The sequence below is a fragment of the Oncorhynchus keta genome, chromosome 4 (genome assembly GCF_023373465.1).
Source record: "Oncorhynchus keta strain PuntledgeMale-10-30-2019 chromosome 4, Oket_V2, whole genome shotgun sequence".
In the NCBI taxonomy this organism is placed as follows: domain Eukaryota; kingdom Metazoa; phylum Chordata; class Actinopteri; order Salmoniformes; family Salmonidae; genus Oncorhynchus; species Oncorhynchus keta.
In genome coordinates this window covers 35,748,302-36,007,840 of record NC_068424.1, presented here as the reverse complement: position 1 = coordinate 36,007,840, position 259,539 = coordinate 35,748,302, and the positions used below count along the sequence as shown (strand labels likewise).

Genomic DNA, 259,539 nt, shown 5'->3' with positions numbered 1-259,539 from the left:
CTACGGACGCTGACATCGGCAGGAACGCTGAGATGAACTACCGAATCACCAGCAGCGACGGCCCCTCCATGTTCGACATCTCAACCAATAGGAGCACACAGGATGGTGTCATCACCCTCAGGAAGGTCAGTGAATGGCTGTATTCCAAATCTACCACTACCCTTTGTCCCTAGTCCCTATTTCTTCACTCCTAATCCCTAGGTCACTCCTTCAGTATGACTGGATTCCAAATCACTCCTAGTCCCTTGTTAATGGGGCATTCGACCCTACTCCCTAGGTGTTATCACACTCAGAAAGTTCAGTATGGCTGGATTCGAAATTGAACCGTAACCCCTATAAACACCAGATCAAGGTTTCCCAAACTCGCTCCTCGGGGCCCCAAGGGGTGCACATTTTAGTTTTTACCCTAGCACTACACAACTGATTCAAATAATCAACGAATCCTCAAGCTTTGATAACTTCATTCAGCTGTGTAGTGTTTGGGCAAAAACCAAGACGTGCACCCCTTGGAGAGAGTTTGGGAAACACTGCGCTAGACTGTACGACTGTCCACACTTGTTCAAAATGTTTGCATTCCAAATCAACCCCCAACCAGTACTCCCTAGGGCCCTAAAAGTATCTGTTAGATTTAAGTGATATGGTAACCGCTTCACCTTGCTTTTTGAAAGGGTGGATTTTGCCACATTGCTATCCAGTCATGTCAGATTGTACATTCACATGCTCAGATAGGATGCATTCTTAGTCACGGTTTCTGAGTGCAGATCAGATTGATGCTGGGTATTTATTTCACCAGAACCAGCCAGTAGTCCTCTGGGTGCTCTGAGCTATAGTATGTTTTGATGTATTAAACAGAATCAGATTGTTGCTTTATCAAACGCCCTCTTATCCTCTAGTGTGGCTTTAAATCGATCACGCCACTTCCACCAGGTCGTCATTGAGTGGAGGGAGATGTAATTGCCTTCTGCTGATGCTACAGTTGTAATGATATTGGAGGGATCTCGACTCGCTCTCTCTCGCTCTGTGTGTATGTGCGGGCGTGTGCATGTGCGTGTGTACAGGGTCTGGTCTACAGCCGAGCCTACTTTAATTAAATGGCTCATCTAGGTAAAAGGGCATGCCATTTCTCCTGTACCACTAGCACTGTCACCAAACAACACATGCTCATGTTGACATCATTAAACCCCTGTCTTGAGGAAAAGCCAAACAAGGACAAAAAAAAATAAATCAACGATTTATTGAGTATGAAGGGTCATATCAAATGTCTGTGTTTGTTTGATATCAAGTTCGGTACAGGCAGACAGTGGCCAGTTGAAAGCTCATTGGCATTGAAAAACCTGCACTGATGCAAGTGCGCACACACACACACACACACACACACACACCTACCTCTCTGGTTAAATGACTGCATTTGATTTGGCAGTAGCTCCCTCACAGCTAAAGGCACACGTCAGATGTGTTCGTTCCAGAGAGCGTTGGTGTGATGGCACTCTTAAAGATGAAGCACAGAGCCAGAGGTGTCATCCCATGGCTCGTGTTTCCATAGCATAGACCAGTCATTTCCTTTCAAAGCCATGAAGGGAATAATAATAATAATAATAATACTACATGGTATTTATATAATGGACCCAAAGTTGCTTAGAAGCAAACAAGTGCACACTTCAGGGGAAAGGAGAGATTACTGGGGTTCACACACAAGAAGAGGAGAGAGCTTTAAACCTTTTTTACACCACGTACCTGAGTAAATTTACTCGAGACAGAATATAATGCTAATTGTGTGGCGCTCATATTTGTCCTATTTTCACACGCACATGTGTGAATTGGAAATGTATTTTTGCATATCCCAACTCTCCCGATACATCCTCGGAGAGTGGGGTCACTGCCAGGGGCTGCCGTTATCAAATCAAATCAAATTCTATGAGTCACATGCGCCGAATACAACAGGTGTGTGAAATGCTTACTTACGAGCCCCTATCCAACAATGCAGTTAAAAAAATATGAGTAAGAATAAGAAACAAAAGTAAGTAAAAGTCATTAAAGAGCAGCAGTAAAATAACAATAGCGAGACTATACACAGGGGGGGTACCGGTACAGAGTCAATGTGCGGGGGCACTAGTTAGTTGAGGTATTATGTACATGTAGGTAAGAGTTATTAAAGTTGTTTTATTTTTTATTTTTTTATTTCACCTTTATTTAACCACGTAGGCTAGTTGAGAACAAGTTCTCATTTGCAACTGCGACCTGGCCAATATAAAGCATAGCAGTGTGAACAGACAACACAGAGTTACACATGGAGTAAACAATTAACAAGTCAATAACACAGAAAAAAAGAGAGTCTATATACATTGTGTGCAAAAGGCATGAGGAGGTAGGCGAATAATTACAATTTTGCAGAATAACACTGGAGTGATAAATGATCAGATGGTCATGTACAGGTAGAGATATTGGTGTGCAAAAGAGCATAAAAGTAAATAAATAAAAAACAATATGGGGATGAGGTAGGTAAAAATGGGTGGGCTATTTACCGATAGACTAGGTACAGCTGCAGCGATCGGTTAGCTGCTCAGATAGCAGATGTTTGAAGTTGGTGAGGGAGATAAAAGTCTCCAACTTCAGCGATTTTTGCAATTCGTTCCAGTCACAGGCAGCAGAGAACTGAAACGAAAGGCGGCCAAATGAGGTGTTGGCTTGATCAGTGAGATACACCTGCTGGAGCGCGTGCTACGGGTGGGTGTTGCCATCGTGACCAGTGAACTGAGATAAGGCGGAGCTTTACCTAGCATGGACTTGTAGATGACCTGGAGCCAGTGGGTCTGGCGACGAATATGTGACTATGCAAAGTGACTATGCATAGATGAGAACAACAGAGAGTAGCAGCGGTGTAAAAGAGAGGGGGGGTGTTCAGGATTAGATGTTCAGGAGTCTTATGGCTTGGGGGTAGAAGCCGTTTCGAAGCCTCTTGGACCTAGACTTGGTGCAATTAGGGTTAAGTGCCTTGCTCAAGGGCACATTAACAGATCTTTCACCTTGCCGGCTTGGGGATTTGAACTAGCGTAATGTAATATAGATATCGCCAATAGCTGGATGAGTCGCCATTTAGTTTGGTGGAAGTGATCCAACCATTATGTCGGTTGGTGGAAATCCCCATCGACTGAGGATGAGGGGTCTCCATTATGTATGTTGAATAATAATAAACTACATTTATCAATCTGACTCCATTATTATGTGAATGCTATAGGCCCATACCCGCATCCAGTGGGTATAGCCAAGGTTGCGAGCCTTGAGTCACCACTCAGAATACTATAAGATACACATGTCTAGGTTTACTGTTATGCAATTATTAAGAGGCTGAAGAACAAGGAGCTAATATCTGGCAATTAATGTCCTAGCATCAAATTATTGAGTTATCCTCAGCTCAGAGATGCACAGTTAGAGACCAAGCGTACTGTATTTGCTATGTGTATTGTGTAATTAACAAGTATCAATAGCCCTATTAAATTATAGGCACATAGTCAATCAAATAATTACTCTGTAAAACGAGGAATGCATTTGCTCAATTCAACTAATAGAATGTATTACGAAATAATTGACACTCAAACAATTAGAGTGCACATGAAATACATACATTACAAAGTAACACAGAGTCAATTACTATCCCCAATAGGCTAAGACTTAACGTGGTTACATGTGTTTGATACACACAGGAGCTTGAATTAAAATGACGTTGCAATTTGTGAGTGAAAACGGAAACAGGAAAACACACCCAGATTCGAATCTAACCAGCTCAATTTGAATGTTATGACCAGACAATAGGAATGTGCCTGGTAACCAGTCAACTCAACATACAATTTCAATCCAGTCACTTTAAAAATATAGCAACCAGAAAACACACAATGCAATAAGACATGTCGAAATGTGCAGCTCTTTATAAGCTCTTGAAACAAACCAACCGCAACAATTTCATTCACACAGTAACATTCATTTCGTCGATTCAAGTTTCATCAGTCTTCACACCTCTCCTGGTGACAGTGACCCTAGGATTTCCACGAGAACTTCGCGTCCTGGAGATTGCTACAGCAAAGGTGTGACTCGCTCCTGTGACCGCTATCACTCCGGACAATGCCCGTATTGAATCAACTCACCAGGCTGGTTTCAGCCAGTCGCGAGTATATTACCTTCTCACGTTCTTCTACTACACTAGCAACAGTCCAGTTACTGGCCCAACGCTCTAGCCACTAGGCTCCCTGCCACCCCAGACACCAGAAAGCAGCCAGACACAGAAAAAGAGGGAGTCGTTGAGTTACACTGAATTAATTCAATTGTTGATATTGTGTGTGTCTTCGACGAGGATTGTGTTGCAAGTCACAGGATTTGTCTGTGTGAGAGGGGAAGTGAATTAAAAATGTGTCAACTGACGAGGGACAGAGAGGTTGAGTCACACTGAATCAATTCAATTGTTGATAGAGTGCGCGTTGTTTGGTGTGTCTGTGTGTGTCTGTGCGTGTGTGTGTGTGGGGGGGGGTTGCTTAGACAAGGAGGGTGTTGCATGTCACAGGATTTGTCTGTGTGAAAAGGAAAGAAAGTGGAATAGAAATGTGTCATCTGGCGATTGAGTGCGTGTGAGTTGTTAACCCTCTCTTCTCCACTCTCCCTCTGTCTCCTCAGTCTCTGGACTTTGAGAGGAAGCGGTCCTACACTCTAAGGATCCAGGTGGAGAACTCCAACCCTGACCCTCGGTTCCTGCGCTATGCGGCGACCACGGACGGGGCGACGGTCAAACTGATCGTGGAGGATGTGGACGAGCCGCCCGTGTTCGACCGGGTCGGCTATGTCATGGAGGTCAAAGAAGACGTGGCAGTAGGCACAATCATCGGATCAGTCAGCGCCACAGATCCAGACAGCAGCCGCAGTCCCGTCAGGTACTACACACACACACAAACACACACATTGGGGAGGGGAGAGGACAGACTCATGCACACACACACATACACACTTATCTGTTGTTATTAATCAGCGGAGGAGTTCAGCCGACTGAATTATTGAGAATATTAGAAAGGCAATTAGCACCGCAACAGCAACAGATTTAACAAGCTTAGACTAACTGTCAGAAACGAGAGGGGCAAATAGTGTGTCTGTATGTGTGTGTGTTTGTCTGTGAGAGTGTAGGGCGCATTTAGATAGATAGATGCTAACAATGTTGGTTGTTCAGAAAAAAGGAGTAAAAATAGTGGCTGTGAAAGGGGAGAGTGGAAGAGGGTGGATATGGAATAGAGGCAAGATTGGGGTAGGGGGTGCGATGGTACATGATACCTGAGCGACTGATCGCCCTTGTTCATGCTCTCCCCCGGGGGTATGCTTCCCTCCTTCGCTCCCCTCCCCTTCCCTCTTCTCCCTGCCAACATCTGCAACTAAATGGCACCCTATGGGCCCTGGTCAAAAGTAGTGCACTATATAGGAAATAGGGTGAATTTGGGACACAGTCGAAGTCTGATCCTCCATTAATCAAACTGATGTATAACAGTCATTCTTAGGAAGTGGAGAAACACAACACGACTGGATTTCCTGTGTGTGTGTGTGTCTGTGTATGTGAGTGGGTGCACATAAATGGTGTGTGTGTGTGTGTGTGTGAGTGGGTGGGTGCACATAATGGTGTGTGTGTGTGTCTGTGTGTGTGAGTGTGTGCACATAAATGGTGTGTGTGTGTGTTTGCGTGTGTGTGTATGTATGCCTTTGTGTTTGTATGTGTATGCGTGTGTGTGTATGTGTGTGTGTGTGTGTGCGTGTGTGCGTATGCCTTTGTGTTTGTCCATGATAGCACAGATACATATTTTTGAAGTCATTCTATTTTTAGACGAACGACCAATCCACAACTGTCAGTCATCCAAATTGCTTTCAAATTGGATGATATTTGTAGCAGTAGGATGTATTGTTGTGATAATGCGGCACTGGATTTCTCTAAAAAGAATGCAAGGACATTTATACTTGTTTGTTATGTGCAGATACAGGTACTCGATAGAACAGCGCACAGACAAAAGCAGGGTGCATAATATTCCTGCGAACGTGAAGAAGCTTATACACTGCCTCACTGCCAACAGTGCATTGGTTTTATGTGAAAACAAAGTGAGGAAGCTTATACTTGTTTGCTATGTGCAGGTACTCTATTGACCGGCGTACAGACATGGACAGGGTGCTCAACGTGCACCCAGGTAACGGCTCAGTGTTCATTCTGAGGACTCTGGACAGAGAGGACATTGCCTGGCACAATGTCTCTGTTATTGCCACTGAGTTCAGTAAGTACCATGTTCTTTTTTATTTCACCTTCATTTAACCAGGTAGGCCAGTTGAGAACAAGTTCTCATTTACAACTCTGACCTGGTAAAGATAAAGCAAAGCAGTGCAACAAAAACAACAACACAGAGTTACACATAAACCAGCGTACAGTCAATAACACAAAAGAAAATAAAAATTGAAAAATCTATGTACAGTGTTTGCAAATGTAGAAGAGTAGGGAGGTAGGCAATAAATAGGCCATAGAGGCGAACACAATTACAATTTAGCATTAATACGGGAGTGATAGATGTGCAGATGAGGATGTGCAAGTGGAGATACTGGGGTGCAAAAGAGCAAGAGGGTAAGTAATAATATGGGGATGAGGTAGTCGGGTGTGCTATTTACAGATTGGCTATGTACAGGTACAGTGATCGGTAAGCTGCTCTAACAGCTGATGAATAAAGTTAGAGAGGGAGATATAAGACTCCAGCTTCAGAGATTTTTGCAATTCGTTCCAGTCATTGGCAGCAGGGAACTATAAGATAAGGCGGGGCTTTACCTAGCAAAGACTTATAGATGACCTAGAGCCAGTGGGTTTGTTGACGGATATGTAGTGAGGGCCAGCCAGCCAGCATACAGGTCGCAGTGGTGGGTAGTATATGGGGCTTTGGTGATAAAATGGATGGCACTATGAAAGACTACATCCAGTTTGCTGAGTCGAATGTTGGGGGCTATTTTGTAAATTACATTGCCGAAGTCAAGAATTGGTAGGATAATACATTTTACGAGGGTATATTTGGCGTCATGAGTGAAGGAGGCTTTGTTGTGAAATAGGAAGCCGATTCTAGATTTAATTTTGGAATGGAGATGCTTAAAATGAGTCTGGTAGGAGAGTTTATAGTCTAACCAGACACCTAGGTATTTGTAGTTGTCCACATATTCTAGGTCAGAACCGTCCAGAGTAGTGATGCTAGTCCGGCGGGCGGGTGCGGGCAGCAAACGGTTGAAGAGCATGCACTTAGGTTTACTAGCATTTAAAAGCAGTTGGAGGCCAAGGAAGGAGTGTTGTATGGCGTTGAAGCTAATTTGGAGGTTTGTTAGCACAGTGTCCAAAGAAGGGCCAGATGTATACAGAATGATGTTGTCTGTGTAGAGGTGGATAAGAGAATCAACAGCAGCAAGAGCGACATCATTGATATACACAGAGTAAAGAGTCGGCCCGAGAATTTAACCCTGTGGCACCCCCATAGAGACAGCCAGAGTTCCAGACAAAAAGGCCCTCCGATTTGACACACTGAATTCTATCTGAGACGTAGTTGGTGAACCAGGCGAGGCAGTTATTTGAGAAGCCAAAGCTGTTGAGTCTGCCGATAAGAATGCAGTGATTGACAGAGTCGAAAGCTTTGGCCTTGTTGATCATTGATGTACGTGTGTGTTTGTGTGTGTGTGTGTGCATGTGTGTGTGTGGTGAATTAGTACGGTACTTTCTAGTTACATGTACAGTAGTATGAGTAGTTGAGTTTGCATCATTGTATCAACAAGACAAAGCAGATCTACTTCCATAGCCCCCAAATCCAATATGGACCTTGAATCCAGTTCCACATTAAAAAAAATCTTCATTCTTCCTCTGTAATCATGGACTGATTTAGACCTGGGACACCAGATCAGGTACAACAACACACCAGAATTACTCCAGACCTCATAGGGCAGTGCTTGCTGTACGTTTGTTCATCTCCCCCTACTGGGTGCGGCCACTGTCGTAGTGTAAGATTTGAATTACCCCTGTTCTACAGGATTTTCCACTGTGAGCAGGGGTATTCAGATCTTACACTACGCGGTCCTGCTGGTTTTCTATTCTACCTGATCATTTATTGAACCCACTTGCCGTCGCCGGTCTAAATCAGTCTCTGATTAGAGGGTAAGAATCAAAAAAAGCAGTGGTACTGACTTCAAAGACTAGATTTGAATTTGAGGGAACAATACAGACCAATATCATAATTGTATCAAAGGCATTTATTGTCTTTTACTTGGTGTTGTTCTTAAATGTCATGTCCCTTTGTTACACAGACAACCCACGGCTGATGAGTCGTGTACCAGTCTATGTTAGAGTACTGGACGTTAATGACAACGCTCCTACGTTCGCCACTTACTACGAGACATTTGTCTGTGAAAACGCCAAGGCTAACCAGGTAATGGAAAACAAATGTACTATTATTTTAAACCCCCTACAGCAGGTCTTCTTTGCCACCTAAGGTCCCCAACTGATCTAACCTTTATCAGTTTATAACCTTTGTCAGTTAACACGTTCGTCTTGTTCCTCGAGATAAAGTATGTTATCTGTGCGTGATCATATTTGTCATGCCTTTTCCAGAGGATTCAGACAGTAAGTGCTGCAGACGCTGACGAGCCTATTGGTGGACACAGGTTCTTCTTTAGTCTAGCGCACGAGGCATCTGTGAAAGCCAACTTCACCGTCAGAGACAATAAAGGTATGTGCCCTTCCTCCTGTAGAACAGCAGTTGACACACATGTAATTGTCAGTGTCTTTTATTTGGTGTATTCATAACATGCTGTCTGTATTCCACAGCTGCCATGATCACAATTTGTAAATCACACCCAGTCATATATATTTAATCACACTCTAGTATAATATTTAAGGCCGTACATTCGAGACAAGGTCAATTGAAATAAAACAAGCCTCTTAAAAAAACTGTCAAACGTTCCTTCCACCTAACTTGTATAGTAGCTAACTAACCGTTTTCTCTCCATTAGACAACACGGCAGGTATCCTGACCAGACGAAACAGCTACAGCCGGCTACAGAGGAGTAACTATCTGGTTCCCGTGGTGATCTCAGACAGCGACTTCCCCATGCAGAGCAGCACCAACACCCTGACGGTGCACGTTTGTACCTGCGACCGCGAGGGGAACATGCAGCTGTGTAACCAGGAAGCTCTGGTCCTCACCGCAGGCCTCAGCACTGGAGCCCTCATGGCCATCATCTTCTGTGTCCTCATACTGCTCAGTGAGTACTTTGCACTTCAGTTCAATTTAAAAAAAGCTTTATTTTCCATTAATCTTTTTAAATGACACAGAAAATGTTATTTGGCATGTGGCTTACAATAGAGCATATTTAAAGCGTCAATCACATCAACACACGTACATGATAAGTTTCACATCACACGTCCTATGTGGCAGCGCAAGCCTTTCTCAGCCCACCAAAGTACATTAGTGAGCGTATCATATATCCACACCATCAATGGTTCCCAACAGACAAAAGCGATCCTTCAGAAAATAGGAGGAATCCAGGAAGGAAAAATAAAAAAAGTTGCTCAGACTTTTTTTATCTTGTTTCTGAAGTGATCATGATCAATCGAAGCACACTCCTCTCCTTTGCTCACCTCTCCTTTGCTCGCCTCTCCTCTCCCATCTCATACTCAAGTTCTTCTCTCTCTTTCCCTCTCTTTTTGTTGTCTATAGTGATTGTGGTGCTGTTCGCTGCCCTGAGGAGGCAGCAGAGGAAGAAGGAGCCTCTGATCATCTCCAAAGAGGATGTGAGAGACAATGTTGTCAGCTACAACGATGAAGGGGGCGGAGAGGAGGACACCCAGGCCTTTGATATCGGCACGCTGCGCAACCCAGAGGCCACAGAGGAGAGCAAACAGCGCAGGGACATTAAGCCCGAGACCCTGCACCCTCCCATCCGTCGGACTGTGATCCTTCCCCCGGCCCACAGGGACAACGCGGACGTCAGGAACTTCATAAACCAAAGGCTTCAGGAAAACGACCAGGACCCCACCGCACCGCCCTACGACTCCCTGGCCACCTACGCCTACGAAGGGAGCGGCTCGGTTGCTGAGTCCCTTAGCTCCCTGGGCTCCATGACCATAGAAGGAGACCAGGACTATAACTACCTGAGCGAGTGGGGACCCAGGTTTAAGAAACTGGCAGACTTGTACGGGGGAGAGGACAGTGACAGCTGCAGGGATTCCTAATGAGAGAGAAGGAGCTCGTAAGAGGGGAGCTAAAGGAAAACATACAACAAACAAACAAACACTTACACACTAGCTAAAGTGAACTTAACTCCTGGTACTTTGTGAAAGTGGAAAACAATAGAACAAAACAAAGAGGACACAAACGGACACGAGGCAGTGTTTTACCGTCGTTGATCACCGTTGATGTTTGACCTCTCTGGAGGACTAGGAGGAAGAAGATAAGCTATCCTGTCAGTATTTTAGTGGTCTTTCTCTTTCTCTGCTAGGCAGCAGGGGACTCCTGAGGAAAAGAGTTGTTGTACTTTACTCTGTACACCAGGCCCACATACACAGTATCTCTATATACAAAACAAACTTCTACTCTTTTCTTTTTCAAAAGCTTCCTGCAAAGGAGGGAGTAACAGCAAGCGGTTTTGTGGTGGACTTGATAGACAGACAACGCCTACTCATTTTTCAGTGTTTCTGGGACACAAAAAAGCTGCATTTTGTGAGTTCTATCGTAGCTTGTGTGTGCGTATCTGTAAATCGATACAATACATTGTACAGTTATGTTTTGTTTTCAGGCTTCTAGCTTCCCATCCACCCTCTTATAGCAATGACTCTGTATGTCACAATGCTCTTTTGAGATCACACAAGCCTTGCTGAGAGGCTGAATGGTTTATCTCTATGGGTACACTCAAACTGTCCGCCAGTCACCCACTATAGCATAATTGACTTGAATTGGGACAACCGCTCTACTCATTGTATTTCTATGGGTTGGATGTCAGAAAACACACCTTTCTGACTGTCAATACCTGATCCACATCTTCTTATAGTTTTGCATATATTCTGTCTCACAAATGGCATACTATTTCATAGTGCATTACATTTGTACTAAGGTACATAAGTCTCTGGTCAATGGTAGTGCACTATCTAGGGAATAGGGTGCCATTTGTGACAAACTCATACAGCCATGACTGAAATTACTGGCACCCTTGATGAAGATGAGAAAAAAGACTGAGCTGTATGCTAATTTATGCTAATTTTTATTATTATACTAATACAATTGCTCAGAGAAAGAGATTTTGTTTAACAAGGAATACATTGTTTTTTCCCCCAAAAATAGTGGTCAAAACTATTGCTCAGTACTCGGGTACCCGCCACTTGTGAGGATAACAGCACTTAGCCTTTTGCTAAAATGTTTTATGAGATTGTAGTACACATTGGGAGGGATCTTAGACCATTCCTCAGTACCGAGTCTTTGCATACAGATTTGTTTTTAATTATTGTTGTAAAAAATAGTTCTATGAGCAATTGTATTAGTTTAAAATAATATAATTGTCAAATGAATTTATCGTACAATGTAGCTCATTATTTTTTTACTCATATTTATCAAATGAAGGTAAAAAAAAATGTAAAAATCAAGGATGACGTTAAACAAAAATCAAGGATGCCAATCATTTTGATCATAAATGATATTCTGTGTGGGGGTACCTGAATCACCTGGACCATGTATCTGAAGAACTAATGTCAATAATGCTTCACTTTTAAGGTATCCTCTTTAAAAAGTGTTACTGTAATACCTGTCATAACATCCTTGTTGACCGGCTGAAGAAGTAGGTGAGAAACTCTGGCGTTGACCTCGACTGATTCAGGTCATATTTATGTGGCAGACGTTTCCTGTGAGCATGGGTGGTTCAGTAATGTCCCCAGCAGCTGTTCACTATTGTGTCCCTCAGGGGTCAAATCTGGGCCACATCCTTTTTTCTACCTGTCCCCTTGGTGACAGCATCCACAATAATAACAATTCAGTGTCACTGCTAGCCGGATGACATAGCTTTATTTAACACATCAGACCCAGTGACCAAGCTAGCATAGATACCCTTCACGAGTGTCTTGCTGACATAAAATGTTGGATGACTGAACATTTTCTCCAGCTCAATGATACAAAAATCAGAGGATGTTTTATTTGGCCCCCCCATCGAGATTGTAAATAACCTTGGTCATTAGTCCACCAATGTAAAGCCTACGGTCAGTAACCTTGTCCTCTTTGACCTTGACCTCGAGCATGTAAAAACGGTAGTCCAGTCCTGCTTCGATCACCTAAGAAATATTATAGCTAAAGTCAAAGTCTTATTTCAGTCACTGATCTGGAGAAAGTTATACGCGCTTTTTATTCCTCATGCCTCGATTACTGTTACTCTTTTGTGTGCATGTCTCAGTCAGAAATCACTCCACTTGTCTACAGTTAGTTCAAAGTGCTGCAGCTCTTCTTTTAAACAGGCACCAGGACATGTTACCACATCACACCTATTTTAGCTTCTCTACAAAGGCTACCAGTCACTTTTGGAGTATATTTCTAAATTGTATTAATCACATGTAAGGTTAGACTTGGTTTAGCCCCATTCCATATCGCAGATCTTTCATCTCCCTACAAGCCAGGATGCAGCCTGAGATCCTCTGGCAGGGGCACCGCTGACCATTCCAAAGTGTCGGTTGAAAACGAAAGAAGAGCAGGTATTTGCCATTAGGGCCCCTGGACTTTGGAATGGTCCGCCAGAGGATACCAGGCCTGCCGATTCAGTGCCTCTTTTTAAATCCCTGCTGAAGACACACTTTTATAAAGATACATTGAAATCATACGTTAAAAGGTCATTTCATTTTGCTATCATTTGTCATTTTCCTTCCTGTCTCTGTCCGTACTTTTTATTTGATTGTTTTATGAAGTGAGGCACTTTTTACTTGTGTTAAAACGCGCTATACAAATAAAGTAGTTATTATTATTATGTATTCCTATTGGAAGACTGTCTATAGACATGAAAGCATAGAGGGTTACAGTAGCAGTGTGTTGCTTAGTATAAACGAAACATGCAGTTCCCATTAAACATGAATTCCTTACTTAGTGTCTTACTCTGTATGCTGTTCTGTATTTTAAAACAGTTTCCTTTTCCTTCAAACTATATATTTGTGAAGTGCACACTGACAAAAAGGGCATTCGCAGGCTTGACATATTGGGACGATGTGGGGGAAAACGCTGCCTATTATTAAGGGGAATGTGATATTTCAGTTGTGAGGAAGAGGGTCGACATTGCCTTGGGATTGTCCTTGACATAAGAGGTAAAGGTCAATACAATATTAGGAGCATGAAATGGTCTGACACTTACACATGAAATGGTCATGAAATGGTCTGACACTTACGTATGAAATGGTCATGAAATGGTCTGACACTTACGTATGAAATGGTCATGAAATGGTCTGACACTTACGTATGAAATGGTCATGAAATGGTCTGACACTTACGTATGAAATGGTCTGACACTTACGTATGAAATCGTCATGAAATGGTTTGCCATCATAAAATGGTTTGACATATATGTAGTAAGAAAATATAGCAATTCAAATGATGCAAAGCACCCCCAAATTGTCCAAGGCCACAAAAGACAAATTAAACAGCAGTAGCATTGCGATATTGCCCCCAAACATTATTTCTCTATGATTTATGAACAAACAGCTTTGATATCGTTTAGCTGATAAGAAGAATGTATGAGGGAGCACTCAGAGGGCAGCGGTACATCAAGAGAAAAAAAGTACAGCGATGCATCCTAAAAGGCCCTTTATTCCCGATAGTCCACTAATTTTGCCCAGGGCCCTGTTCAAAAGTAGTGTGCAATATAGGGAGTAGGCTGCCATTTGGGATTTAGCCTAGCTAAAACAAGCAGTGGCCACTCTCTACTAAAGGCCAACCTCAGGACGGATTACATTTATCAGACATTTCAAACAAATAATATAACTGACGTAATTGCCACGATAACGATTATATTTGTCTGCAGCATTTACGATTCACACAAATCGGACTTGATACTTTATTTTTCAAAAATATTTTCCAAGTGCCCATGGATGTAAAAAATCGTATAATTTGATGAAAATTGTGTGGTAGCTTAGACAGTACTCTAAGACAAGAACACACTTGTAAAAAATGTATACTACTATAATATGCTCAATATTATAATGAGAAACTGTGTAAAAAAATGTTTTTAAAAGACCATTGAGCAACCACTGTGTAAGTGACTGTTTGAGATTGTGGCAAATGTGGCTTTGATAAGCAGCATTTATTTGTGTTCCTAAACCCTTCACACTGAAAAACAACTGTTAATCTTCTACTGCCCTGAGGGTTTGACATCTAGTTTATGTCAGAAGGAGAAATGACAGCAGAAAACAGCATTATTGTTTTCCTTCTTTAAAGGGGCAATCTGGGATCGGTACATCCATTGTCTCTCTTTAATACAGGGTGTCAGCAGCATAATTTCACTATAAATACATGTTTGTGCATTAACACCATGCTCAGCTAAGGACACAAGAGTTAGCTGCCAGATATGGCTAGCCTACAGTAAATTTTGGTCCAGGGTGTTAGTGCGGCCTGCGAACACCGATGCTTCCATTCACACCCTGGACCAGAGCTAGCCTACAGTATACAGTACTGATGTCTTCCTCAACTGTAGACAGTTGGCTAGCCTTAAGGTTGCCTTTATATTATGTTGCTGACTATGTTATTGAGCAGTCTATTGCTATGTACCAATTCTCCACCCTTCTCCTAAATGGTGCACTTACACACTACCCGTCATGGATTTACAAGAATGGAAATGTTAAATCCATGCGAGAAGGTAGCATCCTGTCTAGGGGCTGTACTTTTACACCAACCTGCCTCACGCTACAGAAAAAGGGGCTAGGCTCCGTTATAGTATGTGAAGTTGTTAAAAGGGGCCCGGTCATGAATCTATCTGCTTTGTACAACATGATTTTCTACTGCATATTTACATGATCCAACAATTAAATTTCTTCAAAATCATGCATTCATCCTTACTGTTTCTATGCATAGACATCAGTGTTTCAGAATCAGATAAGCTTTGCTGTCCTAACAGAGGGCAATTTAACAGACATAGGAAGTGAGAAAGTGGGGACTACTTGACAGCCAGACTGGCAAAAAACTCAAACTTACCATAACCACACCCTAGACACTGGCCAAATTTTTACCAATTTGGAAATAAAAAAATCAGTCTGCACATTAGCGATATTCCCTTAGTTTTTGCCTAGGATGACATCAGACTAGCTCGAAGGTACTGTAGCTTAAGTTCTTATGACGTACGTTGAAATTCAAGACAAAGTGGTTAATAGCATGTATCCTGTGGCTACTGAACTGAAGCAATCATTAATTCCACACAATCTATAATTAAGATCTTTAAAATCTGGCTATCGGATTTGGAGAGAGGGGGGAAAAACAATTTTTTCATTGTTAGAGGAAGAGGCAGCAGATGCGCGACAGATGGTGGCATTTTACATATTTAATGTAATTAAATCATATTAACACTTTCCCCTCCTCATAACGTGCATGTGATATGCCACTCCTAGTTTTCCCATTAAGCAATTTGTCATTGGACACTGATTATGAAGAGTATGGCTACCAAGAGGACAGATGTCATTATAATGAAAAATCTATATTTCAAATACCCTTATTAATATCAATTACTATCAATGTCACTTGCAGTAAAAATTGACATTTAAAACATAGCATTTCTGTTGATGCCGTTCATTATCATGAGCGACGACCAACAGTGCTGTAGATTTAGGTAAAAACTGACTGTACATAATCAACATGAAATTGATTCAGACCTACACATGAAAGCAGCTCAAAACAACCACAAACGCAACCAAGCACAATAAAAATGGGACGAGACAGAACAGGGTGGACTGTAGACTGGTGGTCTTTCTCAATTGTCTAGAAATGTGTCCTCTCCATGCATTCTCTCCTTCATTGCACTGATCTGAAAGAACTGACCCGGTGAAAGCAAGTCTAATGATAAGCTGCCAACATATTGTTTACACCTGACAAATCTTCTCCAGTCAGATGCAGATGAAGGGAGTAGTCAGAGGAAAATGCATTTTTTGTTTGCAATTCAGTGTTTGTAAATTGTTCATCCCTCCACTTCCTGCTCCTTCCATGCGCTATTCAATATCATCCATCTCAATTGGTCAAAGAAGTGCTCTGTCCATCTCGATGGGTCAGAGAAAGGCTCTGTTACTTCCTACTTTCCTCTGGTTCGTCTCCCACCTTCTGCTGGCGCTCCCTCTCTCGTTTCATCTCTTTCAGCTCCTGTCTGTACTTCTGCTCGATGAATCGCTTCTGATGAGACATAATAAAAGAGAGACATAATAAAAGAGATGGACCAGGGAAAATATAAAAGACAGAGAGGAATAAAGAGAGAGAGACAAGGTCAGTCTATGACCGATAGAGGACAGTGATTAGTATAGTGTTTAGCATGTGTTGACATTGTAATGTACACATACTCCTACATGTTGTCATTTTAGTTATAATTCGTGAAACACTGCAAACATTACCAGCACTGAATGACCCTAGTACCTCATTATTTTCCTTCCTAATATTAGCAAAATAACATGGAATTCGACAGGCTTCATTTGATGTCATTGTGATGAGAATGGGATCTGATAAGCTAATTAGAACATAACATCTCCAAATGAGATCTGTAATAAAGAGAACAGAAAAGGATCACTGCGTCACTGCATCTCAATTTAAAACTGTACCCATGGAGGGATGCCAGGTCTTCTGTGTCAAAGCATTTATGTCACAAATTTAGATCAAGTCGATTATGATATCATGAAAGAACAACAGACAGTTTAGTTGTGTAGACCATGTTTGTTCTGTACTGTAGGTTATTCCGTTCACAGATCTCGGACTGGCTCTAAGATTTACAGTATCCTTTTGACTAACTGTCTATGTGTCAAGTTCAATCAATAAAAACCCTGGTGAAGGCCACGGGCCGAAATGCGTTGGTTTTAAAAATATAAATAGCATTTTTATCAACTTCCACTGTCCTCCAGGAGTTGCTTAATTTCCTCTTCACTTAAAGCTCAATCAAACACACTCTATTTAAAAGACAACTAATAGTATTTGACCCCAGGTCGAATCTTTGGTCACTCCACCATGTCATGTAGTCTACAGACAATAAAAGCATTCGGGCATGATAACTTCTCATTAACAAATAAATCTTCCAATCGGGAAACATGACTTAACATTAAAATATTTACATACTTTATTAATTTGGTAGATATAACAGAGAGATAAAATGCCAGCCGAGAGAGAGAGCGAGAGCGAGAGAGAGCGAGAGCGAGAGCGAGAGCGAGAGCGAGAGAGAGAGAGAGAGAGAGAGAGAGAGAGAGAGAGAGAGAGAGAGAGAGAGAGAGAGAGAGAGAAAGAAGTGATGTTGGCAGAAAGCTTAAATTCTTGTTATCTGACTGCACTGTGCAATTTACAGTAGCTATTATAGGGAAAGAATACCACGCTATTGTTTGAGGAGAGTGCACAATTTTGAACATGAAAAGTTATTAATTGACAAATTAGGCACATTTGGGCAGTCTTGATACAACATTTTGAACATAAATGCAATGGTTCATTGGATCAGTCAAAAACTTTGCACATACCCTGCTGCCATCTAGTGGGCAAAATATAAATTGCACATGAACTGGAATAATACATTATGGCCTTACTCGTGCATTTCAAAGATGGTACAAAACAACTACAAAATAACAATTGTTTTTTCTTTGTATTATCTTTTACCAGATCTTTTGTGTTATGCTCTCCTACATCCCTTTCACATTTCAACAAACTTCGATGTGTTTCCTTTCAAATTGTACCAAGAATATGCATATCCTTGCTCCCAGTCTGGCAGGAGAAGACAGAAAAGACAACAGGGTCTCTGTGTTGTGTTGAGGTATTGCATGAAGAGACATATTGAGAATTCTCTGCGGTCCAACGTTGTGTAGAAAATCACCTTTGAGGAGATGTGCTTTTGCATACTGATCACCTTAGTGTTAGGCGTTAGCCCATTTAGCTTGACTTGAGTCTTTTGTTTATCGACAGTCTGGTAATTACTTTCAAGGACAGGGTTCTAAATTCCGTGTTTTTGGAGAGAGAGAGGAGAATGGTTTAAAGTTTGGGACCCTATCAACAATGAGACTTGTTGTGCACCACAGCGATGACACTTTGGAATGTAGCTAGCAACACTCGACTCCCTCAAGGGGTGCTGCGGAACACACACAAACACAACACACAATGACTAAAGAACAGCATACCTACTGCCTATGGGAATCAAACACATTTTAAGGCCTACTAACGAATCAACACATCGAACCAACACTAACATTGCATCTACCCATGTACCTTCATTGATGAGATAAGATTTCCCTATAGCCTACCTCCCCTGTCTCATCAAGGGGCAAATACATAAACACTATATCAAGATCATCCATCCCTCCAGCCATCCTCCATACTGTTCTGTACTGTACTTGTTGTGTATTCACACAAGCCCTTACCCAGAGATTGAGGGTTAAGTGACAGTTGAGGAGAGAGGTTGTCGTCCCCTCCCTGCTCACTGACAGCCAAATAGATAGAGAGGCTGCATCCCAAATTCCAATGGGGCACAGGTCAAAAGTATTGCACTATGTAGAAAATAGGGTGTCATTTGTGAAACATTCAGAGACTATTTCTTGTCGTATCCAGGAGAAGAAGAAACTGTATTGTTTTAGGAAACATGCAGCTGCAGGAGAGACAGAGGATCGGACGATGTGGTGGTGATAAAGAAAAGAACGAGAGAGCGGAAGAGAGAGCGGAAGAAAGTGTGTAATAGCTGATTGAGAGCATAGAGAGAGAGAAAGAGATTAAGAGAAAGAGAGAAAAGGTATTTGGGGCTGCTGGGACGCCTCTCTCCCTCCCATCTTGCCCGCCTACATGGCAGGCTCAGCTCTATCCATTTGCTCCTCCCCTCCACCTCCAGCTCTAGTTCAGGCCTTGGTTAACATTGAATTCTGCTTCGACAGATTTTTATACATTTGACATTTTAGTCATTTAGCAGATGCTCTTATGCTGAGCGATTTACAGGAGCAATTAGGGTTAAGTGCCTTGCTCAAGGGCACATCGGCAGTTTCTTTCAGCTAGTCTCAGGCTCAGGATTTGAATTAACTTTCAGTTCCTGACCCAATGCTCTTAACCGTTTAGGCTACCTGCCGCCCAGAGCCACCAGGGAATCTATAAAGTGAAGCATAATACTAACCTTTTGGCCACTTTCTCTTTAATGAGCCGTCAATGTGAGGACTTAGCATGGCTATTTGTCTCACTTCTCTACTCTCTACTACTGGCAGTTAACCCTCCACAACTGCTCCTCGGGCGCCAATGATGTAGATGTCGATTAATGCAGCCCCCCGCACCGCTCTGATTCAGAGTGGTGGGTTAAACGCGGAAAACGCATTTTGGTTAAATGCATTCAGTTGCACAACTGGCTAGGTATCCACTTTCCCTTTTCCCCTTTGCAGCTATGTTGCCTGTCAGGTAGGGAGGGAGGGAGGGAAGGAAAGAGGGAGGTGGGCATGGTGGTGGTGCCTTCGAACAAAAAGTTCAATTTCACTGAGTGGCTCGATACCCAAGAAGGCCTTAAATAAAACATGGAAATGATCCCAGACAGAAAGAAGGAAGCCCTTTGGACAGTCTGAGATATACTGTAGGTAGCTAGAGTAAGACACTAAGTGTAAGAGGAGAAAATGAGTGTGTGCCCCGAGGTTGGTAGAGTGGTTAAGGCCACACACCCTCAGCACATTATGCATTCGCCTAGCTGCGTGGTTTCCAATTCCAGCCTCACTGGCCTTCACTCTATGTTCCCTTTAATTACCTGGTTCCTAGCTCATTTCTGTCTATCCTTCTCAAGAAAACAATTAAAATACAAAAATATATATGGAAAAGAGTGCCATTGATATTTTAAGTATAAATTGTGTACCGGCATTGCATTTTAAAAAGCTTGTTATTTTAAATGAGGTGCTCTTAATATAGATCATATGAATTCAATAAATCTGACTTGGTAAAGTGCAAAAATTCAGCATTTTGACATGTCCCTCCATGTACAATCTGTGGCTTCGAGGAAGATTTTAACCCACTTAACTCCAACATTTATCCAAGTTTTCGCCATAATTGTAAAGCCCTAGTTATTTTGTGGCTTTTTACAAAGTTCTTTCTGAAGATTATTGTTATTTAATGTGATTAGTGATTCATTTATGTCTGCTCTCATTTCATGGTCAACCCTGTTGTGTGAACTGAACTCTATTTAATATAGTGAATTTATTCCTTTAAAAAAAAAATCTACTATTTTTAGCCATTTTCTGGTGGGAGACCGAGCGGGTCAAGCATAACACGTCAAGCCTGTGAAGCTTGCATTCAATTGACACTCCCTGCTGCACACAAACAGCTTCCATTCCCCCTGTTACAAGGTGATTTATGGCTGATTTCAAATGAAATTGTCAACCCTGTTACTTTATTTTGGCACTTAAAATAGACACTTTTTTTATTTAACCTCTTGAGATGAGAAAACATGTTCTCTTTATGACGCTATGTTAAAGGATGAAATTATGTGACTTTTTTTTTTAAGTTACACTTCTCAAAACGACACCAAATTGGTGGAACGACCTATAGTCAAATGCATTCAATGCTCAATACAATATAACTATCGATGATGCACACAGTAGAGCCAGTTAGTGCTGGTATAGAAATAAAGGAATAAAGGCCCCCAGCAAACATATGAGAGACAATATGATCACACTATTGAAATCTCATCTAAGATACATTTCAATGGCATTTCAGATATATTTTCAACTTACAAAAGGCAAATAAATGAAACTTGAACGCTCAAATGAAAATTGGATCCTCAATACAGAAGAGTTAAGATTTATGACTACACTCCTTTTCTACCCTCATTATCTGTGGAATAATATGTCCTGTGATCCCTGGGTGTTACCGGGGTGTAAACAGACAGAACACAAGACAGTACACTGCCAACTACAGATCCCCCTTTAAATACAGATACACTGTCTTCGTCCCAAATAGCACCTTATTCCTATATAGTGGACTAATTTTGACCAGAGCCATATGCGGGCCATGGTCAAAGGTAGTGCAATTTGTCAGGAATAGTGTCTCATTTGGGATGCAGGAGTGTCCACTCCCCATCTACAGGTAAGTAGCGAAAAATGGAAACACCAAAATAAAGTGTCTTAATCGGGCATTGGGCTACCACGAACCGGCAGAACAGTTTCAATGCACCTTGGCAAATATTCGGTCTGGAACTCTATTGGAGGGATGCGACACCATTCTTCCACCAGAAATGTCATCATTTTCATTTTGTGTTTTGTTGATGGAACACACACACACACACACACACACACACACACACACACACACACACACACACACACACACACACACACACACACACACACACACACACACACACACACACACACACACACACACACACACACACCTTTGAGACTCCTCTTTTAAAGTCACTGAAATATTTTCTCCTAGCCAGAGTAGCCAAAATAATGGACAACTGGGCCTTTTATACATGAGACTAAGCATGATGGGATGTTAATTGCTTAATTAACTCCACTGTGTGGAAGCACCTGCTTTCAATATACTTTGTACCCCTCATTGTACCTGTACATTTCCCCCTTAATTAAAGGAACACTGTTTGATTTCATTGTACATCCATAATTGGGCCCCTAACACATAAATATGATTAATGCTAGTAGGGAGTAAGCGCTTTGGGAGACTTCAGTCATAACCTGGACAAACATTGGCTATGTTCAAAAGTCTTGAGATGTTTTGAAATGTCCCACCTGTACTGTAGGGAGACGTCTCTCTCGCAAGAGGTAACTAGCAGTATTAATAGAGGAAACTGTCCAACACAGTTTGTACTGAAGGAAGAGGAGGCTTGCAGGGGTTCAGTGCCATGCTGAAGGGCACATCAGCAAGCGATGGTATCAAGGATGATGCTAGCAAATCCTCCAGTTGTTGGCTCATCCGTCGGAGCTGCGTTTCAAACCTGCAACCCTCTGGTTGACCAGAGTTTAAAAAGACAAGTACCCAAGAGTAACAATGTCCACGGATACTCCTGAGTGAATCGTGAATAACGATGAGTGAGAAAGTTAGACGCACAAATATCATACCCCACCAAAAAATGTTAACCTCCCCTGTTATTATAGTGGTGTTAGCATGTCTTGGGGGTATATTTGTGCGTCTAACTTTCTCACTCATCTCTCTATTCATAATTTATTCAGGACCATCCGTAATCATGGTAGCATCCACATGAATGTAGAGGTGTTTAGGAACATTCTATTCTCGTGTACAATAAAAGTGAATCCAAAATGACACAATACATTATTTACCATTCATTTCTATTGGGCACAAAATAATATTAAACAAAACCAAAACAAACAGCAAATGCATCCAATAAGTTTGTAGAGTTACAAGCTTGAAGTAATCATTGCATACTAGGAATATGTGACCAAATACTACATTTTTGACTAATTTAATACAAAAGGGAATTTGTCCAAATACTTTTGGTCCCCTAAAATGTGGGAACTATGCACAAAAAGTGTTGTCGTTTCTAAACGGTTCACACGATCTGGATGAAAATACCCTCTAATTAAAGACGAGTCTGCACTTTAACCCCAGTCATTGTATCATCTCAAATCCAAAGTGCTGGAGTACAGAGCAGAAAAACAACAAAATTGTTGCTGTCCAAATACTTTTGGAGCTCAGTGTACAGTATCTATAATTGGGTCACCAACACAGAGAAATGACTGACCCTGGTAATGAGCAAATATTTCAGTCATAACCTGGACAAACTAGGGCTGTGTTCAAAAGTTTTTAAATGTCTCAGCCGTACGTACGGTAGGGAGATGTCGGTGGGGCTCGCTCTCTCCCAGGAGGTAGCTAGCTTTATTAAGGATAGGAAACAACAGGTCCAACACAGCCCTGGGCCTCATCCCCTATATAAAGGTAGTGCACTATATAATAGTGCAAAGGGTGCCATTTGGGATGTAGACCTGGACAGTTTGTACTGTCTGAAGGAGTGAGAGGAAGAGGCTTCGCAGGGGGAGAGATGATTTTAAATTAACTGACCTTTTCAGGATGCATTGCTAATCCAGCCACTTGAAAGTGCAATTTATGAGGGAAATGTTAATTTACTAGCAATGAGCATCTATCAATCATTACGACAGGGGGATTACACGGGGGAGAGTGAATGGAGATAATTAAGGATGGGAAGAAGACTAAGAAAAGGAGAGAGAGAGGGGAAGAGAGATAGGGAGGGGGGAGGAAGAGGTAAAGGGAGGGAGAGATTATCTTCTCTACGCCTCAAATGGCAAGAGGGGGAGCGAGGTAGGGGGGGTTGTAAAAAACAACACCGTAAGACACTAATGTTCCATAAAAGCGAGGGTTTGAATGCCCAAACAGTATCAAACACAGGCCGCTAAGGGCCTCATTTACAGGCCAAACCAAATAAAAGCTTTGACCTTCTCAACTTCCTACAGGCCTGCTTCCTCCTTCCTCCAGCAAGGTTAACTCTACCCATCTATCCGGTAATTAGTTCCAGTGAAGACAGACAAATTGTACTGTTTGATTAATGTGTTGCTGGTTGGCGCGGACAACACTGGTTCAGTCCAAAACCACACTCACTCACCATACACACTACCCACCTCTCAATGTATACACATTAATGCATTAGCCATGCACATACATATGCAGGTGCTCCGGAAGAGGAGGATAGATGATGATGATGATGATGATGATGATGATGATGATGATGATGATGATGATGATGATGATGATGATGATGATGATAATGGGGATAACTTTCATATCAGGATCTGAGAGCATGTAATTGTGTTTTACCTGGCAGTGAATGACGCATGGTTATTGATGCTAAAACATTTATAGATTTTCCTTAAGTGCTGTTTAATGACAAACGGCCAAAAACTAAAGCAGCGTGTGGCTAGAAGTGAATCGCAAATGGCTACCCTCTGGTTGAACATAGGGCTCTAAATAGGATGCATACCAAATTACACCCTATACCCTAAAGGGCGAGTCAACATGTCTTCCACTACACAGCTTAAGGACCGGGGCCATGCTCAACACAAGAGTTCTTTCGTCTCACAGCCTCACACACAAGCCAAGGCCTATTCTTATTATGTCCCCTTTTCTATTAGCGAAATACACCCCACAAAGAAGAGACTTCAACATGGTCCTCCAAGGCTATTAGCATGGAAGAAGGCTCTTAGCTGCAGTTAGCTTAGCATTCATGGACCACAATGCAGGCAGGTCAAGGTCACATGATAGCTGTTCTCTGGAGGAGCACTTCAAAACAGGCTAATTCTCCGTATCCACCAGACAACCGACAGCACAGTCCACCACTCTCTGGCAGCCATTAACCTTTTTTAAAAATGTTTAAACAAAGTGAATTTCAAAGGTTTACATACACCTTAGCCAAATACATTTAAACTAAGTTTTTCACAGTTCCTGACATTTTATCCTAGTAAAAATCCCCTGTCTTAGGTCAGTTAGGATCACCACTTTATTTTAAGAATGTGACATGTCAGAATAATGCTAGAGAGAATTATTTATTTCTGATTTTATTTCTTTCATCACATTCCCAGTCGGTCAGACGTTTACATACACTCAATTAGTATTTGGTAGCATTGCCTTTAAAATGTTTAACTTGGGTCAAACGTTTTCGGGTAGCCTTCCACAAGCTTCCCACAATAAGTTGGGTGAATGTTGGCCCATTCCTCCTGACAGAGCTGGTGTTACTGAATCAGGTTTGTAGGCCTCCTTGCTCACACATGCTTTTTCAGTTCTGCCCACAAAATGTCTATAGGATTGAGGTCAGGGCTTGTGATGGCCACTCCAATACCTTGACTTTGTTGTCCTTCAGACATTTTGCCACAACTTTGGAAGTATGCATTGTTAATTTGGAAGACCCAATTGCCACCAAGCATTAACCTCCTGACTGATGTCTTGAGATGTTGCCTCAATATATCCACATAACCTTCCTTCCTTATGATGCCATATATTTTGTGAAGTGCACCAGTTCCTTCTGCATCAAAGTACCCCCACAACATGATGCTGCCACCCCCGTGCTTCACAGTTGGGATTTCTCCAAAAAGTATGATCTTTGTCCCCATGTGCAGTTTCAAACCGTAGTCTGGGTTTTTTATGGAGGTTTTGGAGCAGTGGCTTCTTCCTTGCTGAGTGTCCTTTCAGGTTATGTCGATATAGGACTCGTTTTACTGTGGATATAGATACTTCTGTACCTGGTTCCTCCAGCATCTTCACAAGGTCCTTTGCTGTTGTTCTGGGATTGATTTGCACTTTTCGCAACAAAGTATTTCATCTCTAGGACACAGAAAGCGTCTCGTTCCTGAGCGGTATGATGGCTGCGTGGTCCCATGGTGTTTATACTTGCATAACCCTAACCAACTTGCCAAAACTTAAGTTTGTTAACAAGACATTTGTGGGGTGGTTCAAAAACTAGTTTTAATGACTCTAACCTAAGTGTATGTTAACTTCCGAATTCAACTGTAGGCTATTTTTGTGAAACTTTTAAACATGTAATGGTGGTTCCAACTTCTTCAAATGACTGGACAGACCACTGTACATCAAATCAAATACAAATGTTATTGGTCACATACACATGGTTAGCAGATGTTAGTGCTAGTGTAGAGAAATGCTTGTGCTTCTAGTTCCGACAGTGCAGTAATATCTATCAAGTAATCAAAGAATTCCCCAACAACTACCTAATACACACAAATCTAAATGGGTGAATGAGAATATGCACATATAAATATATGGATGAGCGATGGCCGAGGGCACAGGCAAGGTGCAATAGATGCTAAACAATACAGTATATACATGTGATATGAGTAATGTAAGTTAAAGTGGCATTATTTAAAGTGGCATTGTTTAAAGTGACTAGTGATCCATTTATTAGTGTCTGGGTCTCAATGTAGGCAGCAGCTTCTCTGAGTTAGTGATTGCTGTTTAGCAGTCTGATGGCCTTGAGAGAGAAGCATTTTTTCAATCTCTCGGTCCCAGCTTTGATGCACCTGTACCGACCTCACCTTCTGGATGATAGCGGTGTGAACAGGCAGTGGCTCCGGTGGTTGTTGTTCTTGATGATCTTTTTGGCCTTCCTGTGACATTGGGTGCTGTCAGTGTCATGGAGGGCAGGTAATTTGCCACTGGTGATATGTTGTGCAGACCACACACTCCCTAGAGAGCCTTGCGTTTGAGGGCGGTGCAGTTGCTGTTCCAGGCGGTGATACAGCCCGACAGAATGCTCTTGGTGGTGCATCTGTAAAAGTTTGTCAGGGTTTTGGGTGACAAGCCAAATTTCGTCAGCCTCTTGAGATTGAAGAGGCGCCTTCTTCACCACACCGTCTGTGTGGGTGGACCATTTCAGTTTGTCTGTGATATGTACGCCTAGGAACTTAAAACATTGGCAGCCATTTATATATATATATATATATATATATTTTATATAGACAAAGCTTGTGCTTATTAAACATATAAGATGTAGTGGTGGTTACAAATGACTCTTCTTCAAACAACTTATATTTCTCGAGCGCGTCCATAGCAGCCTCCATCACCGCCTGTTGGATACTGGATTGAAAGGGAGAAAAATTCATAAATAAAATAGAGAGACTGACAGACAAGAAAAAAGGTCTTAAGTATATTCAAAACATCCTTTTCATATGCTGTAGTCTGAGAGCAGGCCAAAGACAGAGGATTATATCAAAAAGTTTATTTCCCCAAAGCCCATTTTCCCTCCTAACAATCCCAGGTAGCTAGCACCATGCATACATCTTACAGACGTAGCTAAGCCTTTGGGCCAGGCACTGTTTACCGTACCGCTCTCAGTATATATTATATTATGCATTATGTGATCATAGCCAACAGGCAGGGGGGTAGTGGCGCTTAAAATTCCATAAATATAAAAACAGTAAGCTGGGTAGAGATACTATGGAGGGGACAAAGTTATCACCAGCTTAGAGGCAGAGAGCTCTTTCAAGGGGGGCCAAGGAGAGGGATTTCCAATGCAGAGGGTTGAGAGATGTTTGATGCATTTCCGTTTTATTCCTCCTAAGCTGAGCCAAAGGGTTTTATCTCTTATGCTCTCCTCCACCCTGAAAGGGCCTTCCTTCATGCAGCGATTCACACTTGCTTTACCCTAGGCTTCTTCACAAAAGCCCTCCCCACCCCTTACGCCCTTTTCCTGTGAAGAGACAGATCACAGGTAGAACCAAACCAAACCCCACTTAGCCCCGGAGAGAGGCTGCATCCCAAATGGCACCCTATTCCCTTTATAGTGCACTACTTTTGACCAGAGCCATACGACCACAGCCCTATTGGCCCTGGTCAAAGAAATGTACTATATAGGGAAAAAGGTGTCATTTGGGACGCAACCGGAGGGACTCACTGTGTGCAGTCTATCTTCACAGCTAGCCCTAGATATAGTCCAGGGTGTGAGTAAAGGAAGGCTTAGTGTCCGCAAGCCGCACTAATTCCATAGACCAGCGCTAAGCTATCTCCAGAGAGAGATGCACTCTGTGCGGTCTCTCACTCCTCGTCACAGGGCACTTCCCCTCTTCAAAGTGATGTTGTTTCTATAATACTATTTATGTCAATTCAATAATGAATCGATTAATTTTCATTCTGCATAATGTTGCTACCAATAGAACAGCCACTGAAAGCTTAATTGCTATAATAAACACTATCAATAAAAAATTGCCATTATTTCTAGAGCCCATTAGACATGCATTGAGCAGAGCAGAGCACACTAAGGAATGCGTCCCAAATGCCAACTTATTCCCATTATAGTGCATTACTTTTGACCAGGGCTCCATGGGAAATATGGTCCCATTTGAGTTGCATGCTAACTTTGCCTATTGGGTGGTTGTTGTGGGTCTACATACCTTGGGCCCTTGCCACAACCTATCCTCTCTTCTTTGAAATACACAGCCACAGTCTCGGTCCGCGTGCGAGACAAACAGATGAAAAGAAGAGTGGGATGAGCGAGGGAGAGGACAAGAGAGATAAATAATATGAGAATGCTGAAGGACACTAGACGCTGGTATTGCCCTTCTGGAAAATAACACAAATAAAGTCAGACAGAGAGAAAGATAGAGAAGAGAGGACAAAGTGAGAGAGAGAAAAAGAGAGAGAGAGAGAGAGACAGATACAGTGGGGCAAAAAAGTATTTAGTCAGCCACCAATTGTGCAAGTTCTCCCACTTAAAAAGATGAGAGGCCTGCAATTTTCATCATAGGTACACTTCTACACAACTATTATAGACAAAATGAGGAAAAAAATCCAGAAAATCACATTGTAGGATTTTTAATGAATGTATTTGCATATTATGGTGGAAAATAAGTATTGGGTCATTAACAAAAGTTTATCTCAATACTTTCTTGTATACCCTTTGTTGGTAATGACAGAACATTTTCTGTAAGTCTTCACAAGGTTTTCACACACTGTTGCTGGTATTTTGGCCCATTCCTCCATGCAGATCTCCTCTAGAGCAGTAATGTTTTGGGGCTGTTGCTGGGCAACACAGACTTTCAACTTCCTCCAAAGATTTTCTATGGTGTTGAGATCTGGAGACTGGCTAGGCCACTCCAGGACCTTGAAATGCTTCTTACGAAGCCACTCCTTCGTTGCCTGGGCGGTGTGTTTGGTATCATTGTCATACTGAAAGACCCAGCCACGTTTCATCTTCAATGCCCTTGCTGGTTTTCACTCAAAATCTCAAGATACATGGCCCCATTCATTCTTTCCTTTACACGGATCAGTCGTCCTGGTCCCTTTGCAGAAAAACAGCCCCAAAACATGATGTTTCCACCCCCATGCTTCACAGTAGGTATGGTGTTCTTTGGATGCAACTCAGCATTCTTTGTCCTCCAAACACGACGAGTTGAGTTTTTACCAAAAAGTAATATTTTGGTTTCATCTGACCATATGACATTCTCCCAATCTTCTTCTGGATCATCCAAATTTGCTCTCTAGCAAACTTCAGACGGGCCTGGACATGTACTGGCTTAAGCAGGGGGACACATCTGGCACTGCAGGATTTGAGTCCCTGGCGGCGTAGTGTGTTACTGATGGTAGGCTTTGTTACTTTGGTCCCAGCTCTCTGCAAGTCATTCACTAGGTGTCCGTGTGGTTCTGGGATTTTTGCTCACTGTTCTTGTGATCATTTTGACCCCATGGGGTGAGATCTTGCGTGGAGCCCCAGATCGAGGGAGAATATCAGTGATCTTGTATGTCTTCCATTTCCTAATAATTGCTCCCACAGTTGATTTCTTCACACCAAGCTGCTTACCTATTGCAGATTTAGTCTTCCCAGCAATTTTGTTTCTGGTGTCCTTTGACAGCTCTTTGGTCTTGGCCATAGTGGAGTTTGGAGTGTGACTGTGAGGTTGTGGACAGGTGTCTTTCATACCGCTAACAAGTTCAAACAGGTGCCATTAATACAGGTAACGAGTGGAGGACAGAGGAGCCCTTTAAAGAAGAAGTTACAGGTCTGTGAGAGCCAGAAATCTTGCTTGTTTGTAGGTGACCAAATACTTATTTTCCACCATAATTTGCAAATAAATTCATTAAAAATCCTACAATGTGATTTTCTGGATTTTTTCTTCTCATTTCGTCTGTCATAGTTGAAGTGTACCTATGATGAACATTACAGGCCTCTCTCATCTTTTTAAGTGGGAGAACTTGCACAATTGGTGGCTGACTAAATACTTTTTTTGCCCTACTATATATAGAAAGATAGATAGAGAGAAAGATGGAGAGAGGCACCCTGAGCTGGAGAATAGGTTTAATTAATCTAAAGGGACATATCAACAGCATATATTCCCCCATCATCTCTGAATGGGAAGAAGATGTGTGTTCCACTGCTACACATTTTACACGTCAAGAGGAGGGATAAAACAAAGACATTAGAGAAAGACAATGCCCCATCAAACTTTGGTGTTGTGCAGACATATGTGAGAAAGCAGCACACTCAGGGAGAAAGACGAGGAAAATATCATATTCATATCATATAAAACATTTAAAAATACATTTAACATCACACATTTTGGTTAGATTTCAGCAGGGGAAAGCAAGAACAAGTAAACAAACAACACTTGTAGATGTCAAAAATGCTAACATTAGCATAAAACACACAGACACAAAACACCCAGGGTTTTTGAGTAGCCTAAATTATTAACAGCCAATTTACTATATTACTTTCAGGAAAGCTATTAATTTTTAATGCAATGTGGTCACTTATGTCACTTTATCAATAATTAAATCCTATTTCTCACTTACAAATGAAGAGGCCTGTGGCATGTTCCAAACAAATACTAACTGTTCCTCTGTGCTTCTGAATTCGAAATCAAACAGACAGAAAAACTGAAAAGTAGCATAAACCAAAGAAAACTTTGCAATACGAGAAGCATTAGGGAGGCTGTCAGTTCCAAGCAGCACACACATACTGTACAGACAGACAAACATACTGAATATGCTGAATAAAAACATAAACACAACATGTAAAGTGTTGGTCACATGTTTCATGAGCTGAAATAAAAAATCCCAGAAATTCTCCAGACGCACAAAAAGCGCACCTCTCTCAAATGTTGTCCACAAATTTGTTTACATCCCTGAAAGTGTGAAGTGTTTCTCCTTTGCCAAGATAATCCATCCACATAACAGGCGTGGCATATCAAGAAGCTGATTAAACAGCATGATCATTACACAGGTGTACCTTGTCCTGGAGACAATAAAAGGCCACTCTAAAATGTGCAGCTTTACAACACAACACAATGCCACAGACATCTCAAGTTTTGAAGGAGGGCGAAATTGGCATGCTCACTGCAGGAATATCCACCAGAGCTTTGCAAGGGAAATTAATGTTAATTTCTCTACCATAAGCCACCTCCAATGTTGTTTTAGAGAATTTGGCAGTACATCCAACCGGCCTCACAACAGCAGACCGCGTGTATCGCTTTGTGAGCGGTTTGCTGATGTTAGCATTGTGAAAAGAGTTCCCCATGGTGGAGGTGGGGTTATGGTATGTGCAGGCATAATCTACGGACAATGAAAACAACTGCATTTTAAAGATGGCAATATGAATGCACAAAAATACTGTGACGAGCTCCTGAGGACCACTTTTTTTCTTTTTTTTTTTGGGGGTAATCGGTGAGCAAGAGATACATGTGTGCGCAGTCATGTGAAATCCATAGCTTAGGGTTCATGAATTCATTAAAATTGACTGATTTTCTCATTGTAATTCAGTATAATTAATGAAATTGTTGCTTGTTGCGCTAATATTTTTATTCAGTATATAATATGTGTGTTTGTGTTGATTTGATGGATCTCAGGACTCAGGCAATTGTTATTGAGTAGATTGCCCTGCATAAATATATACAGCACCTGTCAAGTTTGGACACACCTGCTCATTCAATGTTTTTTCTTAATTTTTTACTACTTTCTACATTGTAGAATAATAGCGAAGACATCAAAACAATGAAATAACACATATGGAATCATGTAGTAACCAAAAAAGTGTTAAACAAAGCAAAATATATTTTAGATTTTAGATTCTTCAAAGTAGCCACTCTGCCTTGATGACAGCATTGCACAGACTTGTTATTCTCTCAACCAGCCCCACCTGGAATGCTTTTCCAACAGTCTTGAAGGAGTTCCCACATATGCTGAGCACTTGATGGCTGCTTTTCCTTCACTCTGCAGTCCAACTCATCCCAAACCATCTAAATTGAGTTGAGCACTCCATCACTCTGCTTCTTGGTTAAATAGCCCTTATACATCCTGGAGGTGTGTTGGGTCATTGTCCTCTTGAAAAAATGTTTTATTGTCACTAAGCGCAAACCAGATGGGATGGCGTATCTTTGCAGAATGCTGTGGCAGTCACGCTGGTAAAGTGTGCCATGAATTCTAAATAAATCACAGACAGTGTCAACAGCAAAGCACCCACCACAACATCACATCTCCTCCTCCATGCTTAATGGTGGGAACCACACATGCTGAGTTCATCTGTTTATCTACTCTGCGTCTCACAATGACACTGCGGTTGGAGCCAAAAATATCAAATTTGGACTCATCAGCCCAAAGGATAGACTTCCACCGGACTAATGTAATTGCTCATATTTCTTGGCCCAAGCAAGTATTTTCTTCTTGTTAGTGTCCTTTAGCAGTGGTTTCTTTGCCGCAAATTGACCATGAAAGGCCTGATTCACCCAGTCTCCTCTGAACAGTTGATGTTGAGATGTGTCTTGGACTTGAACTCTGTGAAGCATTTATTTGGGCTGCAATTTCTTTGGGTGGTAACTCTAATGAACTTATCCTCTGCAGCAGAGGTAACTCTGGGTCTTCCTGTCCTGTGGCGGTCCTCAGGAGAGCTAGTTTAACAAATCACAATATATTTTATATTTGAGATTCTTCAAAGTAGCCAGCCTTTGCGTTGATGACAGCTTTGCACACTCTTTGCGCATTTCAATTAACAGGTGTGCCTTGTTAAAAGTTCATTTGTGGAATTTCTTTTCATTCCTAATGTGTTTGAGCTAATCAGTTGGGTTGTGACAAGGTAGGGGTGGTATACAGAAGATGGCCCTATTTGGTAAAATACCAAGTCCATATTATGGAAAGAACAGATCAAATGAGCATAGAGAAATGACAGTCCATCAATACCTTAAGGCATGAAGGTCAGTCAATCTGGAAATTTTCTAAATCTTTAAAAGTTTCTTCAAGTGCAGTCACAAAAAACCATGTCCCATAATCACTAATGGGTCATTTTTCCGATTAAATCGGTCCATATATAGCCTAGATATCGATCTATGAAGACTGTGTGATAAACGAAAAAAAATAGTGTCTTATAACGTAACGTCATTTTTTTAAATTAAAAAAGTTGACGATAAACTTTCACAAAACACTTCGAAATAATTTTGTAATGCAACTTTAGGTATTAGTAAACGTTAGTAAGCGATCAAATTGATCACGAGGCGATGTATAGTCTATAGGGGTACGTCTGGAAATAATGTCCGGGGTAAATCTCAACCAAAATATCTGGTCCGAGACCTGAAGAAATCGTCTGTCTCTTCTTCGTTTGACCAAGAAACAAAGCCTAGGCAAATGACAAGACTGTTGACATCGTGTGGAAGCTGTAGGAATTGCAATCTCGGCTCCAGGTAATTTGCTTTCCCATAGACAATTCATGCAAGTGGCGCATTGATATATTTTCCAATTTTCAGTGATCAGATTTTCCTGCGCTTTTCGATGAAACGCACGTTCTGTTATAGTCACAGCCGTGATTTAACCAGTTTTATAAACGTCTGAGTGTTTTCTATCCACACATACTAATCATATGCATATACTATATTCCTGGCATGAGCAGCAGGGCGCTGCAATGTTGCACGATTTTTAACAGAATGTTCGAAAAAGTAGGGGGTAGGAGTAACAGGTTAAATAAAAGGTAACATTTTTTTTTCTCCAGTTTATTACGTTACGTTATTATTCTAACATTGATTCAATACAATTTCTACAGTGCTCACCTCCCTGACCAAGGCCCTTCTCCCACTATTGCTCAGTTTGGCCGGGTGCCCAGCTCTAGGAAGAATCTTGTTGGTTCCAAACTTGTTCGATTTAAGAATGATAGAGGCCACTGTTTTCTTGGGGAACGTTTTTCTGTTGTAAAACTTTTTATAAATTTGACCCCACCCCCCAAAAAAACTGTTTTCACTCTGTCATTAATGGGTATTGTGTGTAGATTGATGATGGCTTTTTTTTATTAATCCATTTTAGAATAACAAAATGTGGAGAAAGTCAAGGTGCCTGAAGACTTTCTGATTGCGCTGTACACTGTAGATATTAAGGTGCATTTTGTGACACAGCCCATGTCAGTCTTTAAAAGTGGTGGTTGGTTGGTTACATTCCAGTCTGCATGGGCTCATTATGGAAGTCTCAGAACCCTTACTTAAAAACACTGTCAAACTATGTTCCAAATCAAGCCCAATCCCACAGGTGTTGGTTACATTGGTGTCTACCTAGGGAGTAGGGACAAACGGTTTGATTTGAAATGTAGTATCACTGTTCACATAAGGACCTGTTTATACCAGTGTTATGCAAATCTTACCCTACGAGGTCTGGACGACTGCCGTTTTCTTCTGTTCTACCTGATAATTAATTGCACCAACCTGGGGTCCCGGGTCCCGGGTTTATAATGAAAAGCAGTGGAACTGGATTTGAGGTCCAGATTTGAATTAGATGGTCCTGGCTCCAGGTGAGGAGTCATCAATGTCAAGTTGACCAGGTCAATCTCTACCAGGGTTGTGGTAGGTTACATTCCAGTCTGCACTAGAATTCTCAGAGTGAAGGTCTCACCCTACTCCAACACACAAACACTTAGATTATTGGGTGATATGTTTGAATGAAGGAAATCAATAGTGTTTCTACTGTGAACACTGTAGTCTGTAATATACTACCCCTGGTGAGGAGTTTGCTAACACTGTAGTGACAAAGCTTAAATCCTCATAGAACTAACTCTCCCGGATCCGGGATAATTGTCATCAACGGATATTAATTAGCATAACGCAACGGACAAAAAATATTACTAGAAGATATTCATATTCACGAAATCACAATTGAAATATAGTTAAACACAGCTTAGCCTTTTGTTAATCACCCTGTCGTCTCAGATTTTGAAATTATGCGTTACAGCCAAAGCAAGACAAGCATTTGTGTAAGTTAATCGATAGCCTAGCATAGCATTATGTCCAGCTAACAGTAGGCAACTTGGTCACAAAAATCAGAAAAGCAATCAAATTAAATCTTTTACCTTTGATGAGCTTCGGATGTTTTCACTCACGAGACTCCCGGTTCGACTGCAAACGTTCATTTTGTCCCATAAAGATTATTTTTATAGCCGAAATACTTCCGTTTGTACTTCACGTTTGGTTGAGAAATCCACCGGAAACTGCGGTCACGACAACGGCGAATTGTTTTCCAAATTAGATCCATAATATCGACAGAAACATGGCAAATGTTTTTTATAATCAATCCTCAAGGTGTTTTTCAAATATATATTCGATTGTATATCAACCCTGACAGTTGGCTTCCCAGTAGGAGCGAGAGCCACAATGGCCACCTTTGTCTATTACACACAAATCTCTCTGAGAGCCACCAGCTGACCACTGACGCAATGTTGTCGTTCACGCTCATTTTTCAAAATAAAAGCCTGAAACTATGTCTTGTGACACTAGACACATTAGGGAAGCCATAGAAAAAGGAATCTGGTTGATATCCCTTTCACTACTCAATAGGGATGCATAGGAACGCAGAGCTTTCTAAATAAGAGTCCCTTCCTGATTGGATTTTTCTCAGGCTTTCGCCTGCAATATCAGTTCTGTTGTACTCACAGACAATATTTTTACACTTTTGGAAACTTTAGAGTGTTTTCTATCCTAAGCTGTCAATTATATGCACATTTTAGCATCTTGTCCTGACAAAATAGCCCGTTTACTTTGGGAACATTATTTTTCCAAAAATGAAAATAGTGCCCCCTAGTTTCAAGACTTTCAAATGAATGATATACAACCATTGATTCTTGAAGAATATAACTTACAAATATCTCATGATTTTAGGTGAACTGTTTAACCCCATCAAAACCCAAAATATAAGCTTGTTTTACGCCACTGTGTGTAAACAATGTAATTGTAAACAAAACTTGGGTATTGCATCCATATCCCGGCCTATGAATTTGAGAGTGGTTACATCTCTCCAGCCCGATCGCTAAGCTGTTTACCTAAAAAGGTGGCAGGGTGTCTGCTTTGTTGTTGTTTGAATTGCAGATTGCCCCTTGAAGGGCTGTGTGCTGACGCCAATGTTACAATCATCCTGAGGGCTTTCTCTCTGAGATTTGACAGAGGGAAGGGTGTTGATGATCAAACTGCCAGAGTACCAGATGGTGCATGAAATGTGTGAGGGGGTATTTACCTTGTTGCATATGTCTTTTCCCAATGTAGCTTTTTCTTGATTCCTTGCATCCTATCTCCCTCTATCTCCTTGGATCTTCTCTTCAAATACGGTTCAGAAGGAGGCAAAGCAATATTATGTGAGGAATCGCGGAAAGGCACCATTCTGTATACCTCTGGCCCCTCTTTGGACACTGTGTTAACTAACCTCCAGACGAGCTTCAATGCCATACAACTCTCCTTCCGTGGCCTCCAACTGCTCTTAAATGCAGGGAAAACTAAATGCATGCTATTCAACCGATCCCTGCCAGCACCTGCTCACCCGTCCAGCATCACTACTCTGGACAGCTCTGACTTAGAATACGTGGACAACTACAAATACCTTGGTGTCTGGTTAGACTGTAAACTCTCCTTCCAGACTCACATTAAGCATCTCCAATTAAAAATGTAATCTAGAATTGGCTTCCTATATCGCAACAAAGCATCCTTCACTCATGCTGCCAAACATACCCTCGTAAAACTGACCATCCTACCGATCCTCGACTTCGGTGATGTCATCTATAAAATAGCCTCCAACACTCTACTCAACAAACTGGATGCAGTCTATCACAGTGCCATACGTTTTGTGACCAAAGCCCCATACACTACACACCATTGCGACCTGTATGCTCTCGTTGGTTGGCCCTCGCTTCATACTCGTCGCCAAACCCACTGGCTACAGGTTATCTACAAGTCTCTGCTTGGTAAAGCCTCGCCTCATCTCAGCTCACTGGTCACCATAGCAGCACCCACTCGTAGCACGCGCTCCAGCAGGTATATCTCACTGGTCACCCCCAAAGCCAATTCCTCCTTTGGTTGTCTTTCCTTACAGTTCTCTGCTGCCAATGACTGGAACGAACTGCAAAAATCTCTGAAGCTGGAGACTCATATATCCCTCACAAGCTTTAAGCACCAGCTGTCAGAGCAGCTCACAGCTTTAAGCACCAGCTGTCAGAGCAGCTCACAGATCACTGCTCACAGATCACTGCACCTGTACATAGCCCATCTGTAAACAGCCCATATCTACCTACCTCATCCTCATACAATATTTATTTATTTATCTTGTCCCTTTGCACTCCAGTATCTCTACTTGCACATGCATCTTCTGAACATCTACCATTCCAGTGTTTAAATTTCTATATTGTAATTACTTCGCCACCATGGCCTATTTATTGCCTTAACTCCCTTATCTTACGTCATTTGCACTCACTGTACATAGACATTTTGTTTTCTTTTGTTCTGCTGTATTATTGACTATGTTTTGTTTATTCCATGTGTAACTCTGTGTTGTTGTATGTGTCGAATTGCTATGCTTCATCTTGGCCAGGTCGCAGTTGCAAATGAGAACTTGTTCTCAACTAGCCTACCTGGTTAATTAAAGGTGAAAAAAATAAATAAATAAAGGATATGATTCATGCAAAATTCTAAAACGGACTGTTTGATCAAAATGGCAGATCACCAAGTCTGTGTCCCAAATGGCACCCTATTCCTTATATAATGCACTACTTTTTGACCAGGGAACATAGCATAGCTTTCCGGTCAAAAGTAGTGCACTACAGTGCATTCGGAAAGTATTCAGACCCCTTCACTGTTCCACATTTTGTTACGTTAAAGCATTATTCTAAAATGCATTATAGCATTATGAGCACAATAGCCTGTAATGACAAAGAGAAAACAGGTTTTATTATTTTGGGAATTTGTTTGGTTGAAATATATTATTTACATAAGTATTCAGACCCTTTGCCTTGAGACTAGAAACTGAGCTCAGGTGCATCCGGTTTCCACTGATCACATTTAACATTTACATTTAAGTCATTTAGCAGACGCTCTTATCCAGAGCGACTTACAAATTGGTGCATTCATGACATCCAGTGGAACAGTGACATCTAAATCAGAAGGATTACTTATCCTATCCTAGGTATTCCTTAAAGAGGTGGGGTTTCAGGTGTCTCCGGAAGGTGGTGATTGACTCCGCTGTCCTGGCGTCGTGAGGGAGTTTGTTCCACCATTGGGGGCCAGAGCAGCGAACAGTTTTGACTGGGCTGAGCGGGAACTGTACTTCCTCAGTGGTAGGGAGGCGAGCAGGCCAGAGGTGGATGAACGCAGTGCCCTTGTTTGGGTGTAGGGCCTGATCAGAGCCTGGAGGTACTGAGGTGCCGTTCCCCTCACAGCTCCGTAGGCAAGCACCATGGTCTTGTAGCGGATGCGAGCTTCAACTGGAAGCCAGTGGAGAGAGCGGAGGAGCGGGGTGACGTGAGAGAACTTGGGAAGGTTGAACACCAGACGGGCTGCGGCGTTCTGGATGAGTTGTAGGGGTTTAATGGCACAGGCAGGGAGCCCAGCCAACAGCGAGTTGCAGTAATCCAGACGGGAGATGACAAGTGCCTGGATTAGGACCTGCGCCGTTTCCTGTGTGAGGCAGGGTCGTACTCTGCGGATGTTGTAGAGCATGAACCTACAGGAACGGGCCACCGCCTTGATGTTAGTTGAGAACGACAGGGTGTTGTCCAGGATCACGCCAAGGTTCTTAGCGCTCTGGGAGGAGGACACAGTGGAGTTGTCAACCGTGATGGCGAGATCATGGAACGGGCAGTCCTTCCCGGGAGGAAGAGCAGCTCCGTCTTGCCGAGGTTCAGCTTGAGGTGGTGATCCGTCATCCACACTGATATGTCTGCCAGACATGCAGAGATGCGATTCGCCACCTGGTCATCAGAAGGGGGAAAGGAGAAGATTAATTGTGTGTCGTCTGCATAGCAATGATAGGAGAGACCATGTGAGGTTATGACAGAGCCAAGTGACTTGGTGTATAGCGAGAATAGGAGAGGGCCTAGAACAGAGCCCTGGGGGACACCAGTGGTGAGAGCGCGTGGTGAGGAGACAGATTCTCGCCACGCCACCTGGTAGGAGCGACCTGTCAGGTAGGACGCAATCCAAGCGAGGGCCGCGCCAGAGATGCCCAACTCGGAGAGGGTGGAGAGGAGGATCTGATGGTTCACAGTATCGAAGGCAGCCGATAGGTCTAGAAGGATGAGAGCAGAGGAGAGAGAGTTAGCTTTAGCAGTGCGGAGCGCCTCCGTGATACAGAGAAGAGCAGTCTCAGTTGAATGACTAGTCTTGAAACCTGACTGATTTGGATCAAGGTCATTCTGAGAGAGATAGCGGGAGAGCTGGCCAAGGACGGCACGTTCAAGAGTTTTGGAGAGAAAAGAAAGAAGGGATACTTGTCTGTAGTTGTTGACATCGGAGGGATCGAGTGTAGGTTTTTTCAGAAGGGGTGCAACTCTCGCTCTCTTGAAGACGGAAGGGACGTAGCCAGCGGTCAGGGATGATCATCCGTGAGATGTTTGTACAACTTGATTGGATTCCACTTGTGGTAAATTCAATTGATTGGACATGATTTGGAAAAGCACACACACCTGTCTATATAAGGTCCCACAGTTGACAGTGCATATCAGAGCAAAAAGCAAGCCTTGAGGTCGAAGCACTTGTTGGTAGAACTCCAAGACAGGATGGTGTCGAGGCACAGATCTGGGGAAGGGTACCCAAAAATGTTTGCCACATTGAAAGTCCCCAAGAACACAGTGTCCTCCATTCTTAAATGGAAGAAGTTAGGAACCACCAAGTCTCCTGCTATAGTTAGCCACCTGGCCAAACTGAGCAATTGGGGGAGAAGGGCCATGGTCAGGGAGGTGAGCAAGAAGCCGATGGTCACTCTGACAGAGCTCCAGAGTTTCTCTGTAGCGATAGGACAACCTTCCAGAAGGATAACCATCTCTGCAACACTCTACCAATCAAGCCTTTATGGTATAGTGGCCAGACAGAAGCCACTCCTCAGTAAAGGCACATGACAGCCTGCTTGGAGTTTGCCAAAAGGCAACTATTGGACTCGCAGACCATGAGAAACAAGATTCTATAGTTTGACGAAACCAAGATTTAACTATTTTTTCTAAATGCCAAGCATCACTTCTGGACGAATCCTGGCACTGCTCACCACCTTGCCAATACCATCCCGACGGTGAAGCATGGTGGTGGCAGCATCATGCTGTGGGGATGTTTTTCAGTGGCAGAGAGTGGGAGACTAGTCAGGATCGATGTCACGCCTTGGTCTTAGTATTTTGTGTTTTCTTTATATATTTGGTCAGGCCAGGGTGTGACATGGGTTATTGTGGTGTGTTTTTGGTCTTGGGGTTTTGTGGGGCGTTGACGTAGTCTATGGCTGCCTGAGGCGGTTCTCAATCAGAGTCAGGTGATTCTCCTTGTCTCTGATTGGGAACCATATTTAGGCAGCCATATTCTGTGAGTGTTTTCGTGGGTGATTGTTCCTGTCTCTGTGTTAGTGTTCACCAGATCGGCTGTAATAGGTTTCGCGTTTCGTTTGTTGTTTTTTGTATATTATAGTTATTTCATGTATCGTCGATTTGTTCATTAAAGAACATGAGTAACCACCACACGGCATTTTGGTCCGACTCTCCTTCAACTGACGAACGCCGTTACAGAATCACCACCACACACGGACCAAGCAGCGTGGTAACAGGCAGTGACAGCAGGAGCAGCGAAAGGAGGAATGGACATGGGAAGACGTGTTGGATGGCAAAGGTTGTTACACTTGGGAGGAGATACTGGCCGGAAGAGATCGCCTCCCATGGGAACAGGTGGAGGCACTTAGGAGAGCAGAGGCAGCCGGAGAGAGGAGCCGACGATACGAGGGAACACGGTTGGCAAGGAAGCCCGAAAAGCAGCCCCAAAAATGTATTGGGGGGGGGCTCAGGGAGAGTGTGGCAGAGTCAGGAGACAGACCTGAGCCAACTCCCCCTGTTAATCGTGAGGAGCAGCGATCAAAGGACTTCTGGACTTGGGAAGAGATATTGGACGGAAAAGGACCATGGGCACAGCCTGGTGAATATCGACACCCCAAAGAAGAACTGGAGGTGGAGCCCAAAGAAGAACTGGAGGTGGAGAAAGAGGAGAGGCGCTGGTATGAAGAGGCAGCACGGCGACGCGGATGGAAGCCTGAGAGTCAGCCCCAAAAATGTATTGGGGGGGGAGGCTCACAGGGAGTATGGCGATGCCAGGTAGGAGACCTGCGCAAACTCCTTGTGGGGGGCGAGAGACCGGGCAGGCACCAGTGCGATACATACCAGCTCTTCGTATTGGCCGGGCTAGAGTGGGCATCGAGCCAGGTAAGGTTGGACAGGCTTGGTGCTCAAGAGCTCCAGTGCGCCTGCACGGTCCGGTCTATCCAGAGCCACCTCCACACACCAGTCCTCCGGTGGCAGCTCCCCGCACCAGGCTTCCTGTGCGTGTCCTCGATCCAGTACCACCAGTTCCAGCACCACGCACCAGGCCTTCAGTGCGCCTCGCCTGTTCAGCGCAGCCAGAGCCTTCCTCCTCTACAGCGCTGCTGGAGTCTCCCGCCTGTTTAGCGCAGCCAGAGCCTTTCTCCTCTCCTGCGCTGCCGGAGCCTCCCGCCTGTTCAGCGCAGCCTGAGCTGTCAGTCTGCATGGAGCAGCCTGAGCTGTCAGTCTGCATGGAGCAGCCTGAGCTGTCAGTCTGCATGGAGCAGCCTGAGCTGTCAGTCTGCATGGAGCAGCCTGAGATGTCAGTCTGCATGTAGCAGCCAGAGCTGCCAGTCTGCATGGAGCAGCCAGAGATGCCAGTCTACATGGAGCAGCCAGAGCTGCCAGTCTACATGGAGCAGCCAGAGCTGCCAGTCTGTATGGAGCAGCCAGAGCTGTCAGTCTGCATGGAGTAGCCAGAGCTGTCAGTCTGCATACAGCAGCCATTAGCTTCCAGTCTGCATGGAGCTGCCAGTCTGCATAGAGCAGCCAGAGCTGTCAGTCTGCATAGAGCAGCCAGAGATGCCAGTCTGCATAGAGCAGCCAGAGATGCCAGTCTGCATAGAGCAGCCAGAGATGCCAGTCTACATGGAGCAGCCAGAGCTGCCAGGGTGTGACATGGGTTATTGTGGTGTGTTTTTTGTCTTGGGGTTTTGTGGGGCGTCGACGTAGTCGATGGTTGCCTGAGGCGGTTCTCAATCAGATTCAGGTGATTCTCGTTGTCTCTGATTGGGATTGCCATATTCTGTGAGTGTTTTCGTAGGTGATTGTTCCTGCCTCTGTGTTAGTGTTCACCAGATAGGCTGTAATAGGTTTCGCATTTCGTTTGTTGTTTTTTGTATATTATAGTTATTTCATGTATCGTCGATTCTTCAATAAAGAACATGAGTAACCACCACACTGCATTTTGGTCCGACTCTCCTTCAACTGACGAACGCCGTTTCAATCGAGGGAAAGATGAAAGGAGCAAAGTACACTTGAGAAGATTCTTGATGAAAACCTTCTCCAGAGCACTTAGGACCTCGGACTGGGGAGAAGGTTAACTTTCCAACAGGACAATCACCCTAAGCACACAGCCAAGACAACACAGGAGTGGCTTCAGGATAAGTCTCTGAATGTCCTCGAGTGGCGCAGCCAGAGCCTGGACTTGAACCCGATCGAACATCTCTGGAGAGACCTGAAAAGAGCTGTGCAGCGACGCTCCCCATCCAACCTGACAGAACTTGAGAGGATCTGCAGAAAATAACGTGAAAAACTCCCCAAATACAGGCATGCCAAACTTGTGGTGTCATACCCAAGAAGACAAGGCTGTATTCACTGCCAGAGGTTGTACTGATTAAAGTGTCTGAATACTTATGTAAATGTGATATTTCAGTTTTTGCTTTGTCGTTATGGGGTATTGTGTCTAGATTGGTGAGGGGAAAAAACAATTTCATCCATTTTAGAATAAGGCTGTAATGTAACAAAATGCTGAAAAAGTGTATGGGTCTGAATACTTTCCAAATGCACTGTGTATACTGGGAATATTGTGCCATTTTGGACACATCCCATACCCTGTTATCAGAACCCCTCTGTTGCTTCTCATTAAATATTTAGACCTTAATCAGAATCAAATTTCTCAAGTGTTTTTAACAAGAGAGTCAAGTACTATATACATTGTGGTGATTCCCAAACAGGCTGGTCCTCTAAGGGAATACACTCACACCCACCCACACTTCTCATAAACACTGTTCGTCAATTGTCAGTTTATATGGAGACATTTAGCCTAGCTAATTGGGACTTGGGAAGTGGTCAGTCAAACGATACTTGCTCCTTGCTCCTTTGTCAAATAAAAGGTATCTTTGGGAGTAGTGCTTATTTATGCCAACAACAAAGACCGTTACCCAACACAGCACGACCATTCACTATGTTATGCTAGGGGAGGCTGTCAAGGTTACCATGTACAAAACCTGTGTGGACAAAAAAAGTGTCTCACACACACACACAGTGGCTTTTCATTACTTAATTTCTCTTTGACAAATCAGAGTGCTTCACCATCCTTTCTCCACCACAATCCTTGGCCCAAGTAGTTCAGCCCGTCTCTGAATGGAACGACAGAGGTCAGGGTGAGAGACGCATGTGAAAGAATGAAAAAGATAACAGCAGAGATAAAGAGAGGGTCTGGGAGAATAAGAGAGGGAGAACAGCTTGTATGGGGCCAAGGGAACATCTTACTTATAGAGGGGGGAGAGAGGGATGGAGAGAGCAGTGGCTTACTTGTAGAGGGGGATGTCAGGCTCCTTGCCCTCTGTGCCCAGGGTCAGGCAGAACTGCTGGAGCTGGGATTTAGGAACATTCCTTTACTGGTTCAGGATGAACTACTGACACACACACCAAAAGTAAACATTAGTCACAAAAAACATGGACGCACACAAATACAGTAGAGCAACCATTATAGAAACCTTTACAATCACTGTCTCCATCTCTCTCATGTCCCCCCTCTCCCTCCCCCTTCTTTGCCCATGCTTTCTTTCATTCCCTCACTCTCTTTCAACCTCTTGCTCTACACTCACTTATTGCTCTTCTCTGGCTCTCTCTGTTTTCTCCATCTCCCTGACTTCTCTTTCGCTCTCCATAGTGGGCACAAATCACAGGCTACTTAAGAAAATATCATCTCCTGCCTGCTACTATCTGAGCCAGAAATACAGATCTCTCTCTCTTGGTCTGTGTCTAAAAGCACTTCCATTAACAGGAAAGCAGCCTTGTTATAAAAGGGACACTTTGAATCTAGAGCTGTCTGTTTCTACAAAGAGTTCTCTCTCTCTCACACACACACACACACACACACACACACACACACACACACACACACACACACACACACACACACACACACACACACACACACACACACACACACACACACACACACACACACACACACACACACACACACACACACACACACACACACGCACACGCACACGCACAGACGCATACACGCACACACACACGCACACACGGCTCAGCTCCTACATGGACACCCAGCCTCCCAGGACATCCACACACACAGCAATTAGCACACCACTGTAGGCTGCACCATGGCCTTCACACAGGGCCACAGTGTGTGTGTGTGTGCGCGTGCGTGCGTGAGAACTCTTTTGTGATGGGAGTAGCACAGTTTTTTGCTCGACCAGTCTAACAGGAAGAAGCAGGTCCACGAACCTGTTCATCGTAGACATATACTATCTTCTCTAAAGAGAGGGAGGGAACAGGTCCAACCTGTTCATTATACAGACAGACTCCATTCGCTAAATCTTACTGCTACTTCATCTAATACGAGAGGAGGCTTAACTGACGCCTTTCTGAATGAACATCCACCTGACCTGTTCCTGAAACACTTGAGAAACAACATCAAAAGACCCTTAGAACAGAACAGCACTGACTACCGGTTGGGGATCAACATCTAAACAGACACCAACAACCCAATAACATTCAGCTAACATAGAACCGACCGCAACCGCCGCACATTAACACTAGAACCTTCCCTGACTCTTCCTAAATATAATAATAATAATATTTTACATTGCTCAGTTGTCAGAATGTTTTAATCACATACTGAAAAGTATTCAGAGGCTGTTAGCCTTTTGATTTTCTTTGCTATTACTATCTTGAGAGGACAAGACAAGTGTGCCAAAGGGCGTTGGTTTGGACTATTCAAGCAGAGTTGGGATGAAGCATTAGGTTGCTAAGAGATGGACCAACTGAATTGGTTTCATGGAGGGCTGACTTGACCACGCAATTTATTTTCATCATGAGCAAAAGCAATTTTTTTTTTTTTTTACCCAAAGCTGCAAAGAAAATGTTGTGATCCATTTAATAAACACAAGAGTCCAGCAAAATGGATTAAAGGGTGTGGCGGCAGTAGCAGGAACAGCGGCATCTAGTGTGCAAACATATTTGGCTTATTTTGGTAAAATGAAATAAGATTAGCATTCTCTGAGAAATTAAGCTAATTGATTGCACCCAAATTGCCCATTTGTATTTATTTTATTCATATAATCGTCAATAAATATAGTTCATTAAATCTGATTTGTACCATGAACAAGAGTAAGACATGAGGAATCCAATAAAATGATCAATAGCCACCCACAGACCGCCTCCGTGCCAATCCCACCCCAACAACGTGTATACTGCATCAGTTCTCTATGTCTGACAAGTAGTATGGAGCAGCTGCTTCCCTATGAATCTTTTTCTCCCTGTTCAGAGAAATTTAACCATTGAAGTTGCTTGCATTCTTTACCTTACATTTGTGCACCATGTTTTACCCACTAGATGTTTGTGCTACATTTTTTGGGACTATTCAAGCAGAGTGAGGTTGAAACATTAGGTTGCTAAGAGAAGCACCAACTGAAGTGGTTTCATGGATGCTGGCTTGACCACACAATTTATTTTCAATAATTCTGCAATTGGTTTTCTTCCCAAAGTTGCAAAGAAAATGTGGTGAACCATTTAATAAACACAAGAGATCGGCAAAAAGGGTGTCGTGACAGATCCTGGTTCGTTCCCCAGGCTGTGTCACAACCGGCCATGATCGGGAGTCTCATAGGGCGGCACACAACTGGCCCAGCGTCATCCGTGTTAGTTTAGGGTTCGGCTGGGGTGGCATCAATGTAAATAAGAATTTGTTCTTAATTGACTTGCCTCGTTAAAACAAGGTTAAATAAAAAAACAAATGATGCATACTCAATCATGAAAATTATAATGCAATATCTTTTTTGATATTTCAATTATATTTTTTTCCACAAAAAATACCTACCCATTTAAGAAAAGTAAGTGCAAATATATTGATTTATAATTTTACCATTTGCATTTCCAATTGAGTTTTGGCAGCTAAATGCTTCCATACCCAGCATTTCAGTGATGTATGATATATTTCTCAACTAAAATGTGAGCGCAATTTGAGGCCATTTTACAATCTTGAGTGTATGGCATGACAATAACAAAGTAACCACGTTGAAGCTTGTTTGCTATTCAAATGCATTGCTTGACATTACTGTTGATGAGCTACTGTTCCCAGCTAAAACTCATGGCCAATACATGGCCAACAAACCGGACATATTCGGAATTAAGTTTCGGATAGCCGCGGATGTCGAAACCAAGTTTTAGCTCAACGGCTTTAGATTGCCGGAGGAAAGATGAAACCAGGCCAGAGGATGAGAGACTCTGAGACTACAGAAATGTGACCCTGGACAAATTTTACACATCAATTTCCCTGGCAGACAAAGTTCACTGCAAAAAAAAGTCTAGCCTGCTCAGAACCGTTAACGAAGACTGGAGGGCTGCCACCCTCTGCGTAAAACAACATACCAGTGGAGCTGTCCTCCACATCAGTGATAGAGAGGTGTAAAGTAACACTCACAATGTACAGCTTTAAAATAAATAAGTGTTTGCATCCTCAACACCATGCTCATTTCCGTTGCCATCGGCAGTGACCAGATGAAAAAAATGGACGGTGACAAAGGTATGTATCTCTACCATATACGAATAGCCTTTCCATCTGCCAAACACCAAATACTGTATGATCTCCTTTTATTATATTACATTAATGTTACTCTTATTACTATTAGTATTATTATTCAATATGATTCTAAACTTTTCTATTCTACTTTTTTTTAAACAATAGGTTGGTGTGGATTCACTCGTGCAGATGGCAAGACTGAACTGTAATTACGTCTTAATAAATACATTACTAATTGAATCTACAGATTAATGCATTTCAACCATTTCCATTGTAATGCTCTTAAAGTATAGTCTATACACTTTTAATAGGCAAAAGAATAATAAGCTAACATATCCTTTACTCGATCCAAACAATATATTTTTTTTTAAATATATATTTCCACAAATATTTGTTTATGCGATTCACCCTTTACAATTGTTCATGCACTAGTGCTTTTGTTTAGGAATATGGAAAATCTTTTGACCTGTGCACCTTGCGGGTTGATATGCATATGATGCGTATGCTCAAGGTTACGCCCAGCAATGTTCTCTAGTGGGTACTTACAGGCAGGGAGGCCCAGTGCTTCTAGTGTTAAAGATGACCAAAATAGGACCACACAACCATGATAAGAGAATTAAGTAGTCAAGCATCACTTGCGCACCGCTTGTCAATGCTAGAGCTATTAGTGTTTAGCCATTAGCTCCTCTCGCCTCCCCTCTCTATCCGTGGTGCAGAGAGAAGAGTGCGCATTGATTTGAGAGTGAGTGGCCTCTCTCGCAGGCGAGGGGAGGCTGGGCTGTCGTTGGGATTGGAGTGGTAGGGAGATCTCACCTTCATGCATGCAAACTTACACACTCACGCAAGAACGCACAGGCACTGAACACACACACACGTTCTCCTTCAGTTGAGGGAAGAAGTAGACGTCCACGAAGGTGTGAACTTACTTCAGGTCCTTATCGATGTAGAGCATTTAGATGAAAGCTGAGGGGGAACACAACAATGAACCAGGGATGAAAAAAAGAGAGAGGAAGCGAGGTCTAGGCTACTTAGTTGATGTTTAAGAGGTAACGTAAGACACATTTAAAGGCTGCTTTGTGGTTAAGAACAACATTAACACAAGAGAGGAAGAAATGGGGAAGTTATGGAATGGCTATACGCAAAGTGTGTTTATATTGACTGAATCGATCCAGGTAAATAGCATACCACCTTGCATCCCACTGTTGGCTTGCCTCTGAAGCTAAGCACGGTTGGTCCTGGTTGGGAGATCAGATGCTGCTGAAAGTGGTGTTGGAGGGACAGTGGGAGACACTGTAAGAGTTGCAGAACTGGTGGCAGTGAAGTCAGATGCAGGAGAGCAGAGATAGATAATAGATGGAGCAGTTTAATTACAAAACCCACGGCAAATACAAAAAAAAACTACATGGGTACAAAACCCGATGCGCACCAGTAACATAGCGTACAAGCACTTACAAACAAACAATTCCACACAAGGACATGGGGGGAACAGAGAGGGTTAAATACACAACAATGAATGATGGAAATGGAAACCAGGTATATAAGAAAACAAGACAAAACAAATGGAAAATGAAAAGTGGATCGATGATGGCTAGAAGACCGGTGACGCCGACCACCGAACACCGCCCGAACAAGGAGAGGAAACAACCTCGGTGGAAGTCGTGACAGACACAGACACTCTAAAAAAATATCCTAATGCCCCTAGGAAGTGATTGGTGACACTGTGTAGGGTGCTGTCTTTCAGGTGGGATGTTAAATGGGGTTCCTGACTCTCTGTGGCCACTTAAGATCCCATAGCACTTTTTTGTAAGAGTAGGGGTGTTAACCCTGGTGTCCTGGCAAAAATTCCCAATCTGACTATCATGGCCACCTAATCATCCCCAGCTTGCTATTGGCTCATTCATCCCCCTCCTGTCCCCTGTAACTATTCCCATGGTCATTGCTGTAAATTAAAATGTGTTCTCAGTCAACTTACCTGGTAAAATAAGGGGAAATATAATAGATGATGATGGCTGGCTCCTGTTGTTGATAAACACCCACATCCACAAATAGTCTCTGAGTTTAAGTGCTGATCTAGGATCAGTTTAGACTTTTGTATGAGATTATATGGACAGATCAGCACTCCTACTCTGAAATAGTTTGTGGATACAGGTCCTGGACCTAATAATAAAGTCTACCTTCAAAACAGTATCAAATGGAAATTGGAAATAATATAAAATATACAGAGAAATATGAGCTTCCACCATAGTTGGTGGAAGGATGATTTGAAAATAAACATTTTCAGCCAGAGTAGTAAAGTTAGTGGTAATGTAGTGTGGAAAGGTTAATATAACGTAATGCAGCAGGCCCTACTTCAGGCTGTCTTACTATAATAATATAATACATAACGAAAAAAATATATAAACACAACATGTTAAAGTGCTGGTCCCATGTTTAATGAGCTGAAATAAAAGATCCCAGAAGGGTTCCAAACACACAAAAGCTTATTTCTCTCAAATGGTGTGCAAAAATGTGTTGACATCCCTGTTAGTGAGCATTTCTCGTTTGCCAAGATAATCCAGCTACCTGACAGGTGTAGGATATCAAGAAGATGATTCAACAACAGGATCGTTACACAGGTGCACCTTCTGCTGGGGACAATAAAAGGCCATTCTAAGATGTGCCGTTTTGTCACACAACCAAATGCCACATTTTGAGGGAGCGTGCAAATGGCATGCTTACTGCAGGAATGTCCACCTGAACTGTTGGGAGATAATTGAATGTTCATTTCTCTACCATAAGCCGCCTCCAATGTAGTTTTAGAGAATTTGGCAGCATGTCAAACCGGACCCACAACCGTAGACCACGTGTATGGCGTCGTGTGGACGAGTAGTTTTCTGATGTCAACGTTGTGAACATAGTGCGCCATGGTGAGGGTGGGGTTATGGTATGGGCAGACATAAGCTACAGACAACGAACACAATTGCATTTTATCGAAGGCAATTTGAATGCACTAAGTTATGAGATCCTGAGGCCTATTGTTACCACCATTCCTTCATGTTTCAGCATGATAATGGACAGCCCCATGTCACAAGGATCTGTACACAATTCCTGGAAGCTGAAAATGTCCCAGTTCTGCATATTCACCAGACATGTCACCCATTGAGCATGTTTGAGAAGCTCTGGATCGACATGTACGACTTAGCGTGTCGACTCAGCGTGTTCCAGTTCCCGTCAATATCCTGGAACTTCGCACAGCCACTGTAGAGGAGTGGTACAAGATTCCACAGGCCAACACATTTCTTTCGCAATAGAGTTGATCAACTCTATTGAGAAAAAAATATGTTGCGCTGCATGAGGCAAATGGTGGTCCCACCAGATACTGACTGGTATTCTGATCCACGTCCCCATCTTTTTTTTTAAGGTATCTATGACCTGTATTCCCAGTCGTGGAATCCATAGATTAGGGCCTAATGAATTGATTTAAATCGGCTGATTTCATTACATGAACAGTAACTCCGTAACATATGTGAAATTGTTGCATGTTGCATTTATGTTTTTGTTCAGTGTAATATCATATGCCATTTAACAGTACATAGTCAAAAGTAGAACCCTATGTACTCTGGTCAAAAGTAATGCACTATATAGGGTGCCATTTGAGATGCAGAGAGACAGTATCAAGGCTCTACTGTAGGTACACTGTGTGTACGTAGCTAGTTAGATGACATGACTGTTTATATGCTCAAGAGAACCACTCATTTCAGCCCAAACCCCTCAACCCTGCTGTCATCATCTCTGCTTTGCTCTGCCCTGGCCTTAGAAGAATATAAGAGGATGCGAATGATCTAGTGTGTGTGTGTGTGTGTGTGTGTGTGTGTGTGTGTGTGTGTGTGTGTGTGTGTGTGTGTGTGTGTGTGTGTGTGTGTGTGTGTGTGTGTGTGTGTGTGTGTGTGTGTGTGTGTGTGTGTGTGTGTAGGAGTGTGAGGACATGTGTTTGTATATGTGTGTGCGCACAGTGCATGTCATCCTCTTGTGGCTTGGCCTTTGAAGAGCATCCAGTAGTGTATATCTCATCATGCGGCTGCCCCTCCATCCTCTCAACCCCCTCCACAACCTAACCCTACCAACCCCTTAATGCTCAAGCCTTTTTCAGGATGCATCCCAAAAAGCGATCGATTCCCTACATAGACCTATGGGCCCTGGTCAAAAGTAGTGCACTATGTTGGGAATAGGGTGCCATTTGGGATGCAACTTAGCCTTTTTGATGTCTAAAGACCAGAAGGCTGGGAGGCCAAATGAGGGAGGGAAGGCTATAACCTTCCTCTTCACTAGCCATGATAGGGAGCCCTCACACTCATCATCAACCCTCCGGTCACCAAGCAAGGGCTCGGCAGCCAAAGGACAAGCCGGCATACCTGTACTCCCACAGGATAACTAAATGTCTTTACTTGCCTTTCATAAAGGAAAGTGAATAGTAAAATGCCAATATTTCAGGGTTTGAAGACGTCAAGGAGGGAGAGGACATGTAGCCTATGGACAAAAACACGCAAACTCCAATTTAAAAACCTCAAGGAGAGAGCAATGTACTATAGGATCTCTATGCCAAAAAACAATTTTGGTACATTTTTTAAAACTTCACATCAGAGAGAGTGGAGAGGCCTTGGACATATACAAATACAGTACACGCAAAATGGCAATAATTTTGTTATTAAATTAAGAGAGAAATTAGAAAAATGCCTTGTACATATGGTACAAGTAAATAGACAATGGTTGAGGTTTTAAACAGGGTTTAAACGCTATACTACATACACTCCAGCAGGTCAGCTAGGGTCTTGGTGCGGAGGGCCACGAGCCATTTGGCTTTGTCGTTAGTGATGGCAAACTCCTGCATGCCCAGCTCCTCTTCCACTTTGACCTGGGGACGGTTGTTTACCAATGAGCTACGCGACAACTGTGGAACACACACATGCACGCACACACACACATCCAATTTTGATCACACACAGAATATCCAAGTCTCACAGATCCACTTTGCACATATGCCAAAGTGCGTGCACAGTACACACGCACATACAAAAAAAAGAAGAAAAAAAAGAAGGAAAATAAACACCATATGGACTAATACATCACAGACCCTGTAGCGTGTAGGATCACGCCAGGCTATTCAATGTTTCACTTTTCACGTCATTGGACTGTTAAATATTACATTGAGATTCAAAGCTCAGCAGATGAAGACATGTCAAAACAAGACGAGTGCATTGCCCGCTCTGAAAGAGTTGGCATAAACATTATAAATATAAACGCAGTAGTGGGGAAAGTAGAGATAGAATAGATCAAATGCTGTGGGACGTCTCAGCTAACTCGATCTTAACGCTACACACACACACGCGCGCGCGCACATGCATACACACACACACACACACACACACACACACACACACGCACACACACACGCACGCACACACACACACACACACACACACACACACACACACACACACACACACACACACACACACACACACACACACACACACACACACACACACACACACACACACACACACACACACACACACACACACACACAAAGGCAATGTGTTGAATGAGCACTTCAATTTGAAATCCATTTGAGTCCGAGTCTGTTTCTACTCTTGGGCAGGCCGGGACCATCTCAGTCTCTTAGCTATGCTTCACTGCAGACCTTTTATCCCATTGATGTCACATCTACTCTCCACTAATAAATATCTAACTGCAGATCTGTTTTTACTTAGCAGCTTTTAGTTAGGACTTTTCTATGACAAATCAGTTACAGCAGCACTGCACTGCATGCTCCTCCCCACTGCAGAGTACGTAAGGAAAAGGAACCAAAAGGAAAGAGTGGAATGACGTTTTTTTTCTTCCTTTCCACCATTCAATATTGATTGACAGGATGGGAAATGCATGACTGGAATGTTCCGGCAAGTATTGTATAAGATGAACACAGAGACACCCTTAAACCCACACACACACTGTTACAGCATCATCCAAGGACGGAGACAATCTGTTTTCATCTGCACTCCACAGCCATCACAAAAGAGTACCAACAAAGGCCTGCTATTAAAGACACTTTCCCGTGCAACAATAGGCTACCCATCTCGCTCTCTCTTTAGCCCAGTAACTCTTCCTTTCAGCACACAAAGACAGGGAAAGAAAGGGGGAGGGATACAAAGGGAGCAGGAAGAGCTAAAGAAGAGAGAGATACAGCATGGACGTGCGTGCAGCAGGGGAAAAAACGGATGCTGTGAATAACCAGAGAAAAAACGGAGAGATGGGTACAGAGGGAGGAACAAACAAAGACGGGGAGAGCCGGAGAGGAGAGAGAGGGCACAGTGAGAGAGGAGTGCAAGGTGAGGAGGGAGAAGCGGCAGAAAGAGAGAAGCAAAGCAAGACAGACAAAGATGTAAATAGCAAGGGAACTAGATGAGGAGAAGGAAGAAGAGAATAGATGGAGAGAGAAGTTCTGGGATTTCTCCTTACTGTTAAGTGTCCTTCGTGGTGGTCAGGGAAATGGATGAAGATGTACTCTGTAGCCATCAGCTGCATGACGGAGTCTCCCAGGAACTCCCTTCTCTGGTTGTGACCCCAGAGAGAGGGAGCGAAACAGGGAAACGGGTAGAAAGGGGGGAAGAGGTAAAGAGGGGTGAGGAAGAGGAAAGAGGGCTTATTTAGGTGCACAGCCTCAGGCCTTCAATTCACATGTGTCTTCAACTCTTAGTCAAACCCATGGGGGCTTTAGCCTTAGTGCCATGCTGATTGTGATGCACTAAAGCACTAATGCGAACGTGCACACACACTACTCATGTGCAGCCCTGGGGAGAGACGAGAGCAGGCCCTAACAGTCAGTGACAAGTGAAAGGTTATTACCCACATGGAGAGAAGTTTATACCGCTAAGGTTAAATAGAATGGTAAGGTTGGATCAGATCAATGATACCGCTGCGTTCAGTCAATTGTGTTGAATTAACTAAGACAAGCAGACATGCACAGTACCCCCCCCACACACACACACACACACACACACACACACCTTCCAACATTAAACCCCTACTGATATCTATGGATGTGTTTGATCATATTCAGAGCCTTCTACTCCCTATGCAGTAGTACCATATTAGACAGGGGGGTACTGCAGTGTAGTAGGAGATGGAGGAGAGGCGCTGCACAGCATTGCTCCTTAATTAAACAGAATTATAGATTAGTGTTGCAGATGTAGGTTGGTGCTATGCCAAGGAGCCAGGGCGGGCAGCACAGACCACAGTGAGCAGAGCGGAGTTGGAGATATGTCGACATGGACTGTATCGCAAATTGCACCCTATTCCCTTTTCAATGCTCTACTTTCGACCAAAAGTAGTGTACTGTCGAGGGAACAGGGCGCCATTTGGGACGCAAACAGAAATATGAGGTTCAGCAGGTTAGAGCAGGATTGACTGAGTACAGTTATAGTTGAGTGGAGAGGGGATAGAGCGAGGACATAGGAGCAAGGGAAGGGGGGGAAGAGAGGAGGGGTGAAAGAGAGGAGGGATGAGGAGTGGAAATGATCACATCAAAGGTCAGAGTTTATTGTCCCCTTTCTGCGGCATCGACTGGCAGGCACATTTTTTGTTATGCGGCATATCGGACTTAGGAAACTCTCCTGGAATGTGCTTCATAAGAAGGGTGAGGGAGAGAGAGAGAGAGAGTGCTGCAGCACGCACATACTGAACCTCAATATGTGTGTGTTAAGATGACAGTGAGCATGTGTGTTCTAGAGGGATAGAAAAAATGCGAGGGAAAGCGAAAAAAAAGAGAAAAACATAGTAAAAAAGGCGAGAGAGATAGAGGGTCAGGGCAGAAGGAAAGCGTTTTAGTGTGAAAGCCACATAGAGCCATCTCTCCAACACAGGAGGCACAATGCAGCGGTAGTGAGATGGTAAAGGATGGGGGAAAGTAAAGTGTGAATCCCATGTTTTATTCTGCCCTGACTTTGATCTAAAACACCTTTAACAGCTTCAGGAGGCTCGCGTTCCAACGACAACTACTCCATTTTGTAACACCTGTGTTTGTGTTCGTGTATGTGGCTCCTTTGCTACTTAGGAGTTCTAGAAATAGAGTTTCCCAGCTCAGTAGCGGTCCGGGAGGTTGTTTAGGCCTGATCCAACAGGGGAGGCTATATATACCTGAGCGGAGAGGGGCAGGATGAGAGGAGCGGTGCGGTCTCTCGTGGTTTGGGATCATTGATCATGGCAGCCATTGAGTGTCCTGACCATTAGGGGCCTATGATAAAAGGTGTGCGTCCCAAATGGCACCCTAATCCCTTTATAGTGCACTACTTTCTGGTCAAATGTAGTCCGCTGTATAGGGAATAGGGTGCCATTTGAGAGGCAACAGAGGGGATTTAGAGGGTAGAGTCGTGGGAGCAGAGTTTCTCCGTCTGTGTTCCTCCGAGGTTGTCTAATGTCACTAGGATCTCTAAAAGGCGTCAACTCACAGCTCCACTTCCTCTAGGTCAGACTCTATCTAAATGCACTACTATGAGGTTACTGAGTGTGTGTTCTATCTATCTACTTCCACAATGAGGTTAGTTTGTGTACGTGTGTGTGTGTGTGTGTGTGTGGGGGGGGGGCTCGTCTCCTCTACGTCCTGTACTATTCTTTTGTATGACCTTCATTTCGGTTTCCAGTGTGATGAGATAGGGTTCTAAAGGTTGCCCTACTTTGGGCAGACTCACACTGCTACCGACCTCGTGTTCTCATGTTCAATTTCAAACTCTGTTTCATCAGCATCCCATTTTAAGAACAAAGGATTCCTTACTTTTTTAGATGACCTTCATTACAAACAGTTGATTTATTTTTACACGTCCACTAATACTTTTTGAGTAAAACTATCAGCATTAGGCTTGACTACTGGGTATAATCACAAGCTAATGGTAAAGAATTGCCCCCCCCCATAAAATGTGTTACAAAGGTTTGTATCATAATCTTCACATTCACGGCCACCTAATTATTCCGCTGATTCCCAATTGGCATATATCACTCCTCACCTCTTCACCATGCTATCAGATGTGTGGTGAGCGTTCTGGCACACAATGGTTGCTGTGCATCAAAAGCGGTTGGTGGCACCTCAATGGGGACGACGGGCTTGTGGTAATTGAATGGTATCAAACACATGCCATTCCATGTGCCCCGTTCCGGCCATTATTATGAACTGTCCTCCCCTCAGCAGCCTCCTGTGCCGTGCATCACCTCAACAGGTGAGTTTCCCCCTTATTACGTAAAGCGCTTTGAGCACCTAAATCCAATTGAACATTATTATTATTTGTATTATATAATGGCTAAGAATTAGTGTAAAAACTGAGTCTAATAATAAGTTGGCCATTAATAATAGGGTTAGCATTGCAGGCGTCAGTCTATTCTTTGAGAAGGAAGAGAAACCTTCAAAGTTAACCTTGACAGTTCAGCCCTCTAATCGACTTCACTAACCATGAGTGGTGAAAGGCTCTGACGTTAAAGTGATGGATTAAAAAACACAACGACACACACACACACACACACACACACACACACACACACACACACACACACACACACACACACACACACACACACACACACACACACACACACACACACACACACACACACACACACACACACACACACACATCCTTGTGGCAAATCTAAAAGCAATTACTGATATCAGAGATGCACTGTCAAGGCTAATTTGGATTTGCTGTCAAAACTCACCATTGTGTTGCTAACATTTCACTTTTTTGAATGGATCACACATTTAACCCTCATATGCTCTACACAGTGAAGCACATCTCCTAAAAGATGGCATGACCTCTGCAATTATTTTCCATTGAGTGTCATTTTTAAGAGCATTTTAAACACAATGAAAGAGGAATGCTAAGTACAGAGCATTTGAAGAAACCGTGAAGACAGCTTTCTTTTAAACGTTGTTGAATAAAGTATTGCATCGGAGCCACTAGAGTGTAGAGCTTTTCCTTTCATTTAAAAACAATGCTACAGTACAAAGCAGTAAAACATGCTAAAATGTTTATTTCATTCTACTGAGCAATTTGCTTTACGTTCGTATTTTTTAATTTTATTATTTCCTATTGTTGTTGCATTGTCGAGAAGGAACGTGCATGTAAGCCTTTCGTTGGCCGGTGTATATACCAAGTGTATCCTGTACAACTAATAAAACATGAAACTTGAAAATGAAACAGCAAAGGTAACCGGGTAACTCGAGACAAGTGTGAATCAAAGCTGACTTATTCAAAAACACATTGTCTGCACTCACTCGAGTAAAATCACCCATTTTTTTTTATACTATTTTTCTACTGTAATTTTACCTTTATTTAACTAGGCAAGTCAGTTGAGAACAAATTCTTATTTTCAATGACAGCCTAGGAACAGTGGGTTAACTGCCTGTTCAGGGGCAGAACGACAGATTTGTACCTTGCCAGCTCAGGGGTTTGAACTTGCAAACTTCCAGTTACTAGCCCAACGTTCTAACCACTAGGCCATCCTGCCGCCCCTACTGTGAGTCGCAAGCGATGAAAGCCACCTATGAAAGGTAACAAGCAGGGAAGCGAAACACAGCAGTTCTTCACCCAATTGAATTCGACCTGATTGAAATGTCAGCAACTTTATAAAACCAATGATTTCACCATTGTTAAAAAAGAAACATGCAGTTTGATTTAATATAAAAGGATTTGGAGACAATGTAAGCGATGTTGGCATCTGAAATGACCTCTAGGGTTATTATTATTAAATCAAGTCTAACAATATCTCAGACAGTATTCGTAAAAATGTGTCTCCAAAGCAACAACAACACAGTAAATGTGTCAGAATTCAAATAAAGTAGTAAGCTAAACAAAATGTGTGCATGTTCACTGTAATATACATAATACACTGCCTGCAAGTAATGGCTTAAAACATAAAAGTTCTAAGTTATTAACTTAAACTACAAACTATGAATATAAATTAAATCAAGTGAAATGGGCCTCCAAGACCTCACAGAGCTGAGAGCGAGAGAGAGAGAGAGAGAGAGAGAGAGAGAGAGCGAGAGAGTGAGAGAGAAAGAACAAGAGAATGAAAGACAGAAACAGAGAGACAAATTAACAGAGGGAGAAAGTGAAAGGCTCTATTCGCATGAGAGAGAAGGATTAACAACCAATGCCACGGGCCAGCCAGTAAATATAATCAACAACATGTAAAAACTCAATTTCCCATGGGGGAGTGGGGTTGTGACCTCCCTAGTGGAGTCGGGCCATGGCTGGAGAGGGGCTTTAGTGTACCCTGGGAGGACTACGCATGCTGTAAAAGCCACAGGATTAGGCATTGGGCCAACTAGGAGTTAAACAATCCATCCATCACTACCGGATTGCGATGGAGGATGGACCGGGCAGAGAGGCAGGCAGCAGGCCCTGTGACTATGTGCACAAAGCTCTGAAGACTGGAAGACACTCCTACTGTAGACCAGAGGTCTCATACTGAACAAGGCTGGGGGGATATGGCGTGCTTCCCAAATGGCACCCTATTCCCTATATAGTGCATTTCTTTTGACGAGAGCACTAGTGGAAAATTAACTAGGACCTAGCTAAAGATATAGAGATGTACACTAATGGTGGCATTTAGGACTGTTATGAGAGAATATTTGTAATAACGCGCACCCATGCACACGCTCACACACACACCCCTCCCATACTCACAGTGTGAGGTGGTTGAAGCCCACGGTCCTCAGTGTGAAAGATTTGGCCAGCAGGCGACAGTGCGTGAACATAACACCAATTGCATCCTCAAAGTCCTTCAGCTTTTGAATCACCGGAGACATCTCGATCAGCTGCCTGTCCATCTGCGGCTCCTGCACCTGGGAACACAACATTTACAGCTAAACACTTCAGGAAATGAGCGGTTCCTGGGAACTTCCAAAACTGATCACATCAGTTTTGAAAGTAAAACTGAATAAGTAAGTCTGTCTTTTACCTGCCCTGCAGAACTAATCAAAAAGTGATTTCGGCCATCCTGGACCGGAGCAGCCTATCCCGGGACTAGATCATAGGGTTGGGATCACAGATCAAGGCTCGGCTATAGGCTTGCTTGGTAGTTCAGTGAATTGGGAGAGTATCGGGTTTTAACAGAGACAAATATGCTAAACCTGGCGGAACATTGAAACTTATGATGACCTCCCTTATTAGGGGAGGAAATGTGCTAAAATGCATGCTTTAAATCAATAGAGGGCTGAGTGAGTGCGTGTTGTGTGTTCATTCAGGAGAAACACTTATAGATGCATTCATTAGCCTGTATTTAACCAGGCAAGTCAGTAAAGAACAAATTCTTATTTACAATGACAGCCTAGGACAAGGGGGTTAACTGCTTTTGTTCAGGGGCGGAATGACAGATTTTTACCTTGACAGCTCAGGGATTCGATCCAGCAAACTTTTGGTTACTGGCCAAATGCTTTAACCACTAGGCTACTTGTCAGCCAAACCCGGACGATGCTGGTCAAATTGTGCGCCGCCCTATGAGACTCCCAGTCACGTTCAGTTGTGATACAGCCTATAATCGAACCAGGGTCTGAGGTGACGCCTTTAGCACTGAGATACATTGCCTTAGACCACTGCGCCTGCCTGTAATAGAGAGAAGTATCTAATTGGTCTCTGGCTTGCTACTGCTGGAGGTTTGATCAAGACACTTCCCTCATTGAAAACAAACACAGAGCTACATCATCCCACATGGCACCCTGTCCCCTAGTGCAGTTCTCTTGACGAGAGCCCAATGGTCCCTTGTCAAAAGTAGTCCACTACATAGGGAATAGAATCTCATTTGGGACGTAGTCATCATTAAATATATACATGAATTCACCTTATTCACCTGGCTGGCTTCACATGTATAAACACTGTACTGTAAGTAGGTAAGTACAATATGTATGTAAAGTTTCTATAACAGTATCTATCAACTCCAGTCTGCCTGATGCATATGGTACAGTACAGTTAAAGTCACAATCCTGAGTGTGTATATATATATCATGGATTCCAATGACCATTGGAGAGCAGTAAATATTGCAGATTGTACCTTTGAGTTCATGTTTGGTTTAATTTAATAAGCAATATGGACTAAGCAGTGGTGGAATAGCTAGATGCCCAATGTCAAACAAGCAGAGTGGTTGGTATTTTTATACTCTACGTTTTAATTGGATGGCTGCTGACAATATCATGGTTCCGTCTTCCAACTTTAGCCCCAAAGAAGATTTTCAATTCTGCCGTCCTCTTAATTACCAACAACTCTTTAAATGCCACACGTCACCACTAACACAATTGGATGAGTCAAGCATTCACAACACACGCTCAGACACGCACACTCTTTCGGGCATTTGGAATAATTTTTCTGACTTGATTTCCTACGTGAGTTTTTCTTAAGGGGACGATGGCTGATAGCAACACTTCAAAATAACAAAGTTTAAATAATTCTGATTTAAAAAAAAAAAAATGTTGCATACATTTTTGAGAATCCGAGGGCACATGCTAAATCTTTTCATCCTCCTGAGGGAGAAGAAGCTCTGATGTCCGTGGAGTCATGCATTGCCACTCAGTCGTGGGTGAACAGGGAGGACGTCCGCAAGGAAGTCCAGGATCCAGATGCAGAGGGAAGGGTTCAGTCCTAGGGTCCTGAGCTTGGTGTTCAGCTTGGAGCTGTCTATGGTGTTGAACGATCTTGAGTCTATGAACATCATTCTCACACAGTTTGTTCTCCTCTTGTCCAGGTGGGAGAGGGCAGTGTGAAGTGCAATTGAGATTGCGCCATCTGTGGATCTGTTGAGGGTGGTATGCGAATTGGAATGGGACCAGGGTGTCTGGCATGGTGTTGATGTGTGTAATGACAAGCCTTTCAAAGCTATTCATAATTACAGATGTGAGTGCTAAAGGGCGATAGTCATTGAGGCAGGTTACCTTAGAGCTCTTGGGAACAGGTACAATGGTAGTATGCTTGAAGCATGTTGGGATTACCAACTGGGACAAGGAGAGACTGAACATTTCAATGAAGACACTTGCCAGCTGGTCTGCGAATGCTCCGAGAATGTGACCTGGTATTCCGTCTGGTGGCCTTGCAAGTGTTAACCTGTTTAAAAGTTTACTCACATCAGCCATCGAGAGCGAGATCACACAGTCATCTGGAACAGGAGCTTTCATGCAGGACTCAGTGTTGTATTCCTTGAAGTGAGCATGAAAGGCATTTAGCTCGTTTTGGAGTTCTGCATCACTGGGCATCATTGTCTGCAAGACGTGCCACATCTGACGAGTGTCAGAGCTGGTGGAATAGAATTCTATACCTTCCTCCTATATTGTCCTTTTGCATGTTTGCATGTTTTTGCATGTTTGTTGGAGGTGGTAGTGGGCTTTCTTGTATGTGATCATGTCCATGTCCTGTTCTTTGTAAGCAGCAGCTCTAGCCTTTAATCCCATCAAGGATAGTGCCTTTATTTCATGCTTTTTGGTTTGGTAACATTCGTATAGTCACTGTGGGGAAGACGTTGTTTATGCACTTATTGACTGATGTGGTAAACTCCTCAGTGCTATCGGGTGAATCCCGGAACATATCCCAGCCTGTACTTGCAAAACATTATTGGAGCTTCGAGTGAGGGGTGCGCCAGCCTCGCGTCTGCATCATCGGAACACTTTCGTATTGAGCGCACAATAGTACTTCCTGTTTGAGCTTTTGTTTGAAAACTGGGAAACAGAAGAATGGAGTCATTCATTTTCAAATTATTATATATATTTGTTTATCTTTATTTGTTTATCTAGGGAGTAGATCCGCTTTAAAATTGTAGATAGATTGTAGCTTCCATCAATGTAATTGTCTGCATCACTTCCAAACCCCCATTTATATTTTTTGCAAATACTCTACTGTTAAAAAGTTTGTGGTCACTTAGAAATGTCCTTGTTTTTGAAAGAAAAAAAACATTTTTTTTAAAACTTAAAATAACATCAAATTGATCAGAAATACAGTGTACACATTGTTAATGTTGTAAACGACTATTGTACCTTAAAACGGCAGATTTTTAATGGAATATATACATAGGCGTACAGAGGCCCATGGTCAGCAACAATCAACGCTTGCTTTCCAATGGCACGTTGTGTTAGCTACGTTTATAATTTTAAAAGGCTAATTGATCATCAGAAAACTCTTTGGAGCTGTTTTTCTGCAAAGGGACCAGGACGACTGATCCGTGTAAAGGAAAGAATGAATGGGGCCATGTTTCGTGAGATTTTGAGTCAAAACCTCCTTCCATCAGCAAGGGCATTGAAGATGAAACGTGGCTGGGTCTTTCAGCATGACAATGATCCCAAACACACCGCCCGGGCAATGAAGGACTGGCTTCGTAAGAAGCATTTCAAGGTCCTGGAGTGGCCAAGCCAGTCTCCAGATCTCAACCCCATAGAACATCTTTGGAGGGAGTTGAAAGTCCGTGTTGATCAGCAACAGCCCCAATACATCACTGTTCTAGAGGAGATCTGCATGGAGGAATGGGCCAAAATACCAGCAACAGTGTGTGAAAACCTTGTGAAGATTTACAGAAAACTTTTGACCTCTGTCATTGCCAAAAAAGGGTATATAACAAAGTATTGAGATAAACTGTTGTTATTGACCAAATACTTATTTTCCACCATAATTTGCAAATAAATTCATAAAAAATCCTACAATGTGATTTTCCTCATTTTGTCTGTCATAGTTGAAGTGTACCTATGATGAAAATTACAGGCCTCTCATCTTTTTAAGTGGGAGAACTTGCACAATCGGTGGCTGACTAAATACTTTTTTGTCCCGCTGTATATTTATATAAATATAAACGCAGCAGTGGGGAAAGTAGAGATAGATAAAATGCTGTGGGACGTCTCAGCTAGCTCTTTCTTAACGACAAACACACACACACACACACACACACACACACACACACGCTTCATGGTTACAGCAGACGCAATCAATCCCCTCTGAGGTCAAGATCACTGCTGTCTATTATTTATTTTGTTCGTGCAACAAAACTATTGACATAGTTGTACAACTTTATGAGCTGGGTTGTCTGTCCTTGCAATTTGTTTATGTTTGCTTGCACTTGTTAGCATTTACAGTGGCAAGTGTCAGCAATTTTTCTTCTTTTTTTTTTACATTTGGAACGAATTAACAGCCTCTTGTGTAAACTGCAGGTAATACTGTAAAACACATACATGTACAGAAACTGTATGAAAATGCACAAATCTAAATACTGCCCAAACTTAGCAGGCAGGCAGAGCTAACCCATGGTGTTAATGCTAATGTATGAACATGGGCCAGCGCACATGCATATGTACACCTACAATCCTGGATATTCTTTATTGAATAAAAGTTTTGTAAAAATAAAAACAAAGATAGATTGTCATCAACATAAGCCTGGGCCTCATTATTGGTGAATTGCTTTCAGCTAACTAACTCCTGACGATCATCAGCCTTTATGTTCTGCCTGGGGCCAGAGTCATCTTGTTACCCCGTAGGCTGAGAGAGAGAGAGAGAGAGAGAGAGAGAGGCAACTGGTAGCCATTTATGCTCAGAGAGAGAGCCCTTGAGCCAGATGTCGGTTGTCCCTGCTTACCTTTAGGCTTCAACAACATAGAAAATTGATGTCTTCACTTAAATAATCTTATCGTAAGACTATTCATTCATGTTAAAAGGTCATTTAAATTTAAGTCACGGGTTCATAAACTAAGCTAGGCATGTAAGGTAAGTAGAAGGAGGAGGAGGAGACCCCTCTCTCTGACCACTCTAACCCACAGCAGACTGACTCAGGTTGGAAATATGGAGAGATGTAAGGATGGCCTTCGCTCTAAACCCCATAATTATCCACGATCCCGCCTAGCATAAACCTTACCCAGGAACACCCAGCGGTGGTCCCTCCCTGACCACTGAGGATTGTGGGATTGACCCTAGGCGTCCACACCTTACCCAGGCATTGACCTCCAAGGCTGCTGTTGAGAAGGGAAGGGCATGGCTGAAATGACCACAAGCTACCATCCTCAGATGCTGGTAACAAGTCAAGAATGAGTGGCTGGAAGATTTTGCTAGACCTCCCAAATAATGTCTGTAAAGCCCTGTTGGTGGGATTTCATAGGTTTCTGTGGCTAAATAGAATGACCCACTGACTTGTATAGGGAAGCCCATTCTAGTGATTCTATTTCTATGGCCATGGCAGCAGCTGACACAATATTATATTCACTGGCATGGTGGCAGGCATATAGGAAGAAGTACAGACAAACGGTTTGGGCTCACTTGTACTGTCAACGTGGGCCAAAAGCTCTCTAAACCATGTCTCAAAATCTCTGTCATCAATTGAGAGCAGAGAGCAAACAAAAATATAAAAACATACATCAGCCAAGATCAGAGTGGGATTTAGAAACAAACATGGATATGCTCAGAAAAACATGCACGTGAAAACACATTGACTCACAAAACGCACTGTGAGACACACACACACACACATACACACACAGAAGCAGTGTTTTGGTCCCTGGAGGCCCTATGTGATTTGGGACCGTGTGTAATCCTGTTACACCATTTTTGATCTCTTCCTCCGAATCCTACTTTCAAACAAACATCATCTTCTCTCTCTTTGCCCTACTCTCAATGTTTCTAGGGAGATCATGCACTGCAAAGGGGAAGAGCGTGAGAAGAATGGGGACAAAAATAGGGGGAGAGAGAGGGAATGAAAATAGGGAGAGAGAGAGAAATAGAAAGAGAGAGAGGAAGAATGAATGAATGTGTATAAAGAGAAAGAAAGAGAGCTAGAGACAGCGGTAGAGAATAAAAGAGCGAGAGGGTGTCTGAGTAATGGTAAGAAAGCGGATTATGGAGAGCGGAAACAGCAGATGGACAACATAGGGACTAGCTAGAGAACAACAGACAGTCTGAGTGTGTGTGTGTGTGTGTATGTGTGTTTCCGTAAGGAACATTTGGTGCCAGACAAGTGACCAGGAATATCTACATTTATCTGAAAACTGTACAGGTCATCCATATACAGTACCAGTCAAAAGTTTGGACACACCTACTCATTCAAGGGTTTTTCTTTATTTTTACTATTATATATTTGAGATTCTTCAAAGTAGCCTACCTTGGCCTTGATGGCAGCTTTGCACACTCTTGGCATTCTCTCAACCAGCTTCACCTGGAATGATTTTCCAACAGTCTTGAAGTAGTTCCCAAATATGCGGAGCACTTTCTGGCTGCTTTTCCTTCAATCTGCAGTCTGACTCATCCCAAACCATCTCAATTGGGTTGAGTAGGTGTGCCCAAACTTTTGACTGATACTGTACATTGGGCGCTTAACCCATTAGAGGGTCCACCCACGCACCCAGCACCATCAATAAATGAGGGATGTTAGCTATATCCTTAAAAACAGCCTATAAGGAAAACTTTATAGCCTATTTGAATTGGTTTTTCCTTTCCTAAAACAATCATTGTCAACCCAGGGGTTAAAGCATAAAAAGAAAACTAATGATGAAACTTAAGTCAATCTTAGATCAACCTCCCCTTTCATACAAGCAAGTCATGACCATCATGCTTTTAGGGAAACAGGATACGTTTGTACATGTACTGTATAAAACTTTAAGTCTGACCAATTCCAGTCCCCTTAGGACTGAGAAGCTCAGTTCTGGTGACCTTTTAAAAAGGACATTCTACTCCAAAATAAGTGAAAATAAAATGAAGCTGACACCAACTAAAATAAAATGTCCACCTCCAGAAACGAGCCCCATAACATATCCAATTATTTTAACATATGGGACAATGCATGGTCTAAATCAGTGGTTCCCAAACTTTTTATAGACCCTTACCCTTTCAAACATTCAACCTCCAGCTGTGTACCCCCTCTAGCACCAGAGTTAGCACACTCACAAATGTTGTTTTTTGCCACCATTGTAAGCCTATATGATACATTTATTGAACATAAGAATGAGTGTGAGTTTGTCACAACCCGGCTCGTGGGAAGTCTTAAATCATTTTCCACACATAGTCTGTGCCTGTATTTAGTTGTCATGCAAGTGAGGGCCCAGAATCCACTCTCACATAGGTACGTGGTTGCAAAGGGCATCAGTGTCTTAACAGCGCGATTTGCCAAGGCAGGTCACTCTGAGCGCAGCCCAATACAGAAATCTAGCAGTGGCTTCTGATTAAATAAGATTTCCACAGAACCGCTTGTCGTAGTTTCGATGAGGCTCTCTTGTTCAGATATCGGTAAGTGGACTGGAGGCAGGGCATTAAAGGGATAACTAATCCAGTTGTTTGTGTCATCCATTTCGGGAAAGTACCTGCGTTATTGCGCACCCAACTCATTCAGGTGCTTCGCTATATCACATTAGGCATTGTCCGTAAGCTTGAGTTCATTTGCACACAGAAAATCATGAAATTATGGGAAGACCTGTGTGTTGTTCTTGTTAATTCAGACAGAGAAGAGCTCCAACTTCTTAATCATAGCCTCAATTCTGTCCCGCACATTGAATATAGTTGCGGAGAGTCCCTGTAATGCTAGATTCAGATCATTCAGGCGAGAAAAAACATCACCCAGATAGGCCAGTCGTGTGAGAAACTCGTCATCATGTAAGCGGTCAGACAAGTGAAAACTGTGGTCAGGAAAGAAAACTTTAAGCTTGTCTCCCTATTTAAAAAAAAACATTTCACTACTTTGCCCCTTGTTAACCGGCGCACTTCTGTATGTTGTAAAAGTGTTACATGGTTGCTGCCCATATCATTGCATAGTGCAGAAAATCCATGAGAGTTCAGGGGCCTTGCTTTAACAAAGTTAGTGTCCAAAACCTATTTCAAGCTGTCAGGCATTTCCCTTGGCAGCAAGAGCCTCTCTGTGGATGGTGCAGTGTACCCAAGTGGCTTCGGGAGCAACTGCTTCCACAAGCGTTACCGCTCCCCTATGTCTCCCTGTCATGGCTTTTGCGCCATCAGTACAGATACCAAAATGAGCAGCAGCTACGTTTGGCTACATACGGACCGTTAGTGGAATTCCCGTGAGAGAGTAATGGTTAATGTGATTGGATGTTAATTATTTGACTAGGCTACCTGTATTTGACATTGTGTTGTTATTTCGCTGAACACTAGATGGTTTAGTTTTATTTTTGGCAGTGAAACGAGGCCACTCAGGCTATAAAATGTACATGGGCTGCTGCTGAAGCATGGGGTTTTTCCATCTGCATTTACCCCATTGGACACAACACCTGATTGTTCTAATTATATATTATTATTATTATTATTATTATTATTATTATTATTATTATTATTATTATTATTATTATTAATAATAATACTTTTATTATAAATACATTAATTATTATTATTCACTCAAAAATGTACATGTTGGAGTTTATTATTAGAAAGTATGTCATTGCCCTTTTAAGAAGAACTCAGTGGTGCCGCTCCAGTTTGCATTTGAAAAACGAGGCCACTTGCGTAATTGAAGGAGTAGAGAAATAAACATGGTAGCAATGGAAAACTGCGACCCCCTTCTTTCTATTAAACAAAGAACAAAGATGCTTTCAAAATAAAAAATGTCAAAACTGCTTTCAAAAGTGTTCTCCTGAGATTGCATTAAGAATTGTTGTGCATTGACTGCTTATTAGAATACATGTTTCCCTTCCTATGGCTCTCTCAACTTGAATATATATATATATATATATACTATAGTATATATACTATATATATACTATATACTATTTGCCTTTCAACAGGCTATGCGATTTAAAACAATCCTTAGGCTTATTTTTTTTTAAATGAGCTAACGATGCTCTGATCCTCCAAATCATGCTTTCTGGTGTAGACGCCTGTTTTGAATGATTTTATGTATTTATGTTTAGAAGCAGTAGGCTAATTAGGTTATATAATTTGGGCAATTTAATTTAATTTACTTTAGGGAAACCCTACCTAACCTGATGGACTCGTCTCCTTTGGTAAGCAACAATCATGCAAGTGGACCATTCTTGATGCACACAGGAAACTGTTAAGCGTGAAAAACCCAGCAACGTTTCAGTTTTTGACACACTCAAACCGGTGCACCTGGCACCTACTACCATACCCCTTTCAAAGGCACTTAAATCTTTTGTCTTGAACATTCACACTCAGGATGGCACATATACACAACCCTTGGCTCAACTGTCACAAGGCCTAAAAATCCTTCTATAACCTCTTCAACCTATGGGGGCGCTATTTCATTATTGGATAAAAAAACGTGCCCGTTTTAAGCGCAATATTTTGTCACAAAAAGATGCTCGACTATGCATATAATTGACAGCTTTGGCAAGAAAACACTCTGACGTTTCCAAAACTGCAAAGATATTATCTGTGAGTGCCCCAGAACTGATGTTACAGGAGAAACCAAGATGAAACTTCAAACAGGAAATGAGCAGGATTTTTGAGGCTCTGTTTGCCAATGTCTCCTTATATGGCTGTGAATACGCCAGGAATGAGCCTGCCCTTTCTATCGTTTCTCCAAGGTGTCTGCAGCATGGTGACGTATTTGTAGGCATATCATTGGAAGATTGGCGATAAGAGACTACATTTACCAGGTGTCCGCCCGGTGTCCTTTGTTTAAATTGCTGCGTAATCTACAAGCTGCACGCAGTCATCCAGTGATTTGAGAGGAGACTTCCACGAACGATATATCATGAAGAGATATGTGAAAAACACCTTGAGGATTGATTCTAAACAACGTTTACCATGTTTCAGTCGATATTATGGAGTTAATTTGGAATAAAGTTTGGCGTTATGATGACTGAATTTTCGGGGTTTTTTGGTAGCCAAATTTGACGCAGAAAACAGAGCGATTTCTCCTGCACAAATAATCTTTCAGGAAAAACTGAACATTTGCTATCGAACTGAGAGTCTTCTCATTGAAAACATCGAAGTTCTTCAAAGGTAAATGATTTTATTTGAATGCTTTTCTAGTTTTTGTGAAAATGTTGCCTGCTGAATGCTAACGCTAAATGCTAAGCTAGCCTGCAATAGCTATCAATACTGTTACACAAATGCTTGTTTTGCTATGGTTGAGAAGCATATTTTTGAAAATCTGAGATGACAGTGTTGTTAGCTTGAGAGCTAGCATATTGATTTCATTTCATTTGCGATTTTCATAAATAGTTTACGTTGCGTTATGGTAATGGGCTTGAGGCTGTAGTCACGATCCCGGATCCGGGTTGGCTCGACGCAAGAAGTTAATAACCTTAATGTTTTGTACACTCAGTGTATTTCACAGAACAGACATGATTCTGTATTAGGCCATTTCACCAACCAGACCTCTCCCAAATCTATATGGCATAAATCCATCGCAGTGATGGAGAACTTTAATCCGAGTCGACCTCACGGTTCAGCTGTCGGAGATTTGAGCACAAAATGCATCAGGGCATTGCATTCATAGACCTATACTAGACTTAGGGATCCACTGTATGATAGCCTATTAATATTTTAAAACACTTATATCAAAAGGAAGAGAAGCTTAGGCCTAGCCCCAAAGAGAGGTAGAGATATGCCGACAGCATGCAAAGACACCGACATGCATTTCTTGATCCTTGTCAGATAGGCTAAAGCATCTGCTGTGCAGATATAGGCGTGCATGTTCGTTCAGAATTACCAAGAAATGCTAGTGCCTAATGTACCCAACAAACGACAGCAATAGGCTTATGATATTTATTTAACAGGCCTACTTATACCCTATCTTAAACTACAATGAACAAAATGCAACATGTAAAATGTTGGTACCATGTTTCATGAGCTCAAATAAAAGATCCACGAAATTGTACAGACACAAATCTAATTTCTCTCAAATTGTGTGCACAAAGCTGTTTACATACAGTACCTTTTAGTGAGCATTTCCTTTGCCAAGATAATGTATCCAACTGAAAGGTGTGGCATATCAAGAAGCTGATTAAACATCATGATCATTACACAGGTGCACCTTGTGCTGAGGACAATAAAATTGCACTCTAAAATGTGCAGTTTTGTCACACAACGCCACAGGTGTCTCAGGTTTTGAGGGAGTGTGCAATTGGCATGCTGACTGCAAGAATGTCCACCAGAGCTATTGCCAGATAATGTAATGTTCATTTCTCTAACATAAACCACCACTAATGATGTTTTAGAGAATTTGGCAGTATATAAAACTGGCCTCACAACCACAGACATTAAAAGTCAATATATAAAAAAAAAAATTTAAAAAAAAGAGTTCTTAACAGGGTGTTTTTTTTTTACCCTCGTAGGTGTCGTCTCCTTCAGACATGAGGATGGTGTTGTGTAGGCGAGCGATTTGCTGATGTCAACTTTGTGAACAGGGTGCCCCAAGGAGGTGGTGGGGTTATGGTATGGGCAGGCATAGGCTGTGTATGACTGTGTGTTCCAGTATGCACCAATATCCAGCAACTTCGCACAGCCATTGAAGAGGAGTGGGACAACGTTCCACAGGCCACAATCAACAGCCTGACCAACTCTATGCGAAGGAGATGTGTTCCGCTGCACGAGGCAAATGATGGTCACTCCAGATACTGATTACATAGATTGGGGCCTAATGATTTTATTTTAATTGACTGATTTCCTTACATGAACTGTAACTCAGTAAAATCGTTGAAATTGTTGCGTGTTGCATTTATATTTTTGTTCAGCATATATACAAAGGATACAATTAGAGACATTGAACTTAATTTCGGCAACAAAAATGTCTTTAGTTTATTTGGTAAATATTTTCTTAATTCTTCCTTGAACTGCACTGTTGGCTAAGGGCTTATAAGTAAGCATTTCATGGTAAGGTCTACATGTTGTATTCGGCGCAGGTGACAAATTAAGTTTGATTAGAGTGTGTGTGTGTGTGTGTGTGTGTGTGTGTGTGTGTGTGTGTGTGTGTGTGTGTGTGTGTGTGTGTGTGTGTGTGTAAGAAAGCGGTACTCTGGGGGGGTTACATATATACAATATGTATTTCAGAGCTGTACATATATATTTTATACATCTTTTTTTTTTATCCATCTACGGATACAGAATGTCGGGACAAACAAACAAAATAGATTATTTCCAAACAACCTGCAGAGGGTGGGCGGATAGTTGAGCCAAACCTCCCGTAGGTCCTGTAAAAGGGAAGAGCGGAGGAGATGAGGAGAGATGGAGAGCGAGGGAGGGTGAAGGAGAGACGTGGGGGGCGGGATTATTGAGTGAATGTGCTTTTAGGACCCACCACACCTCCATGGAGGGAGATAAAATAACAGTAAAGCTGTGTCATAAACGGCACTCTATTAAAGTAGTGAGTAGGGTGCTATTTGAGACGCACGCTGAATGAGTCAGCAGCATGTCGTTCTGAGCACAGAGATCTCCTCATCAACCATCACAACACACCAGGTCCTGTGGCAAAGCCATCACCACACACACACATATATATAAATGCACACAAAACACACACACACACACTTGAAAGCTCCCATCACCCCACACTGACAGACACTGGCCTGTGTAGACAGATATGCATTTGTGCTGTACGTTGGCTCACATAGTCGCGCTGTTTTTATATCCACACAACAGGAGTAACTTTGATGGATAACGGCAGGATAACGCTGTGGTAACGCAGCAGAGACGGCCCGGTTGCTATGGAGACAGGTCGCCAAGACACAGTCTGGTGCTGGTTTCATACTGGGTGAGTCATTCCTGAGACAGAGCGAGAGTGAGCGACACACAAGACAGGGCCGGCAAGTCAGTCATTTGGGCGTTTAAGGGTTTTTTAAAGGGATAAATAGATAAACCTTTAAAGATGCTACACCTTTGGTTGGCCGCAATGAGCACACACACCTCAACTACTCTCCAACGCTACTGCCTTCATGGTAAGGCACTGAGGTGATGAAAAATTCATGAAAGTGCTCAATATGTTCGAGCAAATGCTTTCATTCGTTTTCACATCTCTTCAAAGGTAAAAAGGCCCTAAGTACATAGCACGTACTGAGTCAACATCGTATTGAGTGAAAAATCCACAGCCGTGGTGAGATGGTAGATGGCATCACTCAAGAGTCAACACCACTAGCTATAGCTACCCTCAGAACAGCCTCATTTTGTCAGGGCATGGACTCTACAAGATGTCGAAAGGGTTCCACAGGGATGCTGGCCCATGTTGACTCAAATTCTCCCTACAGTTGTGTCAAATTGGCTGGATGTCCTTTGGTAGTGGAACATTCTTGATACACACTGGCAACTTTTGAGCCTGAAAAACCCAGTAGCATTGCAGTTCTTGACACCAACCGGTTTGTCTGGCACCTACGACCTTACCCCGTTCAAAGGCAATTCAATATTTTGTCTCGCCCATTCACCCTCTGAATGGCACACATACACAATCCATTGTCTCAAGGTTTAAAAATCTTTCTTAAACCTGTGTCCGCCCTTTCATCTACACTGATTGAAGTGGATTTAACAAGTGACATTAAGGAATCATAGCTTTCACCTGGATTCATCTAGTCAGTCTGTCATGGAAAAAGCAGGTGTTCTTAATGTTTTGTATACTCAGTGTTGAGTATATGTATATATTTTTTATGTTCTCTCTAAATAACCTTTGTTGCATAATTAAGATGTCCATACACTGCATTTCAAATAATCGGGAATAATCTAATTAATTCGGGGCTTCAGGGCTAAATATAAGCATTCAATCATAAGAGCCACTAAAAACTTTATTATTTCATCAAAATAGTTGAATCTGCTTTTTTTTGTGCAATAATCAGCGATCTGGCTTTCATGTCGGTCTATGAAAATGCCCTTGTTACACATTTATCTAGAACCATGTACAATGCACATCAACGAACAAATCACCAACTTCTGATAACAAGCAATATAGAAAATGAACAGAGGTTTCATAAACATCTCTCAAGCACAAGCCCACCTGCTAGTGAGTAGCTAGCTAATCTTTATATTTAAAGTCTAGCCAAATTGGATTTAATTTCTTGCTAACAACATAGAAAACAGTTCACGTTTAGATGTTGAAGTCAAGTGGCCTACCTGGATAAGAAAATTCTTATTTCTCAGAATGAGAACGAGTTGCCAATTGTTAATGTGCTTATGTGACATTACGGTCTCGTCGCGTGCAACAGAACCTGCAATGCCACGCAACAGAAACAGAGCATTCATTTTTAACAATCATGCTAATTGATACTCCTGTCTTAGTAGGGTCTCCTCTGTTCTAAATTTTGGGAGTTGAGATATAAAAAGGGCATTTTACTCTATTACAGTAAAATAACGTCTCAATGTGTTTTGGTGTCCATATGACTGATTGTTTTGGACCCCAAATGCAAATATTGATTTGCAATTGTTTGTTGTCAGAGAGGAAGATGAATGCCCAAGCCTAATGGTGAAAATCTGCTGATGTGCCCTTGAGTAAGGCACTTAAGCCTAATTGCTCATAAAATTGTCTCTTGATAAGAGATTCCACTAAATGACAAATGTAATATAATCTTTCGTCTTTGTTATCTTTTGTCTTTGATGGCAGGGAGAGGGGCTAAATGTCTGTTTGCACGTGGGAAGGTGCACAGTCACACAACATAGAAGGAGCGAATGAGACCAAAATGACAAACACACACACACACACACACACACACACACACACACACACACACACACACACACACACACACACACACACACACACACACACAACACACACACACACACACACAAACGTTGATTCCTGCAATAGAGGCATTTGGACCATCGCAATCAAATTAATTTGATGTAATGTCCAACCCTAACACACACACACACACACACACACACACTGTCACACACACCTGATTAAAATGGAAACTGCAGAGGGCCGCCCTACCAGCCACATATTGTCACGTTCTGACCTTAGTTCCTTTGTTTTGTCTTTGTTTTAGTATGGTCAGGGCGTGAGTTGGGTGGGCAGTCTGTGTGTGTTTTTCTATGTTGGGGTTTTGAGTTCGGCCTAGTATGGTTCTCAATCAGAGGCAGCTGTCAATCGTTGTCCCTTATTGAGAATCATACTTAGGTAGCCTGGGTTTCACTTTTGGTTTGTGGGTGTCTGTTTACGTGTGAGTGTTTGGGCCACATGGCACTGTTTCGGTTTTCATTTTGTTCACATTGTTTATTGTTTTGTATTTCAGTGTTCAGACGCTGCGCTTTGTTCCGATCCCTATTCCACCCCTGAATGGCGTTACAGAAACACCCACCAAGAAAGAACCAAGCAGCGTGGTAACAGGCAGCAGCAGCAGGAGAGGCAGCGATACCTGGAGAGATGGACTTGGGAGGAGATATTAGACGGCAAGGGACCCTGGGCACAGCCGGGTGAATATCGCCGCCCCAAGGCAGAACTGGAGGCAGCGAAAGCTGAGAGGCGGCATTATGAGGAGCTAGCTCGGCAGCGCGGCTGGAAGCCCGAGAGGCAGCCTCAAACATTTCTTGGAGGGGCACGCGGGGAGTGTGGCGAGTTCAGGTAGGAGACCTGCGCCAACTTCTCATGCTTACCGGAGAGTAAGAGGTACCGGGCAGGCACCGTGTTATGAGGTGGAGCGCACCGTGTCCCCGGTGCGGGTGCATAGCCCGGTGCGGTACATTCCAGGTCCTCGTATCGGCCGGACTAGAGTGGGCATCGAGCCAGGTGACATGAAGCCGGCTCTACGCATCTGGTCTCCAGTGCGTCTCCTCAGGCTGGCGTACATGGCACCAGCCTTACGCATGGTGTCCCCGGATCGCCAGCACAGCCCAGAGTCTCCCGTCTGTCCTGAGCCGCCAGAGTCTCCCGTCTGTCCTGAGCCGCCAGAGTCTCCCGTCTGTCCTGAGCCGCCAGAGTCTCCCGTCTGTCCTGAGCCGCCAGAGTCTCCCGTCTGTCCTGAGCCGCCAGAGTCTCCCGTCTGTCCTGAGCCGCCAGAGTCTCCCGTCTGTCCTGAGCCGCCAGAGTCTCCCGTCTGTCCTGAGCCGCCAGAGTCTCCCGTCTGTCCTGAGCCGCCAGAGTCTCCCGTCTGTCCTGAGCCGCCAGAGTCTCCCGTCTGTCCTGAGCCGCCAGAGCCGCCAGTCTGTCAATAGCCGCCAGAGCCGCCAGCCAGCCAGGAGCCGCCAGTCAGCCAGGAGCCGCCAGTCAGCCAGGAGCCGCCAGAGCCGCCAGTCAGCCAGGAGGGGTACTGTCACATTCTGACCTTAGTTCCTTTGTTTTGTCTTTGTTTTAGTATGGTCAGGGCGTGAATTAGGTGGACAGTCTACGTGTGTTTTTCTATGTTGAGGTTTTGAGTTCGGCCTAGTATGGTTCTCAATCAGAGGCAGCTGTCAATCGTTGTCCCTGATTGAGAATCATACTTAGGTAGCCTGGGTTTCACTTTTTGTTAGTGGGTGTTTGTTTCCATGTGAGTGTTTGGGCCACACGGTACTGTTTCGGTTTTCATTTTGTTCACATCTTTAATTGTTTTGTATTTCAGTGTTCAGTTCATTTCAATTAAATATCATCATGAACACTTACCACCCTGTGCTTCGGTCCGATCCTTCTTCCACCTCTGAATGTCGTTACACATATTGACCAGAAACACTAATGTTTCAATTACAGACGGCATCCCTAAGACAAACCAGACAACAGGTTTAAATGATTACGCCCACATCAAGTGGGGATTTAACAATAAATGTTTTCCTGAGCGAGGTGTAATTGCAAGGGACAAATCATCAATACTACCACTATGTACAGGTGAATCACTGCAATTTGCTAGGATGGTGCAGGATCATTCTCTTCTTGAGTCCCTCCCTCCCGATCCTCCATCCCTCACTCCATTTCTCTCTCTCCCTCCATATTTCTCTCTGTGTCACTCTCCATCGCTCTCTGTCTGTCTCTCTCCATCCCTCTATCTTCCCGTCTCTCTTAAAAATGAAATGCCATGCAAACGCACAGCTATTTGAATCACAATGATGACTTTTTCTAATAATGAGAGTATAAATGAAAACAGGCTGCTGAATAACCAGTAACATATTGAAGAAGTCAGAGGCTTCAATCAGTGCTGCTCTGTCTAACTCTCTGAGAGAATCAATCTTCCACAACCCACTCAGACCAAGGCTCAGCACAGCCCTGGCACTGCATGGTAGCGTTGTCACGATAACAGAATTTTGACTTTGATGCCAATACCAGGTTTAGTATCATGATACAGGAAAAATCTGGTGGGAAGTGAGTTGGCAACCGGAGGTGTTGTATAAGGAACTTGCACAAAAACTGCTGGCTGGCTACTGCTAGCAAGCCTAGAAAAACACGAAGCAGTCTAAATACAGTGGCAAGAAAATGTATGTGTGTCACGCCCTGACCTTAGACAGCCTTTTTATTTCTCTATTTGGTTAGGTCAGGGTGTGATTAGGGTGGGCATTCTAGGGTTTTCTGGTTCTATGTTGGTGTGTTTGATTCCCAGCTGTCTATCGTTGTCCCTTATTGGGAATCAGATATAAGTTGTCAGTTTCCTTTTGGGTTTTGTGGGATCTTGTCTATGTTTGTTGCTTTATTGCATGACTAGCTTTACGTTCGGTTTGTGATCATTGTGTTTTCCCGGTGTTACGTTTTCAAATAAAGAGAGAATGTACGCCTACCATGCTGCACCTTGGTCCGGTCATTTATCATCTGACGACGAGTGTAACAGATGATCCCATCACCAACGGACCAAGCACCGTGCCCCGGAGTGGAGGACATCATGGACATGGGAGGAGGTAATGGCAGGGCATGAGAGCCTGCCCGTGGATACAGGTGGAAGCAGCGAGGGAGGAACAGCGATGAGACCAACAGCGATGAGACCAAGAGTCACGGCAAGGGGGGTCACACAGGGAGATTGGCGGAATCAGGGTGTAGACCTGAGCCAACTCCCCATGCATACCGTGGGGAGCGAGTGACCGGTCAGGCACTGTGTCTCCAGTGAGCATTCACAGGCCGGTGAGCTCTGTGCCAGCGCCCCGCATTTGCCGGGTGGAAGAGGGCATTCAGCCAGGATGGGTTGTGCCAGCTATACGCCCGAGACTTCCAGTGTGCCTCCACGGCCCAGTGTATCCGGTGCCTGCTCCACACACCAAGCTTCCAGTGCATCTCCCCAGTCCGGTGAGACCTGTTCCGGTTCCACCTACCAGGCCTCCAGTGTGTCTCCTCAGTCCGGTAAGCCCTGTGGCAGCTCCATACACCAGGCTGCCAGTACGTTTCCTCAGTCCGGTGAGACCTGTTCCTGCACCACGTACGAAGCCTCCAGTGATGATCCATGGCACGAAGCCTCCAGTGATGATCCATGGCACGAAGCCTCCAGTGATGATCCATTGCCTGGAGCCTGTAGTGATGATCCATAGCACGAAGCCTCCAGTGATAATCCATGGCCCGGAGCCTCCAGTGATGATCCATGGTCCGGAGCCTGTAGTGATAATACATGGCACGAAGCCTCCATTGATGATCCATGGCACTGAGCCTGTAGCGATGGTCCCCGTTCCGGAGCCTCCAGCGACGGTCCCCAGTCCAAGAGTTTCCAGCAGCAGGCCGCAGTCCAGAGCCTCCTGCGGCGGTCGCCAGTCCAGAGCCTCCCGCGATAAGCCATGGTCCGGAGTCTCAGGCGACGGTCCGGTTCCACGGAAGCGGAGGGATCAGCGTGCGGAGCGGAGGCTACGTCCCGAACCGGAGCCGCCACCGAGGATAAATGCCCACCCGGACCCCCCCCCTGTAGAGTCAGGTTTTGCGGCCGGAGTGGGGGGGGGTACTGTCACGCCCTGACCTTAGAGAACCTTTTTATTTCTCTATTTGGTTAGGTCAGGGTGTGATTTGGGTGGGCATTCTAGGTTTTCTGTTTCTATGTTGGTGTGTTTGATTCCCAATCGGATGCAGCTGTCTATTGTTGTCTCTGATTGGTAATCAGATATAAGTTGTCAGTTTCCTTTTGGGTTTTGTGGGATCTTGTCTTTGTTTGTTGCTTTACGTTTGGTTTGTATTCATTGTTTTTTCCCGGTGTTATGTTTTCAAATAAAGAGAGAATGTACGGCTACTACGCTGCACCTTGGTCCGGTCATTTATCATACAACGACGAGCGTAACAATGTGAACCCTTTGGAATTACCCGGATTTCTGCATAAATTGGTCATCAAATTTGATCTGATCTTCAGCTAAATCACAATAATAGGCAAACATAGTGTGCTTAAACTAATAACAAAGTATTGTATTTTTGTCTGTATTGATTACATAATTTCAACATTCACAGTGCAGGTTGGAAAACGTATGTGAACCCCTAGGCTAACGACTTCTCCAAAAGCTCATTGGAGTCAGGAGTCAGCTAACCTGGAGTCCAATAAATGACACGAGTGTGGAGATGTTGGTTAGAGCTGCCTTGCCCGATAAAAAAACTCACCAAATTTGACTTCGCTATTCACAGGAATTGCCTGATGCGAACCATGTTTCGAACAAAAGAGACCCCAGAAGAGCTGAGATTAAGAATGGTTGACTTGTTTAAAGCTGGAAAGTGTTACAAAGTATTTCTAAAAGCCTTGATGTTCATCAGTCCATGGTAAGACAATTGCCTATAAATTGATAATGTTCAGCACTGTTGCTACTCTCCCTAGGCGTGGCCATCGTGCAAAGATGACTGGAAAAGCACAGAGCAGAATGCTCAATGAGGTTAAAAAGAATCATAGAGTGTCAGTTAAAGACTTACAACAATTTCTGGAACATGCTAACATCCTTGTTGACGAGTCTACAATACGTAAACACTAAACAAGAATGGTGTTCATGGGAGGAAACCACGGAAGAAGCCACTGTTGTCCCAATTTGTTTTTGCTGCATGTCTGAAGTTTGCAAAAGTGTACCTGGACATTCCACAGTGCTACTGTAATTTTCCACAGTGCTAATTTTTTTAATTCATTTTTTACAATGGTGGGGGAGTGCCAAGATGGAGTCACAGTGACTTCAACACAGCGCACCCAACACAGCGCACCCAATCAGTCATCTATTGTATAATACATTAGCCGGCACTCATCATCTGCTGTAAGTAAAGTAATTGCGGCGGCAGCGTAGCCTAGTGGTTAGAGCGTTGGACTAGTAACTGGAAGGTTGCGAGTTCAAACCCCCGAGCTGACAAGGTACAAATCTGTCGTTCTGCCCCTGAACAGGCAGTTGTTCCCAGGCCGTCATTGAAAATAAGAATGTGTTCTTAACTGACTTGCCTGTTTAAATAAAGGTTAAAAAAAATAATAAATTCAATAGTTTGCATTTGGAGCTAGATTTACAACAAACTGTGGGTGTGGAAGTACGATGTTTTCATTAGAAGAAGCCTTGCAGAACTTGTAGACTCACACAGGAAAGCAGGGCTATAGATGAAAGGAGAAACTAGTGATCAAACATGAGTTAGTAAGTAACCCATCTTTGGTTGAGCATGCATGACTCGCACTGCTCCCTCCAACAGACAGTTCATGAAAGTAACTGAAAGTAATATAACGCGTTACTTTCCAAGCAAAGTAATATCGTAAAGTAGCAGGTTAATCTCGTTAAATGCAATGAGTAATATGTACACTACTTTTTAATGAACTAATCCCAACACTGGTGCTGTGTCAGCTGAATGTGCAAAAGGCCTGGCTAGCTTAATTCTGCCCCCTTCAGAAGATTCAAACAAATTACTAGACAGACTTGATCAGCTCAATCCATGTATGATGTGAGACACATTTGACAGACGTACCGAAAGTAACAAAAATGTGAGTACCGAACCATTTTTCATGATCTAGTATTGAAAAAGTAAAACATTTTTTTTTTTACGTACTGTGCAACACTACTGCATGGTGCGAACGAACACACAAGCACAAGGACAGACAGACAGACACACAACATGGCTCCTCTTAATCATGCTGGCTGGGACCTCCTGGGATTACTGGACATCCATGATTGGGACATAATGGTGTGCTCTCTCCCTCTCTATCCTCTCTCCTTCTTTATGTCTCATACCATTCTCTCCCACCTCTCTCTCTCTTTCCATGTCTCTCCGTCTCTACTCTTCTCTCCTCTCTCTCAGCCTTATTCCAAAATGTATTTATTTTTCCCCTCATCAATCTACACACAATACACCATAATGACAAAACAACAACTTTTAGATTTTGTGCAATTTTTGAAATGTCACATTTACACATGTATTCAGACCCTTTACACAGTATGTTGTTGAAGCACCATTGGCAGCGATAACAGCCTCAAGTCCTCTTGGGTATGACGCTATTGTACAAGCTTGGCCCACTTATGTTATGGGAGTTTCTCCCATTCTTCTCTGCAGATCCTCTCAAGCTCTGTCAGGTTGGATGGGGAGCGCTGCTGCACAGCTATTTTCAAATGAAATATTATTGTTCACATACACATATTTAGCAGATGTTATGTGTAGCGAAATGCTTGTTTTCAGGTCTCTCTGGAGATGTTCGATCGGGTTCAAGTCTGGGCTCTGGCACTCAAGAACATCAGGAGACTTGTCCCAAAGCCACACCTGCATTGACTTGGCTGTGTGCTTAGGGTCATTGTCCTGTTGGAAGGTCAACCTTTGTCCCAATCTGATGTAATGAGCGCTTTGTCTCTGTACTTTGTCCGTTCATCTTTCGCTCCAGACTAGTCTCCCAGTCCCTGCTAATGAAAAACATCCCTACAGCATGATGCTGCCACCACCATGCTTCACCGTAGGGATGGTGCCAGGTGTCTTCCAGACGTGGCACTCAGGTCAAATAATTCAATCTTGGTTACATCGCACCAGAAAATATTTTTTCTCATGGTCTAAGAGTCCTTTAGGTGCCCTTTGGCAAACTCCAAGTGGGCAGTAATGTGTCCTGTACTGAGGAGTGGCTTCGGTCTGGCCACTCTACCACAAATGCCTGATTGGTGGAGTGCTGCAGAGATGGTTATCGTTCTGGAAGGTTCCCCCATCCCACAGAGGAACACCTCCCTGACCAACACCCTTAGCCCCTGATTGCTCTGTTTGGCCAGCTCTAGGAAAAGTCTTGGTGGTTCCAAACGACAGAGGCCACTCTGTTCTTGGGGACCTTCAATGCTGCAGACATTTTTGGGTACCCTTCCCCAGATCTGTGCCTCAACACAATCCTGTCTCTGAGCTTTACGGACAATTATTTTGAACTTGTGGCTTGGTTTTTGTTCTGACAATCACTGTCAACTGTGGGATCTTGTGTTTACAGGTGTGTGCATTTCCAAATAGTGTCTAATCAATTGAATAACCACAGACATTTCAGTTTTTCATTTGTAAAATACATGTGCAAACATTTCTAAAAACCTGTTTTCACTTTGTCATTATGGGGTATTGTGTGTAGATTAATGAGGGAAAACGTATTTTAATACATTGTAGAATAAGGCTGTAACGTAACAAAAGTCAGAGGAGGAAAAAGTACCCAACTGTCACACTAGTAAAAGTAAAGATACCTTAATAGAAAATGACACAATTAAAAAGTAATAGTCACCCAGTGAAATTGTACTTGAGTAAAAGTAAACAAGTATTTGGTTTAAAATATACCTAAGCATAACTAATTTGAAATTCATCATATTATAAAACTCAGATGGCACCATTACATTTAAAAAAACTTTTTTTTTAACGGAAAGCCACGGGCACACTCCAACATTCAGACATAATTTACAAATAAAGTATATGTGTTTAGTGAGTCCACCAGAGGCAGTAGGGATGACCAGGGATGTTTGGTTGATAAGTGAGTGAAATTGACTATTTTCCTGTCCTGCTAAGCATTCAAAATGTAACGAGGTTTGGGTTTGTAAGTAGGAATTGGAAAATGTAAGTAGTACAAAGTATAATATTTTCTTGAGGAATGTAGTGAAGTAAAAGCAGTCCAAAATATAAAGAGTAAATTACAGATTCACCCAAAAAACTATTTGGCTAGTACTTCAAGTATTTTTACCAAACTACTTTACACCACTGACAAAAGTCAAGCGGTCTGACAACCTTTCTAATGTACTGTATGTGGTGTTTTTCAGAGCTCCTACTAAAGCCAAGAAAAGCAAAAAACGAAAGCTCTCTCACACACACTCACACACGACTCCCTCAAAAACAAGAGAAGAATAGCAACAACCCTGGAGAGAGATGTTGATTGTGTCTGAAGAAACAAAGCAAACCAACATATTCAACAAACACAAAGTCAGGGAACATTTTGAAAGTACTGTTGGTACATTCGATGAAAACATGTAAAAAACTTAAGTGAAATATAAATATAGTATGAGAGAAAAAACATTGAGGGAGAGGGATGGAGGGGAGTGCGCTTAAATACAATTAGACCTGACTAGATACAGTTGAAGTCAGACGTTTACATACACTTAGGTTGGCGTCACTAAAACTCGTTTTTCAACCACTTCACACATTTCTTGATAACAAACTATAGTTTTGGCAAGTCGGTTAGGACATCTACTTTGTGCATGACGAGTAATTTTTCAAACAATTGTTTACAGATTATTTATCTTAAAACTCACCGTATCACAATTCCAGTGGGTCAGAAGTTTACATACACTAAGTTGACTGTGCCTTTAAACAGCTTGGAAAATTCCAGAAAATTATGTCATGTCTTTAGAAGCTTCTGATAGGCTAATTGACATAATTTGAGACAATTGGTGGTGTACCTGTGGATGTATTTCAAAGCCTACCGTCAAACTCAGGACCTCTTTGCTTGACATCATGGGAAAATCTAAAAAAATTGTAGACCTCCTGGTACATCCTTGGGAGCAATTTCCAAATGCCTGAAGGTACCACATTCATCTGTACAAACAATAGTACGCAAGTATAAACAGCATGGGACCACGCAGCCGTCATACCGCTCAGGAAGGAGTTATGTTCTGTCTCCTAGAGATGAATGTACTTTGGTGTGAAAAGTGCAGATCAATCCCAGAACAACAGCAAAGGATCTTGTGAAGATGTTGGACGAAGCAGGTACATTACAAAGCCCTGACCTCAATCCTATAGAACATTTAAGGGCAGAACTGAAAAAGCATACGCAAGCAAGGAGGACTTCAACCTGACTCAGTTACACCAGCTCTGTCAGGAGGAATGGGCCAAAATTCACCCAACTTATTGTGGGAAGCTTGTGGAAGGCTACCAAAAAATGTTTTGACCCGAGTTAATGCAATGCTACCAAATACTAATTGAGTGTATGTAAACTTCTGACCCACTGTGAATGTGGTGAAAGAAATAAAAGCTGAAATAAATGATTCTCTGCTTTTATTCTGACATTTCACATTCTTAAAATAAAGTGATCTAAAACCAAGTCAATTGAGGTAGAGGAGGCTGTGGTGATGATGAGCATTAGGAAGCCATTTCTTTTCTACCCCTCGCTAGGCTCGGCACGGTTAGCTGGCTGAGGTAGTGGAGTGGGGCTGTCAGAACCAGCTCCTACCTGTGTGAGTGTGTGTTCAGCATTGGACTGCTTGCACTGTGTAAGCCTAGCACACTCTACTGGTAGCCCATGTCCAGAAACCAAGTACAACAGGCTAAAAGAGTGGTTGTGCAAATCTAACAGGAACAAATACACAATCACAATACACGTGTGATATTGTATGAATTGATTTCACAGGGATGTTTTAATGTGCTCAAGTCTCATGGCCTATGTATTCCATTCAAGGGAATCAATTTGATCATTGCCCATAGGTTTTCACCCATTTGCAGTGGACACCAAAATTGACATTTGTGAACATTGAATTGAATATAAAATCTAGAATTGTTTTACTGAGGGGTTAGATTTGAATGTTTTTTTCAGATACCACTCTATTTAGTTTTTTTCTTCTCTCCACACTGTTATTAAAAACCCTGCATCGTTCCATTCAGTGTGGGTGAGGGCTGTCTGTTGCTGCTGTACAAAACCAACAAAAAGTTAGACAGTCACATAGTCGCTGTGGCGACCACGTTTATTGTCATGGCAACCCCTGGAACGTGTTCATAGGATGGTCGAGGACGGGGACGGGGTGGATTGATAATAGGCAGTTGTGGATTAGTATATTGGGAGTGAGTGCAATCGTCATTATGGAGATTACTGCTCAGATAACCTTTTTTCTAAGAATGGAGCAGAATGCATCGTCTCAACAATATCCAATATAGTACAATCGCGCAGACACTCACACACTGTGGAGGCTGTCTAGAGAGGCCCTTCCTTCACCTGTAAGATGGCATAATAACCTTGAGCTATTTCTATAACAAACTAACATCATTAAGACATTCACATCTACATATTTCACAGGCTCCCTATGGAGAGTTGATATGTTAGATTTTCCTGTATTGAATTACAGTACAGTCATTTAGAAACTAGTGGAAGGCAAGGTGTTGTGTAAAAAAAAACTGTCACGTTTAACTGTCTCTGTGTGAAACAGACATGAATGTTAAACCAATTAGGGATTCATTTTAAACCCACTAGGGACATTGTCTGAGTCCCAAATTGTACCATACGTCCTATGTAATGTGCTAGTTTTGATCAGAGTCAACAGGGCTCTGGTCAATAGTAGCACACTTTGTAGGGAATAGGGTGCCATTTGAGAAGCATCCATTTTGATTTAGTCTGTCATAAACAACTGGTACGGGACTGAAGTTCTCTGACCATAATAACACACTATGGAACTGACAGCAGAGAAACAGAGGGATAGGGAGAGAAAGAGGGATGGAATGAGAGAGATAGAGCGGGAGATAAATAAAAGAGGGAGAAACAGACGGTGAGTGGTGAGGAAGTGACAGTGTATAGGCCCATGAGCATCCATGTGTGAATGTAACACCACTCTGAACAGAGACATCCCTCAGTGGGCAGAGAACATAGAGAGAAATAGAGAGGCCTTCAGCTTGACACATCCCAAATGGCACACCATTCCATACATAGTCCATTACTTTTGCCCAGAACCGTATATGTTTCCCTTAAAATTAGTGCACTACATAGGCAATAGGGTGCCATTTGCAACACAGCCCTTTTATAACTTTGGTAATGTGGTGTGTAAAGACATATTGGGAGTGTTAAGTTATAGACAGAGTTTTCTGTAACTGGTATGGCTGACAACGTGCAAATCATCATCTTATTGTTCCATCATGGGGAGAATTCAGCTGGTGGTAATGACACTGATATTTTAAACTCCAACACATTTAAATTATCCTTCATTATATCCCTCCCACATTCCCTCGTTACTCACTTCTACACCCTCTCGCTTCCTCCCACATACACTAATTAATACACCCACTCCTACACACCTTACCTCCCTCCCTCCATCCCATTTCCAGTTCTCCCTCACTTATTTGTAAACCCACTCCCTACTACACCTCCTCCGACCCACCCTCCCTCTCTCTTCCAGAAATCTTTCCCTGTCCTCATCTCCCGACACCAGTGAAACCAACACCTGTGTCATCATTTAGATAATGACTATAGAGAGAGAAACAGTGTGTGTCGTTAGACTATTGCTATAAGAGAGAGAAACAGAGCGCGCAGCAGGCAGTCTTGTTGCTATAGCCAAAGGATGTTTATCTGCTCGGCTCCGCACTGTTTGTTTCTATTGTCTACGAATCTAGGAGAGGGTGTGTGTGTGTGTGTGTTTATGCTTTCTGTGCATTTTTGACTCCAAATTCCTTTCTGTGGCTTTAGCAGTCGAGCCGCCTCCCTTTCTTTGCTTGGTTGTTTGCTAAATCTTCTGTAACATTTGTTGTTTTAGGTGGAAACTTTTGATAACGCACCTTATTATATATATTTTTTTACCTCTTTCTCCCCAATTTCGCAACTCCCGTACAGACTCAGAAGAGGCGAAGGTCGAGAGCCTTGCATCCTCCGAAACACAACCAAACCAAGCTGCACTGCTTCTTGACACAATGCCCACTTAACCCGGAAGCCAGCACACCAATGTGTCGGAGGAAACACCGTACACCTGGCAAGCATGTCAGCGTGTACTGCGCGCGGCCTGTCACCGGAGTCACTATTGCGCAATGGGACAAGGACATTCCTGCTGGTCAAACCCTCCCCTAACCCAGACAGAGCCTGGACTCAAACCCAGAATCTCTAGTGGCACAGCCAGCACTGTGATGCATTGCCTTAGTCCACTGCGCCACTCGGGATGCCCTTGCACCTTATTTTTTTATCACCCAGAGTTACTGCCTTAATCCACAACCATTCAGCAAATCCGGGTGCATCTATTGTATCCATTTACTGTAGCTGAAACCCTCACAACAGGCTGTGTACAAAGGCAGCCTTTGGTCACTGATTCCACTCCCTGCATCCCAAATGAAACCCTATTCCATACATAATGTACTACTTTTACCACATAGGGAGCAAAGCGGTCTGAGCCAAAGGGCTAACAAAATAGGCAGCACGCATCTCTCTCTGTGTAGAAACACAGACTCCCGCATCACACACACACCCCTGCATCACACACACACACACACACACACACACACACACACACACACACACACACACACACACACACACACACACACACACACACACACACACACACACACACACACACACAATACAAATACAAAACAAAAACACACACACAAAAACAGAGTTTCCGTTTCGCCAGCTTTGGGCCGATAAAACGATCGCAAAGCTGATAAATAAAATTGGCACCGTCCAATTGTCCAGTAGAAGAAATGTTATCCCATTGCAAAATAATGGATTTTAGCCTACTCGTTGATTGAAATAGCTGTCAATGTAGTGCGAGAACTGCCGATACAGCTGTTTGTTGCTGTTGGAATGAAACACGTGCTTTAATAAGCACAATCATCGCACAACAATTCTAAAGGCAATCGCATGTAAAAAAAACAAACAACAACAAACAAAAAACTAATGGCCATGACTGAAAAGAGCTACTACTTTTATTTCTCAACTGGTAACTGAAGAATGCTTCCCATTCAAGTGCATAGGCAACTAGGCAGACTTCAGCGCATCGCACACCACTTTGCTATCAGCTCGAGGCAGTATGCATTTTGAAAACATATACTTAATTGTTTGAAACCTGAACATGAAGCGCGCCACTCCATGGCGGCAGGTAGCCTAGTGGTTAGAGCGTTGGGCCAGTAACCAAAAGGTTGCTGGATTGAATCCCCAAGTTGACAAGGTGGAAATCTGTCGTTCTGCCACTGAGCAAGGCAGTTAACCCACTGGGCGCTGAAGATATGGAAGTCGATTAAGGCAGCCTGATTCAGAGGGATTGGGTTAAATGCGGAAAACATATTTCAGTTGAATACATTCAGTTGGACAACTTACTAGGTACCCCCTTTCCCCTAACTTCAAAGTTGCCTAGCAAATATCCAACCAACTTAATATTGTTTAATAAAGACTTCCATATGACATTGAAACTAGTAGCGTTTTTCTCTCATGTTCTATTTGTTTTTAAATCAACTTTCTTTCATTCTCCAGTAGCCAAAGGCACAATCCTAGTCATATTAGCAACCCATGCTAGCCTATTTAGATTGGATTTTTATGTAACAGGAGATTTGGTGTTTTCCTGCTAATTGAATGGAACGGCCAGTTGCGCGTAGCCTATTAGTTGCTGAACAACTAATAGTTATCAACATCTGATCTGTTGCATGCCTCATTGCTTTTTAACGTTTTTTGGATGTCACCTAGGCTTAGTTGTTGTATTGAATTTGGGATCTATGATTCTTTTTTTTTAAAGAAGCTAATAATCGTCTGTGGCCAAATGATGTTTTCTGGTATTGTAGCCTATTTTGAATGGTTTTCATTTTTTTTCTGTATAGACTGGAATTTAATTCTATTTACTTTAGGGACAGTTTGCCCTAGCCTTGTGGGCGTGCCACCTATTTATTCCATCTTCAAATTGCTCCTTGAAATTCAGTAAGAATGATGCACGCCATTGCATCTGAATTGCATGTTCTGTTAAGACAGAACTCCCATAAACTAAATGTGATTTCTGTCATTCTGAGAACTGTGGTAGACTCCCTAATCTGGTTACGCAACCAATGAATATGTGTCCAACCAATGACTATGTTTCCCAACCAATGAATATGTGTCCAAATTAAAATGCTGCCGGTCAAATGTCCAGCTCCACGTTTTCCTGATGGAAACCCTGACACGCACACACTCTGTAAAAACACAGACCCTGCATCACACACTAACTCAATAGACTGTCGTTGAGCTGCATGGCCAGAGGGAAGTCATAGACAGAACCAAGGACGTTGAATCAATCCACACTACGAAAGTAGAATGAGTGAACACACACACACACACACGTGTCAACACACACATCGTACAAACGTCTTTCACACACAAGGGGGAGGAAGTAGGAACACTGCATTAGACAGTATTAGTCATTTAGTGATTAAGTGATTGTACCTCTCCATTGAAAAGCAGCCTCCCAAACAGCTGCTGTGGTTCCTCTACACCGCCCTCCAAATCAAATCAAATAAACTAAAAGAGAGACAGAATAAAGGGAGGGAAAAAATAGAGAAGGTAGGATGAGATTAATGAAAAATATAGAATACTCAGATAGGGAAAATATATGTTTGGTTGAGGAACGTTGTTGGCTAGGCATATACACACACTCCTCGGGAGGGATGACAAATCACGTGTGCTTTTTAATACAACATTTCCTTAGTTCAAAGTTGAGCAATCACTGTTTGACAACCACTTTCCAGATGGAAAAGTTGACATTAATTGAACTCTGCAGAATTTGTTATAATTGCTTTATTAAAAGTTTCTTCTTCTTTTTTTTTGCATAGCTTTTCATGTTAAAATGACCACTGGATATATGTGTGTCCCACCTCTGTGCGTGAGTGGGCGTCAGCCCCCTCTGTCACAGAGTGCAGTAGGAGGCAAGGAGAAATGGCATGGCTTCATCACCACAGTGACAGGAGATGAAACTAACCAAGGTCACATAAACAACATGACTTAGATGTGCTGTGCAAACACCTCTCATATGAACGCCGAACACACAAATGCGCATGTACACACACACACACACACACAATCACAACTCTCATACGAGCTGCACACACACACACGGGGAGACAGTGTACAATGTTTTAAAATGTTCAAAAGATACACACTTGAGAGGAAACATACACATAAACAAGGAGACAAACAAAAAAAAACAAATTGTTTTCTGTCACAGCACGCAGCAAGTGCATCTGCTGTGTTGTAATAATACCTCTCTCTCCCTCCATCTCTATATCCACCTCTCTCTTTTATCCCCACATCTCACTCTCCTTCTTCATTGTTCTCTTTCTGTATCTCCCTCTGTGTCTCTCTCTCCGGTGTACTGAAGGAGCTGCTTCGGCACACAAACCAGTGTTTGAGAACACCAATCATTTACACTCGACAAAAGTTGTTCTTGTTCGTTAGGGCTTTTATTAACATTGATGTGTTGCAATCTTCTTCTGTTAAGTTGCCTACAACTTCGTCCCACATCACCTAAGAAAGGTTCATTCAATTTAGAAAAAGCAATAAAAACCTGGCATAATTGAAAATACGATTGTGCAGCGCTTCTTTGATGTGCGCAAATGAGCTCATTTGGAGATGGTTGTGATGTGTGGTTTTGCTCAAAGTGTCTTTATAAACGACATCAAATGCAGATATGTTAGATTCATCCTTCAGGAAAGGAAACAGCTTTCAGATGGCTAACAGGCCCATTGCCTCACACACACACACACACACACACACACACACACACACACACACACACACACACACACACACACACACACACACACACACACACACACACACACACACACACACACACACACACACACACACTCACACTCACACTCACACTCACACTCACACTCACACACACACACACAAAGCATCTTATCTGTGATGAAACCCCTTCCAGCTGCCTCAGAGGTCGGGACCTCTAATCTTGCCATGACAGCGTGAGTGTTTCCGTGTATGCGTGCCCACTAGACCCTCACTGCAAGGGGACCAAAGAGGGGGAGTGGTTCCTCTAAAGGACACCTTCCCACTCCTATATTTGTGCTGAGATTGGTGGTTTGACCATGATTCGACCACAACTTTGGAGATGCTCCTACACAGAAGATGGTTCTTAAACACGTTAAACGCCATGCATTTGATCCATTTGATCTATTCCAGAGCTGTACACCCGATTCAACTTTTCAACAAATCAAATAGCCCTTGCTTAGTGAAATCCGGTGTGGTAAGTCAGGGCTACAAGGAAACTGTGAAAAGCCTGGGGGTCAGCGAGGAGAGTTGAGATCCACCGCGTCTAAAGGACATCCTCCCACTTCCAGATTAGCGGTTTGACCACAGCTCTGGATGCTCCAACACAGCAGATGTTTCCTCTGAAGATTATAAGGCAGCTATGAGGAGAAACACACCCCTGGCTGCTTTCTCTCTCTACAGGTATATTTCTTATTGATATTGACTGTACAATACAATATAGGTTACATTTCAAGAGCTAAGGGCTTTTCCTGTGGTTTCGGTGATCCATCACTGATACTGACTCCCTGGAAGTTACAGAAAGTCGAAGTTATGGACGGAAGGTTGACAATTCAAAGAGTTTTGCCTCTTATTGCATTTCTCAAACTTTCCCAAGAATCGGGGAGTGGGAACCTCAAGGGGAAGGAAAAATGTATTAAAACATCTCAAAGTAACACCTTCGGTGTCAATCAAAGAGCCAGTAGATGAAAATTAAGATAATTTTAGAGAGGGATGGAAATAGACTCAGAGAGAGAGCGAGAGCTAGAGAGAGAGCACTTTGACAAGAATTCTGTCCGTGGAAAGATTACCCTGCAGCGGTCTGACCAATCACACAACATGCAGTGATCATTAGATGGAGCTAGTCAAGTCAGGCCATCCATCGTCAAGCTCACCAGCCTGGCTGCTGCCTTCTACAACTTACACTACCTGCCACCCGAAACAGAGAGAGATACAGACATAAACACAGAGATAGAGACACAGAGAGAGAAACTTTTGTCAAAAGTAGTACACTATGTAGGAATTAGAATGTGATTTGGGATGCGGCCACAATCGGAGACCCAGGCAGCAGATGCATATCATGTCCTCGGGAGCCCCCCGAGTCGTAACCTTGACTTACGTCATGACCTGGCCAGAACAACCCATACAGCATCTGTACAGTTTCAGATTTATACCCAGGACGTTACTGAAGCCAGAACACATAGGTTTATTTTGCATAAAAAATGGCACCCTATTCCCTTTAAAGTGCACTACCTTTGACCAGGACCCATAGAGCTCTGTTCAAAAGCAATGCACTATAAAGGGAATTTGGTGCAATTTGTGATGCAGGTCAGGGCTATTCATGTCATTAACGACTATAATATGCCTGTTGTCTTTGTGTCAGATTTAGGGAAAGGCAGGTGCTACAGTTACATTAGTAATTTAGCAGTGGCTCTTATCCAGAGCGCCTGTATAGGCAGACATGCTTCTGTGCAGCTGCACGCTACAGTTCTCTTTAGGGAAAAACATTGAAATACTGAGACGCCCTTCTGATAAACAGGGTCCAGAGCTCAAAATATCTGACAGTCACATTAATAACTTCAAATGAATTATTCAAAAAAGCTCAGGCTCTAATCCATCAAATAGAAATAAAGCAGTTTCCCCCTCTCTCTCTTTGCTCCGGCCCGGCAGCCCAACCAAACGACATGCAAAACTGTGCAGGCGCATTAATGACAAAATAAACGGAACAAGAAAATAAATGGAACTTTTGTCGTCGACGCACCAAGACCGCTGATTGCATTCCCACATCAAACATCTTAACTATTCCAAACTAAAAGGGGTTGAGGGAAACAAAGGAGAGAGAGGGTGAGAGAAGAAAAACAAGAAAAAAAAAGGGTGAGAGAAAAACAGTGAAAAAAACAGTGAGAGAGTGAGAGAGAGGAACCGAACAGAGATAACTATCCCTCCATTGCTACCATCCACAGCAATTAACAATGGAGCTGTGCTCGCTCAATAAATTCACCGTCTCTGCATTGTGCAAATCTGACATTCAGACGAGTGAAACATAATCCTTTTCTCTGCTCTCTTAATAGGAAGAGTGTTGAGATTGAAGAGCGTTGAGGCTGAACAGAGAGAGAGAGAGAGACAGACAGAGAGAGAGAGAGTGAGGGAGAGAAACTCATAATGATCCACCGTCTGTATCGTGGCAGTGCCTGGTGGCTGCTGGCACACTATAATCCACAGATCAAATACACAAGGAAATTAGGGCCATAAAACAGAACGTAGCTCCTTTCTTCTTCTTTTTCAATTCTTTCCTCTTTTCAAGCGGTTCAATAGGATGGAAGGAAGGAAAGAAGACGAGAGGGCTTATCAGTCATGACCTCATAGAGAGGAGTGGAGGATGGAGGGAGGGGGAGAGAAAGCTTGTGGCAGCCCCATTGAAAAGGCTGAGGGAGAAAGTATTTTGTTTACATTACAAGAGGTAAAGAGAGAGAAATGAGAGAAAACCAAGACACAGGAGAATGTGAAGGCGAACTGGGCCAAAATAACCCAAATGAGAATGGACCACTCTGCCAGGAAGTTTAATGACAAGAGATCAAAAAAGCTCAATTTTCCATTGAACACTTTGAATAATGCAGGGTTGCAGGCGTCCATTTGCATTACAGATGCCGCTTTGCCTTTCCACCTCTCTCTCTCGCTTCCTCCCTCCATTCTTTCCCTCCTCTCCCTTCCTCACTCCCCGCCAAAGAGTGGCCCTGCTTCAGGGCAAGCAGATATAGACATTGCATGTGGGTGCGTGCGTTTGTACCACAGTGAGACAGGAGAGTCAGTCGGTCTATGCAAAGTAGGAGATTATCTGCCGCTTCCGATTGCTTCCTGCATAGCCAGGGTTTAAAGGTCACCTCGGCGCATAAACAAATACAACAAGGGTCACGAAACACATCCAACAACCACTTAAAACCATCCACTCTTGGCTTCGCTCTTCAAATATAGATGTAGATGCATGTCAGATTTCATCTCTCTTTTTAAAAAAGGACTAATTAAAGAGCCGAGAAAGACATCCGAATTCTATGTGAATAAGAGAAGGCATAGGAAAGATCAGAGATATGCAGAAAAATAATAAGTTCCAAAATGGAAGACACATCTAAAGAAGAAAAGCAACTTGTTCTCAGGGATGTTTGAGTGTGTGTGTGTGTGTGTGTCTGTGAGTAAGTGAGTCAGTGAGTCTGAGTGAGTGAGTCTGAGGGAGTGAGTGAGTCTCTGTGAGTGAGTGAGTCTGTGTGTGTGTGTGTGTGTGTGTGTGAGTGAGTGAGTGAGTGAGTGAGTGAGTGAGTGAGTGAGTGAGTGAGTGAGACTGTGTGAGTGAGACTGTGTGTGTGTGTGAGCCTGAGTGAGTGAGCCTGAGTGAGTGAGCCTTGATTGATTGATTGTGTGAGACTGTGTGTGTGTGAGAGTCTGTGTGTGTGTGTGAGCCTGAGTGAGTGAGCCTGAGTAAGTGATGGAGTCTGAGTGAATGAATGAATGAGGTCCTGAGTGAGTAAGTGAGACTGTGTGAGTGAGTGTGTGTGAGTCTGTGTGTGTGTGTGAGTCTGTGTGTGTGTGTGTGTGTGTGTGAGTGAACAGTGTGTGTAAGTGATGGAGTCTGTGTGTGTGAATGAATGAGGTCTGGGTGAGCCTGAGTAAGTGAGCCTGCGTGTGTGTGTGTGAGTCTTTGTGTGTGTGTGACTGTGTGTGTGTGTGTGTGTGTGTGTGTGTGTGTGTGTGTGTGTGTGTGTGTGTGTGTGTGTGTGTGTGTGTGTGTGTGTGTGTGGGGTGGGTGAGCCTGAGTGAGTGAGCCTGAGTGAGTGTGTGTGTGAGTCTGTGTGTGTGTGAGTGAGTGAGAGAGTCTGCGTGAGTGAGTGAGTCTGCGTGAGTGAGTGAGTCTGTGTAAGTAAGTGATGGAGTCTAAGTGAGTGAGTGAGTGAATGATGGAGTCTGTGAGTGAGTGAGTGTGTGTGTGTGTGTGTGTGTGTGTGTGTGTGTGTGTGTGTGTGTGTGTGTGTGTGTGTGTGTGTGTGTGTGTGTGTGTGTGTGTGTGTGTGTGTGTGTGTGTGTGAGCCTGAGTGAGTGAGCCTGAGTGAGTGGGTGTGTGTGAGTGAGTCTGTGTGTGTGTGAGTGAGTGAGAGAGTCTGCGTGAGTGAGAGAGTCTGCGTGAGTGAGTGAGTCTGCGTGAGTGAGTGAGTCTGCGTGAGTGAGTGAGTTTGAGTGAGTGAGTCTGTGTAAGTGAGTGATGGAGCGAGTGAATGAGTTTGTGTGAGTGAGTCTATGTGAGTGATGGAGTGATGAGTTTGAGTGAGTGAGAATGTGAGTTAGTCTGTGTGAGTGATGGGGTGTGTGTGTGTGTGTGTGTGTGTGTGTGTGTGTGTGTGTGTGTGTGTGTGTGTGTGTGTGTGTGTGTGTGTGTGTGTGTGTGTGTGTGTGTGTGTGTGAGTCTGAGTGAGTGAGTGAGTGTGTGAGTGTGAGTGTGTGTGTAAGTCTGTGTGTGTGTGTAAGTCTGTGTGTGTGAGTGAGTCTGTGTGTGTGTGAGTGAGTGAGAGAGTCTGCGTGAGTGAGTCTGTGTGAGTGAGTGAGTTTGAGTGAGTGAGTCTGTGTAAGTGAGTGATGGAGTCTGAGTGATTGAGTGATGGAGTCTGAGTGATTGAGTGATGGAGTCTGAGTGAGTGAGTGAGTGAGTGAGTGAGTGAGTGAGTGAGTGAGTGAGTGAGTGAGTGAGCGAGCGAGTGTGTGTGTGTGTGCGTGCGTGTGTGTGTGGCTATTTGGTATTTGGTATTTTATTAGAATTAGGTGTTGCAAAAGCAGCAGCTACTCTCCTTGGGGTCCACACAAAACATAATACAGAATGACATAATACAGAACATCATTAGACAAGAACATCTCAAGGACAGAACTACATACATTTTACCGTGGGAGCTGCTCTGTGATACTGTATCTGTTTTACAGGAAATGTGTGTAAAACAGGATGAAATGACAGCCAGCGTGCCCTCGGCCTGTTACTCTAAACTGGGAATGTTTTGGAGAGGAAGGAAGACTCAATGAGAGGACGAGAGAGGGTATGAGGGAAATAGAGAGAGCTAGAGATAGAGAGAGAGGGGGGAGGGGTAAGTTGGGGGCACATGAGCCCCTGAATAACCTCAAACCTGAATTAGAGTTGGATAAACCTGGATTGTTTTACAAGGACTCACACATAAATCTACCTTCTACAACACAACCATTTATTCAAAACTTCAAACATACAACCTTGGATTTTTGACAACTATTAGGATTCTTATTGCATAGGACTACCCAGCAAACTCTCTAGCAAACCAACAACCAGTAGAATAAGCACACCAGAAACCTAAACAACCTGCAACTGAGTGAGCAGATCAGTCTGTAGATACTTCTAAGGGTTCAAACACATCAAAAGCATTTGCTCACTGAGAGTACCTAGCACATCAATGTTTTTTTGCGAACAGACAACGCACCAATTTACATGTAGAATCATTACATTTTTTGGCAGTCAGACATCTAGAGCGGGTGGTCCCTAAAACACAGCACACTGAACGATCGGCAGACAGACGAGGGTGAATGGGCAAGGCAAAAACATTCAAGTGTCTTTGAATGGGGTGTGGTAGTAGGTGCCAGGCGCACCGGTTTGTGTCAAGAACTGCAACGCTGCTGGGCTTTTCATGCTCAACAGTTTCCCGTGTGTATCAATAATGGTCCACCACCCAAAGAACATCCGGCCAACTGGATGTTCACACAACTGAGGGAAGCATTGGAGTCAACATGTGCCAGCATTCCTGTGGAACGCTTTCGACACCTTGTAGAGTCCATGACCAGACAAATTGAGGCTGTTCTAAGGGCAAAAGGGGGGATGCAACTCAATATTAGGGAGGTGTTCCAAATGTTTGGTGTACTCAGTGTAGATAAGATGGCGTCGTACTGGATTGCCGCCGTTTTGCAAGTTCCGAGCCAACTGATTATTTGTGACTCTTTTGTAGTTTATTTTTACTTAATTTTTTAACGAAATCTGCCTTAATTTCTTACAACCGACAAGAATTTCTGAACATCAGATCAGCAGTTACTTACCTCAAATGTGGCTTCAAGTTCAACTCACCTGCCCTGGGCTCTTTCTGTAATTCCGACCCAATTTTCGGCCTACCCAAGTGGAAATGCAGGCATTACAGAAGCAAGAGGGGGGATCCGGGTGAGATTAAGACAAAGGGAAAACCGGCAACCTCTTCACTCCATTCTACTGGCAAATCACTTGATTATAAGATAGATGACCTCCAATCACGGATTTGCTACCAACAGGACTCTCGAAACTGCAATATTCTCTGCATTTCTCAAACATGGGTCTCGGACAAGATACCCCCCATTACTATCCTACTCAATGAATTCCCCATTCACTATGCGGACAGGACAGTGGAGTCAGGGAAAATTGAGAGGGGGTATAATGACTCGAGTGTGGAAGTGTCGGCCCATTATTCACCCAAATTGGAATACCTAATGGTCAAATGCCAACTCTTCTACCTCCATCAGGGAGTTTTCAGCTGTTTTAGAGACTTGTATACGTTCCACCTCGTGATAAGAAAAATAATAATTATGTGTCATTAAGCCACGTGATGCACAACTTGTCTCCTTTGCAACTAGGAGTGATAAAGTCTTATACCGCTGTTATTCTACACAAAAGCAAGTACAAAAGGCCCTCCCTTGTCTGCCAATCGGCAAATAGGATCATGACTCTGTACTCCTGCCTCCTTTTTACAAGCAGAAGCTCAAATAGGAAGTGCCCCGCAACTCGCTCCGTTGAGAAATGGTCACCAGTATCAGAGATTATGCTAAAGGCCCACTTTAGCTAGCGCTGGATGGAATATGTTAAGAGGCTACACTTATAGCTTGTCGATGTACACAGGCTCCGACACCTTCTGCATGTGGGAGCGGCTACATTCCATAATGGATTACAAAGGATGACACAGCCGTAATCTGCCCAAAGATGCCTCTCTACCAGACGAACTCAACACATTTCATGCAAGTTTACACAATAACAACATCATGCCGGGTGAGGGCCATCGCCAACCCAGAGGACTGGGTGATATCGCTCACCGTGGCCAAAGTGAATAAGATCTTTAAATCAGGTCAACACCCGCAACGCGGGCACCCGGCAGTATTCCAGGGTGCTTTTTCAGAGCATGCGCAGAACAGCTGGCAATCATATTCACTGTATTTTCAACCTCTCTTTATTGCAGTCTGTAATCCCCACATGTTTTAAGATGACCACCATCGTTCCTGTTCCCAAGAACTCTCAGGCTTCATTCCACAATGATTACCGCCCTGTAGCACTCGCATATGTAATCATGAAGTGCTTTGCATTCTGGTTCTGGCACACAACTCCAGTATCCCAGACACCCTAGATCCACTCCAATTTGCATACCGGTCCAACAGATTCATAGACAACGCAATCTCAATTGCACGTCACAAGGCTATTTGACCAAGAAGGAGAGTGATAGAGTGCTAAATCAGATGACCTGACCTCCACAATCACCTGACCTCAGCCCAATTGAGATGGTTTGGGATAAGTTGGACCGCAGAGTGAAGGAAAAGCAGCCAAAAAGTGCTCAGCATATGTGGGAACTCCTTCAAGACTGTTGGAAAAGCATTCATGTGAAGTTGGTTGAAAGAATGCCAAGGGTTGCTAATTGAGGAATCTCAAAAATAAAATATACGTAGATTTATTTAACACTTTTCTGGTTACTCCATGTGTTATTTCATAGTTTTGATGTCTTCACTATTATTCTACAATGTAGAAAATAACTAAAATAAAGAAAGACCCTGGAATGAGTAGATGTATCCAAAATTTTTGACTGGTTCTGTATATCACTTCAGTATCCAAGCACATTGTAAATATGCTACTGGAAATTATTGAACCTGTATATAGTGCATTTGCAAAGTATTCAGACCCCTTGACTTTTTCCAGATTGTTACATTACAGCCTTTTTCTACAATACGTTAAATGACTTTTTTTCCTCATCAATCTACACACAATACCCCATAATGACGAAGAAAAAACAATTTAGATTTTTTTGCAAATGAAATAAAAATAAAAATCAGAAAAATCTTCTTTACATAGGTATTTAGACCCTTTGCAATGAGACTCGAAATTGAGCTCAGGTGCATCCTGTTTCCATTGATCATCCTTGAGAGGTTTCTACAATTGATTCGACATGATTTGGAAAGGCTCACACCTGTCTATATAAGGTTCCACAGTTGACAGTGCATGTCAGAGCAAAAACCAAGCCATGAGATCGAAGGATTTGTACGTAGAGCTCCAAGACAGGAATGTGTCGAGACACAGATCTGGGGAAGGGTACCAAAACATTTATGCAGTATTGAAGGTCCCAAGAACACAGTGGCCTGCATGAATTTGTTTTGAACCACCAAGACTCTTCCTAGAACTGGTCACCTGGACAAACTGCTCAATTAGCGCAACAGGGCTTTGGACAGGAAGGTGACCAAGAACTCGATGGTCACTCTGACAGAGCTCCAAAGCTCCTCTGTGGAGATGGGAGAATATTCCAGAAAGACAACTCTGCAGCCCTCCATCAATCAGCCTCTTTGGTAGATTGGCCAGACGGAAGACACTCCTCAGTAAAAGGCAAATTAAAGTCCACTTGGAGTTTGTCAAAGGTACCTACAGACTATCAGATCATGAGAAACAAGACTCTCTGATCTGATGAAACCAAGATTTAACTTTTTGGCCTGAATGCCAAGTGTCACATCTGGAGGAAACCTGGTACCATCCGTAGGGTGAAGCTTGGTGGTCGCAGCATCATGCTGTGGGGATGTTTTTCAGTGGCAGAGACTTGGAGACTTGACAGGATAGAGAGAAAGATGAACGGAGTACAGTAAATAGAGATCCTTGATGAAAACCTGCTCCAGAGCGCTCAGGACCTCAGACCGGGGCAAAGGTTTAACTTCCAAGAGGACAATGACACTAAGCACACACCCAAGACAACACAGTAGTGGCTTCGGGACAAGCCTCTGAATGACCTTGAGTGGCCCAGCCAGAGCCCGGACTTGAACCCGATCTAACATCTTTGGTATAGTAACCTGTTATATTTATGTTTGCCAGTCGATGGCAGTATTGACTTAAGTCGGGGGTTTTCTTTCCGCTATCCGTAGCCGTTTTCTATGTCTGCCATATATAACCATGTTTGAGAAAGCTTACACCAGGTGCTTTAGGGAATGTTATTCTAAGTTACAATTAAATACTAAAACGTACTTATGTCTCTGGTGTTATCAATGTAAGAAGCATTTTAAGATGATACATATTTGGCGACGAGGATGACTATGGATGACTTCGTTGGATTTGTTTTCCACAAATTCAAAGGAGTGTTTGGCGTGTGACGCTGGATGTGAGACTCAAGTGAGAAGATGCTGAAGGATTGATTCCATGGTTACGGGTAGGACAAATGATTGACTATTTGAGGGGAGAGCAAACCGGAAAAGATAGTTTTGGCAACAATAGGCTCGCAACCATCATTTGACCCTAAAAATCAGGAATGGGAGGAGTACTGTGAAATAAAGGAAAATGTCTTTGCTGCTAATAAAATAACTAATGCCGCTATACAGAAATATGTCACACCCTGATCTGTTTCACCTATCTTTGTGATTGTCTCCACCCCCCTCCAGGTGTCTCCCATCTTCCCCATGATCCCGTGTGTATTTATTTAAGCCTGTGTTCTCTGGTTGTCTGTTTCCAGGTCATCTGTTTGTTTAAGTTAACCAGAATTTTGTCTCTCAGCTCCTGGTTTTGACCCTTGCCTGTCCTGACCACTCTGCCTGCCCATGAGCCTGCCTGCCGACCTGTGCCTTTGCCCCGCTCTGGATTACCAACCTCTGCCTTACCAACCTCTGCCTTACCCTGACCCTGCCTGCCACCCGAAACTGTTGCCCCACCTCTCGTTTACTGACCTCTGCCTGCCTTGACCTGTCTATTGCCTGCCCCTGTTGGAATATTTAACTATTGTTTATTTGACGTGTTCTGCATCTGGGTCTTACCTTCATACCTGATAGTACAAACTCTGGTGGGCCATATGAGGAACTTTTCTGCTTCCCTTACTCGCACCCTTTTCATGTCATTCTGCTGTGGGGAAACCAGTCCAAATCTCTCCTTGTCTGCAATGGCTCTGGGGCCGATGAGAGCTTTTCCGGGGCCGACTCAGCCCCTCTCCATTCCCATGGATGTTAGAGCGTTGGACGGGGACTCTATAGGTCGGGTCACCCATAACACCACTCCCATCAACCTACGTGTGTCAGGGAATAACATTTCACAGCGAGACCATTCAGTTCCTGCTCATCAAGTTCCCCAGATCCACGTGGTTTTGGGATTCTCCTGTCTCCAGTGACACAACCCACTCATCAACTGGTCTACGGGTGCCATCATGGGCTGGAGTCCGTTCTGCCACACCCATTGTCTGAAGGCGGCACAACCTGCCCTGGGACGTCATCCTGGGTCCTCGGAGGTGGTTTCCGGACGTCTACGCCATTCCCGCAGAGTACCAAGATCTCAGAGAGGTGTTCAACAAGCACGGGACATTTCCCTTTCACCGCACCACCCCTATAAACTCATAAGCAATATCGGTGCGTAGACATACAGCTTAATGAGAAACCTGTTGAGCCCGGAAGCCAGGATAAGTCACTCATAGATATAGCAAACTATTAAAAGATCACTTCAAACCCATTGAAACAGTGCGATGATTCAAGTTTGATTGACACATGAGAAACCTACTGAATCAGTGGGGGAATATCTGGCTAAGTTGAGAAAACTAGCATTGGACTGCAACTATGGGAATACATTATGCTACGCGATCGGCTGGTGTGTGGGGATAATGATAATGTGTGAGCCTAATCTCATGTTTGAGAATGCACTCATTGAGTCCGCGAATAGAAATGCACTGGATTTGCAGGCAAGTATTGCAACTGATTGCCGGAAAGTAAAGACAAGTAACTCTGGGTGCACTGAATTTCAAAGAGGGGATAGCCGCGGGGCAGCTGCCAATAGAGATGTCTCGTTGCAAAGGCAAACACACAGTGTTTGACTGTAACTTCAAACATGAAAGTGTTATGCCTGTGGCATAATAGGACACATTGCGAGGGTGTGTCGCAATAAGAAAAAGCCACGGGCTACAGAAAAGAAAATGGACAGAAAAATACCAAATACCTCGCAATGCTTTATAGCTACCGCTCAAATCAAGTGGTAGAAAGTGAAAGTGAGTGAGTGAGTAGACACAGAGCAAGCGTTCTCAATGTACAGTGTACAGGGGGTGTGAGTATGAAAAGGGTGAAACCTTTCATTGTGGAAATGGGAATAAATGGACCTAAGGTACCGTTTGAAATAGACAAAGGATGTAGCGTCACGCTGATGAACATGTCCCAATTCAATGAGAAGTGGAAAGAGCTTGAAGTGCCTACACTGAGAGACACCCCCATTAAACTCGAAACGTACACAGGGGAGAAGATCACTGTGATTGGAGTTGCTGATGTTCAAGTGGAATATCAAGGACAAAAGGAAGACTTTTCTATCTTAATAGTGGAAGGTACTGGCCCCAGCTTACTAGGGAGAGTGTGGTTGTAAGAAATACAATTGAACTGCGATGAAATCAAACATGTCGCCACAGAGACAGTGACACTGCAGCAGGTGCTTTCAAAGTATGAGTGTGTTGTCAAAGAAGAGCTAGGGACATTAAAAGGGGCCCACACTATCATTTTTGTTGCTGCAGATGCTACTCCCAGATTCTATAGGCCAAGATCAGTTCCATATGCCATGAAGCCTAAAGTGGATGTGACAGACTCTTAGCAGAGGATATAACTATTCCTGTCAAGTTGTTCCCATACTCAAACCAGATGGTTCGATCAGATTATGAGGTGACTACAAGCTGACTGTAAATAGAACGTCATCACTGGAGCAGTACCCTATACCCAAAGTGCAGGATTTGCTTTCAACGTTCACCGGAGGGCAACAGTTCACAAAACTGGAACTAGTGCTAAAACAAAACAAAACTAGTGCTAATCGATGAAGCGTCACAGAAGTACCTGACCATAAACACCCACAAAGGAATGTTTACCTATAAATGCTTACCTTTTGGGGTGTCTTCCGCACCAGCTATCTTCCAAAGAACCACGGAGGGAGTTCTGCAGGGCATACCCAAGGTAGCAGTTTACCTTGACAACATTCTTGTCACGGGAGTCACATCCCAGAAACTTGGGTGAAGATTTGAGGGGGGATGGAAGAGGCCGGTCTCCGGCTGAAGAGGAGCAAGTGTACACTGTTAGCAGATGAAGTGCAGGACCTAGGTCATAAGGTGGACGCCAAGCCCCAACGGGGTAATTACACACTGTAAAAGCTAAAGTGAGGGCAGTCATTGGTGCTCCAGCTCCGACAAGTGTTAAAGAGGTTGTTGGGCTGTGTTGCTCAGGGCCTACGAGTACAGAGTGATTTACAAGCCAGGTAGATACCATGGGAATGCTGATGCTCTGAGTAGGCTGGCCTTTCCAGAAATAATTGCTCAGGAAAGAGAAAATGACCAAGTCTTGATGATCAGTGTTTTGGATGATGCACCCGTGAAGACAACACAAAATCAGGCAATGGACTTCAAAGAACATGACATTATCATAAGTGCATGAATTTATCCTGAAAGTATGGCCTACAGTGACAGAGGCTCAGATCATGTCTTACTGCACTCGCCGCTTGAGTGTTTGAGATGGGTGTGGTCTGTGGGGTTCAAGAGTAGTTATCCCACCACAAGGGTGGAGTATGCTACTGAAATTGTTGCACCAGTCGCATCCAGGTATGTCGAGAATGAAAGGCTTAGCGAGGTCATACGTCTGGTGGCCAAAGTTGGACCAGGATGTGGATAATGAGGTTAGCCTGTGTGCAGATTGTCAGAGTAACAGAAAGTCACCCCCCACCAAGCCATTACATCCATGGGAATGGCCGGAAAAACCATGGACACAACTACATGTGGACTACCCTGAACCCTTCCTAGGGAAAATGTTCCTTGTGCTGATTGATTCGCATTCAAAGTGGATGGATGTTTACCCCATGAACAAGTCAACATCCCACTCTACGATTGAGAAGTTGAGACAACGCTTCAGTGTCATAGGATTGCCTCAAATGTTGGTTAGTGACAATGCTACTTGTTTTACTAGCACTGAATTCACAAGCTTCATGAAACAAAATGGAATTCAGCAAGTAACGTCGGCCCCTTTTCACCCATCTTCAAACGGAATAGTAGAACCTGGGTTCAGACCTTGGAGGGGATGACGATGATGCAAGGGGACAATATTGAAACAAAGGTGTCCAGATTCTTGTTTAGCTACAGGATCACTCCTCAAGCTATAACTGGGTTGTCACCTGAAGACATGCTGATGTCAAGGAGGTTGAGGTCAACCATGGATTTCACCAGGCCAGACCTGAAAGTGAAAATAAAATAAAAGCAATGGAATCAAAAACGGAATCATGACAACAGAACAAAACTCAAAAGTTTCTCACCTGGAGACGATGTCTACACGAGAACTATGGGTTTGGTCCTAAATGGGTTCCAGCTACAATTGAGGATTGCTCAGGACCTATACTGTGATCATCGGAAGTGGACACATTCAAAGGAGACACGTGGATCAGATCCAAACTCGAATTCCAGTTCCATACGTGGACATGTATCAATGCTTAAATGAGCAGGACAGGACATTGGAATGTTCCACAAAGTTGCAGTTGGACAAACAACCTGAGACCAAAAGGTCTTCCTGTCACCACCAGTCCAGGACAACCTCCTTCTGTGAAGTCTCCACAAAAAGACTTTGTTTCACCATTAAAGGGTGAAGTGCTATTAGTGAGATGTCTGCCAGACTATTTCAGATCCTAAAGGAGATCATGTTCGAAAAAATGTAATATTAAAATAGCATGTGATTGTTAAGAGAAAATCTTAAAATGTTAGTTGGCTGCTTTAGCTTAAAAAGGAAATTTGTTGAGTTATTAGTATTAAAAGGGGCAATGTAGTAACCTGGTATACTTATGTTTACCGATAGATAGCAGTATTGCTCAAGTTGGGAGATTGGTTTCCGCTATCCGTAGCCGTAGTCTGCCAATTATAACCATGCTTTGAGAAAGTCGCAGGAAGCTTATGCCAGGTGCATTAGGGATTGTTATTCTAAGATACAATTACATACTAATATGTACTTACATGTCTGGTGTCATCAATCTAAGAAGCATCTTAACAACCTCTTTGGGCAAGGGGGCGGTATTTTCACGTCCGGATGAAAAGCGTGCCCAAAGTAAACTGCCTGCTACTCAGGCCCAGAAGCTAGGATATGCATATCATTGGATTTGGATAGAAAACACTCTAAAATTTTGTTTGGGGCGCGTGACCTGGAGCTCACTCCACTTTCATTTGAACCTCTATTGAACACAGTTTATCCCGTCTTAAATTGTATAGATTATTTACGTTTTAAAATACCTAAAGTTGGATTAGGAAAATTGTTTGAAATTTTCGGACAAAATTTACTGGTAACATTTTAGAAAAGTTTTAGTCAAGGCGAGTTTTCTGAATCAAATGTGCCAAATAAATTGACATTTTGAAGATTTAACGATGGAATTTATCGAAAAAAAAGGACCATATGTGATGTTTATGGGACATTTTGGTATGCCAACAGAAGACGATCTTCAAAGGTAAGGCATGAATTATATAGTTATTTCTGAGTTTTGTGTCGCGCATGGTAGGTTGAAATATGATTGTCATGTGTTTGTATGGTGGGGTGCTGTCCTCAGATAATCACATGGTTTTCTTTCTCCATAAATCTGACACGGTGGCTGGATTGCAATTGTGATTGTATAAAAGTTAAATATTTCAAATAATGTTTGGGGAATTTTGCACTCTGTAATTTCACCGGATGTTGTCGAAAAGTTCCGCTATTGGAACCCCTAGCCGTAATTAAAATAATAGATCTGGAAAGACTTGAAAATAGCTGTGCAGCAACGCAGAGAAGAATGGGAGAAACAGCCCAAATACAGGTGTGCCAAGCTTTTAGCGTCATACTCAAGAGACTCAAGGCTGTAATCGCTTCCAAATGGACCTTCAACAAAGTACTGTTTAAAGTGTCTGAATACCTAAGTAAATGTGTATTTTTTTTTTCATTTGTCATTGTGGGGTATTGTGTGTAGGCTGTTGAGATGTTTTAAATATTTAATCCATTAAAGAATAAGGCTGTATCGTAACAAAATGTGGAAAATTCAAGGGATGTGAAAAGTTTCTGAATGCACTGTAGTGTTTTTCTTATTTCTGTTTCTTGTGTGTTATTGTTCTAACTTATGTTATTTTTAGTATTGCATTGCTATTGTGTTTAGAGCTTGTAAGAAAGGCATTTCACTGTACTCACGTGCAAGAAAGGCATTTCACTGTACTCACTGTGCACGTGACATTCAATTGTGAAATCATGAAAAAATGTTACGATAACTATTTGACACACAGGAAAGAGTCAGAGAGTACACAGTGGCAGAAAACCTGACCACTGTGACTGAAACAGAATAAAGAAAATCCTTGACCCAGTACAGACTAAGAGAGCATAGCCTTGCTGTCGAGAAAGGCCGCCATAGGCAGACCTGACTCTCGAGAAAAGACCAGCTATGGGCACACTGCCCATAAAATGAGGTGGAAACAGCTGCAAATCACAGACCCACAAATAATTTTAAAACATATCTAACATTGGTACATTCCCAGTAAGAATCTTTACCTGTTGCTTTGAGAGCACAAACAACATTGTAAATACAACTGGTATGTAGATTTATTTTCCCAACCAATTATGCTTCAAATATTTGCACATGTTTATAACACTGTACACAGCTGATAATATAACATTTGAAATATCTTTATCTGTTTGAAACATTTGAGTGCAATGTTCTAATTGTTTGTTTGTTTTGAAGTTTGTTTCTTCTCTTTTTTGTTTATTTCATGTGCTTTGGCAATTGAAACATATGTCTACCATGTCAATTAAGCCCTTTTGAATTGAAAAGAGAGAGACAGCAAGACAAAGGCGTCTTCAAGAGCCCTTGGAGCTTAAAACAGAAATTGAGATGACAGAAGTGTCACAAAAGAAAAGGTACAAGCAATGTTAATACAAGTGTTTGTGTGTGTGTGCATGATTGCGTATGTGTACGCCCGCACATCAGCGTACGTCTCGGCATGCGGAGACTATTTCGAGTTAGAGATCCAAAAATCACTGTTGTCTCCTCTCTTGCCTCTCATCCTCTCTGACAGCCAGGCTCTGTTACACTGAATAAACAGGTGGGCATCAATCTTTCTCTTATACAGATAGCATGAGAGAAAGAGAGACATGTAGAGATGGAGAAAGATCAGGCCTACGCCCCTTCTGCCCCCTGCCCCCTTGCAGCAAGGGCCTCATCATGACATGCTACACATATGCCCAGGCTGTGAGAACAGGAAAAGGCTCAACTCCCACTAATACACCCACCTAAGCCATATCCTGCGACCTAAGAGGCTTACACCAGATGCCCCCCTAGGCACAACCTGGCACTGTACATATTCAATAGACTTTGAGGGGACTCCAACTGCAGGTAAAACTACAGTTGAAGTCAGAAGTTTACGAACACTTAGGTTGGAGTCATTAAAACTTGTATTTCAACCACTCCACAAATGTCTTGTTAACACAATAGAGTTTTGGCAAATCAGTTAGGACATCTACCTTGTGCATGACACAAGTAACTTTTCCAACAATTGTTTACAGACAGATTATATTTTTATTTTATTTTTATTTCACCTTTATTTAACCAGGTAGGCTAGTTGAGAACAAGTTCTCATTTGCAACTGCGACCTGGCCAAGATAAAGCATAGCAGTGTGAACAGACAACACAGAGTTACACATGGAATAAACAATTAGCAAGTCAATAACACAGTAGAAAAAAATGGGCAGTCTATATACAATGTGTGCAAAAGGCATGAGGAGGTAGGCGAATAATACAATTTTGCAGATTAACACTGGAGTGATAAATGATCAGATGGGCATGTACAGGTAGAGATATTGGTGTGCAAAAGAGCAGAAAAGTAAATAAATAAAAACAGTATAAAAACAGTATGGGAATGAGGTAGGTGAAAAAGGGTGAGCTATTTACCTATAGACTATGTACAGCTGCAGCGATCGGTTAGCTGCTCGGATAGCTGATGTTTGAAGTTGGTGAGGGAGATAAAAGTCTCCAACTTCAGCGATTTTGCAATTCGTTCCAGTCACAGGCAGCAGAGTACTGGAACGAAAGGCGGCCAAATGAGGTGTTGGCTTTAGGGATGATCAGTGAGATACACCTGCTGGAGCGCATGCTACGGATGGGTGTTGCCATCGTGACCAGTGAACTGAGATAAGGCGGAGCTTTACCTAGCATGGACTTGTAGATGACCTGGAGCCAGTGGGTCTGGCGACGAATATGTAGTGAGGGCCAGCCGACTAGAGCATACAAGTCGCAGTGGTGGGTGGTATAAGGTGCTTTAGTGACAAAACGGATGGCACTGTGATAGACTGCATCCAGTTTGCTGAGTAGAGTGTTGGAAGCCATTTTGTAGATGACATCGCCGAAGTCGAGGATCGGTAGGATAGTCAGTTTTACTAGGGTAAGCTTATATCACTTATAATTCACTGGATTACAATTCTAGTGGGTCAGAAAGTTACATTCACTAAGTTGACTGTGCCTTTAAACAGCTTGGAAAATTCGAGAACATTATGTCATGGCTTTAGGATCTTCTGATAGGCTAATTGACATAATTTGAGTCAATTGGAGGTGTACCTGTGGACGCATTTCAGGGCCAACCTACAAACTCAGTGCCTTTTTGCTTGACATCATGGGAAAATCAAAAGAAATCAGCCAAGATCTCATAAAAACAAATTGTAGACCTCCACAAGTCTGGTTCATCCTTTGGAGCAATTTCCAAATGCCTGAATGTACCGCGTTCATCTATACAAACAACAGTACGCAAGTATAAACACCATGGAACCACGCAGCCGTCATACCGCTCAAGAAGGAGACGCGTTCTGTCTGCTAGAGATGAACGTACTTTGGTGCGACAAGTGCAAATCAATTCCAGAACAACAGCAAAGGACCTTGTGAAGATGCTGGAGGAAACAGGTACAACAGTATCTATATCCACAGTAAAACAAGTCCCATATCAACGTAACCTAAAGGCCGCTCAGCAAGGAAGAAGCCACTTCTGATAAACCGCCATAAAAAATAAAGACTACGTTTTGCAACTGCACATGGGGACAAAGATCCTACTTGTTGGAGAAATGTCCTCTGGTCTGATGAAACAAAAATAGAACTGTTTGGCCATAATGACCATCGTTATGTTTGGAGGGAAAAGGAGGAGGCTTGCAAGCCGAAGAAGATAATCCCATTCGTGAAGCACGGGGGTGGCAGCATCATGTTGTGGGGGTGCTTTGATGCAGGAGGGACTGGTGCACTTCACGAAACACATGGCATCACGAGGGAGGAAAGTAATGTGGATATATTGAAGCAACATCTCAAGACATCATTCAGGAAGTTAAAGCTTGTTTGCAAATGTGTCTTTCAAATGGACAATGACCCCAATCATACTTCCAAAGTTGTTGCAAAATGGCATAAGGACAACAAAGTCAAGGTACTTGAGTTGCCATCACAAAGCTCTGACCTCAATCCCATAGAAAATGTGTAGGCAGAACTGAAAACATGTGTGCAAGCAAGGAGGCCTACAAACCTGACTCAGTTACACCAGCTCTGTCAGAAGGAATGGGCCAACATTCACCCAACTTATTGTGGGAAGCTTGTGGAATGCTACCCGAAATGTTTGACCGAACTTAAACAATTTAAAGGCAATGCTACCAAATACTAATTGAGAGTATGTAAACTTCTGACCCACTGGGAATGTGATGACAGAAATAAAAGCTGAAATAAATAATTTTCTCTACTATCATTCGGACACATCACATTCTTAAAATAAAGTGGTGATACTAACCGACCTAAAAAATAACATTTTTACTGGGATTAAATGTCAGGAATAGTGAAAAACTGAGTTTAAAATGTATTTGGCTAAGGTGTATGTTAAAAACTTCTTATGGCTTAGATCCCAGATAGAATCAATCTTTAGGATTTTTTAATCATAAATCTTCAATAATGTTCCAAGCGGAGAATTCCTTTGTCTTCAGAAATGCAATGGAACGCAAACTCACAGACATCATTCAAACAGTTTTAGAAACTTCAGAGTGCTCTATCCAAATCTACTACTACTAATAATATGCATATATTAGCAACTGGGCCTGAGTAGCAGGCAGTTTACTCTGGGCACCTTATTCATCCAAGCTACTCAATACTACCCCAGCCATAAGAAGTTAACTTCCGACTTCAACTGTACATCTCTTCTCTTGTCAGTAGCACTGTACAGTAGATTACTTTATCACCAACCTGAACCCAGAGCCTCTCAGACCTTTCAGTCAGCCCCACTGACAGATCACTGACACCTCAGCAAAATCACAGCCTACTTCAATAAAGCAATACTCAATCATGAGGCATCAGAACAAAACACATACTATAAAGAAATGCCATAGATTGATGGAAAGTTTTGGAGAAACCTACCAGAAACCTACTGGAAAAAATGTTTCACTGCAAAATGGAAGGTGTAAACTTGACAGTAGAAACCTAAACAGTATATTTCAGCTTCCAAATCAAATGTAAATATTTAAACCAGACCATCTATGAAAATTAACAGCAATGACAAATGTTTTGATGAAGGCAAAAACATAAGATAGAGATTACGTAACCTATCCAAACAAAAACACAGAGACCCAGAAAACGTGGTCCTTCTGTAGCTCAGTTGGTAGAGCATGGCGCTTGTAACGCCAGGGTAGTGGGTTCAATTCCCGGGACCACCCATACGTAGAATGTATGCACACATGACTGTAAGTCGCTTTGGATAAAAGCGTCTGCTAAATGGCATATATTATTATTATATTAAAACCTGAGCCTACGCCTTCACTATAGTGAAACACTAAAAACAGTAGAAATACAGTAAGGAAAAATTAAGAAAAGCATGTCAGAAACCAGTTACTGAAGAATCCATAGAATCAAACCACTTCTGGTAAAATTGGAACACATGAAACAGACAACAACAAGAAGATATATCCACTATATATACAAAAGTATGTGGACACCCCTACAAATTAGTGGATTTGGCTATTTCAGCCACACCCATTGCTGACAGGGATATAAAATCGAGCACACAGCCATGCAATCTCCATAGACAAACATTAGCAGTAGAATGGTCTTACTTAAGAGCTCAGTGACTTTCAATGTGGTACCATCATAGATTGTCACCTTTTCAGCAAGTCAGTTCGTACAAATGTATGCCCTGCTACAGCTGTCCCGGTCAACTGTAAGTGCTGTTATTGTGAAGTGGAAACGTCTTGGACAACAACGGCTCAGCCCCTAAGTGATAGGCCACACAAGCTCACAGAATGGGAACGGAGAGTGCTGAAGAGAGTAGGACGTAAAAATCATCTGTTCTTTGTTGCAACACTCACTGAAATGGGTTTCAATGGCCAAGCAGCAGCACACAAGCCTAAGATGCGCAATGCCAAGTGTAGGCTGGAGTGGTGTAAAGCTCGCCGCCTTTGGACTCTGGAGCAGTGGAAATGCGTTCTCTGCATTCTCTGCAGTGATGAATCATGCATCACCATCTGGCAGTCCGATAAACTTATCTGGATTTGGTGGGTGCCAGGATAGTGCTTACCTGCCCGAATGCATAGTACCAACTGTAAAGTTAGGTGGAGGAGGAATAATGGTTTGGGGCTGTTTTTTGTGTTTCAGGTTAGGCTCCTTAGTTCGTGTGAATGGAACTCTAACGCATACAATTCAATTCTAGATGAGTATGTGCTTCCAACATTGTGACAACAATTTGGAGAAGGCCCTTACCTGTTTCAGCATGACAATGCCCCGTGCACAAAGTGAGGTCCATACAGAAATGGTTTGTCAAGATCAGTGTGGAAGAACTTGATTGGCCTGCACAGAGCCCTGACCTCAACTCCATCGAACACCTTTGGGATGAAGTGGAACGTTGACGACAAGCCAGTGGCCGACCTCATGCTTGTGGCTGAATGGAAGTAAGACCCTGCAGCAATGTTCCAACATCTAGTGGCAAGCATTCCCAGAAGAGTGGAAGCTGTTATAGAAGAAAAGGGGGGGGGACCAACTCCATATGAATGCCCATGATTTTGGAATGAGATATTCGACGAGCAGGTGTCCATATACATTTGGTCATGTAATATAGGTAAAACACTTCTCCAATCTTTTTGGCCTTACAACAAATAACAAACAGCAAAAACATATACATAATCCATTACCAAATTACAGTCCAACAGACTATATATTCACCCTGCACACCCTTCTTGACAAACAAACAAACAAAGAAAAACAAAAGTAAAGTCTGCTCATGCTTTGCTGATTTCAACAAAGCTTGATTCAATTTGGCATGAAAGTCTGATATACAAATTGATTGAAGGCGGTGTTGGGAGGAATTACATACAGCATTATAAAATCCATTTATAGAAACAACAATTTTGTGGTTGTTTGAATAGACAGGGACGCAGCTTGAGCCCCACCCTCTTCAACATTTATATCAACGAATTGGTGAAGGCACCCAACCTAGAGCAGAGCCGAGAGCAGCACCTAGATCTTCTGCATATATTATGTCAGACTTGGGCCCTGACAGTTAATCTCAATAAGACCAAAAATTATGGTATTCCAAAAAAAAGGACCACAAATAAAAATTTCTCCTAGACACGGCTAGCACAAAAAAACTATGCCTATTGTACCTCTGCCTAAACATCAGCACCACAGGTAAATTCCACAAAGCTGTGAACGATCAAGGCAAGAAGGGCCTTCTACGCCATCAAAAGGAACATACAATTTGACATCTCAATTAGGACCTAGCAAAAAAAAAATACTTGAATCAGTTATAGTACCCATTGTTCTCTATGGTTGTGAGGTCTGAGGTCCACTCACCAACCAAGAATTCACAAAATGGGACAAACACAAAAAAGCTGAATTCTGCAAAAACATCCTCAGTGTACAACGCAAAACACCAAATAATGCATGTAGAACAGAATTAGGGTGATTCCCGTTAATTATCAAAAGCCCAGAAAAAAGCTATTAAATTCTACAACCACCTAAAAAGAATAAGTGATTCTCAAACCTTCCATAACAAAGCCCTCACTTACAGAGAGATGCACCTGCAGAAGAGACCCCTTAGCCAGATGGTACTGGGACTCTGTTGACAAACACAAACAGACCCCACAGAGCCCCAAGACAGCAACACAATTAGACTGAACCAAATCATGAGAAAACAAAAAGATAATTACTTCCCACAAACTGGAATTTTATTTGGAACTAAACAAAAAATAAACAGTGGCAGAATATCTGAACACTGTGACTGAGTCAAAAATTTCAAAAAACTTTGACTATGTTCAGACTCAGTATAAGCATGGTTTTGCCATTGAAAGAGGTCAACATAGGAAGATCTGGCTCTCAAGAGAAGAACGGCTATGGGTACAATTCCTACACAATTAGGTGGAAACAGAGCTGCACTTTCTAACCTCCTGCCAAATATTTGAGCATATTAGAAACACATATTTCACTCAAATTACACAGACCCATAAAGAATTTGAAAACATATCTAATCTTAATAAACTTGCATATATATTAGGCGAAATGCCAGTGTGTCACCCCAGCAGCAAGATGTGTGACCTATTACTGCAAGAAAAGAGCAATTGGTAGAGCACAAACACCATTGTTAATACAACCTATGTTTATTTTCCCTTTTGTACTTCAACTATTTGCACATTGTTACAACACTGTACATGCACAGTAATATGACATTTGAAACATATATATTATTTAAAAAAATTGTGAGTGTAGTGTTCATTGTGAAAGGACAATTCCACCCCAAAACTATGTTTGATTCATTAGTCCATTGTCAGCAATCAAGTTTTCAAGATATGTACATTTCAAAATACAGACAAATTATGCAAAATCCATCATCAAAGCCGTATGATGCTGCGTTTTGCAGTATTTTGAAAGAAATAGCAACATATCGTTTTTGGGAGGATTGTATATTTCCTCTGTATATTTTCTATTAGTTTATTTTCTGTCACTTGCTTTGACATTCTATGTAAAAATATTGAAAGATAGAAGAAATGAGAGGATGAGTCTCTCTCTCTCTCTCTCGATCTCTCTCTCTCTGAGGAGCTATGGGATGGAATAGATTACTAAGCTGATCTCGCAGCCAATATAAACAAGTATGGTTGGGGGCCCAGGGGCCCAGAGAAAGGCGAGGGACCACTCCGATCCAAGACGCAAAACAGCACTACTCTCAACAATGTTTGCCTCTCATTTCTTGCCCACTTTAATTTTGTCTTTTCTTTTTAAATCTACCCAGCTGTGTCCCAAAAGGCACCCTATTTTCTACACAGTGCACTACTTTGACCAGAACCAATTGGGAAACCCACATGGCCCTGATGAAAAGTAGTGCACGATATAGGGAGTAGGTTGCCATTTGGGACGTAATCTCCATTGCCTATCGGGGGAGTGGAGGAATGGCTGAAATGGTTTAATCAAGATGGTGATAAGATGGGAAAGCTGCCAACACTGCACACTCGCCAGGACCGAGCGCTGCTTAGCTCCCCTACTGTTGCCTGCCGCCCAAGGGGGATAGAGTGGAGACTGTCCCTACAGACAGCTTAGTCTGTGTGGGGTGTGTGTGTGTATATGTGTGTGTATGTGGTACTCTAGGGACTGCCTGTCCAGCCAGAGGTCAAAGCCCATCTATAGAGAGATCAATAAAGCTGCTTAATGTGTCTGGACCTGACGGGAGTTATACTGCACACACATACACAATGACCTGGATACAACACTCTGGTTCGAGCATGGTCACGCACAAACACACACCTGTGAATTACAGAGACATATGGATGGACACACTCACCTATGAGGGCTTCAAAGCAGGTGGCCATGGCGGGTCTCAGGTCTGACTCCCTGTAGAGGTCTGGTCTGTGCACATAAAACATGAACCGATCCAGCTCCAGTTTCTGGCAAAGCACAAAACATAATGTACCAACACATACAGTCACAATCTATGCCATGCAGTACTGCGAACAATAACAGTTTTCTGACCTGGTTGGCTAGTTCAGGCTAGCGGGATAGCTTAATTTCCATCATACTATTACACACAATTACTATAACACACAATTATGGGAGCAAATAACACAATCACCGTGTCTCCTGACCTTATTTTTGTCTTTGATAACTGACACTTTGATATTTGTCTGATACAGAGATGGTCGAGGTGGTGTTAAAAAAGCTGACTGCTAACCCTAATGTCTAGCCCAAACCTATAACTTTTTTAAATACATTTTTACAATATAGCAAATTTCGACATTGCAGCTGGCCTATCTAAGGAAAATAATACATGTCAACCTGTCTCTCAAATCAAATCAAACTTTATTGGTCTCATACACATATTTAGTAGATGTTATTGCGAATTTAGCAGAATGCTTGTATTGTTCTGTATGGCACTCAGCTACGGTATACACACACACACTGTAAGGGGCCTGTAAATCACACAAAATAGCCCATAAGGACAAAGTGAAAACATGTTTTTAGACATTTCTGCAAAGGTATTGAGAATTAAATACAGAAATATCTCATTTACATAACAATTCACACCAGAGTCAATACTTTGTAGAAGCACCTTTGGTGGCGATTACAGCTTTGAGTCATCTTGGGTATGTTTATTAGCTTAGCACATCTGGATTTGGGGATTTTCTCATTGTTCCCACTGTGTTTGGGTTACTAATCATTTGTAGATCGGCTCTATTTTCCCTCAGCTTGCATTGTTTAACCATTCGGAATGTCTAAAGAATCCATATATACTTCTGAAATATGAACACAGAAATACTGGACATTTTTAACTCTTATTATGGTGGCGATTTTACAAACATGATGTTGAATTGGACTCACATTTTTCTAGTCTTGGTTTTGACTCTGTCTCGAACCCCTTGTCCCCATCCTGCCCCCGCTGTTGGTCTTGACTCTGACTCGATTTGCTCTGGTCTTAGTCTTGATTAGGTCTTGCTTCCCCCAAAAAGGGTACAAGTCTCACCTTCGCTAGCATAACCAGGTGCTGGTTCTGTATAATGGCTGTTCTGTAGGTGGCCAGGCCTCCTTCTTCCAGACAGGGGAACCGGTAGTAAATATGGACACTGTGAAGACAGGAAGCACACAGACAGAGCTGTTAGATCCAAGATGGCCCCGGGTCGAAGTCTACCAGAACCACAGCTGTGTTCAGGCAACCAGCTAGCCTACATTTTCATTACTGTTCTTTGTCCACATTCTCCAAAACGTTGGACCAATACCAAAAGGTCTATTCGTCAGGGCATTGTGATCAAACGGCAATATATCACATTTGGAATACATAATTTAAATTAATGAATTATTTTAAGAATTATGTATTCCAAATGTGATATATTGCCGTTTGATCACAATTTGATCTCTATTTGTAGAGAAACAATAATGTGTATGTTTTTTTGTCATAAATTCAATTATGAAAATAATTATTTTACAAGCTAGCTGACAAGCTAACATTAATCATCTGGTTATACATTTAGCTGGATATATGGGAGTTTGACATTAGTACAAATTGTCATTTCTGTTGTTGAATGTTTTAGGTCCTCCTGAACAAACCAGTCTGTCATCTTGTGAAACCCAGTGGATGTAAAGAATCTAGCTTAAACATTTACTGCAAATTGAATGTACAATGTTGTAAGCTTGCCTTGCTGTTCATTTAAAAAAAAGTATAATTCAAACACTTGTAATTGTTCTTTATTGTAGTAACGTTAACATTAGTGTTTGAACATATTTTCCATACAATGCAGCTGAAGTAACCTAGCCAACTCTTTTCTTGCTTATTGTGTAGAGGAGAAAAAGACCTGTATGCCTATGGATGTGTAACTATGTAGCCAATCTTTAAAATCTTAAACCCTTTAGTACAAATATTAGTTTTGAACAGTGGTTTTAATTGTTCTTCATTGCTTCCACTGGTTAATCATTAATCCCCAAGAAATGAAGGGTGACTGTTACATGTCAAGCTGCTATTAATGAATGAAAGACCTGCTTCAGTAGTAGTACTACTCTATGTTGAAACAGACAGAGCATGGGTACATTACGGCACATTGTTGTTTTGCTGTTCTCAGATTTCTTGCTCATATGGTAAGTACGTATTTGTTTTTTTTATTTTTTATTTCACCTTTATTTAACCAGGTAGGCTAGTTAAGAACAAGATCTCATTTACAACTGCGACCTGGCGAAGATAAAGCAAATCAGTATGACAGAAACAACACAGAGTTACATGGAATAAACAAGCGTACAGCCAATAACACAATAGAAGAAAAAAAGTATATATACAGTATGTGCAAATGGTATGAGGAGGTATGGTAATAAATAGGCCATAGGCGCAAAGTTTTTACAATTTAGATTAACACTGGAGTGATAGATGAGCAGATGATGATGAGCAGATGACGGTGTGTAAGTAGTGATATTGGTGTGCAAAAGAGCAGCACAAGTAAATAAAAACAATATGGGGATAGATTGGTAGATAGGTAGGTAGATTGGGTGGGCTATTTACAGATGGACTATGTACATCTGCAGCGATCGTTTAGCTGCTCAGATAGCTGATGTTTAAAGTTAGTGAGGGAAATGTAAGTCTCCAGCTTCAGCGATTTTTGCAATTCGTTCCAGTCACTGGCAGCAGAGGTGGAAAGAGGTGTTGGCTTTGGGGATGACCAGTGAGATATAACTGCTGGAGCATGTGCTATGGATGGGTGTTGTTATCGTGACCAGTGAGCTGAGATAAGGCAGAGCTTTACCTAGCATAGACTTGTAGATGACCTGGAGCCAGTGGGTCTGGTGATGAATATGTAGCGAGGGTCAGCCGACGAGAGCATACAGGTCGGATTGGAAATGTTTGATATGAGTCTGGAAGGAAAGTTTACAGTCTAGCCAGACACCTAGGTATTTGTAGTTGTCCACGTATTCTAAGTCAGAACCGTCCAGAATATTGATGCTAGTCGGGCGGGCAGGTGCAGGCAGTGAACGGTTGAAAAACATGCATTTGGTTTTGATGGCGTTTAAGAGCAGTTGGAGCCCACGGAAGGCATGTTGTATGGTATTGAAGCTCGTTTGGAGGGTCGTTAAGACAGTTTCCAAAGAAGGGCCAGATGTATACAGAATGGTATCGTCTCCGTAGAGGTGGATCAGGGAATCACCCGCAACAAGAGTGACATCGTTGATATATACAGAGAAAAGAGTCGGCCCGAGAATTGAACCCTGTGGTACCCCCAAAGAGACTGCCAGAGGTCCGGACCACAGGCCCTCCGATTTTACACACTGAACTCTATCTGCGAAGTAGTTGGTGAAGTAGGCGAGGCAGTCATTTGAGAAACCAAGATGTGATTGACAGAGTCTAAAGCCTTGGCCAGGTCGATGAAGACGGCTGCACAGTACTGTCTTTTATCGATGGCGGTTATGATATCGTTTAGTATTTTGAGCATGGCTGAGGTGCACCCATGACCAGCTCGGAAACCGGATTGCACAGTGGAGAAGGTACGGTGGCATTCGAAATGGTCAGTGATCTGTTTATTAACTAGGCTTTCAAATACTTTAGAAAGGCAGGACAGGGTGGATATAGGTCTGTAACAGTTTGGGTCTAGAGTGTCAACCCCTTTGAAGAAGGCGATGACCGCGGCAGCTTTCCAATCTTTAGGGATCTCGGACGAAGTGAAAGAGAGGTTGACAGACTGGTAATCGGGGTTGCAACAATGGAGCGGATAATTTTTGAAAGAGACAGTCCAGATTGTCTAGCCTAGCTGATTTGTACAGGTACAGGTTTTGCAGCTATTTCAGAACATCTGCGATCTGGATTTGGGTGAAGGAGAAGCTGGGGAGGTTCGGGCAAGTAGCTGCGAGGGTTGCGGAGCTGTTGGCCGGAGTTGGTGTAGCAAGGAGGAAAGCATGGCCAGCCATAGAGAAATGCTTCGAGAAATGTTCGATTGTCATGGATTTATCGGTGGTGACTGTGTCGCCTAGCCTCAGTCGCCTAGCCTCAGTGCAGTGGGCAGCTGGGAGGAGATGATCTTCCATACGTAGAATGTATGCACACATGACTGTAAGTCGCTTTGGATAAAAGCGTCTGCTAAATGGCATATATATATATATATATATATATATATATATATATATCTTGTTCTCCAATGACTTTACAGTGTCCCAAAACCTTTTGGAGTTAGAGCTACAGGATGCACATTTCTGTTTGAAAAAGCTAGCCTTTGCTTTCCTGACTGACTTTGTGTATTGATTCCTGACTTCCCTGAACAGTTGCATATCGTGGGGAATATTCAATGCTATTGCAGTCCGCCACAGGATGTTTTTGTGCTGGTCAAGGGCAGTCAGGTCTGGAGTGAACCAAGGGCTATATCTGTTCTAAGTTCTGCATTTTTTGAAAGGGGCATGCTTATTTAAGATGGTGTGGAAATTACTTTTAAATAACGACCAGGCATCCTCGACTGACGGGATGAGGTCAATATCCTTCCAGGATACCTGGGCCAGGTCGCAGAAGTGTTTTAGGGAGCGTTTGACAGTGATGAGGGCTGGTCGTTTGACCGCGGACCCATAGCGGATGCAGGCAACGAGGCAGTGATCGCTGAGATCCTGATTGAAAATAGCAGAGGTGTATTTGGAGGGCAGGTTCGTCAGGATATTATCTATGAGGGTGCCCATGTTTATGGATTTAGGGTTGTACCTGGTGGTTTCCTTGATCATTTGTGTGAGATTGAGGGAAACTAGCTTAGATTGTAGGACTGCTGAGGTGTTAGCATATCCCAGTTTAGGTCACCTAACAGAACGAACTCTGAAGATAGATGGGGGGCAATCAATTCATATATGGTGCACAGGACACAGCTGGGAGCTGAGGGGGGTCTATAACAGGCGGCAACAGTGAGAGACTTATTTCTGGAGAGATTCATTTTTTAAATTAGAAGCTCAAACATTTTGGGCATAGACCTGGAAGGTATGACAGAACTTTGCAAGCTATCTCTGCAGTAGATTGCAACTCCTCCCCTTTTGGCAGTTCTATCTTGTTGCATGATACATTTAAGGAAAGCTATTACTGCCACCAGTACAGGCATTTTTAAAAACACAAGGCTCAATGAATGGTTGTAGGCTATCCATTGGTGGTTTCTGATGTGTGTGAGTGATGTAGTGATGTTCTCTTCCTTAGGTTAATTTATCTCTCCCTACCACAAGTTATTATTCCTTGGCAGTAGGTACGTATGACTGTGACACTTGCTATTTTACACCTAAATATTCTATATCCCCAGCTCCTGGTACTCCGGTTTCAGAATTGTTCAGTCCAGGAGACTGCAGTGCTGGAATGGAGCGAGCGAGTGAGGAAGAGGGGAAAAGAGAGAGAGATAGGGAGAGAGAGCGAGAAAGAGGTAGGTAGAGTGGTCCAGAGCAGGTCCAGTGCTTGCCAGGGGAAACAAGGGTGGTTAACTAGATTTGCTCCATCAGTTAACTAGACAAGAGGGTGATACATTATTCACAGCTCTGAGGAGGGCCAAAGCGAGTTGCCTGGGCTGAACGGGTCCTTATGAATGCCTACATCAGAAGAGGAGCAACACAAGATGAGGAACTGCCCAAGTCCACAGAAACAGCAGTTAACCACCCCTTTCCTTCCTCACTCACTCCATCCATGGCTGAATCCCAAATGGCACCGTATCTGCTTTATAGTTCACTGAGGGCTATGGTCAAAAGTAGTGCACTGTAAATGGAATAGGGTGCCATTTAGGACGCAGACCATCTGCTGGGTAAAACAGCTAAAACGGACTCCTAGCCATCCACTCCTAACGGTCAACTCCTATTACAGTCAAACTCTTGCAGTCGGGGCTAGGTCTATCCAAGGCTATATATTGGCAGGGGTGAAATAAATTACTTGCTCTCATCTCTAACAACAAACAGCCGGAAATGAAAAAACGGGAAGAAGTGAAAAACAACAACTCATCCCTAGGAAGGTTTTCATTTTAAAATGAACAGGGCAGCCCTCAGCTCACCTTTTTCCCGGTGAGACTTCTATGATTTGACGTGCAGAAACTACCTAATGAGCTAAGCTGGGCAAGCCTAGACATTTCCCCTCTCCAGCTACCTTTCTATCCAAAGAAAGGGTGTGTCACAAATGGTACCCTATTCCCTATCTAGTACATTACTTTTGACCAGGACCCATATGGCTACATAAGGAATAGGGTACTTTTTGGGATGCAGAAGAGGTAGCTAGGTAGGGAGGTAGTGACTGTAGTATAGCTCTATGTAATTAGTAGCATGGCAGTGCACGCTGAGTGGTGCCTGGGCCACAACGGTACCCTCTCACCTGGGAGTGACTCAGTCAAAAACACAGGCAGCATTTACACAGCTAATTGCTGGTTGTCATGGAGACTTTCAGTAAGGCTGAAGTGGGCTGTAGTGAAATTACAACCCAATCCCCAATTAAGGGTAAATTCACAGAGTAGAGTAAGAGGAAGGGTGAGAAGAGGGGGAGAGAGTCATCGCCATGTTCGATTAGCAAACGTGTCTGTCAAAAAAATGAAAGCGAGGGACCTGACGGACATAAATCTCACCTGGTGAGAAACCCCACAATGGCATCGCCAAGAAACTCCAGCCGCTCGTTGTGATTGATCCTGGAAGAGAGAAAAAAAGAGATGAGGAGAGAAAGAGAGAGAGACAGGGAGAGAGGAAAGAGACCGAGAGAGGAAGATATGGTGAGAGAGAAAGAGAGAGGGTGGGAGGGAGGTGGGGAGGAGAAAGAGACAGAGATGAGGAAGAGAGAGATAATTTAATGGGCATCTCAATCTATAGTAGATCAGACATTTACACAGGAACCACAGGTCTCTGAGACAAACCAAATCAACACAATCTGACAAATATCACAGGTGAAAATCCAATAGTGACCTGAAATATGACCTATACCGGTTTGAATCAAGTTGATTCATTCTGCTCAAGTGTATTTATTCTGTCTCAAACCTTCACAAATCTAATAGCACACATGTATTAGCACACAATGCAAAGGTGTATTGGAATTAGAATGGCCCTTGCATCAGTGGTTTGTGATATTTCTTAGAACTCACTCATGGAAATAAGTGCAGGGCCTACCCACACCGAGGCATTGCAGGACAGCAACTGCTTGATTTAGGGACTTTGCATTTGCTAAATTTGTATTAGATAAGGGATTAAGAATGTCCATTGCATCAGTGGTTGGTGACATTGCGTAGACCTCCTTATGGATGTAGAGTCAACCTGGAGGGAAGGGGTCGTCTTGTCTGAGACGAGACTTAATGTTGATCACGGTGTTGATTCCTGACCAACCAGAGAGAGGTTGGTTATTCAGCATAGATAGAAGTTAAATCCATTAATCAATATTGATGAAGTGTGTGTGTGTGTGTGTGTGTGTGTGTGTGTGTGTGTGTGTGTGTGTGTGTGTGTGTGTGTGTGTGTGTGTGTGTGTGTGTGTGTGTGTGTGTGTGTGTGTGTGTGTGCGTGCGTGCGTGCGTGCGTCTGTGTCTGTGTGTGTCTGCACGTATGTGTTGTACCGTAGGTACCCACCCTTCTTCCTCATCATATACATGTGGAGGACCTCCCTGTCTCCATACTTGGGCTGGCGGATGCCACAGTTGGACAGGGAGTTTCGGGCGTGGTCTGGTTTCATGCCGAAGTTCAGGTGGTGGCTGAGGTGAGTCATGGCCAGCTGGAGAGGGAGAAGAGTAGCAAAATCTGGTGGTGATTATGACTGATGGGGTGACTGTCTGATTGGGCTTGAAATTGCCAGGGACCTCACGATACAATATTATCATGACACTTAGGTGCCAATATGATATGTATTGCGATTCTCACGATTCTAAATGTATTGCGATTTGATATTGTGATTTTACTGCAATTTAATATTCCAAACATATTGCTCTCTATATGTCTGCTACCGAGAGACAAGAGGGAGATTTAGAAAACCAGTTTTGATCAGTCAGGGAAATAGAAGTGCTGAAAACATGTTGGCTCACTATTTAAAAAGAAGATGGAGAACAAGCTATAGGATGAAACATTCCCGCATTTTGGCGCAGGTACAGCGACTATAGCGCTAGCCAACGCAACCTACAGAAGCAAAAATTAAATTTAAATAATATTGCAATATGTAACTGTATTGATCCCCCCCCCATCACTACTGTCTGATGTAGGCATCTAGCATCTGAGAGTATTACAGCTGATCTAGGATCAGGTCTTCCCTGGCAATATAACCCTTTATTTATGAACTAAAAAGGTATTGCGGATCCTAAATCAGTACTCCTACTCTGTTGATCAACTCATCTGACTGAAACACAAAGCATACTAGACTTTCCTTGACCTCCAAGATATGACTAGACTAGAACACCAATCATCTGAAAGGTTGATCATTGAAGCATTGAGCAACAGTATGTAATACGGACTAGAGCATAAAAAAATATAAATAAAATGGAAGAAAGTATAAATAAATCAAGCCTTTTATAACAAAAAGGCCAGTAGCACAGCAGACACTACACATATTCCCCACAATTCTGCTTTGGTTTGAAACAGGACAAACTAGAGAGCTTGGAAAGCAGTGTGTCTGTCTGAATCGAACATTGTCAACTGAGCACAAACAGGGAAAAGAGAAAACCGCTGTAGTAAGACGTGTCGAGCATTTATCAATCTAACATTATCAGAATGTAGCTTCTCTCAGCAAAAACACTTTCCAATTCATCTCTCCTCTCACTGGGCTGCTAGGGGTTCAAATGCTTGTCTTCGTTCAGCCAACTTCAAATCAATTTCAAGCTCCAATGAGAAATAAATGTAAAATGTTAAGAGAGAGGGTTTCAATATTTATAATTGCTGCAAACAGAGCCGGGGTTTTATCCTTGAACAGAAACAAATTCAACCAAAGATCTATTTTCATAGTAACTAAAAGGAACAGAACAGCAAGAATTTTTCAAAAGTATTTGACATTGTACAAGTAGAAGTCTAGCATCCAAGCACAACTCTGTCCTTTTCTCTGACAGCTTGACATAAAACAACTGTTACTTGGAATTGTAACTCAGCCCCGTTATGAAAACAGACACATTGACTGTGTCGCAAATGGCACGCTACTGGCCCTTGTCAAAAGAGTGCAATGGGAATAGGGTGCCATTTGGGATGAATAAATCGAGTGTTAAAGACAGTACACTAAAGTCTTCCTTCTCAGTTTGGTATTATATAAAGATTCTTTAAAATAAAAGTGCACATGAAGTGTATCAAAAGCAACACATAAATCATTTTTGTTAACATTCCAAGGTAAAATATATACAGTAGCAGTCAAAAGTTATACACACCAACTCATTCAAGGGCATTTCTTTATTTTTACTATTTTCTACATTACAGAATAATAGTGAAGACATCGAAACTATGAAATAACACGTATGGAATCATGTAGTAAACCAAAAAAGTGTTAAACAAATCAAAATATAACTGATTTTTTAGATTCTTCAAAGTAGCCACACTTTGCCTTCATGACAGCTTTGCACCCTTGGCATTCTCTCAACTAGCTTCATCTGGAAAGCTTTTCCAACAGTCTTGAAGGATTTCCCACATATGATGATCACTTGTTGGCTGCTTTTCCTTCGCACTGCGGTCCAACTCCAGAACCATCTCAATTGGGTTGAGGTCGGGTGATTGTGTAGGCAGGTCATCTGATGCAGCACTCCATCACTCTCCTTGGTCAAATAGCCCTTACACAGCCTGGTGGTGTGTTTGGTCAATGTCCTGTTGAAAAACAAATGATAGTCCCACTAAGCGCAAACCAGATGGGATGGCATATCGCTGCAGAAAGCTGTGGTCGCCATGCTGGTAAAGTCTGCCATCAATTCAAACTAAATCAGAGACAGTATCAAAGTAGCAAAGCACTCCCACACCATCACACCTCCTTCTCCATGATTCACGGCGTACTCAGCGTCTCACAAAAGACACGGCGGTTGGAACCATGGCTCTCAAGTTGGACTCATAAGACCAAAGTACAGATTTCCACCAGTCTAATGTCCATGGCTTATGTTTTTGGCCCAAGTAAGGCTACATCTTATTGTTGTCCTTTAGTAGTGGTTTCTTTGCAGCAATTCGTCCATGAAGGCCTGATTGACTTAGTCTCCTCTAAACAGCTGATGTTGAGATGTGTCTGTTACTTGAACTGTGAAGCATTTATTTGGGCTGCGATTTCTGAGGCTGGTAACTCTAATGAACGTATCCTCTGCAGCAGAGGTAACTCTGGGTCATCCTTTCCTGTTGCGGTCCTCATGAGAGCCAGTTTCATTACAGCGCTCCCTTCACAGAACTGCACAAACTGGCCCTAACCAGAATAGAAATAGGAGTGGGAGGCCCCGGTGCACAACTGAGCAAGAGGACAAGTCCATTAGAGTGTCTAGTTTTGGAAACAGACGCTTCACAAGTCCTCAGCTGGCAGCTTCATTAAATAGTACCCGCAAAACACCAGTCTCAACGTCAACAGCGAAATGGCGACTCCGGGATGCTGGCCTAGGCAGAGTTGTGTCTGTGTTCTTCTGCCCATCTTAACCTTTAATTTTGATTGGTCTGTCTGAGAAATGGCTTTTTCTTTGCAACATTGCCGAGAAGGCCAGCCGCCCCGAGTCACCTCTTCGCTGTTGACGATGAAACTGGTATTTGTGGTACTATTTAATGAAGCTGCCAGTTGAGGACTTGTGAGGCAACTGCACCACCTTTACCTGCAAGGCTCTCCAGAGGGTGTTGCACAATGCATCACCGGTGGCAAACTACCTGCCCTCCATCACACCTACAGCACCCAATGTCAAAGGAAGGCAAAAAAGATAATCTAGGACAACTACCACCCAAGCCACTGCCTGTTCACACTGCTACCATCCAGAAGGCGAGGTCAATACAGGTGCATAAAAGCTGGGACCGAGAGACTGAAAAACATCTTCTATCTCAATGCCATCAGACTGCTAAACAGCAATCATTAACTCAGAGAGGCTGCTGCCTACATAGAGACCTAATCACTGGCCACTTTAATAAATGGATCACCAGTCACTTGAAACAATGCCAGTTTAAAACTTGTTAGGGCTGCAATCCCGTTAAGGGGATCGATATGACAACAGCCAGTGAAAGTGCAGGGCGCCAAATTCAAAACAACAGAAATCTCATAATTAAAATTCCTCAACCATACATGTATTTTATACCGTTTTAAAGGTAATCTTGTTGTTAATCCCACCACAGTGTCCAATTTCAAATAGGCTTTACAGCGAAAGCACCACGATTATGTTAGGTCACTACCAACTCACAAAAAAATTCAGTCACAAAAGGCACAAATAGAGATAAAATTAATCACTAACCTTTGATGATCTTCATCAGATGACACTAATAGGACTTCATGTTACACAATACATGTATGTTTTGTTTGATAAAGTTCATATTTATATAAAAAAAATCTCAGTATACATTGGTGCTTTACGTTCACTAGTTCCAAAAACATTTGGTGATATTGCAGAGCCACATCATTTTACAGAAATACTCATTATAAACGTTGATAAATACAATTGTTAGACATGGAAACATAGATATACCTCTCCTTAATGCAACCTATGTGTCAGATTTTTTTTAAACTTACCTGAAAAAGCAAGATTTTTATTATCCGCCATGTCGGAGTCAACAGAAATCAGAAATCACATTATAAATATTCCCTTAGCTTTGACGATCTTCATCAGAATGCACTCCCAGCAATCCTAGTTCCACAATAAATGCTTGATTTGTTCGATAATATCCATTATTTATGTCCAAGTAGCTACTTTTGTTAGCGCGTTTAGTACACAAATCCAAATGCGCGTGCAGGTCCATACGAACGTCGGACGAAAACTTCAAAAAGTTATATTACAGGTCGAAGAAACTTGTCAAACTAAGTATAGAATACATTTTTAGGATGTTTTTATCATAAATCTTCAATTAAGTTCCAACCGGAGAATTCCTGTGTCTGTAGAGAAGCCATGGAACGCAGGTCGCTAATCATGTGAAATGCGCATGAGCAGGACCTGGCTCTCTGCCAGACCTCTGACTCAAAGAGCTCCCATCCGGCTCCACAACACAGTAGAAGCTTTATTCAAGTTTCTAAAGACATTTGACATCTAGTGGAAGCCTTAGGAAGTGCAACTTTATTCATATCCCACTGTATATTCAATAGGGTCTGGGTTGAAAATCGACCAACCTGAGATTTCCCACTTACTGTTTGGATTTCTTCTCAGGTTTTTGCCTGCCATATCAGTTCTGTTATACTCACAGACATAATTCAAACAGTTTTAGAAACTTCAGAGTGTTTTCTATCCAATACTAATAATAATATGAATATATTAACAACTGGGACTGAGGATCAGGCCGTTTACTCTGGGCACCTCTGGGCACCTTTCATCCAAGCTACTCCATTCTGCCCCTGCAGCCATATGAAGTTAAATAATGCCACTTTAAAAATGTTTACATGAATTTAGCAAAAAAAGAAAAGTCCTCACTGTCAACTACGTTTATTTTCAGCAAACATAATGTGTAAATATTTGTATGACCATAAGATTCAGCAACTGAGACATAACTAAGTTCCACAGACAAGTGACTAACAGAAATGAAATAATGTGTCCCTGAACAAAGTGGGGTCAAAAGTAAGAGTCAGTATCTGGTGGGGCCACCAGCTGCATTAAGTACTGCAGTGCATCTCCTCCTCATAGACTGTACCATATTTGCCAGTTCTTGTTATGAGATGTTACCCTACTCTTCTACCAAGGCACCTGCAAGCTCCCGGACATTACTGGGGTGAATGGCCCTAGCCCTCACCCTCTGATCAAACAGGTCCCAGATATGCTCAATGGGATTGAGATCCGGGATCTTCGCTGGCCATTGCAGAACACTGACATTCCTGTCTTGCAGGAAATCACGCACAAAACGAGCAGTATGGCTGGTGGCATTGTCATGCTGCAGTGTCATGTCAGGATGAGCCTGCAGGAAGGGTACCACATGAGGAAGTAGGATGTTTTCCCAGTAACGCACAGCGTTGAGATTGCCTGCAATGACAACAAGCTCAGATGATGCTGTGACAAACTGACCTAGACCGACCTAGACCATCCCATCCACCTCCAAATCGATCCTGCTTCAGAGTGCAGGCCTCGGTGTAATGCTCATTCCGACAACGATAAACGCAAATCCGACCATCACCCCAGGTGAGACAAAACCACGACTTGTATGTGAAGAGCACTTTTTGTCAGTACTGTTTGGTCTACCGACGGTGGTTTTGTGCCCATAGGTGACGTTGTTGCCGGTGATGTCTGGTGAGGGCCTGCTTTACAACAGGCCTACAAGCCCTCAGTCCAGGCCTCTCTCAGCCTATTGCGGACAGTCTGAGCACTGATGGAGGGATTGTACGTTCTTGGTGTAACTCAGGCAGTTGTTGTTGCCATCCTGTATCTGTCCCGCAGGTGTGAAGTTCGGATGTACCAATCCTGTGCAGCGGTTGTTACAGCTGTCCATTCTGTCTCCCTGTAGCGCTTTCTTAGGCGTCTCACAGTACGGATATTGCAATTTATTGCAATTTATTGCCCTGGCCACATCTGCAGTCCTTCAATTAAGGTCACAGTTATGAAAATGACACTTAGGACACTAAAGAGGCCTTATGACTGACTCTGAAAAACACCAAACACCAGGGTCCTTCATGCCTCCTTGCATGCCTAAGGCACTTTCAGGCAGATGAGCAGGAACCCTGGTGTTTGGTGTTTTTCAGAGTCAGTAGAAAGGCCTCTTTCGTGTCCTACATTTTCATAACTGTGACCTTAATTGCCTACCATCTGTAAGCTGTTTGTGCTTTAATGACCGTTCCACAGGTGCATGTTCATTAACCTGTTGCGACGAGCAATCCCGTATCCGGGATCCTATTTATAGCCTCAAGCTCATTACCATAACGCAACGTTAACTATTCATGAAAATCGCAAATGAAATGAAATAAATATATTTGCTCTCAAGCTTAGCCTTTTGTTAATAACCTCTTAGCGTCCTCTGAGACGTCTGCATCCCACCCAGCCATCTGGAAATGCAAATGCGCTACGCTAAATGCTAATAGCACTCGTTAAAACTCAAACGTTCATTAAAACACACATGCAGGGTACTGAATTAAAGCTACACTTGTTGTGAATCTAGCCAACAAGTCAGATTTTTAAAATGCTTTTCGGCGAAAGCATGAGAAGCTGTTATCTGATAGCATGCAACACCCCGAAATACCTGAAGGGGACGTAAACAAAATAATTAGCATAGCCGGCGCTACACAAAACGCAGAAATAAAATATAAAACATTCATTACCTTTGACGAGCTTCTTTGTTGGCACTCCTATATGTCCCATAAACATCACTATTGGGTCTTTTTCCGATTAAATCGGTCCCTATATACCCAAAATATCGATCTATGAAAAGTGTGTGATCCAGAAAAAGACACTGTTTTAAAACGCAACGTCATTTTTTTAAATTAAAAAAGTTGACGATAAACTTTCACAAAACACTTCGAAATACTTTTGTAATTCAACTTTAGGTATTAGTAAACGTTAATAATCTATCAAATTGATCACGGGGCGATGTGTATTCAATAGCTCCACGTCTTCAAATCATGGTTGGAAATCTCTCTTCCAAAACATCCTGTCGGAGACCGGAAGGAATGGGGTCTCTCTTCCTTGTTTGACCAAGGAACAACTCCCAGGCAATTGCCAAGACTGGCGACATCGTGTGGAAGTTGTAGGACTTGTAATCTCGGCCCCCTCTAATTTGATGTGCCATAGACAATACATGCAAGTGGCGCATTGATATTTTTTCCACTTTTTGGTGATCAGTTTTCCTTGAGCTTTTCGACGAAACGCACGTTCTGTTATAGTCACAGCCGTGATTTAACCAGTTTTAGAAACGTCAGAGAGTTTTCTATCCACACATACTAATCATATGCATATACTATATTCCTGGCATGAGTAGCAGGACGCTGAAATGTTGCACGATTTTTAACAGAATGTTCGAAAAAGTAAGCCCGAAGCTTAAGTGGTTTTAACAACACTGTCATCTCAGATTTTCAAAATATGCTCTTGAACCATAGCTAAACAAGCATTTGTGTAAGAGTATTGATAGCCTAGCATAGCATTAAGCCTAGCATTCAGCATGCAACATTTTCACAAAAACAAGAAAAGCATTCAAATAAAATAATTTATCTTTGAAGAACTTCCGTTGTTTTCAATAAGGAGACTCTCAGTTAGATAGCAAATGTTCAGTTTTTCACAAAATATTGTTTGTGTAGGACAAATCGCTCCGTTTTGTTCATCACGTTTGGCTACGAAAAAAACCTGTATCCAGGAGTGTAATTATCTCCACAAGCTCATTAGCAAAACGCAACGTTAACCATTCATGAAAATCGCAAATGAAATTAAATAAATATATTAGCTCTCAAGCGTAGCCTTTTGTTAACAACACTGTCATCTCAGATTTTCAAAATATGCTTTTGAACCATAGCTAAACAAGCATTTGTGTAAGAGTATTGATAGCCTAGCATAGCATTAAGCTTGGCATTCAGCAGGCAACATTTTCACAAAAACAAGAAAAGCATTCAAATAAAATCATTTAACTTTGAAGAACTTCAGATGTTTTCAATGTGGAGACTCTCAGTTAGATAGCAAATGTTCAGTTTTTCCAAAAAGATTGTGTAGGACAAATTGTTCCGTTTTGTTCATCACGATTGGGTAAGAAAAAAACTGAAAATTAAGTCATTACTTTTAGAATCAATCCTCAAGGTGTTTTTCACATATCTGTCGATGATAAATATTACGTGGCAGTTTGGTTTCTCCTCTGAAGAAATGGAACGCGCATGGACCTGGAGATTATGCAATAATTTCGACGCAGGACACCAGGCGGACACCTGGTAAATGTAGTCTCTTATGGTCAATCTTCCAATGATATGCCTACAAATACGTCACAATGCTGCAGACACCTTGGGGAAACGACAGAAAGTGCAGGCTCATTCCGGTCGCATTCACAGCCATATAAGCAGACATTGGAACACAGGGCATTCGAAATCTGGACCATTTCCTGTATGAAATTTCATTGTGGTTTTGCCTGTAGCATTAGTTCTGGGGCACTCACAGATAATATCTTTGCAGTTTTGGAAACGTCAGAGTTTTTTCTTTCCAAAGCTGTTAGTTACATGCATAGTCGAGCTTCTTTTCGTGACAAAATATCTTGTTTAAAACGGGAACGTTTATCCAAAAATTAAAAGAGCGCCCCCTATCTCGAAGAAGTTAATTGTTTATGGTTCATTGAACCACCATGGGAAACAATGGAGATCTGTGAAGTTATTTGGATTTTTAAGAATTATCTTTGAAAAACAGGGTCCTGAATAAGGGACATTTATTTTTTTGCTGAGTTCATCTTACATTACAACACAATGTAATTCCAAGTCAATCACACTTCTGTGAAATCTCAGTTCTCAGTTCCTATGCTTCCTGGCTGATGTTTTGGTCACTTTTGAATGCTGGCGGTGCTTTCACTCTAGTGGTAGCATGAGACGGAGTCTTCAACCCACACAAGTGGCTCAGGTAGTGCAGCTCATCCAGGATGGCACATCAATGCGAGCTGTGGCAAGAAGGTTTGCTGTGTCTGTCAGCGTAGTGTCCAGAGCATGGAGGCGCTACCAGGAGACAGGCCAGTACATCAGGAGATGTGGAGGAGGCCAGAGGAGGGCAACAACCCAGCAGCAGGACCGCTACCTCTGCCTTTGTGCAAGGAGCAGCAGGACGAGCACTGCCAGAGCCCTGCAAAATGACCTTCAGCAGGCCACAAATGTGCATGTGTCTGCTCAAACGGTCAGAAACAGACTCCATGAGGGTGGAATGAGGGCCCGACATCCACAGGTGGGGGTTGTGCTTACAGCCCAACACCGTGCAGGACGTTTGGAATTTGCCAGAGAACACCAAGATTGGCAAATTCTCCACTGGCGCCCTCTTCACAGATGAAAGCAGGTTCACACTGAGCACATGTGACAGACGTGACAGAGTCTGGAGACGCCGTGGAGAATGTTCTGCTGCCTGCAACATCCTCCAGCATGACCGGTTTGGCGGTGGGTCAGTCATGGTGTGGGGTGGCATTTCTTTGGGGGGCCGCACAGCCCTCTATGTGCTCGCCAGAGGTAGCCTGACTGCCATTAGGTACCAAGATGAGATCTCCTCAGACCCCTTGTGAGACCATATGCTGGTGCGGTTGGCCCTGGGTTCCTCCTAATGCAAGACAATGCTAGACCTTATGTGGCTGAAGTGTGTTTATTTTTTGCAAACTTTCTATAAAAATGTTTTGGAGTGAGAATATCTTTTGGGATATGTACACCGAGTATGTCCACATCCCCGTCAGGCCATTTTATTGGTAAAATACATGGTAATGTAAAAGTAATTTTTTTTAGTGATCCAATATGTAATATATTACATTTATCATAATTTGTTTTTAATCCAGAGAGTTTAGAAAAAGTATCTATGTCTTCTATGAGACTGTGAAGGGATTCTAGTTGTGGATTTAAAAGAAAACATGAATCAGAGTACAATGACACCTCCATCCTGCTCCTAACAGCCTACAGGCAAAAATGTAATCAGGAATTGTTTGTGGTAAGATCTGTTCAATTCTTGTCTGACCAATTAAAATCAGGAACTACATAGAGGATGTTGTTCCATCAATGACTATTTACACATATCCCAACCAGAAACTGTGGGTAAATGGCAACATCCACACAAAACAGAGCGTGGACCAATGCATTTAACTCCAGTCGGATTTCTAAGGATATGGATGAACACAAAAAAACCATCTATAACCTCCAGAAATCAATCAAAGACACAAAACAGACATGAATGCGAGACGCAGGTAGCAAGGACTAGAAACAATCACTGACTACAAGAGGAAAACCAGTTAGGGGGCGAGCACCAAATCTATGCTCGCTTCGAGGTAATCCTATGTGGGCCCTCCGCTGCTTTAGAGGAATTTAAGCTCTCGATATCCGTGGCCAACATGAGTAAGAACTTCAAGTGAGTGAATATTCACAAAGCAGCTGACCCAGGCGGTATCCATGGCCGTGGCCTCAGAGCATGCAGATTATCAGGCTGGAGTGTTCCCAGACATATTCATTCTCTCCCTGTCCCAGTCTATGATTACCACATACTTAAAAATGTCCACCATTGTCCTTGTACCCATGTGAACAAAGATAACTAGCCTACATGAATATCGTATCACTCAGTATTTCATCATGATGTGCATCGAGAGGCTTTCCAAGGACTACATCAGCTCCACCTTATCTAACACCCTGTACCCACTGCAATTTGCATACCACACAAACACATCCACAGATGACACAATCGCCATAGCTCTACACACTGACCTATCCAACCCGAAAAAGAGGAACACCCATGTGAGAATGCTGAAAAAAGAATACCCGTAACAAAATGTATATGTATATACTGTGCGCACGCCATACATACAGTGTCTTGCAAAAGTATTCATCCCCTTAGACGTTTTCCTATTTTGTTGCCTTACAACCTGGAATTAAAAATAATGTTTGGGGGGTTTGTATCATTTGATTTACACAACATGCCTACCACTTTGAAGATGCAAATTTGTTTTGGGGTGAAAGAAATAAGACAAAAAAACAGAAAACTTGAGTGTGCATAACTATTCACCCTCCCAATGTCAATACTTTGTAGAACCACATTATGCAGAAATTACAGCTGCAAGTCTCTTGGTGTATGTTTCTATAAGCTTGATACATGTAGCAACTGGGATTTTGCTCATTCTCCAAGGTAAAACTCCTGCAGCTATTTGAAGTAGGATGGGTTCCGCTGGTGTACAGCAATCTTTAAATCATACCACAGATTCTCAATTGGATTGAGGTATGGGCTTTGACTAGGCCCTTCCGAGACATTTAAATATTTCCCCACTTGAGTGTTGCTTCAGCAGTATGCTTAGGGTCATTGTCCTGCTGGAAGGTGTACCTCCATCCTAGTCTCAAATCTCTGGAAGACTGAAACAGGTTTCCCTCAAGAATTTTCCTGTATTTAGCGCCATCCACAATTCCTTCAATTCTGACCAGTTTTCCAGTCCCTGCTGATGAAAAACATCCCCACAGCATGATGCTGCCACCACCATGCTTCACTGTGGGGATGGTGTTCTCGGGGTGATTGGAGGTGTTGGGTTTGCGCCAGACATAGTGTTTTCCTTGATGACCAAAAAGGTACATTTTAGTCTCATCTTACCAGAGTACCTTCTTCCATATGTTTGGGGAGTCTCCCACATGCCTTTTGGTGAACACCAAACATGTTTGCTTATTTTTTGTATTTTTTTCTGGCCCCTCTTCCGTAAAGTCCAGCTCTGTGGAGTGTACAGCTCAAAGTGGTCCTATGGACAGATACTCCAATCTCCGCTGTGGAACTTTGCATCTCCTTCAGGGTTATCTTTGATCTCTTTGTTGCCTCTCTGATTAATGCTGTCCTTGCCTGGTCTGTGAGTTTTGGTGGGCGGCCCTCTCTTGGCAGGTTTGTTGTGGTGCCATATTCTTTCCATTTTTTAATAATGGATTAAATGGTGATCCGTGGGATTTTCAATGTTTCTGATATTTTTTATAATCCATCTGTACTTCTCCACAACTTTGTCCCTGACCTGTTTGGAGAGCTCCTTGGTCTTTATGGTGCCGCTTGCCTGGTGGTGCCCCTTGCTTAGTGGTGTTGCAGACTCTGGGACCTTTCAGAACAGGTGTATATTCTGAGATCATGTGACAGATCATGTGACACTGAGATTGCATACAGGTGGACTTTATTTAACTAATTAAATGACTTCTGAAGGTAATTGGTTGCACCAGATCTTATTTATGGGCTTCATAGCAAAGGGGATGAATGTTTTAGTGCTATATCTCTTGACACAATGATGAAAATAATCATGGCCTCTAAACCTTCAAGCTGCATACTGGACCCTATTCCAACTAAACTACTGAAAGAGCTGCTTCCTGTGCTTGGCCCTCCTATGTTGAACATAATAACCGGCTCTCTATCCACCGGATTGTACCAAACTCACTAAAAGTGGCAGTAATAAAGCCTCTCTTGAAAAAGCCAAACCTTGACCCAGAAAATATAAAAAACTATCGGCCTATATCGAATCTTCCATTCCTCTCAAATTTTTTTAGAAAAGGCTGTTGCACAGCAACTCAATGCCTTCCTGAAGACAAACAATGTATACAAAATGCTTCAGTCTAGTTTTAGACCCCACCATAGCACTGAGACTGCACTTGTGAAGGTGGTAAATTACATTTTAATGGCATCAGACCGAGGCTCTGCATCTGTCCTCGTGTTCCTAGACCTTAGTGCTGCTTTTGATACCATCGATCACCACATTCTTTTGGAGAGATTGGAAACCCAAATTGGTCTACACGGACAAGTTATGGCCTGGTTTAGATCTTATCTGTCGGAAAGATATAAGTTTGTCTCTGTAAATGGTTTGTCCTCTGACAAATCAACTGTAAATTTCGGTGTTCCTCAAGGTTCCGTTTTAGGACCACTATTGTTTTCACTATATATTTTACCTCTTGGGCATGTCATTCGAAAACATAATGTTAAATTTCACTGCTATGCGGATGACACACAGCTGTACATTTCAATGAAACATGGTGAAGCCCCAAAATTGCCCTTGCTAGAAGCATGTGTTTCAGACATAAGGAAGTGGATGGCTGCAAACTTTCTACTTTAAAACAGAGATGCTTGTTCTAGGTCCAAAGAAACAAAGAGATCTTCTGTTGAATCTGACAATTAATCTTAATGGTTGTCCAGTCGTCTCAAATAAAACTGTGAAGGAAAAAAAATTCTCTGGACCCTGATCTCTCTTTTGAAGAACATATCAAGACCATTTCAAGGACAGCTTTTTTCCATCTTCGTAACATTGCAAAAATCTGAAACTTTCTGTCCAAAAATGATGCAGAAAAATTAATCCATGCTTTTGTCACTTCTAAGTTAGACTACTGGAATGCTCTACTTTTGGCTACCCGGATAAAGCACTAAATAAACTTCAGTTAGTGCTAAATACAGCTGCTAGAATCCTGACTAGAACCAAAAAATATTACTCCAGTGCTAGCCTCCCTACACTGGCTTCCTGTCAAAGCAAGGGCTGATTTCCAGGTTTTACTGCTAACCTACAAAGCATTACATGGGCTTGCTCCTACCTATCTCTCTGATTTGGTCCTGCCGTACATACCTACACGTACACTACGGTCACAAGACGCAGGCCTCCTAATTGTCCCTAGAATTTCTAAGCAAACAGCTGGAGGCAGCGCTTTCTCCTAAAGAGCTCCATTTTTATGGAACGGTCTGCCTACCCATGTCAGAGACGCAAACTCGGTCTCAACCTTTAAAGTCCTTACTGAAGACTCATCTCTTCAGTGGGTCATATGATTGAGTGTAGTCTGGCCCAGGAGTGGGAAGGTGAACGGAAAGGCTCTGGAGCAACGAACCGCCCTTGCTGTCTCTGCCTGGCCGGTTCCCCTCTTTCCACTGGGATTCTCTGCCTCTAACCCTATTACAGGGGCTGAGTCACTGGCTTACTGGGGCTCTCTCATGCCGTCCCTGGAAGGGATGTGTCACCTGAGTGGGTTGATTCACTGATGTGGTCATCCTGTCTGGGTTGGCGCCCCCCCTTGGGTTGTGCCATGGGGGAGATCTTTGTGGGCTATACTTGGCCTTGTCTCAGGATGGTAGGTTGTTGGTTGAAGATATCCCTCTAGTGGTGTGGGGGCTGTGCTTTGGCAAAGTGGTTGGGGTTATATCCTTCCTGTTTGGCCCTGTCCGGGGGTGTCCTCGGATGGGGCCACAGTGTCTCCTGACGCCTCCTGTCTCAGCCTCCAGTATTTATGCTGCAGTAGTTTATGTGTCGGGGGGCTAGGGTCAGTTTGTTATATCTGGAGTACTTCTCCTGTCCTATTCGGTGTTCTGTGTGAATTTAAGTGTGCGTTCTCTACTTCTCTCCTTCTCTCTTTCTTTCTCTCTCTGGGAGGACCTGAGCCCTTGGACCATGCCCCAGGACTACCTGACATGATGACTCCTTGCTGTCCCCAGTCCACCTGGCCGTGCTGCTGCTCCAGTTTCAACTGTTTTGCCTTATTATTATTCGACCATGCTGGTCATTTATGAACATTTGAAAATCTTGGCCATGTTCTGTTATAATCTCCACCCGGCACAGCCAGAAGAGGACTGGCCACCCCACATAGCCTGGTTCCTCTCTTGGTTTCTTCCTAGGTTTTGGCCTTTCTAGGGAGTTTTTCCTCGCCACCGTGCTTCTACACCTGCATTGCTTGCTGTTTGGGGTTTAGGCTGGGTTTCTGGACAGCACTTTGAGATATCAGCTGATGTACGAAGGGCTATATAAAATATATTTGATTTGATTTTGATTTGATGAATACATTTGCACGCACCACTTTTCTGTACATTTTTTGGAGTGAATTGTGGAAACATAAAAAGAAATTTCATTTCACTTCATCAATTTGGACTATTTTGTGTATGTCCATTACATGAAATCCGAATAAAAATCAATTTAAGTTACAGGTTGTAATGCAAAGCGGGATGAATACTTTTGCAAGGCACTGTATGCATGTTTCCCATTATAAAATCAGACCTGTCGTAACACTGTGCGAGCTTGAACGGGCATTATAACTCCGTCAGGAAAATGCCATCTTTTCACCTTTTCTGGTGACAGGAAACTTATTTTATTCAAATCAAATCAAACTTTGTCACATGCACTGAATACAAGTGAAGACCTAACCATGAAATGCGTACTTACAAGTCCTTAACCAACAGTGCAGTTCAAGTTCAAGAGTTAAGAAAATATTTACCAAATAAACTAAAGTAAAAAATAATAAAACGAACACAATAAAATAACAATAACGAGGCTATATACAGTTGGTACCGGTACCGAGTCAATGTGCGAGGGTACAGGTTAGTCGAGGTAATTTGTACATGTAGGTAGGGGTGAAGTGACTATGCATAGATAATAAACAGCGAGTAGCAGCAGTGTATAAAACAAATGGGGAGGGGGGTGTCAATGTCAATAGTCCGGTGGCCATTTTTTGAATTGTTCAGCAGTCTTATGGCTTAAGCTGTTAAGGAGACTTTTGGTACTAGACTTGGAGTTCCTGTACCACTTGCCATGTGGTAGCAGAGAAAACCATCTATGACTTGGGTGACTGGAGTCTCTGACCATTTTTTGGGCTTTCATCTGACACCTCCTATTATATAGATCCTGGATGGCAGGAAGCTTGGCCCCAATGATGTACTGGCTCATACGCACTACCCTCTGTAGCGCATATTACGGTCAGATGCCGAGCAGTTGCCATACCAGGTGGTGATGCAAACCGCTCATACCAGGTGGTGATGCAAACCGGTCAGGATGCTCTCGATAGCTGTAGAACCTTTTGAGGATATGGGCACCCATGCCAAATCTTTTCAGTCTCCTGTTGGGGAAAAGGTGTTGTCGTGCCCTCTTCACGACTGTCTTGGTGTGTTTGGACAATGATAGTTCGTTGGCGATGTTGACAACAAGGAACTTGAAACTCTCGACCCGCACCACTACAGCCCCATCGATGTTAATGGGGGCCTGTTCGGCCCCCTTTTTTCCTGTAGTACACGATCACCTCCTTTGTCTTGCTCACACTGACAAATTGCCATTGATAAAATGCAATCGTGTTCGTTGACCGTAGTTTATGCCTTCCCATACCATAACCATACCACCACCATGGGGCCATCTTTTCAATAGCGTTGACATCAACAAACAGCTCGCCCACACTACGCTCTACACTTGGTCTGGGGTTATGAGGCCAGTTTGACGATCAAATTCTCTAAATCGACATTGGCGGATGCTTATGGTAGAGAAATTAACTAGAAATTCTCTGGCAAAAGCTCTGGTGGACATTCCTGCAGTCAGCATGCCAATTGCTCACTCCATCAAAACTTCAGACATATGTGGCATTGTGTTCTGTCACAAAACTGCACATGTTAGAGTGGCTTTTTATTGTCCCCGGCACAAGGTGCACCTGTGTAATGATCATGCTGTTTAATCAGCTTCTTGATATGCCACACCTGTCAGGTGGATAGATTGTCTTGTCAAATGAGAAATGCTCACAAACATTTTAGAGACAAGCTTTTTGTGAGTATTTCTGTGATCCATTATTTCATCTCATGACACACGGGGCAAACACTTTACATGTTGCATTCATACTTTTTGTTCAGTGTAAAATATCAGCTGTCTACATGTCTGCCTGTTAAATATGACTGTAGGTTATAAACCAGCTGCATTTGGGATCGCATACAGCAAAACTTGAAATACATAGAGTAGTCTATAATTTACTAGGCTACTAGGCCCACTTAAATGGAAGATGTGCATGGTAATTTGTTGTAGGGCTACTTCGAGATACTAACCCATCACAGGTGGAAAAGGTGAAGAATTTATTCTGCAATGGTGATGAAAATATGACTAATATTCAAAAAGTTAAACATATTTTCGCTCTTCTCACTAATGGCCTCATCTTATTACAATGTTTTTAAGAAAAAGGTTGTCATCATGTCCCCCATTTGCACACAATACTTACCATACTTACTTGCAGAGGTGTGGACTCGAGTCACATGACTTGGACTCGAGTCACAAATATGATGACTTGCAACTCGACTTTGACACCAATGACTCATGACTTGACTTGGACTTGAGCATTATGACTCGACCTGACTTGATACCCTCCCCAAGCCCAAATATTAAAAATGATGGTATTTTAAAAAAAAGTGTGCAGCACATCAACTCTTCATTTAACTGATTACAGTTTGAATCGTACAGCAGCCAATCAAATGGTGCCAGCTGAGAAAAAGTTGCACGTGGCAGTGTACGTCGACGGGTGAATTCAGATCGAGGCCTTGGAAAGATGATACCCCAAATTATTATTATCGGATATAAAGACAACGGTGTATCAACACAAAACGTATTGCAACTTGCAAAACATGCAGAAAGAAAACTACAGATGGAGGTGTAACAATTTCCAACTTTTTTCAACATTTGAAGCTGCACAACGAACGGTAAGTCGTGGCTAATATAGCCGACAGCTATATGTTTTATTATTTTACTAGTGTATAATGTAGGCTAACGTAATGTTAAATGAATGAGCCTCCACACAGTCAGTCAGTGCTTGAGAACATGATCATTGCACCCAAGATTGAGCTACAACTGGCTAGGCATTTGGTAGCCTAAATCCTGCCTGATGTTACTGCTGTTCCTAAAATCATTGACATACGTTAGCCTACTGTAACCACAAAGAGAGAGTGTGTGAGTGAGTGAGTGAGAGAGTGAGTGAGTGAGTGTGCATTAAGATTGGGCAATTGTGTACAAGCCTACATCGCCGATTGCGCCCCATAGCGATCCTCAATAGATGATGACCAGTGGGGGGGCTCTTTCTCATGGCTACCAATGCATTTCCATGTAATTATAACCTTTATTTGGAAAGTAATAAATATATAGATATTTTTAAAAGCATTCATGATTTGCATAAATATACTATACTAACTTTTACTCTTGTTAAAAATATGAAATTATATTACATTTGGTGAAGAGCACATGACTTGTTTAGGACTCGAAAATCAAAGTTTAGGACTTGATACTTGACGGTCTAGACTTGGGACTTGACTTGGGCCTTGAGACTTGAGACTTACTTTTGACTTGTAAAACAATGACTTGGTCCCACGTCTGCTTACTTGACAGCTTGCAATACAATACCTCAAACATTACAAAATGTATGCTAGGTTAGCTGTTTGTTCACCCACACCTGCACGCAATTGCTAACAACCCATCCCACAACCACCCGATTATATGTGAAATAAAAGATCCCTGAAATATTCCATACACAAAAAACGTATTTCTTAATTTGATTTACGTCCCTGTTAGTCAGCATCTCTCCTTTGCCAATATAATATATCCACCTGACAGGGTTGGCATATCAAGAATCCGATTAAACAGCATGAGCATTACACAGGTGCACCTTGTGCTGGGGACAATAAAAGGTCACTCTAAAATGTGCAGTTTTGTCACACATCACAATGCCACAGATATCTCAAGTTTCGAGGGAGTTTGCAATTGGTATGCTGACCACAGGATAGTTGATCAGAGCTGTTACCAGAGAATGTAATATTAATTCCTCCATTATAAGGTGCTTCAAACATTGTTTTAGATAATTTGGCAGTACATCCAACTGGCCTCACAACAGCAGACCACCTGCCAGCCCAGGACGGCCACATTCAGGTCCTTCACCTGCTGGATCGTCTGACACCAGCCACCCGGACAGCTGATGAAACTGTGGGTTTACATAAGTGAAGAATTTCTGCACAAACTGTCAGAAACTGTCTCAGGGAAGCTCATCTGCGTGCTCGTCATCTTCACCATGGTCTTGATCTGACTGCAGTTTGGCGGCGTAACCAACTTCAGTGGGCAAATGCTCACCTTTGATGGGTGAGCACCATACACACTCTTCACGGATAAATCCCAATTTAAACTGTTCTGGGCAGAAGGCAGAAAGTGTGTATGGGGTCGTGTGGCTGAGCGGTGCGCTGATGTCAACGTTGTGAACAGAGTCATGGTGGCGGTATGCTATGGGCTGGCATAAGCTACGGACAATGAACACATTTGGATTTTATCGATGGCAATGTGAATATACCGTGACGAGGCCCATCTTGAGGCCCATTGTTGCGCCATTCATCTGCCGCAATCACCTCATGTTTCAGCATGATAATGCACAGTCCCATGTTGCAAGTAATTGTACACAATTCCTGGAAACTGAAAATGTGCCAGTTCTTCTATGGTCTGCATACTCACCAAACATGTCACCCAATGAGCATGTTTGGGATGCTCTGGATTGACATGTATGATAGTGTGTTCCAGTTCCCGCAAATATCCAGCAACTTCGCACAATAATTGAAGAGTGGAAGAACATTCCACAGGCCACAATCAACAGCCTGATTAACTATATGTGAAGGAGATGTGTCGCACTGCAATTGGTAGTCACACCAGACACTGACTGGTTTTCTGATTTTGTCATCACTGGCCTACACACAATACATCATAATGCCAGTTTTTACACATTAATGACAAATGAAATGCTTGATGTCTGAGTCAATAAGTATTCAACCCCTTTGTTATGGCAAGCCTAAATAAATTCAGGTGTAAATAGTTTAGCAAGTCACATAATAATTTGCATGGACTCCCTCTGTGTGCAATAGTGTTTAACATGATCTGTTAATGACTACTTCATCTCTGTACCCCACACATACAGATAATTGTAAGGTCCCTCAGTCGAGCAGTGAATTTCAAACAGATTCAACCACAGAGTTCATGGAGGTTTTTCAATGCTTCACAAAGAAGGGCACCTATTGGTAAAAAAAGCAGACATGGAATATTCCTTTGAGTATGGTGAAGTGATTAATTACAAGTTGAATACACCCAGTCACTCCAACTATACAGGCATCCTTTCTTACTCAGTTGCCGGAGAGGAAGGGACCGCTCAGGGATTTCACCATGAGGCCAATGGTGACTTTTAAAACAGTTAGAGAGTTTAATGGCTGTGATAGGGGAAAACTAAGGACGGATCAAAAACATTGTAGTTACTCTGCAGTACTAAACAAATTGACAGTGTGAAATTCCAAAACATGCATCCTGTTTGCAACAAGATAGCAAAGTATTACTGCAAAAAAAAAGTGGCCAACCAATTAACTTTTTGTCCTACATACAACGTGTTCTTTTTGGGGAAATCCAATACAACACATTACGGAGTACCACTCTACATGTATATTTTCAAGTGGTGGCTGCATGTATATTTTCATAGTGGTGGCTGCATCATGTTATGGGTATGCTTGTAATTGTTAAGGACGGGGGAGTTATTCAGGATAAAACAGAATGGAGCTAAGTACAGGAAAAATAGAGGAAAATCTGGTTCAATCTGCTTTCCACCAGACACTGGGAGATGAATTCACAATTCAGCATCACAAAAACCTAAAACACAAGGCCAAATCTACACTGGAGATGCTTACAAAGTTGCTTACCAAGTGAATGTTGCTGAGTAGCCGGGTTACAATTGTGACTTAAATCTGCTTGAAGATCTATGGCAAGACCTGAACATGGTTATCTAGCAATGATCAGCAGCCCACATGACAGCTTGAAACACTTTGACTTGAGTACTTTGTATACACTGTTGACAAAATAAATGACAATAAAAGGCAAGGGGTCTGAATACTTTCTGAAGAATCTGTGTCTGTATATATACACAGTAACAGTCAACGTTTGGACACACTTAATCATTCAAGGTTTTCTTTATTTTTACTATCTTCTACATTGTGTAATAATAGTGAAGACATCAAAATTATGAAATAACACATATGGAATCATGTAGTAACCAAAAAAAGTGTTAAACAAATGTTTTATTTGAGATTCTTCAAAGTAGCCACCCTTTGCCTTGATGACAGCTTTGCACATTCTTGGAATTCTCTCAACCAGCTTCATGAGGTAGTCACCTGGAACGCATTTCAATTAACATGTGTGCCTTGTTAAAAGTTCATTTGTGGAATTTCTTTCCTTCTTGATGCTTTTGAGCCAATCAATTATGTTATGACAAGGTAAGACCAAGTCCATATTAAGGTAAGAACAGCTCTAATAAGCAGAGGGAAATGACAGTCCATCACAAATTTAAGACATGATGATCAGTCAATTCAGAAACTTTGAATAAACTTTGTATTTTCTTTCAAGTGCAGTCAAAAAAAACATCAAGAACTATGAATACACTGGCTCGCATGAGGACCGCCACAGGAAAGGAAGACCCAGTTACCTCTTTTTAAAAAAAATATATTTTTTATTTCACCATTATTTAACCAGGTAGGCTAGTTGAGAACAAGTTCTCATTTGCAACTGCGACCTGGCCAAGATAAAGCATAGCAGTGTGAACAGACAACACAGAGTTACACATGGAGTAAACAATTAGCAAGTCAATAACACAGTAGAAAAAAATGGGCAGTCTATATACAATGTGTGCAAAAGGCATGAGGTAGGCGAATAATTACAATTTTGCTGATTAACACTGGAGTGATAAATGATGAGATGGTCATGTACAGGTAGAGATATTGGTGTGCAAAAGAGCAGAAAAGTAAATAAATAAAACAGTATGGGGATGAGGTAGGTGAAAATGGGTGGGCTATTTACCAATAGACTATGTACAGCTGCAGTGATCGTTTAGCTGCACAGATAGCTGATGTTTGAAGATGGTGAGGGAGATAAAAGTCTCCAACTTCAGCGATTTTTGCAATTCGTTCCAGTCACAGGCAGCAGAGTACTGGAACGAAAGGCGGCCAAATGAGGTGTTGGCTTTAGGGATGATCAATGAGATACACCTGCTGGAGCGCGTGCTACGGATGGGTGTTACCATTGTGACCAGTGAACTGAGATAAGGTGGAGCTTTACCTAGCATGGACTTGTAGATGACCTGGAGCCAATGGGTCTGGCGACGAATATGTAGCGAGGGCCAGCCGACTAGAGCATACAAGTCGCAGTGGTGGGTGGTATAAGGTGCTTTAGTGACAAAACAGATGGCACTGTGATAGACTGCATCCAGTTTGCTGAGTAGAGTGTTGGAAGCCATTTTGTAGATGACATCGCCAAAGTCGAGGATCGGTAGGATAGTCAGTTTTATTAGGGTAAGCTTGGCGGCGTGAGTGAAGGAGGCTTTGTTGCGGAATAGAAAGCCGACTCTTGATTTGATTTTCGATTGGAGATGTTTGATATGGGTTCGGAAGGAGAGTTTGCAGTCTAGCCAGACACCTAGGTACTTATAGATGTCCACATATTCAAGGTCGGAACCATCCAGGGTGGTGATGCTAGTCAGCCATGCGGGTGCAGGCAGCGATCGGTTGAAAAGCATGCATTTGGTTTTACTAGCGTTTAAGAGCAGTTGGAGGCCACGGTAGGAGTGTTGTATGGCATTGAAGCTCGTTTGGAGGTTAGATAGCACAGTGTCCAATGACGGGCCGAAAGTATATAGAATGGTGTCGTCTGCGTAGAGGTGGATCAGGGAATCGCCCGCAGCAAGAGCAACATCATTGATATATACAGAGAAAAGAGTCGGCCCGAGAATTGAACCCTGTGGCACCCCCATAGAGACTGCCAGAGGACCGGACAGCATGCCCTCCGATTTGACACACTGAACTCTGTCTGCAAAGTAATTGGTGAACCAGGCAAGGCAGTCATCCGAAAAACCGAGGCTACTGAATCTGCCGATAAGAATATGGTGATTGACAGAGTCGAAGGCCTTGGCAAGGTCGATGAAGACGGCTGCACAGTACTGTCTTTTATCGATGGCGGTTATGATATCGTTTAGTACCTTGAGTGTGGCTGAGGTGCACCCGTGACCGGCTCGGAAACCAGATTGCACAGCGGAGAAGGTACGGTGGGATTCGAGATGGTCAGTGACCTGTTTATTGACTTGGCTTTCGAAGACCTTAGATAGGCAGGGCAGGATGGATATAGGTCTGTAACAGTTTGGGTCCAGGGTGTCTCCCCCTTTGAAGAGGGGGATGACTGCAGCAGCTTTCCAATCCTTGGGGATCTCGGACGATATGAAAGAGAGGTTGAACAGGCTGGTAATAGGGGTTGCGACAATGGCGGCGGATAGTTTCAGAAATAGAGGGTCCAGATTGTCAAGCCCAGCTGATTTGTACGGGTCCAGGTTTTGGAGCTCTTTCAGAACATCTGCTATCTGGATTTGGGTAAAGGAGAACCTGCGGGGGGGGCGGAGCTGTTGGCCGAGGTTGGAGTAGCCAGGCGGAAGGCATGGCCAGCCGTTGAGAAATGCTTTTTGAAGTTTTCGATAATCATGGATTTATCGGTGGTGACCGTGTTACCTAGCCTCAGTGCAGTGGGCAGCTGGGAGGAGGTGCTCTTGTTCTCCATGGACTTCACAGTGTCCCAGAACTTTTTGGAGTTGGAGCTACAGGATGCAAACTTCTGCCTGAAGAAGCTGGCCTTAGCTTTCCTGACTGACTGCGTGTATTGGTTCCTGACTTCCCTGAACAGTTGCATATCACGGGGACTATTCGATGCTATTGCAGTCCGCCACAGGATGTTTTTGTGTTGGTCTAGGGCAGTCAGGTCTGGAGTGAACCATGGGCTGTATCTGTTCTTAGTTCTGCATTTTTTGAACGTAGCAAGCTTATCTAAAATGGAGAGGAAGTTACTTGTAAAGAATGACCAGGCATCCTCAACTGACGGGATGAGGTCAATGTCCTTCCAGGATACCAGGTCGATTAGGAAGGCCTGCTCACAGAAGTGTTTTAGTGAGCGTTTGACAGTGATGAGGGGTGGTCGTTTGACTGCGGCTCCGTAGCGGATACAGGCAGTGAGGCAGTGATCGCTGAGAACCTGGTTGAAGACAGCGGAGGTGTATTTGGAGGGCCAGTTGGTCAGGATGACGTCTATGAGGGTGCCCTTGTTTACAGAGTTAGGGTTGTACCTGGTGGGTTCCTTGATGATTTGTGTGAGATTGAGGGCCACTAGCTTAGATTGTAGGACTGCCGGGGTGTTAGCCACTTTCTACCATTCTAAATTCCAAGCATCTGCCTCTAACCCTAGGAAGCTCTTTGCCACCTTCTCCTCCCTCCTGAATCCTCCCCCCTCCCTCCTCCCTCTCTGCAGATGACTTCGTCAACCATTTTGAAAAGAAGGTCGATGACATCCGATCCTCGTTTGCTAAGTCAAACGACACCGCTGGTTCTGCTCACACTGCCCTACCCTATGCTCTGACCTCTTTCTCCCCTCTCTCTCCAGATGAAATCTCGCGTCTTGTGACGGCCGGCCGCCCAACAACCTGCCCGCTTGACCCTATCCCCTCCTCTCTTCTCCAGACCATTTCCGGAGACCTTCTCCCTTACCTTACCTCGCTCATCAACTCATCCCTGACCGCTGGCTACGTCCCTCCCGTCTTCAAGAGAGCGAGAGTTGCACCCCTTCTGAAAAAACCTACACTCGATCCCTCCGATGTCAACAACTACAGACCAGTATCCCTTCTCTCTTTTCTCTCCAAAACTCTTGAGCGTGCCGTCCTTGGCCAGCTCTACCGCTATCTCTCTCAGAATGACCTTCTTGATCCAAATCAGTCAGGTTTCAAGACTAGTCATTCAACTGAGACTGCTCTTCTCTGTATCACGGAGGCGCTCCGCACTGCTAAAGCTAACTCTCTCTCCTCTGCTCTCATCCTTCTAGACCTATCGGCTGCCTTCGATACTGTGAACCATCAGATCCTCCTCTCCACCCTCTCCGAGTTGGGCATCTCCGGCGCGGCCCACGCTTGGATTGCGTCCTACCTGACAGGTCGCTCCTACCAGGTGGCGTGGCGAGAATCTGTCTCCTCACCACGCGCTCTCACCACTGGTGTCCCCCAGGGCTCTGTTCTAGGCCCTCTCTTATTCTCGCTATACACCAAGTCACTTGGCTCTGTCATAACCTCACATGGTCTCTCCTATCATTGCTATGCAGACGACACACAATTAATCTTCTCCTTTCCCCTTCTGATGACCAGGTGGCGAATCGCATCTCTGCATGTCTGGCAGACATATCAGTGTGGATGACGGATCACCACCTCAAGCTGAACCTCAGCAAGACGGAGCTCCTCTTCCTCCCGGGGAAGGACTGCCCGTTCCATGATCTCGCCATCACGGTTGACAACTCCACTGTGTCCTCCTCCCAGAGCGCTAAGAACCTTGGCGTGATCCTGGACAACACCCTGACGTTCTCAACTAACATCAAGGCGGTGTCCCGTTCCTGTAGGTTCATGCTCTACAACATCCGCAGAGTACGACCCTGCCTCACACAGGAAGCGGCGCAGGTCCTAATCCAGGCACTTGTCATCTCCCGTCTTGATTACTGCAACTCGCTGTTGGCTGGGCTCCCTGCCTGTGCCATTAAACCCCTACAACTCATCCAGAACGCCGCAGCCCGTCTGGTGTTCAACCTTCCCAAGTTCTCTCACGTCACCCCGCTCCTCCGCTCTCTCCACTGGCTTCCAGTTGAAGCTCGCATCCGCTACAAGACCATGGTGCTCGCCTACGGAGCTGTGAGGGGAACGGCACCTCAGTACCTCCAGGCTCTGATCAGGCCCTACACCCAAACAAGGGCACTGCGTTCATCCACCTCTGGCCTGCTCGCCTCCCTACCACTGAGGAAGTATAGTTCCCGCTCAGCCCAGTCAAAACTGTTCGCTGCTCTGGCCCCCCAATGGTGGAACAAACTCCCTCACGACGCCAGGACAGCGGAGTCAATCACCACCTTCCGGAGACACCTGAAACCCCACCTCTTCAAGGAATACCTAGGATAGGGTAAGTAAGGGTAAGTAATCCTTCTCACCCCCTTCTCCCCCAACAAGATTTAGATGCAAGTGGCTGTTCCACTGGTTGTCATAAGGTGTATGCACCAATTTGTAAGTCGCTCTGGATAAGAGCGTCTGCTAAATGACTTAAATGTAAATGTAAATGTGTTAAGCATATCCCAGTTTAGGTCACCTAACAGAACAAACTCTGAAGCTAGATGGGGGCGATCAATTCACAAATGGTGTCCAGGGCACAGCTGGGAGCTGAGGGGGTCGGTAGCAGGCGGCAACAGTGAGAGACTTATTTCTGGAGAGAGTAATTTTCAAAATTAGTATTTCGAACTGTTTGGGTATGGACCTGGAAAGTATGACATTACTTTGCAGGCTATCTCTGCAGTAGACTGCAACTCCTCCCCCTTTGGCAGTTCTATCTTGACGGAAGATGTTATAGTTGGGTATGGAAATCTCTGAATTTTTGGTGGCCTTCCTGAGCCAGGATTCAGACACAGCAAGGACATCAGGGTTAGCAGAGTGTGCTAAAGCAGTGAGTAAAACAAACTTAGGGAGGAGGCTTCTGATGTTGACATGCATGAAACCAAGGCTTTTTCGATCACAGAAGTCAACAAATGAGGGTGCCTGGTGACTTGCGGGGCCTGGGTTTACCTCCACATCACCCGCGGAACAGAGAAGGAGTTGTATGAGGGTGCGGCTAAAGGCTATCAAAACTGGTCGCCTAGAGCGTTGGGGACAGAGAATAAGAGGAGCAGGTTTCTGGGCATGGTAGAATATATTCAGGGCATAATGCGCAGACAGGGGTATGGTGGGGTGCGGGTACAGCGGAGGTAAGCCCAGGCCCCGGGTGAAGATGAGAGAGGTTGTATCTCTGGACATGCTGGTTGTAATGGGTGAGGTCACCGCATGTGAGGGAGGTGGGACAAAGGAGTTATCAGGGGTATGAAGAGTGGAACTAGGGGCTCCATTGTGAACTAAAACAATGATAACTAACATGAACAACAGTATACAAGGCATATTGACATTTGAGAGAGACATACAGCGAGGCATACAGTAATCACAGGTGTTGAATTGGGAAAGCTAGCTAAAACAGTAGGTTAGACAGCAACAGCTAATCAGCTAGCACGACAACAGCAGGTAAAATGGCGTTGACTAGGCAACGGGGCCAACAGATAAAACAAACAAGCAGAATGGAGTACCGTGATAAATGGACAGTCCAGCGTGCATCAGCTATGTGGCCAAGAGATCAGTGTCCAGGGGCAGCGGTGGATGGGGCAGGGAAGCTGGACTGGCGAGTGTTATCCAGGTTAAAAAAAAACTAACAATGACTAAATAGCTTGTAGCTAGTTAGCTGGTTAGCTTCTGGAGGTTCTTGAGTGTGTTCTAAAAATTTAAAATAATAGCGATTCCATATCACATTGGGTGAGGCAGGTTTCCGGAAGGTATAAACAAATTAAAAATCAAAAAGAGATAGAAAGTAAATATGGGTGTTTGGGACGCGGCGATGCAGACGGTTAGCAGGTCTTTGCTAGCAAGCTAACAGTTTGTAGATAGCTAGACAGCTAGTTGTGAAGATCCAGTAAATACGTCCGTTATGCTCTGGTTAGAGTCGCGTTGTTCGAACTGGTGAGAGCTTTCCGGGCTGAAGGTTAGCTGATGACCGGTTAGCTGAAGACCGCTAGCATGGCTGGTGGTTAGCTGGATAGCTTCAGTTGAGCTTCAGTTGAGGGGTTCTGGTTCCGAAGTAAATATAAATACTTTAGGAAAAATAGCTACATTGGGTGAGGCGGGTTGCAGGAGAGTATTTGGAAGCTTAGGTTTAGCAAAAAGATTTTAAAGAGATATGCGAAGAAAAATATGTAAAAAACGAAAAAGAAACGATATATACAGGGGACACGACACGACAGGACGACTTACTGCTAAGCCATCTTGGAAGTGATCCTGCTGCAACAGATAAGTTCATTAGAGTTAACTGAACCTCAGGTTGCAGCCAAATGAATGCTTCACAGAGTTCAAGAAACAGACACATCTCAACATCAACTGTTCAGAAGAGACGGCGTGAATCAGGCCTTCGTGTGCAAATTCCTGCAAAGAAACCACTACTAAAGGATGCCAATAAGAAGATACTTACTTGGGCCAAGAAACACTAGCAATGGACATCAGACCGGTGGAAATCTGTCCTTTCCTCTGATGAGTCTGCCTGCCTGCCTTCCTGTTCATTTGACCTGTCGTCTGCCTACCCCTGTTGTTACAATAAACATTTTTACTTCACACAGTCTGCACTTGGGTCTTAACTTGATACCTGATAGTACGAACTGGCCATGACTGACCCAACAGACTTGATCCAGCTCAGCAACTCCATCTCCTCCCAAGGAGCCACTATTGGTAGGCCTGAGGAGTTGCTTCACTGTCTGATGGAAGGGTTCCAGGCCGTGGCCCAACATTACGACCTAGCCTTGGACGCATTGCTGAAGCAATTTTGTGGGTTGCCTACTAGGCAGCCTACCACGATGCTAACCTCCCAGCCCCTCTATAACCCGGGTGGTAGCAGCACATCACTGATTTCCCGGGAACCCCGCTAACCACCCAAGGATCGCTATAATGGAGATTCCAGAACCTGCCGGGCCTTTCTCTCCCTCTCTTCGTTCACCATGGACCACTCAAAGATAGAGTACATTATTACACTGATGTCCGGGATGGCACTTGCCTGGGTCACGGTGGTGTGGGAGCAACAATCCAACGTCTGCCTCAGTCTGGAGGTATTCGCGGCAGAGGTGAGAAAAGTTTGAGGCTCCGGTGTCCGGGAGAGAGGCTTACCAGAAGTTACTCCAGCTTCGGCAGGACACCCTCAGTGTGGCAGACTATACGGTGGAGTTCTGCAAGCTAGCAGCGGAGAGTACTTGGAACCCGCAAGCGCTGTTCGACACGCTCCTGAACAGATTATCGGAAGAGGTAAAGGTTGTACTGGCAGCCCGAGAACTATCAACGGATTTCAACTCACTCGTCCCTTTAACCATCCGGATCGATGGTCGGCTATGGGAACGAAGGAGGGAGAAGCGGTCCAATTGCGGTCCCAGTCGCTCACTCAGGGATCCCACCTTACAGCTGATGAACTCTGGAAGTCCCCGGCCGCTACGACTGCCAGGAGGATCTGAGCTTACCCGAGTCTCTCCAAGAGCCTCCGGAGACTGACAATGCATATTTTCCCTAGTCGATGCAGCTCGGCGGGTCTAGGTTGTCTCCATCCGAAAACATACGCAGACTTGAGACCCAGAGTTGTCTGTATTGCGGTACTGACAGTAATTTGTGTTTTATCAAATCAAATGTATTCATATAGCCCTTCGTACATCAGCTGACATCTCAAAGTGCTGTACAGAAACCCAGCCTAAAACCCCAAACAGCAAGCAATGCAGGTGTAGAAGCACGGTGGCTAGGAAAAACTCCCTAGAAAGGCCAAAACCTACGAAGAAACCTAGAGAGGAACCAGGCTATGTGGGGTGGCCAGTCCTCTTCTGGCTGTGCCGGGTGGAGATTATAACAGAACATGACCAAGATGTTCAAATGTTCATAAATGACCAGCATGGTCAAATAATAATAATCACAGGCAGAACAGTTGAAACTGGAGCAGCAGCACGGCCAGGTGGACTGGGGACAGCAAGGAGTCATGATGTCAGGTCGTCCTGAGGTATGGTCCTAGGGCTCAGGTCCCCCGAGAGAGAGAGAGAGAGAGAGAGAGAGAAAGAAAGAGAGAAAGAGAGAATTAGAGAGAGAGCACACTTAAATTCACACAGGACACCGGATAGGACAGGAGAAGTACTCCAGATATAACAAACGGACCCTAGCCCCCCGACACATTAACTACTGCGGCATAAATACTGGAGGCTGAGACAGGAGGGGTCAGGAGACACTGTGGCTCCATCCGATGACACCACCGGACAGGGCCAAACAGGAAGGATATAACCCCACCCACTTTGCCAAAGCACAGCCCCCACACCACTAGAGGGATATCTTCAACCACCAACCTACCATCCTGAGACAAGGCCGAGTATAGCCCACAAAGATGAATTCAACAACCCGGTCAGGTGGTTTCACATTTTCGTTTCATTGCAGTGCAGCGGTTTGATTTGTTTGATCGTGGCTAGCTGCATAGCCGTCTTTGTTTCAAAGATAATTGTGTAGTCTAGACCGATTCCCTAGGTTAGCTAGCCAGCTATTGTCGTTCTTTTAACTCAACGTAACGTAAACAACACTGCTAGCTAGCCAGCTAGCCCCGAATAGCAGCACTGTAGAATTATTACACTCAACGGAACGACTTGATTAGTGTAGTGTCAACAACGCAGCTACTGCCAGCTAGCCTACTTTAGCAGTACTGTATCATTTTAATCATTTTAGTCAATAAGATTCTTGCTACGTAAGCTTAACTTTCTGAACATTCGAGACGTGTAGTCCGCTTGTCATTCCAATTTCCTTGCATTAGCGTAGCCTTTTCTGTAGCCTGTCAACTATGTGTCTGTCTATCCCTGTTCTCTCCTCTCTGCACAGACCATACAAACGCTCCACACCGCGTGGCCGCGACCACCCTAACCTGGTGGTCCCAGCGCGTACGACCACGTGGAGTTCCAGGTCTCTGGTAGCCTCTGGAACTGCCAATCTGCGGCCAACAAGGCAGAGTTCATCTCAGCCTATGCCTCCCTCCAGTCCCTTGACTTCTTGGCACTGACGGAAACATGGATCACCACAGATAACACTGCTACTCCTACTGCTCTCTCCTCGTCCGCCCACGTGTTCTCGCACACCCCGAGAGCTTCTGGTCAGCGGGGTGGTGGCACCGGGATCCTCATCTCTCCCAAGTGGTCTTTCTCTCTTTCTCCCCTTACCCATCTGTCTATTGCCTCCTTTGAATTCCATGCTGTCACAGTTACCAGCCCTTTCAAGCTTAACATCCTTATCATTTATCGCCCTCCAGGTTCCCTCGGAGAGTTCATCAATGAGCTTGATGCCTTGATAAGCTCCTTTCCTGAGGACGGCTCACCTCTCACAGTTCTGGGCGACTTTAACCTCCCCACGTCTACCTTTGACTCATTCCTCGCTGCCTCCTTCTTTCCACTCCTCTCCTCTTTTGACCTCACCCTCTCACCCTCCCCCCTACTCACAAGGCAGGCAATACGCTTGACCTCATCTTTACTAGATGCTGTTCTTCCACTAACCTCATTGCAACTCCCCTCCAAGTCTCCGACCACTACCTTGTATCCTTTTCCCTCTCGCTCTCATCCAACACTTCCCACACTGCCCCTACTCGGATGGTATCGCGCCGTCCCAATCTTCGCTCTCTCTCCCCGCTACTCTCTCCTCTTCCATCCTATCTTCTCTTCCCTCTGCTCAAACTTTCTCCAACCTATCTCCTGATTCTGCCTCCTCAACCCTCCTCTCCTCCCTTACTGCATCCTTTGACTCCCTATGTCCCCTATCCTCCAGGCCGGCTCGGTCCTCCCCTCCCGCTCCGTGGCTCGACGACTCATTGCGAGCTCACAGAACAGGGCTCCGGGCAGCCGAGCGGAAATGGAGGAAAACTCGCCTCCCTGCGGACCTGGCATCCTTTCACTCCCTCCTCTCTACATTTTCCTCCTCTGTCTCTGCTGCTAAAGCCACTTTCTACCATTCTAAATTCCAAGCATCTGCCTCTAACCCTAGGAAGCTCTTTGCCACCTTCTCCTCCCTCCTGAATCCTCCCCCCTCCCTCCTCCCTCTCTGCAGATGACTTCGTCAACCATTTTGAAAAGAAGGTCGATGACATCCGATCCTCGTTTGCTAAGTCAAACGACACCGCTGGTTCTGCTCACACTGCCCTACCCTATGCTCTGACCTCTTTCTCCCTCTCTCTCCAGATGAAATCTCGCGTCTTGTGACGGCCGGCCGCCCAACAACCTGCCCGCTTGACCCTATCCCCTCCTCTCTTCTCCAGACCATTTCCGGAGACCTTCTCCCTTACCTTACCTCGCTCATCAACTCATCCCTGACCGCTGGCTACGTCCCTCCCGTCTTCAAGAGAGCGAGAGTTGCACCCCTTCTGAAAAAACCTACACTCGATCCCTCCGATGTCAACAACTACAGACCAGTATCCCTTCTCTCTTTTCTCTCCAAAACTCTTGAGCGTGCCGTCCTTGGCCAGCTCTACCGCTATCTCTCTCAGAATGACCTTCTTGATCCAAATCAGTCAGGTTTCAAGACTAGTCATTCAACTGAGACTGCTCTTCTCTGTATCACGGAGGCGCTCCGCACTGCTAAAGCTAACTCTCTCTCCTCTGCTCTCATCCTTCTAGACCTATCGGCTGCCTTCGATACTGTGAACCATCAGATCCTCCTCTCCACCCTCTCCGAGTTGGGCATCTCCGGCGCGGCCCACGCTTGATTGCGTCCTACCTGACAGGTCGCTCCTACCAGGTGGCGTGGCGAGAATCTGTCTCCTCACCACGCGCTCTCACCACTGGTGTCCCCCAGGGCTCTGTTCTAGGCCCTCTCTTATTCTCGCTATACACCAAGTCACTTGGCTCTGTCATAACCTCACATGGTCTCTCCTATCATTGCTATGCAGGCGACACACAATTAATCTTCTCCTTTCCCCCTTCTGATGACCAGGTGGCGAATCGCATCTCTGCATGTCTGGCAGACATATCAGTGTGGATGACGGATCACCACCTCAAGCTGAACCTCAGCAAGACGGAGCTCCTCTTCCTCCCGGGGAAGGACTGCCCGTTCCATGATCTCGCCATCACGGTTGACAACTCCATTGTGTCCTCCTCCCAGAGCGCTAAGAACCTTGGCGTGATCCTGGACAACACCCTGACGTTCTCAACTAACATCAAGGCGGTGTCCCGTTCCTGTAGGTTCATGCTCTACAACATCCGCAGAGTACGACCCTGCCTCACACAGGAAGCGGCGCAGGTCCTAATCCAGGCACTTGTCATCTCCCGTCTTGATTACTGCAACTCGCTGTTGGCTGGGCTCCCTGCCTGTGCCATTAAACCCCTACAACTCATCCAGAACGCCGCAGCCCGTCTGGTGTTCAACCTTCCCAAGTTCTCTCACGTCACCCCGCTCCTCCGCTCTCTCCACTGGCTTCCAGTTGAAGCTCGCATCCGCTACAAGACCATGGTGCTCGCCACGGAGCTGTGAGGGGAACGGCACCTCAGTACCTCCAGGCTCTGATCAGGCCCTACACCCAAACAAGGGCACTGCGTTCATCCACCTCTGGCCTGCTCGCCTCCCTACCACTGAGGAAGTACAGTTCCCGCTCAGCCCAGTCAAAACTGTTCGCTGCTCTGGCCCCCAATGGTGGAACAAACTCCCTCACGACGCCAGGACAGCGGAGTCAATCACCACCTTCCGGAGACACCTGAAACCCCACCTCTTCAAGGAATACCTAGGATAGGGTAAGTAAGGGTAAGTAATCCTTACTAAGTAATTTTTGGTTCTAGTCAGGATTCTAGCAACCGTATTTAGCACTAAGTGAAGTTTATTTAGTGCTTTATCCGGGTAGCCAGAAAGTTTCAGATTTTTGCAATGTTACGTAGATGGAAAAAAGCTGTCCTTGAAACAGTCTTGATATGTTCTTCAAAAGAGACATCAGGGTCCATAGTAACGCCGAGGTCCTTCACAGTTTTATTTGAGACGACTGTACAACCATTAAGATTAATTATCAGATTCAACAGAAGATCTCTTTGTTTCTTGGGACCAAGAACAAGCATCTCTGTTTTGTCCGAGTTTAAAAGTAGAAAGTGTGCAGCCATCCACTTCCTTATGTCTGAAACACATGCTTCTACTTGTCCCTTCAGGAGACCTTGCCCATTCGTTGGAGTGAGTACACTGGTGGTTCTAAAAGATAATGGTTCTTATCCCCTTTCCCGCCCCCCTCTCCATGCCACCCTGCTGTGGGGCGACCAGCCCAAGTCTATTCAGGTATTCAATGACTCGGGGGCCGATGTGAGTCTCATGGACATTACCCTGGCGTCTGAGCTGGGCTTCCCCATTCAACGCCTCTTCATTACCATGGGTGTTAGAGCGCTGGACAACCTACGAGTTTCGGGGAACCACAGCAAGATGATCCAATTCCTGCTGGTTGAGTCTCCGCAGGTTCCCGTGGTAATGGAATTCTCTTGGCTCCAGTGACACAATCCCTCCATTGACTGGGCTACTGGTTCCGTCGTGGACTGGAGCCCATCGTGCCACACTCATTGCCTGAAGTCAGCTCTGCCTGCCCCGGGATGTCTTCCTGTGGGCTTCGAAATTGCCCCAGACCTCTCCGCCAGCTCCGCAGAATACCAGGACCTCCAGGAGGGGTTCAGTAAGGCCCGGGCCACTTTGCTTCTTAAGCACCGACCGGTATCCAAGAAGGTCAAGCCTGAGGCGCTGGCATGCTGCTATAGTGCTGTGGCTATACCCCTAGAAACCGATAGCTTTTTCTTCCGCTGCAAGATCATTAGCCCCTCTGCTGTTCGTCTCTGTTGCCCCGTTCCCTCTGTGTTTTTCCTACCTTTTCAGTGTCTAGATTCAAAACCATGTCTGACTGCCTGTCCTGACCCTGTACCCATCCGCCTGACCACTCTGCCTGTTCTGACCACGCTGTCTGTTCTGTTCAGCCTGACTGCGGTCCTGTACCTTTGCTTCTATTCTGGATTATCATCCCCTGCCTGCCTTGGCCTGTCGTTTGCCTGCCCCTGTTACAATAAACATTGTTACTTCACACAGTCTGCACTTGGGTCTTACCTTGATACCTGATAAAGGCAAAGGGTGTCTACTTTGAAAAATATATGATATATTTTGATATTTTGACACTTTAAGTTACTGCATGATTCATATGTGTTATTTTGTATTTTTGATGTCTTCACTAGTATTCTACAATGTATAAAATAGTACAAATCAAGAAAAGCCCTTGAATGAGTAGGTGTCCAAACTTTTGACTGGTACTGTATAGTGAACAACAATTTAAACGCAATATGTAAAGTGATGGTCTCATGTTTCATGAGCTGTATAAATTTGGCTACCTTTTCAGGCACCTCCCTCATGTAAGCATAGGTCTGAACATGACAGGCTGCAGCCAATACTTTGACATGTAGGCTAATTATTTATTTTTCATACACTTTTGTTTTTCTTAACAGAATAGCTCATGTTTTTCAGTTTTCAAATCAATTTAATCTCTCAATTGGCTATTTGGTTAATGACCTTGGTGCCCTGGCAGATTGGGCACGACCAAATGGCCTTTCCCATGAATCACGAAATTACAGGGCCGAGCAGCACTCCCAGCAACTGATGCCAATAAAAAAAAAATCTTAGCTAGCTGGTAACCACATTTTTTCAATAGAACACTTTTTCAGAGACATTCAAAACAAAAATCTGAGCTCTCCCTTGTTCAACAAGGAATGACTAAGAGGGCCTTGAGTGGGGCAACCTTCTCTTTAAAAAGGGGTACTCCACAGTTCCTAAATCTATTTTTGGACTTATAAATTAATGACATGTGCCCATTGATTACTAAAAAATATAACAAATGCCTCATGAGCTTAGTTCAACTGTTGTACCACATCAGAACCCAAAATATAAGCTTGTTTTACTCCAATGTTTGTAAACAAACTACATGTAAACAAACAATATTAAGCATCAAAATATGGTTAAAACTACAATTTTGATAACATGGATGGTGAGTCCTTGCATCCATGGCTCGGCCCCTTCATTTGAGAATGGTTACATTCTGGAAGACTACACTGTCTGTGTGTTACATTGTGTTGTATCCTGGAGAATATCATTACAGCACACAGCAGTTACACACACATAGACATGCTGCGGGCTGCTACAGGGGCATGTATGACTTGTAGAGTAAGTGTTGATTACCATTACCTGTCCTTACCCGACTATTTCCTGCTGTGATGTTCCGCTGGCAGGCTGAGCGCGTGCGTGTTTGTGTGTCTCGCCTGTATTAGGCAGACCTCCTTGAAAACGTAGCCAATCAGCTTGTCCAGGTGCTTCAGACAGTGGTGGTATCAGACGTGGTGGGTCAACACTGAACACATCATGGCATGCTGCGGAGAATAACAGAGAGGGGAGAGAGAGAACGAGAGAGGGGAGAGAGCGAGCGAGAGATGGGCGGAGGGAGGTAGAGAGAGAGAGCGACACAGAGCAAGAGAAAGAATAGAGATACAGCGACAGAGAGTAGAGGAGAGGGAGAGCGAGAGAGAGAACATGTCAAATCAATCAGCTGGTCATTATTTATTAAGTGGTGCTCCGACAGAGGGAGATTCAATAATCAAAAGCCCAATAAGTGTGTGTTCTCACCATGAAGAGAAATGAGAGTTGTGAGGGAAATTCACATTTTGTCACGAACGAATCAAGACCGCTATTTCAACATGTTGACACAAATGTGCCTGAAGAAACTAACAGACAGGCTTTTCCTGTTTCTGTCACTGAATCACATCTCTCAAAATTGTCAAACAAAGAAAGAAGGAAGGAGCTAAAAGAGAAACAGAGTGAGGAAGAGAGGAGAGATGCAGAGGCAGTGAGATAAAGTTAGAGAGAGGGAGATAAATAAAGAGATAAAGAGAGAGTGAGAGCGATAAAGAGAGTGAGACCAAGCTATAGACAGAGCTGGAGAGTGAGAGAGACTGAGCAAGAAAATGAGAGAGAGAGTGTAACCAATGAGAGCTATCATTAGCAGGAGTCTTATCAAGCCAGACTGGAGAACAGTGTGGGGAGCATTGTGTAGCGGGTGGAACATCCATTAACCCCGCGCCACCACAAAGAGCAGGCTGAGCTGCAAGTTCTAATTAGTGTTTACCGGGGGCCTTGCAGGGGGCCCAGGGTTCCTACAGGTCAGTTAAATGATCTGCGTTTCCCTCTCTTTCCCTTTCTCTGCTCCATCTCTCTCTCTGTTATGTCCTCTCTCTCTCTGCACTAACCGCTAACCCACGCAGCCCAATCTGTTAGCCCACCCCTGGCCCTCGCCTGCCCACCTGCCGCCCACAGTGTGCACCCTGCTGGCCTGCACCCATCCACAGGGCATGACCACACTACTCCAAGGCCTTGTTAACTAGCCAATTAACAAAGCAAGACCGTGTCTCAACTCATCAGACTAGGCTACAGCCTTACTGCCTGCCTGACTGGCTTAGTGGCTCAGACAACATCCGCATGGGTCCACTCCCAGACCAATTTACTCACTGAGTCCTCAGTTGGAAAAAGGTGTGTGTGTGTGTGTGTGTGTGTGTGTGTGTGTGTGTGTGTGTGTGTGTGTGTGTGTGTGTGTGTGTGTGTGTGTGTGTGTGTGTGTGTGTGTGTGTGTGTGTGTGTGTGTGTGTGTGTGTGTGTGTGTGTGTGTGTGTGTGTGTGTGTGTGTGTGTGTGTGTGTGGGTAAGAGTGTGTTTGTGAGAATGATTGGGCTGGGATGTCATCAATGGAAGCCTCTAGCTACCGGCCACATATCAGACCTGACAACAAACTGCAATCCATGTGTGTGTCTTTGCTATGCGTGGGTGATGTTATGGTGTGATGGCAGAAAAGAAACTGCTGGTAGTGTACATCTGTGTGTGTATGTGTGTGTCTCTGTGAGCGTGGGTACAGTGTGCGAGTGTGAATACTTCTGTGTCTCTGTGTCTGTGTGCATGTGCTTGCATCTATTTGCTGCATGAGCGTGTGTGCTTGTGCATATATTTTCTGCGTCTCTGCCTAAGTGTGTAAGGCTGGGTGCAGTGTGGCAGCATAGCGTCTCTCCTGCCCACCAGATAGACGTCAGAGCGGATGCCAGTCTTCCAGAAGCGGATGCCACTCTTCCATGGCTACTGAGCTCAACGGTCACCTCCCGGCACATGGTGTTCTTCTGTCAAATCTTCTGCAGAGCTTCCTGACAAACACACATACATTATTGATCTACTGGGTTAGAGCTGCTGCTACAGGGGACAGCCAACCATCTTTACACCACACAGTTACAGATACAGGAACCGAGAGAGAGACACATGCATAGACAGAGACACTCACAAACAGGTGCATACAGAATGACCACACACACACACACACACACACACACACACACACACACACACACACACACACACACACACACACACACACACACACACACACACACACACACACACACACACACACACACACACACACACACACACACACACACACACACACACAGCCCATTTCCTTCCTCCCCTCTCTCCAGGTAATGCTCCGACCCCCTGCGTCTCATGACAGACACAATAACAGTGAAAGCAGTAGACAGCTCCACTAGACCTGGCTAATTGAGGCATTGGAATTGGGCAGCATGGCGGCTGTGGGTGTATGTGCGTGTGTATTTGTGTGTGTGTGTGTCGGAGCCTGGACTCCAATCTCAGGCAGCGTGCCCAGAGGCATCAGGCTGTTCATTAGGACCTGCAGCTAACGCTGGCTCCGACACACACACGCCCCCACCCCCACACACACACACACACACACACACACACACACACACACACACACACACACACACACACACACACACACAGAAACATAGTGCACATACACATGCACACACACACACAAACACTTGGGTGTGTAGAAACCCAGAAATCTCTCGTTACAGGGCTAAAGTGTACACATTGTCAGCCCTACAGGAGAGAAGACAACTGGTAACAACACCAGAGAGATGAGGTCTGGTTAGCACCAGAGACAGGTGCGGACCAAATGACCATATATATTGGACAAAAGTTGTGCACTACGTAGAAAATAGGGCTCATATGGTGCCATTTGGGACATAGCCTTGGTCTGGGCTGAGAAAGACAGCGTCTACAAATCAGAATTACGACTGGGGACATGTGTCTAGGGTATCTCTGCTACAGTGACTAAATTACCCATGATGCAGTCTGAAATGGAATGGCATGATTTTCAGTCGGCAGCGAGGAAATAAGAACAACACAGAAATGAATAAATAATAATGCCATCCTACTCCTGCGCATCAAAGGGAACATGGTCACACACACACAAAGGCACGCACACAGACACGCCAGCGGCCCTCTGTGTACAACCGAATACAGTATATATACAGTATAAGTCAAATGTTTGGACACACCTACTCATTCAAGGATTTTCCTTTATTTTTACTATGTTCTACATTGGAATCATGTATTAAGCAAAAAAAAAAGTGTTAAACAAATCAAAATATATTTTATATGTGAGATTCTTCAAAGTAGCCACCTTTGCCTTGACAGCTTTGCACACTCTTGCCATTCTCTCAACCAGCTTCACCTGGAATGCTTTTACAACAGATTTCCCACATATGCTGAGCACTTGTTGGCTGTTTTTCCTTCACTCTGCGGTCCAACTTATCCCAAACCATCTCAATTGGGTTGAGGTCAGGTGATTGTGGAGGACAGGTAACCTGATGCAGCACTCCATCATGCTCCTTCTTGGTCAAATAGCGCTTACACAGCCTGGAGGTGTGTTGGGTCATTGTCCTGTTGAAAAACTACTGAGTTCCACAATGTCCAAACCAGATGGGACGTCGTCTCGCTGCCGAATGCTGTGGTAGCCATACTGGTTAAGTGTGCCTAGAATTCTAAATAAATCACTGACGGTGTCAACAGCAAATCACCCCTACACCATCACACCTCCATGCTTCACGATGGGAACCACACCTGCGGAAATCATCTGTTCACCTACTCTGCGTTTCACAAAGACAGAGGTTGGAACAAAAAATCTCAAATTTGGACTCATCAGACCAAAGAACAGATTTCCACGAGTCTAATGTCCATTGCTCGTGTTTCTTGGCCAAAGTAAGTCTCTTCTTCTTACTGGCGTCATATAGTTGAGGTTTCTTTTCAGAAATTTGACCATGAAGACCTGATTCACGCAGTCTCCTCTGAACAGTGGATGTTGAGATGTGTCTGTTTCTTGAACTCTGTGAAGCATTTACTTGGGCTGCAACCTTAGGTTCAGTTAACTCTAATGAACTTATCCTTTGCAGCAGAGGCAACTCTGGGTCTTCCTTTCCTGTGGCGGTCCTCATGAGAGCCAGTTTCATCGTAGCACTTGATGGTTTTTGTGACTACACTTGAAGAAACTTTCAAAGGTCTTGTCACAACACAACTGATTGAGGAGAGTGTATAGTTATGTACTCAAAAATGTATCAATAAACCAATTAGGCACATTTGGGGAGAGTTGATACAACATTTTGAACAGTAATGCAATGGTTAAATCGGATCAGTCTAAAACTTTGCACATACACTGCTGCCATCTACTGGCCAACATCTAAATTGCGTCTTTACTGCAATAATACATTGTGGCCTTTCTCTTGCATTTCAAAGATGAAGATTTTTTTTTTAAAGCATGTTTTTTCCTTTGTATTATCTTTTCCCAGATCTAAATTGTTATTTTCTCCTACATTACGTTCACATTTCCACAAACACCACAGTGATACCTTTCAAATGGTATCAAGAATATTCATATCCTTGCTTCATGTCCTGAGCTACAGGCAGTTTGATTTGGGTATGTCATTTTAGGCGAAAATTGAAAAATGGGTCCAATTCTTAAGAGCTTATCTGACTTGTTTGGTTAAAAAAAAAATGTTTAAGTGACTCTCCTGCTCATATAAAATTAACCAGAATCAGATGGGAGTTTCATATAAGGTCCTTGGCTCCCTCTAATGTGTTCAACTCTGCCACAGATGTGAAGGTAGAAACCTTGAATTGTGCGGAGTTTCTTCCCTCTAAAGTTTCAACTTAATGGTTTCCACCTCAGCAACTTGTCTTACATTTTGTGATAATCTGTGTGTTTGTGTGCCCTGAGCTCAGTCAATTAGCCAGTTTCCCAGGTAGCACAGGCTAGGAGCTCAGGCAGCGTCGCTAATGATTACTGATATTCCCACTGTCAACCCACAGAGCAATTAGTTCAACACACACCAAGCCATCACAGCTCCAAGGGCTAGCCATGTCAGCGAGTCTTCACACAGCTATAACAATTCAGCAACACTCTTATTATCCACAACCCCCTGGGAACATCATTAGGAGTGTATGTTTTTGTGTACGTGTGTGAGCATGTGTTTGTGTGTTTGCACGTCGTTTGTGTCACTTGTTCATCCACAGGTCCGGTAAACGTTCATTTGTTGTTTTCTGCTGAACCGAGTATAAAATGTGCCTTTAAATTACAGAGAGAGGCCTTTCATCTCATCAGAGAAAGAAGGGCTTGTTAGTGTTAGTGGAGGTTGATGGTTGGTGCTCTAGTTCTGTCACTGCCAGTATGGCCGTTTAATGTGTGCATTCCCAAATGGCACTCTATTTTCTACTTAGTGCACTACTCTTAACCAGGTGCCATTTTGGACATAGCTACTGTAGGGTAAGTGAGGAGTGGAGGTTCCAGTGTAGGGGCTCTCACCACAGAGAGATGCCCAGATGGTATCTTTGCCTCTAGAGAGACTGCACTGTGTTCCACCCCAGATGGAGGATCCATGGCCCCTGGCTGGCCACTTTGATGCGCTTCAGACACCACCGCCTGTCAACACACACACACACACACACATGTAGCGATACCAACACACACACGAAAATGTAGGAACGTATGTAGCAACATCAACAACTGCATGCAGACATTCAGTTTAGGTGGAGTCTCCTCCTCTTCTCTTAACATGACATCTTTGTTGCTTTGCAGGGTGCAATGACCTCTGCTCCCATTCCTCACTAATCCGCAGCTATCCACCCTTATCACTGACCGCAACCATGTGATTGCCTTTTCATTTCTTAGTAACGTTCCAAGCCCCTGGCTCAAATCCAACATTAATTGACCCCACCATATACAGTTGAAGTTGGAAGTTTACATAAACATACTGTAGATCGTTTTTCAACCACTCCACAAATCCCTTGTTAACAAACTATAGTTTTGGCAAGTCGGTTAGGACATCTACTTTGTGCATGACACAAGTAATTTTTTCAGCAATTGTTTACAGACAGATTATTTCACATATAATTCACTGTATCGCAATTCAAGTGGGTCAGAAGTTTACATACACTAAGTTGACTGTGCCTTTAAAATGCATGGAAAATTCCAGAAAATGATGTCATGGCTTTAGAATCTTCTGATAGGCTAATTTACATAATTTGAGTCAATTGGAGGTGTACCTGTGGATGTATTTCAAGGCCTACCTTCAAACTCAGTGCCTCTTTTCATGACATCATGGGGGGAAAAAAATGGTAGACCTCCACAAGCCTGGTACATCCTTGGGAGCAATTTCCAAATGCCTGAAGGTACCACATGCATCTGTACAAACAATAGTACGCAAGTATAAACAGCATGGGACCACGCAGCCGTCATACCGCTCAGGAAAGAGTTGTGTTCTGTCTCCTAGAGATTAATGTACTTTGGTGTGAAAAGTGCAGATCAATCCCAGAACAACAGCAAAGGACCTTGTGAAGATGCTGGAGGAAACCGGTACAGACATATCTATATCCAGAGTAAAACTGGTCCTGTATCAATATAACCTGAATGGCAATGAAGAAGCCACTGCACATGAGAACAAAGATGGTACTTTTTGGAATAATGTCCTCTCGTCTGATGAAACGAAAATAGAACTTTTTGGCCATAATGATCATCATTATGTTTGGAGGAAAAAGGGGGAGACTTCCAAGCCGAAGAACACCATCCCAACGTTGAAGCACGGGATGGTAGCATCATGTTGTGGGGGTGCTTTGCAACAGGAGGGACATGTGCACTTCTCAAAATAGATGGCTTCATGAGGGAGGAAAATTATGTGGATATATTGAAGCAATATCTCAAGACATCAGTCAGGAAGTTAAAGGTTGGTCGCAAATAGGTCTTCCATTGACAATGACCCAAAGCCTACTTCCATAGTTGTGACAAAATGGCTTGGGCTCGGCCCCTTTTCTCTCAATTTCAGCCTGAATGACATTCCCAAAGTAAACTGCCTGTTGCTCAGACCCTGAAGCCGGGATATGCATATAATTGGTAACATTGGAAAACAAACACTTTGAAGTTTGTGAAAACGTTAAAATAATGTAGGAGAATATCAAAAGAAGAATACACCTGCACCTAAGAGACCATCGTCTTGCAATGGCAAGTATAAGGGCATACTCAATTATAGCTCCCAGGATGTAATTCCTATGGCTTCCACAGGGTGTCAGCAGTTTGTTCAAGGTTTCAGGCTTGTAACTTCCACAACAAATAAGAAATATCAGTTTTAGTACAGGGACACAGTCTTGGAAATTAGTTATTCCGCGTACCATGAAGACAAGATTCACCTGCTAAAATCGGTTTCCTATTGAACATACTTCTTTCCATAAGAAATATTATAGTTTGATCACATTTTATGTTATCTGAGGAGATAATAGAAACGTAGTTTGACTTGTAGAAACAAAGTATAGTGGTAGATCGGATTCCTTTCTCTGCATGTTCAACGAGTGGATTACTCAAATCGATGAAACCAACTACAGACTTTTGGGGATATAAAGAAGGATTTTATCTAACAAAACGACACTACATGTTATAAGCCAGGACCCTTTGGATAACAAATCAGAGGAATATTTTCGAAACGTAAGTGAATATTTAATCTCTATATGTGAATTTATGAAACCTGTGCCGGTGGAAAAATATTTTGATTTGGGGCGCAGTCCTCAAACGATCGCATGGCATGCTTTTACTGTAATAACTACTGTAAAGCAGACAGTGCAGTTAGATTAACAATAATTTAACCTTTCAACCGATATGAGACACTTGTATTTGCATAAATGTGTAATATACATAATTTTATGATTATTTATTTGAATTGCACGCCCTCAAGTTTCACTGGATGTTGTCCTGCTAGCGGAACGCCTTTAAAAACAAATTCTTATTTACAAATTCTTATTCCCCGGCCTACCGGGGAACTGTATATTGACTTTTCTTCTATTGCGTTATTGACTGTACGTTTGTTGATTCCATGTGTAACTCTGTGTTGTTGTTTGTGTCGACCTGCTTTGCTTTATCTTGGCCAGGTCGCAGTCGTAAATGAGAACTTGTTCTCAACTGGCCTACCTGGTTAAATAAAGGTGAAATAAAAGTGGTAAAAAATAATAATAATTGGATTAACTGCCTTGTTCATTGGCAGAACAACAGCTTTTCACTTTGCCAGCTCAGGGATTCGATCAAGCAACCTGCCGCAAATGATTAACGGGACCTTGTTCATTTTATGAGCAGGTCCAAAGCCTAGCACAATACCTCAGATAACCCTTCATGGTTGGTAGACTGTAACACGTTACACTATATCTTAGCTAACCCGTGTTAGGTTCTAATTACCAGAGTAAGAACTCTTTGGACACTATGAAAACTTAAACCAAGTTTATTCTTCCCAAAGGATCGAAATGCTGAATTGACAAAAACATGTTTGTAATAGGGGTGTATAGGTACCCCATTTTGGGTACCTCCTTCTCGCTAAACATTCTATCTTTATTCCTAGGCAGGAAACTAAGTGATAAATATTTCCTTCTCCCTTAATGTGACCTGACCTGACCTCGACCCCCTTCATCACTAATCCGTGGCTCTCTCCCCATATCAATGCCTGCCACATGTGATTGTTTGCCCTACACAGTACATTCCAAGATAACCATTAACTTCTGGTGTAGCCCCTTGGCAATGGCACCCTTCATGTCTCTATTACAACTAATGATTAAAAACATTTGAAGTTCAGAAATGCAAACCTATCACAGATTACGGGCGATTAACTGTAACAAGGCTCAAGATTCAAGGCCTGGTTATTTCATGTTCATGAATATGGATTTTACCTAATGAAGCCCATAGCGTGTGGTAACTAACAAAAGGTGAGACGTGTCAGCCTATTTGCAATGCACCTCATTGTTATTGAATTTCCATTTTCACATTTCTCTTTCAGCAGCATCTTTTAATCAAATGATTTTGAAGGCGTACACATATAAAAGCGTGCATACTTATTTTAAATGTCTGTAGTTCTGTCCTTTTGATGAAGTTGTCTATACATTTTACGTCATGTTTCATGTTTTGTGTGGGGATCCTAATAAAATAATATACACACACCTCCCGAGTGGCGCAGCGGTCTAAGGCACTGCAACGCAGTGCTAGAGGCTGTATCACAACCGGCTGTGATCGGGAGTGCTATAGGGCAAGTGCACAATTGGCCCAGCATCATCCGGGTTAGGGGCGGGCTTGGCATGGGGGGCTTTACTTGGCTCATTGCACTCTAGCGACTCCTTGTGGTGGGCCGGGCGCCTGCAGGCTGACTTCGGTCGTCAGTTGAACGGTGTTTCCTCCGACACATTAGTGCAGCTGGCTTCCGGGTTAAACAGATGGGTGTTAAGAAACACGGTTTGGCGGGTTATGTTTCGGAGGACACACGACTTGACCTTCGCCTCCCGAGCCCGTTGGGGAGTTGCAGCTATGAGACAAGATCGAAATTGGGGAGAGAAAACATACTATACAAACCGATTTAGGACCACTGACTGACCTGGAGCTACAAAAGCCTCAACAGCAGGTACTGCAGACAATAACTACATGTAGGACCAACAAAGGCAGCAAGAGCAACCAGAGCAAGAAGGATAAACAAGCACTATAGGGGCTCAAAGTGCTCTAAGGGTATAAAGCTAGTCTAGCTAGAATTCTACAACAACAAAAAAAACGAAGTCGCTGTGGAGCGAACAGTGGCGCTGTTTCCCCTAATGTGGATTTGATCTCTTTAATAAGGAGTAAATTACTAGCCAGCCACATTACGCTCCAGAGATGGAGTGGCTGTGAGGAAAGACTAATAGCAGTAGCCTAAGAAGGATATGCAAGGGTGAAAAGAAGCTACAGGCAGTGAATAGCTCATTGCAGCACAAGGCTACAATGTAGTGTAAGATGGTTCTAGTAATTACACTGCAACATGTTTCAGCCCTATGCTCCTAGGACGTTACAATTGTATGAAGCTGGCATGTGTCATACTTAATTATTATGAGGTCAGCTGGGCAGTGAGATGTACTGTGCTGTAGTGTGTGTGATACCCACCTGCCTCTGTGTTAGATTCTGTTTGACTATCTGCTTGACCTTGGGACTGTTAGCCAGCAGGTGGGGTAGTTTCACATAGGGTTTACACAGCTTTGAGAGATGGAGAGAGATAGAAAGAGAGAGAGAGAGAGAGAGAGAGTTAGAGAGAGAGAGAGAGAGACATCTCTCAGACCAACACATTAATATTTCACCATTATTAAACAACATAATTTAATAGTACATTTGTCTGCTGTCTGTGTGTGTGGGGGGCCTGGTTTCCTCTTGTTTTCGACCAGAGAGGTCGCCTTCAACAACCAGGAAGTAAACACAAAATAGTTTATGAGCACTGTTTGTAACACTTCTTCACTCAACGCTGCAGTTATAACACAAGAGAAGAGACATCTCTCCAAATGCCCCAATTACAATTTATATGATTTAAAATTTATTTGAAAAGGACATCGATTTGGGGAAGGTTACACAGTGATGTACCATTGAAAACCCCCTCGGACTGCCAGACTCTAGTAATAATAGACTGAGGGCTCTGACCGCGCCGCTCCATTAAAGCTTTTCCTCATTTAGTGGCCAAGTTATTCAATTATATGACTGGCATGCGGCCCGGCTCGAGAGAGAGAGAGAGAGAGAGAGAGAGAGAGAGAGAGAGAGAGAGAGAGAGAGAGAGAGAGAGAGAGAGAGAGAGAGAGAGAGAGAGAGAGAGAGAGAGAGAGAGAGAGAGATAAAACCTGTGGTGTAGAAAGAGAGAAAGCAAGAGAGCAACCCGCGGTAGAGAGAGAGGAATGGTGGCGATGAGGGGAATTAGAATTAAGGCTGTTTAATAGGGCGACTTCATTAGTGATCTGTGTGGAGAGAGACTGAGACGGCTTTACCGCTGTGATTATCGGCTCACCGCTGGCCTAACGGCGTGCGACAGTCGGGCACAGGTGGAGGCTGCGGAGGAGAGGAGAGCAGGTTAAAGCTGCAGCCTGAGAGGCCTCCCTCCCCAACCTGCTCACTTGACATTTCAGAAGATCCGCTCTGTGCTCTCAAGGTATGACAGGCTGGTGCGTGTGTGTGTGTGTCTGCCACACGCTCATTAACATATGCTCTCTGACTGCCGTCGCTCTCCAGTAAATGCTAATTTACCACCATCCGCTTCTCCCTCGTCTCGCTCCCCCTCTCTTTTTTAAATTTCACTCCCTCTCCCTGTGGCCCTCTATAGATACTGGGGTTAGAACAACCCTAAACATTCATTTCTAAAGCAAGGGAATAGGAAGGTGTACCTTAACGTAAGTAGCGTTGTCTGTGTCCTCTCTCTCCTTCCTCGCTCCCCTCTCAGTGGCATTGCCATCAATGCAATTAAAGACAGCTCTGCCCTCACTTCCCTCATTATGTCGCAGGAATGTTCCGGTGCTTTCCATCTTATTTCATTTCCACATTTGCGACCTCCTGTTAATCATGTCCACGTTCGTCAACAAATGTGTCGTCTGTGGATCAGAGATTTAACATAGCCTAGGAGAGTGTGTGGTGTGTGTGTGCATCCATAACTGCGGGGAAACATGAGGACGCAGACGGACATCCCTAATATTCCGACAGACAAAAATCTGCATTACTCAAAGGACAAAGGTCTGAGCACAAACACACTAATGATGGGGTTTCATAATAACGAGATCTCCTGTTTACCGGCTATAAAGCCTTCAATCGCTCGTCATTGGCTTCTAAGGATGTGTCCCAAATGGCACGCTATTCCCTTCGTAGTGCACTACTTTTTATCAGGACTCTGGTCAAAAGTAGTTCACTATAAAAGTAATAAAATGACGTTTGGGATCTCCTTGTAGTATGTGACAAGGATACAGATAAACAGATTATAATAACAGACACAGTGAACAAACATAAACTAGTTGAAGAGTTTCACTTTTGATTGGCGCTTTGTTTTGTTTGTTGTTGCTTCTCTCTACACCTTGGAGACGATGGAAGAGGAAAATGTAATATACTTTTGGTAATTATGCACAGGCACAGTACAGTATTCCCTCTCCTTCACCTCCACACTGTCTGTGTGTGTGTGTGTGTGTGTGTGTATCTGCTTGTCTTTACTTTTCAAGAGACAGACAGTGTCGTTCCCACAGCGAGATTACCCAGTGGAACCCTAGGACCCATGACGACGCATGTGAAAATGTCACACCACTCTTTCTCTACCTCCCTGTCTCTCAACGACATACGCCCCCCCTCTCTCTCTCTCTCTCTCTCTCTCTCTCTCTCTCTCTCTCTCTCTCTCTCAACAAACACAGAAGAGTGCCACCATCAACCCGTCCTGTGAGAGATTCCTTAAATAAGGAGCGTGGGGCACAGGGGAGAGGGGAGCGGAAGGAGTGTGTCTGAGGAAGGGAACTATGCAGTAGTGTTTGTGGCCAGGGATGAGAGGCTGGGGGCAGTATAAATCTAGATCCTCGGCGGTTAGTGGTTGGGGTCTTACTGCGGATCCCCAGTGTAACTGAGCTGGGCCGGGGGTTGTGGGGAGCAGGACAGGGGAAGTATAGTTCCTGGGTGGTGGGGGGCGGTTGGGGTTTGAGGGGTAGAGTGAGGATCTTACTGCGGGTCACCGGGGGAGCTGAGCTGGATGGGCCAGATCCCAAAGTGGACAATGGTGGGGAAGGAGTTGACCTCTGGGTTGAACTGCTCTCTGTTCAGCTGGTCGATATGCACCGAGCTGGGCTTCTGAAACAACAACACAAACACTATGATACCAGGGCCCATATCAAGTCAAATTGTACTTGTCACATGTGGCAAAAACAACACGTGTAGACCATACAGTGGAATGACACTGTATGACAAGCCCTTAATTAACCAACAATGCAGTTTTAAGAAAATAAGTGTTAAGAAAGTATTTACAAAAAAAAACTGAGGTAAAAAATAAATAAATATACAGTGGGGCAAAAAAGTATTTAGTCAGCCACCAATTGTGCAAGTTCTCCCACTTAAAACGATGAGAGAGGCCTGTAATTTTCATCATAGGTACACTTCAACTATGACGGACAAAATGAGAAAAAAAATCCAGAAAATCACATTGTAGGATTTTTTATGAATTTATTTGTACATTATGGTGGAAAATAAATATTTGGTCACCTACAAACAAGAAAGATTTCTGGCTGTCACTGTAACTTCTTCTTTAAGAGGCTCCTCTGTCCTCCACTCATTACCTGTATTAGTGGCACCTGTTTGAACTTGTTATCAGTATAAAAGACACCTGTCCACAACTTCAAACAGTCACACTCCAAACTCCACTATTGCTGTCAAAGGACATCAGAAACAAAATTGTAGACCTGCACCAGCCTGGGAAGACTGAATCTGCAATAGGTAAGCAGCTTGGTTGGAAGAAATCAACTGTGGGAGAAATTATTAGGAAATGGAACAAATACAAGACCACTGATAATCACACTCGATCTGGGGCTCCACGCAAGATTTCACCCCGTGGGGTCAAAATGATCACAAGAACGGTGAGCAAAAATCCCAGAACCACATGGGGGGACCTAGTGAATGACCTGCAGAGAGCTGGGACAAAAGCAACAAAGCCGACCATCAGTAACACACTATGCCGCCAGGGACTCAAATCCTGCAGTGCCAGACGTGTCCCCCTGCTCATGTCCAGGCCCGTCTGAAGTTTGCTAGAGAGCATTTGGATGATCCAGAAGAATGTTGGGAGAATGTCATATGGTCAGATGAAACCAAAATAGAACTGGTAAAAACCCAATTTGTCGTGTTTGGAGTACAAAGAATGCGGAGTTGCATCCAAAGAACACCATACCTACTGTGAAGCATGGGGTGGAAGCATCATGCTTTGGGGCTGTTTTTCTACAAAAGGACCAGGACGACTGATCCGTGTAAGGGAAAGAATGAATGGGGCCATGTATCGTGAGATTTTGAGTGAAAACCTCCTTCCATCAGCAAGGGCATTGAAGATGAAACGTAGCTGGGTCTTTCAGCATGACAATGATCCCAAACACACCGCCCGGGCAACGAAGGAGTGGCTTCGTAAAAAGTATTTCAAGGTCCTGGAGTGGCCTAGCCAGTCTCCAGATCTCAACCCTATAGAAAATCTTTGGAGGGAGTTGAAAGTCCGTGTTGCCCAGCAACCGCCCCAAAACATCACTGCTCTAGAGGAGATCTGCATGGAGGAATGGGCCAAAAGACCAGCAAAAGTGTGTGAAAACCTTGTGAAGACTTACAGAAAACGTTTGCCCTCTGCCATTGCTAACAAAGGGTATATAACAAAGTATTGAGATAAACTTTTGTTATTGACCAAATACATATTTTTAAGTGGGAGAAGTTGCACAATTGGTGGCTGACTAAATACTTTTTTGCCCCACTGTATATATTTTTTTTTAATTAAGAAAAATAACAAGTAATTCAACTTCTTCGGGATAGGGTCTATTTTTCTCCATTTCCGCCTGACTGATGCGCCCAAAGTAAACTGCCTGTTACTCAGGCCCTGAAGCCAGGATGCGCATATAATTGGTACCACTAGAAAGAAAACACTCTGACATTTGTAGAAATGTTAAAATAATGTAGGAAACTATAACACAATAGATAGGTAAAAATCCAAAGAAAAACCAGCCGGAAATATATATTCTTTGAAAGCCCATGCTCTTCCAATGGAATGTATAAGTAAAAGATTTAATCTAGCTCCCAGTATGCAATTCCTATGGCTTCCACTGGATATCAGTAGTCTTTCTTCAAGGTTTCAGGCTTGTTTATTCCCAAACGAGGAAGAATAATGAGTTTTGATACAGGGACTCAGACTCGGAAATCAGTGTACAGTATGTGCAATGAAGTGGACACGCACCTGCTAATATCGTTTTCCTATTGAACATACTTCTTTACGTATGAAATATATTTAATTACATTTTAGGGTATGTCCTTGTTTTTGAAAGAAAATGATTTTTTTCCCATTAAAATAACATCTAATTGATCAGAAATACATTGTAGACATTGTTAATTTTGACAAATGGCTATTGTAGCTGGAAATGGCTGATTTTTAATGCAATATCTACATATGTGTACAGAGGCCAATTATCAGCAACCATCACTCCTGTGTTCTAATGGCAAGTTGTGTAAGCTAATCCAAATTTATAATTTTATAAGGATAGTTGATCATTAGAAAACACTTTTGCAATTATGTTGTGCTGATTAAACAATGAGCATCAGCATTTGTTGGTTCGATTACAGGGTCAAAAGGGCCAGAAACAAAACTTTCTTCTGAAACTGGTCAGTCTATTCTTGTTCTGAGAAATGTAGGCTATCCTATGCGACAAATTGCCAAGAAACTGAAGATCTCGTACAACACCGGGTACTACTCCCTTCACAGAACAGCACAAACTGGTTCTAATCAGAATAGACAGAGAAGTGGGAGGCCCCGGTGCAGAACTGAGCAAGAGGACAAGGACAATAGAGTGTCTAGTTTGAGAAACAGATGCCTCACAAATCCTCAACTGGCAGCTTCATTAAAAAAGGGTTTTATAATGATCAATTAGCCTTTTAAAATTATAAACTTGGATTTGCTAACACAACGTGCCATTAGAACACAGGAGTGATAGTTGCTGATAATAAGACTCTGTACGCCTTTGTAGATATTCCATAAAAGAAATCTGCTGTTTCCACCTACAATAGTCATTTACAACATTAACAATGTATACACCGTATGTCTGATCAATTTGATGTTATTTTAATTTACAAAAAAATAGCTTTTCTTTCAATAACAAGGACATTTCGAAGTGACCCCAAACTTTTGAACGGTAGTGTAGATGAAAACTCTCGTTAAATAGTGTGGTCTACAGCTTATCATGATCTACTCTATCCCGTTGGTAAGATAGTCTTGATCTGAGCTCATCCATTTTATTATCCAACGATTGCACGTTGGCTAATAGGACTGATGGTAAAGGCAGATTACTCACTCGCCATCTGATCCTTACAAGTTACACCGACCTACATCCCCGATTTCTCTGTCTCTTCTTCATGTGAATGACTGGGATTTGGGCATTGCCGGGTGTCTGAAATAAATCCTTTGCGTCTGACTCGTTAATTAAAGATAAAATCTTTTTCCAGTACGAGGTGAGTAATCACTGTCCTGATATTCAGAAGCTCTCTTCGGTCATAGGAGGGGGCAGAAAAAAACACACACAATAGCACAATATTAGATCATATTAATTATTATCTAAAAGGCTAAACTGATCATAGATCAGCACTACCATTCTGTGACGCTTTGTGAATACGGACCCAGGGCCCATATGTATCAAGTGTCTCATAGTTGAAGTGCTGATTTAAGAGCAGTTTTGACTTTTAGCTCAAAATGTATACGTTTACATGGACGGGTGGACAGGGGGGTGACGACCTGATCCTAGATCAGAACTCCTACTCTGAGACGCTTGATACGACCACAGATCGTCTCAGTACAGTGACATGTTATTTTGTTACAAAAAGAGCATCTGAATTCAAGGAAATTTCCACTCAAAAGTGCACAGCCTTCCAATCTGGCATTCTGTCAATCACACACATATGCACCCTATTGGACCTGGTCAAAAGTAGTGCACTAAATACGGAATAGGGTGCTATTTGATTAACAGCCTTTCCTTAATATGGATGGGCATTTGACTTTCTATTTTAATCTTCAAATAATCTCATAACAATTTTTAGGGATATATACATATACACACAGTGGGGAGAACAAGTATTTGATACATTGTGTAACGGTTTTCTTCCGTTGATGATAAACGAGAACACTACAAAATACAAAACAACAAATGTGAAAACCGAAAAGTCCTATCTGGTGCAATGACACAAAGACCGAAGACAACCACCCACAAAGTACCCACAGAATATGGCTGCCTAAATATGGTTCCCAATCGGAGACAACGATAGACAGCTGCCTCTATTTGGGAACCGATCTAGGAAACCATAAACAGACAAACTACATAGAAAGGAAACAGCTCCATAAACATACAAAAAGCCCTAGACCAGAAAAACACATAAATCCCCCATGAAACCTACAAAATCGTCAGTGTATCAAATACTTGTTCTCACCACTGTGTATGTATGTATGTATATATATATATATATATATATATATATATATATAATGCACGGTTATAACAACAACATTCAATAGTTTGTTTTATTACATTAAGTAGTTCAAATGTCATGGTTTATACTTGTGGGTAAGAAAGAATTCTCCAGAAATGAACACTCACTCAAGTAATTTAATACTAATGTCCGTTAACCGTGCCCATCCCTAGTCCTTACCATGCCAGGGTTGGTGATGATCATGCCCTTGCACTCTTCTGCATACTTCTGCCGCTCCAGTTCCTACCACCTCAGCATGTCAGCTATCTCCTCCTCATGGACCGGATGCTTGGAGATCTGCAGGACGTAGAGGAGCACCTTTTGCATGGACAACACCTCCTTACCACCATCTGACAGAGAGGATACACAGATATAGTGAAATGGGAAGATAGACAGGACGTAGAGCAACAGCTGGTTCATGGACCAGCACCTCCTAACCTTCGTCTAGACACTCAGAGTCGGAGAGAGAGAGAAGAGAGACATAGACAGCATGCAAAGAGAAAGACAAACACATTCACACAAGAGAAACAAGACTGACAGACACAAAGAGACGGACAGACGAGACAAGGCACACACATGATCAGAGAGATAGACAGAGAATATGAACAGGTTCAAATACACAATCAGGTTAATAAACACTAATGCAAAATTGCTTGACCTCAATTTACAAGTGTTCACATGGACTGACACACACAGAAAATCTACAGCGATGACTCTCAATCTTAGAAATGCATTACGACAATAACTCATGTGTACATAGTGTCTCACACAGATAAAGCACATACCACTCAAACAGAGTAGCAGGTTCCAACATTCTCCAGCAGAGAGAGACATAGTGCTCTAAGTAAAGGACAGATCGAGACAGGAAGGACAGTGACTCACCAGGTAAGAAGTGGACAAAGCTAGGCATGAAGTGGAACTTCTGACATCCAGGAGATTGTCCCACTGTGATTGTCCCACTCTGGACCTGCATGGAGAAAAAACAAAAACACTGAAAACACCTTCCCATCCCCCTCAGATCTAGTGCCTAGGGGGAAAGGAAAAGTGCTTCAAAAAAAGTACTGAGTAAAGGGTCTGAATGTAAATGTGATATTTCAGTATTTTTGTTTCTAAATACCTATGTATTGTAACAGTAACAGTAACTGAAAGGTTACTTGATCGAATCCCAGAGCTGGCAAAGTAAACATCTGTGGTTCTGCCCCTGAACAAGGCAGTTAACACACTGTTCCTAGGCCACCATTGACATTAGGGGGTAATGTGTGCCGATCGACAAAGAAAAAAAAAGATGTAATCAATTTTAGAATAAGTCTGTAATTTAACAAAATGTGGACAAAGTCAAGGGTACTGAATACTTTCTGAATGCACTGTAGGTTACATGGGCCTTGGATGGGTTCACAGAGAGCGATACGCGACCGTTTGGAGAACATTAAACACACACACACACACAGACAGAAAGACAGACAGACATACAAGAGATGAGGGGCTTTACTGACCTCTGGTGTCATCTCTTCAATAAAGTGAACTGTGTAATCTATGTTGAAACGAATCACTCTGCACAATGGAAACTGGGATGATGAAAGAGAAGAAGAGCGAGAGGGAGTGAGGGAAGAAAAGAGGAACACTCATTACCATGGTGTTAAACAGAGTTTGCAGCTTCTGAAGGAAACTCATAAAAGAAACCGAATCTCAATAAGCAGGGTCTGCTGCCCCAAAAAACACACATATGCAGGAGAACACACATACACAACCACAAACACAAACACAAACACGCACACAGAGTAACGTGCACACACTGGAAAAACACACTGAACACACACCCAACATCTCTTTACCCAGGGCTTTTGAACATTAAGTGGCTCCAATCTCTTTAAGGAGATTAACCCATTCTTCCGTGTTTAATCTTCCAGTTACATGTTCTTTGTTGTCTGAGCGAGTGTCCATTTTGTAGGATTAACCTGCCCTTCCGCCGTACAATGTGCAGTGGTGCCCACCCTTCTGGCTAACAAGCAGTGGTTAATATTGCTGCGCTTGGGGTTGTCCAATCACCAGGCCCCTGGTGATGCAAGGTTTTTGCAGGTGTTGTTTAAATTATCCCACGATAATCTGGGCATAATCTTCACTGAATCATTTTTTAATTTGAAATGATTGATCATATGTGACTTTCGCTTCATTATTCAAACACACACACCCACAGACACACAAGTCTCTCGGTCACAGCCTTGTTTCAGTCAGGCATTGCCTGCCATCGATTTGCCTGGGGAAGCGGGAGGTACGGACGCAATCTTTCCCCAATGAAAGCAGTGCCGCCAAGCCAGATTTTAAGCAATAACGACACACATAGTTAAACATTTTCTTTTTTAATTAACTGGATTTTAGCTCCCGTCCAACTATGTTCTATCAGACATTTCAAACTAAATTCCCAGCTAATGAGAAAACAAGGCAACAGCAGAATGAGAGATTTTTAAATCCATATCCCAGTATGACCCACGTGACCACAATTAACGTCACACTGTGAGGGACTATCGAGCGATCCTCTGTCTATACGTAGGAGGACTTTAAAGTCCCACACTCTGTAATATTTGACAGATACTGATGGGCCTTCAAAAGTAGAGAGAGAGGGAGATCACTTTAAACACAAGGTCACCATCAGCAGTGTGGCTGGGACAGAACAATAGTGAGCATCTCCCCAATGGCACCCTATTCCTTATATAGTGCACTACTTTTGACCAGGGTCCATAGGGCAATTAGGGCACCATTTGGGACACACACTAAGTTTATCCGAGGTTGACTCAGGAAAAAAGAGGAGGGTTGTAGCGAAGGGCGGATTTGAAGTTGGTGTTTTAAGCCAAACGCTAATCGCTGGTTGTGAAATATGAATGTGCTTTGCTTTATAAACCTGCCTGTTGGAACGGAGAGAACATTCATATTAAGCAGCACACACACACACATACATAGTACAGCTGATGCGGCACAGGTCAGGTTGTCCCATTGGAGGGCATGAGGGAGGAGAGAGAGGAGATGGAGAGCGAGGGAACAGACGAGTGTTGAGCTATGCATAGGGTTCGAGACTGTGACCCAAACACTTGCATTTGTGACCCTTTGACTTGGCAGTGTTACACACATTTTATATTGGTTGCTACTGTAGCGTGCCAATGAAAACATTTAGGTGGCCACGTTAGTTGAGCGTTGCATGGTATACCCGAAACTTCTGTTCTTTTTCGATACAATTATTTTTTTTAAACAGTTCGGTACTAACATTTGTTACTTTCGGAAGTTCTGTGAAATGTGTCTCATGTCATCTAATCAAATCAAATGTTATTTGTCACATGCACCAAATGCAACGGCACTGAGAACTTGTTGACTGCTTTTCCTTCACTCTGCGGTCCAACTCATCCAAAACCATCTCAATTGGGTTGAGGTCGGGTGATAGTGGAGGCCAGGTCATCTGAGGCAGCACTCCATCACTCTCCTTGGTCAAATTGCCCTAACACAGCCTGGAGGTGTGTTTTGATTCATTGTCCTGTTGAAAAACATATGATAGTCCCACTAAGTGCAAACCAGATGGGATGGTGTTTCGCAGCAGAATGCTATGGTAGCCATGCTGGTTAAGTGTGCCTTGAATTCTAAATAAATCACAGTGTCACCAGGTGCAGTTAACTCTAATGAACTTATCCTCTGCAGCATAGGTAACTCTTCCTTTCCTGTGGCGGTCCTTATGAGAGCCAGTTTCATCATAGCGCTTGATGGTTTTTGCGACTGCACTTAAAGTTCTTGACATTTTCCGGATTGACTGAACTTCATGTCTTAAAGTAATGATGGAATGTAGTTTATCTTTGCTTATTTGAGCGGTTCTTGCTATAATCAAATCAAATGTATTTATATAGCCCTTCGTACATCAGCTGATATCTCAAAGTGCTGTACAGAAACCCAGCCTAAAACCCCAAACAGCAAGCAATGCAGGTGTAGAAGCACGGTGGCTAGGAAAAACTCCCTAGAAAGGCCAAAACCTAGGAAGAAACCTAGAGAGGAACCAGGCTATGTGGGGTGGCCAGTCCTCTTCTGGCTGTGCCGGGTAGAGATTATAACAGAACATGGCCAAGATGTTCAAATGTTCATAAATGAGCAGCATGGTCGAATAATAATAAGGCAGAACAGTTGAAACTGGAGCAGCAGCACGGTCAGGTTGACTGGGGACAGCAAGGAGTCATCATGTCAGGTAGTCCTGGGGCATGGTCCTAGGGCTCAGGTCCTCCCAGAGAGAGAGAAAGAAAGAGAGAATTAGAGAGAGCATATGTGGGGTGGCCAGTCCTCTTCTGGCTGTGCCGGGTGGAGATTATAAAAGAACATGGCCAAGATGTTCAAATGTTCATAAATGACCAGCATGGTCGAATAATAATAAGGCCGAACAGTTGAAACTGGAGCAGCAGCACGGCCAGGTGGACTGGGGACAGCAAGGAGTCATCATGTCAGGTAGTCCTGGGGCATGGTCCTAGGGCTCAGGTCCTCCGAGAGAGAGAAAGAAAGAGAGAAGGAGAGAATTAGAGAACACACACTTAAATTCACACAGGACACCGAATAGGACAGGAGAAATACTCCAGATATAACAAACTGACCCTAGCCCCCCGACACATAAACTACTGCAGCATAAATACTGGAGGCTGAGACAGGAGGGGTCAGGAGACACTGTGGCCCCATCCGAGGACACCCCCGGACAGGGCCAAACAGGAAGGATATAACCCCACCCACTTTGCCAAAGCACAGCCCCCACACCACTAGAGGGATATCTTCAACCACCAACTTACCATCCTGAGACAAGGCTGAGTATAGCCCATAAAGTTCTCCGCCATGGCACAACCCAAGGGGGGGCGCCAACCCAGACAGGATGACCACATCAGTGAATCAACCCACTCAGGTGACGCACCCCTTCCAGGGACGGCATGAGAGAGCCCCAGTAAGCCAGTGACTCAGCCCCTGTAATAGGGTTAGAGGCAGAGAATCCCAGTGGAAAGAGGGGAACCGGCCAGGCAGAGACAGCAAGGGTGGTTCGTTGCTCCAGAGTCTTTCCGTTCACCTTCCCACTCCTGGGCCAGACTACACTCAATCATATGACCCACTGAAGAGATGAGTCTTCAGTAAAGACTTAAAGGTTGAGACCGAGTTTGCGTCTCTGACATGGGTAGGCAGACCGTTCCATATAATATGGACTTGGTCTTTTACCAATTATGTATACCACCCCTACCTTGTCACAACACAACTGATTGGCTCAAACACATTAATAAGGAACGCAATTCCACAAAGTAACTTCTAAGAAAAGGCATACTTGTTCATGGAAAATTCCAGGTGACTACCTCATGAAGCTGGTTGAGAGAATGCCAATAGTGTTCAGAGCTGTCATCAAGGCAAAGGGTGGCTACTTTAAAGAAAAAGTATATTTTGATTTGTTTACCGCTTTTTTTGGTTACAACATGATTCCATATGGGTTATTTCATAGTTTGACATCTTCACTATTATTCAAAAATGTAGAAAATAGTAAAAATAAATAAAAACCCTGTAATGAGAAGGTTTGTCCAAACTTTGACTGGTACTGTATAATGAACAAAAATATAAACACAACATGTAAAGTGTTGGTGGTCCCATGAACTGAAATAGAATATCTAAGCATTTTTCAAATGTGTACAAATCTTATTTCTTGCCAATTCTGTGCACATCCTCGTTAGTGAGCACTTCTTCTTTGCCAATATAATTCAATCATCTCATTTGTTGAGGTTTAGCAGTGGTTGGCATCCAATAAACGTAGCATTACCGCCACCGAGTAGACTGGAGTATAACTCCCTTATACTTTGCTTGAGAAAAGCAAAATAAATCAACAAATATCCTACCATCTAACCAAACACTCATGAAAAAACCCACCACCCTACTCCACTATTTAAACCTACCTCAGGCCAACAGCCTGAAAGGACAGGACACCACCACTAAACACATCATGTAACTCTTCTCACGTCAAATCGTGTACAGCCAAATACTTCGCTGCAGCTGCAGCCACAACATCTCATTTCTGCGACTTAAGTTCCATCCCTGCAGTACAGTTGATAACTATTGCTGTACATGTTTAAGAAGCCAATCTATCTGAAGCATATATCACTCGTTGGCCTATCCCTCTGTACTGATACATATCTACTACTCACACAAATCCTTTCAGGATTCCTTCATCTTGACCCATCTTCCTCAACTTTCTTCCCTACCTCAGCATACGACACCCTCTACTCTAACCCTGGTAACGTCAACCTGCCTCTCTCACACTGGACATGACTGATCCCCAACCACAAGGGTACCCCTACAGATAACAAATACCACTTCTTTCCCCAATGCTACACATTCCTTTGGCTCATGCCCTTCTGCACACTTCTCACACCTAGGAACCTCCCTCCTACACACTGTTGCCACATGCCTATAAGCTTGACACCTGTGACAACGTAATGTACTCGGCACATAAACTCGCATGGGATAATTGAAATTTCCTAACATCACTTTGGACTCAACATAAAAATTCAAAAGAACAGACAATGACTCTTCTGTTTCACCACTCACGCCACCCTGTCTGCGTCGAAACCAAACGACGAGCATCACAAACACAGGTAATCTTTCCCTTCAGTTGGTCCACTTTCACAATTACCGCTAGCCCAGTAATCCCTCTTTTCAATGGAGCCCTTTTCTTGAGGGCAAAACAAGTCACATCTTGTCCCAATTTGTTTGGCGCAAAGCACCTGCTCCCTCTGACCAAGAGAAACACCAATAATTATCACAAGAACACTTTGGGTTACCTTCACCGATGGCGGAGCACCCAGCTCCTTTTTCACCCACCCTGAAACCACAAATGGATCAGCCAAAAGGCAGGGGTCCACTTTCTCCAAAAATGTCCCTCCTATCGTCACAGACTCATCTGTGACTGTGGACTTCACCACACCTGCAACCTCCGATAAGTCGCCCTCTTTCACTTCCATTTCTCCTCCAGACCTCAATCCGGCGTACTGCTCACTATGCTTACATTCTTCTTCAACAAACCATCTCCCTTTTTTCCGCCATTTTTACCCAACTGATGCTCATCCTCTTCCTCTGTATTTCTCTTCGACCTCCTCTGCCTTTTTTTCCACCATTCCTCCTCTGTATGATAATACTACACTTCTCCTGACATGCATCTCGTTCTTGCCCTCTCCAGGGACGGCATTCCCCGCTCACTCCTGCCCTCTACCTCCAGCTTCCCCGCTTGTCTGTACTATATCTTATGTTATCCAGTTCTGTGCCCATGACCAGTACAAGATACTAGTGGGAGGATGGCTTCTATTGTTAAAATTTGGTCTAAAGTAGAGTAACCTGCTATGTAAATTCTCATTACCTGCTGTGTAAGATCTCTTAACCTGCGACGAAAAGTAAATTCTGGTCAATTGTCAGATAATCCATCCACTTGACAGTTATGGCATATCAATAAGCTGATTAAACAGCATGATCATTACACAGCTGCACCTTGTGCAGGGGACAAAAGGCGACTCCAAAATGTGCAGTTTTGTAACACAATTCAATGCCACAGATCTGTCAAATTGAGGGAGTATGCAATTGGCATGCTGACTGCAGGAAGGTCCACCAGAGTTGTTGCCAGGTCCACCAGAGTTGTTGCCAATTTCTTTACCATAAGCTGCCTCAAACGTTGTTTTAGAGAATTTAGCAGTACGTCCAACCGCCCTCACAACCAGGACCTCCTCATATGCCCACCTCACCTGCAACTGTCAGAAACCATCTCAGGGAAGCTCATCTGTGTGCTCATCATCCTCAGCAGAGTCTTGACTTGACTGCAATTCGGCATCATAAATGACTTCAGTGGGAAAATGCTCACCTTCTGGAGAAGTGTGCCCTTCATGGATGAATCCTAGTTTCAACTGTACCAGGCAGATGGCAGATAGCATGTATGGTGTCATGTGTCCGAGAGGTTGAACAGAGTGTCCCATGGTGGCAGTGGGGTTGTGCTATGGCGGGCAGGCATAAGCTACAGACAACGAACACAATTACATTTTATTGATGGCCATTTGAATGCACGAAGATGTCGTGATGAGATCCCAAAGCCCATTGACGTGAAACTCACCCCCCACCATCACCTCATGTTTCAGCATGTTAATGCATTGCCCCATGTTGCAAGGAACAGTACACAATTCCTGGAAGCTAAAAATGCCCCAGTTCCTCCATGGTCTGCATACTAACCAGACATATCACCCATTGAGCACGTTTGGGATGCTCTGGATCGACGTGTACGACAGCTTGATCCAGTTACCTGCAATATCCACCAACTTTCAACGTCCCAGGTCCCGCCAGCAAATTCACACTGCTTTTGAAGAAAAGTGGGACAAAATTCCATCGGTCAAAATCAACATCCTAATCAACTCCAAAAATCCAATCAAGTGTTATTTGTCACGTACACTGAATACAACAGTGAAATGCTTACTTATAAGCCCTTAAATTCTTATGGTATAGGGGACGCTTGCGTCCCACTTGGCCAAAAGCCAGGGAAAATGCAGCACGGCATATTCAAATAAATTGATATAAAAATCAAAGTTTCATTAAATCACACATGTTAGATATTAAATTAAAGCTACACTAGTTGTGAATCCAGCCAAAATGTCAAGTTTTAAAAAGGCTTTTCGGCGAAAGCATAAGAAGCTATTAACTGATGATAGCACAAAAGTAAACAAAGAGGGTAGTATATTTCAACCCTGCAGTCGCTACATAAAATATAAAACATGCCTTACCTTTGATGAGCTTCTTTTGTTGGCACTCCAATATGGGCCATAAACATCACAATTGGTCCTTTTGTTTGATTAATTCCGTCCATATATATACAAAATGTCAATTTATTTGGCGCGTTTGATCCAGAAAAAAAACAGCTTTCAAATTGCGCAAAGTCACTACAAAATATTTTAAAAGTTGTCTGTAAACTTTGCCAAAACATTTCAAACTACTTTTGTAATACAACTTTAGGTATTTTTAAACGTTAATAATCGATGAAATTGAAGATGGGTCTATCTGTGTTCAATACATGAAGACAATAAACCAAGCTACTTTTCAAGTCTTGCGTAACTCTCAACAGTGTTACGCAGTTCCTAGATGGCCGTACTTCTTCATTGCACAAATGAATAACCTCAACCAAATTCCAAAGACTGGTGACATCTAGTGGAAGCGGTAGGAACTGAAAACAAGTTCCTAAGAAATATAGTTTCCCCAATGAGAAATCAGTGAACAGACAGAGAACCCCCCCAAAAAATCTGAACGGTTAGTCCTCCGGGTTTTGCCTGCTACACAAGTTCTGTTATACTCTCAAACATGATTCGAACAGTTTTAGAAACTTCAGAGTGTTTTCTATCCACATCTACTAATAATATGCATATTTATATTCTTGGCATGAGTAGCAGGAAGTTGAAATTGGGCACGCTATTTATCCAAAAGTGAAAATGCTGCCCCCTGTACCTTAACCTGATAAGTCGACCCTCTACTTTTTCGAACATTCTGTTAAAAATCGCGCAACATTTCAGCGCCCTGCTACTCAGGCCAGGAATATAGTATATGCATATGATTAGTATGTGTGGATAGAAAACACTCAGATGTTTATAAAACTGGTTAAATCACGGCTGTGACTATAACAGAACGTGCGTTTCATCGAAAAGTGCAGGAAAATCTGATCACTGAAAATGGAAATAAATATCCATGCGCGACTTCAAGGAGTTGTTCAAAAGTGAACCGAATTAAATGAGGCCGGGGTTGCAGTGCCTACAGCTTCCACACGTTGTCTAGAGTCTTGTCATTTGATTCAGCTTTGATTCTTGGTCTAACCGAATCAAGGGAATCGATTCCCTCCGGTCTCCGACCGGATGTTTTGGTCGAGCTCTCTCCAAGACATTTTTTCGAGACAGAAACCTATAGAATTGACATCACCTCCTGATGAATTTTATCGCTTATTAACTTGTACTAATACCTAAAGTTGCATTACAAAAGTATTTTGAAGTGTTTTGTGAAAGTTTATTGTCGACTTTTTGAATTTTAAAGAATGACGTTACGTTATGAAACGCTATTTTTTTCCGTTTATCACACAGTCTTCATAGATCGATATCTAGGCTATATATGGACCGATTTAATCAGAAAAAAATACCCAATAGTGATTATGGGACATCTAGGAGTGCCATCAAAGAAGATGGTCAAAGGTAATGAATGTTTTATATTTTATTTGTGCGGTTTGTGTAGCGACGACTATGCTAATTATTTTGTTTACGTCCCCTGCGGGTCTTTTGGGGTGTTACATGCTATCAGATAATAGCTTCTCATGCTTTCGCCGAAAAGCATTTTAAAAATCTGACTTGTTGCCTGGAAAAATGTTATATATTTTAGACTTTATTTGTTGTAGTGGCAGCAGTAACATTAGTATTCTCCAACAAACAACAAATATTTTAAGGAATATGTTTTAATCTGTGGAGGCTGGTGGGAGAAACTATAGGAGGACAGCTCATTGCAATGGCTGGAATGGAATAAATGGGACGGTATCATACAAAGATATAGAAACCACGTTTGACTCTGTTCCATTGATTCCATTCCATACATTATAATGAGCCGTCCTAGTGTAGTTCCTCCCACCAGCCTCTACTGATTTTAATATATATTTTTTATAGGTACACCATGCAGTAATTGCTCTGCCATTTCCTGGTTGCTAAAATTATAATAGTTTGTCTAGTTTCAGGTTGACTAAACAAGCAATTTTCCAGAACCAAAGGTATTATATTTCCATCTGTTTTGAAGCTGGTGTACAATACCGAATGTAGCCTAAAAGAGCCAAAAACAACATTTAAGAACGGGAAGCCTATAAATAGATCTATAGCTTCTTAGACTTGCTTTCAATGAGAATGACGGATCTATAACTCACATTTACATTTGAATTTGGTCGTCGCCCAAACAGTTACATATTGCAGCTTAAATGTCATGTTCAGTTCAATTATTATAATTGAAATGTATGCATTATGGTGGCTGTAAGATAAAATACTTGTTTTATCTTCAATAGGAAGACTAGTAGGCGGCCGGTACGTAGCAATAGACTATTAACAGAATATATTTACGCACAACTGCAACACGTTTCCATCACAGGAGTCTTCCTCAGGCATAGTTGTGGACGGAAGCTAACCTGTCTCTAGAAATAGAGCTGGGGAGAAGTAAATGTCACATGAGAGGAAAATAACTATATACAAAACACATCTACAGCATTATCACTTCAGTGTATAGAGGCAACATGGAAAAATAGCGCACAGGAATGTATACAAAGAATGTGCGTAAAGGGATACTCTATCACAGTTGTGTGAGTAAAATAAATAATGCACTGGTGCATAAAATACATTGTATAATACTACACACAGGAAGCACACCATGGTGGTAATCAGTAACTCAGCAGAGGAAGGAATTACACGAATGTCTATATACTGGTCAGTATAGGAAAGACTAGAGAAACAGTTCAGCTCTAGGTGGATCCATTTAGCCTCTTTCTTATTGAGAAACGGTCAAAATCACCCCCTATATCATTTTTCTACCGCCCTGAATTTTTGTTCATTGACTGTATGTTGGTGTTGAATAAAGTGGGCTGCTAGAGCGTAGTTCTCGTCCTTCTGTCTAGTATTTATTGGTATTTATTAAGTACTTTAATTGCTTTCAATTAAAATGGTCTGAGCAAAGATTACTTTACCTAGGACAGTCTGGGAGTGGTCTGAATGGGGAAGGGAAAACTGAAGCTGTTATTGGTGGAGAGTTTTTTAAAAACTTTTATTGGTCGAGTAACTACTTTTACTGCCAAAAGTCCATCCCACCAAAACAGGCTGAAATTTCAACGGGTCTTTTCAAACAGCTCTTTGAATGGTGGGAACCCGTTTACCGATATTTACTGCCCAAAACCACTCCCCTTTCCTGGGATAACTGCGAGAAATTGGTAAATTAAAACAATTATTTATATAAACAGCATGACTTGAAATGGAACTGTTAAATTATATGCCATTTATAAATATGGCTTCTCTACGGCCTTCTCTCTGCACGATCAATCATCAATGCTCATTGTGGGGACATACAGCCCATGTCAATATGGAGTGCACTTCACAATGCACGTAGACCTAGCATCTCATCATCTTATATTTTTTTCTTGAAACCGGTAGGCGTAGCCTATGCTACAGTAATATAAGGACCGAATGCATGTCTAATTTACACATTTACATTGGCTCTCATGGGTCACATAAATGTTTTTATTGTTAAGATTGTGAACAAAAAAATTGAAACAGCCTATCACTCGAATGTTGTTACTTTAAATCAGAGCAAGTGCAAGGGGTCCTCCCCTCTCTCTCATCAATTCCATTCAAATTTCATCCAAAACAAATCCTGTTCAAGATTTGAGATGTGTGAATGTGTCTATGCCCTAGCCTACCACTTTCAGGTAAAACATTCAATGCAGTATTAGATTTATATTTAGCTAAGGAATGATGGGTTATGAATAATAAGCTTCTAACTAGCCTCTGTCACTTGTGCAATACGCACCTGTGCTCTGCTGGCCTCTCTCAAAAAAAAAAAACGCTCCTTAGCTCTTCGAGTCCCATGCAGGAAAGTTAGACTAGAATAGGTTGCTTGACATTTTTTTTATTGAATTTCTAATACAAATACACAATTCGAAGAGGGACGCAAGCTCTTGTTTTCTGAATGTCAAAACTTATTCAGGCTAGGGTTCCCAGGCTAGGGTTCCCGCTAGCAAGACAATTTACGGTGAAACTGGAGGGCGCGCAATTCAAATAAATATACATAAAAATGATGTCTATTAAACATTTATGTACATACAAGTGTATTATATCGGTTAAAAGCTTAAATTCTTGTACATCTAACTGCACTGTCTGATATACAGTAAGCTTTACAGCGAAAGCATTTTTACAGCGATTTAAATATTCACTTACTTTTTGAAAATCTTCCTCTGATTTGTATAATTTTGTTAGATAAAATCCTTCTTTGTATCCCAAAAAGTCTGTTTAGTTGGCACCATCGATTTGAGTAATCCACTCGTCCAAGATAGGAATCCAAAAATGTACCCCTAAACTTTGTTTCAACAAGTCAAAATACGTTTCTATGTAGTCCTCAGATAGCCTAAAATGTAATTTAACTATAATATTTCTTACGGAAAGTATGTTCAATAGGAAAGTGATATTAGTAGGTGCACGTCCTTTTCATTGCGCACATACATTTCCAGTATCCCTGTAGTAAAACTCATATTTTAAAAGAAACAAGCCTGGAACCTTGAACCACCACTACTGACATCGTGTGCCATAGGAATTGCACATTGGGAGTTAGATTTAATTATTTCCCTACACAAAAAATAAAACATTCTGGTTGTGTTAATTGTGTTAATTGTGTTAATTTCTACAACCTTCAGAGTGTTTTGTTTCCAATGGTACCAATTATATGCATATCCAGGCTTCAGAGCCTGAGCAACAGGCAGTTTACTTTGGGCATGTCAGTCAGGTGGAAATTTAGAAAAATAGACCTTAGCCTTAAATACAGCAACCAATAAAACTCACATGTAGTTTGAAAGAAGAGAGAACGCATGATAGCGGAATGCTATAGCAGCTATTTATGCAGACCAATAAGCATTCCATTTTTGTGAAGAGAAGTGAAAGCTGTTTGCATCTAATTCTAGTCCTATATTATTCTCCAGAGACTTGTATATTACATTCTCCAGAGACTTGCGGTGGAGGGTGGTAACAGCCCGAAAGGACGCTCTCGATTGTGCATATGTAAAAGTTGGTGTGTGTTTTAGATGACAAGCCAAATTGTCTGTGTTTGGGTGGACAATTTCAGTTTGTCTGTGATGTGTACGCAGAGGAACTTAAAAAGTTCCACCTTCTCCACTACTGTCCCATCAATGTCAATGGGGGGGGGGGTGCTTCCTCTGCTGTTTCCTGAAGTCCACGATCATCTCCTTTATTTTGTTGACGTTGACAGAAAGGTTATTTTCCTGACACCACACTCCGAGGGCCCTCACCTCCTCCCTGTAGGCTGTCTCGTCGGTGTTGGGAACCCGGCCTACCACTGTAGTGTTGTCTGCAAACTTGATGATTGAGTCATGGGTGAATAGGGAGTACAGGAGAGGGCTGAGAACGTGACTTTGTGGGGCCCAGTGTTGAGGATCAGCGGGGTGGAGATGTTTCTGAGCTGTAGTCAATGAACAGCATTTTTACATAGGTATTCCTCTTGTCCAGATGGGATAGGGCAGTGTGTAGTGTGATGGCAATTGCATCGTCAGTGGACCTATTGAGGCGGTAAGCAATTTGGAGTGGTTCTAGGGTATCAGGTAGTGTGGAGGTGATATGTTCATTGTTTAGTCTCTCAAAGCATTTCATGATGACAGAAGTGAGGTCAGTGGGGCAATAGTAATTTAGTTCAGTTACCGTAGCATTCTTGGGAAGAGGAATAATGGTGGCCATCTTGAAGCATGTGGGGACCACAGACTGGGATAGGGATTGGTTAAATATGTCTGTAAACACACCAGCCAGCTGGTCTGCGTATGCTCTAAGGAGATGAGATGTCATCTGGGCCATCAGCCTTGCAAGGGTTAACACTTTTAAATGTTTTACTCACGTTGGCCACTCAGTGGCACTGTATTGTCCTCAAAGCAAGCAAAGAAGTTGTTTAATTTGTCTGGGAGCAAGACATCAGTGTCCCCGAAGGGGCTGGTTTTCTTTTTGTAATCCGTGATTGACTGTAGACCCTGCCACATACGTCTCGTGTTTGAGCCATTGAATTGCGACGCTGCTTTGTCTCTATACTGACGCGTTGTTGGTTTGATTGCTTGATTGTTTGATTGTGGAGGGAATAGCTGCAGTGTTTTTATTCGGCTGTGTTTCCGGTCGCCTTGACATGATTAAAACCGGTGGTTCGCGCGAATGCTGCCATCAATCCAAGGTTTCTTGTTAGGGAAGGTTTTAATGCTCACAGAGGGTACGACATCTCCGATACACTTCCTAACAAACTCGCTCACCGAGTCAGCATACACATCAATGTTATTGTCCGAGGCTATCTGGAACATATCCCAGTCCACATGATCAAAGCAATCTTGAAGCGCGGTATCCGATTGGTCAGACCAGCGTTATATTGACCTGAGCACGGGTGTTTCCTGTTTTAGTTTCTGTCTATAGGCTGGGAGCAACAAAATGGAGTCATTGTCAGATTTTCCGAAGGCAGGGCTGGGGAGGGCTGCTTTGTATGCATTGCGGAAGTTCTAGTAGCAATCATCCAGAAAGCTACCAGCTCTTGTCGTGCATTTCATATGCTGGTAGAATTTAGGAAGTACGGTTCTTAAGTTAGTTTTGTTAATATCCCCAGCTACAATAAATGCAGCCTCAGGATGTATGGTTTCCAGTTTACATCGAGTCCAGTAAATATTTTTCAGGGCTGACAAGGGATCTGCTTGGGGCAGGGGGTATACACGGCTGTGACTATAATCGAAGAGAATTTACTTGGAAGATAATGTGGTCACCATTTGAGTGTAAGGAATTCTAGGTCGGCTGAACAAAAGGATTTGGGTTCCTGTATGTTGTGATTACACCATGAGTCGTTGCTCATAAGGCATACACTCCCGCCCTTCTTCTTACCAGAGAGATGTTTGTTTTTAAACTGAAATGTCACATTTAAATAAGTATTCAGACCCTTTACTCTGTACTTTGTTAAAACATCTTTGGGAGTGATTATCATCTCGAGTCTTCTCAAGATGACACTACAAGCTTGGCTCACCTGTATTTGGGGACTTTCTCCCATTCTTCTATGCAGATCCTCTCAAGCTCTGTCAGGTTGGATGGGGAGCTTCGCTGCACAGCTATTTTTGATCGGGTTCAAGAGAGCTTAGTTCCTGAGCACTCTGGAGCAGATTTTCATCAAGGAACTCTGTAATTTACTAGTCTCCAAGTCCCTGTCGCTGATGAACATCCCCACAGCATGATGCTGCCACCACCATGCGTCCCCGTAGGGATGGTGCCAGGTTTCCTCAAGACTTGGCATTCAGGCCAAAGAGCTCAATCTTGGTTTCATTAGACAAGATAATCTTGTTTTCATGGTCTGAGAGACCTTTAGGTGCCTGACAAGTGATATTCTGCTCAAAGTAGGCTCTGCTTGCTTTGTGCATGTGACAAGTAAGATACAGGACGACTAACAACCATACACAAATTAAGCATGATGGTCAAATTTATTTACATCGACTGATATTTCCATCATTATTCTGCAACACCCCAGTCAATTTGGCCAACAACATTTTTATTTATTGGCTTTTCATTTTTGGGGCCAAAAGCCGGCTATTACCGGCTAACGAAAACCCAGACAGTACTAGATTGTTTTGCTGTTGCTAAAAACCTAGTTTTTATTTTGACCATTGTAATGGAAAACTATTACAGTAAGGTACTAAATTGGGATATTTTTTTTTTTGACTGCTGCATTGGGCCTTTAAAATCATATGCAAGAGTTGTGAAACCAACATTTGCAACAGAGTTGATTGCAAATATTCTAACATCTGCAAAAAACAATACGTGCATTTTCCCACCAGGGATGTTTTCATCAAACTGACTTTTTTGCATAGAAAAGGCTGTGTGGGAAATTCCCATGTACCGAATGAAAAATTCAAGCGAAATGGGTTTCCATCCCATTTTCAACTCTTCTGATGGATTTGTCTAAAAAAAACTGCATTATATAGCAAATGTGCCCAATCTGATCTTGGCACATGAAGAACTCTAGCCAACAACTCACATATACAGTGCAGGTAGGCTACCTATATTATGATATTATGGATGAGAAAGATACAATTTGCATTTGTCAAGCATCGATCATCATGTTACCAGAACAATATTTATTGAAAAGGAGCATCAAGCTCATCAACTTGCACATTCACCACCCTGTGAAGTTCATCATAATCTGTATCCTAATAAACTGCATGCTTTCTCGTGTCATAGTGGGAGGCCCACACAATATATCAATACATCATGTGACTACAAGTTAACTTCGATATGATGGTTATTATATTAATATTTGCTTTTATTATATACAGTACCAGTCAAAGGTTTGGACACACCTACTCATTCAAGGGTTTTTCTTTCTTTTTTACTATTTTCTACATTGTAGAATAATAATGAAGACATCAAAACTATGAAATAACATATATAGTTATGTAATAACCAAAAAAGAAAACAATATGTAATACATTGTACATTCTTCAAAGTAGCCACCCTTTACCTTGATGACAGCTTTGCACACTCTTGGCATTCTCTCAACCATCTTTATGAGGTAGTCACCTGGAATGCATTTCACTTAACAGGTGTGCCTTGTAAAAAGTGAATTTGTGGAATTTCTTTCCTTTTTAATGTGTTTGAGCCAATCAGTTGTGTTGTGACATGGTAGGGGTGGTATACAGAAGATAGCCCTTTTTGGTAAAAGACCAAGTTCATATTATGTCAAGAACAGCTCAAATAAGCAAAGTTCATCATTACTTTAAGACATGAAGGTCAGTCAATGCGGAAAATTTCAAGAACTTTGAAAGTTTCTTTAAGTGCAGTCGCAAGAACCATCAAGTGTTAAAATGGCTCTCATGAGAACCACCACAGAAATGGAAGACCCAGAGGTATCTCTGCTGCAGACGATACGTTCATTAGTTACCAGCCTCAGAAATTGCAGCCCAAATAAATGCTTTACAGATTTCAAGTAACAGACACATCTCAACATCAACTGCAGCGGGGACTGCATGAATCAGGCCTTCATGGTCGAATTGCTGCAAAGAAACCACTACTAAAGGACACCATAGGACATTCGATCGGGAGGGAATCTGTCCTTTATCTGATTGACCCAAATGTAACATTTTTGGTTCTAACCGCCGTGTCTTTGTGAGACGCAGAGTAGGTGAACGGATGATCTCCGCATTTGTGGTTTCCACTGTGAAGCATGGAGGAGGAGATGTGAGGGTGCTTTGCTGGTGACACTGTCTGTGATGTATTTAGAATTCAAGGCAAACTTAACAGCATTCTGCAGTGATACGCCGTCCCATCTGGATGCTTAGTGGGCTCTTAGTGGGACTATCATTTGTTTTTCGCCAGGACAATGACCCAACACACCTCCAGGCTGTGTAAGGGCTATTTACCAAGAAGGAGCATGATGGAGTGCTGCATCAGATAACCTGGTCTCCACAATCACCCAACCTCAACCCAATTGAGATGGTTTGGGATGAGTTGGACTGTAGAGTGACGAAAAAGCGGCCAACAACTGCTCAGCATATGTGGGAACTCCTTCAAGACTGTTGGAATAGCATCCCAGGAGAAGCTGGTTGAGAGAAGACTGTGCAAAGCTGTCATCAAGGCAAAGGTGGCTACTTTGAAGAATCTAAATATATATTTTAATTTGTTTAACAGATTTTTTTGGTTACTACATGATTCCATATGTGTTCTTTCATAGTTTCGAAGTCTTCACTATTATTCTACAATGTAAAAAAAATTAAACATAAAGAAAAACCCTTGAATGAGTAGGTGTGTCCAAACTTTTGACTGGTAATGTAGATATTGACACAAATATTTTATAATGTGAATAAAGTCATGTTTTTCCTTTTCACAATGTTGTTCCTCAGTCTTACTATGTGATAGGATTTAGCCTACTGTGTCATATTGTGCTTTTGTCAGCATAAATCCAGTAGCAGCCAGCATCCCCCTTCAACTGTCATGGATGAGGTACAAGCATGAGTAATTAGAAGGAACTGGGATTAGAGGTGAGGGATTGCTATCAGTCATGTCACGATTCATGAATATTCATTATTCCAGGATTTAGTATCCTTAGTTATTCCAGGCACTGAAAATAGCAAGGCAGTTTGGGATAAAGCATTAATCTAAAGTTAGAATGGAACATTTTGGCTGGGCTCTTGAAAACACCCTCAATTGAATTATAGTAATATAACTGAGATTGTTTGCATTTAAACAGGACAGTGAAGACAAATAATGTATGTGTCAGTAAAGCTCTAAATTCCACAAAAAAAGGCAGACTCTTCTGAATGGTGAGCAATTGCCCTACTCGTACATTCAAACATTGCAACATTTATTTAATCCTCTGTGGCACATTTATGAAGTTTTGCCACTAGAGTGTAGCAGAGGACTACATGCACAGCACATCAGGGTTTAGAAAAAGGTTATACAGAAAAAAAAGGAGAGTGGAGAGACTACTGACTATAAGAGACTAACAGGCAAACATATACCCCTAAATGCCCACATCCTGTTATATTCAACATTATTTATGCATTATTACCTCCTAATTTACAGAGACATATTTGTTGACGCACTGTAGACGCGTGAGATTGGTGTGTGTGTGAGTGAGTAGGGGTTTTGGGGTACAGGGATGGTTGGGGGGAAATTACCTAACATGAATTCCTTTCTGGAACCTAGTATTACATACTGTACCCGTAACACTTAATCCATTACTGTTGCACTTATCGCTAAATGCTAAAATGATAATTTGCAAAATATTTGTGCTCTTAACCCGTTTCTCTGCCTGAGTGCTGCTCCCAACTGTATTGTCATGAACAGTGTTTGTTTGCAGCTGGAAAAAATCTATGTGATGGACCTCGGGCATTTGCTCACGTATTTAGAGAAGCCTTGGTATAAGGCGAGCACTAACCCTGCTACTAGGTAGAGTGGGATAATAATTTCACGAAACTGCATGGATAAAACATGTGTATTTGAAGGTTTAAAAGGTTAATGCCTGCTTAGTTTTCTTCGAATTGTGTAAATCATCTTCCATAATCATATCTATGGGGATAGCAATATGTACATAATATACTGCATATTATTTAACAAAACTTAATGAAGTTGGACACGCAAACAGAGACAAGACTGTTGGATGATGGCGTATCGTCATCATAAATTATTTAATTGACAGTAACTTGTCTTGCATTGCCAATAAAAGCTAGTGCACTACATACATGCCACAAAGACAAAGTTCCCAGAATGGAATTACTGGAAATGAAAACAAAAGCCAATTCCCCAAGCAGGGTCAAGGTATCTCAGCTGCTGTTCCCAGAAGACAGGCCAGTAAAAAATATAACACACTGCATTGTGGTTCAGTAGCCTTACCTCATACCTTAACGTGTGTGTGTGTGCGTGTGTGTGTGTGGGGGGAATTTGATTAACCTTGAGTCTGGGGAAGGAGGCTTTTGAGGAGAGGACACGGACGTCTGTATTGTCATTCCACTTTACTGCCAGCTGTTGATTGTTCTGTCTTGATCCCCAGCTAGCGCATATTGTTCTGAGAACATTTCTTATGTGGCCATTTCAGTACTTCAGCTCAAAACGTTTCCTCATCGTTCAATTTAGAGTAATGTTTTCATATTGTTCCAAGAAAGTTAAAAAATATACTTTCTTCTGTGGGAATTTCAGTACTTTCAGCATAACGTTTTCTGCAGGTTTCCTCATTGCTCAATTTAAAGGCATGTTCTCAGAACATTAAGAACACTTGCCATGAAAACCGCAAGAAAAACATTAGTAATTTTCAAAGATTGTTGTAAGAATGTTATTTAAAAACGTGTTCAAGTGTGTTAAGTGTGTTGGCCATGCCCACTAATTGGCCACAGCTGACCTTAATGACTGCTTGTTTCCTTTGAAATTAGTTATATGAGTTTTTGTATTAGTTATAAAAAAACATGGCCTGCTAGTTCCATTCTGGTGACGCAATGGCCTAATTCAATGGTAACAGATGAGCATAGGTTCAAATCTCACTGATGCCATGCCACAATAAAACATGTATTTGTTTGCATGATGAATAATGCCTAAGCAAATGCATTTCCATGTGTCCTAACTGTGAGTTGAAAACAGTTAACCTAAGATGAGAATTATTGAAACGTTCTCAGAACTTTATTTAATTGCCTTCAAATAACCTATAATTTACGGTTTCAGAAAGTTAATTAAACCTCCCAGGAAAACATTCAGGGAACCTTAGTAAACACTCTCCCTGCAACTCAAACATTCCCAGAAAGTTCCCTGAACAGGCAACATTTTCTCAGAACCTTTACTGGTCAGGAAATGTACTGCTTTGTTCCCAGAACCAGTGGGAAATAAAAAATAATATGTTCCCACAACTTCAACGTTGTAGACTGTCCTGGACAACTAGGGACTTCTCGTCCCTGATCAAGATGGTGCGTACAGGATGGCAGCCGTTTTGCAAGCTCCGACCCAACTTTGCTATTTTGTGATTCTTTTGTTGTTTATTTTTACAAAATTTTCAAGAAATGCATCCGCTATTGTTTCTTGCGACCGAGAAGAACTCTTGAACATCAGATCGGCAGTTACTTACCCCAATTCCGTCTTCTACTTGTGACTCATTTGCCCTGGGTTCTCCGTAATTGCAACACAATTTTCAGGCTACCCAATACGAAACGCGTTACAGAGGCAATAGAGGGAAAACCGGCCACCTCTTCCCTCCATTCTACTGACTAATGTACAGTCACTCGATAATAAGATGGATGACCTTTGATCATGGGTTTGCTATCAACGGGACTCTCGGGAACTGCAATATTCTTTGCTTTTCAGAAACATGGCACTCCGACAAGATACCCCCCACGACTATCCAACTCGATGGATTCTCCATTCACCGGTGGACAGGACAGTGGAGTCGGAAAAATCGAAGGGGGGAAGGGATTGCCTCTTCATCAATAACAACAACAACTGGTGTGCTAATTCCAGAGAGTTGGAAATGTCACCCACTGTTCACCTGCCTGGGAATACCTGATGTTCACATTGGTATTGATATTTTGTATTTTATTAGGATCCCCATTAGCTGTTGCACAGGAAGAGTATGCCAACCCTTCTACCTCCCGAGAAAGTTTTCAGCAGTTATCATGACTGCTGTATAAATTCTACCTCATGACAACGAAAATAACCATCTGGCACTTAAAACTTCTTATGGCTTGAGTCACGATAATGGGATCGTGTAGGGTGCCAAATTCAAAACATCAGAAATCTCATAATTAAAATTCCTCAAACATAGAAGTATTTTACACCATTTGAAAGATAAACTTCGTGTTAATCCTACCACAGTGTCCGATTTCAAAAAGACGTTAAGACGAAAGCACACCAAACGATTCTGGTAGGTCTGCACCTCGTCACAGAAAAACACAGCCATTTTTCTAGCCAAAGAAAGGAGTCACAAAAAGCAGAAATCGAGATAAAAGGTATCACTAACCTTTGATGATCTTCAACAGATGACACTCATAGGACTTCATGTTACACAATACATGTTTTGTTCGATAAAGTTCATATTTCTACACAAACATCTGAGTTTACATTGGCCCATTACATTCAGTAGTTCCAAATCATCTGGTGATTTTGCAGAGAGCCACATTAATTTACAGAAATACTCATAATACACATTGATAAAAGATACAACTATTATGGATGGAATTATATTCTAATAATATGCATATTTTAGCAATTGGGCCTGAGTAGCAGGCAGTTTACTCTGGACACCTTATTCATCCAAGCTACTCAATACTGCCCCCAGCCATAACAAGTTAATGAACTGTCAAGGCTATAAATAAGCAGGAAACCCTACACCCAGAGGCTGCCTTTCTGGTTCCCGTTGATTTTAATTCAGTGCGTGATGCCCAACTACCATCAACACGTCTCCAATGCCACTAGGGGCGATAAAATCCTTGACCACTGCTATTCGACCCACAAGCAAGCACACAAGGCTCTCCCTCATCCGCCATTCGGTTTTTGGATGAAAAACGTTCCCGTTTTAAACAAGATATTTTGTCACGAAAAGATGCTCGACTATGCATATAATTGACAGCTTTGGAAAGAAAACACTCTGACGTTTCCAAAACTGCAAATATATTTTTTGTGAGTGCCACAGAACTGATGTTACAGGCGAAACCCAGATAAAAATCCAATCAGGAAGTGCCGCATTTTTTTAAACCGCCTCATGCCAATGACTCCTTATATGGCTGTGAATTAGCTACGAATGAGCTTACGTTTTCCACGTTTTCCCCATGGTGTCTACAGCATTGTGACATCTTTTTAGGCATTTCCCTTGAACAATGGCTGTAAGGGACCATATATGGCATGTGGTCACATGTTGTCTCCCGCAGAAAACCTTGCGTAAAATATTGAGGTAGCCATATTTCCAATCGCTTCTTATGAGAAACCAACTGCCTCGACAGATATATTATCGAATACATATGTTAAAAACACCTTGAGTAGTTGATTCTAAACAACTTTTGCCATGTTTCTGTCGATATTATGGAGCTAATTTCGGGAGCTATTTCGCCTACAAAAATAATATTTTGGGAAAAAAGGAACATTGGCTATCAAACTGGGAGTCTCGTGAGTGAAAACATCCGAAGCTCATCAAAGGTAAACAATTTAATTTGATTGCTTTTCTGATTTCCGTGACCAAGTTACCTGCTGCTAGCTGGACAAAATGCTATGCTAGGCTATTGATAAACTTACACAAATGCTTGTCTAGCTTTGGCTGTAAAGCATATTTTGAAAATCTGAGATGACAGGGTGATTAACAAAAGGCTAAGCTGTGTCTCAATATATTTCACTTGTGATTTTCATGAATACGAATATTTTTTTAGGAATATTTATTTCCGTTGCGTTATGCTAATTAGTGTCAGTCAATGATTACGCTCTCTCATGCGGGATGGGGAGTCACTAGAGGTTTTAACTAATAACATTACTATATACAGGAGTACCCGTACCCAGTCAATATGCAGGGGTACGAGGTAATTGAGGTGGCTATGTACAGTGTCTTCGGAAAGTATTCAGACGCCTTAACTCTTTCAGTTACAGCCTTATTCTAAAATTGATACATCATTTTTTTCTCGTCAATGTATACACAGTACCCCATAATGACAAATGAAAAACAGGTTTAGAAATTTTGGCAAATTTATAAAAAATACAAAACTGAATTATTACGTTTGCATAAGTATTCAGACCATTTACTCAGTGCTTTGTTAAAGCACATTTGGAAGAGATTACAGCCTCGATTCTTCTTGGGTATGACACTACAAGCTTGGCACAGCTATATTTGGGGAGTTTCTCCAATTCTTCTCTGCAGATCCACTCAAGCAATGTCAGGTTGGATGGTGAGCATTGCTGCACAGCTATTTTCAGATCTCTCCAGAGATGTTAGATCGGGTTCAAGTCCGTGCTCTGGATGGGCCACTAAAGGACTTTCAGAGACTTGTCCAGAAGCCACTTCTGCCTTGTCTTGGCTGTGTGCTTAGGGTCGTTGTCCTGTTGGAAAGTGAACCTTTGCCATCTGTCTGAGGACCTGAGCTCTCTGGAGCAGGTTTCATCAAGGATCTCTCTGTGCTTTGCTGTTCATATTTGCCTCGATGCAGACTAGTCTCTTAGTCCCAACCACTGAAAAACATCCCCACAGCATGTTGCTGCCATCACCATGCTTCAGCGTAGGGATGGTGCCAGGTTTCTTCCAGATGTGACGCTTGGCATTCAGGCCAAGGAGTTCAATGTTTGTTTCATCAGCCCAGAGAATCTGAATTGTTTCCCAATCAGAGAAAGGCTATTTATCGTTGTCTCTGATTGGGGAACCTATTCAGGTTTGGTTTGTGGTTATTGTCTATGTGTAGTTGCATGTCAGCACTAGTTGTTTATAGCTTCAGGTTAGTTTTGTTATTTTGTTTAAGTGTTCTTCGTTTTAATAAAATAAGAATGTATTCCAATCATGCTGTGCCTTGGTCTCCTCGATATAACAAATGTGACACCATGCTTTAAAATATGTAACTTTTCTGACTGATTAAGATGCTATACAGTGAAAACATGACTGACCTAAGTTGGGGGGGTGGTGGGACTTTAATTAGACTTTTATGATGTATTCAATAGAGGACATAGTGTTTTTGTGAAGATGGCTCTGGAAAGTGTATTATGACATGGAAAATGCCTGCTGTGTGAGATCAAGCAACAATGCCCCAGGTAGTGTACATTACTTACATTTGTGTTTGAGAGTTGAATAGCAACCATTGTTGGAGTGCACTTTTATCTCCTTTTATCTAATGAAAGAGATGTTCTCTGAAGAGAATTGGAGCTATCCTTCTGAGGCAGAGGCAGAAAAGGACATTCATCACAAGTTTATTTTCAAGTCCTATGGCCTTAGACATCCCTCCCCCTCTTATTCACTTGAGCTTGAAACGGTCAAAGAAAATGGATGAGAGAATGCTAAGAGTGTGCAGTTGTCATCAAGGTAAAGGGTGGCTACTTTGAAGTTTAATACTTTTTTGGTTACTACATGATTTCTTATACAGCATATTATTCACATGCTGTCTTCATTATTATTATTATACAATGTAGAAAATAGTCAAAATAAAGAAGTAGGCTAATGTTATTAGCATGAAGTTGGAAGTAACAAGAACATTTCCCAGGACATAGACATATCTGATATTGGCAGAAAGCTTAAATTCTTGTTAATCTAACTGCACTGTCCAGTTTACAGTAGTTATTACAGTGAAATAATACCATGTTATTGTTTGAGGAGAGTGCATAGATTAATAAACAAATTAGGCACATTTGGGCAGTCTTGAAATAACATTTTGAACAGAAATTCAATGGTTCATTGGATAAGTCTAAAACTTTGCACACACAAACTGATGCCATCTAGTGGCCAGAATCTAAATTGCAACTGGGCTGGAAAAATACATGATGGCATTTCTCTTGCATTACAAAGATGATGATATAAATAAAAAAATTAAAAAAATGGATGGTTTATCTTTGTATTTTCTTTTACCAGATCTAATGTGTTATATTCTCCTACATTCCTTTCACATTTCCACAAACTTTAAGGTTTTTCTTTCAAATGGTACAAAGATTATGCATATCCTTGCTTCCGGGACTGAGATACAGGCAGATAGATTTGGGTATGTCCTTTTAGACAAAACATTTTTTTAATGATTTTTATTTCACCTTCTTTTAACCAGGTAGGCCAGATGAGAACAAGTTTTCATTTACAACTGCGACCTGGCCAAGATATAACAAAGCAGTGCGACACAAACAACAACACAGAGTTACACATGGAATAAACAAACGTACAGTTAATAACACAATAGAAAAAAGTATATATACAGTGTGTGCAAATGACGTGAGGAGGTAAGGCAATACATAGGCCATAGTAGTGAAGTAATTAAAATGTATCAAATTAACACTTCAGTGATAGCTGTGCAGATGATGAGCAAATAGAAATACTGGATAAAATAAAAAGGGGCAGATCCTTAAGAGTTTGGATAGGCTAATTGACATAATTTGAGTCAATTGGAGGTGTACCTGTGAAAGCCTACCTTCAAACTCAGTGCCTCTTTGTTTGACATCATGGGAAATCAAAAGAAATCAGCCAAGACCTCAGAAAAAAATTGTAGACCTCCACAAGTCTGGTTCATCCTTGGGAAGAATTGAACGACAGAAGGTACCATGTTCATCTGTACAAACAATAGTACACAAGTATAAACACCATGGGACCACCATGGGACCACGCAAATCAATCCCTGAACAACAGCAAAGGACCTAGTGAAGATGCTCAAGGAAATGGGTACAAAAGTATCTATATCCACAGTAAAATGAGTCCTATATCAAAATAACCTGAAAAGCAAGTAAGAAGCCATTCTCCAAAACCACCATAAAAAAGCCAGACTACGGTTTGCAACTGCACATGAGGACAAAGATCTGACTTTTTTGGAGAAATGTCCTCTCATCTGATGAAACAAAAATATACAGTGCCTTGCGAAAGTATTCGGCCCCCTTGAACTTTGCGATCTTTTGCCACATTTCAGGCTCCAAACATAAAGACATAAAACTGTATTTTTGTGGGACACAATCATGAAGTGGAAAGACATTTATTGGATATTTCAAACTTTTTTAACAAATCAAAAACTGCAAAATTGGGCGTGCAAAATTATTCAGCCCCCTTAAGTTAATACTTTGTAGCGCCACCTTTTGCTGCGATTACAGCTGTAAGTCGCTTGGGGTATGTCTCTATCAGTTTTGCACATCGAGAGACTGAAATTTTTTCCCATTCCTCCTTGCAAAACAGCTCGAGCTCAGTGAGGTTGGATGGAGAGCATTTGTGAACAGCAGTTTTCAGTTCTTTCCACAGATTCTCGATTGGATTCAGGTCTGGACTTTGACTTGGCCATTCTAACACCTGGATATGTTTATTTTTGAACCATTCCATTGTAGATTTTGCTTTATGTTTTGGATCATTGTCTTGTTGGAAGACAAATCTCCGTCCCAGTCTCAGGTCTTTTGCAGACTCCATCAGGTTTTCTTCCAGAATGGTCCTGTATTTGGCTCCATCCATCTTCCCATCAATTTTAACCATCTTCCCTGTCCCCGTTGAAGAAAAGCAGGCCCAAACCATGATGCTGCCACCACCATGTTTGACAGTGGAGATGGTGTGTTCAGGGTGATGAGCTGTGTTGCTTTTACGCCAAACATAAAATTTTGCATCGTTGCCAAAAAGTTCAATTTTGGTTTCATCTGACCAGAGCACCTTCTTCCACATGTTTGGTGTGTCTCCCAGGTGGCTTGTGGCAAACTTTAAAACGACACTGTTTATGGATATCTTTAAGAAATGGCTTTCTTCTTGCCACTCTTCCATAAAGGCCAGATTTGTGCAATATACGACTGATTGTTGTCCTATGGAAAGAGTCTCCCACCTCAGCTGTAGATCTCTGCAGTTCATCTGGAAAGTAATGTCATACTTTCCAGGTCCATACCCAAACAGTTTGAACTACTAATTTTGAAAATTACTCTCTCCAGAAACAAGTCTCTCACTGTTGCCGCCTGCTACCGACCCCGTCAGCTCCCAGCTGTGCCCTGGACACCATTTGTGAATTGATCGCCCCCATCTAGCTTCAGAGTTTGTCCTGTTAGGTGACCTAAACTGGGATATGCTTAACACCCCGGCAGTCCTACAATCTAAGCTAGATGCCCTCAATCTCACGCAAATCATCAAGGAACCCACCAGGTACAACCCTAACTCTGTAAACAAGGGCACCCTCATAGACGTCATCCTGACCAACTGGCCCTCCAAATATACCTCCGCTGTCTTCAACCAGGATCTCAGCGATCACTGCCTCATCGCCTGTATCCGCCACGGAGCCGCAGTCAAACGACCACCCCTCATCACTGTCAAACGCTCCCTAAAACACTTCTGTGAGCAGGCCTTTCTAATCGACCTGGCCCGTGTATCCTGGAAGGACATTGACCTCATCCCGTCAGTTGAGGATGCCTGGTCATTCTTTAAAAGTAACTTCCTCACCATTTTGGATAAGCATGCTCCGTTCAAAAAATGCAGAACCAAGAACAGATACAGCCCTTGGTTCACTCCAGACCTGACTGCCCTCGACCAGCACAAAAACATCCTGTGGCGGACTGCAATAGCATCGAATAGCCCCGTGATATGCAACTGTTCAGGGAAGTCAGGAACCAATACACGCAGTCAGTCAGGAAAGCTAAGGCCAGCTTCTTCAGGCAAAAGTTTGCATCCTGTAGCTCCAACTCCAAAAAGTTCTGGGACACTGTGAAGTCCATGGAGAACAAGAGCACCTCCTCCCAGCTGCCCACTGCACTGAGGCTAGGAAACACGGTCTCCACCGATAAATCCATGATTATCGAAAACTTCAATAAGCACTTCTCAACGGCTGGCCATGCCTTCCGCCTGGCTACTCCAACCTCGGCCAACAGCTCCGCCCCCCGTAGTTCCTCACCCAAGCCTCTCCAGGTTCTCCTTTACCCAAATCCAGATAGCAGATGTTCTGAAAGAGCTGCAAAACCTGGACCCGTACAAATCAGCTGGGCTTGACAATCTGGACCCGCTATTTCTGAAACTATCTGCCGCCATTGTCGCAACCCCTATTACCAGCCTGTTCAACCTCTCTTTCATATCGTCTGAGATCCCCAAGGATTGAAAGCTGCCGCAGTCATCCCCCTCTTCAAAGGAGGAGACACCCTGGACCCAAACTGCTATAGACCTATATCCATCCTGCCCTGCCTATCTAAGGTCTTCGAAAGCCAAGTCAACAAACAGGTCACTGACCATCTCGAATCCCACCGTACCTTCTCCGCTGTGCAATCTGGTTTCCGAGCCGGTCACGGGTGCACCTCAGCCACACTCAAGGTACTAAATGATATCATAACCGCCATCGATAAAAGACAGTACTGTGCAGCCGTCTTCATCGACCTCGCCAAGGCTTTCGACTCTGTCAATCACCAAATTCTTATCGGCAGACTCAACAGCCTCGGTTTTTCGGATGACTGCCTTGCCTGGTTCACCAATTACTTTGCAGACAGAGTTCAGTGTGTCAAATCAGAGGGCATGCTGTCCGGTCCTCTGGCAGTCTCTATGGGGGTGCCACAGGGTTCAATTCTCGGGCCGACTCTTTTCTCTGTATATATCAATGATGTTGCTCTTGCTGCGGGCGATTCCCTGATCCACCTCTACGCAGACGACACCATTCTATATACTTTCGGCCCGTCATTGGACACTGTGCTATCAAACCTCCAAACGAGCTTCAATGCCATACAGCACTCCTTCCGTGGCCTCCAACTGCTCTTAAACGCGAGTAAAACCAAATGCATGCTTTTCAACCGATCGCTGCCTGCACCCGCATGCCCGACTAGCATCACCACCCTGGATGGTTCCAACCTTGAATATGTGGACATCTATAAGTACCTAGGTGTCTGGCTAGACTGCAAACTCTCCTTCCAGACTCACATCAAACATCTCCAATCAAAAATCAAATCCAGAGTCGGCTTTCTATTCCGCAACAAAGCCTCCTTCACTCACGCTGCCAAGCTTACCCTAGTAAAACTGACTATCCTACCGATCCTCGACTTCGGCGATGTCATCTACAAAATGGCTTCCAACACTCTACTCAGCAAACTGGATGCAGTCTATCACAGTGCCATCCGTTTTGTCACTAAAGCACCTTATACCACCCACCACTGCGACTTGTATGCTCTAGTCGGCTGGCCCTCACTACATATTCGTCGCCAGACCCACTGGCTCCAGGTCATTTACAAGTCCATGCTAGGTAAAGCTCCGCCTTATCTCAGTTCACTGGTCACGATGGCAACACCCATCCGTAGCACGCGCTCCAGCAGGTGTATCTCACTGATCATCCCTAAAGCCAACACCTCATTTGGCCGCCTTTCGTTCCAGTACTCTGCTGCCTGTGACTGGAACGAATTGCAAAAATCGCTGAAGTTGGAGACTTTTATCTCCCTCACCAACTTCAAACATCAGCTATCCGAGCAGCTAACCGATCGCTGCAGCTGTACATAGTCTATAGGTAAATAGCTCACCCTTTTTCACCTACCTCATTCCCATACTGTTTTTATACTGTTTTTATTTATTTACTTTTCTGCTCTTTTGCACACCAATATCTCTACCTGTACATGCCCATCTGATCATTTATCACTCCAGTGTTAATCTGCAAAATTGTATTATTCGCCTACCTCCTCATGCCTTTGCACACATTGTATATAGACTGCCAATTTTTTCTACTGTGTTATTGACTTGCTAATTGTTTACTCCATGTGTAACTCTGTGTTGTCTGTTCACACTGCTATGCTTTATCTTGGCCAGGTCGCAGTTGCAAATGAGAACTTGTTCTCAACTAGCCTACCTGGTTAAATAAAGGTGAAATAAAAAAATCAAAAAAATCCAGAGTGATCATGGGCCTCTTGGCTGCATCTCTGATCAGTCTTCTCCTTGTATGAGCTGAAAGTTTAGAGGGATGGCCAGGTCTTGGTAGATTTGCAGTGGTCTGATACTCCTTCCATTTCAATATTATCGCTTGCACAGTGCTCCTTGGGATGTTTAAAGCTTGGGAAATCGTTTTGTATCCAAATCCGGCTTTAAACTTCTTCACAACAGTATCACGGACCTACCTGGTGTGTTCCTTGTTCTTCATGATGCTCTCTGCGCTTTTAACGGACCTCTGAGACTATCACAGTGCAGGTACATTTATACGGAGACTTGATTACACACAGGTGGATTGTATTTATCATCATTAGTCATTTAGGTCAGCATTGGATCATTCAGAGATCCTCACTGAACTTCTGGAGAGAGTTTGCTGCACTGAAAGTAAAGGGGCTGACTAATTTTGCACGTCCAATATTTCAGTTTTTGATTTGTTAAAAAAGTTTGAAATATCCAATATATGTCGTTCCACTTCATGATTGTGTCCCACTTGTTGTTGATTCTTCACAAAAAAATGCATTTTTATTCAAGCTTTATGTTTGAAGCCTGAAATGTGGCAAAAGGTCGCAAAGTTCAAGGGGGCCGAATACTTTCGTAAGGCACTGTAACTATTTGACCATAATGACCATCGTCATGTTTGGAGGAAAAATGGGGAGGCTTGCAAGCCGAAGAAACCATCCCAACCTTGAGGCAAGGGGGTGGCAGCATCATGTTGTGGGGGTGCTTTGCCTCAAGAGGAACTGATGCACTTCACAAAATATATGGCATCATGAGGGAGGAAAATTACGTGGATATATTGAAGCAACATCTCAAGACATCATTCAGGAAGTTAAAGCCTGGTCGCAAATGGTTCTTCGAAATGCTTTTTTGCCATACTTCCAAAGTTGTGGCAAAATGGCTTAAGGACAACAAAGTCAAGATATCGGAGTGGTCATCACAAAGCCCTGACCTCAATCCCATAGAACATTTGTGAGCAGAACTGAAAAGGCGTGTGTGAACAAGGAGGCCTACAAACCTGACTAAGTTACACCAGCTCTGTCTGGAGGAATGGGCCGAAATTCACTCAACTTATTGTGGGAAACTTGTGGAAGGCTACCCAAAACGTTTGACCCAAGTTTAACAATTTTAAGCAATGTTAACAAATACTAATTGAGTCTATGTAAACTTATTCTGAAATTTCAAATTCTTAAAATAAAGTGGTCATCCTAACTGACCTAAGACAGGGAATTTTTACGAGGATGAAATGTCAGGAATTGTGAAAAACAAAGTTTAAATGTATTTGACCACAGTACTGATAATGAATGAATGCAAAAACCTTGTCTCTGTCACTAGCAAACACAGTCATGTGTGGTACTGGTAACTCTAAAATTCCCTCGAAAGGCACCCTGGGAAATATACAAAGAAGGCCCTGCAGCAGGGCTATTCCATTTCGGTCAATAAGGGCCCCAAAAAATCTGGGATTCTATATTTTCTTTGATCGTTCTTCTAAGAACCATCCCATTTATGGTTCTTCAGAGACCCTAAAATGGTTCACCTATGGTATCGCCTTTTTGGGTTCCAACTTGCACCTTTATTTTTAAGAGTGTAGGCCCCCATCAAAGTTATGTCAGTATTGCGCTAATGAACAAGCAAACATGTACAGTACATCACTGTGGTATCATTCCTTAAGTTTGACATTGAGTTACCTATCTTGTATAAAATAGGAAACTTAATGACAGTGATCCATCTATAAATCGCTTTGCAGCCCATCATGATTCATGATCACCTAATTTTTCCGTACTTTTAAAGGTGGTATCCTAAATGGTACTTTATTCCCTATTTAGGGTGTCACGCCCTGACCCTAGTGTAACCCGGGCAGTTGTTGCCATCCTGTACCTGACCCGCAGGTGTGATGTTCGGACGTATCGATCCTGTGCAGGTGTTGTTACACGCGGTCTGCCGCTGCGAGGGCGATCAGCTGTTCGTCCTGTCTCCCTGTAGTGCTATCTTAGGCATCTCACAGTACGGATATTGCAATTTATTGCCCTGGCCACATCTGCAGTCCTCATGCCTCCTTGCAGCATGCCTAAGGCACGTTCACGCAGATGTGCAGGGATCCTGGTGTTTGGTGTTTTTCAGAGTCAGTAGGAAGGCCTCTTTAGTGTTCTAAGTTTTCATAACTGTGACCTTAATTACCTACCGTCTGTAAGCTGTTAGTGTGCATGTTCTTTAATTATTTATTGATCATTGAACAAGCTTGGGAAACAGTGTTTAAACCTTTACAATGAATATCTGTGAAGTTTTTTACGAATTATCTTTGAAAGACAAGGTCCTTGAAAAAGAGAGTTTTTTTTGCTGAGCTTAGTAACAAAAACTGAAGACAAACACATGATATCAAAACTAGTTGAAATACCTGCTCTTGTGACATGTCTGTCAACCCTCCTGCAGAGGTGGAGTCTCTTCTCTGTTGACCTCTCATAGCCCAGAAAGAGCATTGGGCATGGGTTATCCTGCGTTGGCGTCTTATCAACAAAGTGAAACGAGCAAACATAACTTTTTGGGGGGCTTTGAAGTTTAAATTTTGATTCAATTTCTTTTCACTTTATCGTCATTTAGGGGGCAATGGAACCTGTACCATCTATGCCAGGAACATTCTGAGTTAGTTTTAGGTTTATGGTCGAAGCCTTAAATTGGAGCGCTATCATTAAGTTTTGTCTGGTTGTATGTACAACCACGAACAGCACATGTTGAGCACATGTACGAGTAAATATCTTATTATTGCTTATCCCAGTTGGCTAGCTTCTAAAACCCAAAATTTCACCGGTCAACTCAGTACTTCGCTGTAGTGCCGGAAGTGCCACCTATAATTGTTTCCCTAGTAATCTCCAAGGAAAATTGTGGATAGAGACATAAACAAAACAAAAATGCAGCATGGAGGAATGTGGCAGAAGTCATTGGAATCCCTGGTGAGTTTTATAAAATAACATAACATTTATGTCAATATTAGCTAGCTGGCTATATAAATCTCAGTTGTATTGACATCAAGACACTCTGAATGGCATATTGATTGAGTAGAATATAATCTAACTTTATGGTGCCAAGAATGCAAGTCGTATATTGCTACATGTAGTTGTTACCCCACATTGTAGCCTATACATGGAATATATTCACTGTAGTCAATTCTCTGTGTGACATGCCATTGAATTACTTTCAAATATCACCTTGCATTTACATATGCTCAATCTAATACCATAATAAGAATATGTTAGATCATATAATAGATCTGGTAAAATATACAGTACATTACATTTGATTATGTTATATTTTCATTTAATTAATTTCATTTTTCACCTGTTTTCATTAGAGGAACCTTTCAGGAGAAAGTGGAAGTACCTTTGGAACACTTTGGTCAAGGAAAGAAACAAGAAGAAGTAGTTGGCAATACAGGTCATGGCGCCTCACGGCTGTCATGGGTTTCCTCAACCCCTTCTTTGTCCCGCCAGACCACTTCCAACATGGCTGGAGGGGTTAGTGGAGCAACGGACAGCCATGGAGCATCAGGAGGAGGAGAAGTAGGAGCAGCAGTAGCAGCGGCAGAAGAAGGAGAAGTAGCAGCTGCAGTAGCTGCGGCAGGAGAAGATGGAGGAGGAGCGGGAAGGGGACAAGAGAAAAAGAGGGAGTGACGGAGCATAGGAGTGAGGATAGTGATGGTGAGAGAAGTGGTCAACCACAAGCAACTCAGTGCTCCCTCCCGGTGTTGAGCCACAAGCCTCCTCTGTCAAGAGACACGTCTTCCCCAGAAACCAATTCATATTTTCGAGAAAGAGCTCCTTGTCGTAGCAAGGAAGGCATCGGAGGGTCCGCCATCAACACCACCCACCCAGGGCACTATCCATGCTCCTCTGGATGAGGACAAGCTATTATTTTATATACTGTATATAAAAAAGCTTACTCCTATCCACGAAAAGGCTGACCATTGCCGTCAGGTTCCACATCCATAGGATACTTTATGAAGCAGAGGCCAAGGAGGACTAGCTCTGTGTGTGTGTGCATGCACGCGCATGTGCATGTGTGCTTGTGTGTGTGGACCACGACTGTGTATACTTCCGAAACTGAAACTTAGACTCAATGGTTCACTCAGTGTCTGAAATGTTAATTAAGGTGAAAAGGCTACAATTATTGCACTATAATCTTTAACACGTAACCTATCTTGGAAATGGTCATTTTTGCAAAGAGCTCACTATCAGTGTTCATGCTATTGATGTCAAGTTCAATTCACAACCTCCTAAAAGTTGAATATCCACAAAGTTTTAATACCACTCGTTTCTGCAAGCTGTTGCTGGACGTTATCACTTGTCCCAGGTCAAACTAATGACTAAATGAACAACTCACTCAGAAAAATAAATCATGACTATCGAGTCAGTCAAGAGTCTTTTGCCAACTGCACATCACTAGTGTGTGTGTTTGTCATTATTGTTGTTTGCTATTAAGTTATTATGCCTTGGAAAATAAAGGTGTTGTTCAAGTATGAATGTCTATAAAACCTAATTTTGCAGTCATATCCAATACCAGGAGTATCAAACTCCAGTCTTTGAATGATGCTGTGTCCGCATGTACTTACATATTACAATTACACACTTCAGTGTTTACCAATCCTGGTCCTGGGACATCAATGGTTCCACAATATAACTCCGTAGCAGACTAAGTCACATGATTTAACTAGTAAAATGCTGATTGGTAATTAAAATATTTCGGTCCAGAATTTTTTTATGGTTTATTGAACTTCCTGCGTCATGTAAATACTGTACAGGAGAGGTGTAGTATTTCATGAAATGAGACTTAATTTCAACCAGAAGAGAATGTTAAAAGGTTTATTGGAAGAAGTTCAAAATCCAAGTGTTATACATGCATAATACATGTATTAATAATAATATAATTGTACTATTTAATATTTTATGAATACAAGTTCAATATGTGCTTCAATGCTGTCATGACATTGGCCTGGGGGTAGGTTTATTACAGTCATAAATACCTCTTCTCCCCTTTTTCCTCTCTCTACCATACTGAGGTTACATTTGCAAAACCCTTGGTTAACATAGAGATTCTGGGAACATCAGAAGGGGGGGGGGTGAACTATATTCTGGTAATCCGAACCATTGAACGTACCCGGTGGTACTTAATGAATATGATGTCAGTTCGGTTGTCATCTGAGACATTCTTATCAATGATAAGATGACAAACTCTACAGTGGAAAGTCTACACATCAGAGTTATCGGATTCACATGGAATTGTTGTTCAATTTAAATGTTTGAATATGAAATTATTCGTTACAGGATGAAATGTGATTTTAAGTTCTAAAATGTGAGATTTGGGTTTTCATAAGATAGGGCTGCTCAATCTAAAATAGAATGACGCTTTCATTTTGACTCCGCCTGTATAAAATTGAAAAACAGATGACATAATATACTAAGTTTATCGTACAAATTTTGGGAGTGGTAGACAAGCATTATTGGGTGTGTGTGTGCTGAAGAATCGCCCGCCTCCATGTTGTTTGCTGACGTAGTCAGTGTGTAGCGTAAACAAATAAATTTCTGTATGAGGGCCGAGAAAGCTAATGATAGAAATCTGAGAAATAGAGCGTTTGGCCAAACGCAGGGCTATTTCTGCCTGGCGCGTTTCAGACGCGGGTAGGCTCGGTCATTATTCATTTCTCGAGCGAGGACAAAGAGCCAGCCGATTTAAATGAAGGAGATATAAGTTTGACCAGTGATATATATCTATGTCTCTCTCACAAGTAGACCAAGGTGCATTTCGTTGTTGCCGCGTGTTCCAGTTCAAACATCGTCAAAAAAACGCAGAAAAGGGTTTGAACATAATACGTTATAAGTAAAACCTTTCCCCTGCCAAGGGAATCCTATGTGCTGCATTTTCAGGCACTAAGGAGGTTTTAGCTTGCATGATAAAGCTAACAAGGGAAAAGAGACATTTTGTTTTCTTGTGCTACGTTGAAATTGTCCGCCTCGCGGAACAGAATCCCGGCTAGTTCCGTTTGATTTCAGCGTGTGAAATCATTGACCGCTGATGTGCCCTAGTATATTCTTTCATGAAGAATTATTCAGGTCACACTCAAGTCATTACTTAGGATATCCAGACGGATATCAATGTCTTATCCAATTGAACTAATCTGGCAATTTACATTCTGAAATAGATCTTTCAAATAATATCCAAATTGATACGTTTTCTAAATAAGACAATGTAAACCTTTTCCAAACTAACCTAGATGAAGCAACTTCTCAGGTTAATTAAAGTTTAATACCCAGATAGCCTACCCAGGTAGGATTAATCATTGGCATTGATTGATTAATTCAATTTGCTTTTGCAAATTCATTCACGTCCAACTTCCACATCACTGGTACAGTACTGATAGTTTGTCAACATCTATAAGTAGTTTAAACTTGTCTTTGCAGCTTCCGATTCCAAACCCAAACTTTGAAAGAAAATAGGAACACTTTTCCTCTAACTTTTTCTAATAATGTGCAAGCTATCAAAGGAGGTGGTCATCACTCCTCCGCTAATTAGTGAACCTCCACCCATAAAAGGATTGATCTCTGACCAGCAATACCAACCCTAATTATGCCATTAGCGGAAAAAACCAGCCGAAATTGCGAACGCTCTCCAAAATCAACCATCAAGCACAGGCTTTGTGACGGTTCTCCCCACTTTTGCACTGATGTATCGCCATAAAAATGTGGCATTGGTCAAATACCTACTGTGAAGCACGGGGGTGTTTTTCTGCAAAGGGACCAGGACGACTGATCCGTGTAAAGGAAAGAATGAATGGGGCCATGTATCGTGAGATTTTGAGGGAAAACCTCCTTCCATCAGCAAGGGCATTGAAGATGAAAGTTGGCTGGGTCTTTCAGCATGACAATGATCCCAAACACACCGCCCGGGCAATGAAGGAGTGGCTTCGTAAGAAGCATTTCAAGGTCCTGGAGTGGCCAAGCCAGTCTCCAGATCTCAACCCCATAGAACATCTTTGGAGGGAGTTGAAAGTCCATGTTGCCCAGCAACAGCCCCAAAACATCACTGCTCTAGAGGAGATCTGCATGGAGAAATGGGCCAAAATACCAGCAACAGTGTGTGAAAACCTTGTGAAGACTTACAGAAAACATTTGACCTCTGTCATTGCCAACAAAGGGTATATAACAAAGTATTGAGATAAACTTATTTTCCACCATCATTTGCAAATAAATTCATAAAAAATCCTGCAATGTGATTTTCTGGATTTTTTTCTCATTTTGTCTGTCATAGTTGAAGTGTACCTATGATGAAAATTACAGTCCTCTCTCATCTTTTTAAGTGGGAGAACTTGCACAATTGGTGGCTGACTAAATACTTTTTTTGCCCCACTGTATGTATATATATATGTAAATAAAAATATATATATAAATATATTTACAAAACAATATATGGTGATTGGTGATGGTGAAATTGGTGGTGAAACTACATTTTATCTGCAATATTCAAGCTGATCCTCCGCCTAAAAAAACAGCCTTGACCAGGGGAAGGCCTTTTGACAGGGTTAGCCATGGCTTCCTGCAGAGGGTGCTAACCGAGATGAGATTTCCCCAACACCTCATCCACTGACCCAAACTCTACTACCAGAATATTACAAGCAGATTTCTGGTAAACAACTCCCTCACAGACCCATTCCCCATCATATTCGGAGTAGGCCATAGTTGCCCCCTAGCCCTTCTGTCGTACGTCATCTACCTAGAACCTTTCCTCCAGAAGATCAGGTCAACACCAGAAACCAAATTCCAGGGGCCGAGGGGGAGAGGCTTAAAGTGATGGTGAATATGGATGACATCACCATCTTCAGGACAGATAGTCGCTCCATCGCCACAGCAACAAAGGTGGTGGACGACTACTGTGCAGCCACTCTTCAACAGGGGAAAGAGGGAACTGTTCTTGTCACAGGACTAGTATGAGGCTCTTACCACCTATTTCCCTGTCAAAACTGAGTAAGGTAAATGTCTGCATACTTATTAAAGCCTCAAACATAAATGGTCTGCAATAGTGAAATGGGCTACGTCTGTGTGAATTAATGAGGAGGTGGAACCCACCACAATTAAAACTGTTAGATAAAAGATTTTAAATTGAAAAGTTGAAACAGCCTATAGAAAAATAGCATGCAGTGTGTCTTGGTTTGAGGGCAGCACAGGTTAACTGCCCTTTTGCGTAACAATCAGATTTTGGAACGTGGAGTAAATTCAGACATAAGACATAAAAAAAACTCACGCTGGGGTGACCATTAGAGATATTTGGCAAGGTTAAGGCAGCCTCTCATAGTGGCAAGTTGCAACAGCTGACCTGTGGAGTGGCTTCTTTTGCCGTTTTCACGTTGGAAGTTTGAAGTGACTCAAAGATTTTTGCATATTCAATTAGAATCTGTTATTTTCTCCTGCAGTCTGAATATCCCAAAATCCTATTTTTCAAGCCACATTTCAAAAACCACCTTTGCAGGTGGTTTTAAGAGATACAAATCAGATTTCTGGCAATGTGACTTGCTTCTGATTGGTCAAATCTGATTTATTTGCCCTCAAGTGGTCTTTAGACTGTTATTTAACATATCTTGTTGCTTGTTAGCTACTCTGTTGACAGTTTGAGAAGAACATGTGGCAGCTAGTAAGCTTGTTAATTGTTTACAAACAAATTAGTGAATGTGCTAGAAAGTTAAACAGCTAACTAGCTAGCTAGTTGACAGTCTTGGCTAGCCAAAAATGACTTGTTTTGAAAGTTGGATCATCTTATCCTTGAAAGCTTGAAAAGTGTTCTTACGCAATAATTTTTAACATTCAAAGCAACTGGGAAATGTCGATGACAGGCATTGTTGTCACCTTAGCTTGCTCCATAACTGATTGATCGGAAGCACGAGCACCACCACCAATCAGTCTACACCACGGTGCACATACCCGTTGTTACTTGACAACTAGCATAGCCATGTCAATAAAGTACTGCTGTCTGAACACACACATCCGATTTGGTCACTTGTAACTTGTAAACACATACAAAAATAAAATGATTTGATCATTGCAGTGTGAACAATGCTTTATACCTGTCTTGAACCTTCTTCCTGGCCCTTATCGACAGCACACTTCAAAAGTTTGATCACAGGTGGATGGATGTACATGGATGACATTGCAGAATGCATAAGGGTGGGAGAAGCTCTTCAGCCTTCAACATTTTATATAACAGCTGTGCTCCTGTGTCAAGTAACACTCCGTGCAGTTCAACCCAAAAAAGTGCAAAGTACTGAATGTTTGCTTTACAAACAACCCACCCCTTTGGCACCAATCTATCTAAATGTACAGACTCTGCAAACAACATCTGATATTTAACTGCTGGGATCCAGGATGTTCAGTTGGACCTACAGATGGAGTCCTTGGTGAAAAAGGGGAACCAGAAGACATGGTTCTCTTTGGCTCAGTTGGTAGAGCATGGTGCATTCAACTGTTACAATTCCCACTGGGGCCACCCATATAGAAAATGTATGCACAGATGCTTCGGGTGCTACTGTCAGCTAAATGGCATATACTGTATGTTACTTTATATATATTTGTGTTGTGTCGTCTCAAGTGTTTCATTGTCAACAGACCCGGCCTGGTGACCATCTACACCACCAACTTTAGGCCTGTACTACAATACCTCAACCATAACTGCACAATTGGAGGGAATACAGAAGTGAGCATGCTGGAATATCTTTGGACCATGATACATCAGCAGACTCAACCCTCAACCTCTCCCCATCACCTCCTCCAGTCTAACAACCAATCATCACAACCTCTGGATGAAAAACACCAGTCAAAGCTAGAACTGGATGATCTCGAAAATATTCCATCCCCTACATCACAGATAGTGAACCCTGTTGCTGGAGTGCCACAGATACTGCAGAATTTTGTTCCAACTACGCACCACACCTGGCCAACTGAGCTAATTGATCTGTTCAGTGATTGCCTAAAATCAATACACCTGGTCTTCCAGGTCAGTTAAATCAAAATCAGGATATGAGTTGCCTAGCCCTGCACGACATGAACGTCAACTCCAAACAACATCCACAACTATAGTTCCCTAAATGTATGTTTGTTTAGAAATGTATTTATCACAATAGTGAATAAATTAAATTAATTGAAATATGTAATATCAAAATGGGATGTGGGGATGCTATCACGCTTTAAGGTATGACCCAGATGCAGACAGTGTTGAAGAAACAAAAGTGTATTCCTTAACAGGGGCAGGCAAACAACAGGTCTAGGCAGGCAGGGGTCAATAATCCAGAGGGGGTGTAAGGGTCCAGAATGGCAGCCAGTCTCAAGAAAACAAGAGCAAGACACAGACCGTAGCAGGGAAACAAAACGCTGGTAGGCTCTACTAACAAAACGAACTGGCAACAGACAAACAGATGACACAGGTATAAATACACAGGGGATAATGGGGAAGATGGACAACACCTGGAGGGGGATGGAGACAATCACAAAACAGGTGAACCAGATCAGGGCGTGACAGACACAAAGGATTACGATATTAGTACAATAGACTGACTTGAGTTTAGTGTGCTAGATTGGGGCTTTACAAATTAATGTGTATACAATATATTTGGCATCTGTTGTCAGAAAGTGTACTTTATATTCCTCTAGAGTGAAGAGTGGTGGGTATAATAAGGAGCCACAGGGCCAAATCTAATGGTAGGGTATCACAATATGGTATCACAATATGGACTGGGATACTGTAGATAGCAGAAGGTTATGCTAAGAGAAACTCAGATTGCAGAGTACATTGAAACAAAGCACACATCACCCGTGAGCATAACACTCCTCACCTCTCCACCCTGATAGCTGATGTGTGGTGAACATTATTGCACAATATGGTTGCAATGCATTGGTGATGGATAAGGTGTATGTAAAGTGCTTTGAGAAGTCCTTTTGATTTAAACAATTATTTCACATCATCAGAAATTGTTTTCTTCAGACGTAGAGTAATACCTTTTTTTGTTGATTATCTGATTGTAGTCAAAGATGGTCCAAAGCAGAGAAGACTAAGGAAGAAGGCCTATGCAGTTTCCCAGATGCAGGTATGCAGCTGCGGAGGCTGTTGAGGGGAGGGCAGCTCATAATAATGGCTGGAACGGAGCGAATGGAATGGCATCAAACACATGGAAATAGTATTTGATACCATTCAACTTATTGTGCTCCAGCCGCTTCCATGAGCTCGGCATCCCCAATGAAGGTGCCACCAACATCCTGTGCTATGTAGTGTCCCATTCATATTCATTTGCAGGATGCAATGCCATCAACTACACTAGGGTTTACCAACCATTTCACAGCTGATTAAATTACCCCACTTGCATTTCGCTTTAAAATGAATAAATAGCTTATTTTGGAGTTGGAAGGATTAACCTAAAACATACATTTATGTGCACTGGGTTGTGACTGTAATAACTTTCTTAAATTAGTATTTTTATATATGTATGCAAGAAACCTCTCTTGCTGATTTAAGACGTTGGAGCAAGGATCTGGCAGAATCTCTGAAGACAGCAGACAACTGAAAGGGCAGTAGGAACATTTTTTTTTTATATAGGCAGAGGCTGCAGATCCAACTTTTATGGGACCATGTTCCAGACGGTTGACTTCTGAGCATATTCTTTGTTTTTCTACTTTGTGCATTCTGCTCTAGTCGTAGCAACACTCCCTTCACATTTCTCACAGTCAATCGTGAATAACAATCACATTTTTTTCCGGTGAAACATCCATGCAGAATCTGCATACCAAGGATTTGATCTGAAGGCTACAGTTTCGAAGTAGCCTACAGTGTTGTTTAGAATGACGCATAGTGAATGAATTACAGAGCAGATTGTGTGAACAAACTGTAGCATAGCTTACCTGCTTAGTTTCAATCAAAGCACATATTTTCACTTGCAACACATTCTAAAAGCAGTGTTTTTTAATCCAACAATAAAGTTATACTGTGCTATTATATTCAGTTCTGTTATGTAGAATTCTATCATTATGTGGTCTTGGAGACATTGACCCAGCTTTGATCTAACTTTATTAAACAAACACTTTTTTTCCAGAGTAGGCTAGCCTGTTCTCCATGAGTGAAGCAGAGTCTGGGGGTGGAGTGGAGTGGAGGTCCCGCCCATGCGCAGAAGCTTTGGGACCTTTAGCTGTCGGAAGGAAGGATTTTGGAAAATTTGCGTCCGCTGCCACTCGTTTTTTTTTTACATTCCATGCTTTTATTTCACATCATGCTTTCATTAATCCCAACAGAAGAAAAAAAATAACTAACCCTTTGATGAAATGAACACACTTTAAGGTGTCACTGTACGATCAATATATATATATATATTTTTTTTTACCTATAGAACACAACTTGAAACTAAAGCGGTGGACCTGGTTTCAAGGACAGAAAAGTAATTTAAACATTTTATTTTTACATTTTCTATATTGTGTTGAATACTGTGTTGAATAATGTTTTAAAATATGTTTTTTTTTTTAAATGTATTGCATATTTGTTTGCCGTCTGTGTATTATCAGGGCAGAGAAAAACATCCAGGCAATGAATAAAAAAACACAATTTGGTGCAGCGGTGGTCACTAGGCCAGCTTGGTATCCAAGAGAGAACTCAATGCTGCGATGGAGAAAAGATGTGTCGAGGACCATCTACCACTCTGCCCGGCGCCGCAAGGTATTGAAGCAACTTGAGAGAACTATTTTTCAACATTGAAAATTGTATTTAGTGAGCACATATGAAGCATGTTGCACAGGAGGAAGCGCAGCTGATTCAACTGGCATTTGATAGGGCCCTTACAAGCAAATTCCGTGGGGAGTGGAACGAGAGACTGCTGAGGAGGTTTAACACAGCATCAAGGTGGCTGAAACACTTTTGAATCTGGGTAAGAACAGGCAGCCTGGCTATGCTTGTAATATTTTGTGATTTGCTAGCTTTTGGAAATGCGTGGTAAATGTCAGAAATAGGCATAGACGTGATTTTCTTTATTGGCGTTGCTGCCAAGTCTACTACTGATGTGTTTGGAAATGGTTTATGATATAATCTGATTGTTTTTATGTTGTGTGATATGGTAGAATAGGTGATTTGCATTACATTGATGAGGGTGGGCAGAATTTGACCAATGATTGAGTAATGATGTAGCTATAGTGTTGCCATAAACAACTCTTTGCTATGGAAAAATAATTTCTGTTATAATACGCAGTGGCCCCTTGCTGAGTTAATCCTGCCGCCGGGCCTGTCTGGAACATAAATTCATGTGCGGGTTAATGAGGAAATATGCAGGTGGTAGTAATGACAATCTCGGTAGCTTTCTTTGATCTCTATATGCACATTAGGGTAACATTATCTGAACTGATCTCACTGTTTTGTTTTTGTTTCATTTCGGAGGGTCAAGCAATGGCGACAAGGTTGTCAAGGCAAATCTTGAAATCTTGGAAATTCAGGGCATCAATATAGCTGTACAATTTTAAGAGGCTTGCCATACCCTTCTCCAATCTCCATCAACTGCTGACTATCAAAGTGGCAATCAATCTGGAGGGTAGTGTCTAGAGCCAATGTGGAGAGAGTTTCTGTTTAGGCTCAAACATTTTAATTTCTTTGCCATAAGAATGTGTGAATGATGACCTTGCCACGTTGCTCTGTAATGTGTATTTAAATGATCAGACTTCTCTCATATCTTTGTACTGGAAACATTTTGGGTTTTCAAGGTCTGTATACTGTAATTGTGAATAACATTTATCAAATGCGTGTGTCAACATTGGTGGTGTACGTTGCTTATGTTTTTCACTTTGGATGTACCCGAATTAAAAGTATTATCAATGTAATAGCAAAAAAAGAACAGCAAGCATGTTTACCAAAGTAATTTGTTAGCATTGCCACTTTTTAGACACATTTTATTGGCAATGATTCCATTAATAGACCTACACTATTTCACGATGCAAATATAGAATCCCAGGGGTTATTCTTAACTGAACCAAAATGTGTTCCATATAGAACCCTGTATGGTGCATTAATGAATTATTGCTACTAATACCAAATTATTTGTAGCTGAGGATACAATATAAACGTTTAATAATGGACAAAACAACAAATACTAGCATAGTTTAGCAAGTATTGTAATGATTAACTATTGAATCACTAATAAAAACGGTGAATTGCAGCGGCTGCTACAATCTTGCACCATGCGCATGTTATGTTTAACAAGTGAAAGCGCATTGTGTAAGACAGACTGACAAGCATTGGAGAAAGATACGTCTAGGCTACGTTAAAAGGGACGATGAAGAAACAAAACATCAAACCTCCTCTTTGAAGTGATCTGAGACCAGCACTGAAACGTAACCGTATTGGCGACACCCCTAGTCCATGTCACATTTTATTAGGCTTAGTCTACTTCTAAAAAGCTTAGAGTGTGTCATTGAATTGTAACAGAATAATCAGCCAAGCGTTTCATATCGGAACCTTATTTTCAAATGCCGACATATAGACATAATATGCAAATCGTGCATCTTCAAAGCGGTGTTCATTGGCCTGTCTAGGTCTACCTATCATGTCTACTCTGGTCCTGGCAACCCTTCATTATGCATACCTTTCAACACTCATTACGCACACCTGCGCCCCATCATGATGCCCACCTGTACTCCATCACTACCCTGATTACTCCACGTTTATCTAGCATCACTCTTCAGGCATTATTGGTTATGTTTATCTTGTTTTGTATCATTTTACGTTCATCATCATCGTCATCATTATTATGAAACTAACTAACTGCACTTGCTTCCTGACTCGATGTTACACTACCGTAATAGGATGACGTTGATTATATAAAAATCATGACAATAAGTGTATGAACTGAATTTTCTCTGGTAGGCTTTTGTGCTTGTGACATATTGCGATGCAGAATTTAGGTGCATGTATGGAGAACATGCATGCCCATCTTCTTGAGCTCTACTTGTCCTTGGCAAACATCATCAAAAGATAAAACACAAATCATGGCACTGCCATCTGTGTGATAATAAATTCAGTGCTTCATTGACTATTGCTATCCGAAATAGACAAATAAGACCTATGCTTTCTCAATGATTTACGGTAAATGCGCATAGCCTAACGCATGTGCATGAGTATGCTATAGGGGGTTTAACGCCCACATATATAATGCCTAAATACTGTCTTTTTTTTATCATCTTGAGGCTCAAATGACGATACACAGTAATATCGGTTTTATATAAACTCAGCAAAAAAAGAAACCTCTCACTGTCAACTGCGTTTAAATTTAGCTAAATTAACATGTGTAAATATTTGTATGAACATAACACGATTCAACAACTGAGACGTGATGAAATAATGTGTCCCTGAACAAAGGGGGTGGGGGTCAAAATCAAAAGTAAAGGTCAGTATCTGGTGTGGACACCAGCTGCATTAAGTACTGCAGGTCAACTCAAATCAAATCAAATCAAATGAATTTATATAGGCCTTCGTACATTAGGTGATATCTCAAAGTGCTGTACAGCCTAAAACCCCAAACAGCAAACAATGCAGGTGTAGAAGCACGGTGGCTAGGAAAAACTCCCTAGAAAGGCCAAAACCTAGGAAGAAACCTAGAGAGGAACCAGGATATGTGGGGTGGCCAGTCCTCTTCTGGCTGTGCCGGGTGGAGATTATAACAGTACATGGCCAAGATGTTTAAATGTTCATAAATGACCAGCATGGTCAAATAATAACAATCACAGGCAGAACAGTTGAAACTGGAGCAGCAGCACGGCCAGGTGGACTGGGGACAGCAAGGAGTCATCATGTCAGGTAGTCCTGAGGCATGGAGTCCTAGAGTCCGTAGAAAGGCCTCTTTAGTGTCCTAAGTTTTCATAACTGTGACATGAATTGCCTACCGTCTGTAAGCTGTTAGTGTCTTAAGATAAGCAACTCTTTCTCTACACATGAATCATGATGACGGATTTTGGTTGATCACTAGGCGCAAAATAAATAGGTTTATTTACACCATTGACACCATTGCCCTATCTATTCTGCACCTAGTGATCAATTATTTACCTTTATTTCACCAGGCAAGTCAGTTAAGGACAAATTATATCAATCAATCAAAACCTGTTTTTATGAAGTTCTTAAAATAACACTCAAAGTAATTTCTAATCCGTTCCAATCCAAGTGAAATTTCCACCATAAATTCTTAAAATAAGTTATTGAAAGAACACCAAACTATAGCAGAAAGACACTGTTGTTGTTTGTCTCCTCATGTAAGAAAAAGGTCAAGCTTTGACAATGGAGAAAGAAACAAACAAGTTAAAAGGTACAGTCAATATGATTGAAATGGACATTAAAGAACTTCATAAATGTTTAATATTACAATCTTTGTATTTAGAATTTTGCGCCCTGCAACTTCACCGGATGTTGTCGAGGTGTGCCACTAGCGGAACTTCTCTCCCGAAGAGGTTTTAAATTAAAGAAGTTTGAGACCACCAAGAATCTTCCTAGAGCTTGCCTCCTGGCCAAACTGAGCAAACGGGGGAGAAGGGCCTTGGTCAGGGAGGTGACCAAGAACACGATGGTCACTCTGACAGAGCTCAAGAGTTCCTCTGTGGAAATGGTAGAACCTTCCAGAAGGACAACCATCTCTGCAGCACTCCACCAATCAGGACATTATGGTAGAGTGGTCAGACAGAAGCCACTCCTCAGGAAAAGGCACATGACAGCTTAATCGGATTTTGGCAAAAAGGCACCTAAAGACTCTCATACCTTGAGAAACAGATTCTCTTGTCTGATGAAACCAGAAACCAGGCCTGAATGCCAAGCGTCACATCGTGAGGTAACCTGGCACCGTCCCTACGGGGGAGCATAGCGGTGGCAGCTTCATGCTGTGGGAATGTTTTTCAGTTCCAGGGAATGGGAGACTAGTCATGATTGAAGCAAAGATTAACGGCGCAAAGTACAGAGAGATACTTGATGGAAACCTGTTCCAAAGCTCTCAGGACCTCAGACTGGGGCGAAGGTTCACCTTCCATCTGGACAACAACCCTTAGCACACATCCAAGACAATGCATGAGTGTCTGAATGTCCTTGAGTGGCCAGGCATGGCCCAGACTTGAACTCGATCTAACATTTCTGGAGAAGCCTGCAAATAGCTGTACAGCAACGCTCCCCATCTAACCTGACAGAGCTTGAGAGGATATGCAGAGATGAATGGAAGAAACTTCCCAAATATAGGTGTGCCAAGCTTGTAGCATCATACCCAAGAAGATTTGTGTCTAATCGCTGCCAAACGTGCTTCAACAAAGTACTTAGAAACAGGTATGAATACTTATGTAAATAGAATTACAGTTTTACATTTGCTAAAATGACTAAAAACCTGTTTTTGCTTTGTCATTACAGAATATTGTGTCTTAAAAAATATACTGTATACATTTTAGAATAGATCTGTAACCTAACAAAATGTGGAAAAAGTCAAGGGGTCTGAATACTTTCTGAAGACATATATACTGTATATTATATATTTAAAAATACTGTATATAAAACAATCGAGGTGAGGGTGTTGGAAATGCTTTTGACTGTTGATATGATTCAGTTATGTGGGTGGCACTGTGTGCCCTTTTTGAAGGATAGGTCCCATGTCTCTTGGGTGGCCTGCCAGTCATTGAGACCAAACCCCAAATTGTGATGGGGGAGGTTTTAATGGGTGGAATAGTGGGAAAACAATTAAAGGTTTACTTGGTAGCAATGCAAATATCATTGTACAGCTATATGAACACTGAATAATTTTGTAACTTTTTAAATGATACGTTTTCCAACATATATTACGATAAATATAATTTTAACGTGTATCTGATTATGGTAAATTATTAAACAAGTATATCTAGTTATAATTGTAATTGCTTAGCTAATAATACGAAAAGATTATCAATATTTACCTGGCCGAAAGAGAACAAATATAATATCTATTGTTTACAGGAAACTCATTGAACAATTTTAGATGAAGTTGTGTGGAAAAAGGACTGGAGGGGCGAAATATACTTCTCCCATGAGCATGGAAGCTCAAAAGGGTTGATGGTATTGATTAACATCTTGGACATCTCTGCATACAACGTTTGCCGTTGAACTCATGGAGCAGATGGAACAGATGGAAACTCCAGAAGAGATGGCTCATTCTCGAGGAGCATTGGTAAGACCTCAAATCCAGAGGAGGCAACATTCAGGAGGAAGATGCTGGTGCCCCATCTGTCCGACCCACAGAACCAACAAATCCAATACTGGAAGTATAAGGTGAATGCACCAATTTGTAAGTCGCTCTGGATAAGAGCGTCTGCTAAATGACTTAAATGTTAAATGTAATGTAAGTCAGAGTGAGTGATGTGATGTTGTTGCCTAGTGTAACTATATATGTGAGTAAGTAATTGAGATGTTAGTAAAATTCCTGTTGTCATCATTCTAGATTGCAGCCGGTAGCAACAAGTGCTGCGATGTGAAGCCCAGAAAGACACTGTACACATCAAGTGCAATAAATACATTTGCAACACACATACAGTAAACTACGTCCCTCACGTGGTGTAGACCGGCATTAATTTGTGTTCAATGGGGCTCATTTATAATTTCCATAAAATACTGTATGTAAAATGTGTCCTTCAAATTTGTTCAGTTCAAAGCAATAAACATACATTTGATGAATGTGATGAAAAACTTGTCAAATGTATATTTCTTCAAGGTTGCCTCCTGGGTGGCGCAGTGGTCTAAGGCACTGCATCATAGCACTAGCTGTGCCACTAGAGATCATGGTTTCAGTCCATGCTCTGTCGCAGCCGGCCGCGACCGGGAGACTCATGGGGTGGCGCACAATTGGCCCAGGGTCGTCCAGGTTTGGCCGGCAGGAAAGTTCTTGTCCCATTGCGCACTAGCGACTCCTGTGGCTGGCTGGGCGCAGTGGACGCTGACATGGTTGTAAGGTGTTTTCTCTGACATATTGGTGCGGCTGGATTCTGGGTTAAGATGGGCATTGTGTCAAGAAGCAGTAAATCTTGGCTGGATTATGTTTTGAGGACGCACTGCTCTCAACCTTCGCCTCTCCCGAGTCTGTATGGGAGTATCAGCGATGGAACAAGACTCTAACTAACAATTGGATACCATAAAAAAGGGGGTTAAAATTATATATTGATCTAGCAGAGGTAAATGAAAGAACACAATATGTCTATCATGAAGAGTTAGGGAGTATTTGCATCGTGTAGATGGTGCAGGTATCATTGCATATTTCCTATCACCTAATGAACAACCACAATACCAGTCTGGTGTTAAGCTTTCTGTGCTGTATTGACATATCCTGAAAATGACATCTTCTGCTTTAGACTGAACGGTCCTATCTCAGTTATTGTTTTCACAAGTGCAATATAGGAAAAACTTAGCCTTTTGTTAATCTACCTGTCGTGTCAGATTTTGACATTATGCTTTACAGCGAAAGCAATCCAAGCATTTGTGTAAGTTTATCGATCGCACAATAAAATATTAAGTACACTTAGCATCAGGTAGCTCGGTCACGAAAATCAGAAAAGCAATCTAATTAATAGTTTACCTTTGATGATCTTCGGAAGATTTCACTCACGAGACTACCCGTTACACAACAAATGTTCCATTTGTTCCATAAAGAGGATTTTTATATCCAAAATACCTCCGTTTGTTTGTCGCGTTATATTCAGAAATCCACAGGAAAGAGCGGTCACGACAACACAGTCTAAAATTCCAAATAGTTTACATAATGTCCACAGAAACATGTCAAACGTTTTTTATAATAAATCCTCAGGTTGTTTTTAAAATATATAATTGATAATATATCAACCGCAAATGTCTTTCACAGTAGGAGAGGGGAAAACAATGGCTGTCCAAATTCTGTTGCGCAAGCAAAACTCATGTGACCACTTGACGCATTGTTATCGTTCTGGCTCATTTTTCAAACTAAAAGCCTGAAACTATGTCTGAAGACTGTTGACACCTTGAGGAAGCAATAGGAAAAGGAATCTGGTTCATATCCCTTTAAATCCAGCAAAGGGAGGCTATGGAACATGGAGTTTTCAAAATAGAAGCCACTTCCTGTTTTGATTTTCCTCAGGGTTTCGCCTGCAATATCAGTTTTGTTATACTGTTATACTCAATATTTTTACAGTTTTGGAAACTTTAGAGAGTTTTCTATCCAATACTACTAAGAATATGCATATATTAACAACTGAGACTGAGGAGCTGGCCGTTAACAATGGGCACCTTTTCCTCCAAGCTACTCAATACTGCCCCTGCAGCCACATGAAGTTAATAATGTACACCATATGGGCATTGAAGTACAAATTGAACTTGCATTCATAATATTACAATTATCATAATTATTATGCATGTACTATGTATTTATAACACCTGGATAATGAACTTCTTTCAATAAAGGGTTTCACATTCTCCGCTGGTTGAAATAAAGTATCTAATTAAAATACTATCCTGTGTCTTCAGATTAATGCAGATGAAATACTATCCTGTGTCCTCAGATTAATGCAGATGACGGGAGTTAAATATGCATAGTTTTTTCTCTATATATGAATTACAAATCAGCCTTTACTCAAATCATGTTTCTAGTCTATTGCATAGTTACAATGTGTAATCATTGATGTCCCAGGAGCATGAGTGGTAAACATTGATGAAGTGTATACTTGTAATACATTCATTCAAATAAAGGAGTTTGATATGACTGAAAAATAATGTCTCAGAGATTCATAGCTAAACCGCACCTTTATTAGCCAAGGAAGAGTACATGATCAGTGACTTGCATCCTTGGCACAAAGTTATTATATACTAATCTATCCATAGGCTTCATTAATGCCATTCAGACTTGAAGTTGATACAACTATGATAGCTGAGGTTCATCGATAGGTTCTGAACTAATATTCATACCAAATGTTTTTGGGTCCATTCACAGATCGGCTACATATCTATAGGCATACAGATATTTTTATCCTCCACTCCAGAATAAGCAAGTAAATGGTTAGCTAGCTATGTTACTGCAGCTGCATTGCAAGGCAAGCTTACCCAATTATACATTCAATTTGCAATAAATGCTTTAGCTAGCTATATTCTTTACTTCCACTGATTCACAAGACGACAGCCTGGTTTGCTGGTTCTCAGGATAAAAAATCCATTCTCCTGTCATAACACCAGCGTCACCTGAGTGGGTTGATTCACTGATGTGGTCATCTTGTCTGGGTTGGCGCCCCCCCTTGGGTTGTGCCGTGGCGGAGATCTTTGTGTGCTATACTCAGTCTTGTCTCAGGATGGTAAGTTGGTGGTTGAAGATATCCCTCTAGTGGTGTGGGGGCTGTGCTTTGGCAAAGTGGGTGGGGTTATATCCTTCCTGTTTGGCCCTGTCCGGGGGTGTCCTCGAATGGGGCCACAGTGTCTCCTGACCCCTCCTGTCTCAGCCTCCAGTGTTTATGCTGCAGTAGTTTATGTGTCGGGGGCTAGGGTCAGTTTGTTACATCTGGAGTACTTCTCCTGTCCTATTCGGTGTCCTGTGTCAATCTAAGTGTGCGGTCTCTAATTCTCTCCTTCTCTCTTTCTTTCTCTCTCTCGGAGGACCTGAGCCCTAGGACCATGCCCCAGGACTACCTGACATGATGACTCCTTGCTGTCCCCAGTCCACCTGGCCATGCTGCTGCTCCAGTTTCAACTGTTCTGCCTTATTATTATTCGACCATGCTGGTCATTATTGAACATTTGTAACGGCGTTCTTCGTTTGTAGAAAGAGAGTCGGACCGAAATGCAGCGTGGTGGTTACTCATGTCTTTAATGAAGAAAAACGGAACGATACATGAAATAACTAATAAATACAAAAACAACAAACGGAACGTGAAACCTATTACAGCCTATCTGGTGAACACTACACAGAGACAGGAACAATCACCCACGAAATACATAGCGAAACCCAGGCTACCTAAATACGGTTCCCCATCAGAGACAACAAGAATCACCTGACTCTGATTGAGAACCGCCTCAGGCAGCCAAGCCTATACTAGACACACCCCTAATCAACCACAATCCCAATGCCTACAAAAACCCCAATACGACAATACAATAACCCCATGTCACACCCTGGCCTGAACAAATAATTAAAGAGAACACAAAATACTAAGACCAAGCCGTGACAACATTTGAACATTTTGGCCATGTTCTGTTATAATCTCCACCCGGCACAGCCAGAAGAGGACTGGCCACCCCACATATGCTCTCTCTAATTCTCTCTTTCTTTCTCTCTCTCGGAGGACCTGAGCCCTAGGACCCTGCCCCAGGACTACCTGACATGATGACTCCTTGCTGTCCCCAGTCCACCTGGCCATGCTGCTGCTCCAGTTTCAACTGTTCTGCCTTATTATTATTCGACCATGCTGCTCATTTATGAACATTTGAACATCTTGGCCATGTTCTGTTATAATCTCCACCCGGCACAGCCAGAAAAGGACTGGCCACCCCACATAGCCTGGTTCCTCTCTAGGTTTCTTCCTAGGTTTTGGCCTTTCTAGGGAGTTTTTCCTAGCCACCATGCTTCTACACCTGCATTGCTTGCTGTTTGGGGTTTTAGGCTGGGTTTCTGTACAGCACTTTGAGATATCAGCTGATGTACGAAGGGCTATATAAATACATTTGATTTGATTTGATTTGATGACAAAAGATATGCACAAATGTTTGTCTCTACATATTCCTCTCAATTGTAAATGTTTTGCTTGACTCGTTATGTTATTAAAACTACTTCCATTTGGTTCCACCATAATGTTTTGTCAGCCATCTTCACCCAGGAACGGGTGGCTCGTGTCAAATTTGTCATTGGAACCACTCATTATGATTGGTCAAATAAAAACCTTGGGTCCCAAATGCACAATGGGTGCTCTAACTCCCCCTTGTGGTAATCTGTAGCAATAAAGCCGTGATGCTGGGTACCTCTAAGTTCCACGGTGCAAGCTTGCAACCTTTAGAGGAGGAACCACTGTACCTCCCTGCATGATTTATTATTTTTGAATAAACCTATTTCCCTCCCCCTGATTTGCTTTGGGGTCTGTGTTATTGAAGAATAACATCAACTGCTAACATTTGGTGCCGTGACCCAGATGATTTGGTCGTGAACAACAAGAAAACTCATCAACTGTGCGTTGATCCAGAAGAAAGAGAGAAGGCTGAGCGCAACCCACTTTGGGAGTTAACTCTTAATCTCCTGATTGATGGCATACGGGCTGGGTGAGTTGAGACCAATATCATTTTAAAAGAACCAAATCAGGTTTAAATTAGTGCATGCAATGAGTAATACGTATCTGTGATGCATAAGGTTTCAAGTCCTTTGTTCCATTACAGAGGTTAGTCCTTTCTTTGCTTGGTTAGGTGTTTGAGTCCTTTCTCTACTATAGGAGTTCAAGTCCTCTATTTAAAGGTTGGACGCCTTTCTTTTTGTGAAACTGTCTTGTTGCATAAAAGTGAGTTCGCTAGTTGAGTAGCTTTTGAAGTTAAATAAATATATAAACATATGGATGTAAATTATACAACTTTTGAAGTTGATTTAATGTCATTGTTAAGTGAGAAAATCACTCTGGAATAGGGCGGAACAGCTCTTCTGGATGTGAACATGAAACAGATTTTAAATTCACTTTCTAGTGACATAAAGAACCATTTCAAAGTAGAGGAGGAGACATTGGTGAAAAAGAAAGACTTGACCCCCACCTGTGGACCATTTGTTCCCTCAACCTACCCTCACACTGAGTTATGCAAGGATGATTGGGTTTCAAGCATCTAGTCAGCATTTCCTGGATATGAGTAAACAGATTCTAACAGCGGTGACAAAATGTGTCTTAGGTCAACCAGAACACTTATGGAGAGCCATACATGTTTTCTGACAAATGCAACCACCAATTGGGAAGAGATAATCATGTGTTCAAAACAGAAAGAACCGTTTTTTGAATAAAAAAAAAGGTTTAGAGCAGAGGTGGTTAGACACAGTGGGTTACCTGACATGGAAGATGAAGACCCACTCAATTCCTCCAAAAATGAGGCAATCACTCATCAGCTGATGCAATCCACATACATGATGGTTTGCGAAAAACCGTTGTTCCACAACTAATGACTGGGAGAGGCATCATCAAAACTACGGTGACATCATCGACAGGTTGTCACGACTAGACAGAGACATCAATCAACATAGTAAACAGGCTGTTATGCAGGTTCCGAGTGAAACCAACAACATTATTCGTTCAGCAGAAGAGAAACCTGGTGTATGTCATTTTCCAGGATTTCTGGTCACTGGCAACGGAAATGTCAGAAAAGAGAACATGTTTTTATTAGGCCAGGAGAAGCAGTGTCCGTCTAAGGGAAAATGGAATCAAGGCAACAGCCCCAATGTCACAATGCTGGTGCAGAAATCTAAGAAGCTCCCTCTGGCTCAGCAGCAGAGTTTGCTGGATGCTGTGTAGGGAAACTAACAGACCCCCTCTTTACGTCCCATCTCAGCTGGTGAACATATGAAATTGGATGGAAAATACCCTACCGTTCAAAAGTTTGGGGTCACTTAGAAATGTCCTTTTTGAAGGAAAAGCACATTTTATGTCCCTTAAAATAACATCAAATTGATCAGAAATACAGTGTAGATTTTGTTGATATTGTAAATGACTATTGTGGCTGGAAACGGCTGATTATTAATGGAATATCGACATCGGCGTACAGAGGCCCATTATCAGCAACCGTCATTCCTGTGTTACAATGGCACGTTGCGTAATCTAATCCAAGTTTATAATTTTAAAAGGCTAATTGATCATTAGAAAACCCTTTTGCAATTATGTTAGCACTGCTAAAAAAAACTTGTTCTGATTAAAGAAGCAATAAAACTGGCCTTCTTTAGACTAGTTGAGTATCTGGAACATCAGCATTTGTGGGTTCGATTACAGGCTCAAGGGTAAGAAACAGAGGACTTTCTTTGAAACTCATCACTCTATAATTGTTCTGAGAAAGGAAGGCTATTACATGCAAGAAATTGCCAAGAAACTGAAGATCTCGTACAACGCTGTGTACCACTCCCTTCACAGAACAGCGCAAACTGGCTCTAACCAGAATATAAAGATGAGTGGGAGGTTTCGGTGTACAACTCCGGGATGCTGGCCTTCTAGGTAGAGTTGCAAAGAAAAAGCCATATCTCAGACTCGCCAATAAAAATAAAATATTAATAAGGGCAAAATAACACAGACACTGGACAGAGGAACTCAGCCACTGCTGTCCCAAAAACAACATTGCTGCACATCTGAAGTTTGAAAAAGTGCATTTGGATGTTCCACAGCTCTACTGGCAAACACTTCTATGGGCAGGTGAAACTACAGTTGAGTTGTTTGGAAGGAACATACAACACTATGTGTGGAGAAAAAAAGGCACGGCACACCAACATCAAAACCTTATTCCAACTGTAAGGTATGGTGGAGAGAGCATCATGGTTTTGGGCTACTTTGCTGCCTCAGGGCCTGGACAGCTTGCTATCTTCGATGGAAAAATGAATTCCCAAGTATATCAAGACATTTTGCAGGAGAATGTAAGGCTCTCTGTCTGCCAATTGAAGCTCAACAGAAGTTGGGTTTTGCAACAGGATAACGAACCAAAACACAGATGTAAATCAACAACAGAATACCTTCAACAGAAGAAAATACGCCTTCTGGAGTGGCCCAGTCAGAGTCCTGACCTCAACCCGATTGAGATGCTGTGGCATGGCATCAAGAGTTCACACCAGACACACCAAGAATGTTGGTGAATGAACCTAAACAGTTTTGTAAAGTGGAATGGTCCAAAATTCCTTCTGACTGTTGTGCAGGCCTGATCCGCAACTACAGAAAATGTTTGGTTGAGGTTATTGCTGCCAAAGGACGGTCAACCAGTTATTAAATACAAGGGTTCGCATACTTTTTCCACCCTGCACTGTGAATGTTTACATGGTATGTTAAATAAAGACATTAAAACATATAATTGTTTGTGTGTTATTAGTTTAAAAAGACTGTCTATTGTTGTGACCTAGATGAAGTTCAGATAACATTTCATGACCAATTTATGCAGATTGCGGAGGACTGTTTTTCGTTAGTCCATTGCAAAGCTGTCATTACGGTAAAGGGTGACTACTTTGAAGAATCTCAAATCTCAAATATATTTTGATTGGTTCAACGCTTTTTTGATTACTACATTATTCCATATGTGTTGTTTCATAATTAACAAATGATCATTGTAATAATGTAGGCAAGCTGTTACATCTAACCAGGATTGCCATTACAAAAATGACATTTTTAGCAAACAGTTATTGTGATTACTCCTATATTGTCCCTAACATCTTCCCACCCTCGCAACAGTTGTGGGATACATACACACACTCAACCTCTTTCGGTATCCCCAACAGCTAGGTACAAGTTTGTCAAGGTTCTTATTAGCAGCTTTGAAAATCTATTTGTATTATTTGCTCTCCCATCAGGAGGCTTTGACTTTGTAGGACCAACCCTGCCAGGCAGGCTCAAAATCTTGAGGGGGTAGTGTTGCTTTGGTAGGTCTCTGACCGTATTCTTCGACATTTCCAAGATGGCATAGCAGTTTAAACGTCTTTTGTCCTCGTCTTGTCGTGTCCCGTATATATATATATATTTACAACTTTTTTTATATATATTGTTTTATTTTCCATAATCTCATCGTCAAAACAGTCTCCTGTAACCCGCCTCACCAATTTATATTTATATAAAAAAGTATTATTTACCTCAAATATGTAATCCTCCATAGAAGCTAACCAGAAGCTAATCCAGAAGCTAGCCAGAAGATAGCTAGAAGCTAACCACAAGATAGCTAGAAGCTAACCAGAAGCTAGCCAGAAGCTAATCCAGAAGCTGTGGTCCTTCTGTAGCTCAGTTGGTAGAGCATGGCGCTTGTAACGCCAGGGTAGTGGGTTCGTTTCCCGGCACCACCCATTTACATTTACATTTAAGTCATTTAGCAGACGCTCTTATCCAGAGCGACTTACAAATTGGTGCATACACCTTATGACAACCAGTGGAACAGCCACTTGCATCTAAATCTTGTTGGGGGAGAAGGGGGGTGAGAAGGATTACTTACCCTTACTTACCCTATCCTAGGTATTCCTTGAAGAGGTGGGGTTTCAGGTGTCTCCGGAAGGTGGTGATTGACTCCGCTGTCCTGGCGTCGTGAGGGAGTTTGTTCCACCATTGGGGGCCAGAGCAGCGAACAGTTTTGACTGGGCTGAGCGGGAACTGTACTTCCTCAGTGGTAGGGAGGCGAGCAGGCCAGAGGTGGATGAACGCAGTGCCCTTGTTTGGGTGTAGGGCCTGATCAGAGCCTGGAGGTACTGAGGTGCCGTTCCCCTCACAGCTCCGTAGGCGAGCACCATGGTCTTGTAGCGGATGCGAGCTTCAACTGGAAGCCAGTGGAGAGAGCGGAGGAGCGGGGTGACGTGAGAGAACTTGGGAAGGTTGAACACCAGACGGGCTGCGGCGTTCTGGATGAGTTGTAGGGGTTTAATGGCACAGGCAGGGAGCCCAGCCAACAGCGAGTTGCAGTAATCAAGACGGGAGATGACAAGTGCCTGGATTAGGACCTGCGCCGCTTCCTGTGTGAGGCAGGGTCGTACTCTGCGGATGTTGTAGAGCATGAACCTACAGGAACGGGACACCGCCTTGATGTTAGTTGAGAACGTCAGGGTGTTGTCCAGGATCACGCCAAGGTTCTTAGCGCTCTGGGAGGAGGACACAATGGAGTTGTCAACCGTGATGGCGAGATCATGGAACGGGCAGTCCTTCCCGGGAGGAAGAGGAGCTCCGTCTTGCTGAGGTTCAGCTTGAGGTGGTGATCCGTCATCCACACTGATATGTCTGCCAGACATGCAGAGATGCGATTCGCCACCTGGTCATCAGAAGGGGGAAAGGAGAAGATTAATTGTGTGTCGTCTGCATAGCAATGATAGGAGAGACCATGTGAGGTTATGACAGAGCCAAGTGACTTGGTGTATAGCGAGAATAAGAGAGGGCCTAGAACAGAGCCCTGGGGGACACCAGTGGTGAGAGCGCGTGGTGAGGAGACAGATTCTCGCCACGCCACCTGGTAGGAGCGACCTGTCAGGTAGGACGCAATCCAAGCGTGGGCCGCGCCGGAGATGCCCAACTCGGAGAGGGTGGAGAGGAGGATCTGATGGTTCACAGTATCGAAGGCAGCCGATAGGTCTAGAAGACCCATACGTAGAATGTATGCACACATGACTGTAAGTCGCTTTGGATAAAAGCGTCTGCTAAATGGCATATATTATTATTTATTTGGCATATATTCTATCCAGAAGATAGCCAGAAGCTAATCAGAAGCTAGTTAGCTTCTTTACTGGCTAATCGTTAGTATTCAGCTAACCACGGTTTGTGGTCATCAGCTAGCTATCCTTTCGCTCGAATATCTATCGGCAGTTTTGTACGGCGCGGCTCGGAACGGAACATACCGGACCTATTTTTCTTTCCATGTCCCTGGATTTCAACCGTTAACTCTGGACATTCATGCCTGGATCTCGAGGCTGACTAGCTGCTATCCGTGTGACTATCGGCCTTCGTCGATTCCGGAGCAAACATCAATTATTCCGGAGCTAGCCAGCTGAAGAGTTCCATCGGTCACTCCTGGGCTACAATTACCTATCCGGACCCGTGTTGCTGCCGATGCGGAGCCCCACCGGGCCTTCACGGCTGGACTGCCGACGTTATCTACCCGAAGGAGTTGTCCGGCTGGCTCCTCCGTCACGACGTTACCTGAACACCCATCTGTGGTCCCCTAACCGTTAGCTTTCTTATGGGCTGCTATCTGAATAGACCTATCGGAATCTTTTTTTTGGGGGGGGGGGGCTCTATAACTATATCCATTGTTTTTTTTTTGTTGTGTGATTTGAATTCATCCTCTCTACCACACGGAACCGCACTGATCCTACCGATGGAGATGCACGAGGTGGCAAGTAACAGACCTCCATCCTATGCTGGCTTGCTACCGATGGCCCGGCTAGCTGTCTAAATCGCCGTGACCCCAACCAACCTCTCTACTCACTGGACCCTTTTGATCACTCGACTAAGCATGTCAATATGCCTTGTCCATTGCTGTTCTGGTTAGTGTTTATTGGCTTATTTCACTGTAGAGCCTCTAGTCCTGCTCACTATACCTTATCCAACCTATTAGTTCCACCACCCACACATGCGATGACATCTCCTGGTTTCAATGATGTTTCTAGAGACAATATCTCTCTCTTCATCACTCAATACCTAGGTTTACCTCCACTGTATTCACAACCTACCATACCTTTGTATGTACATTATACCTTGAAGCTATTTTATCGCCCCCACAAACCTCCTTTTACTCTCTGTTCCAGACCAATTCTTATTGCCTTCAGCCGAACCCTTATCCTACTCCTCCTCTGTTCCTCTAGCGATGTAGAGATGAATCTAGGCCCTGCAGTGCCTAGCTCCACTCCTATTCCCCAGGCGCTCTCTTTTGATGACTTCTGTAACCGTAATAGCCTTGGTTTCATGCATGTTAACATTAGAAGCCTCCTCCCTAAGTTTGTTCTATTCACTGCTTTAGCACACTCTGCCAACCCGGATGTTCTATGTGTGTCTGAATCCTGGCTTAGGAAGACCACCAGAAATTCAGAAATTCTAATCCTAAACTACAACATTTTCAGACAAGATAGAACTGCCAAAGGGGGCGGTGTTGCAATCTACTGCAAAGATAGCCTGCAGAGTTCTGTCCTACTATCCAGGTCTGCACCCAAACAATTTGAACTTCTACTTTTAAAAATCCTCCTCTCTAAAAACAAGTCTCTCACCGTTGCCGCCTGCTATAGACCACCCTCTGCCCCCAGCTGTGTCTGGACACCATATGTGAACTGATTGCCCCCCATCTATCTTCAGAGCTCGTGCTGCTAGGCGACCTAAACTGGAACATGCTTAACACCCCAGCCATCCTACAATCTAAGCTTGATGCCCTCAATCTCACACAAATTATCAATGAACCTACCAGGTACCTCCCAAAAAGCCTTAAACACGGGCACCCTCATAGATATCATCCTAACCAACTTGCCCTCTAAATACACCTCTGCTGTCTTCAACCAAGATCTCAGCGATCACTGCCTCATTGCCTGCATCCGTAATGGGTCAGCGGTCAAACAACCTCCACTTATCACTGTCAAACGCTCCCTGAAACACTTCAGCGAGCAGGCCTTTCTAAACGACCTGGCCGGGGTATCCTGGAAGGATATTGATCTCATCCCGTCAGAAGAGGATGCCTGGATATGTTTTTTTAAATGCCTTCCTAACCATCTTAAATAAGTATGCCCCATTCAAGAAATTTAGAACCAGGAACAGATATAGCCCTTGGTTCTCCCCAGACCTGACTGCCCTTAACCAACACAAAAACATATGGTGTTCTGCATTAGCATCGAAAAGCCCCCGTGATATGCAGCTGTTCAGGGAAGCTAGAAATCATTATACACAGGCAGTTAGAAGAGCCAAGGCTAGCTTTTTCAAGCAGAAATTTGCTTCCTGCAACACTAACTCAAAAAAGTTCTGGGACACTGTAAAGTCCATGGAGAATAAGAACACCTCCTCCCAGCTGCCCACTGCACTGAAGATAGGAAACACTGTCACCACTGATAAATCCACCATAATTGAGAATTTCACTAAGCATTTTTCTACAGCTGGCCATGCTTTCCACCTGGTTACTCCTACCCCGGTCAACAGCACTGCACCCCCCACAGCAACTCGCCCAATCCTTCCCCATTTCTCCTTCTCCCAAATCCGTTCAGCTGATGTTCTGAAAGAGCTGCAAAACTGGACCCCTACAAATCAGCCGGGCGAGACAATCTGGACCCTTTCTTTCTAAAATGATCTGCCGAAATTGTTGCCACCCCTATAACTAGCCTGTTCAACCTCTCTTTCATGTCGTCTGAGATTCCCAAAGATTGGAAAGCAGCTGTGGTCATCCCCATCTTCAAAGGGGGGGACAATCTTAACCCAAATTGTTAGAGACATATATCTATCCTACCATGCCTTTCTAAGGTCTTCGAAAGCCAAGTCAAACAGATTACCGACCATTTCGAATCTCACCATACCTTCTCTGCTATGCAATCTGGTTTCAGAGCTGGTCATGGGTGCACCTCAGCCACACTCAAAGTCCTAAACGATATCTTAACCGCCATCGATAAGAAACATTACTGTGCAGCCGTATTCATTGATCTGGCCAAGGCTTTCGACTCTGTCAATCACCACATCCTCATCGGCAGACTCGACTGCCTTGGTTTCTCAAATGATTGCCTCGCCTGGTTCACCAACTACTTCTCTGATAGAGTTCAGTGTGTCAAATCGGAGGGTCTACTGTACAGACCTCTGGCAGTCTCTATGGGGGTGCCACAGGGTTCAATTCTTGGACCGACTCTCTTCTCGGTATACATCAATGATGTCGCTCTTGCTGCTGGTGAGTCTCTGATCCACCTCTATGCAGACGACACCATTCTGTATACTTCTGGCCTTTCTTTGGACACTGTGTTAACATCCCTCCAGGCAAGCTTCAATGCCATACAACTCTCCTTCCGTGGCCTCCAATTGCTAAAACTAAATGCATGCTCTTCAACCGATCGCTACCTGCACCTGCCCGCCTCTCCAACATCACTACTCTGGACGGCTCTGACTTAGAATACGTGGACAACTACAAATACTTAGGTGTCTGGTTAGACTGTAAACTCTCCTTGCAGACCCATATCAAACATCTCCAATCCAAAGTTAAATCTAGAATTGGCTTCCTTTTTCGTAACAAAGCATCATTCACTCATGCTGCCAAACATACCCTTGTAAAACTGACCATCCTACCAATCCTCGACTTCGGCGATGTAATTTACAAAATACCCTACTCAACAAATTGGATGCAGTCTATCACAGTGCAATCCGTTATGTCACCAAAGCCCCATATGCTACCCACCATTGCGACCTGTACGCTCTCGTTGGCTGGCCCTCGCTTCATACTCGTCGCCAAACCCACTGGCTCCATATCATCTACAAGACCCTGCTAGGTAAAGTCCCCCATTATCTCAGCTCGCTGGTCACCATAGCATCTCCCACCTGTAGCCCACGCTCCAGCAGGTATATCTCTCTGGTCACCCCCAAAACCAATTATTTCTTTGGCCGCCTCTCCTTCCAGTTCTCTGCTGCCAATGATTGGAACGAACAACGAAAATCTCTGAAACTGGAAACACTTCTCTCCCTCACTAGCTTTAAGCACCAACTGTCAGAGCAGCTCAAAGATTACTGCACCTGTACATAGCCCACCTATAATTTAGCCCAAACAACTACCTCTTTCCCTACTGTATTTAATTAATTAATAAATGTATTTTGCTCCTTTGCACCCCATTATTTTTATTTCTACTTTGCACATTCTTCCACTGCAAATCTACCATTCCAGTGTTTTACTTGCTATTTTGTATTTACTTTGCCACCATGGCCTTTTTTTGCCTTTACCTCCCTTATCTCACCTCATTTGCTCACATCATATATAGACTTGTTTATACTGTATTATTGACTGTATGTTTGTTTTACTCCATTTTTTAACTGTGTCGTTGTTTGTGTCGAACTGCTTTCCTTTATCTTGGCCAGGTCGCGATTGTAAATGAGAACTTGTTCTCAACCTGCCTACCTGGTTAAATAAAGGTGAAATAAAATAATAAAAATACAAATTCTTCTTTCTGATTTGGCTGTGTATAGGCTACTTAATGTAGTCCCATAAAAAGGACTTCTAATTAGTGAATGGGTCACTCAGGTGGGTGTCTAGGGTATAGTGTTGGGGACCATTCCATCATGATAGGACAATAAATACATTTATAATTAATATTTATAATACATTTTTAAATGTATATCCCATATCTGCACACAATTGAAAGCTCTCTCTCACAACTCCTGCTCACAAAACACACATAGATCTGGGATTTGTAACAATTATCCTTTTTCACTCACTAAACTCCACACTTTTCTGAGCACAAAAACACACACCCCACCTTCCATCACAATACATCTGCAAATACTGTACAGTGCATTTGGAAAGTATTCAGACCCTTTGATTTAACACATTTCGTTTTGTTACAGCCTCATTCTAAAATAAATTAAATACCTTTTTTTCATAAATCTACAGACAAAACCTCTTAATGACAATGCGAAAACATGAGTATTCTGACCCTGTTCTATGAGACATGAAATTGCACCAAGGTGCATCCTGTTTCTATTGATCATCATTGAGATACGGTGTCCACAGATCCATTTATAAGTGAAAATTTCAGTCAGAACCGGTACCAGAACCATACAGGTACCTAAACAGGGAACTTTATATGTAAGGGGTTTAAAGGAACAGTTACAATAAATATAGCTTCTTACAAGGAAAATATGTTAATGAGCCAGAAACAGCAATACTATGCACCCACTAGTGTTTAAAATGTTTTTGGTGCTGTATGGTACTGTATTCTGCATAGTGGAAATTAATTACAGTATATTAATGGCAACATAATAGCCAGAAAGTTACTGTAGATTTACAGGGCAAGGTTATTTGATTCCAAGAATAAGGTATAGTACTGTATTCTGTGGGGTACAGAATTTTCACTAACGGCGCAACAATTATAGCCTCTTACAAGACATGCCTCAAAATATGTTAATGAGTCAAACTATAGTTTTGGCAAGTCTGTTAGGACATCTACTTTGTGCATGACACAAGTCATTTTTCCAGCAATTTTTTACAGACAGATTATTTAACTTCACAATTCCAGTGGGTCAGAAGTTTATATACACTAAGTTGACTAAGTTGCTTTAAACAGCTTGGACATTTCCAGAAAATGATGTCGTGGCTTTAGAAGCTTCTGATAGGCTATTTGACATCATTTGAGTCAATTGGAGGTGTACCTGTGGATGTATTTCAAGGCCTACCTTCAAACTCAGTGCATCTGCTTGACATCATGGGAAAATCAAAAGAAATCAGCCAAGACCTCTGAAAAAAATTTGCAGACCTCCACAAGTCTGGTTCATCCTTGGGAGCAATTTCCAAACACCTGAAGGTACCACATTGATCTGTACAAACAATAGTACGCAAGTATAAACACCATGGGACCACGCAACCGTCATACCGCTCAGGAAGGAGACGTGTTCTGTCTCCTAGAGATGAACGTACTTTGATTGCGAAAAGTGCAAATCAATCCCAGAACAACAGCAAATGACCTTCTGAAGATGCTGGAGGAAACAGGAATATTAGTATCTATATCCACAGTTAAACGAGTACTATATCGACATAACCTGAAAGGCTGCTCAGCAAGGAAGAAGCCACTGCTCCCAAACTACCATAAAAAAGCCAGACTACGGTTTGCAACTGCACATGGGGACAAAGATCATACTTGTTGGAGAAATGTCCTCTGGTCTGATGAAACAAAAATATAACTGTTTGGCCATAATGACCATTGTTATGTTTGGAGGAAAAAGGGGGAGGCTTGCAAGCCGAAGAACACCATCCTAACTGTGAAGCACGGGGATGGCAGCATCATGTTGTGGGGGTGCTTTGCATTAGGAGGGACTGGTGCACTTCACAAAATATATGGTATTATGAGGTAGGAAAGTTATGTGGATATATTGAAGCAACATCTCAAGACATCAGTCAGGAATTTAAAGCTTGGTCGCAAATGGGTCTTCCAAATGAACAATGACCCCAAGTATACTTCCAAAGTTGTGGCAAAATGGCTTAAGGACAACAAAGTAAAGATATTGGAGTTGCCATCACAAAGCCCTGACCTCGATCCTATGAGGCTCTGTATGCTGTAGCTAGAAGATCACTCTGACTGACAAGTGAATCCACCTGTAGCGGTGAGCATGGGGGTCACTGCGTGAAATCCTAGGAACTTGGTTGTATTCACTCAACAAAACAGAGGCAGATAGTTGCAATTGGGGCAGCTACTATGTCAAATTGTCCAATACGAAACACCTATTTTTTTTTCTATTGCAAAACATTTTTCTAAAATATTCTATGATGTGAATTAATGAATATGTCTGGTAAAAGTACTGGGGCAAATGCTGTCTCACTATATGTTTTCCGGCGTCTTTGCAACCAGTATAATCAGCTCGACCATGCTGGTCAGACCAGCTAGACCATGCTGGTTAGTCCAGCTTGACCAGCAGTAACCAGCAGAGAAGAATGGACAGGTAAATACCAGCATGGACCAGCTTGAAATGTATGCTGGTGTATGCAGTTTTTTTCAACAGGGACATCCATATCACCACAATAAGTAAAATATTAAATATAATACATTTCCTGCTGTGCAAACAACACATGGAATCACTAAGAATTCATTTAGAGTTTAATACAAACATGTCTAACCGTCTGCCCATGTAATATCCCATTACTTCAGTTCAGCTAACAGTGAAGGGCATTGCTTTAAACATGGATAAACATTTCTTTTGAGAGCAGGGACCATTTGTATTAACTAGATTTGGCCCCTGCAGCTCCTACTCATCCAAAATGTAATTAGCAAATGAATTCCGTTTTCATTCTTCCATTTACTGTGGTTACCGGTATACACATTTTGGTTCCCAATATAGTAGCTCATTCATATTTTAGTGATTACAGTGCGATGGGGAATTGGAGTGTACATAATGTTTCATCCAGGGCCAGGCCTCCCACTGACTCATAATTATCTGTATTATCTGTATCCAGCGGCAACAGGGTCAAATGGATTAAAAGGGGAATAAGCGAACAGAAAGAAAAAAGGAGCCAAGGGTAACCTAATATGGTCATACACTGCATAGCCAACAGTATGTGGACACCTGCTTGTCGAACATCTCATTCCAATGTGGATTAATTTGGAGTTGGTCCCCCTTTTCCTGCTATAACAACATCCACTCTTCTGGGAAGGCTTTCCACTAGATGTTAGAACATTGCTGAGGGGATTTGCTTCCATTCAGCCATGAGCTTTAGTGAGGTTGAGTACTGATGTTGGGCGATTAGGCCTGGCTCGCAGTCATCTTTCCAATTCATCCTAAAGGGGTCCGATGGGGTTGAGGTCAGGGCTCTGTGCAGGCCAGTCAAGTTCTTCCACATCGATCTCGACCAATCTCTGTTTCTGCATTGTCATGCTGAAACAGGAAAGGGCCTTCCCCAGCTTGTAGCTGCAACCAGCACCGACTTCCCAAAAATCACAAATAGCGATATAATAAATCACTTACCTTAGAAGATCTTCCTCAGTTTGCAATCCCAAGTGTCCCAGCTACAAAATGAATGTTTGTTTTGTTCGATAAAGTCTTTCTTTATATCCAAAAGGTCAGTTTAGTTGGCGCCATTGATTTCAGCAATCCACTCCTTCAACGTGCATACAAAGGAATCCAAAAAGCTACCGGTAAACTTCTTCCAAACAAGTCAAACAATGTTTCTAAACAATCCTCAACTACCCTAATATACCTTGAACACCTTGGATAAGCTACAACTACTTGTTCCTTTTTCAAGAAATAAGCTTGAAACCCTTTCTGAAGACTGTTGACATCTAGTGGAACTGCACTCTGGGTCCTATTTTTTTGTATATCCCATAGGCTAGTATTGAAAAGGCCTGTGACATCAAAAAAAATATTTTCCGGATGGTTTTCACCTGCCATATCAGTTATGTTACACTCACAGACATTATTTTAACAGTTTTAGAAACTTATCCAATCGTTCCAATTATAGGAATGTCCTGGCTTCTGGGCCTGAGTAACAGGTTTACTTTGGGCACGTCAGTCATCGAGAAATTCACGATACTGCCCCCTAGCCTTAAGAAGTTTTAACATTCCTTAAATTGGTTTCCATCACTGCTCCATTTTCTCTGGACAATGTGATCTGGATGAATGAAGTTATTCTAATAGGAAGTGTTGGTCAATGAAGGAATAGTCTAGCATGCATCCCAAATGACACCCTATGCCCTTTATATTGCACACTACTTTTGGCCAGGGTCCATGGTAAAAAGTACGGCACTATATAGAGAAAAGGGTCCTAATACCGGATGCAGGCTATGCCAATAATGTTAGCTTTTGTTTCACAGGAGATGTGCACTGTATGGGTGCCTTCCTACAAAAGTAGTGCACTATAAAGGGATCAGGGTGCCTAGCTATTCCTTGTCATTGAATGTCTGGCACAATCTTATTCTGTAGCCTATGCCCTTTATTTGCTTTAAAAGATTTATACAGCAAAATGTCATAGCATCGTTTTAAAGGGCACTTCGTTATTGTTAACTTTCCCATCTACATCGATGGCATTGAAACGAATGTGCATACTCAATGAGTTGTATTTTTCCATGCATTACCTTCATCATATTTTTCTTTGCTTTTACTCTAAAGTAAATGTCAACAGCAAGACATTATACCGGCAGCGTATGTCTTGTAGCCTCATCATTATTGCAGGTTTATAACATTTCTGAGGTGTTAGTGTGGCTGAGTTTGTAGATTCAATTCCAATATTCCATTCAATATTACACATCTCCAGAGAAACAAAAGCTGACATTGTTGACATAAGGTGTATCCGAAATGCCACCTTATATCCAATAGAGTGCAGTACTTTTGAGCATTGGCCCTGGTCAAAAGTACTGCACTACAAAGGGAATAGGGTGCAATATAGAAGCTGACACACTGGCTCACTGTTGTCAATATTGATATCGACCCCTCTTCCTTCACAACTACTGGGAGCTGAAAACAGTCGACTCCCAGGTGCGGTCATTGACCTTGTCAGGTTCACCTTGGGGTCATTGTAGGGGCTGTACCAAATGTTTGATGTATTATAATACTTTTTTATGCTTATGTTATATTAATAGAAGGGGAGGGGTTATAAAACCCTAGACTTCAGATTAACAGTATATATACATTCATTATAATGTTTAATATTGTTCCACAGTCTTTTCTAGTCTCTGCCTCTTATAAAAGGGGGATGTCTCAGGATGGTAAATTGGTGTTTGAAGATATCCCGTTAGTGGTGTGGGGGCTGTGCTTTGGCAAAGTGGGTGGGGTTATATCCTGCCTGTTTGGCCCTGTCTGGGGGTATCATCGGATGGGACCACAGTGTCTCCTGACCCCTCCCCTCTCAGCCTCCAGTATTTATGCTGCAGTAGTTTGTGTGTCGCGGGGCTAGGGTCAGTCTGTTATATCTGGAGTACTTCTCCTGTCTTATCCTGTGTCCTGTGTGAATTTAAGTATGCTCTCTCTAATTCTTTATTTCGTTCTTTCTCTCTCTCTCGGAGGACCTGAGCCCTAGGACCAGGACTCAGAACCATGCCTCAGGACAACCTGGCATGATGACTCCTTGCTGTCCCCAGTCCACCAATGAGCCAATGATTGACAAGGAACAAGGAACGAACCCCCAAAACCTTACTAAGAGCACAATTGAGTATAATCTCAGTGTGAAATGTTGGTCCCATGTTTCATGAGCTGAAATAAAAGATCTCAGAAATGTTCCTTACGCAATTAATTGATCAATTTGGTCACAGATTTGTTTACTTCCCTGTTAGAGAGCATTTCACCTTTACCAAGATAATACATCCACCTGACAGGTGTGGCATGTCAAGAAACTGATTAAACAGCATGTTCGACCTTGTACTGGGGACAGCAAAGTTTGTCACACAACACAATGCCACAGATGTCTCAAGTTTTGAGGGCGTGTTCAGTTGGCATGCTGACTGCTGGAATGTCCCCCAGAGCTGTTGCCAGATAATTGTATATGTATCTACCATATGCCACCTCCAACTTCATTGTAGAAAATTTGGCAGTATGTCCAATCAAACTCACAACCGCAAACCACATGTAACCATGCCAACCCAGGACCTCCACATCAGGCTTCTTCACCTGCAGGATCGTCTGAGACCATTCAAGAGGACAGCTGAAGAAACTGAGGAGTAATTATTTCTTTAATAAAGCCCTTTTGTGGTGAAAAAAATATTTTGATTGGCTGGGCCTGGCTCGCCAGTGGGTGGGCCTATGCCATCCCAGGCCCACCCAAGTCTGCGCCCCCTGCCCAGTCATGTGAAATCCATAGATTAGGGCCTAACAAATTATCCTTATATGAACTGTAACTCAGTTACTTCGTTGAAATGATTGCATGTTGTGATTTATATTTTTGTTCAGTATACTTTGTTTATCCTTTAGGAAGAATTCAGTGGCAGATACTACACAACGAAGGCAAAAAAGTGTATATACTAGTATGCCAACGTTTCAAAGTGCCATGACATTTGTAATCAGTGTGATAATTATAAAAGCAAATGTGTTTTTGATATACGTCATACAGAAAATGTACATTTTTTATAATGGACCTAAAATGTCTAATCACTGTATTTTCAATATAGAGCAGCAACATTTGGCGGATTTAGTTGAGTTTGTGGTCTCAAACCAGTGTGCTTGCATACAGATATCATCAAGAATATGATCAACATGGAATTACTGATAAAAAATGTGGGAAATGGGTTCCCTTATCATATAATTGCTACAGGTATTATTAATGCAGTATTAATTGCACTTTGGTTGCATTTTGTTTAAAATAAATTTGCGCAATGCATATATTGGGTTGCTACTGAAGCAACCGCGTTCAATTTGGGTCCCGAGGTCAAACTAGTTTAGAACAACTGCTGCACTTCACCTAAGCCATTTCGAATGTGTTTGTATTTTCAATTTCTGCACATTGACACACAAGCAAACCGAGAGATGATTATATTTGAATATGAATTACATTTGTCAAAACTATTAAATGAAGTTGACAGAATTTGAAATATATTTCTATTCTCTGTTAAAAAAAAGTTTAAGATTTTTTTAAGAGTAGTATAAGCACTCAGAAGCCGAAGTTAGCATTTTAGATTCCCATAGACTTAACATTGGTGGGTTAGCTAGCTAGCTTATTAGACTATCTAATAGTTATCCATACAGACTGTATCCATTTTCAATGAAAGATCAATGCTTGAAAGAACAATATCGTAAGAGAAAAATAAAGAAAATGTCCTCATTTCCATTTTAATGAGATCCTCCCACATTGAGACAGTTTATCCAAATATACTCTACCATTCAAAACCTTGGGGTCACTTAGAAATGTCCTTGTTTTTGAAAGAAAAGCACATTTTATGTCCATTAAAATAACATCAAATTGATCAGAAATACAGTGTAGACATTTTTAATGTTGTAAATGACTATTGTAGCTGAAAATGGCAGATTTTCTTTATGAGATATCTATATAGGCGTACAGAGGCCCCTATCAGCAACCATCACTCCTGTGTTCGAAAGGCACATTGTGTTAGCTAATCCAAGTGTATCGTTTTAAAAGGCTAATTGATCTTTAGAAAACTTTTGCAATTGTGTTAGCACAGCTGAAAACTGTTGTTCTGATTGAAAAAGCAATTAAACTGGCCTGTTATAGACTTGTTGAGTATCTGGAGCATCAGCATTTGTGGGTTTGATTACAGGCTCAAAATGGCCAGAAAGAAAGCACTTTATTCTGAAACTCATCAGTCTATTCTTGTTCTGAGAAATGAATGCTATTCCATGTGAGAATTTGCCAAGAAATTGAAGATGTTATGCAACACTGTGCACTACTCCCTTCACAAAACAGCTAACCAGAATGGAAAGAAACACTAACCAGAAAGGAAAGAAGAGTGGGAGGCCCCGGTGCACAACTGAGCAAGAGGACAAGTATATTAGAGTGTCTAGTTTGAGAAACAGACGCCTCACAGGTCCTGGACTGGCAGCTTCATTAAATGTTACCCGCAAAACACCAGTCTCAATGTCAACAGTGAAGAGGCGACTCCAGGATGCTGGCCTTCAAGGCAGAGTTCCTATGTCCAGTGTCTGTGTTTTTTTTTTAATCTTAATCTTTTATTTTTAATGGCCAGTCTGAGATATGCCTTTTTCTTTGCAACTCTGCCTAGAATGATCTGTCACATGATCTCAGTATATCTACACCTGTTCTGAAAGGCCCCAGAGTCTGCAACACCACTAAGCAAGCAGCACCATGAAGACCAAGGAGCTCTCCGAAAAGGTCATGTACAAGGTTGTGAAGATGCACAGATCAGGGTTGGACTACAAAAAAAATCTGAAACTTTGAATATCCCACCGATCACCATTAAATCCATAAAGAAAATTGAAAGAATATGGCACCACAACAAACCTGCCAAGAGTGGGTTGCCAACCAAAACTCACAGACCAGGCAAGGAGGGTAAAAATCCGAGAGGCAACAAAGAGACCAAAGATAACCCTCAAGGAGCTACAAAGCTACACAGCTGAGATTGGAGCATCTGTCCATAGGACCACTTTAAGCAGTACACTTCACAAAGTTGGGCTTTATGGAGGACTGGTCAAAAAAAATCCATTGCTTAAAACTTCTTAAGGCTAGGGGGCACAATTTTCACGTCCGGAAGAAAAGTGTGCCCAAAGCAAACTGCCTGCTACTCAGGCCCAGAAGCTAGGATATGCATATAATTGGTGATTTAGATTTCTAAGGCACTTGCAGCTCCTATCGCATCCACTAGATGTCAACAGTCTTTAGAAATTGGTTGATGTTTTTCCTTTGAGAAATGAAGAACTAGGGCTGTTATGAACGAGGGTCGAGTCTAGTGTACTGTTGTGGTTGAGGCGCACGACCTGAAAGCTCGCTCCACTTTGTTTTCGTCCGGTATTGAACGCAGTATATCCCGTCTTAAAATGTATCAATTATTTAGATTAAAAAATACCTAAAGTTGGATTAGGAAAGTTGTTTGAAATGTTTGGATCAAGTTTACAGGTGTAGTCATGTTGCGCGAGTTGGAACCAGTGTTTTTCTGGATCAAACGCTCTAAATAAATTGACATTTTGAAGATATAACAACAGAATTTATCGAACAAAATGACCATTTGTGATGTTTAATGTTTATTAAATAATTGTAATTAAATGACAACATATTCACATAGAAGCTCACTTGGTGAAGGCTACAGGACTGAAAATGAATAAATGCAATAATCACATCTCCATCACTGGTATTGGTAACTCTTAAAATTAACTTGAAAGGCACCTTGGGAAACATGTAAATAAGGCTTTATAACTCTACAGCAGGGTTATCCAATTAGGTTCCTGCGTTGTCGTTTATAAATATTGAGTCAAAACTACTCTAAAATACTACCTCCGAATGGGATTTAAAATGTTTGCATGCATAGCGCCAGGGTTGTGGATTCAATTCCCACGGGGGACCAGTATGAAAAAAGTATTAAAATGCGCTCTGGATACGAGCGTATGCTAAATTGTTCAAATGTACATGACCCCAGTATGAACTGTACATTTAAGATTATGTAAATGTATGCATGTCATAACATAATTTATACAAGGCTCTGAATTTATCTACCTTTGCTATACTTTTTGTGCCAGCTCACGGTTTCTGCCCATCTGGAATGGATGTGATTTCCTTCATAATACTGGTATATTCACTCTTCCAGAAAAGAGGTCTTCTGACTTCAATGGGACTTCCCGGTTTAAAAAAATTTGAACAGTATTGCTGAGTGTTTCTATCTGTATATAAATTGGAGATAATGAAAGGATTGACGCAGGAGATGCGAAGCAGGTACAGGGAGTGAAGGTTTAATAACAGACATGAAACAGAACGGGAACAGCGTCTGGACAGGAACACATAACAATTAATGCGGACACAGGGAACACCACCGAGGAACAGACAGATATACAGGGGCAATCAACCACGTGAAGGAGTCCAGGTGAGTCCAATGAGAGCTGCTGCGCGTAATGATGGTGACAGGGGAGTGTAAAGACGGGTAGCCTGGTGCCCTCAAGCGCCAGGGAGGGGGAGCCGGGAACAGGCGTGACAGTACCCCCTTCTAGGGGCGCCACCCAGCATCCAAACCTGGGTGAGACAGACAGACCGGCCGAGGCATGACAGCCTGACGATCCTGCTGCTGCGTAGAAGCCCCATGGGCAAGCTGAAGCATGACATGAGACGGGAACCTGCCGAGCCAACCGGAGAAAGGAAACCTCTTGAGCCAGCTCGGGCACCCCTGGTTCCATCGGCGGCGGAATCCAAGCCCTACATCACCAACAAAACAAAATAACTCATGGGACGGCTGAGGCATAAGAGCCCGACGAGCCGGCTGAAGCATGAAGTGGGATGGGAACCTGCCGTGCCAACCGGGGCAAGGAAACCTATCGAGCCAGCTAGGGCATGACAGGCCGACAAGCCGACGTAGGCACCCCCGCTTCCATTCACATCGGCCCGTACGTAGTGGCTCAGAAATGATCTTATCTAATCTTAAATATGTCTATAATATGAAACTCATTGTATTATAATAACAATATTATATATGTTCTTGAATACACCAACTACAGGCAATAATGATCACTTCCCCTCAATGCTTTCTGTTTTGATTGAGCTGTAGGCTGCAGGATCACATTCTGACTACTTTGGCTAATAGATAGTATTGGGTCAGTAAATTAGAACGCAACAGGACAGGATTGTTATGATCGTTACATAGCTCCTGAGAGTTTGATGTGTGGGTCTTTTGACTCAACGTATTGTTATCCTGAAGGACCAACGCACTTTGGCTAAACATTGTTGTTATGCTAGCTCAGGAACATCAGCATGTTAGACTGGTAGCTAATTAATCCAAGCGATTTATGATGAACAAAGTCTCATTCTTCCAACATAACAAGGATGCCTTCATCTAATGGTTAGATTTGGAAGAAGATATCGACTGTGTGTGTGTGTGTGTGTGTGCATCCTTTCAACCAGCTTTACCCTCTGGGTGTGTACGTGCATCTCTGCACAAACCTCTGATCTTTCAGGATTGCACACATTGTATGTATCCCTTATGAAATCTGTACATATGCAATGGAATATCAACAGCATATGGGTATATGAGCATGCAGAACATATTATTCACATACTGTACTATAGCTTCATACATAGCATGATTGTTAAACAGCAGGGAATACATTAGTCAGTAAACAGTATACTATACGTGCCCTGAGACATTACACTGTATAAACATTCATAATATGCCTGAGGGTGGTACACATTATGCAAACACCAGACGTACTCATCTGAATTAGACAGGCAAGCTTACAGGGTAAAGTCAGTACATATCAACACCCACACATCACATAGTTGAAGCATTACCACCTTGAAAACCCACGTTTCATAGTTTGTTGGTCCAGCAGGGGCTAATGCCTCCAGATCATAAGTCATGGTTTACGAGTGTGTTTTTCATGCATTACAAGCGTATGGAGAGGGAAGCCAGAGGGTTCATGGTCAAAGACCACAACATATTAAATAGACCTTCAAATCAAGACCGTGACTAGGGTGGTAAAATGCTGGTAACTTTCCAAAAATCCTGGTTGGAGGATTCCCGGATTTGCTGCGTATTCCCTCGTGATTGCAGGGATCTTCCAACCAGGATTTCTGGAAAACAGGGTAATTAGGGGAGAGTTACCAGATATTTGCAAACCTAACCCATAACACATTTTGGAGTGATTGACAAACATTTTGGAGTGACTGAGACTAAGCGTGCGCCTCAAATGGCAGCCTTTCCCCTATGTAGTGCACACGTTTGACCAGGGAAGATAGGAAACTGGGAAAAATTTAGGAGACATTCTAACATTAGCCTGACTAATAAGGTCTGAAGCCTGTATTTAGTTTAGCATTCAGAATCAGACGCAAAAAAAATGCGCTGTCTACCATGCTCATCATACTGCATACTACAGTCAATAGCTTCTCTTAGAAACAGGTGCAATGTACCTCTACACAAAACACGATGCTTGTTCTCAGCAGTGTGTATCGTCTGGGCTTATTTTTATTTTTTATTTTACCTTTATTTAACCAGGCAAGTCAGTTAAGAACATATTCTTATTTTCAATGACGGCCTGGGAACAGTGGGTTAACTAAGTGTCTGTTCAGGGGCAGAACGACAGATTTGTACCTTGTCAGCTCGGGGGTTTGAACTCGCAACCTTACGGTTTTCGTCTGCTTCTCTTGGTTTACTGTAATCCATCAGAGTGCTCTTATTATACCGGGCCGGTTCACACACTCAACTCTAAGGGTCGAGTCCTAAATGGAATGCTTTTCTCTAGTTTTGACCAGGACCCATAGCGGGTCTGTCTCCTTCCCATAGGGTTCTGGTTGAAAGTAGTGCACTATATGGGGAATAGGATGTACACTACATCTGTAGCAATGAGGATTGAGCCTCGTGTCTGCTGGATTAGGCAGGAGAGACCTGGGACCCAACCCCTACAAAAGACATACATATAGGTTTTGGAGAGGTGCGAGAGGTTGCCACACTGGGTGCTCAGGGAGCTGTTGTTGTTATGGGGAGTTAAGTGCCTTACTCAAGGGCACAACGGCAGGCACCGGCATTAAGGATTTGATACCAGCAACCCTCCGGTTGCCAGCTAACTTTACGCCAGACCCGGGATTCAAACTGGCAACCCTCTGGTTGCTGGCTCTCCTCTCTAACCGATAGTGTACCTGCCTAATGAACAACATAACTATTTACTATCACATTAATTTGTCAATCACATTACAAATTTGATCTAAATCACCTGACCTAAATCACCTGATACCTAAATACAGTGTTTTATCAAGGCAATCTACTCCCACCTCAATTAAGTACAAATTGAGCATACTTTCCAAAGTGATTCTGTTTATTCTGATGTAACCATAGCTCCCAAAGCCATATTGGCCTAGAGGAATTGCATTTTTTTTAATGATGATTAATGACAAATTTACTGTATTTGTAGAAATTACTGTTAACAGCTCAAATACTACAACCAAAACAATATACAAGTAGACCTACTGTATTTCTGTTGGCTTTGTGTCTCGGCATGGCTACTTGAGTAGTGAGTGAGCTCTCTTTCTCTCAGTCAAGACACTAAAGTCAATCGTGATTAAGTCTTTGAATTGTTCAACAAGCTCATGTCCACAGACGGTTATAGAAAATAGAATATCGAAAATATAATATATATCACCTCCGGGGAAGGATTCATATTGATAGGTCCTCAAAAAAAACTCAAGAGTCTTCTTTAATATACAGTGGGGTCTGACATTATTGACACCCACATGCCAAGTTGACTTAATGTAGAAGTGGTTCATGTAGCCAGTTCAGAATAATATTATCCACCTGATGTTGCACGTTTTCTGTGTGAGTTTCAAAACTGGGTTCAAATAGTATGTTTATTTTTTGTTGAGTTTGATTGAGTGTCAGATGAGCAGGGTTTGTGCATTTTTGTGATAATTCCATTGATTACACCGCGCCTCAATCATACACTGCTAAAGTATGTGAAATAAAAACCAGTGCAATCCAATCCCACGTCTGGTGTCATTATCCTACGGTTCTACTTGAGAAAGCCCTCTTCAAATTAAGGGGCACTATTTTTATTTTTGGAAAAATAATGTTGCCAAAGTAAACGGCCTATTTCTCAGGACCAGATGTTAGAATATGCATATAATTGACAGCTTAGGATAGAAAACACTCTGAAGTTTCCAAAACTGTCAAAATATTGTCTGTAAGTATAACAGAACTGATATTGCAGGCGAAACCCTGCAATCCAATCAGGAATCCAATCAGGAAGTGCCTCTTATTTTGAAACCGTTGTGTTCCTATGCATCCCTATTGGCCATTGAAAGGGATATAATAACGAGATTCCTATTTCTACGTTTCCCTAAGGTGTCTACAGCCTTTAGACGTAGTTTCACGCCTTTATGTTGAAGAATGAGTGTAAATGACTGCATTGCGTAAGTGGCCAGCTGAGGGCTCTTAGAGTGATTCTTGCGTAAAAGACAGAGGTAGTAATTTTTCCTCTCGCTCCTACTGAAAAGCCAATTGTTCCGGTTGATATATTATCGAATAGATATTTGAAAAACACCTTGAGGATTGATTATAAAAAAACATTTGCCATGTTTCTGTCGATATTATGGATATAATTCGGCGTTGTCGTGACCGCTATCTCCGGTGGATTTCCGGTGGAGGTATATTGGGCATAAAAATCATCTTTATGGAACAAAAGGAACATTTGCTGTCTAACTGGGAATCTCGTGAGTGAAAACATCCTAAGATCATCAAAGGTAAACGGTTAATTTGATTGCTTTTCTGATTTTCGTGACCAAGCTTCTTGCTGCTAGCTGGACATAATGCTATGCTAGGCTATCGATAAACTTACACAAACGCTTGTCTTGCTTTGGCTGTAAAGCATAATTTCAAAATCTGAGATGACAGGGTGATTAACAAAGGCTAAGCTGTGTTTCACTATATTTCACTTGTGATTTCATGAATATGAATATTGTCTAGTAATATTTTTTGACCGTTGCGCTATGCTAATTAGTGTAGTTGACAACAATTCTCACGGATCCGGGATGGGTAGTTCCAAGATTAACAATGCCTCGTAGCTACCTTATTGACCATTCCGGTCCCGCTTTAAATTATATTGAGCATATAAAAGCTTCATAATGCCTTCATACACACTACATAAAGTGTTACAAAGAATCTATAACATACTTTATAAAAGGTTCATAAATGTGGTATAACTGTGTGACATAATCACCAATATCAAATGTGACATAACCCACTATGTTGAACATGATATAGACACGTTAGGCTGAATGATGGCACACACTCTAAAGTTAAGTAATTTTAGTAATATTAAACCTAATCTCATTCCCAGACACTTCTGCTGAAATGCGTGGAAGTCCTTGTGGACCAACGCATCAAACTTGGCCTTCACTAGTTAGGGTTAGGTTTCAAATCTAATTTTAAGAAGATAAATTATGGAAATGGGAAGTCCATAGTGGATTCGGCTATCTCTGCCTGCTGAAAGGTGTATACAATCGAGAACACAGCCATGCAATCTCCATAGACAAACATTGGAAGTAGAATGGCCTTACTGAAGAACTCAGTGACTTTCAACGTGGCACCGTCATAGGATGCCACCTTTCCAACAAGTCAGTTCATCAAATTTCTGACCTGCTAGAGCTGCCCCAGTCAATTGTAAGTGCTGTTATTGTGAAGTGGAAACGTCTAGGAGCAACAATGGCTCAGCCCCGAAGAGGTAGGCCACACAAGCTCACAGAACGGGACCGGCGACTGCTGAAGCGAGCAGTGCATAAAACATTGTCTCTCCTCGGTTGAAACAAACACTATGAGTTTCAAACTCCCTCTGGAAGCAACGTCAGCACAATAACTTAATTTAGATTTTTACATTTAGCAGATGATCTTATCCAGAGCGACTTACAGGATTAGGGTTATTGACAGATTTTCACCTTTCGGTTAGTGGCCCAACGCTCTTAGTCACTAGTCTACCTCATGAAATGTTTTTCCATGTCCACACACAAGCCTAAGTTCACCATGCGCAATGCCAAGCTTCGACTGGAGTGGAAAGCTCGCCGCCATTGGAATCTGGAGCAGTGGAAACGCGTTCTCTGGAGTGATGAATTAAACTTCACTATCTGGCGGTCTGACAGGCGAATCTGCATTTGGCGGATGCCAGGAGAACGCTACCTCCCAAATGCATAGCGCCAACTGTTAAGTTTGGTGGAGGAGGAATAATGGTCTGGGGCTGTTTTTCATGGTTGGGGCTAAAAGTACGATCTTGTCCCCATGTGCAGTTGCAAACCGTAGTCTGGCTTTTTTATGGCTGTTTTGGAGGAGAGGCTTCTTCCTTGTTGGCCTTTCAGGTTATGTCAAAAAAGGACTCTGTTTACTGTGGATATGGACACTTGAGTACCTGTTTCCTCCAGCATCTTCAAAAGATCCTTTGCTGTTGTTCTGGGATTGATTTGCACTATTCACACCAAAGTATGTTCATCTCTAGGAGACAGCACGCGTCTCCTTCCTGAGCGGTATGACGGCTGCGTGGTCCCATGGTGTTTAGCTTGCGTACTATTGTTTTACAGATGAACATGGTACCTTCACATGGTTTAGAAATTGCGCCCAAGTATGAACCAGACTTGTGGAGGTCTACAATTATTTTTCTGAGTTAGAAGGTAGGCACTGCGTTTGAAGGTAGGACTTGAAATACATCCACAGGTACACCTCCAATTGACTCAAATGATGTCAATTAGCCTATCAGACGCTTCTAAAGCCATGACATAATTTCCTGGAATTTTCGAAGCTGTTGAAAGACACAGTCAACTTAATGTATGTAAACTTCTGACCCACTGCAATTGTGATATAGTGAGTTTAAAGTGAAATAATCTGTTTGTAAACAATTTGTCATTCACAAAGTACATGTCCTAACCAACTTGCCAAAACTATAGTTCTTTAACAAGAAATGTAATACCACAAATAAATAACACCAGCACACAATGATTATCACACGGGACGAGACCCGTAATCATCTGCGCAATCCACAATGGCACGGAAGCCCAAAACACGCAGCACAGGTACTCACACTCTCAACAGACATGGGAACAATAAACGAGAGACCAATGGGCACCAAAGGTCACATTATTACAAACACTAATCAGTGGGAATAGGGGACAGGTGTGCGTGATGAAAGTTCCGGAGGGATCCGTGACACCCACAATCTTTCTGTCATCAAATTATCTCAACCAATCAAGTGCTTGTTGAATGTCCTTCACTATAAGTGTGCTGGAAGTCTGTTTATTGTAAAAAAGCACTGTATCTTGTCAAAAACATTTTTTCCAAAAGTTTAATAAGGGTTGGTAACAGGCTGATTGGTCGGCTATTTGAGCCAGTAAAGGGGGCTTTACTATTCTTAGGTAGAGAAATGACTTTTGCTTCCCTGCAGGACTGAGGGCCACACTTTCTAGAGACTTATCTTGAAGATATGGCAAATAGGAGTGGCGATATCATCCGATATTATCCTCAGCTTTTCATTGTTTATAGACAACAATAATTGTTTCACCTCTTCCACACACCCTTTACGGCATTCAACATTACAATTACTGTCTTTCATAGGCTAGGTTGCTACAACCTAGTCTATGAATAAAAGTTTAGAATGTAGGTGCACAGGTCGAGACATTTTTTAGTAATTTAAGGTGACAGACAGTGACACATTCAATACCACCTTGCACACTCTGAGCTAGGGTGTAATCATTAGTCCAACAAATCCAGGTAGGTTAATCCCCGTTTCATTCTGTTTGCCTCCGTTTAAGAATTTATTTTCAACAGAATCATCAGAATGAATACACCCCTGATCACACGCAAACACAGTTCACTTTCATAGCAGTCACATACAAACAGCAAGATCATTTTGTATGATGATTCCTTCTCGCATCTAAGTGCTATGCTCCTCTCACCTTTTCAAATCATATACACAGCCTACCTCATTGTGACCAGCTAATGTCATAGTCAAACTAGCTGCTATACTGAAAAAAATATAAACACCAGTGTTGTGTTCAAGACCACATAAAGTGAGACCAATTCAAGACCAAGACCGGAGGGGTGTGTGACTGAGTCAAGACCGAGACTGGGAGGGAGACGAGGGGTACGAGATCGAGTTAAGACCGAGACCAGAAAAATACGAGTCCAATTCAAGACCATGATTGTAATTTTGTAAAATCGCCACCATAATAACACTTCAAAATGTCCAGTATTTCTGTGTTCATATTTCAGAAGAACATATGGATTCTTTAGACATTCAGAATGGTTAAACAATGCACTCTGAAGGCATTTATTCTTAACCAAAACACATTGGGAACAATGAAAGACTAAAGATATCTAAAATAATATTATTATTTTCTAATGGTGTTCTGATTTAATCTCTTCAGTTTTTGTTAGAAAGGAAAGGGTTAACACTCAAGATTAAAACATATCCAATCAGGATGTATTTTGGGTGGTCTATGGGGAGATACATCTAGCAAGCTAAATTAGCCATTGGCCATGCCATCAGACACTTGATAGTAGCCATTCAACTGTATTAGGGCAACATTGTGGATTGCCAGTGGAATCAACCAATCACATTGAATTGGACAACTTTACAAAAATGTATGGAAACTTCTGCTTTCTCGAATGCCAACAGGCCACTGTGCAATAGCGAACAGTATTTTCCCCACGGTCTAGCTAGCTGGCTTTTGTTGTAGGCTAGTTTGGAGCAGCTGCAGCAGGTGTTATCGAAGAGGATGTTGTTGTTAATTTGTAAGCTTTTCCAATTTTTAATACATTTCAACAAGAAGTTAAGTTTCATCATCTGGTGAGTGGAACTGTGTTTTTTATTGAGGCTCGCATTCCGCATGCTGTTGTTAACCATCTCTTTGAAAAGAACTTGTGTGTGAAACATTGTTGCATTTAAACTTTAGATAACAGGTAACTTTGTGTGCGCAACATAAAAAAAAAACATTTTTACAATGGGAAGTAATAGTTGTACATTTCAATTGGGAAATGTTTAGCCTAATGTTAGAGTTGTTCTAATGATTGGGACCTACTGGCTTATTATGTCTGAGTGAATGGACTGCTGTCTTTCAATTCGCCCTAAGCAGTGGTGTAGTGGTGCCTGGAGAAGTGGGTCCTGTGTGAAGGAAAGTCGCCCTGTGTAAAAAATATTATATAGATTAAAACCACACCAGCAGACCATTTTTGCGGTCTGGGGAAAATATAAATAATTTTGCAGGATGTTGATACGAAACAAATGCCCTCCCCATTGATTCAAATGAGCATGATATAGTTATGTCAGGTAGGCTTACATTGTGGTCACAATTGAATTGGGAAGGTTTTTAGGGAAAGACTTCAGAAATTAAAGACATTTTATGTTTGTGCTTTTCTTATAACTAATTAATGTGTTCTCTTCATGTGCTGGTCTATAAACCAATTTCTGTGTTCATGCAAGTGGTTGACTGAACAAATCCTTCTCTTATCAGTAGCTGCAATTTGGTATTATGTCCAGACCTTGTTTTGAGAACAAACAAAAGATATCTCAGTTTAGAGAGAAGCCTCGAAAGGTGTTGGTCTGTCACATGTTATGAAACAGTATTGGTTGGTCACATGAATGAAATAAAATGGTAATGATTAACTAATTATGCTAAATCATGCAAATATAACTTGTCTGTGTATAGCCGTATAGAAGACAAATTCTGGGTCTGTCCAGGCAAAGACCCTGATTGACATGTGTACAATGGTGCATTGAGTTGGTTGGAACCTCTCCAGCCGCTGACAATAAACAGTGATTCATTTAATATTGACTTTGAGTGTTCCTGTGTAAGAATTTACACGACAAAATGTTAATGCGAAGTGCATGATGACTGAATTTCATAAAGCAAAAAGCCTACTAACCAAGATTACGGATCAAACTTTTTCAATATCTGGTTTGCGTACCCATTGTTGCCTTAGTTAGCATTTACTGGTAGATATACCCTACCGTTCAAAAGTTTGGGGTCACTTAGAAATGTCCTCAATTTTGAAAGAAACTCAAATTTATGTCCCTTTAAATAACATCAAATTGATCAGAAACACAGTGTAGACATTGTAATTTCAATGACAGAAAACACACCCCAGTGTCAATAATCCTTTACTCAGCTTGACACTGGCTGCATTCAATTGATGAGTTACAATAGCTACACTGTCAATGAGATTATGTTAGGGTATGTTTTGCAGCATGAGAGTGAAGGATGCTTAGGAATCTGATTCTAGATTTAATTTTGAATTGGAGATGCTTAATATGAGTCTGGAAGGAGAGTTTACAGTCTAACCAGACATCTAGGTATTTGTAGTTGTCCATATGTTCTAAGTCAGAACCGTCCAGAGTAATGATGCTAGGCGGGCAGGTGCGGACAGTAATCAGTTGAAGAGCATGCATTTAGTTTTACTTGCATTTAAGAGCAGTTGGAGGGCACGGAAGGAGAGTTGTATGTCACTGAAGTCTGGGAGATTAGTTAAAGTGTCCCAAAAAGGGCCAGAAGTATACAGAATGGTGTAAACCCAAATTTTCTAATTTAGACCGTTAACCTGACAGCTGGGAAATGTACACTTTAAGAGATACAATTGTGTGTTTCCTGTCCTTCGAGTGATCACTAAATGAAACACCATTGTTTTTTAAATACGCACGGACCATTCCCAAGAGAAGCTCTTTGTTCAACTGTGAAATCCTCTATCCCCATACTGCAAGTCCAAAGGGGGAGAGGGTCCCTTCCAGGAATTTACAACCTGTCATTAAGTTGTAGAGAGAGAGAGAGAGAGAGAGTGAGAGAGACTATGATCTTTCTCCCAGGGCACAGGATGACACCTTGAAGACAGCTTTGCAGCTTTGCAGCTGTTGCAATATTAATATCCTCAGTGCATTCTAGTCGATACAAAATGTTTCAATATTCTCTGAGCATCCTCGTCTGTTGAAACAATGTTTCAATATTCTCTGAAATGCCTTGTTTCTATGCTTCAATATTCACAGAATGTTTCCCTTACCTGGCGAATAATGCATGCAGGCAAATACCCAAAAAACTGGGTACACATATTATAAGGAAATCTATAAATGCAGAGCAACAATTTCAGTGCGAAGCGCACCAGACAATGACACTGTCATAGTATACTGTATGCGCCATTCCACAAGGTGACTTCATATAGCCTACAGTAACCTTTTTCATAATTTTCGGAGTTTCTCCCATTCTTCTCTGCAGATCCTCTCAAGCTCTGACAGATTCGATGGTGAGCGTTGCTGCACAGCTATTTTCAGGTCTCATCAGAGATGTCCGGGATCTGACTGTGCCACTCAAGAAAATTCAGAGACTTGTCCCGAAGCCACTCCTGCGTTGTTTTGGCTGTGTGCTTAGGGTCGTCGCCCTGTTGGAAAGTGAACCTTCACCCATGTATGATCACTCTGGAGAAAGTTTTCATCAAGGATCTCTCTGTACTTTGCGCCGTTCATCTTTC

The 259,539-nt window shown here is 42.7% G+C and overlaps 1 protein-coding gene and 1 pseudogene across 1 annotated transcript in view; one reads left to right on the top strand and one right to left on the bottom strand.

Annotated features, from left to right (window-relative positions):
* The window catches only part of LOC118374521 (cadherin-6-like), a 90,659-nt gene extending 75,571 nt beyond the window's left edge, over positions 1-15,088 (top strand). Inside the window, exons 6-12 of the mRNA XM_052506612.1 lie at positions 1-125; positions 4,663-4,916; positions 6,151-6,287; positions 8,335-8,456; positions 8,639-8,756; positions 9,040-9,291; positions 9,747-15,088. The exon at positions 1-125 is cut by the window's left edge and continues 63 nt beyond it. Coding sequence (XP_052362572.1) covers positions 1-125; positions 4,663-4,916; positions 6,151-6,287; positions 8,335-8,456; positions 8,639-8,756; positions 9,040-9,291; positions 9,747-10,261 — 1,523 coding nt within the window. The 3' untranslated portion in view covers positions 10,262-15,088. The remainder of the gene's footprint in view (positions 126-4,662; positions 4,917-6,150; positions 6,288-8,334; positions 8,457-8,638; positions 8,757-9,039; positions 9,292-9,746) is intronic.
* An 885-nt stretch (positions 15,089-15,973) lies between these two features.
* On the bottom strand, positions 15,974-181,759 carry LOC118382967 (ribonuclease 3-like; annotated as a pseudogene).
* Positions 181,760-259,539: the final 77,780 nt, after the last annotated feature.